The sequence below is a fragment of the Puma concolor genome, chromosome B4 (genome assembly GCF_028749965.1).
Source record: "Puma concolor isolate L17-30 chromosome B4, mPumCon1.1.hap2, whole genome shotgun sequence".
Taxonomy (NCBI): domain Eukaryota; kingdom Metazoa; phylum Chordata; class Mammalia; order Carnivora; family Felidae; genus Puma; species Puma concolor.
In genome coordinates this window covers 94,932,899-95,221,256 of record NC_141673.1, presented here as the reverse complement: position 1 = coordinate 95,221,256, position 288,358 = coordinate 94,932,899, and the positions used below count along the sequence as shown (strand labels likewise).

Here is a 288,358-nt window from a genome sequence, read left to right as displayed (position 1 = left end):
ATATAGTGTTATATATTATATATTACATATTATATATGTATTATATATTATATATTATATTATGTATTATATATTATATATTATATATTGTGTATATATATATATAATGGAGTATTATATATATAATATACAATACTCCAATTCCCCATTTATAGATATATCATATATATATATCTTCTTTATCTTATATATCCTATGATATATATATATATGGATATATATGATACACACACACACACACACACACACACACACACATCTTCTTTATGTATTCATCCATTGATGGACATCTGGGCTCTTTCCATACTTTGGCTATTGTCGATAGCACTGCTATAAATATTGGGGTGCATGTGCCCGTTCAAAACAGTACACCTGTATCCCTTGAATAAATACCTAGTAGTGCTATTGCTGGGTCGTAGGGAGTTCTATTTTTAATTTTTTGAGGAACCTCCATACTGTTTTCCGGAGTGGCTGCACCTGTTTGCATTCCCACCAGTAGTGCAAAAGAGATCCTCTTTCTCCACATCCTCACCAACACCTGTTGTGGCCTGAGTTGTTAATGTTGGCCATTCTGACAGGTGTGAGGTGATATCTCATTGTAGTTTTGATTTGTATTTCCCTGATGAGGAGTGATGTTGAGCATTTTTTCATGTGTCAGTTGGCCATCTGGATGTCTCTTTAGAGAAGTGTCTATTCATGTATTTTGCCCATTTCTTCACTGGATTATTCAGTTTTTGGGTGTTGAGTTTGGTAAGTCCTTTATAGATTTTGGATTCCAACCCCATACCTGACCCGCACCCACGCATGGGCCCTCATTTCAGCCCTCCAGGGAGATCACGGCACTGGTGTCGTTTCTGCCCTGGCAACGTCCCTGGATATGTCATTTGCAAATAATTTCTCCCATCCCATCAGTTGCCTTTTAGTTTTGCTGATTGTTTCCTTTGTCGATTTTTAAAGAGTCAGCATGTAACAAAAATTCTGGTTTCTGGCACAATTTAAGCATAAGACAGAAGGACACTTTCTATGTAATGTCTGAATCAAATGAGGCACTGGGGAAGGCCAGATTGACACAGAGAATCTTCCTGGCTTCTACTTGGAATTCTATTTGATCTCTTCTGAAGAAATGAAAACTGAATCTTAACCACTCTAGCTCTCTAACTAACTCTAACTAACTCTGAGAGTTACTAGGGGAGATAAATATCCTTAATGCCTCCACCCAAATATAATCCTATTACATGTAAATGTTTATGTTCCCTTTTAAATCTTGATTGGCTAAAGATTGCTTGTGCTAACAGTTGTGTAGCCAGCCTGACATACAGAAAATATTGTTCAACTGTTAACTTGTACCTAGTTCTAGGAACAATGTAACTACATAACACCTACTTCCTTGTTAGTAAATTACTTGAATATGGGTGTGAGACTCAGTAAACAGAGTGTCATGCCAACATATACACTCAACTTTACTTCAAAGTTTCCAGCCAAATGTCACAAATCCTATGTAAACTCCACAGCCAAGACTCTGTTTACCACTGTATTTCCAGATCCTACCGAGTTCAGGGCTTAACACAAAGGACTCAGGAAATTTTTGATGAATGGATGAGTGAATGTATTTACAATGAGTAGGGATCTTCGTCAACAAACTGTGGTAAACAAGAATATCCCATATTCGATTCATCATTTTAAGTCTCAGCTTCAATTCTGATGGACTAAGGGAAAATTCAGCCTCAACTGTATTTGTCACTCAGCCCAGACATCTGGAGCCCTGTATAATGCCAATCTGCATAAGAGGGAGTTTGGAGTAATGGTGGCTGAGGACTAAGTCTGTCCTCAAGTACTCAGTTTTGTTCTACACAGGATACAGCTCAAGTGCACACAGCTTCTGTCACCTTGGACCCACAGGGAATTAATGGCCAATCCAATGCTAGGGTCTCACTCCCTCACGTGTTCAAGATCCTGAGATCTTGCTGCCTCTCAGGAAGCTGCCAGGGAGGCTGACACCCCACTATTCCCAGAGCCCAGAGACGTCTTTCTTCTCCCCAACCCTGCTAGCTGTTTAGGGAACTCCTCAACTGATCCTCAAACTTCATTTGCTCCAGTCCAATTTTCTCTGTGGCTTCTTCCTTTTCCGTTAATCTTCTTGGACATACCTGAAGAGAACAATGGAGAAAGTTCTCCATGACTTTTGGCAGATGAGCGCCTTTTTCAGCGTGCTTGAGGATGGAGCTGCCATCATTGGCTAACATGCTGTCAAAGATGTGTAAAATTCAGTATCTAGGGGCACTTGGCTGGCTTGGTCAGAAGAGCATGCAACTCTTGATCTTGGGGTCATGAATTTGAGCCCCACATTGGGTATAGAGATTACTAAAAAAACAAACTTTTTAAAACTCAGTATATAACACGTTTACATTTCTGTGTTCATGGTTTTTTAATAGTTGTTGCTGGCTTTAGTGCTTTTTAAATCATTAAAATGGTCTTTTCAAAATGAAACTCCTGGCGCCTGAGTGGCTCAGTCTGTTAAGCTTCTGACTTCAGCTCAGGTCACAATCTCACGGTTTGTGAGACCCACATGGGCCTCTGTGCTGACAGCTAGGAGCCTGGAGCCTGCTTTAGATTCTGTGTCCCCCTCTCTCCTGGCCCCACCCCCATTTGTGCACATCCTCTCTCTCTCTCTCTCTCTCTCTCTCTCTCTCTCTCTCTCTCTCTCAAAGGTAAATAAACATTTTTAAAAATCTGCGGTTTGAGGGATAAAACACAACCTTTCAGGAGTGATGGTTCATGGAACAAATCCTGCCATCATCCATTGGTTCCTGGACCCAAATATTTTAGTGAAAATATTTCCCAAGTTCATATATTTAAAAGGACTTACCAGACTTATTTGAGGATGTATTTAAAGACAATACATTGAGGCAAGAGACAAGCAAGCATTAGTGGTCTAAGAGATATTTCATATTTAATTTCCCATGGCCCTTATTCAAACACAATTACACTCTGAATCAGGGATGAATGGCCAGTATCTGTGCAAGGAATCTTAGCTTTAGGAAAGCTAAAGGTAAAGGCTCCCATGGAGTTTTTACGAACCCTTGTTAAATCTTGGCCAAGCTTGTCAAACTGGTCAGAATACCGGTTGAAGATCATCAGTAAAGAAATTAACCCTGGTGGTCACCAGGGGAGTTTCACACTTTTAATAGCACATCATAAATCCCGCTGCCCTTCTTGGCTAAAAGCCAAAAACTAGCCATCCTGGTGTCTCCAGAGACACAGAGTTTTTCCAGCCCAGCTATAAATCAACTCTATCAATCATATCCACTTATTGCTGATCCAACATTATATCATGTTATTTGATTTAACATATATACTGACTCTGGAGAATGGTGCCCACATCTTCTGAGTGTTCTCTCCAAGTTGGCACCTGAACAGGTTTCATTAGATCTGCTTTCATCAAAGCTGCTCCATTTTACCAAACCAGTAGCCTCTGGGTAGAATGGTATGTGGTAAGACTAGTGGATCTTAAGATCATGCATGAACTGCTATATTTCCCATGCTAAGTGGGGGTCCCTGAGTAATGAAGCACTTTGTATGCTCTCAGATAGTGATGCTGAATCAGGCACTACAGGCAGGAAAGGTAAACCCACACCCAGAATATGTGTCGATTCCAGTCAAGATGAATTGCCAAAATGGATTCAACACAGTTAACCTGCCACCAAGGGGCATATCAGAGGCTTAGGATTGGTCTCCGCAGCATTTAGCAGCAACGATTGCTAATCAGTCTTGGTGCGTAACAACCATTCCACTGGGCCAGTGTATGAGCTCTATCTTTGTCATCATGACTCCTCTCTTCAAGCACCCAGTAAACCAACAGTGGGATGACTGATGACAGAGCCTGGCTGCCGTCAACTGGCCCAGTCAACGTCTACTTCCTTATTTGGGGAGAGCGTTGTCTATTGACCCGAAGGGAAAGAATTGCTTTTTAATGGGGAGTAGGCTACTTCTGGAGAGAAATCTAGGGACCTAAGATTGTCAAGTGCATCAACCCAGATGTCTCCATCCCCTATCTCAGGATCCCATTCCTTCCCAATCAGAGCCCTGATTTTGGCAGAGTAGACTTGCTATAGTTGAGAATTTAACTTTCTTTGGAGTTCTCCTACTCTCGTTACCTTCAGCTTTTGAGGGGCCTCCTACGACAGGAGATAAGAGTCTCCTACCAAGGAGGTTCCCTGGCTTTCACACTTAGCCTTGAGTTGATAATTAATCCCCCTCTCATTATCTTTCTACATAGCTCCCATGGCCCTCAACAACATCCATCCCAATTCATAGTCCTAATATTTACTATTTCCTCCGTTGTTCTCAAATGAGTGATACACTGCCTTTACCAGTGCGTTGCTTCCACTGATATACCATCCAAATTCACTGATGGTGAAAGTTTTAAAAACTGTACTGTTACTGCATGCCATGGACTATCTGCTCTTTCTGCTACCCTTGATGGGGCTTTCATTGATATTTGGCTTGTAAGGGATCCCTTTCCAAAGTCTTTCTCTAAGAGTTCTGGTACCAATTGTTGCAGGTTGGATTATAACCAGAACAAATTCAGACACAGATTTGCATGCAGGAGCTTTATTGGCAAGTGCTCTTAAAATCAACTTCTATGGGGAAACAAAGAAACGAGATTGTGCAGAGAGAAAAGCTGAACCATGATTCAGTTGAAACAAAGGCTGGCCTTGGTTGTGACCTTCAGTCCCTCTGATGTTCAGTTCAGGTTTCTCTCCATTTCACTACACTCCTTCTCATCTTTGGTTGTATTGTAGAGCAGACTCCTGATTTTAGGAACCCAGCTTTTCCTCTCCCTTAGAGAGCCAGCTGTTCAACAATTAACAGTATGTTTACACAGAAAATATTAACATGTAAAATTAGGTTCCCCATCTGAGCTGGGGAACGTATCTTAGATTTAGAAATTTTTTCTCTTTCTTTCTGGGTGAAAATTTCAATAATCCCTGAATTTGTGTATATGTGAGAATTTTCTCGCATTGTTTTCTAGTACTGACTAAAGATTAACTTTTCAGGTTACTTCTGAATCGAGGCAGGCTAAAGGGTTTTGTCTTTTCCCAGGCTTTGCAGCAATAAAATGTGCACTTTGTGTATTTAATAGGGTGTAAATGGAAGGAGAGCTCTACTGCAGGTGTGAACTTGTAAATGTCTGAGATCACATTTCTTTGTGCTGGGAGCGTGGGTGTGGGCTTGTGGGGAACTAACAGAAATATGAGTCTGGGTGTAAATGGAAAAATGAGGGTAGGTGGCTTTAAACTGGGGCAGTACACACACGTGTCTTCATTCTTAAAGAGGCAAGTTGATTTTCAGTGTCCCAGGGACCTCATACCACCTGTTGAAAAGCTGTTTGGCTTCTCATACAGCAGCCTCTGATTTCTATCCTGGGTCTACTTTCTTTCAGCTTCCTTTGCCCGAGAATTCCCTGCCTATTTTTTTTACTTCCACCTCAGTGAGGCCAAAACTCTGCTCTGCTTCTTACATGGCCCCAGAGCAGGCTTTGCTATTTAGTGGGAATAGGGGCACTTAGGTGGCTCAGTGTTAAGCATCCGACTTCGGCTCAGGTCATGATCTCACAGTTTTCGTGAGTTCAAGTCTCTTGTCAGGCTCTGTGCTGACGGTGCAGAGGGATTCTCTCTCTGGGATTCTCTGTGCTGCCTGGGATTCTCTCTCTCTCTCTGCACCTTCCCTGCTCATGCTGTCTCTATCTGTCTCAAAATAAATACATAAACTTTAAAAAAAAAAAAAAAATGGGACTAATGACAAATTGTGGCCAATGAGACATGAGGGGAAGTTGGCCGTAGGAATTCTAGAAAATATTTCCTTTGTCCAGCTTGGTAATGAAGGTAATACCTGAAAAAGCAGGAGCATAAAAACTGAGTATCTGGGTCCTTGTTAAAATAATTAAGTCACTGGGAATCCTAGGGCTATGTCAAGAGACAAAGGGTTATACATAAGAGCCAAGTTCAGCTATAGTAGCAATAGTGAAAACTGTATGTCAGGTACAGTATTAATAAAACCAATTTTTTTATTGCTATTATGTGACATGTTTTCCATGGAAAATGTATTTTCAATTTGAAACAACTGATTTAGAGAATACAACCCAAGGTAAAATGGAGCTTGTATACGTGTTCTAGTATTAACTGAAATCCTTAAATAAAGGATAACCTAGCCTGACATGGATGTTCGGAGATTATTATGCAACTAGCAGGAATTTTACAGAGGAAAATTCCATGCCTTTCCCTAGGCAGAGGATCACCTGTCCCAGCATATATGAATGTGCATGTGAGGGAAGGAGCTGGAAAGGAGAGGAAGCAGAGGTCAATCTGATAGTGTTGTTGTCATTCAGGCAAAAGAAGGTTACCAGGAACATTTAGGGCAGTCTTAAATATTAAAAAAATCAGAAAAACCAACTACACCCTGTTGGGGGATCCATCTCCTAGTACTGATATGATAAAAGAAACATGTATGGCTAACTACATATGTATGAATCTTAGACATATTTTTAGAACCAAGTAGAAAATCCTTTCCTTCTTTGCCTATTCCATCCCTACCCAAGGACACAGTGTCTATGAGTGGGAGGGACAGTTTGCCTGGCTGATTCAACCAGTTATCAACCTACAAAGAGTGGACCAAGGGGGAAATAACCTAATTTTCCCACCGTTCTCATGACAAGGATTTCCCCCCTGACTCCATTACTAGGTAGTGGAGAATATTTCTTAATAATCTTTGTATTCCTATAGCCCTGACCCTGATGTGGTAATAATAACTATCTTTAACTAAACACATGCCAGGCACATTTCCTACATTATCCACTTAGTCCTCATACCAACACTCTAATATACATGTTACGGTGCTAGTTTTAATTATGCAGAAATAAAGGGGCAATGTGATTGACCATCCTGATCAAGATCACAGAGCATACGTGAATGTTGAGTCTGAAACCCATCCAAGCAATCTCAAAGTCCATGCCTTTACTAAGTCCATGCCTTCAATGACTCACTACAAGGATTCATATAACTCAGAAAAACTCATGGTTATTGTTTACTATAGTGAAAAGGATACAGATTAAACCAGCAAAACTAAAAGGTGCACAGGGTGGAGTCCAAGGGAGACCAGGAAGAAGCTTCTAGTTTTTCTTTCCCGGTGGACTCCTACCTATGGATAGCACTTGCAGACAGTTACTTCTCCCAGCAACAAATGTATGGCAACATATACAGAATATTGCCAACCAGGGAAGGTCACCTGAGCCTTGGTGTCCAGGGTTTCTATTAAGGATTTGGTCACAACAGCAGAGAGCCCCCATGTGACTGACCTTTACTCAGTCTCCAGTCCCTCCAGCAGTCAAACTGATTCAGCCTGGCCTGAGGGACCCACCATAAATCACATAATTAGCATAAACCAGTGTGGCTCAAATATTTGATAATTGACTTGAATATCAATTTGGAATCAGTTTTGATTACCAGAGCCATAGTCAACAGGCTGGGCAATTACATTTCAGGGTCATAGCACGTCCTTGTCATTTACAAGTCAGAAGGCATAAGTGAATTTTAAAGGATACTAGAGACTTCTGAGTTCCAAGCAATTGAGAAGAAGGTGAGACACTGACCTAGATCAAGAACAATAAGAATATTTTAATACATGGATAATACAAAAGAGAAAAGGAAATGTATTCAAATATTTATAAAAACAAATACGCTTTATGGGGCGCCTGGGTGGCGCAGTCGGTTAAGTGTCCGACTTCAGCCAGGTCATCATCTCGCGGTCCGTGAGTTCGAGCCCCGCATCAGGCTCTGGGCTGATGGCTCAGAGCCTGGAGCCTGTTTCCAATTCTGTGTCTCCCTCTCTCTCTGCCCCTCCCCCGTTCATGCTCTGTCTCTCTCTGTCCCAAAAATAAATAATCGTTGAAAAAAAAAAAAACAAATACGCTTTTTAAAAATTGTAAGGTACTGTGAACCTATTAAGTGGTATGACTTTGGACTTAAATGAGCTTCAGTTTCCTCACTTGTAAATAATAATAATAATAATAATAATAATAATAATAATAATAAATTATCCACATACACATTCACAAACCTGGGTTTTCTGCTGCCTGATTCATGTAGTATTTACTGGCTGCCTATGATCCAACCACTGGACTATGCTAGAAGAATTCAGTAAACAAGCTTCCTGCTCTCATGGAACGTTGTCTTGTGGGAAAGACAGAAATCAATTGATCACACTGATGCTTAGTTACAGATTTAGGTAAGTGCCCCAAAGCGAAGCAACACAGTTGTATGACAGTGGTGACTTGAATTGGAAGGAGGGGAGACAATTCAGAGGTTCTCCTAGGCTGAGATCTAAAGGAAGAGAAGGAGCTAACCAACCAGGGGAAAGGGATAGACAGGAATGGAGCATTCCAGGCAGTGGGAACAGCAGAAAGACATAACAAATACAGGTTGTTAGAAGTCAAGGTAAGAATTTTGGTGTGTATCTTTTTTTTTTTTTTTTAACGTTTATTTTTGACAGACAGACAGTGACAGAGCACAGCAGGGGAGGGGCAGAGAGAGGGGAGGACACAGAATCCGAAGCAGGCTCCAAACCCACGAACTGTGAGATCATGACCTGAGCTTAAGTCAGATGCTTAACCGACTGAGCCACCCAGGCACCCCAATGTGTATCTTAACAGTAATAGGAAGTCTTAGGATTTTAAGCAGAGAAGAGACTAATCAGATTTTCATTTTAAAAAGATCATTTTGACTATAGTTTAGGACTAGTGGTTGGGGAAGGGAAGAGACATTGGCTGGAAAGAATGCATGCAAGGGGATTAAATAGTATTATGAAGGTGCCAGCAGAATTAAGAAGACAAAATATAGAAAAAAATTAAACTAATGTTAACTAAATATTTGCCATGTGCTAGGTGTCATACACACACACACACACACACACACACACACACACACACACACACACACATAACATGTTAGCTGGGACATTACTACTCAGTCTGACTCCAATATCTACTTTCTCTCTATTCTATCATGGACCCTGAGCAAGTATCACATGAGTCCAGTTTTTAAACAATAGAAGGATCAAGTACTTGGCGTCCTCATTAATAAAATTTATAATGTAATAAATTTTTACATAACACAGGAAAGGGACAGAAGAGAAAGGAAAAATTTCCTAGATGAGGTTTCCTAAAGTAAATGGTTCTTAACCCAATTTATTCAGGTGAGGTAATAGGTCAAAAATACTTTGTAGATTAGTAATTATCACTCATTAATTCTTAATGCATTGATTCCAACTTAAAGAGACAGAAAAATTAAATAAAAAATCCTAGCTCAGTTTCACAAATGGAAGCTAAAATGGCTCATCAGCACTATCTCACATTGGATCAATCACTAAATGTGGGCTACCCTGGGAAGGGTGTGACCTTGGTGAGGCAGCTCTTTACGGCTGAAGTGATCTCTGAAGACGCTGCCTGCTGGACCTGTCTGCTAATAGTGGACAGTATTTGGGGCCACGAAGCTTTCACTGAAGGGGAGTCTGAGCAATGCATCCTCACGCCCACTATGTTCCCACACAGTACTATCACATCCTTTTAGATCTCCTTCAGGTTATTCCTCTCTATCTGGAGAAAGAAATCCCTGAAGTAGTTTAAAGAAGATTTCAGGGTAAATTTGAAAGGGAAAGATGGCAGATTTATTCAACAAACACTTATTGAACATCGACTTGCTACACAGTGTCAGAACCAGAAGACACAGGGCCAGAGTCAAAATCCGATACATAAACATTTACAATAGAAGGCAGGATAACAATGCTTTGTGGGTGGTAGAAACCGTGTCCGGACAAGAGTGTAAAGGCAGAATTGAGGATGAGGGGGATCATGAAGGAAGAGGTATAATGGGGAAAGAAAAATAAATAAATTCTAAAAGGTCTTGACGGTGAAATACACTAAATGTACCTGCCACCCCCTCCCTCCCCTGTACCAGTCCCCCTTCTGAAGCTATTTGCATGAATAGTAGAAATAAGGACTCTGCTGGAGTAAACCATACATAAACAGTATCTCAAAAAGCTCTTTCCAGGCCAAACACTCCTGGGGTCTGTTTTCCTAAATTTGTAGCAATCATCTTATTCCACAGAGACCTTGCTACCGACTGTTGCCACTGAAGGCACATTAGCATGAAAGGAGCCAGGGTGATGAAGCTTTAAGAAACCCGGGTTCCACACTGAGGTGGCCACTTGCTGAGGCAAACAGCATGTGCTGTGAAATTGCCATGATCATACCTATATCATATCTTAGATGTATTAAATAAAAATGCTTAATGGATAAATGTAGGAGCTCAGTAGATACTTGTTCGCTTTCTTCCTCTTACGCCGATAACACCCACTACTCAGGAAGATCAAGCCTATGTCTAGAGTTCTCCCAGAACAGAGTCCTCACAAACTGATCATTATAGAAGCTGTGTTTTCACATGCCCTGTTCATGCCAGTTGCTGGATACTGGGAAAGAAAGTTGAATAACACATGGTCCTGATCTCAAACAGCTTACAGTTTGGTGAGCAGGTGGGGGCGCAAGTGTAGGTGCCAACCCGTTTATCAGTAATTAGGACACAGCATGGTTAATGTTAGAGAGAGGTAAGCCCAGGGTGCCAGAGAATTGAGGTGCTAAAACCCTAAAGAGCACAAGAAAGCACATAATTCATCATGTTTTTGAACATAAAAAAGCTGAGACAAAAAAATTTGGTGGTAACTCAAGGTCACACGTCTACTTATTATTAGAGAGTCTAATTATTAGTAGAGTCTGACTGAAACCAAGAACTCCTACGCCCAGCCCAATGCTCCCTTCCTGTGTCTATGTACTTTCTCCTCCAAACACAAGGGACTGTGGAAGACTTTTGCCACTTCATATAACTTGTCTAAGTGTCTAAGGCCTAGTCGTCTGCAGGCGGTCATAGTCTTTCCCTGAACTTCTCTTCTCTGACAATACCTCGCTTGCATTCCCACTGAGAGACCGGTTAATATACCCAAGTGAGAGAAGCCTAGAAAGGCATTACTGAAGAAAGCACATGCTGGAAATCTTTATACTTTGGGCTTTATGTTCATTGTGCTGATCAGCAATAAAACCACTGGGACTCCAGGAATGAGCTATGATTCCAAGTCTAGGATTTTAAAGCCACCAAAAATAGAAGAAAACTTAAGGAAACAATAAAGAAGAAAAACATTCATGATCTTTCTTTCCTCTTTCTCCAATTAACTCTAAATAGGGGTAGCGCTAAGGTCTCAGCAGTGACTGAGCCTTCAAACACACTATGCCTACCACAGCAGGGCAGTAAGAAAACATCTTCTTGTACAGTACGGTGCTCGAACACAGCATCACTGAACTGTCCGGTTAGTTTACCGTTACATATTTCACACATCATTAATACTAACTTGGGAAGCCTTTACAAATAGGTTCCATTAATTAATTTGCTTTTAGTTGGAAGTTAGAGCTTTAGAATTCTCTTTGCGAATATATATGTGTGCGTGTGTGTGTGTGTATATATAGATATAGATAGATATATAGACTGGATGCACATTCATTCAAATATTTAATTAAATAATAAAATAAGAATCCTGAACTAATTGAAATTGCGTGATTAGTACAGTGACTTATGACTCAAAGATTGACATCTGCTGAGGTTAGTGCTGGTATCAACTATTCTCAGGATTAGGTTCACATACCTCATCTAGATTAATTTAGCATTCTGACTTTAACAGTGATCCTCCCAAAAACAAACTTGATTTTTTTTTATCTGGCCAAAAGGGAGTATATTTTCACTGTACATAATGGAAAATATTAAAAAGTACAGAAGTGATGGGGCACCTGGGTGGCTCAGTTGGTTAAGCATCATCCGACTCTTGGTTTCAGCTCAGGTCATGATCTCACGGTTCATGGTGGGATCGAACCCCACACCGGGCTCTGTGCTGATAGTGCAGAGACTGCTTGGGATTCTGTCTCCTTCTCTATCTGCCCTTCCCCCACTCGCACTATCTCTCTCTTTCTCTCTCTCTCCCAAAATAAATAAATAAACTTAAAAAAAATTTTTAAAGTACAGAAATAAAAAAATTACCCATAATCACACAACCAAGTAATAACCATTCCAACAGCATAATAATATATATTCGTATGTATATTATACACATATAAATATACATATATTGAAATTATTATTATACTTTGCATAATAATTTATAAATGAATGTTTTCCTTATTACATTTTAAAATTCCCTGGGGAAATATTAGAAATTAGTGCTACCCTCAAAAACTAGAAAGGCCCTAGGTAAGGATTCCTATTCTATTACCATTTAACTTGCCTTTATGGCATATTCAGAAGAAAGAAGCATCTTAGAGAATGACCATGGATTATTACGACATCAATTAGGTGGATTTTAATTACAGCTACTTTTTTAGATTTGGCTTCTTTAATGGAGAGAATCAACACAACCCCTGGCATCTAGTATGCAGCATTGACATGTCGTATTCTTATTTCTGTATAACAATATATAAAGATAACCAGGAGCAGTTTGCTTTCATTTGATAGGGTCAACAATATACTTTCATGGTTTTGTCTCAGTTATCTATGTCCATTTTCTTGCTCTCTACCATAATCTAATCCAGCCAGCAGCAAATTGCGACCCACAGACCAGACCAAGCATGCCACTTATTTTTGTATGGCTCACAAGCTAAGAATGGTATTTATATTTTTTAATTGTTGAACAAAAATCCAAAGATAAGTAATATTTCATGACATGTAAAAATCATACGAAATTCAAATTTTAGCATTGACAAATAAAGTGTTATTGAAACATAGCCACACTTGTGTGCTATCTATGTCTTATTTATAGCTGTTTTCACACTACAACTACAGAGTTGAATAGTTGCAACAGAAATCATATGGTTCACAAAGCCTAAAATATCCATTATCTGGCTCTTTACAGAAAATGTCAACCTCTGATCTAGTTCACAGAGACCTCAATTGCCTTGATATACCACTGAACTTCACACCACTCCACAAAATGGGTGACATCATGCTGAGTGGAACCGATAAGGAAACAAAACAGTAAGTATCCTATTTGCCAGAATGACATACATGTGTAGCATCGGATGGGAGATAAACTCCACTAAACTCAAAGCCCTGCCACCTTAGTGAAGTTTCTAGAGATTGAGTGGCCTGGGTCATATTAGGATAGCTCTTCTAAAGTAAAGAACAGTTGCTGAACATTGCACTTCCCACCAAGAAGAAAGAGACACTTTAGGGTCTCTCTTGAGTTGAAGGACAATAAATACATATTTGAGTGCACTGCCAGTCTGAAGGTGCCCATGAGCCACAAAGAGTTCTGCAACAGGTCTTAGATGCTCTTAGATGCTCTTAGATGAAAAAGCTCTTGTGTCACTTAGGCCTTATGACCTAGTGTATCCAATGGTATTTAGCTTTTGCAGCAGACTGAACATAATGTGGAACCACCAGAAGTACAGTTGGAGAGAAGAGTGGGAGAGTAGAGCTATGCTTTCTTCTGCAGATAACATATCTTTGGAGAAACATACCCTGGAGATCCACTGAGCCTTCATAGAGATTAAATGCCTGATCATCATCCTTCAAATGACCAAGGGAACTGAGCTGTCCATCATAAATATGGTGTTCAGCAGACACAAGAATTATCATAGCCTATACAATATCAGTCTCAAAGACGTACTGAAGGTTAAGTGAGTTGCTTAAGCAGGTGGCGGCAGATTTCCAGGGCACCTACTCCTGCTCCATTGCCTGTATCTTCACATCATCTGTCCTTTAAACAGGTCTGTGTCCAAGTTGCCTCTTCTTATAAGGACATCAGTCATATTGATTAGGGTGCATCCTAATAACTTCATCTTAACTTAATTACCCCTTTAAAGACCTATCTCCAAATATAGTCATATTCTGAGTTACTGGAGGTTAGGACTTTAACATGTGAATGTGGGGGGTGGGGCATAATTCAGCCCCTAACAGCGGGCTATAATTTGGTCTGTGTACTCCTATTTATTTGGGTCCACAATAACACATTATATGAAGAAGATGAATGAGCATAAACAAGTAGAGGTAAAAAGACACCATGTAAATTTGGGGATTTTTTTTTTATCACAACAAAAGATGATATCCCTGACACCTGGCTGAAATCGCTGAAGTTTGATAAAACTTGAGGTGCATGCCCTCAAATGCATCATTTAGTTTATAAGCTACAACATCATTTTACCAGGTATTTCCTGAAAATATGTTTATAACTTGTTTAATAGGTAAATTTTTTTCCATTATGCCAAAATATTCATTGGTGCCCAGAGATGAAAGTAAGACTCCCTTGGAAATGAATATTGTGAAATAAAATACTCTAGGCCTTTTTATTTGTTTTATTTATGAGAGAGAGTGCATTCACATGTGACCTGGGTAGGGCCAGAGGGAGAGAGAGAATTTTAAGCAGTCTCCACACTCAGCACAGAGCCCAATGTGGGGCTCTATCCCATGACCCTGGGATCATCCCTGAGCTGAAATCAAGCCAGATGCTCAACAGACTGAGCCACCTAGGTGCCCTAGTCTAGTCTTTTTTCAACCAAGGAAATCCCTGACAGTAGTTAAGGAAGGCTGTTGTATTTTATTATAATCTTGTATCACATTTCTTTCCCTTAGAACTTTATAAACCTGGATGTCTTCTTGAATTATTAGTATAAAGCCAATCTTTTCTCTCCTCTTGGGGAACTTTTTTTTTTTTTTTTAGGGAGAGCTGGATGCTTTAAGAATTATTTCTTTTGGGGGGCACCTGGGTGGCTCAGTTGGTTGAGTGTCTGACTTCGGCTCAGATCATGATCTCATGGTTCGTGAGTTCAAGCCCCATGTCGGGCTCTGTGCTGACAGTTCAGAGCCTGGAGCCTGCTTCGGATTCTGTGTCTCCCCCTCTCTTTCTCTGCTCTTCCCCCACTCACACTCTCTCTTTCTCTCTCTTTCTATCTCTCAAAAAATAAATGTTAAAAAAAAATTTTTTTAAAGGAATTATTTCTTTTTGTCATGTCATTGATCTGCAGATGTGCTACTCCTTTATATCCTTCTTTTGTATCTCTGAATCCTTTCTATAAAGATATTTCAGTGTAAGTATTCCATTTAAGGAGCTTCTAACTACTAAAGGAATGGCAATTATCCTAGTATTGGATCATCTTTGTCCTCTATCACTATCATTTTCTTTCCAATTGCTTTCATCTTTGTCTCTTTTCTCAGCCATTGTTTAAGCATTAGTCAGGTATTCATTTATTAAGCCCTAATAGCACACCTGTGGGCTAACTGCTATCTTTATTCCCATTGTTTTATTCAGGGGCCCGACAGGAAATGTACTCAAGCTTGGTGCTTTAAGGTATATGTTAATAAAAGGATCACTTACAAAGGTGTGAGCAGAATGGAGGGTAACCACAGGGGACAGTTAAGTGCTCTGAGTTTCACAACACTTAGGCACTGTTAACATCCTTAGCCCTGAAGGATACTGGGAGGAAGGGACTACTATTTCCCTGAGACTGAGTGAGCTATTTGAATAAGGGCCTTGCCCCTTCAGTTAAGGGACAGAGCCCTGTGATCTCATTAGAAGGAAGCTGGGGGAAATAAATACTCTAGCTCTACTTTATTCTTTTCCTTTGATTTCCTTTGAATGCCTCCTATTGCCCAGATCCAATTAGAAGTTAAAAGTCAAGGAAGCTTATTGATATAGTTCATATAGGTCAGCCTCTGCCTGCTAGGACACAAAGCAGAGTAGAGGAGGGTGAATAATAGATCTAGAGTGGCAAAATCAAGGCATTTAGCATATCCATTGTAGACCTGAGTACTACTATACCATTCTGATTCCAGCAGTAGATGGTTAGGAGGAAAAGCAGATAGTCAAATATTTTAGCAGGGAGGGTGGGGAAGACAGAAAAAAATTATATATCCAGGCCTTCTTCAAACTAAGCAAAAAAAGAAGAGAAAAGCTTTTTTATAATCACGTATCACAATTACTTTTGGATACCACTATGAACTAGAAGCTTCTTTGATTATTACAGTACTTAAGAGCATCCAGAAGATGGCAGCATTGGTAAAGCATAGCACCACAGAAATCTTGAAAATATTTTTTAGTTATCACTGATGGATAATAAACTTCCTAAAAAATAATAATAATAATAAAAACCTTTTAAAGCATGTTTGGTACAAAATAACAAAATGCAGAAATACTAAATTACTGTCAAATAAGTGTATGGCTCTATGAAGGTGGTTATTCAATAGTATGTATATCCTAGTACTTTTTTGATAAAATCCTCAAAGTCAAGAGACACATATCTATAAATATACATAGTATTAGGTAGTCTTTATAAGATTTGCATGAATTGTTAAGTTTTAAAAGTTTGGGTTATGGGGCGCCTGGGTGGCTCAGTTGTTTGGACATCTGACTTCGGCTCAGGTCATGACCTTGTGGTTTGTGGGTTCAAGCCCCACGTCGGGCTCTGTGCTGACAGCTCAGAGCCTAGAGCCTGCTTCGTATTCTCTGCCTCCCCCCCCCCACCCGCTCATTCTCTGTCTGTCTCTCTCTCAAAAATAAACATTTAAAAAATTTAAAAAATAAATAAAAATAAAAATAGTCTTGCCCTCTAAACCCTCAGTCTGATATGGAAACAGGCAAACCCAATGAATCAGAATACAATTGGATCTTGCTCCAGTAAAGCCAGGTGCTATGTAACTGTAAGGGCCAGGTCACCTAACTCCAACTTGGGAGTCATAGAAGACTTCACCAAAGAAAGGGAGACTGAAAAGACTCTGAGAGATGAGCAGGTGTTGGCCAGGACTATCAAAAGGAGAAGGTTACTCCTCCACACAGAAAGAATACCAAGTAGAAAGGAAGGTCAGAGGACAGACTTAAAACAACATGCTCTGTCCCAGTGTTTAACCAAAGGCAATTCTATCTCCCAGGAGTTATTAGGCCATGTCTGAACGTATTTTTGGTTGTCACAGCTGGGTAGGTGCTGCAAGTATCTAGTGGGAAAGGTCAGGTATGCAGGCTAACATCATACAATGCACAAGACAGCCCTCTCACAGCAACTAGATTATCTGACCCAGAAGACACTGCTAAGAAACTCCTCGAGGCAAACCACAGCTCTTGGAATGGCTAAGTTGCAGGGAAGGATAGGAAAGAGGCAAGAGATGAAGCCAAAATGATAAAGAGGGCACAAAATTAGAAAAGGCCCATGGGCAACAACAACAAAAAAATTAGATTTTATCCTCACCGTGAGAGAAAACCAAACATGATCAGATTTGCTTAGTAGAAAAAATCACCGTGGTTGCAAGAGGAAAATAGATTGGAGATGGCTGTGTTGAGAAACCATACCGAAAATGGCATTTTAACAATTGCATTTCTTTTTTCTTTATCAAGAGGAATATCTTCAGAGAAAAAAAAAAAAAAAAGCAGATTGGTCAAAGGAAATTGAAACCCAAGATTGATGGCAAGATTGTGAGAGAGCAAGTAGCTGCTCTAAATGATTTCAAGATTTCTGACCCACACATACTAAGCGGCCACATCTGCACCTCATTTCCTGAACCCTCCCTCCCCCTGGCCAGCACTGCTGCCCCTTCCTCCCTCTTGCCAGGCCCAGTGCGCTTCCCTTGGCTCCATATTTTGGATTCCTTTTCTTTCTGTATCCTATTAGACTGCCAACCTACATCTAGCTTGTTCTTCCAATTTTGACTTAAACACCATGCGCTTGGTCCTTTGCGCCACTCACGAAGGTTAGAGATACTCCACGCTTTAGCCTCAAACATAGTGAGAATGACTCATGAGGATGGTGGAGAGAGTGAAGGAGAGGGTTTGACAAATTACCTCCTAAGTGATAAGAGAATTTGCAGATGAAATTAGGGATGTGATTTTTTGGGCCAGTTCAGAAATCAGAATAAGAGCCAAAGTCCTTTCAGTTTCTTATCGTATCCCACTTTACCCACCCCACCCTTACCTCTCACCTCTGCTTCTACTACCCTGCCCCTCAGTCACTCAAATCCAGCCACCCTGGACTCCTACCTAGAAGAGTTTGCAAAGACTGTTCCATCTAGATAAGAAACACAATTCCCTATGGAGCTTTAACGAAACGTCCAGGCCTGAGCTTCAGATTTTTTTTTTCACAAGCAAATATATTTTTCCTCCTGAGTTTGGCTCCCCTACCCTCTTTCCTTCCCTTTCATTTGTATCTGCACCTCTACTCCACTCCACCTCCACCATAACCCATGTCAACAACCTGGACAGTATCTGCCATATCTTCTCCATACTTATGTAACATATTTAAGTTAAATAAGAAAACACCAAGCAAAGTAGAAACATTAGGGTAACACTTAAGCTGATCCCACTCTCTGATCTCCTTTGGATATTCCCCACTAGCTGCACCCAGTTGGAAGCTCATTAATACAGTTCATATAGGTCAACCTCTGTTTCTTAAGATACACAGAAGGCTAGAAAAGGGACCTTGAATCTAGGGGAGCAAAATAAAGGTATTCAGCACAACTTTTTTTCAGACCACTATACCTGTACTCCACCATACAACTTAAGAAATAAAGCATTACAGATATCATTGAAGCTCCCAACAGATTCCACTCAGATCTCGTTTCCCTTCCTTCTTTTCCAAAGGCAGGTACAGATCTTCCTGGATTTACAATAAGGTTACATCTCTATCAACCCATCAAAAGTTGAAAATATCATAAGTTGAACATGCATTTAGTACACCTGACCTACCAAACATCACAACTTGGCCTAGCCTACCTTAAACATGCTCAGAATACTTAAACAATAGCAAAATCAACTAACACAAAGCCCATTTTACAATAAAGTGCTGAATATCTCGTATAACTTTATTGAATACTGTACCGAAAGTGAAGAACAGAATGCTTGTAAGTGTTGTCGGTCATTTATCCTTGGGACCTCGTGGCTGAACCGAAACTGCAGCTCACTGCCACTGCCCAGAATCACTACCACAGTATCATGCCACATATTGCTAGGCGGGGAAGAGATCAAAATTCAAAATCTGAAGTACAGTTTCTACTGGATGCATCTCACTTTCACACCATCACGAAGTCAAAAAAATCCTAAATCAAGCCTTCATAAGTCAGTGACTGTCTGTACTATCTTGAAGTCCGTGTTTCTCATTCCCCAAAATATTTTTCTATTTCTACTACAAATGCACGTATCTAGGAACTTCCATGATGTTGTTTTCATATGTGTGTAAGCTTTATAAAAATGGCTGTATACAGTATGCGTTTCCCTGCTACTACTTTTTTTGCTCTACTGTATGACTTTGAGAACTAGCCATGCCACACATACGGCTCTAGTTCCTTTATTTTCAGTGGGCTGTGTTATCCCTCTGTGTGAACGAGGGATAACCAATTATTTATCCAATGGCTATTTATCCAATTGGCTATTTATAATAGCCAATTATTTATAAATTTTCACTATTATAAACATGGCTGTAATTAATGTAGATAACTCCCTGGGCACATATGTTAAGAGTCTGCAGTTTGGAACTAGAAGAATTTTAAGTATCTTAGCCTGAGTCCTTCAGAAAACAGAACCTGGAGCAAGGATTAAGATACTACTACTTTAGGGCGCCTGGGTGGCTCAGCGGGTTAAGCATCTGACTTTGGCTCAGGGCATGATGATCTCACAGTTTGGTTCATCGAGCCCCACTTTGGGTTGCACCCTCTCTCGGAAAAAGAAAAAAAAAAAAGATACTACTACTTTATTCAGAAAGTATAAACCTAGGTCAGTGAGAAAAGGAAAAAGGAAAGTGAGGCAAGGAAAGATATAAGGCAATACAATGTGATTCGTTCCCATGCTTGCTCCTGCATCACAAGCCACAGAAAGATAGTGGGTCACATGGCACATGTGTGCACCCAGCATGTGAATCATATTCTAGAACATGTGAAGGAGAAAGCAAATCACAGCACAAACTATAGAATGAAAGGGGGAGGGGCACTTATCTGCCCACCTCTCTTCCCCTTCCTTCTTCCCACAGGTCAAGTTTCACCTTTCAAGGAACTGACTACCTTTCCTACCACCCATGCATTTCAGGGTTGCATCATCAGGCTTCTTGGCAGCCCCTCAGAAAGCCAAACCCTATCACCTGTGTGTAATATCCCATCCACATCTGGAAGTGGCGAGACCATTCATTGTTAATAGGGCTTGGCATAACCGCTATGAGGGCTATGAAAGTCTGGGCTTTCAACTCAGACTCCAGCCAACTGAAGGAGCTTAACAAGGTCACCAGCAAAGGTAGCAGTATCAGTGAACACTGGAAGTGGACAGTGCCTTTAGAAAGAGGGATGTGGTCCCAAGAACCTGAGGTGGCTCAGTCGGTTGAGCATCATACTTTGGCTCAGGTCATGATCTCTAGGTTTTGTGAGTTCCAGCCCCGCATTGGGCTCTCTTCTGTCAGTGCAGAGCCCACTTCTGACCCTCTGTCTCCCTCTTTCTCTGTCCCTCCCCTGCTCATGCGGATGCGGGCACACATGCTCTCTCTCAAAAATAAATAAACATTAAAAAAAAAAAAAAACCTGAGGAACTGCACAAGGTCTGTGACCAACATAGTATGCACATTTTTAGCTTTATCTGATACTGCAAAATGGTTCTCCAAAGTGTTTGTACCAAGTTATACTGCCATCAGAAGTCTCTAAGAATTCTAATTGTTTGATAACCTTGCCAACACTTAGTATCAAGCTTCAGAAATTTATCTCCTCTGATGGCTACGGAACAGTATTTCACACTGTTATAGACTGAGTATCTTTTCATTCATTCACTGAAAATCTTTTCCCAGTCTTTCCTTCATGTTCTTTGTCTTTTGCATACCGATTTGTAGAAGTTCTTTAACTCTTCTGAATAAGAATCCTTTTTCACATGTGGACTTTTTCTCCCAGTCTGTAGATTATATTTTCACTGTATATGTGGTATTTTTTGTTGAAGAGAAGTTTCCATGTTAATAGAGTCAGATAAGTCAATTCTTTCCTTTACTTCAGAGTTTTATTAGGAATGGCTACTGAAATGTATCAATTATCTCTTTTAAATCTATCAGTATGATATTATTTCTTAAAAATTTTTTAATATACATTAACCCTTGAACAACACAGGTTGCAAATGCCTGGATCCACTCATATGTGAAATTTGTTTGTTTTGTTTATTTATTTTTGGGAGAGAGAAAGAGAGAGGGAGGGGCAGAGAGACAGAGAGATGGAAGATCCTAACAGAGCTGGCTAGGCACTCTCCCCACTGTCAGCACAGAGCCTGACGCAGGGCTTGAACCCACGAACCACGAGATCATGACCTGAGCCAAAGTCAGCCACTTAACCATCTGAGCCACCCAGGGGCCACTAATGTTTTGATAAATACAATACTGTACTCAAAATGTATTTTCTCTTTCTTATGATTATCTTAATAACATTTTCTTTTCTCTAGCTGACCTTATTGTAAGAGTTCAGTATATAACTAATACATATAACATACAAAACGTGTTAAACATATAACATACAAAACATGTTAACTGACTGTTAATCAGTAAGGCTTCCGGCCAACAATAGGCTGGTAGTAGTGAAGTTCTGGGGAAGTCTAAAGTTATACACAGTTTAAACTGCACAGGGGTGGGGACCTCTAACCTCTGCATTGTTCAATGGTCAGCTATAACTATATAGACAGTTTTCCTGATATTGAACTATCTTTTCATTCCTACAATAACTCTTAAGTGGGTATTCTTTGTTATTAATAGGATATATTGCTGGATTGTATTTATTAATATTTTATGCAATTTTTTATATCCGTATGCCTTAGTGACAAATTCCCTAATTTTGTTTTTTGCAGTATCCTCATTAGATATTGGTATTAACACCAGCTGGATCCATAAAATAATTAGACTTCCAACTTTTCCATGCTGCCTAATGCCAAAGACCTTAGTTAAATTAAGTATAACTATAGAAGCCTGCCTTCCTAGAATTCTGTCCCTTTTCTGTAAATATACTTCATCTCCCTTCAAATTCCTCAGTTCCAAAACACTCTGTCCAGGGCACACTTTGAAAACATCCCTTCTTGAGGGACCTTGCAAAATATACCTTTTACTCTAGTAAAAAGGCATCCCTTCAAAAGTAATCTAAGCAGTGGTTATGGCTGTATGTTTAACTGGGCCTAAAAACCAAAGATTTAAAAGACATGATTTATAGCATTTGCTAATAAGCCACCAGGACAAATTTCAAACTACCAAAATGATATCAAGTTAGAGCATCGAGTTAGAAAGAAACGCCCACAATTACCTCTTGGCAGCCAGTGAGAACCACAGAATCAAGGTCCTTTCTGCACACCTGCTACAGAACTAGGCCAGACTGTGGAGGAATTAAAATGTTAAAGAAAGAAAGTTGGACTTTACCTTGTAGATAATAGGAAGATCAGTACTGCCCTTTGACCCCGGCCAGTAGAGCTCCTTTCCTGGGTCCTAAGCCTCACAGCCTCCCCTCCCCACCATCCATGCTTTAGAGTGCCTTTTCAAAATTTTCTAAGTCCCTGTTCAGTGGCTGGGATCAACTAAGGTTACAGTGCCCCCATGCCCATTTCTTCAGTGCACTTTCCAATATCTACCTGTCATGCTTCCCCACTCTGCCCCTTCCCTAAATTGAGTTGCCCAGATATCTAAAGGAGTTCCAGGACTCCTATCTGTGGAATTATAAAGGGGGCTCCATCGCTGTGCTGTGCCCATAGCCAGCTCCGTTCCAGAAAGGTGCCTGTTGAGAGCAGTATTATTTTGTGGGATCCCACAAGGTTGAGCTGCCAGAATAAGGTGGACATGCTGATTTGTGGTAATTTAAATTGTTTATATGAACAGAGACTCTTCACCAAAAAAATTCTTGGGCGCCTGGGTGGCTCAACTGGTTAAGCGATGGACTCTTGGTTTCGGCTCAGGTCATGATCTCATAGGTCATGAGTTCGAGCTGCAGGTTGACCTCTGCGTTGTCAGGGTGGAGACTGCATGGGATTCTCCACGCCCCCCGCCCCTCCCCCTTGAGTGTATTTTTTTTTTAATTTTTTAAATAATAATAATAATAAAAACAAGTTTATAAGATACAATGATGAAAACCTGTTTCTAGGAGCATTGCTTATAAAAACTAAACACTGGAAACATTGAAACACTGAGTGTATGTGTTCTCTCTCTCTCTCTCAAAAATAAATAAATAAACTTAAAAAAAAAAATCTTGATTTTCACAATTAAGCCAGGTATCGAGCCATAGCATTAGTGCTAGAACCGTGTAAAGGAAACGAAGGAAGATGGCTGAAATTAAATGTAGGCTTAAGGACTGACCAATAAACCAGTGTTAGAGCACTATGGGGAAGAGACATTGATTTAAATCATCTACCTAGAAGTAACATGAGAAGCCCAGGAAACAATTCTCTAAAGAAACTAGTGTAGAAAGAGAAAAGCAGAGGTGAAGGTTCAAACTCAAAGTTTAAACACATTTGGGAAGTGGAAGAAAAAGAGCAATTGGGAAAGCAGATGAAGAACAGATAGTCAAAAGGTTAAGACAAGGATTTGGAGCGATCTTCATCAAGTACTGTTTGTTTTGTTTTACTTTGTCTTGAAGTCATGCTCATGGTAAAAAAAAAAAAAAAAAAAAAGAATTAATGTAGAAGTTTGTAAGACAGGGGAGCCTGGGTGGCTCAGTTGCTTAAGCATCCAACTTCAGCTCAGGTCATGATCTCACGGTTCATGAGTTTGAGCCCCACTTCAGGCTCTGTGCTGACAGCTCAGAGCCTGGAGCCTGCTTCAGATTCTGTGTCTCCCTCTCTTTCTACCCCACCCCCCCCATCCCACTAATGCTCTGTCTCTTTCTCTCTTAAAAATAAAAATAAATATTTTTTTTTAACTTTTAAAGAATAATAATAACAAGTTTATAAGATACAATGATGAAAAACTGTTTCTAGGAGCATAATGCTTATAAAAACTAAACACTGGAAACACTGAAAAAATAAATTATGGTTAGAATGCAAAACTATACAACAACGAATACGTGAGTATGTGCAACAAAATACATCTAGTCTCACAAATAGAAAAAAACAAACAAACAAAAAATAGAATGTTGAGTGGAAAATGCCAGACACAAAGAATAAAATTCACATAGAGCTCCCAAACGGGCAAATTAATCTATATTTTGGGGGAGCCTGGGTTGCTCAGTTGGTTAAGCACCCGGCTCTTGATTTCAACTCAGGTCTTAATCTCAGGGTTGTGAGTTCAATCCCCACACAGGGTTCCACGCTGGGCATGGAGCCTACTTTAAAAAAAAAAAAATCTATGCTTTTAATATTCAGGATAGTTGTTTGCCTTTGGGAGAAGGGAGTATGAGTGGGAGAAGAATAAGAAAAGCTTGGAATACTGTCGTCCTATCTCCTGACTTGGGGGTGGTCAGAGGAATGGGTTCCCATTGTGAAAATTCACAAAATCATTGTTCTGTAGACTTAAAATGTGTGTACTTTTGTGGATATAAATAATACTTTAATCTGAAAGTTTATGTTTTAACATAAAAGATACCACCAACTTTCCAGGTCAACCTGAGCCTCTAGTCTTTTTTTTTTTTTTTTAATTTTTTTAACATTTATTTATTTTTGAGACAGAGAGAGACTGAGCATGAACGGGGGAGGGTCAGAGAGAGAGGGAGACACAGAATCCGAAACAGGCTCCAGGCTCTGAGCTGTCAGCACAGAACCTGATGCGGGGCTCGAACTCACAGACTGTGAGATCATGACCTGAGCTGAAGTCGGATGCTTAACCGACTGAGCCACCCAGACGCCCCCTGAGCCTCTAGTCTTAATCCCTACAGGGAAACAGTCTTAACAGTATATCATCCATTTCTGTTCACATATTCTAGACAGTGCCATGCCAAATTTCATTTCTGTCCAGTTGAAGTCAACCATCTTTTTAGTACAGATAAAGAAAATGAGAAAAAAATAATCCCCAAAATAATGTGACTTCATTCCCTAAAGTTTAATTAGGGGGCATCTCTTGGTGGAGTATATTTGGTTCAAGAGACATACCTTTTATCCCTGGTCATGTAGAGAAGAGAAATGCAACAACCACATATAAATGAATGACAAGATTGAATTACAACTAAGGAAAAGGAGATATTGCATGAAACTAACACCTCACACCAAAGGACAGGAAGTGGAGCATCCTACATTTATAAACATTTCCCAATATGAGACTCTCCATATAACCTATAATCCTCTACCTAATAGCTTACCATAGGGACAACATAACTGGTAAAAAAAAAAAAATAGTAATAACTATAACCTAATGGGACTGTTCCTGGATTTTGATGAACACTGGTGATGTTGCTATGAACAGCAGGAAAACAAAAGCATGATGTTATAAGAAATAGTTTTGCAAAGCCAAGAAGTAGAATGGAAAATACCACAGAATTTGTAACAGGAAGCTGGAGCTGAAAAAGAAAATTATAGATTGGCATTTACCTATACAAGTGAGTGCAGACATTTTTTAGAAAAACAGAGAACTAATTATTAAACAGACTATCTCTAAACACAGAAGACATCGACATCAATATATTCTAATTAATAAATAAGTTCATTGTTCTTCCCTACGTGAAAATTCATGTTCTTTTTGGGTGGCCATTTGTATGTTTATAGAATTCTATTATTATGGCTACCAGCAGAGGACCATCTTAGACAGCAAATCTCAGAATGAGGATCCTTGACAGTGAAGTTCAACTTTGTATTTCTTAAGATGACAGCCGGTGCATGGTTCCTCTGAGGGTCCAATTTAGCATTTTTAGTAGAGGAAGGTACTTCAGTACACATACACTTCCGTGTTCCAAAATTAATTGCATCTTTCCTTTACTCTTCTAAGGCTTATGGAGAGAACTCTGAATTTTATAAATAATGTCAGCACTGTCCTATAAAACAACGGATCAGCATGGTTCAAAATATGCAGTGACTCAGGATTAAGTAATAGCATCTTGGCATTAAAAGAAAATTAAGATGTCATGGAATAGTATTTGTTAGATTTTGCCTGCCATCATCCCCATTCGCTTGCTAGGAACATCTTAATTCTCCTTTGGAGAAACACCTTCATGCCTACTCTGAGCTCCTATGGTTCAAGTTGGGGCACTTCCCCTCTATCCTGGGTCCAGAAATGGGAATATGACCCCAGATTGGACATTCAATGTATCCTATTGTCCTGGCCCTACTGATTGATTGTTCAAGGATATACACATGTCCCATTCCAGGCCAGTAGGAGGCAGCAACCACAGAATTTCTCACTAAAATTATTGAGAAAAAGATGTTATCTTTCCCCTGGAGTTATTAAATAATAAGATTATAATCGAGAGTTGTCAAAGGGCCAGCACATGAAGGCCTGATTGAACATAAAACCAGCAGAGAAGAAAATAAAGAAGTAGAGAATCCTGTTGATCTCATTCTGGCTCTCAGTCCAAATGCACGTGAAAACAGTGGTTATAAATTGTATCACCAAAATTCGTATGTTGAAGCCTTAACCATCAATGCGACTGTATTTGGAGATAGGGCTTTAAAGAGGTAATTAAGGTTAAATGAGGTCACAAGGGTGGGCCCTCATCCAATATAACTGTTTTAAGAAGAGAAAGAGACACCAGGAATGCATGCACACAGACAAAAGGCCAAGTAAGGACACAGAGAGAAATGACCATCTGCAAGCCAAGGAGAGAGGAAAAACCAAACGGATGACACCTTGATCTTGGACTCCCAGCCGGTAGAACTAAATAAATAAATTTGTTTTTTAAACTGACCATTCTGTGATATTCTGTTACCACAGCCCTAGCATACCAAGACAAATGTTGTCCCTGGACTTTTCACTTGTAAGAGTTAATATATTACCTTTTTGCTGTAAAACAATTTATGGGGGAGTTTGGATTCTTTTTTTTTTTTTTTTTTTAATGTTTATTCCTTTTTTGAAAGAGAGAGACACACACAGAGCATGAGCAGGGGAAGGGCAAAGAGAGAGGGAGACACAGAATCTGAAGCAGGCTCCAGGCTCTGAGCCGTCAGCACGGAGCCCAAGGCGGGGCTCAAATTCACAAACCATGATATCACGACCTGAGCTGAAGTCGGACGCTCAACTGACTGAGCCATCTAAGCACCCCTAGATTCTTATAATAGAGACATAATTGCTTCAAATGGTATGAGGAAAACAGTATTAGAAAACAATCAACCCTAAAATGTGTGATTGGCTAATTGAGGTGGGGTGAGAGGCAAGGTAGCAAGGATTCTCCCATTCCCCAGATAGGAATGATTATCAATTCTTGCTTTTTGATAGGAAAGTAAGTCGTTAAACTGCTGCCTGTTTTATCTTACGACTCTCCATGTACCAAACAAACAAGGCTGGATGTTTAGAGACTTGGTAGAAAATATGTTCAGAGAAACTGATTAACGTTCACTATGTTGGAATGCTTACTTTCTGGTAAGGTCCAACAAGGAAGAGCCAAGCTTTGAAGCTAGCCTATTTAAAAAAGAAAAGATAGAAAATACAGTTTTTCCTATGATTAATAATCCAAGAGGTGCCTGGGTGGCTCAGTCAGCTAAGCGACCAACTCTTGATTTTTGCTCAGGTCAGGATCTCACGGTTCGTGAGTTCGAGCCCCACATTGGGCTCTGTGCTGACAGTGCAGAACCTGCTTGGGATTCTCTATCTCCTTCTCTCTCTGCCCCTCCCCTGCTCATGTGTGCTCTCAAAAATAAATAAATAAACATTTAAAAATAATAATAATAATAATCCAAGATGGCTGACAGTCTTGGCTTTCCAGGATTAGAATACCCAAATTTTATACTTCAAGCTGAAGTAAATGCTAAGGAAACCAAGATACTGACGCCCACTGATACCCAGTCGCTTCCTATTATTCATTCCCTTCTTGACAAAGGGGACAATTGTTCTAATTGCAAAGAGCCAGCCACTGGAATGTAGCCAGAAGAGAAAGTGTTGATTAGCTTTGTCTCCCCACCTCAAGGCCATGATAGAGGTCGACAGGCTACAAGCTAGTTGGTGGCCAGGCACCAATGCTTGTTTCTAAGAGACAAGAAAAATGGTTTTGATCATAAGCTCAGGGAAAGTGAATAGAAAAAGAAAAAAAAGAAGTACCATTATTATAAGGGAGTTATATTACCTTTGAAATCCCAGGCCTGGCAAACAAAACCCTACGATTACTCAATCCCTAAGGCAATTAATACTCAAGTTCCCCAAACCTTCCCCAAAGGAATCTGACTGGCAAAAAAAATAAATAAATAAAAGAATCTTCCCTAATAACCACCTAAACTGCAACCACATAAGGAAAAGGGAAGGCTTTTCAGATAGCAGAACCCATGACAAACAGACTAGCTGACCAAGAAACTCACACTGCCGTTAAGGCAAGAATTTCTGCTAATCCTGTTTTTCAGGATATGATATATGCCACAGACCAGAGCCATTACACATTGTCTCCCTTTCTTCTTTGAAAATGGTAGTTTTTAGTTATGGTAATCCTCTTTTCCTTCCATAATTGTGCAATAGGTGTGTCAGGATGCTCCAATATACTATGTAGCTAAATTCCAAAATCACGAGAAGGTATCTTTAAGTCCAAACAAAAGGAATCGGTGACATCTAGATGCTGCGAACTTTGAACAGGACAGGTTACTAAAGGACAATCTAAGTCACTGTCCCTTCGAGATGATTGGTTGTTTTCTGTTCATGTGAGTGGTTTCATTATGTTAAATGGGCAAGCTGCATGGTGTGGAGCAGTCAAGGGGTTGACTGTGGTGAGCATCACGTTCCTATTTGCCTGTCTAGGATGTATTCCCCCAATCCCACTTTCAATGCGTGTACTTCAAGTGAGGCTGCCTCCACTTCCAGCTCTAGCTCACAGCGGGCACTGGACCCACGTCTGGCCAAGCCTATATTCCATCCTCCCACTCACAGCCAGTTCAAATTATCTGGAGCTATGTCTGGACTGGAATGCTACAACTGTATGAAAAGTAAAGTCCTTCTTTTGCTGTTGTTGTTTAAGCCATAGAATGTAAGTCTAGGCGTGCCTGGATGGCTGTCAGTTGAATGTTCCACTCTTGACTTCTGCTCAGGTCGTGATCCCAGGGCTGTGAGATCAGGCCCCATGTCAGGCTCCACACAGAGCCTAGAGCCTGCTTAAGATTCTCTCTCTCTCCCTCTCTCTCTCTCTCTCTCTCTCTCTTTACCCCTCTCTCCCACTTGCACACTCTCTCTAAAAATAAATAGGAATGCCTGGGTAGTGGGTAGTCAGTTAAGTGTCTGACTCTTGATTTCAGCTCAGGTCAAGATCTTATGGTTCATGGGTTCAAGCCCCGCATCAGGCTCTGAGCTCACAGTGCAGAACCTGCTTGGGATTCTCTCTCTCTCTCTCTCTCTCCCTCTCTCTGTTGCTCCTCTGCTCACTCTGTCTCTAAATAAATCAATCAATCAATCAATCAATAAATAAATAAATAAATAAATAAATAAAATGTAAGTCTAGAGCTGAGCTGCAAGGGGCCAGTCCCGGGAAATAGCCTGCTTCAGAATGAAGCCACTAAAAGGAAAGCAGGGCCAAGAACTAGAAGGAGAACTTGAGTCCCACTGAAATCATTTTAGCTCAAAAACTAGTTGTGCTTGAAGCAATTCTATTCCTGAACTTTTCAGCTATGTTAACCAACACATCCTCTTTTTAAGTCAGTTTCAGGAAATTCTGATACTTACAAGTAAAACGAGTTTTGATTAATACAGTCATTTAGGTGAATTCTCCCACCCAAGGGAGAATACCTTGTTCTTGTCACATTCTTGTCAGTGCTGCTAAGGTGAGGTGGGTTTGATTTCGTTTCTCAGAAGAAAAGACTGATAAGAAAAAACAGATAAAGCCAATATAATCTCAAGCTTCACCAATCTAGTGCATTTCGGACCCTACAAAAACTGCTGTAATTCTAGTTTCTAACAATATTGAAGCCTTCAGAACTGACTTAAAATAAAATGTTGTTTGAATGCATTTAGCAGAATTTTGTACCACAACACAAGTGGGGTGAGATTGTAATATTGCAGGGAAAAGAATGAGAAGTCTGGTCCAAAAATGTATTTTACTATCCAGACATGAGGAAAGTGACATAATTATGCTGTTTTCAAAAGCCGGAGCAATTCTTTGTGAGAAAGAGATTTTGTAAGGAAGGATGTGAGAAATTTCTGTCAGTTGCTTCTCTATTTCCCCAGAGTAATTGGTTTATAACTCAGAGCTATTTGATATATTAAGGACAGTACTGGAGACTAGAGGGAAAGCTATGAAGATGTGATTTGTGGATCCAGACTCATTAAAAATCTAATACATAAATGAATTCAATGATGTGTGAAGATGAAAAAGAAGTTTTGACTCTCTTAACACCCTTTGTTCTATAACATCTTAGGGCCATCTCCATTCCTGAACTTCCTGCAGCTTGTTATATGAACCAATAAAAATCCATTTTTCCCTTAAGCTGCTTTGATTTGTTTTTCTGTTCCTTGCAACCAGAGAATCTAAACTATTGAAAAATGGCTTTTCATTACTCCTGGGATTAATTTCAGAATCCTTGACTGACTGTAGAACTTTCTCCTTCAGTCTTGCTTCAGGTCACTCTCGCTCTTACCAGACTCCCACTGCTCAGGCATCTTACTGTTCCCTGAACACCTGGGACACTTGTCTACCTCAGGGCCAATAAAGGCCATTCCTTTTTTTCCTAAAATGACCTTCTGAAGTCCTACTTATCCTTCAGATTTCAACTAAAACATCACCAAGGGGGAAAATCTTCCCCGCTCTCTCAGTCTAAACAATATACCCCTTCTGGGGCGCCTGGGTGGCGCAGTCGGTTAAGCGTCCGACCTCAGCCAGGTCACGATCTCGCGGTCCGTGAGTTCGAGCCCTGCGTCAGGCTCTGGGCTGATGGCTCAGAGCCTGGAGCCTGTTTCCGATTCTGTGTCTCCCTCTCTCTCTGCCCCTCCCCCGTTCATGCTCTGTCTCTCTCTGTCCCAAAAATAAATAAACGTTGAAAAAAAAAAAATTTTAAACAATATACCCCTTCTGTGTTGGAGCATTCACACCATTTGTATGCTTACTTTTTCATCCTCTGCCTGTCTAGACCATAGTTTCCTATCCATATCAGTTTTGTTCATCACTCTGTTCTCTGAATCAGCACAGGCACATAACAGTGGCTCAGTAGATACCATATGACTGCCATACTTTTCCAGAGAGTAATTTACACATGCTGCTTCTTTTTCCACATCTCTTATTGTATCAGTCAGAGTTCAACCAAAAAAGTAAAACCACCACAAGGTATATACTGCATATATACCATATGGTGTATATACTGCATATATACCATATGGTATATATGCAGTATACATGCATGCGTGTGTGTGTGTGTGTGATACACACACACAAAACATGGATTTTCTATAATTATGAGATCTAGGTGAACAGTCTCTGTAAGGTTGTTGGCTATTGTCTGATGCTGGTGTGTGCCAACGTGGGTCAAGCAGCTGGAAAGAGAAGATGGATATAAAGTGGGGGAGAGCAAGGGCAAGCTGGAACCTACAAGCACAAACCAGAACACGTGTCAGTTCTCACTGCCTTCAGCCGTGGTGATGCGGGTTCCCTGCAGGACAGGCTGGTACTCTTCTTCACAGAGTTAAACATACAGTGGCCCGGGAGTCAGAGAAGCCGAGGGAGGCTCCACAGGAAGGTGGAGCAGGTGCAGGCCTGGCAGCTGCCCCACGAGGAGGTGAGACAGCAGCTAAGAGACAACTTATAGGAGCTACAAAAGCACCCACCCCCACCTTCTGAAATAAAAACCAAAACGACCGCTGTTCCCCTCCAGGCATCAAAATTGTCCACATTAAGATCTCTCGTGGCCCATCCTTAGAGCCATACAAGGAATGAAAGTCAGAGAAGTAAAGCCAATTTGACATTACAAAGCTACCACACCCCTTCAGTCCAAAGTGGCTCCTACCTAAAACCATTAATGAACATTCTAAAATTAATTCTAGTGATGTTCCCACGGTTCTCATTGTCCTCAGCTTCTACCATATTTGACACTCAGGATCATCCCTTCCCTTGTGAAATCACTTTTCCCATTTTCTTTTTTCTTTTTTTTAAGTTTATTTATTTATCTTGAGAGAGAGCGTGTGCGCATACGTAAGTGGGGTAAGGGCAGAGATTGAGAATCACAAGCAGGTTCCACGCTGTCATACGGAGCCTGATGCAGGGCTTGAACTCACGAACCATGAGATCATGACCTGAGCTGAAATCAAGAGTTAGACACTTTACCGACTGAGCCACCCATGTGCTCACCTTCCCTATTTTCTTTAATCAAACTATGCTCTCCTGACTTCTCTCTCTCTCCTTGCATCACATAGGATATGGCTTCTTTTTCTCTTTGTATCCCTAAATATAGATATTCACCTCTATTCTGTGCCCCCCCCCCTTCTTCTCCCACATTTTCATTTGCCCTATCATTTCTCAGTTTTAAGTAGTAGTCTCTCCCTGCCTCCAGGGAACTCCCCTTGCATATAATGAACAGGACTTGGGACACTGGATTCTAACAGCCCTGGATCCAAATCCCAGTGGTGCCACTTACTGCCACATGACCTTGGACAAATTAAACTTTCTGAGTTTCAGTTTCTCTGTTAGTAAAATAAGATAAACAGTGCCTGGCTATACTAGTGGGAGGGCATGGAATAGCCCTCTGGAACATTCTATTATCCAATAACTGTTAGATTACCTGCATTTCTTCCCTTTGCTTCCCCATTCCATCTTCCAAACTGCTACTAGAATCATTTTCATGCTAGATGTTACATTCCTGCTTAAAACTAGAGTGACCAACTCATCCAGGGACTTTCCTTTAGTCCTGGGCAAACTACCAATTCTTCAGTGGCTCCACTTTGCCTACCATAGTTAGAGCACTATGTTAATCAAACCTCCAGGGTGCTCTGAGGATGCTTCTGTGGCTTCTGTAAATAAGTGTATTGGAATTCCACAAAATGTCCATTTTTTAGAAGGAGTGCTCAGGCAAAAACCCCAGGCCTAGAAGAATGAGCACAAACACCACCGCATTGTCCCCAAGACTTAGTGATCTAACGTGCATGCTTCTCCAACCTCACTTCCCAATGCTCTCCCCTTTTTACTCTATACTCTGTTCACATGGCTTCTGAGATTCCCCAGTATGACATTCCATTTCTGATCACTGTGCCTTTAATATTCCATTCCCACTGACTGACATGTCCCTCCCCAGCCTGTCATAGTGCAAACTCCTACTTCTCCAGTCCCCAGCTCTAGCAGCCCACTGCTGTTATCTTCCTCAAGATTGCTTCTCCTCTTCTGCCTTCTCAGCTCGTCATCTGAGATAATCATTCCCTGCATTGCGACAAACTACCGCTTGAACTTATCTCTATTACAGCCCTTAGGACAATGAGTAACAATTTGAGGTCTCTTTCTGTCTCTCTTCGTAGCCATGAATTCCTAGAAAGGACTTGTGCCTTCTCTGTGCGGACTCAGGCAAGTTGCCTAGTTCCAGTTTCCCCCTTTCAAGTTATGTGTAATGATTACATTATGTTGCATATGCCAAAACATAAAACCAAACAAAAAACCCTCACACATTGTAGAAACTCAATAAACTTACTTTTAAGTACTATTAAAATCAGAAACTTCTACTATCTGAACCTAACCTATACTTTCAGACTTATTGCTATTACTCATCATTCATCAAGTAGTCCAGCCAGAAGCTCCCTTGATCGCTCCGATTACTTCTTCAAGGTCCAACTCAAAGAAAACTGCTAAGGGGAAGAAGAAAAAGAAGAAGAAAAATCTTGATTTCCTCTACTTTGATAATAAAAGCATAAATTTCCTTTGAAACTTACATTCTCTGTGTTTACGGCATAACACTACATATTGTGACCTTTTAAAACAGTGCTGTTCAAAGACTGTAAAGACATGTTGCACTTTTGCAACCACAGACATATATGCGATACTTAGAAATTTTACTTTAAGCTGAACAAAATAAACCAAAACACCACGGTCTTTTGAGCCTTATCACAGTACCTCTTCACAGCCAAGCCAAAATTCCTTGTGAGAAAACAATAGGAAAGATAATATTTCATATAAAGGTGAGAAAATTGTGGCCAGCACAGGTTAACTGTATTATGGAAAGGCAGGTATTGAGGTAATGATGCCATGAAGACAGGAATTCAGGGCTTCGTCTACTGTTCTCATCCAGGGAGGAAAAAGAAAACTAGGCAGCTACAGACAATCCAGCTTAACAACTATCTCTGTTCAGGGTTGGATTTTTATTAGTGTATGGGCACCAGCAATAGTCTGACACTCGTAATCCAGAGAAGGAAAACAGAGAGCTGGGGCCAAAAACAAGTAGGAAATGGATCAAGAGGGAAAAGAGAGAGAGAACAGAGGGGCGCTGACTAATTTTCCCCTCTTCTGGCTTTGCCAGTGGCAAAATCTGGCTCACTCCCTCTGTGTGCTCTGGCAGAGAAGCAGTACATTTCATCTAGTTAAGTTAGGGCAGCATGTGCTATTTAATTGCAGAAAATAAGGTGGGGGGTAGGAGAAAGATTCTAAAAGGAATTTTTTCCCCCTTTTCAAAAATGGTAAGAGGAAGGAAATAGAACATGTTAATATGGAGAACCATTATTCCCTCACAGATTAGTCAGGAGAACTAAGATCTGGTCTCATCCAGCCACACAGCACAAATAGTTCAAGCTCTTCGGGTTCCCATTTCCTTATGTGAAAAAGCGGGAGACTGTGTTGGTTCTAAATTTCAATGGTTTTGTATTAAAATATCTTGAGGAAGTAATGAGCATTTCCACGGAAATCAGGGAGGAGATTTAAAAAAAAAACAAAAACACTCATATTTAGTAACACTCGTTTTGTGCCAAGTAAGTGGGACTAGGGTTTTAGAAGCATAGATTCAGAACCCAAACAGCCTGGCTTTGTGTACGTGTTCTGCCACCTACTACTGTGTTACTTAGAGCAAGTTACCTAACCTCTCTGTGCTCAGTACAGGAAAATGGAACCTACCCAAAGGGTAGCTGGGATTATATGTATGTGCGTGCATATACATACTCAGTATATACATTCACACACACAGTGGTATTCTGTACGCAGAACAATAACTGACATAAAGAATTGCTCTATAAATGCCATTATGATTATTACAGCTCTATAACGTGGACATGGCCTTTTTGTAGATGAAGAACAAAATGGAGAAAACCAAGCCTTCAGAGCTTTGACCTTTTCTCACTTCCATGTTTAGTCTCTTTTAACTATTACCTTATGTCAGTTAGAAGGAAGCAGCTAGGAAAATTCTACCAGTTACACAACCGTCAGTCAGTCAAAACCATCCAATGAACACAGGATAAAGCCACACGTCACAAAAGTCCTACAACCCCTGGCACAGCTTTCGGAACAGGGTAACGATGGCCAATTTGCCTAGGTAAAGAAACACCCCAAAGGAATTACTGTAGTGTTGGGCGAAGTCCAGTGAAACCACGGACATCTAGCCTGAAGGTTCTCAGAGATGCAGTCTACTCGAAATTCCAGGGAATTTAAATCTCTGCACGGATGAGTGTGTCTCTTCCTCTCCCAGCTCTGCCAGTGGCAAAACCTAGCTCACTCCCTGGACGGGAGGAGGAGAGTTTTCTTCTTTTGAAGAAAAAAATCAGTAAGCCCTTTCTTCCTGGTGAGAGAGGAGGGGAACACCATGCAGAAAACTCCAGATTCAGGAATCAAAACCCAGGGAAACCCCATCCCAGAGTAAAATCAAGTACTACAGATGAGAAGACACAGACTATAAGCAGTTTCTTTAGGGGGAGGTGGGGGGATAAAATCAAGAAAACTATAAAGATTCCATTCCACTCAGTGGCTTTCACATGGGAAGAGGAACCAGAAAAGAAATCAGTAGCTGAAAGTTCACAAGAGAAAAAAAAAACACAGGCTGAGCCCTGAAAAAGCTACAAGGTATGAAAGAAGAATCCAAAAAGTAGTGAACTAAGGCTAGAGATAACGGTATTTGATTTTATTTTTTTTTTCAACGTTTATTTATTTTTGGGACAGAGAGAGACAGAGCATGAACGGGGGAGGGGCAGAGAGAGAGGGAGACACAGAATCGGAAACAGGCTCCAGGCTCTGAGCCATCAGCCCAGAGCCCGACGCGGGGCTCGAACTCACGGACCGCGAGATCGTGACCTGGCTGAAGTCGGACGCTTAACCGAATGTGCCACCCAGGCGCCCCAGACGGTATTTGATTTTAACTGATCTGCTCGACAAATAGTTATTCCTTGTTAGTTTTTGGCCAAAAGCTGGTTATAACGTTCTGATCGGACAGACATCGCCCGGAGGGGATTGAGAAAACTAGTGAGGGAGGAAGAGTATCTTCGAGAAAACAAATGTAAGTGTTAGTACGGCAGTACTAGAACAGAAAAAACGGTAACAGAAAAAAGATGTTGCTATGTGAGAAGATACCAGGGTGTGAGGAATCTACTTTTGATCAAGTGTTCAGGAAGGCTTCTCTGAGGAAGTGACACATTAGGCAAGGCTCATCAGTAAGTAGGAAGGGCCAGGGGAGGGAGAAGCATTTCAAGCACATGAAACAACAGGTGTGAAAGTCCTAAGTAAGAGTTTATCCAACAATGAGAAGGCCAATGTGGATTACTTGACCTCCAGTTATAGTATATACTGTATGTCTTCCCATAAGAATTACTTGAGATTCGTAAATGTAAAACACATTCAGATGCCGGATTCACCCCGTTTACGTACATTTCAAAGATTACCTTGGCCCAAACCTCAGTCTTTCTCAGAGGAGTGAGTCACTAGACAAAGCCAGCCCCTCCCCTCTTGCATGTAAAAATAGCTTTTCCAGAGCTACTGTTAGAATTGGCTTTTTTCCAGCACTTTATGCTCTATTGAAACTAAACACTTAAATGAGCAACTTACCCAGGTCGGAGGTCTAGGAGAAATGATAACAGATCTGGTTCTGCTCTGAGCTTCGGGGGTAAATTTTAAATGGCTAATTTCTAGTGAATACCTGTGACACCACAGAAGCAAGACATCTGTGACCCTAGTTCAGTAAAACAGCCCTGCACCACGCACACGAGTAAAACAAAATGCCCAGGAAACAAGGTATTGAGAGGGAGACTCTTAACACGGCAGCCTGGAATTTGTGCTTCGACATATAATTGAGACACGGTCGAAGGCCTTCCGACATCTTGACATGTTGCTTAATTTGGCCACCAGAGGGAGACCTGAGAGTCGTCAAGCACCAAAAGGAGCCACACCCAGATTATGGTTACTTATTATCTAAGTGTTTCTTCTTTGACTTTTCAAAAAAAGAAAAAAGAAAATGAAAAATTCTTGGTAAGGGGCACTTAACTTTTTCAAAAGGAGGTAAAATTCATGTGACATAAAATTAACCACTTTTAAGTGCACAATTTAGTGGCATTTAGTACCTCCACAATGATGTGCAACCATCCCCTCTATCTGGTTCTAAAACGTAAGAAATGCTTAAATTTTCTAGAAAGAGAGATTTTAAACAAAAGCCCAACCCTATTCTAGCCTTACTCAGTCACATTCCCGGTTTTGCCTCCACCTGCATCATGTTAGGAATGGTTCCCGCACACTCTCCGAACAGACTTCTTCACTAAATTCACAGAATCTGATCCAGGGTTAAAATTACACGTTCGAAAACCAAAACCACCTCAATTCTTCAGTTCTTTCTCTGGGACTCGCGCAGTTGCAACAGAGAGCCAGTATGGGTGACTGTTTAAAAATTCTATACATAAATAGGTTTTGTCATTTGTCAGTAAAGAAATGAATAAATTATTTAAATTAAATATAGTTACAAAACGGAAATTAACAATGCACTGCACCAACACCCTTCAGCATTTGATGTCAAATTTTAAGTCATTTCCATCCAGGGCGAAAATTTAAAACATTTCTAGGTTAGTACCAGAGCCAAGATTTTAAGGGCACCATGTCAGTTGGTTAGATAACAAATTTGTTAAATTTTGAGAAAAGCAGAACTAAACAGTTAATGTAATAAAAGCTGTAGGTTTGCAACCTAAATCCACTATTTTATTAAGGAATTTAATCTACTTCATGGGGCCTTGGCCCAGGAAAGGGTAAAAAAAAAAAAAAAAAGGCCAAACTGGAGAGGCAGGGGGAGGGGAATTGCTGTTGGTGACTCTGGGAAAACAGGAGGGAGGGAAACAGAAGAGCGAATGAGGCTGGATCCGCCCTAACAAAGAGGCAGAAACTGTGTCTCAACAGCCACCAAATCCAGTTCAGGGCGGTTTGAGCCAGTTTCTGAGCTGGATTGAGAACAACAGCCTCGGCTGAGACTTGACTAGGGTGAGATAGAAAATATAAAATGGACTTCTCATTAAGAAGTGGATTTGGCCTGGGCTCGCAGGAGCCTAAAGCTGTTTCCTGGAGTAGCAAAGTCAGATACAATACCAGGCCTGGAGCCGGAACAGGGGCCTGTTACAGAAGGAAAAATTACAGAGCACTGTCTCTGTGCCATGATCCGGTCCGCATTTTCTCTCTTACTGCCCCTAATTGTGGCTGGTAAAGGAAAAGGGCCTCAGGGTATCAGTTTTCAGAGAAAGCTGGCTGCAGCATTGGGGGAGGGGAGGATTATGTGTCTTGGGTAGTTTAAAGTGTGTGCTAGGTGGGGGAGGTGGGGGAAACGTGTGAGAGGGTCTGAAGGAGAGGGAACAACACTTCACACCCTGCAGTTCACACCACCTTTCCGCACCTTTGCTGCAGTATTGCACAACCTCAAAATCCACCACACATAGGTGTTGTGGGAGCACCCCACATATAGTTGGCACCTAACACGTGTAATTACCAGGCTTCTTCAGCCCTGCGCATTCATGACAACGAACGTACTCCATGCTGTCAATGTGCTCTTTTCATTCGTGTCCTAAAATACAAACAAGCTGTACATACCTTCCCAACCAAGAGACACGGCAGTATTAAGTAACGGGGGAATGATAATCCTGTCGTCCCCCAGGTGCCAGAACCTCGACAGATCTGATCAGACCCACCTTTAAGTGGCTCCTCCGAGAGGCGGAGGGTCGGAGATGTGGTCCGCAGCTGTTGAGGGTGTGCACATCCTGCGGCCAGGTTTGGCTCAGAGCCTTCCCGGACCAGTTCCATCTCCGGACTCCCCCAAAACCCCAAAGGCTGCCTACGAATTCTAGACAAAGTCTGGGCCTGCGTTGGGAAGGAGAGGAGAGCAGAGGAATCTTGGTGGGGGTGGGGAGGTGCTAAATTCACTCTCCCTTGAGTGTCCAGAGGTGTTAAGAATCTTCCAGAGGCACCAGGTAAGTGCCTCCAGACACCAAGGCTTAAGTGACTCGGGACTCGGAAGGCCGCCCCCTGCTGTAGGAGGCTTGTTGGGGGCCCCTATGGAGTTTACAAATTTCAAATACACGCCCTCAATTAGAACGCAGTCTGTAGGTTTCAGAAATCCGCCCAAGAGATTGGGGGAGGGGAAGAGAATCTTGGTCCAACTGAAAGATGCCACAGTGCTATCTTAATCCTTTTATTGTACACAACTGGAACACACCCACTTTGTATTACTTATGTGCAACAATGTACCAGAAATCAAACTGGTTGCTAGCATGGTCTACTTGCCGCTTATTACTCAAATAACTTAGGTTGCTCTTACGTGTTCATTTAATTAACTTTTCGACCTGGGTTGCTATACGTTCTGCTAGAAGGGTTTAGTTGTTGTTGTTTGGGGGGGGGGGGTTGTTTTTTAGCAGGGGACAGCGTTTCTCCCCACATGAACGTGAAGGAGACTACAGAAGAGAGAATAGTGATAATCCTAACAGTACTGAGAGCTTGCTAGAAGTCCGACACAGTACCAAATGTTTCATATATTAAATTTTCTCATTCAGTGCCCACCGTTTATCTCAGAGTTCGATAGTATCATCCCCATTTCAGAGATGAGGAAAATGAAGCTTGCAAAGATTAGGTCTTCTATCGAATTTTAGTGGCACGCCAGAAGTCTGGCTCCAGAGTCAGTGTTAAAACTGCAGGCTCGCTGGCTAACGGTTGTAAACCTTTTTCCAGATTCTACTGTGCATCCACCTACTTTGGGCTGAGGAGGAAGATGGTCATACATAGTGAGAGCAGAGGAATTGGTTCCGCGAGGAGAACATGGTTCCTGCCTTCAACGAGCTTTCCATCTAATAGCTGTTTTTTTCAAGGGCAATTCAGGACTGCCTGACAGGGGATTATTTTTTTCTGCCGCTGGGCCTCGGAAGCCATCTGGGGAAAATAGTTTGGAATTTCCCTACCATTTCCGTGCTGTGGGGAGGAACTTCTGAAGTCAGGACTACCCTCGTACTAGCAGGCTGCACAGGCAGGCGGGGTGGAAAGGGGCAGGGCGAGGCCGCTGGGGAGCCGTAGCCATGGCAACCCAGCCTGCTTTCCAGAACAATGTCTCTAACCAGGAAAACAGCTCGAGAGAGCTTTTCTCTTCATAATCCCCATGGCCAGTCGGGCCAGGGAATGCACAAAGGGGATTCTTTTTTTGTAGAGAAATGACTCTTTACGAGGCCCAGAACAAAGGAAAACATTTGTTATATAGGGTCTGTCTTTGTATTTGGCTGGAATAAAATCAACAAAGCACAGTTACTTAGTTCCTCTTTACTGTTCACAGGAAATGAACACAGCTTTGTTACACGAGCTTCCTATTTTTGGAAAATATTTGTTTAATTTTTTTATCCCCATTTTACAGATGAGAGATTAGTAAGCATGAATGGACTTGCTGTCTCTACAACTATAATTAAAACACCAAGGGCGTCCTTTCGGAAGGCTTTGCGAAGCTGGTCCTGCCTTTTGCCTTTTGGGTGCTAGTCCTACAGATGATGTGAAGAGGGTTCGCGTCCACGTGCTCAGGGGCCTGGGTGCTCCAGGGGCTCCCTAGACTCGGATCCTCCCACTCTCTATTCGCAGCCACTCACCCCTCCCCCGCACCAGCACCCGGTAGCCTGGAGGAGGAGGTAGAGGAAGGGGGGGGGAGGAATAAGGGGGAGAGGGCGGGGGAGACTGAGGAGGTGGAAGGAGATGGGAGTGAGTTGAGGAGGGGTGGGGGAGGGGAGTGGAAGGAGGAGAAGGAGGAGGAATGCGGAAGACGCTGCAGCCCCACCCCTGCAAGTCTCCACTCCAGCGAGTCTGGAAACTCCTGCTCAGAGGGCTAAAAGGCGGCAGTGTGAGCTGGATGACTGCACGCCTCCAGGCTTTCGAGTGTTCTACAGCCAGAATACACCCTGCACCTTGAAGGCCGTCTCTAGCTTTCCTGAGCCCAGGGTATGACCTCCCTGAAGATATGAATGGGGGATACGGTTGTCAACCCCCACCCACAAGACCAAGAACAAGGGCCGTTACTATACGCTTAGTAACAAACCATCTTCCATAAATATCCACATCTATAAATAATGTAATTCTTTAACAGTTAGATGAACCAGAGAATAAGAGCTCAGCTACCTCGTCGTAATAAAAGCCCTGCTCCCTGAGCGTGGGCGCCCTGGGGGAGCCCAATCTACCATAAAATCTACAAAACTGAAATCAACTTGGCCTATACTTCAACATCAGTCCTTTTGTGCAGTGATAAAGGCAGGAAGGGAAGCCCACCTCTGGGGGGGTGAATTTCTAGGCATTACCTGAGGGGCTTCTTCAAACTACACTTTCCACCCCATCCCTAGAGATTCTGTCGCCACAGGATTATGTGACGAAAGAAAGTGTCATCCCCCCAACCACAAACAAAGTTGAGAACCACTGCCAGTGTCCCCCTTATAAGGAGTTAATTGAATGAAGTGTTAATATTATATTAAGGCCTAAATTTATTGTGCTTCCCAGTTATATTTCAGCAGATACTGTTAGCTTACCCTGCTTTAGGAAGTAAAACAATGGATCTTTACAGTGAGTGTTTGTAGACTGTTTTAGAGTATTGGCAATTCCTGGAACGTGGGGATATATAATCCCCCTCCCAGAGTTTGGACTTTGCAATATTCAATATTCATTCAACATTCATTGAACACTTCTAACAATCAGGCGCTACAGTACTATTCACTACACTGGGCTTGTGAATTTGAAAAACCACATTACACGTGGAACTTACTTACAAAGAGTTTACAGGCTGGGAAGGAAGATACTCAGGAAATCAGCTACTGCAGAGTGGTATGATATATGCTTTATAAACATAGGAACAAGAAGAAATGCTGTGAGAGAAGAAAGGAAGGACATGAAAAACAGAGTAAGGATGGGTGGAGCAGTGAGATAGCTTAGAAAGAGCTGAAAAATGAGATGGAGTTAGCTCGAATGATATCAGAACTAGGAGTCAGAAAAACTGAGTTTTAGTTCCAGATTTATCCATAGATCAGCTATTAGGCAGACGTAAAAGAACTCAAAAAATAAAGGCAAAGCAGGGAAGTCCAGGAGGTCAGAAGCTTTGCAGGACTGAGACTGGAGGACTAAGCTAGTGAAAGAATTGATCTGCTTGTCCAGGAGGTTTCCATGCATCCTATTAGAATAATAGCCACTCCACCAGTATGAAGAATCCTTAGCAAAGGTGAGCTGTTGATGCAGATATCAACACCACGGCACTTTAAAATTTCAGCATGATATTTATAACTTTAGGGTTATTAGCAAAATTACACATTATTAGACCTTTTATCAGAGTGTGATGAAATACCTGATGCTGAGCCAATACTGTTTTCACTGACACTTTCAAGTAGTCTGCTAAGACCTGTTCACACATGCTACGCTATGATCTAGCACCAGCAATTAAACTAGGGTCTCTCCTCTGCTGTGTGCCTAACATCCAATCTGTTTAACCACTTCAGCTCTTAAAGACAAATACAAGAATGGGTGCCTAGGTGGCTCAGTCAGTTAAGTGTCTGAGTTTAGCTCAGGCCATGTCTCTTGGTTCCTGGGTTCGAGCCCTGCACTGAGCTCTGTTTTGACAGCTTGGGGCCTGGAACCTGCTTCAGATTCTGTCCCCGTGTCTCTCTGCCCCTCCGGTGCTGGTGCTCTCTTTCTCTCAAAATTAAATAAACATTAAAAAAAATTTATCTTTTAAAGACGAACACAAGAAGAGAGAGAGTCTTTAAGAAGTTTGGGGAATTATAGGGGGTGGAGTATGAAACATCTGTTTTCACACTACAACCCCAATTTCTGGTCCCTCAGCAAACAGATATTACAGACCCTGTTTTTCACCTGCTGCTAACACAGCAGTGAGTTCACCAAAATATTAGTGTGTCCAGTTTCTGGTCACAATGTAAGATTGCATTATCTGAAGTCTTTGAAATTAAGTATAGTCACTTTAGTCAATAAGATAGCAGAGGAAGTGATATGTGTCACATCCGGGAAAAATATTTAGGACCTGGTAAATAACTTGCTACTTTCCTCTCCTACCTTTGGGGAGACCAAAGAAGCTAAGTTTTGAGCTGAAATGTCTTTCAGGCAGGGTCTCCTTGCCAAACAACAACAGATAGGTAGTATGAAAGAGAAGAGAAATGAATTTTTGGGGTGTTACACCATGGAGAATTGGTGGATATTGAATAAATAGCACAATTTAGACTATCTTAGGTCACATCAATATCCGTTCTTCTACCCTATTTCCTTTCCAAAAGAATTCACCATCCCCTACACATTCTTCTGTTTCAGAGAAGCTGACTCCAGCTGTGGCTCCAGTGGGGGTAGATCGTGTTCAGTGTAAGCCAATCATGGTAATACTCTCTTACCAGTCATTGATTAAGAAATTGGAATGTGACCGGCATCTGCCCAGCAAAATGTGAAAAAGTCTGCTGGAAAGTCTCTGGAAAGTTTCTTAGGAGAAAGAAAAAAGAGAGAGAGACAGAGAAGAGTTGCTCCCTTCCTTCCCTAGCTGTTATCATATGTAGATATTCCACTAGCTATCTAGCACTGTGTTACAATTTACATTTATTATCTCAATAAATATGTGTCACTCCATAGTTTCTCTGAGTCAGAAATTCAGGAGTAGCTTAGCTGGGTGGTCCTGGCTGAGGGTGTCTCATGAGGTTGTAGTTGAGACATTTGCTAGGGCTGCAGTCATCTGAAGGCTTGACCAGGGTTAGAGGATTTGCTTCTAAGATGGCTCCCTCAAATGGCAATTGGCAAAAGGTCTCAGTTCATTGCTGGCTCTTGGCCGAAGGCTTCATTCAGTAACTTGCCATGTGGGCCTCAACATAGGGTTAACTGAATGTCCTCATGACTTGGTAACTGGCTTTCCCCAAAGTGAGTGATCAAAGAGAAATTGTAAGGAGGAAACCACAATGCCTTTGTGTCCTACTTTCAGGAGTAGCACACTGACAGTTCCACTGCATTCTGTTCATTACAAGTGAATCACTTAATACAGCCCACATTTAAGAGGAGGGGAATTGGACTCCACTTTTGCAGGGAGGAGTATTAAAGAATTTGTGGGCATATTTTAAACCAACGCAGATGTGACAGCAGGAAGTACAGTGGCCATATTGAGATTATGAGGGGCTCCAGCCCAAGGTTCTCTCACATTGAGGAAAACAAAAAGAGAAAGGACCTTGATGACATGACAAGTCAATAGCCTACCCTGGACTACTATTATGTGCAAAACAATAATTTTGTAAACCATTTCAGCCTATTTAAGATGGGGTTTAATGACGGTTGTCTCCAGGGTTGATATTCAACATACTTGATGATCAATATACTATATTATAAATTAACCTATATATCAATATGTAAATGTAAAAGTTTTTAAATATATTTTCCTTAATTTTTAAATCATAAACATTGTATATATATGTATAAAACTTTATTCAATTATATTTGTACTGCATGTATGCAGGTATGTATGTATGTGTACAGAACTGCTTACCACATGGTAAAAACTTGGTACACATTGTTCTTCAAATTATTCTAATAATTTCCAAATAATTTGCTGATTTTTAGAAATCTTTGGTGTTACTTCTTCGAGGCAGCCCTCACTGGATAAATGATACTCCAGTATGAGCCATGATTTCATAGAAAGAGCTGCCTAAAACTCTTCCAACATTTCAACTGAATTGATAGTCATATTAAGTTGCTTGTAATCTAGATAAATTTTCAATTTGTCTTAACACCAACAGTGTCATTCATGGTACTGATTTCTCAGTTTCCACTGAACTGAACGAGTCCACTCAAAATTTTTCTAGGAAAATCTCTTTTAATCATAATTAGATTTTTATGTAATCCATATATATTAACAATCGAATAGAAAATACCATTTAAAAATAAGACAAAGATAATCCTTCAGGCTAGATGAAAGATGGCAATTAATGTGTGCTCATGTGCCAAGTTGCCTGGATTCAAATACTGGCTTGCCAGACACATTTTAAATAAATCTCTATACCTCATTTTCTCATTTGTAAAATATGGTTGGGACTCCTGAGCAGTTAACAGTCTGTTAAGAGTCCAACTCTTGGTTTCAGCTCAGATTGTGCTCTCACGGTTCATGAGATCAAGCTCCACATTGGGCTTTACGCTGACAGTGTGGGGCCTGCTTCTGATTCTCTCTCTCTCTCCTTCTCTCTCTCTCTCTCTCTCTCTCTCTCTCTCTCTGCCCCTCCCCCACTCATACTCACTCTCTCTCAAAATAAATAAATACCTTAAAAAATTTTTTTAAATAGAACCTGACACAGAGAAAATGCTACGTAAGTATTAGTATTTTTATTACTAAAATAAATGTTAATGTCCTTGATCAATGGGAATTCGGCAAATTTTTTCTTCTGAAGTGCGGTTGATATACAATACTACATTAGTTTCAGGTATACGGCATAGTGATTCAACATTTATATACATTGGGAAGTGATCACAACAATAAATCTAGCTACCATCTGTCATCATACAAAGTTATTACATATTATTAGCTCTATTCCCTGTGCTGAATCCCCATGTCATATTTTATAACTGGAAGTTTGTACCTTTTAATTCCCTTCCCCTATTTTGTCCATCCTCCTACTCCTCTCCCCTCTGGCAACCACCAGATTATTCTCTGTAGCTGTGAGTCAATTTCTGTTTTGTCTTGTGTGTGTGTGTGTGTGTGTGTGTGTGTGTGTGTGTGTGTGTGTGTGTGTTTTGTCTTTTAGATTCCAGATGTAAGTGAAATCACATGTATTTGTCTTTCTCTGACTTATTGCCCTTAACATAATTCCCTTCTAGGTCAACCATGTCGTCACAAATGGCAAGATTCTTCTTTTATGGCAGAGTAGTATTCAATTGTGTGTATACACCACATATATCTTCTTTATTCACCTATCGATGGACACTTAGGTTGCTTCCATATCTGGACTATTGTGAATAATGCTGCAGTAAACATAGGGGTGCATATATATTTTGAAATTTTCATTTTCGTCAGATAAATACTCTCAGTGAGTTTTCGTGAAATTCTCACATTAAGTGGAGATGAAATTCAACAAGTATATTAAAAAGTGGTTCCTATATCTCAGCTAACCCTTGATTCCAAACCGTCCCTAGAAGCCATGTATTTTCTTGCAACCTCCCTCCTGTTTTGGGAATGTCTGCAATAGCAGCAGAGAGTATAGAGCTCTATCTCTCCATGACCGCATTTGCCTCTTCTATGACCTGTGCAACTGCATTTTTCTCCCCTTGTTTTGCTCAAAGCCAAAATTCCACAGAGACTGCAGCTCCCATAAGGAGCAGTTATGTGAGGGTCACTCAGTGGGACTATCAGAAGGGGCTCTAAGTGGGCCCTAGGTTTTTAATGCTGGAGTGCCAGCACTTGTCAGAGGCCCTGTCTTCCCCAATGGGCTTTCAATTCAACTCTCACCAAGCCTGAGGCCTTGCAGGAAAAGTGGGGCTAAACAATGGGTGCCAGAGCCAGGCCCAGTAGTGACTGGTATGGAAGTCAACCACTCAGAAAGGACACTGGTCACAGTTCTAAAGCAGGGTCATTAACTGCTTAGTTACTTGACCTTAGGAAGTTCTAAACGATTCCAGGGAAGAAACCAGAATAAGGTTCCAGGGCTGCAAGGATAAGGAGAAACTCATGGGCTTGGGGCAGTGGTTCTTTGCTTATTGCCAAAGAAGCATTTAAAAAACAAATAAATGGCAACAGGGGTGCCTGGCCGGCTCAGTCTCAGGGACTCTTGATCTCGAAGTCATGAGTTCAAACAAACAAACAAACAAACAAACAAACAAATCATAATAAAAATAAAGTAAAATAAAAAAACAAATAAAACCACAAACGACAACAAAAAAATAACCAGTGTTTCCACATCGATGCATAACTGGGCTTCATACAGAGGGAAACTTGTGTTTGAAGATGACAGATGTTAATTTACCTTCACAACACGTACCTCAGACCACTCATTGGGAAAAACCTATATAAATGGGGGAAGATCATGGGGCTGAGGGCTGGCCTTATAATGATTTTTGTACATATTTATTATATATTTTTATTTGTATTTTTAAAACTTATAAACAAAGAATACTAAAATATGACTATTAAGTGAAATAGCTCAAGGTCACAGAGTCCTTCCTTGAAATATAGTTGCCTATCTACACTGAGAGAGAATGAATAATCAATGCAAATCCACTGTCTGTGCTTCTTTCTCTAAGACAAATATCTTCCCAAAGAGATAAGACAGAAACTTGTCCCTTTTTACTCCAAATAGAATAAAAGAAAGATGCCCTGAGCATTCAGGATGGGTGGAATTTCATGGAGGATCTGTATCATTCAATATGCAGTTAGAAAACAAAAACCACTGTAGCCTTTTCCACCAGAAGGATTTAAATAAAGGAATTGGTTAAGCCTGTTGGGAAGTCTGGCAAAGAAGGGAAGGTTACTCATTGAGTAGCAATGACTACCATTCCTAGGTTGAGGGAGCAAAATCATTACGCAGAAGCCAAGAGCATGTGCAGCAAAGGCTTTTGTTATTGGAGCCCGGCTCCCTGAGCTGCTGCCTGGAGCCCACAAGCCTGGACTGCTGTTGGAGCCACTGTAGCTTCCCTTGTCCTTGTCCCCAACAAGGCTACTATTGTTGCCTCTGCTACCAGTCTTACTGCTACTTCCATTCTTTCATCACTGTTACAGTCTTTGTTGTTTCAACCGCTACTGGATTCACATCTCCCCTCCTCCTGTCTTTTCATTTCCATTGGCAGACTCTGGCCCCAAACCAGCAGGTGAATGTAGATTATGGAATCTAAGCACCTTACAACACACAGCAGAGCATATAAATGTGAGGATGACGGTTGAAAACACCTAAGTAAATAACCAGCCTCAGATGTGGTAAGGCAGTTAATCACAAGGAACCTAACAAGGTCGGGACATTCCCTTACCTCCCTTGGAAGGTTTTCTGAAGAGACTCAACAGTAAAACTGTAGGTAGCCGCTCAAGAATCTTCAGCTCTCAGATGCTGAGGATACAGGACTACATTAGGGGACTAAGAAACTCCAGATAATTGATGGGATAAAAACAGCCCTGGTAATAAATATCTAAGTACTGTGTTTGTGAATGAATTTGATAGAGGGAAAAGGACAAGTGAAATCCTATGCCTTTTTTCTTTTGGTATCCTAAAATTTCTGTCTTGCTGAGATTAAAGTACAGTCTTATCCAGGGATGAAAAGCATCATTATATCTGGAACTCTGAAACAGCATGCCATTCATAATAGGACAGTGTAGATGGAGAGAATAAGGTATAACTACAAATACTAGCCCCCAATAGAACGTAACAAGGGTGAACACTGTGGAAATAAAGACCATCCAAATGAGGCAAGTGAAAGCGACTTATTCAGAATTTGCTATAGCAAGGAAGTCAGCTACCATCACTTACGGTTTGGCAGAGACTCAAAGGCATGCAGGGGAAAGGGGACAGTTTCATAGTGGAAAAAAGAGAAGCCTTCATAGATGCCCTGAATAAAGGCTGTTGTGTAGGGAAACTGTAGGTGGGCTAATTTGAAATGGGGTATCTTATAGGACTGGTTAGGGGTACAAGTATTGCTTTCTCTGGTTGGTCTTAAGTTATAAGTGGGGACAAAAATTAGGAAAGCTATTAGTTATTAATCAGGTCTTGGCCATTGGAGGATGGTTGTCACAGAGGTTATTGTTTGGTTTCCTGGACTGTCACTAGAGGATAGCGGTCTGACTTCCTGGAAGTCTGACTTATAGCATGCTGACTTTCTGTGCTGGTTATTGTAAATAATAGATTGGTTTTCTGGGTAGGTCGTTTCAGACTGATTGTAGGGGAGGAAGAAGTTTCCCCTACCCTCTTAGATTTATGATTGGGCTCTGAAAATTAAGTTGATGAAAGGCTGATTAAGAGAACAAAAACAAGGGCATCTCTCTAGCTGGCTTAGTTGGAAGAGCATTCGACTCTTCATCTCAGGGTTGTGAGTTGGAGCCCCATGTTGGGTGTAGAGATTACTTAAATAAATAAATAAATTAATTAAATAAATAAATAAATAAACTTTAAAAAGGAGAGAAAGAGAGAAGAAAAGCATATAAATCTTATTTAATGTTATATTTTTTACATGTAGCATGGTGTGTGTTGTGGGGTGGGGGGGTGGGGGTGATTCATAGAGAAGAAGTGAAAATCCCAAAGAAGTGGTTAGACTCCAAGTCTGATCTACCATTTTAACCAAGGGCTATACATTATGGTGAAATGACCAGACAATGTGGGAAAATGACTATGAAATATATGAGCGAACGTAATGGAAGATAAGGGTTATTTTAGTAAGGTTTGTTTGAGCAAACTCATCTTGGAGTCACCTCTCTGTCTCTGTTGATAAGAATGTTCTTTTCTTCCTGGTACCAGGAGGGCATCTTTCTCATGGAAATTTATAACCTGCTTTTAGCAGAAAGAGGAGGTCAGAGAGTCCTTCCTGCATCTGCTGTTTCTCAGTTGCCTTCAGATCAAATTTATCAATATGCCAAAATGGCATATTTTAGGTGGCATATTCTAATCTCCTTCACGGGTCAGAGTTCTATTTTTACGTATGATATGGCCATTGTCCATTTGTATATTTAGTCTCTCAATTCCAAATTGCAGATGTAGAGTTGAGATTATATTCCTTCTGACATAGACAACTCTAGCCTGCTCCAGAATAAGGTTGTAGGAATTTACTTACTTCATGATGGTTAATGATACTTCTGAGCTTATACTAAGGTCAAGTTGATTTTTTTTTTGATTTTTTAAAAAAATTTTGTTTCAATCGAGGTTGGTTAACATATAGTGTAATAATGGCTTCAGGAATAGCAGGTCAAATATTAAAAAGAGGAAATCAATGTGACCAATTTTCTCTAAAATATGAAAAAAAATGATAACTACTTTTTAATTCCACAAGGGGTATTTGAGTTTCCCAAGTTAATACCTGATGCCCCACATGCATCTCTAAGGGGTAGAATTTCAAACTTGATAAAATGGAAAATTTTAGCCAATTATTTTGAGACAGCCCCATAATTGAATTTAGAGCAGATTCTTTAGAATCAGACCCGAAGTAAAAGATTTCAATCCAAGTAGTTTGAAAGGTGATCCTAGGAAGCACTGATAGGCAGTGGAGAAGTAAGACAAGGAAGGAGAAAACCTAGACCAGCTACATTAATTAGCAAGTAAGCACTGGGGCAATTGAAGCTCAGTCAAGCTGGGAGCCTCTGGGAGTTGTCCCATGTGGGAGAGAGGAGGCCAGGGTAGTTATCCTCTAATTCCTATCAGTCATTAGCTGAGGTTATTAATTCCCAGGGTTATTAACTCCCCAGCACTTAGAACCTACTCTGCACCTGGGCTAAGAGAAAGCCCTCGAGCAGAGTCATGCGGTAGCAGAAGGACCGCTGTCTGTAGGCATTGAAACAGTAAGTATTGTGGGGATATGAGCGTCGAACTGACAGGTTTTTCTACACTGGCCAAGAAAATGAGGGCTGCTCCCTATAAAGTACTGAGATCTAAGAGAATTCAAAAATACTTTATAGCAACTTTACATGTTGCCGATCCTCCTTCCTTCCCTGTGGGTATGTGTATATAGTAAATCCCCCAAATATGCCATAGGTCTGACCTTGTTAATATTTATGCCCCAGTGTCAGGCTCTACCTGTTACCTTGTTCTTTCAGAATTGATTGTGGCTGAGTTTGGGGATAAAAAATTACGTGTTCCACAATGGAGAACAATAAAAACAAAACCAAGCATAATATTGTAATAACTTTGTATAGTGACAGATGGTAACAACACTTATCATGGTGAGCATTTCAAAATGTTTGTAATTGTTGAATCACTATGTTGTACACCTGAAACTATAATATAATACTGTATGTCAACTATACTTCAAATATAAAAATGGACCACTAAAATTTGCTAGACTAAAATTCAATCTTGGTTATTTGTAAGTAAGGCATACAAATTTAAGAAAAAACTTGGGTTTGGGGTGCCTGGGTGGTTCAGTCAATTAAGCAACTGACTTCGGCTCAAGTCATGATCTCATGGTCCATGAGTTCAAGCCCTGCGTCGGGCTCTGTGCTGACAGCTCGGGGCCTGGAGCCTGTTTCAGATTCTGTGTCTCCCTCTCTCTCTCTGCCCCTTCCCTGCTTGTGCTCTCTCTCTCTCTCCCTCAAAAAATAAATAAACATTAAGAAAAAACTTGGGTTTTAAAATATGTAACTTTAGTGATTAAAGTATATTTTTTTAAAAGGGAAAAAATACAAATATTAGATAGTATTTCCACCAGATTTGATATCCTAAGAGGGACTCATCACTTTTGTTTTGTTTTGTTTTTTCAGTCAGGAATGCATAGCCTGAATCAAATCATGAGGAAACATCAGACAAACCCAAACTGAGGAATGTTCTATAAGATAGAATGGATAATTATGGGGCGCCTGGGTGGCGCAGTCGGTTAAGCGTCCGACTTCAGCCAGGTCACGATCTCGCGGTCCGTGAGTTCGAGCCCCGCGTCGGGCTCTGGGCTGATGGCTCAGAGCCTGGAGCCTGTTTCCGATTCTGTGTCTCCCTCTCTCTCTGCCCCTCCCCCGTTCATGCTCTGTCTCTCTCTGTCCCAAAATAAATAAAAAACGTTGAAAAAAAAAAAAAAGATAGAATGGATAATTAGAAAGTGTCAATGTTATGAAAAGCAAAGAAAGACAAAGGAATTTTCCAGATCGAAAGAGACTAAGGAAAACATGACAACTAAATGCAGTATGTGATCCTGGAGTCTATCCTTGAAGAAAAAGAAAGAACCACAAAGGAATTACTTGGGATGATTCGTAAAATAAAGTATTAATATTATATTTTTGAATTGGATAACTGTACAGAGATTATACAAGAATATATCTTTATTCCTATGAAATAGCACTAAAATGTTGAGACAAAAGGCCACAATGTATGCAAATGTATCTATTCTCAAATGTGTCTTTTTAAAGTATTGTTTTGAAACTCTTGAATTCAGGGTGGTTTTATAAACGTTATGGAAATTAATGCCTCTTTTGTTACACACACACACACACACACACACACAGTCACACACACACACACAAAGAATTGACTGTGGCAACTTAGCCTAAGGTTTCTGCTTCAGTAGGCAGTATGCCATGGGTGTGGCATTAATCTTTCCTCAGCTTTATGAATATTAAACAAAATGAAATAAAACAAAAAAATGGATCCCAGCCCTTGCCTGGAATGGAGCTCGACCCAATCAGGGATTTTGTTCTTCTGGGGAACTGCAGTAGAAATAGACAAACAGATTTTCAATAGAACTGATTCTTTCCCAAGCTATTACTAAACCTGGATGACATATTGGCAATCTTTATTGATTGTTGCTCATATATGTCTGATTAGGTAGCATGATGACTTTCCACATAAAAACACTAAAGTCAGAAGGGCTAAGAATCAGAGTAGAACTCTTGGACAGCAGGTGTACAGGTATTAAGGTGTAGCGGTTAACCTCTCAGGCGCTAGCTGGCAGGCTGGGTTACAAACTTGGCTTCATCACTTGCTTGCTGCATGACAGTGAAAATGTTCCTTAACTTCTCTAAACCTGTTTGCACATCTGTAAAATGGAAATAATAACAGTGCTACCTTCCAGTCGTTCTTAGGAAGATTTAATGGGATAATGTATGTGACTCCATTGAGATAAAAGTTGTCTGTATATGTCTTAAAACCTAATATCAGTCAGGGTTCAGTGAGGGAATGGAGCCACTATGTGTTATTAGACAAGGGGCTTATTACATAAATTAGAGCTTACACACTGTGGGGGAAACGGAGGCAGTAAAGACCTGCAAGGGGAAGTTGGAGGAATAGTCACTGACAATCCCCCCAGAGCCCAGGGGTCCCTGGGCAAGTTGAAGCTGCAAGGAAATCTGAAAGTGAAGCACATCTATCAGCCAAAGTGAGCCTGTGAGTGGGGAGCTCACTGAGCACTCCATGGGAAGCTGTACTCTCGGCAGATACAACATCTACGTGTCTATTGCTGTGTGTCTATTATGGTAGGCCTGCAGCTGTTACCGGCCAGCAGTCCTAGCGGGTGGAAGGAAGAGCCTGGTGCAGAACAGACGAGTGTGGACAAGCTGGACCCACTGAGCACCTTGACATCTGCTTATCACCACGTGGGATGGTGAAGGCCTTGAGAGATACGGCGACTATTTCACTTCTGCCTCTGAAATCATAAGAGAACTCTTGTGGTGAACTCAAACCTGGAATCATACAGGGAAGGGGGTTCTGGGAAACATACTTCCCAGACTAGCCAACTGATAATGCAACAACGCAGCATACGCTAAATAATACTGACTAAAAGTACAGTTTATTTCTGTCTCACGTAAAAGAAGCCTGGAGGTGGTCATTCCATAGGGACAAGGATGTAGCTCTTTAGATCTTTTTGCACTGCTATCCAGAGCGGGCAGCTTTACTCTACAGTCTAAGAGTGACAGTGAAGCTCCAAAATTCATGTCCTCATTCCAGTCAGAAGGAAGGAGGAAAAAGTAAAATGCTTTTTTAAAGCCCTTGCTGGAAAAGTCACACAGCTGCAAGAGATCCTGGGAAATATGATCTTTATTTCAGGAACTCTTCTACCTACCTAAAACTTGAGAGAAGGAGAAAGCAAATATTAGGGGATAAATAGCTGTTTTTTGCCACAATCCACTCATCGACCTGATCCTTCTTTCCACATAGAGACTCTGTCCCTTTGAGGCATGCACCACCAAAGTGCCATCTGGTCACTGCATTATGCTCAAGGTCCAGAAACTCTAGGTGACATTCAGTCATCTCCATCATAGCAGGATGTAGCTGCTCACCGTCCAGAAATCCATAAACTAAAAGTTATTTGCCCTGCTCCCTCATTCAAGCTCAATTTATAATGGTGAAAAAAGAATAGGATACATTTTATTAATATATGTATATATATTTTAACATCTATTCACTTTTTGAGAGAAAGAGACAGAGTGCAAGCAGGGCAGGGGCAGAGAGAGAGGGAGACACAGAATCTGAAGCAGGCTCCAGGCTCTGAGCTGTCAGCACAGAGCCTGACGCGGGGCCTGAACTCACAAACCACAAGATGGTGACCGGAGCTGAAGTCGGACACTTAACTGATTGAACCACCCAGGCTCCCCAAAAGAACAAGATAATCTTAATTAAAATTCTAGTTGGATAAGGGTAAGATGGAAAACTTTTACACAATACTCTACTGGCACTGGCGTATAGAAGTTATCAAATTCTGCTGGAAGGAATTACAAAGACTCCCTGGCCTAGAAATAGAGTTCCTTCATTAGCTTACTAAGCATCCCTTAGTTCTTCTGCCTGTGGTAAACTCCTTCACTTACTGTCCTTGTCATGGGCAGTAAAAAATTCCCCAAAATTCATATGTTGAAATGCTAATGCCCTAATGTGGCTGTATTTGGAGATAAGACATCCAAGGAAGTAATTAAGGCTAAATGAGGTCAAAAGGAGGTGTCCTAATCCAATATAAGTGGTGTTCTTAAAAGGAGAGAGACACCAGAGGAAAGGCCATGTGGGTACACAGAGAGCTGTTGACACTCTAAGGAGAGATGCCCCAGGAGAAGCCAAACCTGCTAACACCTTGATCCTGGACTTCTAGTCTCCAGAACTTGGAGAAAATAAGTTTCTGTTGTTTAAGCCAGCTAGTCAGTGATATTTTGTTATGGTGGCCCTAGAAGGGGTAATACAGCCCTTATGGTCCCTGCCTTTGCTATCTCAGAAGTTCCTCCTTGTAGGCAATATAATTCGTTCAAATAGGAATTTCTTTTTATTTACTTTCAGTTATTCCTTGTCTTTATAATCACAGCCAAAGACCTGTCCAGGTATCTTTTAGGCCTGAAGACTGGTCTTTTACTCATTGGCTATAGTATTCTGCCCATCCATTTCTCTCTCAATTTAATGAACTATCTGTCTCTAGCCTGTAAGGCTTTGCTAAACGTGTTAAGAAGCTGTCAATACAGACAAAAATCATTAATCTTTCCTATTGTTTCCCTTAAAGCTACAGTCTCAGCACATGGTCTTTTCAAGCTAAAGCAAGGAAACGTTTGCCACCAACTGATTATCCTGCAATACTGAGTCTATGACACATGCTGCCCAACTTGTAAACCAGTTCCATACCATATTTTCAGTTTGTGTTAGGTGCAGTACCCCACATCTAAGTCCTTAATTTGTATCTCTTGGGAATCCATTTATCATGAAACATAGAAACCTAAAAACAATGCATTGTAAGTTGTAAGTTGTAAGATGGAAGTTTCTTCTCTTTTATATATGTTATGTCAGAAGTTAATGGGGCAGGGCCTGAAAGCATGTCAGTCCTCAAAGACTCATTCTTTTATCTTTTATCTTGTTACTCTTCCATCCTCAAACCTTTTCAAAACCCAAAGCTTCTAGCTAGTGGAAAGAAGAAAGAAGTGAAGAAGACCATGTCTTCTCTCTTTAAAGACAATTTTACAGGGGCACCTGAGTTGACAATCAGTTAAGCATCTGACTTCAGCTCAGGTCATGATCTCAACAGTTCATGAATTCAAGCCCTGCATTGGGCCCTGTGCTGATGGCTCAGAGCCTGGAGCCTGCTTCAGATTCTGTGTCTCCCTCTCTCTCTGCCCCTCCCCTGATTGCACTCTGTCTCTCCCTCTCAAAATTAAAGAAACATTTAAAAAAATAATAAAGACAATTTTCCAGAATTGTCCATGATACTGCTTTTGCCTATACCTATTGGTTAGAACTCAGTTCTATGGCAGTACCTAGCTGAAAGTATTCCTTTTAGGCTAGGAGTGGGGATACACTGAATTGCCAAGCTATTAGTAAGAAGAGGCCAAAAAGATATTCTCTCTCTCTTTGAGTACACTGCCCAGAAAAAGTAGTCACCAATTTCAATTGTGTCTTATGGGTAGTAATTTAGTTATTTGGCATACCTACCTGCAAGGGCGGCCAGACAATAAATGAGTTTTATTACTAAGGGGAAGACAAGAATAGATAGATATACAGTGAAAAATAGCAGTCTTGGCTAGGGTGTGCAAATCATATAGCACAGTGACAATCATAAAGTTAAGAATTCGATAAATGTTAACTATTATGCGTGTCAAAATGTGACCCACGGAAGACCCTACACAGGGGCCTTGTTTCACTCCTATTCGGAGAACTTCTCTTTTTAATAGCCTTTTTTTTTTTTTTTTAGAGCAGTTTTAGGTTTGCAGAAAAATCGAGTGGAAAGTACAGAGAGTTGCCAAGTACTTCTTGTCCCCATACATGCCAAGCTTCCCCCATCTTCAATGAATAATCTTTTATATTCAGTATATAGAAGTGAAACCTAACCATCCATTCTTCAATTGTCATTATCAGCACAAAAAACTCAGCTGATATTGTGAGTATGAAGCTACTTCACTACAGCTTGAAGAAATCTTATTGTACAAACTATATATAAAGAAACCTGGAGTGGCATTTTAAGGAAGAAAGCCAATGTTCTCTATAAATTCTTAAGTTCATATTATTAGCATATTCATGAATATTAAACAATGAAAGTAAAGCAAAGATCAATGATATATTTATTATACTTCTGAGGATATGTTCAGTGTGAATAAGCATATTCCATATTATAGTTTTCTATTTGGAGATCAAATAAAAATTAATATTGCCTTAAAAACACAAAGAACAGCATTTTTAATTTGACCACTTCTTTGCTAATGGTAAAATGGAAGATTTAGTGATTCTCCACTGAGTACAATCATGGGTCGGACAAGTAACATTTCACAGGCCATGGAAAGGTTACCCTACTCACTGACTCCACTCCTCACTCTTCTCTCTGACCCTTGATACCTGAAATTCCTTTGAAAAGAGTTAAAACCTTTTATTTCACAAAGGTTTTCTTTTTTTTAAGTTTATTCATTTATTTTGAGAGACAGAGCAAGTGCGAGCAGGGGAGGGGGAGAGAGGGAGAATCCCAAGCAGGCTCCACATGGTCAGCATATAGAGCTCAATGTGGGGCTCGAACTCACGAAACCATGAAATGATGACCTGAGCCAAAATCAAGAGCCAGGCGCTTAAGCGACTGAGCCAGCCAGGTGCCCCTCACAAAGGTTTTAAAGGAAAAAACATTTTCAGAGACCAAAACTTGAGAACTTAATGAAAATGTGCTACTGCCAAGTATAGAACCCATTTGGACACTCTAAGTAGGCTCTTGGGAATGAGGTTTAAGGGAGGAAAAATGGGATAGTCTTTGACATCAAAAGATCATAAGATCTTTTTTGAATATATGATCAAAAGATCATAAAGATCATCTCCCCCATGTAGGAAAGCAAATTCCCAGAGTGGCATCACGGGCTATTGATTCCTAGTTTAATCAGCTGTGTATGCACTGAGCAGGTTGGAAGTAATCTACTGTGCATCTGGTGCCCATCTCTGCATTATGGCACCCAACTACCTCAGCTAAGTATGTGAGGTCCCCCTCTCAGATCAGAGTGTCTAGTTTTATTCGTCATGAATCAGGATTATTTTAATAAGTCGAGTGTGCATCGGGGTCACAGGCTGGGTGTCCAGGTCTGTTAAGTGAAGTTTTATCAAAAGTAAAGAGTAAATGCAATTATGCCTTGAGAGTGCAGATTAATGTGAATAGGCTTCGGTCAAGGTATAAATAACTGATGATAGATCCTGTCGTATTTTGTTTGAAAGAGAAAAAAGAACAATGAGAATTTAACAAAAGTTTGGTACTTTAAATAGTAAGTGAGCCAATCTCAAATGTAGATGTGTGGGGGAACAAAGTATAGGAGAAGCAAGAAACAGAAAGGAGAGTCACACACACTAGAATATGAGGCATTCAGATACAGCTATCTTTCTCACAGGTTGCCACATTGTCTGAATTCCACCACTAGTCTTTCCTTTACCTCTTTAAGTATTTCGGTGTTAAAGAATTCACTTTTAATTTATTAATAACTTAGAAAGAAGTAACATTCCAAAAATTAGCTAACTGAGGATTTGGAAAATAAAAGATGTTGTATAATAAAGAAACTTGAAAGGGATGAAAGCATTAGAAAGGAAAAGTGCCAACATGAGTTTCACCTAGTTCATGATCCAATCCACTGCTTTTGAGGTAGTTAAGTTGCAATCTTGAATTATTAAATTCACTTTGCTACAGAATCACACAAAATGTTGTTTTCTTGTAGTTCGGGTATCAAGTAGTACCCCTAATTTAATATCAGAATCATTTTTTAAAGTTTATTTTTTGTAATCCCTACACCCATCATGGGGCTGAGTCACAACCCTGAGGTCAAGAGTTCCATGCTCTTCCGACTAAGCCAGCCAGCACTTCTTAATATCAGAATAATTTCTTTAGTCACAGAACAGGTCTTTTCTGACTCCAATCCAAGGAGACTCCTTTGTGCCCAAAGGAACTGCTCTTCTGGTTAGGTACTTAGAACCCAACTTCACCTGAGTTTGTGAGGAATTTCTTAACATTTTCCAAAATCAGTATTCTTTAGCTCCTCTTAATTTCAAAGTTTTTTTTTCTTTTGAAATTTGCAATTCAAATTTCAACTGCAACTGAGATTTTTTTTCTTCCATTCTTTCCAGAAGGAGGTAACTAATTCCCTTGACATTATATTCATCTCCATTTTGCAAAAGGATCCTGCCTGGGCAAGGAAAAGTTCTAGGGGTACTAAAAAATGTAAATTGCCACTTGTACCAAAGAGATACCTACTCCTGCACCAGGATTTTATCCTCAGGTCTCATTTACATCTAAATTGGAGTAAGAAGGCAGAGTAGTAGGAAAACTCCACCTGCGTGCCCCCACTCCCCTCACCCCCCAATGGAGAAATAGAAGTATCCTTGTCATTTACTAAGTTTGAAATTAGTCTACTGTAGGAACATTGTAGCTTCCCTTTTTACTGTCATGGTTTTTTATGCTAATTTAGTTCCTGGTAGTGATTAACAACAAGACTCCTAAAGAGGAAAATCCCCTGTCTTAGGTTTGTCTTCAGAGCCGGAGAAAAAAAGTGAGACATGATACATCTGCATGTGAGAAAGAAGGCAACAGCCTACTCAGCAAGGAAGAAAAGAGAACACAGGCTGGCACTGACACAGGGCCCTGTGGCTGAGCAGTCCTACAGCCCATTTGTGAGTTCTCAACTAGCTGTCATAACATTCTGAATTGATTGCCTATGATCGTTAGTCTTAACATTAGTTTTTTCTCATCAGTTCACTCAGTTCTGCGTAGATCTTGTTCCACAGGATCTAGGGTTAGTCGGTTTCCGCAAAGTCATGGCTTCTGATCTAAAAATAATCTGGGGGCGCCTGGGTGGCGCAGTCGGTTAAGCGTCCGACTTCAGCCAGGTCACGATCTCGCGGTCCGTGAGTTCGAGCCCCGCGTCGGGCTCTGGGCTGATGGCTCAGAGCCTGGAGCCTGTTTCTGATTCTGTGTCTCCCTCTCTCTCTGCCCCTCCCCCATTCATGCTCTGTCTCTCTCTGTCCCAAAAATAAATAAACGTTAAAAATAACCTGAAAATCACAGTTTAGTCCTCCAGTACAGTCTGACAGGGTGTAAACAATGCTAGCTCAGAAGCCTGTACTGATGAGTCTACTCATTGCAGTGTTAATAATTAGAGTACCTGGTGGGCCCCTGGGTGGCTCAGTTGGTTAAGCATCCACCTTTGCTCAGGTCATGATCTCACAGTCTGTGAGTTCGAGCCCCACGTTGAGCTCTGTGTTGACAGCTCATAACCTGGAGCCTGCTTCGGATTCTGTGTCTCCCTCTCTCTCCTCCCTACCCCACTCTCTCTTTCTCTCTCTGAAAAATAAACAAACATTAAAAATTAAAAAAAATAATATTTAGAGTACCTGGTACAATCCTATTCATGAGGCTCTGAGGCTGTCTTTGCCAAAGACCCCACTTGTACTTGTAGCATATGCAATGCCCTTAGGTGAGCATGAGAGGAAAGCAGAAACCACATGTTGATGATAAGACTGAATGGCTCTGATTAATTCATAATACTAGCCAATAACATCAGAATGGAGAATAAAATTCTTTATAGGATAAACTACATAACAATTTCATTAAATATTAATCAATGTTTTCCTGAAGGTAAGAACATATGAGGGACAGTGAGAACGTTGACAAATCTTCTTCTACATAAAGTGTACACGGTATCTGAAACATAGTTATATTAACAATATTTTACTTCAAAATTAATCAAAGGGAAGGTGCTCAACATCACTACTCCTCAGGGAAATGCAAACCAAAACCGCAATGATAAACAAAAAGATAACGTGTGTTGGCAAGGATGTGGAGAAAAGGAAACCCTTGTACGCTGTTAGTGGGAATGTAAATTGGGACACCCATTATGGAAAACAGTACGGAGTTTCCTGAAAAAAATAAAAAATATAACTACCATATGATCTAGCAATCTTTCTTCTGGGTGTGTGTGGGTGTGTGTGTGTGTATATATATATGTGTATATATATATATGTGTGTGTGTGTGTGTGTATATATATATGTACACATATATACATACATATATGTATATGAAGTGAAATTAATATCTCAAAGAGATATCTGTGCCCCCATGTCCACTGCCTCACTATTCACAAAAGCCAAGATATGGAAACAACCTAAGTGTCCATCAACAGGTGAATGGATAAAGAAATATACACAACAACTATTATTCAACCTTTAAAAATAAGGAAATCCTGGGGCGCCTGGGTGGCGCAGTCGGTTAAGCGTCCGACTTCAGCCAGGTCACGATCTCGCGGTCCGTGAGTTCGAGCCCCGCGTCAGGCTCTGGGCTGATGGCTCAGAGCCTGGAGCCTGTTTCCGATTCTGTGTCTCCCTCTCTCTCTCTGCCCCTCCCCTGTTCATGCTCTGTCTCTCTCTGTCGCAAAAATAAATAAACGTTGAAAAAAAAAAATTAAAAAAAAAAAAAAATAAATAAGGAAATCCTGCCATTTCCACAGTATTGTGACAACATGGATGAACCTAAAAGACATTATGTTAAGACAAGAAAGAAGCCAGACACAAAAATAAAAATACTGCGTGATCTTACTTAAATGTAAAAGCTTAAAAAGTCACATTCATAGAAGCAGAGAGTAGAATGAAAACGGGGAAGATGTTGGCCAGTGGGGAAAATGGGGAGATGTTGGCCAAAGGGTACAAATTTTAGTTATGTAGTATGAATTAGTTCTAGAGATATAATGTACTGTTGGTGACTAGAGTTAATAATGTTGTATTGTATACTTGAAATTTTCTAGGAAAGTAGGTCTCAGGTTTTCTTAACACACATACATACAAAATGTTAATTAGATTGACTGTTGTAATTATTTTATTATGTATATGCATACCAAAAATCATGTTGTACACCTCAAATATGTATATAATTTTCATTTAAAAAAATTAAAAATAAAATTAACAAAGAAAGTTATACTTCTGTATCATTGGGGAGGTTCTTCCTATGCACCTCTTAAAATAGTGTTGAACTCATTACAAATTAAGGCATATAAAACTTCATTTTTAGCTTTCTCTTTTAATAAGGTAAAAGAACAAATCTTTGTGATTGCCAAGGGAACTTCTGGGAAATCCCTAACATGATGTAAACGTAAAAGACATCTTGAGTTTTTTCCCCTGAATTTAGGCTATAATCTTGGAAGAAAAAAAAAGAAAAACCTATCAGAGAAGATGTGGTCCCTTGATTAAGTTAGGATGATAGGCACCTCAAAACAATGAATGATTATAGCTATTAAAGCATCAGTAAAGTAATTTAGAATAAACTAGCAGAAGGTAACACAATTGCAAACAACCTTAGCTTTTTCAGAAGTGAGACACTAAAAAACAATTAAATATAGCACAAAGCAAAGAACATTATTTTGGTGAGATAACAAATCTTTTCTATCTGTCAGAAGGTAAAAAATAACATTCTATTTTTGTAGAAAAGAAAAATGCATCAAAAAATTCACATGGAATTTTAAGGGACCTCCAATGCGGCTTGAAAAAGAACAAAGTTGGAGGACTCACACTTCCTGATTTCAAAACTTGTTATATAGCTACAGTAATCAAAACAGTATGGCACTGGCATCAAGACAGGCACATAGACCAACGGAATAGATCTAGAGATTCCAGAAATAAACCTTCACACATATGCTCAAATGATTTTTTGACAAGGATGCCAAGGCATTCAATAGGGAAAAGACAGTTTTTTCAACAAACGTTTTGAGAAAACTGGATATCCACATGCAAAAGAATGAAGTTGGACCCTTACCTTACACCATACAGAAAAAAATAAAAAAGGATCCAAGATCAAAAAGCTCAAACTATAAAACTCTTAGAAGAAAATATAAGAGAAAATTTTCATGACATTGGATTTCGCAGTAATTTCATGGATATACACCAAAAACACAGATAACAAAAGAAAAAAAATAAAGTGGACTACATCAAAATTTAAAACTTTTGTGTACCAAAGGAAACAATCAACAGAATGAAAAGTCAACCAATGGGATAGGAGAAATATCTGTAAATCATATTATCTGATAAGGGGTAAATATCCAGAATATATAAAAAATACCTACAACTCAACAACACCACAACCACAATAACAAACAACCCAATTAAAAGATGGACAAAGGACTTCTTTCTCCAGAGAAGACATACAAATGGCCAACAAGTAAATGAAACAATGCTCAATATCACTAACCATTAGAGAGATGTGTCTGAAAGCCACTGAGATACCACTTTATACCTGTTAGGATGGTTGCTATTATAAAGACAAACAAAAAGCAGAAAATCACCAGCCTTGGCAAGGATGTGGAGAAATCAGAACCCTTGGGTACTACTGGTGGGAATGTAAAATGATATAGCTATGGTGGAAAACAATACGGTAGTTCCTTAAGAAATTAAAAATAGAGTTGTCATACGACTCAGCAACACCACTTCTAGGAACATATCCAAAAGAATTGAAAGCAGGGTATCAAAGAGATATTTGGATATTTGTATACCCATGTCCATAGCAGCATCATTCACAATAGTTAAAAGGTAGAAACAACCTAAATGTTTGTCAATGGAGGAATTAATAAACATAATGTGTTATGTATATATAGATATACATACCACGTGATTTTACATACCATATACATACTATATTATTATGTATTACTTTATACACACACATAAAATGAAATGTTATTCAGTCTGAAAAAGGAAGGGAATTCTGACACCTGCTACAACATGGATGAATCTTGACAACATTATGCTAAGGGGAATAAGCCAGTCACAAAAAGATAAATACTGTAAGCTTTCACTTATATGAGGTATCTACAGGGTCCAAACACATAGAAACAGTAACTACAACGGTGGCTGCCACAAGCTGGGGAGAGTGGGGAGTAAGAGATTTTTTAATGGGTGTGTAGAGTTTCAGTTTTGCATAATGAAAAAGTTCTGGAGATTGTGAATGTGAGTATATTTAACACTCCTGAACTATACGCTTACAAATGGTTAAGAGAGTAAATTTTATGTGTAATTTGTCACAATTAAAAAAATTCATTTATGGGGCACCTGGCTGGCTCAGTTGGTAGAGCATGTGACTCTTGATCTCTGGGTTGTAAATTCGAGCCCCACACTGGATGTAGAGATGACTTAAAAAACAAATCTTCAAAACTAATTTTTAAAAATCTGAATAACATCTGCCAAGACCAAATTTTTATCATGTTTAAAAAAATTTTTTTAATGTTTATTTATTTTTGAGAGAGAGCGACAGAGGCGGGGAGGGGCAGAGAGAGAGGGAGACAGAACCCTTAGCAGGCTCCAGTCTCTGAGCTGTCAGCCCAGATCCTGTGACACGGGGCTTGAACCCACAAAACGCAAGATCATGACCTGAGCCAAAGTCGGACGCTCAACTGACTGAGCCACCAGGTGCCCCTAAACTTTACCATTTTAATAGAAAGAAAACCAGGGGCGCCTGGGTGGCTCAGTCGGTTAAACCTCTGACTTCAGCTCAGGTCATGACCTCACCGCCCAGGAGTTTGAGCCCCAGGTCATCGGGCTCTGTGCTGACAGCTCAGAGCCTGGAGCCTGCTTCAGATTCTGTGCCTCCTTCTCTCTCTGCCCCTCCCCCACTTGTGCTCTGTCTCTAGCAAAAGTAAATAAATGTAAAAAAAATTTTTTTAAAAAGAAAGAAAACTAAATTATATTTTCATTAATATTTGGCAGGAAATGATTAACAAGCTCCTTCTAAAATTTTATTTATGATAATCAAAACTGAGCAAACTTTGCAGAGCTTTTTCTACAATATATCTGTTATTGTTTTTCCAACTCATTCCTTATTTTCAGATATTGCAGGTTTTCGAAACCACATCAAATAAGGTTCCCATTCTGCATATCATTTACCATTTTTTGTAACCATTTAAGTTTCACCGTGAGATCTCCTTTCACATTCTTGGCCAACCAGAGACATTGGGACAAAACTATTATCAATTTCCCTTAATAAATAAAACACATCCCATTACCATTACATCTGGTTATATCTCTCTGCCACTATTGCTCCTTGAATAGCATGCCATTTATTAAGTTACTATCTTCCAGCCCCGAGCCCACCTTTCTGTATTTTGCTTTGTGATGCTAAAGCTAGGATTCTTCGAGCAACATTTCTGCTTTGCCAGATGGCTCCATTTTAGGCTTTGTTAACAGAGGTGGTTAGAGGGGAACTGCAAATCCCCTCTAAGAAGAGGAAGAAGGAAGGATACTCCCCTTCCTGTCTGCTTCCTGTCTAATCGTGGTTCCTGTATTACCCCAGCAGTGCTTCTTCACGCTGACAGCAGCAGTTCCTTCAGATCCTTCTAGTAGCAGCAACTGACTCTAGTATGCACTATTCCTGACAGTGGCAGAATGAATGTTAACGTGCTTCCAATGTTCTCAGAGGCACCAGCACAAACCGAGTGGCCCCCCCTCAGCAACTCTTCCACAGAAGTCTCGACTTTTGCTCCATCGGATCTCTCCTCTACATTTCTAAGTTTTAATAATTCCAACCTCTTCCCTTTGTTGCTTTAGCACTAGGGGTGTTGGCTGTTTACCACAATTGCTACTTCCATGATATGCATGCTGATCCCTCACCAACAGATTTTGAAAGAAGTGATGTGACAGGGAAGAGACAAGAAATTCTTGCCGACACCAGATTTCTAGCCTCCAGAACTCTGAAAATAAAATTTTTGTTGTTTTAAACCACTTAGTTTGTAATGCTTTGTTAACAGCAGACCTAGCACACCAATACACATGGTAACTATTTTGGGAAAACCTATAGTTTTCCTCTTGTGTCTTTCGCCTTTACTTTCACAGTCAACACTTTTGATGCTTCCGGTCACCAGAAGTGTGGGGTTTTTTTCCTCCACACCAAGCAATTCTACAACACCAGCTAGTTGTCCTACAATTGAATTCAATTCTGACGCTGTCTGCCTGGGGATGGCATAGCATCCCACAGGTCCACAGGCCGAGTCCCACAAGGCGGCTCCCAACTTCAGATGCTAATTGCAAGTAGTAGGTCCCCCAGGTTATCCACAACTTGGCTACAGATCAGGGGCTTCTCACGACCTCCTCCCCCTTGGATCTGATTATTTGCTACAACAGTTCTCAAGCACTCAGGGAAACACTAGTTTATCAAAGGACATGGTAAAGGATGCAGGTAAACGGCCAGATGAAGCGATCCATAGGATAAGGTCTGAGAGGGTCAGGAGCACGGTGGCTGCTGTCCCCAGGAAGGTGGGGTGTGTTCCCCTGCTAGTACACGGATATGTTCAGCAACCTGGCAGCTCTGCAGATGCTACTGTGATTTTGACAGAGGCTTCATCCCCTGGGCATGGTCAACCGTTACCTCCATTTTCAGCCCTTCTCCCTTCGCAAGAGTCTAGGGGGAGGGGTACCAGGCTGAGAATTCCAAGCTCAGTCTTTCTGGTGGCAAGCCTTCATCAAGTGCCATTTGATAGCCCACCCAGGGTCACTTCATTAGAACAAAAGACACTCGTCTTACCCAGAAAATTATGAGTTTCAGAAGTTCCTGTGCCAGGAACTGCGAGGCAGAGAACAATTTATATTTTCTATTATCTCATAGTAAGAAAAATGATAAAATGATATATATGATAAAATGCGATAACTAAAATTCATGCACGTCAGAGCTGTTTAGACTACCTGTAGTCTTAATTACCTATGTTACATGTGCATTTTAAACCGACTAACTACTATTTCACAGAGAGAACCAAGAGGTAGGATATTAATACCTCTTACATGTAAGCATTTTAGCACAGCAGTGCAGCATATCCATGATGACCCTCATAACCACATACACACGTTACTTTAACACTTTCTTGAGGTAGCAAAAATGAACATTTCCAGCCTTTTAATGACATATAAACATAAGAAGCAAAAGTATAGATTATATTTAATGACCAATGCTTCTCGGTTTTCTTTTTTTTAACTTTACTTATTTTTCAGAGAACGAGAGAGAGCGGGGGAGGTGCAGAGAGAGAGGGGGACAGAGAATCCTAGCAGGCTCCACTCTGTAAGCGCAAAGCCCAACGTGGGATTCGAACTCACCAACTGTGAAATCATGACCTGAGCTAAAGTTGGATGGTTAACTGCCTGAGCTGCCCAGTCTCCCTGTGTTTTTTTTTTAAGTGTATTTATTTATTTTTGCAGTTTTCTATCATATTTAGAAATTATTTAGGTAATCAAGAATGGACCATTAATTAACTAATAGTAAGTTAACTAAGGATCTTGGAGATTTTGTTTGAGCTCACATGTTATGGAATATAATTACTGTTGATATGAAAAAGTTGGTCAGAATTATAATTCAATTTAATTGAACATATAATTTTACATATTTCATAATCTTGAATGCTTCTATTATGCTCTCTACTGACGAAATCAAAAACAGTTCTTTTAAAGCTAAAACTGTCAAACTGGTCCCATTTGTCCAAGGATTCACTGTAGTTCAATGAACTTGGATTCTTATATAAGTGCATCTAAGCTAGGAGTTTTATTAGAACTAGGGTTCTAGAACCCTAAATTCTAGGGTTTCTTTATGGATTATAAGCTTTTTCATTAGTCTCTATAAACCAGCCAAATTAGAGCTCCTTTACTTTTAGAAACTTGATAATCAAATTCATTAATATACCCTGAAGGTAAGATATTATTTCATATTCAGGCAATGGGACGTATAGGCTATTTTAAATTACAGATACAAAGATACACTGAGAACTGTTTACATCTACAAACTTACCCGTGGGTAAAAACTAAATCCAGAACACAAAAACTCACCAGTCCAAAGACAAGTCTTCTTTCCAATGGACACAGTGTATTTGCTTAACTTATTCGAATTCACAAATTATTAGATAAGCAAGCAAAAGAAAAAAAAAAGATTAACAAACCCAAATCCCTGCCATATCCCATTCAACAGAGAATAGATTCCCATCACGTCAATACAGATCACCAAATGGTCAGATTATAAAACCAAGTTTCCAATCATTGCTGCTGCCAAAGGGAAATAATTTATCAGCTATATGCAAACCAGAACTGAAACCAAACTTGGCCAAGAATCAGAAACAAAAACAAAACACAGAGTCAGAGAAAAAAAACATGGAGATGCAGGTGAATTACTGAAGGTAAAATTATATTGCTGCTTGGAATTCACTCTGAAGATCAAAAAGGGAAGTACCTTAAATAACCCGAGAGGTACACTCCTTGAGCAAGGCAGTTTCACTGGCTCTAGTATGAGTCCACTTGGGCATCTCGGCGAAACAATTTTCATAACTGTCAAAGTATAATTTTATTTCTAAAGCCTTAGAAATGACTCAAACACACATAGAATCATACGATCAATAATTTGTTTATTTCATTAATGAGGGAAATAGTAAAATTGTAAAGTTGATTTAGAGGAGAATTAGAGAAATTAAGAACCATTTAATAAACATCAGGAAAGATTTAAGTTTGAGACAAAAATATTTAAAATCTTACTGGTCAATAACTCTATAACCTATGATGGTATTTTTTCTATAGAAAATTAATTATTTGCATGTCTTCCAGAAAAAAAAAAATCTACAAGGTGATATGTACCTTCATAGCCTTAAATCGTTGTTAAATAATCCTAGAACTAGAGAGATCCTATTCACAGGGTGAAGTATAACACTGAAAGGACATGCAATCATCCTTTTGCTTTAGTTCCAAGTTTGGGGGACACCTGGGTGGCTCAGTCAGTTAAGTGTCTGACTCTTGATTTTGGCTCAGGCCATGATCTCACAGTTGGTGAGTTTGAGCTCCACTGACAGTGCGGAGCCTGCTTGGAATTCTCTCTCTCTGCCCTCCCCACCCTCTGTCTCTCAAAATAAATAAGTGAACTTGAAAAATATTTTTAGTTTCCAATGTGGGATAATTTTTCTTAACAGGAAAGAAAATCAAAGTAAAGTGTGGGGGCGCCTGGGTGGCTGTCTGGTAAGTGGCCAACTCTTGATTTCAGCTCAGGTTATGATCTCACAGTGGAGCTCTGTGCTGGGCATGGAACATGTGTGAGCATGTGCACTCACTCTCAAAGAAGAGTAAAGTGTGAAAAAAATTAGTTCAAATTTAGTTCTGCTGTAGATTTTTATTTTTAGTAACTTCCGCCACATTTCTGCAGATTGCCGAGATGCCAAACCAGGTAGAACCCACAGGTCATCTAAATTACTTTCACTGAGAATTTTCCCTTAATTTATTAGCAAAGACAACAATTATAGTACTTTTAATTTCCTTGTAAGCAGATAAATGCTAATGTTTCTTCAAGAGGAACACTTTTAGCTAAGTTTCTAAAAATGGAGAAATGGTGTTGAGGCAGATCAGGTTGTAATACAACTCCCACATTCCATGCCTCTCCACAAACAAACATGAATAATCTTTTACACCTACTTATGTCTGTATCATATGCAAAACTTACTTCTGGCTCTTTCACTCAATTACAACTTAGTTACATGTGTTGAGGTATTTACTCTCTCTCGTCTATCCCAAGACCCTATGTCTTTCAGCATAGAACAGTGGTTCAAGGGCAGCACAATTCCTTCTAACTCTGTGAGCTTGCACATTAAACCTTTCTGACTCACTTTCTTTACCTTGTTTTAAGGCATCCAGGTAGTGGTTATTATTTTGTAGAAGACTTACCCAAGAAACTTGTTAAAATGAAGACTCCTAGATTTGTATTCTAGGAACTGAGATTAGCTCATGGTGGTGCCTGAGTGGTTCAGCTTGTTGAACATCCAACTCTTGAATTCAGCTTAGGTTATGATCCCAGGGTCGTGGGACTGAACCCCAAGTCTAGCTCCATGTGGAGTATGGAGCCTGCTTAAGATTTTCTCTCTTCCCTGTCTGTCTCTCTCTCTCAAAAATAAACATTAAAAAAAATAAAAATTAAAAAAAGGGGGCACCTGGGTGGCTCAGTCGGTTACGCATCTGACTTCAGCTCAGGTCATGATCTCACGGTTCATGAGTTCAAGCCCCGCATGGGGCTCTGTGCTGACAGCTCAAAGCCTGGAGCCTGCTTCAGATTCTGTGCCTCCCTCTCTCTCTGACACCCCCCCCCCCACTCACACACACATACTCACAGTCTGTCTGTATGTCTCTCCCTCAAAAATAAATAAACATTAAAAAAATAATTAAAAAAGAAAAAGATTCTCTTTCTGCCCCTCTCCCCTGGCTTATGCTCTCTCTGTCTCTAAATTAAAAATTAATTAATTAATTAATTAAAAAAAAGAACTGAGATTAGCTCAGGAATCTGTACTTTTACCTATACTTCTCAAGGAATTCTTATGCATGTGGTCATTAGCACACATTTTGAGACTAGAGATTGAAAGCTGGTTTTCCATACCAACTGGTATGAAGCCAGAAACCAAAATAGAATGATTGGTAACTATAGTATTGAAAGGATATGGGGTTGGCCTAGCCCAACTGGCAATTGTTAAGAAAAGGGTGCCTAGGTGGCTCAGTCATTAAGCATCATCAGATGGTCATGATCTCATAGTTGGTGAGTTCAAGTCCCACACTGAGTGAGCATGAACCATGCTTCGGGTGAGCTTGAGCCTCACTTCAGATGAGCTCATGACCTACTTCAGATGAGCTTGTGATCTTCTTTGGGTGAGCTTGATCCCCACATCAGCTGAGCATGAACCCTGCTTCGGGTGAGCCCCAGCCCCACTTTGGGTAAAAACATGAGCCCCAGGTGAGCCCTTTTTCCCTCTCCCTCTTTCTCTTTCTCTCTCTCTCTCGCTCTGCCCTTCGTGGGATGCTATCCCTCTCTCTCTCTCTAACAAATAAAAGAAAGAAAAGAAAAGGGGTATAGTGATTCATACACAGCAATTTCAGGGATTAAAAGAAAAGCCATTGTAATATGAGTGCTGCCAAAAGATGCCGCATTCCAGGTATCAATGGTTTTAGCTTCAGAATAGTGGGATTTGCAAGAAAAATTCAATAACCAGCTTACTAAGATGCTGCTTCGTGTATATTTCAGAAAAACAGTGGACCTAACAGAGAATAGTTTAAACCATTCTCTTAGGCAATTCTCTGACTTAAATAAATTCGTAAAAGTAGACTATTTGAATGAATGGGAGATGAGAAACTCCACAGAAAGGATGATACAACATCATACACTGGGAGAAAGCAAATAGCAAAACTTTTTGTGGACAATTTGTTATTGGCTGTGACCTAACATAAATCCTCAGTATCCAGAACCTGACTAATTCCACGGGTCAGAATATGGGCTTACAGATATCATGTGAGAGTTGGAATTCTGGCTATGAATTTGTGGCACAGTTGGCCCCATCTGATTCTGAATTCATCCTAAGGTTTTAGATAGTCCTTGCTTAAAACACGATGGCTCATTAATTAGTCAAATGGCATGACCCGTATTGTGGTTGTCAATCATTCTTGGCCTTGTTGTTTCTCAGTGGACCCATAAGCAAAGCAGCAATGGTGGCAGTGAAGGAGGCCATCATAAGTTTATCACCTGGACTTTGCTTCACCAAGGCTAACTTATCTACTCACATTGCTAAATTCGAACTGGCAAGCCATAGTGATCATTGACAAGAGGAAAACAGAGTGAGAGCCCATTCATACTTTTTAAATTTTTTTTTTTAACGTTTATTTATTTTTGAGACAGGGAGAGACAGAGCATGAACAGGGGAGGGTCAGAGAGAGAGGGAGACACAGAATATGAAGCAGGCTCCAGGCTCTGAGCTGTCAGCACAGAGCCCGACGCGGGGCTAGAACTCACGGACCGCGAGATCATGACCTGAGCCGAAGTCGGCCGCCTAACCGACTGAGCCACCCAGGCACCCCAGAACCCATTCATACTTTAAAGAGAAAGCCATCTACTTGATTGTAGGTCAACTTCTTCACTGGGTTCTTCCTGACATGTAGATGACAATGTTTTATTCTCACCTAGACTCTCTCTGGTTGTGTATTCGTTTCCATGGTTATAGTGCCCTAATCTATAAACTTATTGGATGCATTATACATCACTATGGCATTCTATCCACATCACCTCAGACCATTCTTCATAGCAAAAGAAATGAAGATGAAGCCTTGAGTATTTGTCATTATCAGACCTTCTCGTGGCCACAAATTGGCCTTAAAAAAGTGGAATATTTTATTGAAAATCCAAACAGGCTATCAGACTGGGAACCTCATTTTGCAAAGTTAGAGTCCTTTCTTACAGACTGTGATATATGTTCTGAACCAGTGACCAACAATGATACTTTCTCTCCCATAGTAAATAATAAGATTCTAGGAAACTGGCAGTGTACTTGAGAGTAACACACTGCTCACGATCACGCCTAATAATCCGCTTTCAGAATTTGTGCATCCTGAACCGGAGACCAAGAACTTTTTAGCCTTAAGTCCTAGAAACCAAGGAGAAGAGGCGATGTGGTAATAGTGGAAATAAGTTTGAAGTAGAAATCCTCCTTATGCCACCAAAGCAAGAGGCAGGAAATGAGGTAATTAATGACTTTAGCTGGATGAAGGATCATGATTACAAAGGAGAAATGAAGAGTACAGTAAGAATCCTAGAGAACTCCTTTTACTGTGATCCAAAGGTACCAGAGTACCAGAGACATGTACAGGAAGGATCACAAATGATTCTTTGACCTCCAAATTGAAGGTTTGAGCACTCCACTGGGGGCTGGATGACTAGGCAAGGGAGGGGAGGGAAGGGAGGAGTAAAATTGTACAAGCTTAAGTGCTGCCAGAAGGCAAGGACCACAGTCTAGGTAAAGGAAGGGGCAAGTCCTATATCTTAAATACTAGCTACTGCCTGGTTGCAGACATGATCAGTTGCAGACATGAGAACACTCTTCTAGGTGCATGACTACTCAAAATAAAGATTGCTTTTCCTTATCTCTTTTTAAGCTAGGTACATTTGTGTGACTAAGTACTAGCTAGCGGAATAGGAGCAGAAATGTTGTATTAGTGGAAGTCCTTAAGGGGGATATGAGAGGGAAACACTATTTTCACTTCTTTCTTTTTCTTGTTGACTGAAATAATGTATGTTAACTGAATTATTTGAGAATATTTAATTCTTCTGTACAGGATAAACATATGAGTGAAATATTTGAAACTTATAAGAAGTAGTAAACCTTGATACCAGGTAAGTTAGTAGCTTATGAGATGAAACTCATCGAATGTGTTAACTATAGATAAGGTGCAAGCAAATAGCTTGTGAGACACAGGCAGAATTAATAAAATATAGATTTTAAGTAAGCTAGTAACTTGTAAGAAACGTTAAACTTGTATATAATAAGTGGAGTATATGACAGGACAAAAGAGAACGCTATTTATAGGTAGAAAGGGGTGAAAATATCAAGTTACAAGGTGCAGATACATCTCTAGGTTGACAGCTATGCCATCCTCAAGTTGGCGACTGGTAGGCAGAATTGTAATATGGCCCCCAGGGGTTCCTGGGTGGCTCAGTTGGTTAAGCGTCTGACTTGTGATTTTGGCTCAGGTCATGATCTCACGGTCCATGAGACGGAGCCCTGCAGCAAGTTCTGTGCTGATAGCACAGAGTCTGCTTGAGATTCTCTCTGCCTCTCTCTCTGCTTCTCTCTCTTTCAAAATAAATAAACTTTAAAAAAATAAAATAAAAAATAAAATGGCCCCCCAAATTTCCGTCCCTTAGTATGCATACATTTTCTTACGTTGTTCATCAAATACTAATTTAGGTGTTGTTGCAAAGGGATTTTGCTCAGTTGATTAGGGAGACTATCCAGGTGGGCCTGACCAAACCACGAGAGCCCTTTAAATCTAGGTCTAGAGATCAGAGACAGAAAGCCAGAGTTTCAAAGCAAGAGGAGTTGATGTCTCATTCCATTGAAGATGGAGGAGGCCACATAGCAAGGAAGATGAGCAACGTTTAGGGGCCAAAAGCAATCCTAGCTGATAGTCAGTGAGGAAATGGGGACCTCAGTCCTGCAGCTTCAAGGAACTTAATTCTGTCAAGAAGAATGAAGCTAGAAGTGGATTTTTCCATGAAGCCTCAGAGAAGAACTCAAAGAAGCTGAAACTTGATGTCAACCTTGTGATACCTTGAGCAGAGAACCTAGTCAAGCAATGCCAGACTTCAAACCTACAGAACTATGAGTAGTAAATTGGTATTGTTTATGCTGCCAAATTTGTGGTACTTTGTAATACAGCAACAGGAAATTAACATAGCTTCTCCGTGGTGATATTCATCATGGTCCCATTCTGGCCTCAGTTGCTGTACCCTGAAAACAGATAATACCCATAGTTGTTCAGCTGGCTAATGAGGAGGCTCCAGTTGTTGCCAGGCATATCCACCCCTGCCTCTTGCTGACAGAGCAAATGAGTGTGTTGATTCTGTCTGCTAGACTCTCCTGCTCAAATCCCAGTTCCACTCCTCATAATCACACCATCAAAGGGGAAGACTGATGTGGCAGGGAGAAAGAAAGGTTATATAAAAATTGCGGAACCCAGGATTTAGGTAGTATGCTCCTTTTATCCCATTTGCATCCTATCCTTTATGTGTTTACATGGTATCCCATCTTTTTTCCCTTACTTCTCATTCTGTGTTTTAAATTGACTTTCTAAACCACATAACTCAAACATTTTATTTGGTCTCCAGGTCTTTTTGTTCTATGACCTCTGTAACAGCTTGCATAGTAGTGTATTTAGAGGCTACTGTTCCTACAAGACAAATGTGGACATATGGCTATCACTCAAGGAGCCATATTAAACTCATGAGTTTGGGGCAGCATTAAGCTAGAAGGAGAAACAAGTTAGAAGGAGCCTGAATTCCATACATAAGGAGGGCTGTGACAATCTTGGATTGCCTATCTCTCATTATTTTTTTTTATGTATGAGAGAAACTTCTATCTTTTAATAGTCTATATAAATGATTTTCTGTCACTCACAACTGAACCTAACTCTACTTGATGTACTAATGTTTTGTGCTTCCTCCCCTATTATACATAATTGGTTTTCAAAATGTAGACCAAGTCTATCAAAATGATTTGAGCTACTTGTCGAAATTTCGTTTTTTAGATGCCACTCTTAGTCTTTGGTAGGACCCAAGAATCTATACCAGTGATAAGCCTGTTTGGGTATGCTGCCACTAATACTTGTAAATCACTGAATGTTTGTGGTATTTACACTTAGAATTTAGTCCAAAGACTAAAGAATGGCAAGGAGTAAGACTTGGATAGGTCTCCAGAGGATTAGAGGGCTAAAATGAAATACCTGGGGATTTTGACCTGAAAGGAAAAAACAACTTTGAAAGTTACCCCTTGTTGGGGTGCCTGGGTGACTCAGTCGGTAAGCGTCCAACTTCAGCTCGGGTCATGATCTCACAGTTGGTGGGTTTGAACCCCGCATCGGGCTCTGTGCTGACAGCTTGGGGCCTGGAGCCTGCTTCAGATTCTATATCTCCATCTCTCTCTCTGCTCCTCCCCCACTCCTGCCCTGTCTCTCTCTCTTTCTCTCTCTTTCTCTCAAAAGTAAATAAACATTAAAAAAAGAAAAAAAGAAAAAGAAAATTACCCCTTGTGTTAATATTAGTTTAGTGTGGTTGCCATAACAAATCACCAAAACTTTGGTAGTCTAAAACAACATACATTTATTTGCTCAAAGTTCTGGAGACTTGAAGTATTAAATCAAGGTGTGGGAGGGACTTACTCCTTCCAGAGGCCCTGGGGGAGAACTGATTCTTTGCCTCTTTCAGCTTCTTGTAGCTGCCTGCCATTCCTTGGCTGGTGGTCACATTACTCCAAACTCTGCCTCAGTCTTCACGTTGCCTTCTCTTCTGTGTGCCTGTCTAATCTCTCTCTGCCTCTCTCTCATAAGATGCATACTATTATATGAAGGGCCACTCACATAATCCAGGATAAAATCTTCCTCTGAAAATCCTTGGATTAATCATATCTTTTGCCATACAAGGTGATATTCACTCTTTGGACATATAAAGTAGTATTTACAGGTTCTGGGCATAGAAAGTGAATATATCTTTTGCAGGGGTGGGGGACATTTTTTCTTCTACTAAACACTTTAATATCACTTTTGGATGGAGTAGTTATTCCTGTCTATTAAGGACAATTTGAACACATTTACATTTATCGTTTTTCATGTGACAGATCATCTTTGGAATCATAAGGAGATGTTCATGCATGACACCAAAGAAGTGAAATATATTGGACATAAAGTCATACTAGCTGCAATACCTGCTTGTCCACTGTTAACTCAAGCCCTGCTCAGGGAAGCTGATTTGAACTGCATTCCAGCATCACTGATTAGATCAGGGTAGGTACATAATTCAAGGGAAGCTACCTTACAACCTATGAGATTACCTGTAGATGTGATTGTAAATATCCAAGACAAACACGTTAGCTTCCATGGTAATTTGGGCTATGGAATTTGAAATGTGGAGAAGATTGCCAGTCGTAGAGGATTTAGATTTAACAGGTATAGAGTAGGACCTGAGTTCTCCCCCCTCTTTTAACCAGCTTTCCATCAGTTTTTGGCACTCCATACATCTCCGTGGCGTATATTGAAAAGATTATGGTATATTGAGTCAAGCATTTCAAATCTTGCCCCCACCACTTAGTAGCTCTGTGACTGTCAAGCTCTCTGATTGTTAATTTCCTCCATGATGAAGACTATGTATACCTATTGAGATTATGAAGATTACATGACACAATATATTTAAAACACCGAGCCCAGTACTAAGCAAACTGAAAACCCTCAGTGAATGAAATATAATAAGATTTTTACTACCATTTCTAAGATAAACAGAAAAGGTGAGTAAACCTACAAACATAGGTCACAAAGCTTAAGAACTCTGACAAAATTCTTATAGTCTTTTGTACCTCTTTTCAGTAAATGTTATCATATATTGGATTCCTGTTCTCCAGATGCAGTCTAGTTTAACACATGCAATTTTGTTAAAGTTCTCTATCAGGCTTGATTATACCATAATAAGGGATAACTAACTTTTGTTAAGGAACCTCTTTATTTCTGGTTGGAAATTTGCATTTCTGACCATCTGTCTATTGTAGGCTCTATGTGACTATGTCCTGGTCTTATTGGAGCATTTCTTGATTTTATATGTAGTGATACTATATTTTAGTCCTAATTGACATTAACAAGACTATTCTCAGGTAGAGGAAGAGGGTATTCATCTGTGTCTGGTATCACAGAACTCTTTAAATTTATTTATTTTTTAATGTTTATTTATTTTTGAGACAGAGAGAGATAGAGCATGAACGGGGGAGGGTCACAGAGAGAGAGGGAGACACAGAATCCGAAGCAGGCTCCAGGCTCTGAGCTGTCAGCACAGAGCCCAATGCGGGGCTCGAACTCACAAACCGTGAGATCATGACCTGAGCAGAAGTCGGAAGCTCAGCCGACTGAGCCACCCAGGCGCCCCTCACAGAACTCTTTAAAGACAGGCAGAGTTAAATCTGGATCAGGAAGCTCTGGATTAGTCCTTACTGCTTCACTTGAATTTCTGCTGTAACTATATACTGTACCTCCATTCTTAAAAAACTTCTCATTTTGCAAAACTATGCACTAAAAATACTCAAAACTTATGCAACATTTTAACAAAAGCACTAGAAAAAAATGTTGATAAAAATAATAGCACTGTTAAAAAGATATGTTAAATTCTTAATTAAATATTACAGAAGACATAAGGGGAAAAAACATGAGAAGGTAGCACAAAGGAAGAAGCTAAAAAGAAAGAAATATAAGAATTTAAATTATGGCGACATAGGCAAAGCTACATTGTTGTCTGAACTGCCAGCTGGAGACGTTACTGCAGACTTTGTACAGAATGTAGTGATGATGGAGACTTTGGCTCATTTTATTGTGTTTGTTTGTTTGTTTGTTTGTACAGACCCTGGAGACGACTGCACATTAAGCACTTTTGAGACAGAGTCTGGGCCAAACAGAACTAAACAGAAGAACTTGGGAAGTATGGACATCTTGCACTCTTCCCCAGCGGCTTGCCATGTTCTGCTCAGTTAGTGTACTATACATCTACCTGTTACCTGATGGTCCAGAGTTGGGGTTGAATCAAACTCTACTCATGGAAATTGAGAGCTGACCCAGAACGAATGCCTCCCTCACATTCCTACACAAGTAGTATTTGAAGTGAAATATAAATAGGAAGAAATTTAAGGTTATACCAACATTTAGAGAGAAATCACTTTAAAATCATAGAACTTCATTTCAGTACCTTGAAACCTAACATTTTAGTTTTAATTCTAATTTCTCTTTTATGAACTTCATTAGATCCCTCTTCACTTGTTTGTTCTCAAATCCTTTTTCCTTAAGTAATCTAGCATCTCGGCTCTAAGTGTATCTAATGATAGGCTTATGCATCTTTTTACACACAGTGACACAGGTATGGTTTATGAAATAAAATAAATATCCATATACACACTGCTTTCTTTATATTTGATACAGCTGAACTGTGATACAATCTCATACATAATCTGTTTATATTAAATTCTAAGCCTGGAAGTGGTCTTAGGATTTAAATGTTTTTTTTAAAAGGTTTATTTATTTTTGAGAGAGAGAGAGAAAGAGAGAGCAAGTGGGAGAGGGGAGCAGAGAGAGAGGGAGACACCAAATCCAAAGCGGGCTCCAGGCTCTGAGCTGTTAGCACAGAGCCCGATATGGGACTCGAACCCACAGAGTGTAAGATCATGACCTGAGCTGAAGTGGGACGCTTAACCAACTGAGCCACTCAGGTGCCCCTGGAAGTGGTCTTAGTATTAATGATTTCTTGACAGCTAGGAACTTTTCTTTACCCCATTTTACTTTCCTTTCCCTGTAGATAATTGATGTAAGCTATAGTGACTGAAGGGCTATTTTGCTAATACCCTATTCTTTAGTCAACTATTTGGTTAGGTACTAGAAAAAAAATTAAATGCACAAGTAAAAATATTTTTCTTATAAGAAAAGCAAAAGATATATTCATTACATTGAAAAAATATTTACATCCTTTTTCTTTTTAAAATCATATCAAGACACTTTAAAAAGTTTTATGGAAATAAGTAAAAATGTAGTTTTAAGTTTACCAAATCAATAAATTCTGATAATGTTAGTCAAGGCTCTAAAAATTAGGCTATTAACAGTGTCTATATTATTTTTCCTTTTCCTCCTTTATCAGAGTATTTGGAGGAAAAACACTTTTGCCAGACTTCTAAGGGGCCATATGTGGCTTATGTCAAGGATCTCTTCTCTTTTTTCAGTTGACATATGATCTCTGTTTGACTCCAATGGAAATAGTAGCTTATTTCTTTATCTGTGAGCCTCCCTTTGATCGTAATTGAATTTTTCCAGTTCTTCACTTAACACACACACACACACACACACACACACACACACAGTACTCCAGAAACATGAGTTCTGAAAAGTAAACTCAGACACATAGCAACTAGGAAGATGAATGCTTCTATAAAATTCCTTTTAGTAGGAGACCAAAGAATTTGGTCAGAAATATCAAATTAAACGTTTTCAAAACCCAGAGTTTTTACATGGCTGTGTCACTTCACTCATTTTATGTATGTATGTATGTACAGTAAAAACAAAATGTAACCATTTTAAACCATCTTAACAAGCTTTTTCATTTTTGTGTTTGCATTTTTTTTTGAGAGAGAGAGAGTGCAAGTGGGGGAGAAGAGCAGAGGGAGAGAGACAGACAGACAGACAGAATCTTAAGCGGGCTCCATGCTCAGTGTGGACCCTGACACAGAGCTGGATCACATGACCCTGGGATCATGACGTGAGCTGAAATCAAGAGTCGGTCACTCAACTGACTAAGCCACCCAGGTGCCCCTAAACCATCTGCACAATTTTTAAGGGCACAGTTCAATAATGTTAAGTTTGTTCACATTATTGTGAAACAGATTTCTAGAAGTTTTCATCCTGTAAAACTGAAACTATATATTCATTGAACAATAATTCCCCATTTTCCTCTCCTCCAGCCCCTGGCAGCTACCACTCTACTTTCTGTTTCTATGAGTTTGACTGCTTTACAAACCTCACATAAGTGAGATCATACAGTATTTGTCTTTTTGTGACGGTTTTTTGTTCTGTTTTGTTTTTTACTTAGTGTAATGTTCTCAAGGTTTATCCATGCAGTAGTGTGTGACAAGATTTCCTTCTTTTTAAAGGCTGAATAGCATTCCCCTCTAGCCATGTGACATATTTCTTTATCCATTTCATCTGTCAATGAACTTTTGGGTTGCTTCTACCTCTTGGCTATTGTGAATAACGCTGCAATGAACATGAGTGTGCAAGTATCTCTTTGAGAGCCTCCTTTCAATTCTTTTGGATATATACCCAGAAAGAGGGATTGTTGGATCATATAGTAATTCTATTTTTAACTTTTTGAGGAAACTCCAAGGCAGCAGACCATTTTACATTCCCATGAACAGCGTCCAACTGTTGCAATTTCTCCAAATTCTCGCTAACTCTTGTTATTTTTTACTGTTTTGATAGTGGCCATCCTAATGGGTATGTGGTGGTTTTGATTTACATTTCTCTGAGGATTAATGACCTTGCATCTTTTCATATACTTGTTGGCTATTCATCATCTTATTTTTAAAATGAGTAAAATGTGTAAGTCAAAAAGTGAGTATTCCCTAACTTCCTTTGTCCTCTGGCTTTGTGTGAACTCACTTGCCAGAAAACTGTATGAACTGCCTATCCCATTCTCTGTGTTTCCAACTCGGGCAAACTATTGCTGGAGAAAAATCATATAGTCAGGAATATTGTATTGCCCCAAATTAATGGCTACTTGCCTCAGCTGTGTCTTCAATGTAGCTCAACAATCCTACAATATTTTTCTAGTCAGCTTCCTCACCCTGAGTTGTTACCATACTTCCATGATTCTCTAAGACATCATCCTTGATACTTCTTGCAATAAAGAAATGTTTGGAAGACAAAACATAATCATACCAAACATATACAGTTCAAGAAACATCCAATTTCAGCAATATTAATTTTTTAAAAAAGTGTCTCAGAGTGAAGAAATATATTCCCAACTTTCTCCCATCTCCTCAACTCTAATACTCCACCACCTCTCTCTCCCCTCATGCCAAATTTAGTGTCTGTTACGTAGTCAAAACAAAAAACAAGGTATAGGAGTTTTTGTATTTCCTGCCACCAAATCTACAAACCTACTAAAATGGTCTTCCTCTATGTAATTAAGGAGGAGGCAAGGTTGCGACTAGGGTGCAGAATTCAGGAGGCATTCATTCCCATCGCTGGTCCTGAATTTGCAAGACCCTGAGAGTGGAAGTGTATACTTAAATTTTGTGTCCTACGGTTCCTGCTAGCCTTGTTCTAGTTCTGGCCCTGAGAAGAGGTATCCCTTCTTTTATCCAAAGCCAATTCTTAGTCTGGTTTCCAATTCTTTCCATCATCCTTCTCAGGAACTATGCTCCCACCATTTCCTCTCTCCTGGATTTTCAGCTTCTTGCTCTATATTGAAATCTGTCCCTTTAGCATCCTCTCATCTTTGAAAAGACAAGCAAAAAAGCTTTCTTTGACCATATCTCCCTTAAACCACCACTTTTAACATTTCCCTTTCTCTTTTTGCCAACAGTTGATAAGCATCGATAAAAAAAAAAACCTCAAAGTTTTATATGCTTGCCATTAATTTCTTAAGCATTTGATTTCTATCTACAGCTACCCCCATCTTTGCACTAAAACTGCTATTGCTTAGATCAGCGGTTCCTAACATGTAGTCTGGGAACTGGTGGACATTCCTAAGACTCTTTCAGGGGTTCTGTGAGGCCAACACAATTTTCTTGTAAAATTAAGATTTTACTTGCCTTTTTCAATCTCACTCTTTCACAAACGGACAGCAAATTTCTCAAGAGACTACATGATGTGTTGAATCACAACAGATGGAATGCTGAAGCAGATTTGAGAATCTAGCTCTTATTAAGCCAGATAGTAAAATTTTTCAGAAATGTAAAACAATGCCATTTTTTCCACCCATTTTGTTTGTTTGTTTTGGATAGTACAGTCATTTATCGTCGTTGGCCATGAAGTATTCATTTTGTATATTGCTAGATTTGATTTGGTAATTTTCATTAAGAAAATTTTCTATTTATATTCTTTAATTCATCCAATTAAAAATTATTTATTTAAATTCAAGTTAGTTGTCATACAGTGTAGTATTGGCTTCAGGAATAGAACCCAGTGATACATCACTTACATATAACACCCAGTGGTCATCCGAACAAGTGTCCTTTTTAAAGCCCATCATACATTTAGCCCATCCCCCACCCACTTCCCTTCCAACAACCCTGTTTGTTCTCTATATTTAAGTCTCTTAATGGTTTATCTCCCTCTCTGTTTTTATCTTATTTTTCTTTCCCTTCTCCTATGTTCATCTGTTGTGTTTCTTAAATTTCACATATGAATGATATCATGTGATATTTGTCTCTCTCTGACTGATCTATTTCACTTAGCATAATACACTCAAGTTCCATCCATGTTGTTGCCAATGGCAAGGTTTCATTCTTTTTCATGGCTGAGTAATTGTCCCGTGTGTGTGTGTGTGTGTGTGTGTGTGTGTGTGTGTGTGCACACGCATCACATCTCCTTTAGCCATTCATCTGTCGATGGACATTTGGCCTCTTTCCATACTTTGGTTATTGTCGATAGTGTTGCTATAAACATTGGAGTGTATGTGCCCCTTCAAAACAGCATACCTGTATCCTTTGGATACACACCTAGTAGTGCAATTGCTGGGTCAGAGGATAGTTCCATTTTTAACTTTTTGAGGAACTTCTATACTGCTTTCCAGAGTGGCTACACCAGTTTTCCTTCCCACCAACAGTGCAAAAGGGTTCCTCTCTTTCCACATCCTTGCCAACATCTGTTGTTTCCTGAGTTGTTAATTTTAGCCATTCTGACAGGTGTGAGGTGGTATCTCATTGTGGTTTTGATTTGTATTTCCCTGTTGATGAGTAATGTTGAACACTGGATTATTTGTGTTTTGGGTGTTGAGTTTGTTAAGTTCTTTATAGATTTTGCATACTAACCCTTTATGATATGTCATTTGTAAATATATTCTCCCATTCTGTAAGTTGCATTTTGATTGTTTCCTTTATCTTCATGAGGTCCCAATAGTTCATTTTTGCTTTTGTTTCCCTTGCCTCCAGAGACGTGTTGAGTAAGAAGTTGCTGTGGCCAAGGTCAAAGAGGTTGCTACCTGTGTTCTCCTCTAGGATTTTCACGGTTTCCTGTCTCACATTTAAGTCTTTCATTCATTTTGAGTTTATTTTTATGTATGGTGTAAGAAAGTGGTCCAGGTTCATTCTTCTGCATGTTGCTGTCCACTTTTCCCATTTGCTGAAGAGACTGTCTTTTACCATTGGATACTCTTTCCTGCTTTGTTGAAGATGAGTTGGCCATACATTTGTGGGTCCAATTCTGGGTTCTCTGTTCTATTCCATTGAACTATGTATCTGTTTTTATGCCAGTACCATACTGTCTTGATGATTGTAGGTTTGTAATACAGCTTAAAGTCCGGAATCATGATGCCTCCAGCTTTGGTTTTCTTTTTCAACATTAGTTTGGCTATTTGGGATCTTTTCTGGTTCCATACAAATTTTAGGATTGTTTGTTCTAGCTCTGTGAAGAATGCTGGTATTATTTTGATAGGGGCTGCATTGAATGTGTACATTGCTTTGGGTAATATAGATATTTTAACAATATTTGTTCTTCCAGTCCATGAGCATGGAATGTTTTTCCATTTCTTTGTGTCTTTCAATTTCTTTCATAAGCTTTCTATAGTTTTCAGATCTTTTACCTCTTTGGTTAGGCTTATTCCTAGGTATCTTCTGTTTTTTGTTGTTGTTGTTTGTTTTGTTTTGTTTTGTGTTTTGTTTTTTTGGTGCAATTGTAAATGGGATTGATTCCTTGATTGCTCTTTCTGCTTCTTCATTATTGGTGTATAGACATGCAACTGATTTCTGTACTTTGATTTTATATCCTGCAACTTTGCTGAATTCACATAGCAATTCTAGCAGTTTTTTGGTGGAGTCTTGCAGGTTTTCCATGTAGAGTATAATATCATCTGTGAAAAGTGAAAGTTTGAGTTCTTCTTTGCCAATTTGGATGCCCCCCCTTTTTTTTTTCATTTTGTTTTCTGATTGCTGAGGCTAGGACTTCCAATACTATGTTGAACAACAGTGGTGAGAGTGAACATCCCTGTAGTGTTCCTGACCTTAGGGGGAAAGCACTCAGTTTTTCCCTATTGAGGATGAAAATAGCTGTGGGCCTTTTATATAAGGCTTTTATGATGTTAAGGTATGTTCCCTCTATTCCTACTTTCCTGAGGGTTTTTATTAAGAAAGGATGCTGTATTTTGTCAATTGCTTTTCCTTCATCTATTGAAAGGATCCTATGGTTCTTGTCTTTTCTTTTATTAACGTGGTATATCACATTGGTTGACTTGTGATGACTGAACCAGCCCTGCAGTCCAGGAATAAATCCCACTTGATCGTGATGAATAATTCTTTTAATGTACTGTTGATTTCAATTTGCTAGTATCTTCTTGAGAATTTTTGCATCCATATTCATCAGGGATATTGGCTAGAAATTCTCCTTTTTAGTAGGGTCTTTGTCTGGTATTGGAATCAAGGTAATGGTGGCTTCATAATATGAGTTTGGAAGCTTTCTCTTCATTTGTATTATTTGGAACAGTTTAAGAACAATAGGCATTAACCATTCTTTTAAATGTTTGGTAGAAAACCCCCAGAAAGCCATCTGGCCCAAGACTCGTGTTTGTTGGAAGATTTTTTGATAACTGATTCAATTTCTTTACTGGTTATGGGCCTGTTCAAATTGTTCTATTTCTTTCTGTTTCAGTTTTGGTAGTATGTGAGTTTCTAGGAGTTGGTCCATTTATTCCATATTGCCCAGTTTTTTGGCATATGATTTTTCATAGTATTCTCTTATAATTATTTATATTTCCGTGGTGTTGGTTATGATCTCTCCTCTTTCATTCATGATTTTATCTATTTGGGTCTTCTCTCTTCTCTTTTTGAGAAGTCTGGCTAGGAGTTTATCCATTTTGTTTACTCTTTCAAAAAACCAGCTTTTAATTTTTTGTTTTTATATCATTTTTTTAAAATATAATTTATTGTCAAATTGGTTTCCATACAACACCCAGTGCTCATCCCAACAAGTGCCCTCCTCCATGCCCATCACCCAATTTCCTCTCTCCCCCAACCCCATCAACCCTTAGTTTGTTCTCAGTCCTTAAAAATCTCTTATGGTTTGCCTCCCTCCCTCTCTGTAACTTTTTTTCTCCCCTCCCCCTCCCCCATGAGCCTCTGTTAAGTTTCTCAAGATCCACATATGAGTAAAAATATATGGTATCTGTCTTTCTCTGCCTGACTTATTTCACTTTGCATAATATCCTCCAGTTCCATCCATGTTGCTGCAAATGGCCAGATTTCATTCTTTCTCATTGCCAAGTAATATTCCATTATATATATAAACCACATCTTCTTTATCCATTCATGAGTTGATGGACATTTAGGCTTTTTCGCTAATTTGGCTATTATTGAAAGTGCTGCTATAAACATTGGGGTACATGTGCCCCTATGCATCAGCACTCCTGTATTCCTTGGGTATATTCCTAGCGGTGCTATTTCTGGGTCATAGGGTAGTTCTATTTTTAATTTTTTGAGGAATCTCCACACTGTGCAGAGCGGCTACACCAGTTTGCATTCCTACCAGCAGTGCAAGAGGGTTCCCATTTCTCCACATCCTTTCCAGCATCTATGGTCTCCTGATTTGTTCATTTTAGCTACTCTGACCGGTGTGAGGTGGTATCTCAGTGTGGTTTTGATTTGCACTTCCCTGCACTGCAATCCCAGACCTTAGCCTCTACTACAAGGTTGTAATCATCAAGACAGTATGGTATTGGCACAAAAACAGACACATAGACCAATGGAATAGAATACAGACCCTAGAACTGGACCCACAAATATATGGCAAGCTAATCTTTGACAAAGCAGGAAAGAGAATCCAATGGAAAAAAAGACAGTCTCTTTAACAAATGGTGCTGGGAGAACTGGACAGCAACATGCAGAAGAATGAAACTAGACCACTTTCTTACACCATACACAAAAATAAACTCACAATGGATGAAGGACCTGAATATGGGACAGGAAACCATCAAAACCCTAGAGGAGAAAGCAGGAAAAAACCTCTTTGACCTCAGCCGCAGCAATTTCTTACTCGACACATCTCCAAAGGCAAGGGAATTAAAAGCAAAAATGAACTATTGGGACCTCATCAAGATAAAAAGCTTCTGCACTGCAAAGGAAACAATCAACACAACTAAAAGGCAAGCGACAGAATGGAAAAAGATATTTGCAAATGACATATGGGGTAAAGGGCTAGTATCTAAAATCTATAAAGAACTCACCAAACTCTATACCCGAAAAATAAATAATCCAGTGAAGCAATGGACAGAAGACATGAATAGAAACTTTTCCAAAGAAGACATCCAAATGGCCAACAGATCTATATCATTTATTTCTGCTGTAGTCTTTATTATCGCCCTTCTTCTGCTGGTTTTGGGCTATATTTGCTGCTCCTTTTCTAGCTCTTTTAGGTGTAAGGTTAGGTTGTATATTTGGGAACTTTCATGCTTCTTGAGATAGGCCTGAATTGTAATGTACTTTCCACTTTGCTGCATCCCAAAGGGTTTGGACTACCGTGTTTTCATTTTCATTTGTTTCCATTGATTTTTAAAAATTTATTCTTTAATTTTCTGGTTAACCCATTCATAATTTTTTTTAATGTTTTATTTATTTTAGAGAGAGACAGAGTGTGTGTGTGTGAGCAGGAGAGGGGCAGAGAGTGAAGGAGACACAGAATCTGAAGCAGGCTCCAGCTGAGTTGTCAGCACAGAGCCCAATGCAGGGCTTGAACCCACCAACTGTGAGATAATGACCTGAGCTGAAGTTGGACGCTTAACCAACTGAGCCACCCAGGTGCCTCACCCATTCATTCTTCAGTAGGATGTTCTTTGACGTCCATGTATTTGAGGGATTTCCAATTTTTTTCTTGTAATTGATTTTAAGCTTCATTGCATCGTCATCTGAAAATATGCAGGGTGTGATCTTGATATTTTTGTACTTGTGGAGGGCCGATTTGTGATCCAGTATGTGATCTATTTTGGAGAATGTTTCATGTGCACTTGAGAAGAATGTGTATTCTAGTGCTTTAGAATGAAATGTTCTGAATATATCTATTAAGTCTATTTGGACCAATGTGTCATTCAAAGACATTGTTTCTTTGCTGAGTTACTGCTTAGATGATCTCTCCATTGTTGTAAGTGGGGGTATTAAGGTCCCCTACTCATATGGTATTATTATTAATAAGTTTCTTTATGTTTGTTATTAATTTGTTTATATACTTGGGTGTTCCAAGTTGGAGGCATAAATATTTACAATTCTTAGATCTTCTTGATGGGTAGACCCCTTTAATTATGATATAATGCCCTTCTTCATCTCCTGTTATAGTCTTTGTTTTAAAATCTAGTTTCTCTTGCAAAAGAATGAACCTGGACCACCTTCTTACAATGAACCTGGACCACTTTCTTACACCATACATAAAAATAAACTCAAAATGAATGAAAGACTTAAATGTGAGACAGGAAACCGTGAAAATCCTAGAGGAGAACACAGGTAGCAACCTCTTTGACCTTGGCCACAGCAACTTCTTACTCAACACGTCTCTGGAGGCAAGGGAAACAAAAGCAAAAATGAACTATTGGGACCTCATGAAGATAAAGGAAACAATCAAAATGCAACTTACAGAATGGGAGAATATATTTACAAATGACATATCATAAAGGGTTAGTATGCAAAATCTATAAAGAACTTAACAAACTCAACACCCAAAACACAAATAATCCAGTGTTCAACATTACTCATCAACAGGGAAATACAAATCAAAACCACAATGAGATACCACCTCACACCTGTCAGAATGGCTAAAATTAACAACTCAGGAAACAACAGATGTTGGCAAGGATGTGGAAAGAGAGGAACCCTTTTGCACTGTTGGTGGGAAGGAAAACTGGTGTAGCCACTCTGGAAAGCAGTATAGAAGTTCCTCAAAAAGTTAAAAATGGAACTATCCTCTGACCCAGCAATTGCACTACTAGGTGTGTATCCAAAGGATACAGGTATGCTGTTTTGAAGGGGCACATACACTCCAATGTTTATAGCAACACTATCGACAATAACCAAAGTATGGAAAGAGGCCAAATGTCCATCGACAGATGAATGGCTAAAGGAGATGTGATGCGTGTGCACACACACACACACACACACACACACACACACACGGGACAATTACTCAGCCATGAAAAAGAATGAAACCTTGCCATTGGCAACAACGTGGATGGAACTTGAGTGTATTATGCTAAGTGAAATTAGTCAGAGAAAGACAAATATCATATGACTTCACTCATATGTAGAATTTAAGATACAAAACAGATGAACATAAGGGAAGGGACAAAAAATAATATAAAACAGGAAGGGGGACAGACAATTAAAAGACTCTTAAATACAGAGAACAAACGGAGGGTTGCTGGAGGGATATTGGGTGGGAGGATGGGCTAAAGGGGCAAGGGGAATTAAGGAGGAGACTTGCTGGATGAGCCGTGGGTGTTATATATAGAGGATGAATCACTGGGTTCTACTTCTGAAATCATTATTACACTATATGTAACTAACTTGGATGTAAATTAAAAATAAATAAATAAAATAAATTTAACTGAAATGAAAAAAATAAATAAAAATGACAATTCTAAAATATATGGAAAATAGCAATGCTGCCTACATCATAGAATATGGAAAAAATAAAATCCAGGGGCGCCTGGGTGGCGCAGTCGGTTAAGCGTCCGACTTCAGCCAGGTCACGATCTCGCGGTCCGGGAGTTCGAGCCCCGCGTCAGGCTCTGGGCTGATGGCTCAGAGCCTGGAGCCTGTTTCCGATTCTGTGTCTCCCTCTCTCTCTGCCCCTTCCCTGTTCATGCTCTGTCTCTCTCTGTCGCAAAAATAAATAAATGTTGAAAAAAAAATTAAAAAAAAAAAATAAATAAATAAAATAAAATCCAAATGCATTAAACATTTAAAGACAGAAAAGAAATACAGTTTTGGTCTTGGAGTAGAAAAAAATTTTTAAGCAGAACAGAAAACACCAAACTTATAAAGGAAATACAAAAACTAACCTTTTGTGGCAAAATGTGTTAGGGTATCTATTGCAGAAATGTTCATAATAATCAAAAATAGAATACAAACTAAATGTCCACTAATAAACAAAATATGATAGTCGTAAGATATTATGTACCCATTAAAAAGAATGAGGTATTTCTGAACATGCAAACATAGAAAATGCTCTAAAATATATTATTAGGTTACAAGAGAAATTTCAGAAAAATATGTATAGCTAATTTTGTTTTAATTAAAATTATGGGGGTATGTGTGTATGAGTAAGTTTTTGCATAATAAGAATACTATTTTGAAAAAAAATAAAACCTAGCTTTTCTGATATAAGTATGGCTACTCTGGCTTTCTTTTGACGTCCATTAGCATGATAGATGGATCTCCATCCCCTAATGTTCAATCTGCAGTTGTCTTTAGGTCTAAAACGAGTCTCTTGCAGGCAACATATAGATGGATTTTTTTCTTCTTTATCCATTCTGATACCTTATGCTTTTTGATTGGAGCATTTAGTCCATTTACATTAATTTTTTAAAAATGTTTATTTATTTTTGAGAGAGAGTGAGAGAGAGAGAGAGAGAGTTGGGGAGAGGCAGAGGGAAAGACACAGAATCTGAAGCAGGCTCCAGGATCTGACCTGTCAGCAGAATGCTCAGCATGGGGCTCTAACCCACAAACTGTGAAATCATGAACTGAGCCAAACTCAGATGCTTAACCAACTGAGCCACCCAGGCACCCCCAGTCCAGTTACATTCACAGTGATTATTGAAAGATATGAATTTAGTGCCATTGTGTTACCTGTAGAGTTGTTGTTTCTGATGATGTTCTCTGGTCCTTTGTAGTCTTTCTTGCTTTAGTCTTTTTTTTTTCTCCCCTCAGAGATTCCCCATTAAAATTTCTTGCAAGGCTGCTTAGGTGGTCACAAACTCCTTTGTTTTTTTTTTTTAATGTTTTTATTTATTTTTGAGACAGAGAGAGACAGAGCATGAGCAGGGGAGGGGCAGAGAGAGAGGGAGACACAGAATCTGAAGCTGGCTCCAGGCTCTGAGCTGTCAGCACAGAGCCCAACCTGGGGCTCAGACTCACAGACTGAGATCATGAGCTAAGCTAAAGTCAGATGCCTAACCGACTGAGCCACCCAGGCACCCCTGGTTTTTATTCATAAAAGAAAGGCTTCATCTCTCTTTCTATTCTGAATGACAGCATTGCTGGATAAAGGATTCTTGGCTGCATATTTTTCTTATTCAGCACATCGAATATTTCCTGCCACTCTCTTCAGGCCAGCCAAGTTTCAGTAGACAGGTCTGCTACTCACGTTATGTCTAATCTTGTAGGTTAAGGACCTAGCTGCTTTCAGAATTCTCTCTTTATCCTTTTATTTTGCAAGTTTCACTATAATATGTCATGGCGTTGACCTGTTTTGTTAATTTTGTAGGGAGTTCTCTGTGCCTCTTGGACTTGGATGCTTGTTTTCTTCGCCAGATCAGGGAAATTCTCAGCTAGAATTTGTTAAAAAAAAAAAAACAAAAACAACTCTGTCCCTTTTCCCCACTCTTCTTCCTTGACTCCTATAATATATTGTTTCATTTCATGGAATCACTTAGTTCTCCAAGTCTTTCTCTGTGATCTAGTAATTTCCTTTCCTTCTTTTTTCAGCTTCATTATTCTCCATAATTTTATCTTCTGTTTCACCTATTCTCTCCTCTACTTCTTCAATCCTTATTGTCACTGTATCCAGTTTATTTTGCATCTCAGTTATAGCATTTTTAAATCCATCCCGACTAGTTCTTATGTGTTTGATCTCTGAAGTGTTTCTCTGGTGTCTTCCGTTATTTTCTCAAGCCCAGCTCATAGTCTATGACTGTTCTAAAATTTTGTTCAGATATATTGCCTATATGTTTTTTTGAACAAGTTTCTGGCTGTGATTTCTTCTTGACCTTTCTTTTGGGGATAATTCCTCTGTCTTGTCTTTTTGGCTACGTGTCTGTCCTTTGCATGTTTTAAAAGCTTATTATATTTCCTTCACCTGACAGCACTACTATATTAAAAGGGGGGGGGGGGCGCCTGGGTGGCTCAGTTGGTTGAGCATCCAGCTTCCACTCAGGTCATGATCTCACAGTTTGTGAGTTTGAGCCCAGCGTCGGGCTCTGTGCTGACAGCTCAGAGCCTGGAGCCTGCTTCAGATTCTGTCTCCCTCTCTCACTGCCCCTCCCCTGCTAGTGCTCTGTCTCTCTCTCTCTTAAAAATAAATAAACATTAAAAAAATGTAATAAAAAGGGGTCAGACACTGTGTAGGGCCTGGCACTTCAAGAAGTGTTTCTGGTATATGCTGCATGCACTCTTCTGTTGTGTTTTGGCTACTCTTTCCCACTGGTCATTCCTCTGCAGAGCTCCTCCTTGCTTGCAGTCTTGGAGTGTTTGGACCTTTAAGTGTGTTTTGATTTGTTTGTTGAAGTAACCCTGGAAAAAAAAGGTAGTGGGGCGGGGAGAAGCCTGATCCCCAAAAAAAGAGAAAAGGAAAGAGAACAAAAAAACTCAGAGAATCAAAAACCTGTAAGGCTGATTTCAAAGACAAAGAAAGGGAAAAAAAAAAAAAAAAGAAAAAAAAGAAAGAAAAAAAGCAGAAGAAAAGAAAAAAAGAAGGAAAAAAAAGAGAATGAAATGCCTGATCCAAATAAAAAGAGAAAAGGAAAACAAAACAAAACAAATAAGAAACCATAAGCCTGATTCCAAAAGAAAAAAAGGATAAGGGAAAAAAGAAAAGAAAAGAAAAGAGCTGTCTGTTGGTGGATGGGGGGTGCTACCTGTCTGTGCTGGTCTGGAGGAGAGGCCAGCTGAATTGGCTCGAGTCAGTCTTGCCCCAGTAAATAAGCAGTTGCCAGGCACAGGAGGCCAGGTTTGGGATAAGTGGGTCCTGCCTCCTTTGGGGGCTGCTGTGTTGCTCTCTGAAGTCCCACCGTGTTGGTGTTGGGGTAATAATGGTGCCACCTCAGTCTCTCATCCTCCAACCGGCGATCTCAACCCCTGCTGTTCAGGCAGCCCTCATAGAATAGGAAGGGCAGTGGGCTCGCCCTACACCACAACTCTCCTGGATTTTTTCTTTGGCGTGTGGCTGGGATTCAAAACCTAAAGTCTTAAAGGACCCGCCACTTCATGGATAGGCTCCCCTGTTCTGGAGCAAAGCCTCTCTACACTGCTGTTGAAAGGCCTTTGGCTGACACCTTCAGGATCTTTTGTCCTTGGGGAAGCAATAAACCGTCTTCCAAAAGTACTCCAGGAAGGGGACTGTTCTCTCCTAGCGCACCCTGGAGATCTTTATACCACCCTATGCGCTCTAAGTCCAGCTCCCTCCTCCCCAGGAGTTTGCATCACAGCTCTGCTCCACAGAAAGTCAGGCACTTTCAAAACCTCAGAGTTTGAGCTCCAAAAGCTGTTTGCAAAAAAACCTGGGACATTCAATACATCTTTTTTCCCAGTCCGTGGTCCAGAGAGGTTTCCCTCTTGTGCTAACTCGATGCCATACTTTCTCATCCCCTCTCTCTTTCTCTTCCTTTTGTCCTCCATGGAAAGTGTTCCTTCCCCTTCACAGCACCACCATGTTTCTCTCCCCAATTCACAGCCACGCACCTTGCACCTGCTAGTTGTCTCCCTTCCACTGTGGAGATCCTTCCGCCAGTCCTCAGATCAATTTCCTGGGTGTTCCAAGTAATTAGACATCAATACAGCTTTGAGGGATGAGGAAAGCTCAGTGTCCCCCCTACTTCTCCACCAAGTTAACTCTAATTTGTTTAATTTGTTTAATTTTATTTTTTGCAGTGTCTTTAGCACATTTCGGTATTAAGGTTATTCCGACCTAACAAAATGAATTAAAGTGTTCCTTCCTCTCCTGGTTTTGAAAAAATATTTTGTGTAATATTGGTATTATTTCTTCCTTAAGTGTAGAAAAGAATTCATATGTGGATCTGGTGCATCTGGGTTTAGAGTTTTCTAAATTGTGGCCTATTTAGATTTCCCATTTAAAAAAAATTGTATTTTTTCTGATTCCTGGTGATGTTGAACATTTCTCCTTTGGTGTTCATATCCTTTACCCAATTTCTTGTGTAGCCTAAATACTAATCTTTTATCACTTGTAATCTTTAATAAATGCCTTATCCATCTGCCTAGGATCTAACTATTTTTCTAGTATCTTTTGTCATATAATTTTGATATTAAAAAAACCATCATTCCTTCCTTTTAGAACGTATGCTTTTTGGGTTCTTAAGAATCCTTTCCTCCCCACCAATACCCCCAATATCATGTAGTCTTTCTCCAACATTTGTTTATTCTGATAGTTTTGCTTTATACAGTTAAATATTTTAATTATCTCGAGAGTTAAACTGCTTAAGTTTAAGGTATACAGTGTGTTGATTCAGTTCACTTATATGTTCCAAAATAATTACCACCATAGTATTACCTAAAACTTCTATCATGTGACATAATTTCCATTTCTTTTTTTAGTGATGAGAACATTTAAGATCTACACACTTAGCAACTTTCAAGTATATAATACAGTATTGTTAACCATAATCAAAATGCTATACATTAAATCCCCCAAACTTATTCATCTTCTAACTGAAAGTTTGTACCCTTTACCCAACACCCCACTTCCCCACTCCCCAGCCTATGGTAAACACCATTCTACCCTGTTTTTGTGAGTTTTTCTTTTATAGATTATACATATAAATGTGATATCATACTGTATTTGTAATGACACAGATGCTGATTCAACTCTTCCTATCTTTATAATGAGTCATTTTCATAAAAAATATATATTTAAATCTCCACCCTTCCTCCACCAGTTGAGTCATGATGCAATCTTTATTATACACTAATTTCTCTTTTATACAAGGATCTGTTTCTGGGCTCTTTATTTTGAACTTTGGATGTACCAGTCTGTTCCTGTGTGTCAGTACAGCACTGTTTTTATTACTTTGTGTAGTATATCTTAATATCTGGGAAGGCTGTCTCCTTTCTTTGCTATTGTTTTTCAAAATTGACTTAGCTCTTTTTAGATATTCTTTGTTTTCTTATATTTATTTTATAATTACTTTATCAAAATCCTTAATCTTGATTGTTTTTACATATTATCATGGAAAATCTTAAACATATACTAAAGTAGGGAGAATGGGAAAAACAGTCTAATGAACTCCCATGGATTTCATCACCAAACTTCAAAAATTATCATGGCCATTTTTGTCTTGCATATTGCCCCCCCTTTTCTTACTCCACCAGATTATCTAAAATCAGGCATAATATAATGTCTTTGTATCAACAAATGTTAAATCACTATTCAAGTTTTCCTGTGTCACTTCTTTCAGATGGAATGTCTATTTTTATTTTTTCAATTGAGGCTTAATTAACATAAGCATTATACAATTTTCAGGTGTACAGCATAATAAATCAATATTCACATATATTGCAAAATGATCAAAAGTCTAGATAGCATCTGTCACTATATGTAGTTACAAAAATTATTTTTCTTGTGATGAGAACTTTAAAGACCATAGAGATGTACAGACTTTCAAATAGGTTTTATAGTCCTATTAACTACAGTCACCATGTCATCTATGCATTATATGCCCATGACTTATTTATTATATAACTGGATGTTTGTACTTCTTGACTCCCCCCTTAACCAATCTTTCCCACCCTCTAGCCCTCACCTCTGGCAATTATCTATCTGCTTCTTTATATCTGCAAGTTGATTTTTCAAGACACTATATATAAGTGAGATTATACAGTATTTATCTTTCTCTATGTAACTTATTTCACTTAGTATAATGCCCTCAAGGTCCATCTATGTTGTTACAAATGACATAATTTCATTCCTTTTTTAAGGTTGAATAATATTTCACTGTATATACACAACACATTTTCTTTATCCATTCATCCACTAATGAATACTCAGGTTGTTTCCATGTCTTGGCTACTGTAAATAATGTGGCAATGAAAATGGGGTGCTTATGCCTTTTTGAGTTAGTGCTTTTGTTTTCTTTGTATAAATACCTAGAAGTGGAATTCCTGGATCATATGGTAGTTCGATTTCTAATTTTTTGAGGAACTTCCATACTGTTTTTCATAGTAGCTGCACCAACTCCCCCTCTTCATATTAAATTTTAATTAATAAAAAAGTGAGACAATATCTAAACTAAACTATCATGACAATTATTGCAAAAACTGAAAATTACTTTATGCAAATATAAAAGACAGGCATCTGGCTTTGACAGTTATTTAAATCTTTAGTAACTGTTATAACTGAAGCACTTGACTTCAAAGTGTCAAAGGGAAAAAAAAGTTCTGAGTCTTCTTAATTAAAAAAACATTTTTTAAAAAGCTAATATGGCTAAATCTAGATCTAAATCTATGTAGTAACATTCTAAAAGACTGTAAAAAAATAATTTATAATTAAGAGTCTTAGTTAACCAAATGAAAATAATGTAATATAATCAGAAACTCAGAAACTATAGTTCAGGGGCACCTGGGTGGCTCAGTTGGTTGAGTGTCCGACTTCAGCTCAGGTCATGATCTCGCAGTCCGTGGGTTCGAGCCCCGCGTCGGGCTCTGTGCTGACAGCTCAGAGCCTGGAGCCCATTTTGGATTCTGTGTCTCCCTCTTTCTCTGACCCTCCCCTGTTCATGCTCTCTCTCTCTCTCTCTCTGTCTCAAAAATAAATAAATGTTAAAAAAAAATTTAAAATAAATTAAAAAAGCCGTTTTATTTATCTTGCATTATGATTTTTATTATGGGTTTTGCTAATTGCAGACATGTTCTTTTATTCCTTGTATTTCCTGTAACTTGTTAAATGTAGAGATTTGACTAGATTGAAGTTCATTTTCCTTTGGCAAGAACATTTCAAGAGATGTTGTTGCATACTTCATATTGTATTGCATCATGAATCAAATAATTGACTTTCTTTTTGTGTGGACAAGATTTATTTTGAGTTCAGGTATGTTGTTAGCCTAACCCATTCATCATCAAGTTTCCCAAGCTAATGCCATAGCTTTCAAACATGACCCCTGGGAATCTCTGAAATTCTTCCAGAGAGTCTGCAAGGCCAAAAAGACTTCAAAATAGTAATAGATATTATTTACATTTTTTCACAAGTGTATAGCAGAAATTTTCAGAGGTTATATGACATTTTTGTTCTAAATTCTTTTCAGTTTTAATTTCTAATATGATATTCAGAGGTATAAGCCCCTTACAGAAAATCTCTTCATCCTCAATAATTTTGAAAATGTGAAGCATTCCTGAAAGCAAGAAGTTGGGGAACAACTGAGCTAATGGGTTTAGCAGCCAGTGATTATTATCCCTGAATTTATTATTTCATTAGGTGTTACAAATAGTAATATTAATATTAAACTGTACATCTGATCTTATCACTCTTCTGCTTAAAACAGCTTTCTATTGTTCTTATCTTAGGTATTTTGCAACATCTAAAGAACATGATAGAGTATTTTACTGTACATAATGATCCTCTATTGATGCTTTTGTGCTGAGGGAATTTTCTATTTCTAGATACAAAGCAAGAAGTTGATATTCCAGAATTTATCTAGAAAACTATTCCTGGGGGAACAGAGAAACTACAGAAAACAGCATAAGAGAAATGAAAAATACAAAAAAAGAGAATGAAAGAAATGTTAGTCAGTGAAAAAGTCTTACATGCATCCTAATGGTGTTCCAGAAAGAGCGGAGAAAGAGTATGTGGCAGAAGAAACATTTGAAGAGAAAATGGCAAAGAAGTTTCCAAAATTCTCTCAATGGCTCTCTATGCCTTGCACCTTCCCATCTCTTTTTTCTTGTTCTTTTCCCTGTGCTTCAGTTTGGATAATATATATTGACTTTTCTTCAAATTTACTGATCCTTTTTCCTATGTCCAGTTAGCTGTTAAACCTATACAATGAATTCTTAATTTTGGCTATTGTATCTCTCAAGTCCAGAATATCTATTTGCTCTTTTTTATTATTTTATTATTATTATCATTATTATTATTATTTTAGTGAGCTCTATGCCCAACGGGGTTTAAACTCATAACCCTGAAATCAAGAGTCAAATACTCTACCAACTGACCCAGTCCTATTTGCTCTTTTTCACAGATACAGCTTTATTGTTTAAGTTCTATATATTTTCATCTGTTTCATATATCTTTTCCTGAGCTTTCCTTAACACATTCATAATACTAATTTAAAAGTCCTTGTCTGCTGATTCCAACATCTGGGTCACTCTGTGGGTCTGCTTCTAATGGCTGTATTTTCTCTTGATTGAAAGTTACATTTTTCTTCATATTTGTATGTATTGTATATATATATTTTTTTTATTGTATGTTGAGCATTGTATATCCAAAAGCTTATGGGAACTGAAAGATTTTGTCCCAGGGAGTGCATATCTTTTCCACTGTTAGGAAGTTGGAATAAGAGACAATGAATCTGAGCCAATCAGGCATTATGCTCTGTTGGATTTGGATTTCAATGTCACTTTTAGTTCACCTCAGGTTTCAAACTTCTTGAGGGTGATATTTGGAGTTCTCTGCTGTGTGTATAACATACCTATTCCTCTAGCAGGACTTTGAGATCAGGCATTGTGAGACCAACCACATCTCACTTGGAAGCAGAAGTCCTGCAATTAACAAATTTATAATCTGTTTATTAAAGACAACCTAAAAAATAATTCCAAATAAAAAGAGACAAAAATCAATCAAAATACTGTCATTTTAATAAAGCAACATCATTATTTTAATGTATTTTCTTATGAAGTTGTTCTGGGACTATATAGGTTATAATTGTTTCATTATTCAATTGAAAATCTGAAATTAAGTATATACTTTGATTGAGGGTGAAGTTACTATCAAGAAACATTTTCTGCCAAATCCTAAAGGAAAATCATATTCATAATGAGACTGTTTGTTTTTAAAATTTGTCTAAATTCCAGTGGTAAGGAGGCATCTCTACTTTTGCATTCTTGCAAGTTGATTAGTGTGGTAATGTCAATTTGATGTGGCTTCTTGAATTACTATTCTTATAATTCTCATTGGGACTCAGGTCTATCAAAAATTCTTTTATTTATTTATTTTTTAAGTTTATTTATTTATTTTGAGAGAGAGAGAGAAAGAAAGAGAGGGAGAGAGAGAGAGAGAGCAGGGGAGGGGCAGAGAGAGAAGGAGAGAGAGGGAATCCCAAGCAGGCTCCACACTGTCAGCACAGAGCCCAATGCAGGGCTCAAACTCATGAACTGTGAGATCATGGCCTGAGGTGAAATTGAGAGTCAGATGCTTAACCAACTGAGCCACCCAGGAGCCCCCAACAATTCTTTTAAATAAGTCTTTTAAATTAACATCTAAACTTCCTAATTCTGGAGTATTAATTTTGGTTAATCTCTTAGGTAAGTACATCTAAAGCTAATAGTAGCATTTCTTTAAGGGTAGATAAGTCATATATTTTCCAAACCTTTGAGTATCTAAGAATAAATTTGTTACTTTTCTACATGAAAGACAATTTAAACATAGATTCTAATGTCACATCCTTTATCCCTCAAAACTCTGACGATATTGCTTCATTAAGTAGTTGGTATTTAATATAACAGAGGAGAAGTCTGATGTCAATGTGATTTTTGCTTCTTCAAATATACCATGTTGTATCTCCATCCTTCACCTATCCACTAAATATCCACCCATGGCATATGCACTCTCTTAACCCAATAACCAACTAAAACTCGTAGGATTTTTCTTTATCTTGTGTATTACTCAAACATCCTACCAAAATATTTTAAAATACAGCTCTCTTTTTTATGATTTGAATGTATTTCACAAGGCTGAAGTAAAGCATTGGCCATTACTCTGAGGGCCATCCTAGTCAGATGTGGTGATGAACAAAGAGCTTGGCAAGCTCTAGATTGTTCTTATTCTCCTTTACTTCACCTCCACCTTGTCCTCCTATCTGCCAGACTTGATGATGAGAAACAAATACTTGATTTGGACCCACAGAAGCAACAACTACACAGAAGCAAAAGTGGTCATGTGGGCAGGAATGGAAGTTATGCATGGACTTAGCAACATGATCTTCACTGACTAAAACCACTGCAATGAAATAAAGCTAGAATAGTACACACCAAAAATGAACCCTTGATTTAGGACCATTCCATGGAGGATAAGTCAACTTTGGTAGCAGGTTGATTACATTAGATCAATTCCATCACTCGAAGGGTACACTTCATTCTCACTGGAAGAGACTTACTTTGGAAGCATATTTCCTTTTCCTGCCCATGATGCTTCAGCTCAAACCACCACAACTGGTAGATTTATAGAATGCTTTACTCATAATATTCCAAAATTCTTTGGAATGTATAATATTCCAAAATTCTTTGGAATGTATAATATTCCAAAATTCTTTGGAATGTATAATATTCCAAAATTCTTTGGAATGTATAATATTCCAAAATTCTTTTGGAATATATTTTTTCCCACCAAAAAATTCATTTAACAGTAAATGAAGTGTGGTGATATGCTTATCTCATAAAATTCACTAGTCTTACCATGTCCTCATCATCTAAAAATAACTGTCCTAATGGAATGGTAGAATGGCCTTTTGCTTTAAAACACTAAATTATCTTTTACAGCAATTAAAACATTTTATTTTATCTTCATTTATTCTATTATTGACACTCTTCATTCCTTTATTTTGATCTATGTTTCTGATGTATATAATATTTTTTCTCCTTTAAGAATATTCTTTAACATTGCTTGTAGTTTTACTGGCAATGGATTCCTTCAGTTTTGATTTGTCTGAGAATATTTTTATTTCATCATTTTAAAAATAATTTAAAAAAAATGTTAAAGTAATCTCTACACCCAATACAGGGCTCAAACTCACAACTCCAGATCAAGAGTCTCATGCTCCACTGACTGAGCCAGCCAGGCACCCCTATTTCATCTTCATTTTTAAGGATACTTTTGCTGACATTGAATTATGGGTTGAGTTTTCTTCTTTCAGCACTTGAAAGATGTCACTTTGTCTTCTTGTTTACATACTTTTTTGGTGAGACATGTGTTATAATTCTAAGCCTTGTCTCTTTATAGGTAATGTTTCCTTTTCTCTGGATACTTTTAAGATTTTTGTCTTTGGTTTGCTACTGTCTGAATATAGTATGTCTTAAAGAGTGGGGTTTTGGTATTTATTATATTTGGTGTTCTCTGAGCTTCCTGGCTCTGTGACTTAACTGTTTGTCAGTCATTCTAGAAAAATTTTGGCTATTACTTATTCATATATTCTGCCTTTTCTTTCTTCTCCTCTGAGATTCTAATTATACATGTATCAGGTCATTTGATATTGTCTCACATCTCTTGGATAGTCTGTCCTGTTTTTTCCTTTTATGTATTCTTCTTTTCTTTTTACATTTCAGTTTGGGTGATTTTTATTGACCTATCTTCAAATTTACTGATTCCTTGCTTACTTGTGTTGAGTCTACTGATGAGCTCATCTAAACATTGTTCATTTCCATTACTGTGTTTTTTTATTTTGATCATATGGGTCTTCCTTTGCACTGCTCTCCAGGGAGAATCTGTCTCTTGTATCTGTCCTAGTCATATTGTACTATTATTTTAAAAATCAGGGGCGCCTGGGTGGCGCAGTCGGTTAAGCGTCCGACTTCAGCCAGGTCACGATCTCGCGGTCCGTGAGTTCGAGCCCTGCGTCAGGCTCTGGGCTGATGGCTTGGAGCATGGAGCCTGTTTCCGATTCTGTGTCTCCCTCTCTCTCTGCCCCTCCCCCGTTCATGCTCTGTCTCTCTCTGTCCCAAAAATAAATAAAAACGTTGAAAAAAAAAATTTAAAAATCAAATCATTTTAGCCTGAGGTGGTGGGTAAGGAAGGAGGGTATTCTATGATGTTCAGATTAAGTAATAGCTGTAAGTAGGCACTGTAAACTTAGATTTTGGGGTATGGACATCATAAGTGTTTCTATCTCTCCTAAAAATGTAATTATTAGACCTAGCATTTCTTCCTGCTCCTCCTCCAAGTGTAGAGCATTCTTTTTGCCTACAGTTTTTGGTGCCCTTTTCACCTCAATTTAAGTGTTTTTTGTTCCATAGAAGAAATAGAAAAGATGGGTTTCAGCAGTGTCTGTTGTTCCCCTCTCACACCCAGCACAGTGAAGGAATCTTTCTCGGGATTCTCCCCACTCTTCCTTGTGAAAGCCTGGTTGAATTCCTGGAGGAAAATCCTGTAAGAGTGTGAAATTTCCTGTCCAAAAAGTCATCGCTAAGACAGATATCAAGAAACTTACTGCTTATGTTTCATTCTAGTAGTTTCGTGGTTTTAGGTGTCACATTCAAATCTTTAATCCATTTTGAGTTAATTTTTGTGTATGGTATAAGAGTGGTCCATATTATTCTGTTGCATGCAGTTGTCCAGATTTCCCAGCACTATTTATTGAAGAGACTGTCCTTTCCTCATTGTGTATTTTTGGCTCCTTTGTTACAAATTTGTTGGCCATACATGCGTGGGTGTATTTCTGGGCTCTCTATTCTGTTCCATTGATCTATGTGTCTGTTTTTATGTCAATACCACATTGTTTTGATTATTATAGTTTTGTACTATAGTTTGGAATCAGGGAGCATGATGCCTCCAGCTTTGTTCTTCTTTCTCAAGATAGTTTTGGCTATTTGGGTTTTTTGATGGTTCTACACAAATTTTAGGATTTTTGTTGTATTTCTATGAAAAGTGCCATTGGATTTTGATAGCTAGTTATTTATAGATTCCTTTGGGTTGTCTGGACATTTTAACGATATCAAGTTTTCTAATTCATGAACATGGAATATTTTCCATTTATTTGTATCTTCTATTTTTTCATCAATGTCTTACAGTTTTCAGTGTAAAATCTCTCACACCCTTGGTTAAATTTATTCGTAGGTATTTTATTCTTTTTGATGGAATTGTAAATAAGATTCTTTTAAAATTTCTCATTATAATAGTTTGTTATTAGTGCATAGAAATGAAGCATATTTTTCCATATTGATTTTTTATCCTGCAACTTTACTGAATTCATTTATTCTAACAGTTTTTTGGAGGAGTCTTCAGGGTTTCCTGTATATAATATTATGTCAACTGCAAATAGTGACAGTTTTATTTCTTTCTTGATCTGGATGACTTTATTTCTTTTTCTTACCTTATTGTTATGGCTAGGACTTCTAATACTACGTTGAATAAAAGTGGCAAGACTGGGCATCTTTGCCTTGTTCCCAATCTTAAAGAAAAGCTTTTAGCTGTTCACTTCTGAGGATAATGTTAACTGTAGATTGTCATATATGGCCTTTATTATGGTGAGGTAAATTTTCTGTATACATACTTTGCTGAGAGTTTCTTTTTTTAATCATATATGGATGTTGAATTTGTCAAATGCTTTTTCTGCCTCTATTGAGATGATCATATGATTTTCATCCATTCTAATGTGGTATATTACATTGATTGACTTACAGGTATTGAACCATCCTTGCATCCCAGGAATAAATTTCACTTGATCATGGTTTATTTTCTTTTTAATGTATTGTTGAATTTGGTTTGCTAATATTTTGTTGAGACTTAAAAAAATTATTTTTATTAAGTTTATTTATTTATTTTGAGAGAGAGAGAGAGAGAGAGAGAGAGAGAGAGAGAGAGAGCACAAGTAGGGAAGGGGCAGAGAGATGGAGAGACAAAATCCCAAGCAGGCTCTGCACCATCAGCACAGAGCCTGATGCGGGGCTCAAACTCACGAACCGTGAGATCATGACCTGGGCCGAGATCAACAGTCAGACGCTCAACTGACTATGCCCCCCAGGCACCCCTATTTTGCTGAGACTTTTGCATCTATGTTCATTAGGGATATTGGCCCATTAATTTTCTTTTCTTGGGGTGTCTTTCTCTGGTTTTGTTATCAAGGTAATGCTAGCCTTATAAAATGAGTCTGGAAGTGTTCCCTCCTATTTTTTGGAAGATTTTGATATTGATTGATATTGATTCATCTGTAGGTGTTTGGTAGAATTCATTAGTAAAGCTATGTGGTTCTGGGCTTTTGTTGTCAGATGGTTTTTGATTACTAATTCTCCTTACTAGTAATCAGAGTGTTCAGATTTTCTATTTCCTCATGCTTCATTCTTGATAGATTGTATATTTCTAGGAATTTATCCATTTTTTCTAGGTGTTCCAACATCTTGGTGTATAATTGTTCATAGTGGTGTCTTGTGATACTTTGTATTTCTGTGGTGTCAGTTGTAACATCTCCTCTTTCATTTCTGACATTATCTGAGTCCTTTCTTTTTTTCTTAGTGAGTCTAGATAAAGTTTTGTCAATTTTGTCTATCTTCTCAAAACCAGTTTTTGGTTTCATTGATCTTTTCTATTGTGTTTTCAATCTCTATTTCACTTATTTCCACTCTGACCTTTGCTATTTCCTTCCTTCTTTTAATTTTGGGCTTTATTTATTCAACTGTTTTGAGTTTCTTGAGGTATAAAGTTAGGTTGTTTGAGATTTTACTTGTTTCTTGATGTAGACATTTATTGCTATGAACTTTCCTCTTAGAGCTGCTTTTGCCACATCACATAAATTTTGGCATACTGTATTTCCATTTTTGTTTGTCTCAAGTTATTTTTTTGTCTTTTGATTTCATCTTTGACCCATTGGTTTTTCAGAATTGAAATATACTTATTAAAATGAAATCATTTATAGTTCTAGAACTCAATGTAATTTAGTTGCTAATTTAACAGTGAATATCATGTTTCATTTATATTACATCAACATCTACATGTGTGGTATGCATTATAAGATTAATGTGGATTATTTGATATTTCAAAAAGTTTTCCAGGAGCTAAGTACAAATGCTGGGAGTATTGCAATAAGTTCTGAGTGCCCACAGAACCACAAACTGGAACATGAAAAAAAAGCAAGAAAATGGAGGCTTGACACTATTGGCAAATGACTATTAAGCAAAAATCTATTGAATATGTACTAACAGAGAGGTAGGAAAAATTAATTTTTTAAATTTATTTTGCTGCTCAAATCTTTACATACTCTGGTTGTGTGTATGTCTCAACCTTCTGACCTTCATTGTATTCTGACAACTGCCATTTGTTTTGAGGACACAGAGCAAAAAATATGGAGAAGCATTCCCCTGAGGCCATGAGTAATATTAGGAGGGCAGATGTTTTAAGGTCACAGTTACCATTATGGTAGTGCTGAGTGCCAGATTCTGAGTGACAAAGGCATCCTTCCGCTCTTGCAAATGTGTGCATGTGTGTTTATGACATATAGGGGCCTCTAAGATATGGGGACCAGAAGATTGGCTCCTCTTGCCAAGGAATAATTATAGTACTGGTTCTATCCTTTTTATTAAGTGCCAGTTAAATATCTTCTAATAGAACCCATTTCATTCACTTAGGTCACATATGTACCTTGGAAAATGGTTTAGATACCTCTTGATGGCTTCCTGTATTAGTTTTCTATTGCCAGGTAACAAATTACTACAAATTTAGTAACTTAAAAAATTATACATCTATTATCTTGGTTTCTGTGGGTCAGAATTTTGGGTATGACTTACATTCCTTTGCTCATAGTCTCACAAGGCTACAATCAAGGTATTATCTGGGATGTATTTTATTTTTTTTTTATTTTTTTTTTTTTAAATTTTTTTTTTTTTTTCAACGTTTATTTATTTTTGGGACAGAGAGAGAGACAGAGCATGAACGGGGGAGGGGCAGAGAGAGAAGGAGACACAGAATCGGAAACAGGCTCCAGGCTCTGAGCCATCAGCCCAGAGCCTGACGCGGGGCTCGAACTCACGGACCGCGAGATCATGACCTGGCTGAAGTCGGATGCTTAACCGACTGCGCCACCCAGGCGCCCCTCTGGGATGTATTTTAATCCAAATGCTTGGTTGGTGAAGAATCTGCTTCCAAGATCATTTGGTTTATTTATAGAATTTATTTCCTTATGGCTACAAGGCTACATGGCTAGATGGCTACATGGCTGAAGCCCATTCTCAGGCTACCCAACATTCTATAGGCCAATTTAGTAACTTTTAATATTGACTTCTTCAACATAGTTTTTTACTGCATCAAGTCAACAAAAAGAATCTCTTTCCTCAGGGAAGATCCAGTTCGGGCTTCGTGCCGACAGTGCGGAGCCTACTTGGGATTTTCTGTCTCCTTCTCTCCCTCCACTGTTCCCTCTCTGTCTCTCTCTCTCTCAAAATAAATAAATAAACATTAAAAGAAAAAAAAAAGTAGAGACAAGATTCCAGTTCAGGTAGTATGCTTTCAAAGGCCATTTTTCGTAATTGTTACATTACGCTGTCTCATTTTATATACTTCAAAACTTCAGTTTTCCTTTTTATCTATTCCTTTTTCAAGTTTATGCTGTTTTTCAAAAGTTCTATTTTCTCTATTCAATTGGTGCTCAATTGCTACCACTGAAATTCATTTATTTATGTTGATTATTTTAGTTTTTTTTGTTTTTTGGAATTTTTTTTTCTGAGAAATTCTGTGATTTTGCTTTACTCCTGCATTTTTTTTTTCTAGAAGAATATTCAGTCTGTTTGTATAAAGCCAAATGGTTGACAAAATATGGAAATCTTTTAGTACTGATTGGTAAGTAGCTGTCCCACCTCTGAATACTCCTCCTACCATCCAGTCTGCCTCAGTCCCCAGTTAAATAAGCCCTGGACCTCTTCACAATCTGACAACTAAATGATTAACATCTGACACAGTAGAAGGTTTTCATGTCTGCTTCCACTCTGGCCAGTGCCTAGTGCCATAAGGAATGAGAAATATTTTGCATTTCTGTTTTACTTAACTTGAATTCTTTTTCTTTTGTATTATTCTGACAGCTACTTTAAGCTCTTCATTATTAATCAGGTCACACTTTTTACAGGAAACAGGCAAGAAATTTTCCTATATTCTATGAGGAAGATTTAGGTTCTCTTGTTCTGTATTTCTTTTATATTTAGTGTGTAATTTCATGATAGTAATTATTTCATAATGTTTATCTGTATATACGTTTCTTTCTCCATTAGAGGCAGTGTCATTTCCTCTGGGCATCCTTAGTGGCTAGAATAGTGTGTGAGTGCATAATTAATACTGTATTTGTTGAATGAAACAATGAATGATTGGTTAGATCAACCAGCAGGTGGAATGTCTGAAGAGACTACATAATGTGTGGTTGAATATATTTGGGGAAATTCAAATACAATAAAACCATCTAGTTGGAGCCTTAGGGAGGCAAGTCTAGAATATGAGCATATCTATTAAAATCAATCAATTAGTGAGTCAATGGTGAATTATTTTCCCCTTTGCCATTAGTCTAGACAATTGCGAGTGAATTATTATAAACATGATTCTTTTTTATTTGTTTATAGGAAACATACAAAAAGAAACCTGATGGGCTTTATTATTCCAATCCCATTTTTCTTATTATAGAGTGCAACTTTTAATGTCTATATTAATATTTATAATTAGTTGAGTATTTTATAACTGAGCATCTATGTACTAAATAAATTATAATACATAATTTATTATAATTGAGCCTCTATTCGTAACTTTTTGAACAATCAAGTACTATGCTCTGTGTTACATACTTTACAAAGCTAAGCAATAAAGCCACACAAATCTAAATGTGTTATTTCCTGACTTAGAACCTTTTAAATGATCCCTCATTACTTTGTAACAAAGATCAGCTTTTAGGCAGAAAATCTACTAAATCAGTTCTCATGTTACAATTTGCCTTTTCGAGGAAGGCATTACTGATTTTCCAACTCTGGATTAAGCGATTCTCCTAAAAGCCACCCAGTATTTCAACTGAGTTGAAAGACCCAAATTATAAAAATAAGTATTAACCACCCTCCACTAATTTCTTATTACTTACAAAAATTTCCTGTTTACTCTTCTGCTTCCTCTAGTATAGATTTCTTGTGGCCGGGCTAGACCACAGTGATTACTGAATAAAAAATGAGTAGATTAATTTAAGCAAAAAATTACATTCAAAACAAGTTAACAAAACCTTATGATCTATTTGTCAGGCTCTTCTTGTTTGGCAAAACACCTTTACATTGATTTATCCTGTCATTGACCTCTCTTAACCGACTTGAATCACAGGCATTATCACTATTTTAGAGATGAGAAAACCGTGTTAACACACGTGTTCCAAGAAACAGGCAAGAAGGCAGGAGTACTTGGACGTGAGCCCAGATCTCCCAACAAAAGGAGTTGCACTTTTTTCACTACATCCTATGGCCTTCATTAACGATTGGTTCCCAATATAAAACTGAATATAAGGGATACAACTTCTGGTGAAAGGGTATGATTGGAAGTGCTTGCTCTGGCACAAAACTGAAAGAAAAGATGTGTTTTCGCCATTCTCTCATTACTTACAGTTTAAAGTATACTTTGTGAATTTTTAATATAAATGATGAACAAATATACTTAAGGCTTTTTTGAAAATATTTCTCTCAGCTCTTTAACTCTCACCAACCTATTTCCTTCCTTCTTTGCTGAGGCTCATAGAGGGCGCTCACAAAGTGCTACTCACTGGGTAAAGCGAAGCTCCACTCAAAACACACTTCACACTGCAACTAAAAGGCGCAGCGCCACCACCTCAGACTTCCTTCTCCTTTCCAAGGCAGGAGGCGTGGCCAATTTCCCTCATTCAAATAAAAAACCAGGAGATTTGCATGGGGAACGGCTGAGCCGTGAGCCTATTGGCTGTTAGCACCGTGGGCGTGGCCAATAGTACGACCACAGAGCCCCGCCTACATTAATTTGCATAACGGCCCCGGCGCGTGCAAGGCAGAAGCGGGTTTGTTTTTGAATCTGCGGAGGTGGCGGCGGCGGCAGCGGCGGCGCGGCGACTGAAGCGCGCGATACTGAAGCGGCCGCGTTGAGGACGGTTGCGCGGAACGGCTCTGTAGGAAGGAACTTGGTTCCCCCTCCCTCATCTCCCGCCCCGAAAGGTATATGTGACTCCTAGGGGCTGTTATAACCACATTTTCTTAAATTACTATTGTATTTATGAAGAGTCAAGACCGCATTATGGCGGCTGCGGGAGTTGTGTGTGCGCCTGCGCGGTTGCGGAGCTGCGGGCGGGCGCTGCATGGGAGCACGTGATCTTGCGGGGTCGGGCTCTAGCTGCAGTTGTGCAGCTGGCGGGGCGGTGGCTGCGCAAGCGCAATATTCATTTTCAAGATCTAATGTTCTTGTTGGACGCCATTTGGGTTCTAGATTTAATTTTCCTCATTCTTGAGGAGTTTCATTTTCTTGTCCTCAAACTGCCACATTTTTCAAGGAAAACGTTTCTTTTGTGTTGCATTCCTATACCGACCCTCTAAACTCTTTTATATTTCTCCGATTTTCTGAGAAGCTGTGAACTTAATTTTCTGTAAAAATGATTGTCACTTGTGGTTCTTGATTATAATTTCACTTTTAGGGTATTGCTGGGTTCAAGTTTATATTTGGGGAGATAAAGATCAGCACCTAGTGGTGGTCTCAGGGGCAGTACATTTAATTGAACTGAATATTTGCAAATACATTTTAACCCTATTTTTACCAGTTTTGTTAAGAGGGAATGTGTACAAACGAGAATTTGAGTTTTGGAGATATGGGGGGAAGGGGCATTGGAAGAATCTATATACTATTGTTTAAAAAGAAATCTCAATCTCCTTGGTTATTTATTTTTTTAATATTTGATTCTAAGTTAATGAAGTTTTAATTTTACCAGTTTGTGTGCTTCTGATTATACTTGCATTTGGGTTTTAGATTTTTAAAGTCTGTGATCACTTGTCCATCACTGCTTCAGTTTGATCATTTTTGTGACTCTGACTTTTAAAATTAGGTCATTTGTTTAGCCTTTGGTTTGTTATGATATGTGAAATAAAACTTGCTTGGTAAATTTTTCTCATAAAGAATTCTGCAAAGAACTCCTCACTAAACTGAGGCCTTTATGAGGAAATAAAGTCAACCATTAATGAAAAAATTAGTTGATTCTTTAAAGAAACTGCCCTGTATATGTGTATGAAATAGAGTTGTGTTTGATTTCTTAAAATTGTGTGTTCCTAATTTTCATTTCTTAAAGAAGATAGTTAGAGGTGTGCTACTGGTTATTTTAGTTTACAATGGTTGTGTCACTATATTTAAATCTTATATAACACCGCTGGGAGAAGTGTTATACAATCTGATATAATTCTACCATTGTGCAAATTTTTTCTTACTAGACTAAAAATTTGTAACTGTTTTTCATAGATTTCACCTGTGGTTTGTGTGTACAATAATTGGTTTCTTGGTTGGTTATATAAGACTAAGTTTAAATCAGTCATCTGTCAAATGAAGAAGTGCCTATTGCTTTATAATGGTTGGTTAGGGACGGTTTTATTGCCCAAAGCAAACACCGTTAGCATTAAGTAGATGTAATTGAAAGGAATAGTTTTGGTTGGTGGATTTTTTAAAAATGACGTCACGTATGAGATAGAATGAAGTGATAGGGAAGGTAACTCTCTTTTCTCAACAGAAAATTAGCTGTTCATATAAACCTGGCCCTCTGGTCTCTTCTACACAGAAATATATTTAGAGGGCAGTTGTGTAATATCCTGCCTTTTTATACTTCTGGGTGATTGCCCCAGCACACCCCTCCTCCACTTCCTAATACATAATTTCAGGTGTTTAGAGTGGAAAGTATCTTGTATTTTCTGTATCTGTGTGTATGTATGTGTTTTAGGTTAAGAAAGGAACTTTGATTTTAGGGCAGTGGTACATTTTGCACTTCCAGAAAAGTAAAATATTTTGGTTTGTGTATTAAAGTTTGTTTTCATTTGAATACAAAAGATTGCCTCTTAGGTTAATGCTGAAGATTGTAAGAGGTCTTGAAAATACTGAGGAACATAGTGTACAATGTAAATATTTATTAGTAGGACAATTTTGCTATTTGTTAGAAAGAGAAGTATAGTTCTATAAACTTAAAACAAAGACCAGTGAATTGTCTGAATGTCTGTTATTTTGTTTGTTATTCTTTGAATAAAAAGCATGTTTTGAAATTTTAGTTTGATTTAGAAATTTTAGTTATGTTGCCACAAAATTTTGACATATGCAGAATATATAATATTGAGACTAATGAATATTAAATTATTGGGGTCATTTTTAGTTTTGTAGATTTTAAACATCACAAAATTTAGTTTAGAGAAAAAGACTTAGTGATTAAGTCATAAACCATTAAAATTGTCTTTTTTTTTAAATTATGATTTGAATATTTGATACATATATTTAAATACTTTTTTACTTATTCATTGCAGCACCTTTGGAAAGTGTTGAAAATTAGCAACATTTAGAAATAAACAGCATAAATGTTCTGGTGATTTTGTTATTTTTTCATGGTTTATCAATTGGTCAATAAATATTGTTCAATAAATATTGATCAGTTTTTCATTTGGACCATAATTTCATTCTTGTTCTTTTAATTTTGTATTATGTTGTAGATATTTATCTCATTTCATTATTCTTTTAAAATACTTAATGTTCTTTCAATGTATAATGTTCTTTTAAAAATTTCTTTTAATGGGTATATAATATTTTATTGAGAAAATACCCCAAATCATGAAATATTCTTCAAATGTCTTTAAGCGGCTACAATATTGTTATATCTAATAAGAATGTACTGTGACTTACTAAGCATTTCTTTTATTGACCATTTGTTTGTTGCCCATTTCTCTGTTATAAATAATGCTACACTGAACATCCTTACACATGAGTTATGAACTGCATCTCTTTGAAATGATTTCTTTGAAATTATTGCTTCAAATATTGTTTCAGAGGGCTTTTAAGGTAATTACAAAATTAATAAAAATTTATTTTTTTGAAAAGCATTTCCCATACCACCATCAGTTTGGTGGCTGAAAAACAGTACCATAGAGATATAGATATAGATATAGAAATCGATATCGATATAGATGTATAGCTATAGATATCTGGTGAAGTTGAATTTTTTAATGTTTATGTATACAATGTTCTCATTTTTGTGAATTAGCTGTTTGAGGTTTTTTAATCTTTTCTATGGTGGATGTTAATGTTTTTCCTATTGATAACAGCTATTTATGGATATAAGCCTTTTGCTTTTCATACTTTTGGCAGGCTTTTTTTTTAGTTTATTACTTTTAAAATTGCTTATTTTATATATTCAGAAGTTTTCCTTTTTTTTTTTTTTTTGGTAGTCTAATGCACTGCTTTTTCTCATTTGTGATTTCTTCCAGGACTTCTTTGCCTAGAAATAACCTGTTGTGAAATGAACTTAAATGTTCACTTATTTTATTTATTTTTTCTATGTATTTTAATGATTAAAAAAATAAGTGTTTTAATCTGTATGGAGTTTATTAGTTTCCAGTTTTCCCAAATACCTAGTTTTCTTAGATTCTTACGTTGGTGATCTTTTTTCTTACTGCTTTGAGTTGCTAATTTTGATCTTAAGTTACCAGGTTTGAGCTATAGTTCTGCTTCATTTACTGGGGATATTTAACTTGGTCCATTGGCCTCAGGAGTTTCTACAGATAGTAAGAAGATTCCTTGGTAGATCCTTTGATGGATTCCTTGATGTACACAACATTATGTGATTATGCCTATGTGCATTTTTCTGGGGAAAGAGTTATAGTTTTCATCAGCTTTTCACAGGAATATATAATACAAAATCTAAAGCTAGGTTAACAACCACTGTACCTGGGTCTTATCCATGTAGCAGTAGTGCACTGTTTTATTTGTTGTAGTGATAGTTTAGTTTAGCATTGCATTAAACTTAAATTGGGGTGAGTTTACATCTTTATACTGTGTTTGTTTTTTTTTCTCATAAATGGGATATATTTCCCGCAGATTCCACAAAATGTACTTTTTAAGAGAAACATTGGGAAAATTTGTGATACCTGTTATTTTTCATTAAGGTGTTATTAAACTTGTTCCCTAATGCTGATATGATGTTAATAGGGATAAGTTGTTAGAGGATATAGGACTACGTTTCTATTTTTAATCTTAGGACATGGTGATATGAAAATAGTGCAAGTATGAAGTTAGAAGTGAGAAAATAGGTTGTCCAGTTAAAGTATTCTTCAATATTTGAAACCAAAATTTTTCATTTACATAGACTTTTTTAATGGAAGAATGTTGGAAAGTTATCTAATTTTTCTGGCCAGGATGGTGCCTAATGCTATAATAAAGTTAAAAACTTTTATTTTTAGTCCCTTGATAATAGTAAATTATTCTCTAATAAGGATGTTTCTCTAATTATTGGTATAAGTTCATTGTACATTAAATCTATTATTTGTGCTCATTGGCTTCATGAAAATAAATCTAGGAAGTAGGTAGAAATCATGTGTTATTGGCTTTTATTAAACTTTTTAAATGAACAATTCTCATCTTTGGGTCTTTTTCAAGCAAAACCACTTACAGAGATTTGCATATTTTACTTTTTTTATGTGACTTTTGCTCTTACTTGAAAACTTTTTCTAGTTCTGACAAATTATGATACTTAAGTTTTCAGACTATGATAGGTGAGAAATAGCAAAGTAGGGACAGGAGAAGTGGCTACCAGAGAAATGTATATGGATAAGAGGAAGGAGTGATGGCTAGCATCTTGACAGTGAAGATATGTTTCAAGTGTTAGAAGCAAGAATTTAAAGACTTAGTTTTGAGGTTATTTAATTTGGGAATTAGTGTTTTTAGAGCTGAATCCGTATTTATATTATGTTAATTATAATTGATGATCTTAAATGATTCTGAATCAGAATATTTAGTTTTGTTTAACTTGCTCAAGATTTAGTTTAGAAAGCCTTCTATTATGATTTTTAAGTTTTGAGGTATATGGAAAATTTGTGCACGGGCAAATCTACTTTTTCAAAGAAGTCACATGTGGGGCATATTACAGATAAAATTTAGGTGATGTTTTAACAAAATTTAAATGGTAGAATACAAAAAATCATTAAGTAGCTCTGGGAAGCCATAGTCCCTATAAGTTCCCCAGAGTATCTAGAAATTATGCATCCATTAGTGAAGCCTCTCTTTAGAAATTCTTATCCATTTGACCTTGTTATGTTCTTTACGTAACTCAAGACTTTAAAAATGATTTTGCAGTGTTCTTTCTGAGATTGTCGTGAAATCTACAGAGTAAATCAGTGGTTTATCCTGTCATTTTAGTTTGTTTAAGACAGAAAAGTGAATTCCAAAAAATCAAACTTTGTGCTTCAAGTTACATGGTGGAAACCCATTTTGTATTGGAGGAAGAGAATATGAGTGCTGGCCAGCATTTTCATTTTTTAAATGCCTGCAAAATGAGAAGACCAGGGCACTAGTGCTTATTTGTACAATGTGAATGTCTTCAGTTGTGAATTTTGATCATTTGCATTTTTGAGTCTTTAAGAGAATGATTCTAGCATCTGCTTGGCCACTTTCCAAAAAATGTGATAGGCCTAAGGGTACAGTTGATAGCACCTTCCTGAGAGACTTTATAATTGGATCTACATAAACATAAAAGTCTGGGAAATGTAGATGACCTGTTAACTTGACTGTGAGAAATATTCTTTTATTCATATCTGCAGTTTTTCTTTGCTCAGAATATTATAACAATATTTTGAGTTGTTTTGTATCTAATAACTATGAATAACTAGCATATACCCTTTAATTTGGGAGAGAAGGCCCCTTTGATGTGAGATAGTAATGTCATAATGTTTTACTGTACAGTTCTTTTCCACTTTCTTTGTTGTTTGTACATACTACTTTGGGGAATTATTGTCTTGGTGGGTATCTGGGAATTATGTTCCAGCACTCTGTGGCACTTTTACATTCTAATGAGAAATTTGACTCTGATTCTCAGAACTGCCATAGCTATTAAAAGATTTCTCCTTGATGGGGCGCCTGGGTGGCGCAGTCGGTTAAGCGTCCGACTTCAGCCAGGTCACGATCTCGCGGTCCGGGAGTTCGAGCCCCGCGTCGGGCTCTGGGCTGATGGCTCAGAGCCTGGAGCCTGTTTCCGATTCTGTGTCTCCCTCTCTCTCTGCCCCTCCCCCGTTCATGCTCTGTCTCTCTCTGTCCCAAAAATAAATAAACATTGAAAAAAAAAATTAAAAAAAAAAAAAAAAAAAAAAAGATTTCTCCTTGAGTCAGTAGTTCTCAAAGATAATGCCTTCCAGTTGGTAGAAAGGTAAACCTAGAAGGTGAGAATAGAATCTGCCATTTTAAGAACCAGGAGGACAAGAGTTTGGTGAAACAATGAATGACATGACTGCTTCAGCATATTCTCAACTAAGGATTTGGAGTTGAGGAATGTTTCTGACTTCTTACCCTTATTAGATAAATGTCTTAAAAGGAAGAAGTGGTGAAAAATATGAAAGAGAAAAGAGACTATCTTTGAAAATTTCTTTTATTTCTTTTTAGATGGTGTCAGGAGTAATTGGATTACAGTAAAGGCTAATCTGCTCTGTGAGACTATTATGATGGTTTAAGGATGATAAGTGTTTTTCTCCTCTAACAAAGAAGACTGTTTAGAGTTTGTAGGTGGCTTTGACTTAACATATGGTTTCCAGGTTGAACATGACTATTCCACAGTTTCACCAACCAGGGGCAAGGGAGAAAGGGCAGTGGGAGTATACACCTCATTCTTTTGAGAGCATGATCTGGAAGTGGTACATATCACTTTGACTCAAGTTTTATGGGTGTGGATTTAGTCATTGGAACATACTTAGCTGGGAAAGGAAGGCTAGGAAATGTAGTATCTAGCTGGACAATCATGTGCTCAGCTAAAATTAAGGAATTTTATAAAAGGGGATAAATGAGTGTAATAGAACAACCAGCCCTTTCTGCTACAAAAAGAAGCTGGAGAAGTAGTATCAAAGTAATTCATAATTTGATATTAAAAACTGTTTTTCTGTCTCAAGAGTTATAGTTATAACTCTATATCTTCTTTTCAAGTGGAATTTTGAGAACATTTGTATGTGATTTGTGTCTGAGATTCTAGTTATGTGTGTGTGTGTGTTTGTGTGTGTATACCACCAAATAATGGTGCAATTCTTTCCCTTTCTGCTTGCCCTTGCAAATGTATTAAATTATATTTAGCTTTATAAGAATTGGAATTTTAATTTAATTTTAAAATCTCAGTGTAATATTTTTTTAACTTTGCTAGTTGCTTATTTTGAAAGATGAAGGACTGCAGGTAAGGACTGTAATGACAGTCGTGAATCGCAATTATTTGAACTGCTTGCTTTAGTCTAAAGTTGAATTTATGTTTTTTAATTATTTTATTTTTAAGTAATTTCTACACCCAGCAGGGGGCTCAAACTCACTACCCTAAGATCAAGAGTTGCTTGCTCCACTGACTGAGCCAGGAAGGTGCCCCGAGTTTATGTTTTTATATTCTTTTCCAGATCCTATTGTTTTGTAACTGTATGTGTGAAATATACATTTTGAAGATGGAAAATATAATTTTTGAGGACCTTGTAATGCATACAAGTAAAAAGATTGTGGTTGTAAATTCTTTGCATATAGGTAAAGCTTACTTGTATAATAAGTAGATAATTAAAAGCAGCTTTCTATAGATTGTAAGTAAGACACAGTAGATATTTGTTTATGGCACAGACAGTGAAACTGTTGTGGGGGGAGATCAAGGAAATCTTAGAGGGTTGTATTTTAAGGGGTGAATTAGAAGGATATTCTTAGTAAAGGGAATAAATAAGGTGTTCAGAGTATCTATCAGAAATGAGAGGGGCGCTTGGGTGGCTCAGTCGGTTAAGCGTCCGACTTCGGCCCAGGTCATGATCTCACAGTTCATGGGTTCAAGCCCCACATCAGGCTCTGTGCTGATGGCTCAGAGCCTGGAGCCTGCTTCAGATTCTGTGTCTCCCTCTCTCTCTGCCCCTTCCCCGCTCACACTCTGTCTCTCTCTCTTTCAAAAATAAACGTTAAAAAAAAAAAAAAAAAAGGAATGAGAAAGAAGGTAGTGTGTGAGGAGAACTCTAAATACCACCTTCATATATAGATCCTTGAGTTTTGTAAGAGTCATTGCTGCCATAGTGCCTACATAATGTAACTAATAAAGGATATTGTTATTCTCAGAAGTTCTCTCATTTCTTTTTTTACTCTGTTTTACTTCCTATCTTGCTTGAAGACATTTATTCCTTTCTACTTCTTTGTTTTTAGTTGCATAATACTTCATAAGCTTCCTGAATTTAAGAATTATATCTTATTGATGTTTTTGACAAATGTCACATGTTAAGGAAAAAACCCTTGTAATTAGGAATGATAAGACCACTATTAAAAGTATAAGATTACTTTCCACATTGTCTTCCTTAAAATTCAATAAATATTTGTTTATTGAAAGGCAAGAATCCTTTTGTTTTAGGCGAAGTGCCAAAAAGCGAAGTAAGATATGCTATAGTTCTTTTTTTTATTTAACTTACTATTATCTACAGATGTTAGATTTTTTTTTTAAATAATTGAACATGTAATTTACTTAAGCACCAACTAGATAAATGGACAAAAGGTTGGACAGGCAGTTTGCATATGAAAAATTATAAATTGTGAGACAACTTTTAGAAAGAAAGTTTTCCATCTCATTCATTAAGAAATAGAAGAAAGCAAAGAAACACCATTGCTCACCTATTAATAAGTTTCTAAGATTTAACTCTGAAGGACATAATGTGTGTAAATTAATAAGGGTTTGATAAAAAGATGGAATTAAATAATTATTTTGTGTTTTAAGTTTGTGTAATTCTTTCCTTTTCCATCAAACTTAAGTGATATAAAAGTTGGAAGATAGCAAATAAATGAAGAAACAAAAAGGTGAAGGATTTTCCTAAAATCAGTAATATAATGAAATGGAGAGAGCAATAATTTTATATTGGGATCTGGGAATTTAGAGTCTGCCAACACTATTACTTAATATAAAATGGTGGTACTACCTATCTGATAGGGTGGTTGTGAGGGTTAAATGAGATTAGATATAAAAAATACTTAGTTTTTCCTGGCACACTTTTCTGTCTTCAATCAATTGAATCAATTAGGCATGAATATTTAAGAGGCAGCTAGTTGCAGCTATACGGAACCCTCAATGGAGGAGATATATAGAAAATGGCAATATTCTTGATTATTGGAGCTGGAATTTAAATGCATTTAAAAAGTAATTTCAGGGGCGCCTGGGTGGCGCAGTCGGTTAAGCGTCCGACTTCAGCCAGGTCACGATCTCGCGGTCCGTGAGTTCGAGCCCCGCGTCGGGCTCTGGGCTGATGGCTCAGAGCCTGGAGCCTGTTTCCGATTCTGTCTCCCTCTCTCTCTGCCTCTCCCCCGTTCATGCTCTGTCTCTCTCTGTCCCCAAAATAATAAATAAACATTGAAAAAAAAATAAATAAATAAAATAAAAAGTAATTTCAAAAAGTAGTTTTAGAAGACCATTCACTAGTAGAGAAAAATAAGCATTTAAAGAAGTAATCTATTTGCAGGGCACCTGGATGTCTCAGTCAGTTAAGCATCTAGCTCTTGATTTGGGCTCAGATCATGATCTCACGGTCTGTGAGTTCTGCCCATGTCAGACTCCATGGTGACAGTGTGGAGCCTGCTTGGGATTCTCTCTCTCTGCCCTTTCCCTGCTTGTGTTCTCTCTCTCAAAAAAAAAAAAAAAAAAAAAAAAAAAAAAAAAAAAAAAAGAAAAAAAGAGAAAAAAAAGAAACCCCAAAACCCAAAACTTTGAAGTCATTTATTTGTAAAGGTTTGTGAAGGAGTCTACCTTTAGAACTGTTTTATTTTAAAAGGCATTTAAAGAATAAAAGCCTTACAAGATTACTAAATTTGCTAAGTTTACAGCCATTTTCTCATTAATTTTTTATCTTCACAGTTGGTCAGGTTTTTTCAGACAATCATCATTGCCAAAGTTAGGGATGAAATAATTTATTTTGGGGAACTAGATCCACATATGCCATCGTTTTTTGTTTTTTGTTTTTTAAATAAAGGGTGCAAAGTGCTCCCTCTCTCTTTATTAACCCTCCAGGTATGGAACTTGTTGGACATGCTCACTCAAAATTAAAGCCAGACAAATGTCTGTTTTCTTGTAGAATCGTTCATGTGGCCAAGTTCCTGCCCCTTAAGAAACAAATTTCACCACATAAGTTTGTTTTCTGATCTTCTGATTATTTTATTTTGATGTTTTATTTTATTTACACAGGTTTAATGAATAGCTGATTAATATTCAAAGAATTCCCTATTGTCTGGTTAACAAAACTACATACATTTGACATGAGGTTTAAGAGTTAGCTTCCATCTAGGGGCGCCTGGGTGGCTCAGTTGGTTAAGCGTCCAACTTCAGCTCAGGTCATGGTCTCATGGTCTGTGAGTTTGAGCCCCACGTTGGGCTTTGTGCTGACAGCTCAGAGCCTGGAGCCTGCTTCACATTCTGTGTCTCTCTCTCTCTGTTCCTCCCCTGCTTGCATTCTGTCTCTCTCAGAAATAAAGGTTAAAAAAAAAAAGAGCTTCCATCTAGATGTTTTGTAAAGTGTAATAACTTATCTGCTTGGTTACAAGATCAGGAACCAAGAGCCATCTAATTTATCTCAATGAGTTTTCACCTGCAATACTTAAAACTGTAGGGTATTATGGTTCTGAGATTTATGCATTTGTCAATATTGTTCTGTCAGGAAATGATATTCTTTATTCTCATTAAACTTGGGAATCCATAAATTATAGAAGAATTACTAAATTGAATTTCCGGGAGGACTTACGAGGCATCATTTTTTGCATTTGCAGGGCAGTCATTTCTACATTTGAGGTGTAGTCTTTGTTCCCTGTCATACCTAATTATAAGCTACCTCTTTTTTAAATGTCACATTTCTCTTGTAGTCATGGTTACCAATTTGATTTATCCAATTTTATCCTGACAGGAAGGAAAACATTCTTATTGGAACTTTGTAAACTAGTTTATAAAAAAGTAAAGAGATTCAGTTTAGATAAAGCCAATAATATTTTCAGTATTTTTCTACAGAATGGCTTTTTAATTGTTCTGGTGGCTTATTAATTATAACCAATGTTAAGATCTTTCACAGGATATTTTCCCCCTGGAATTCTGAAGATATTAGATCAAGATATTATTATTTATACAAAATGTATTAAAATTTTTTTTAATGTTTATTCATTTTTGAAAGAGAGAGACAGAGCACAAACAGGGGTGAGGTGGAGAGAGAAGGGGGATACAGAATCTGAAGCAGGCTCCAGGATCTGAGCTGTCAGCACACAGCCCGACACAGGGCTCGAATTCACAAACTGCAAGATTATGACCTGAGCCAAAGTCGGACGCTCAACTGACTGAGCCACCCAGGTGCCCCTATATGAAATATATTTTAAATTGAAGGTTAAGATAGATTAAGAAGAAAGTGTTTTCTCTTGTAACCGTTAAAAATAAAAAAAAACATAGTTAAGTCAGTTCATTTACTTGTAAGTAATTCTTGTTTCACTGATCTAGGGTTAAGTAATCTATTTACACAAAGTTGTCTGCACTGGACTAACAGAATCGTAGAAATCCTTACCAATTCTCTTGATTTAGTGATTACAGATGTTGATTCATGAAGGTAAGGTCAGCTTTATCCCAGGATGCCTGTATCCAGGAGTCTCTTCTACATAACAGTAACAGTTCAGATGATTTGGTACAGTCCTTTACTAAGGATCTTTTGATGTACATCTTTCCTTCTTTCCTTGGGTACAGTGGCAGCAAGGATGTTGACTCATTTTTGTTTCTTGAGTCTCATTGCTACAGTTGGTCTAGTTGCTCTCTTCATATGGTATACACTGCTGTTATTAGAATTTTATTCACAATGTTTGGATTTCCTTTACCCCTTGTCTGTGTAGCACCCTTGTTTTCCATGTGTCATGTCTTTTTATTGGTTTATTCATTAGAGGAAGAAGACCGTATTCTCTAGTAGCTTTTTGAGAAAGAGTAAATGGGAAGTATATTTTGTGAAACTGTATGTATCTGAAAATTATCGCTATGTATTAGATACTTGATTGATAGTTTGGCTAGGTATAGAAACCTGGGTTGGAAAATATTTTTCTTCAGAAGTTTAAATGCACTGTTCCATTGTCTTCTTGCTTCTGTTACTGCTGAGAAATCTGAAGCCATTCTTATTTGTGATTTTCCCTTCACTGGCTGCTTGTAGAATTTGTTATTAGTCTTCAGTGTCTTGAAATTTCACTGCAATTCTTTGATGTGGATATGTTTATCATTGTTTGCTGGAATTCATCAGGCCCTTTCAGTTTGGCAACCCTTGTTTTTCAGTCTTGGAATTTTTTATTAAGTGATTTCATTGGTGATAGCTGTTTTCCATTCTGTCATTCCAATGTGAATTTTTGGAGGGGTACTTGACTTTTCTTAGATTTTTTTTCCGTTGTATTTACAACTTTGTCTTTTTGTTCAGCTAGATTTCTTCAACTTTGTCATCTAGTTCTTCTATTGAGTTTTTCATTTTTTATGTTATGTTCTTAATGTCTACTTTTTGTTTTTAGCCTGTAGTCTTTTTTTTTTTTTTTAAGTAAACTCTGTGCCCAACATGGATCTTGAACTCACAACCCCAAGATCAAGAGTCTTATGCTCTACTGTATGAGCCAGCCAGGAACCCCTAGTATTCTATTATTGACACATGATTGTATTATCTTTTCTTATCTGAGGATATTATTTTTTTTGAAGTTTTTTTTCTTGCATAGTCTTTGTGAGTTTTTTTGTTTAGGTTTGTTTTTGGTTTGTCTTCCATGTAAGACTTGTCTCGGTTGTCCTTTTTTTCTTGCCTGACTGTTGTGGAAAATTAAGAAGTTGATTAGAATATCTAAATTTGTCAGCTTTTAAACTTTTTAGGCTTTTCTGTGTGGGGTGGTTTTGAGAGCTCCCAAGACCTTACAGTCTTGTGTTTTGTGGTTTTTAAGTACACTCCGTTTTCATTTTTTTATGTGGAGATTAAGGGTCTGATTGGTAGCATTCTGGAAGATTAATGGAAGAAAAGGACTAGGTGTCTCTGCAGCCAGCATTTAGTCCCTCTCTTTTTGGTATGCCACTCTCATTTTTAACCGTGGATGTTGTCTTCATAGCTTTGCTAGGACTCTGGAGAGGAGGTATTCAGTGGAATGTGGTAAGGATATCGATGGTATCTTATTGATTTGCAAACAGCTTTCACTAGTATTCCCTTTTTTAGTCATACCAGCCTTACTGTTTGCTCCCTTCGTCCCAGTCATCCTTGTTCTTTTAGTCGCTATGTCTTTTGAAGTTGCCGCCATGTAACTTAAATTGGTTCTTGTCCCCAGTGAAGCATGTACTATGATGTTTTGGGAACTGCTAAGTTAGTTACCAGTGGTTTTGCTTATTTTCATCTTCCCAAATCTTTTTAGCTATTTTCTTTTTTACTTTTCTCCTTGTTCCTAAGGATTTATGCTTTCAAAAACTACCTTCATTGTAGTTTTAGTGGGCTTTGAGAGAGGGAAATTATGGTGTTTTCATTTCATTGTCTTAATACCATTCTCATGTTTATTTTCTCTTTTAGCATATGTAAGATTGGTAATAACATGTAACTGAAGTATATTAGTTAAATAAAAGTGTATTTAGTTTTTACTTGATATAGTGAAACCTGTTATTTAGGTTCTATGGAATCTTCAATATTTTGCATATGTAAAATCTTGTAATAGTATGGTATATGTTATATAAAAGGTTATAGTAGTTAATTACAGTTATTCTCTTCCAGTTCTCTTTGTTGCTTGGGCAACCCATAGCAAATGGTCACATTCTCTGCTCATAAAAATTTGAAATTATGGTACTCTTGTTTTACATGATTGTTAAGACTGAAATGAAAAAATTATGTGAAAAGTGCTAGTTTTTATTTAGAAAGAGATAAAACATTGAGTAATCATGGAAATGTTTACCTAATATTTGAAGTAGCTTTGAAATGTGTTTGCTTTTACAAATAAACAATAATTGGGTTCATTAGGACTTATCCTATTTAAAGCAAATTTCTTATATGACATAAAAGTCAAGCTGTATTCTTAGTAAAATTTGAAAACGTAAAAGTAAATAATATACCTATGTTCCATAATTTTCTATAGGCTTTTTTCATAGTTCAACTATTCTGAGCACATAGTAGATCCTATAAAAACACTAAAAACTGGACAATGCTCTACAAAAGGTATTTTTTCTATGTTGGTTTTTAAGTACAGAGGAGTTTTAGGACAGGGCTAAAAACTTGTTGACTCATTAGTTGACTTCTTTTTCCTAGAAAGTAAGAGTTGAGCTCCTGAAAATGAAAGTTTTAAAGATTTAGAATTTTCTGAGATTTTTATAGTAGAAATGAAAACACTGGGAATTAACTTAAGCTCAATATCCGTCTATTGAACAAATACTGTGTTTCACACTGTGGAAGTGAATGGGAAATGACATAAGATGTAATTTCTGTCCTTTAGGAACTCATTATAAAGATATAAGCAATGAAATGTGATAAGTGTAATGATGGTATGCACAAAAGATCTTGAGAGAGAAATTACAGCTGGCTTGGGGGATGGGTATTGTAAGGGGAAAAGAGAGTAAGTAAAAGATTGTTACTGATGAGATAATTTAGGTTGAATCATGAGTAAGATTTATTGGGTGAACTAGGGTAGTTTCTTTAGGATAGAGTGAAACATATGGGCAGTGGCACCAGTTATCTGAATAACAGTGTAAGTATTTTTCTTTTCTGAACTATTTTCATGATGTGTAGAAACAGAACCAATGTGGGAAGAAATGGGTGATGGAAGCTCCATGGGCTCAGACTGGGTGTAGTCTAGGATGGATTTCAGCTCTTAGCACTTTTGTGAAGTTACTTAATCTTTGAGCCTGTTGTTTTCAGTCATGAGTTGGAAGTAACATAACCTCATAGGATTAGTGTGAGAATTAATTGAAATGATGCATGTAAAACTCATCTGAAGATTTGATCTATATTAATGTACTTCCCTACTCCTTTGTTTTCTAAAGTCTCATGTGTGAAGTAGATAATCAGTATATTTATTGTTTTTTTTTTTTTTTTTTTAATGTGCCTTGGGATAATAGAGAAAATCTAGTACATTGGTAGTTAAATGATTGTATTGGCTGGAGGAGGATTGGTACAATGAGGGAATGTAGATTATGTCTTTTATTTTGAAGTCTAAATTGGGTGAAAAGGAGTTGTTATAGCTAATAGTAATAGCCAGCAACTTAGCTTGCTTCAAAAAGCTTAGACTGAGAAAAAAGTAGTCAGGATTTACATTGGAAAAGTATTTGGCAAGACCGGGGAGGCTTGGGGAGGAGGGGATGGGACAGGGTACATTTGAGGGTGTGTTACATAATTTAAATTTTTGTAGAACAGACTTCCAAAAGAATCTGCTTCCTGAATATCAGAAGTTGCTCATTCAGCAGCTTTAAAAATTTTGGCTATTTGTCTTGACATTAACCTTAGTCACATTTTAGTGCCACAGTAATGTCTATCCTGTTTGAATCTTTCACAGTTTACCAATCTCTTGATTTTAGCAACTAGATTTGAGCCATCCTCAGAGAATATTATTATTATTATTATTTTTTTGAAGAATTAATCTGGCTTGGTTAAATGTAACCTTTTTTCCCCAATGTACTATTTGAAGCAGTTTTTACGTACATCGTCCAATTTGACTAATGGAGAATAAGTAGGGATCTTTTAAAAAGCTGAATAGTTTTGTTTCATTTTTAAACTTTTGTTATGGGAAGATTTAAATATATACAGAAATAAAATGAAATAATCAACTCCATGTGCCCATCACTCAGCTTGAACAATCATCAACTTATGGGGCCAATCGCCTTTTGAATATATCCCTTCCACCTCCCTGCACCCTTAATGAATTTTAATAAATACCTACATCTAGTGGTGGATAGACACAAGATCACATAGGGCAGCTAGATTTTAAGAAGCTTAACCAAGGAAAAGAGAAGGAAAAGGTGGATTTCCTAGATGATGTGAGCTATCTATCAAGCACACAGGTTCCTTCTGTGCTCTTGTCCTTCACTTCTCTTGATGGGTAGGTTACTGCCAAGACAGATTTGTTGGGATCTCGCTCAAATTTGTCTTGTTTATATATCCACTTTCCGACTGAATTTTACCCTTTTGTTTTCCCAGTTTTCTTTTTTTCCTCCAGGGGTGTCTACATTCTTTATTTTTATTTGTTTTTCACCCATATTAAAATGTTGGGAGGTCTGTGGCAGGGCATGAAATTTAATTTACCCTGGGACCAAACACTCACCTGGAAATGTCTTTGTGGCCATCTGGACTACAAAAGAGAAGAAATTGTTTTTATCTTTATAGCTGATGACTCAAAATAAGCTTTGTTGTCATTGTAGCTCTAATGACTCTAGTCTCTTCCCAGCGATTACTTAAAATTATTGTCAAGATTCAAAAATTTGACTGCAAGCTTTAACCATTCTGCTAGATTTGAGTACTTTGGGGCTTAGATTCTGTGGGGAAAAAGAGAATAATTAGCCTTCTATAAGTGGAAATTGGCTATCAGGATTTAAACAACTTAATTTTCCAGAAATTTTAAAAATTGGCACTCTTTTTGTGATAAAAGTACTATAAAAGACAAAAAAAAAAAAAAAGGGCCTTGAGCAGACTTTTTTTTTCTGGACTGAAATGGAGGCTTTCTTTCAAGCGAATTCCCTGATGTTTGCTGTGTGTGATTTGGCTCTATCTCTGTAACTGCTAATATGTGGCATGGACTTCAAGCTGTCTGGGATCTGGATGTGCCCAAAGTCTGTATTGCAAGTCGGGGTGGATTCGCAGGCATTGTGTTACAAAACTGGCTTGCTGCCTTCTCTGTTTTCTGTGTCCTAAGCAGCTGCATTGTTTGTTGCAGTATATGCATTAGCTGTTGTCTGTGTTCAGTTTCTTGCAGGCTGAAAAAGTGGGAGGGGCTTTCTTTGATACATAGCTGAGTTTTCACTGTGTGAGTTCTTGAGTGCACATTGCAGCCATCTTAATTACACTTTAGTGCAACTGAGACAGTGCAGCTGTCTCAAAATGGCTGCTGACCTAGTCTTTGTAGCTGCTTAGGCAGCAACTATGCCAGTGAGGAGACTTGGCACATGCATCAGGACCAGAGGTAAGAACCAATTACTCTTTATCTTTGAACATTTTAATTAAAAAATACTTGAATTTTACTGAGTTTATATAGCAAGGTGAACTTGGAGCTTGCTAAGAAGTTGAAATGTTTGCTTTAAGCCTCTTTTATGGAAACAGTACATAGGATGGTGAGGTCAAAGGTTAAATTCCTGTAATTTCTCACCATCTTCTGTTCTGTCATTGCCAGAACATTAGATCACCACAGTAGTGCTTTTCTGGCCCTAATTAACTTAGTATTCTTTTTGTGTTAGATATTTTAGTTTGCTTGATATTTTTTTGTAAAAATTAAAAACAATATATTTTCTGAATAGATTTTTTTTTTTTTGGAAAGAAGCCATAAATAAGCCTTGTTTTACATGAAGAGTGAGATTTTTCTCTCTCTGTGTGTGTGTGTGTGTGTGTGTGTGTGTGTGTGTGTTGGAGCTTTTGTTTGGTAGCTTTCTGAGAAGAATGTTAATTCTCTGAATATAAGTCATAGTTACAGAAAGAAAAAAAAATTTAGCACTGTTAGACTTTTTTTGTATAGTGCGTTCCAATTTTTTCTCATTATGCTGCCTCCTCTGGGTCATTCAATTCTTTCATATTTTTAATGGTGATAACTTTTTATGCTAACTACTTTTTGCTTAAATTGTCATTCAGATTCAGATTTTGAGTTTAGAAACAAGTTCACATCTAGCTCTGGATACCCCCTTTTTTTCCCTAGCTAATGTGTTCTGATACAACAGAGCTGAAAGAAATACTCAGTTGTTTTAGTTAATTGATATTAATTGCTGATGTCCACATTAGCCTTAGTTTAAACCTGTGGTATTGTTAAAAATAATATAATTCAATGATTTTGTAAATTTAGTTTCACAGTTTGCAAAAAGCTTTCTTAACATTCTTCTGAAGTAGAAATGTTTATTGAGATATGATAAGTTCATAGAGATCCAGAGAGTATGAAGTTTTTATTCATATATTTCAGACAGCAGAACTGTTACACTTTAAGTTCTAATGTTTAAATTGTGGTAGTTACTAAAATTTTTTTATAGATGGTATAATACATTTCTCTAATTTTGTTTAGAGTATTATGAATATATCCCTGACTAATATGACATAGAACAGTAAGTTTTGAACTTTCTAGATAGAGCAACTTTTCAAAAACAGCAACTTTTTGCACATTAAATTCTCATGAAAGACCCCTGTATTTAAAAGGGATACATATGGTGTTTTATTGTTTTGTATTTATTTTATAATTTAAATTTATAGCATTTATTTATTGTAAGTTTATTTAATAAAATGAGAGCAATTAGGCTGTTATGATGAAAACAAAAGTTTGAAACCAGATGATATATGACAATTATAATCTATTAATGTTAGGATCTAGGTTGCTTCTTTATAGAACTCCAGGTGCTAGGGACTGTAGGATTCAGTATACTAGAACATATGTTCTTTATGTTTTTTTCTTTTTCTTAATTTCATAAAGGTAGAGTATAAGATCTATATTTGCACAGTTTAACAGTTTGGAATTGCTGCCTTGCCACAAAATTATGTTTATATTTGTTCTACTGTTGTTTTTTTTTTAAAAGAAAATAATTGCTTTTCCTAACTTAATCATTGCCCATTTATACAGTGGCTTAAAGTATATTTGGGATCACTCCGTTTCATTAACAGCTTTAACATATTTGTTTCACTTCCATTAGCTTATTATTTTGTGAAGTTGTTAGGACTCTTTTATGTGATGTGGTGGATTCTTATAATTGGAACATTACTTTATGTAAGTACAGTCATATGAGCTTGCCCCCCAAAGAGAGGAAGAACAAATTCAGTGTGTGAGAGAGATTTTATCCATCATGCTTTTCAGTAAGGTTTTGCCCTAGAGTGAGTATGACACAAGAAGTGAATGTGTGATGCCCTTAATCATTGTTATTATTTTTATGCTTCTCATAGAATGAACAGCTCACTGTATATCAAATATTTCATACAGTCCAAGCCAGTTACTCAGTTTGTTCTTGTTTATTGCTAGAGAAAAACTTGTGAGGCTGAAATTATTGACCGACTGATGTTGATCTTCAGGGTGGGACCTTGGGGGAAATTTCACTTGTCCACTCTTTTTGCCTTCTATTGTGGATTATACAATTTATCTCTACTCTCTGCAAGATGACTCCATTGATTATTACTTGTACATGGGGAAACAGGAACACTGTGGTTACTTGGGATATTCCTAATTCTTTCCCTGCCATGTTGCATTTTTGCAACGATAAGCATAAACTAGACCTCAATGGGATTATTACTTTTGGGATTGGTGACAGTTTTCAAATTGTCTGTGCTGAATTCCAGGTTAGCTATTAGGTGAATAACTGAAGGCATAATAAATCTGGGAGCTGGGTAATTAAGGTTTTGTGTTATTATTTTGTCACTTCTTAGCTCCCTATTTGTTTATCCTTTTTCCTAAGCCATTTCATTAGTATAAGCCTTTAAGGAAAATGTTGATGTAGTGGAAAGAACATGGATGAAGAGTTCAAACCTAAATTTGAGTTGTTTTTACTACTTTCTTCTTATATTGGTCAAGTCACTCCATTTTTTTTAAGTTTTTTTTTTTTTTTTTTAATGTTTGTTTATTTCTGAGACAGAGAGAGACAGAACATGAGTGGGGGGGAGGGGAAGAGAGAGAGGGAAACAGAATCAGAAGCAGGCTCCAGGCTCTGAGCTGTCAGCACAGAGCCCGATGCGGGACTCGAACTCACAAACCGTGAGATCATGACCTGAGCTGAAGTCTGTTGCTCAAACGACTGAGCCACGCAGGCGCCCCAACTCATTCCATTTTCTGACTGTTGTTTCCTCATCTGTAAAATGGGAAAAAATTCTTATCTATTTGGCAAGGATAGGCTAAGAATTAGTTTATATAATGTTTCTGAAGAGTACCATAAAATACTTTACAAGTATCCAGCATGCTAATTTTCCAGTAATATTTGAATGCTTTCTACTTTATTTGCTTCTCAGATGTCCTGTACTTTATTAAATGTGATTGGATCAAGGAATGTGGCATGTTTAAACCATATGGGAAATTTCTCATATAGCTCATACTCAGAAGCAAGAAGTGCTGACTAATATTAGTACATCCAAGGTCTCCTGGGTGGCTCAGTTGGTAGGGCATCCAACTTCGGCTCAGGTCATGATCTCATGGTTCATGGGTTCGAGCCCCACGTTGGATCTGTGCTGACAGCTCAGAGCCTGGAGCCTGCTTCGGATTCTGTGTCTCCCCCTCTCTCTGCCCCTCCCCTGCTCATGCTTTGTCTCTCTCTGTCTCTCAAAATTAATAAATGTAAAAAAAAAAAGTTTTTAATATTAGTACATCCGCATCCACTTGGTAATATGTTGTATTCGTGTTTCTACTACTGGTCCTATTCTGTTACATAAATTAGCCACCTTTTGCTGTATGTGGATAGTGCCAGGTATGTTTATTAAGTAAAGCCAATGTAGAATGTTGACATTACAGAATTAGGGGAGTAAGTGGGAGAAATGTTTCAATTCTAGTCCGGCTGAATCCAAATATACCCTGAGAAAATAATTTCTCTGAAGAGATGATTTGAATTCAGGGCCTAGAATTTTCTGTGTTTCAGTATACGTGAGGATCTTAACAGTAGAGTTTTCTTTCAGTAGCCACAAATTGGCAGCTGACAGACTTTATTCTTTAGCCGCTGTCCTACTTGTCCAGTCGTTAAAACTGTCAGATTTTACGCAAAAATCTGGATGTCTCCTCTCTGAAAAATGGGCACTGCTAACAATGTATTTCTGCTTTAGAAAAATAATCTACAGTGGAGTAGCCACTGTCCCTTCAGATAGGGACTATATAGTTCACATTTGGTCCTATTCACTAATTACATTACCTGCTGGGCCCCTGTAAACTCCTTTTAAATCCCTATCCTAGTTATTTGACAGGTTGTTGACAGCCTTTTATATTTAGTATATAGCTTTTAACCTAGAAGAAATTAAACATAAGTAAAATCTAGCCCGCATTACTTGGTAGGAGAGACCACATATGTGAAGACAGTTTACTCGTTAGAAGGTGTGGCACGTTTGCTAATCTTCAGCCTTGTCCTGATTTCTGTATTAGAGTACGGTGGTGCTGACTGAAGAGATCCAGGGACATTAGCAAAAAGTGACAATAGAAAGAAAGTGAAGAGATTAAAGAAATACTGATTAGAAACAGGAGTACCTTGAGATCTTTTAGTGTGATAATAAGTCCTCTTTTCTTTAAATTTATCATTTTGATGTTTTTAATGATATTAAAAAAGAAAAAGTTAAGATATATATTCAAGATATACAGTTTACTGACCAGGTAAATAAAATACATTTTATAAAAGATTTTTGTTTAAATTGTTGAGTTGAAAAATCTTAGCACTTAAAATGAGAAAGTTGCTAGTAGAAAGCTTTCTTAACTGCACTAGACTAATTTTAGGGCCATCGTAGACTTATTTTTGTTAAAAGTTTGCTTCTGTTTATATAACATTCACTGTCTCAACTATTTTGAGACTATATTAATGATCCAGAAAACATGGTTGTTTATGATCATGATTTGATGTGTTTTTGAATTTCACATTTTCCAGAGTGAAAGCCAACTTATTAACATTCATGTAATATCATCATATTGCTAACTCTAGGGAAATGTTACTCTTTTCTGGAAAATGGCTTTAAGTTAGAGAGGAAACTTTAGTGGAAATTACAAAAGCATTTAACTTGCACAGGAAACATTTATTCTCCTGCTTTCCTAACTCTTCACACTTCAAAAAGAGATAGTGATTTGGGAGAACGCTTAAAGTCTGTTCAAATAAGGGATTTTTTTTTTTTTTAATCTCTCAGGTTAGAACTTCCACAGAGTTCTCTATTAGTAATTTGTAACCGTCTGTTCTTAGTCATTAATGTGTGCATATGGAAATGATGAAAACATGTTACTGATTCAGTGAATCCTTTGAGTTTAATGAAAGGAGGGACTTTAATACCATGTTTGAGGAGTGGCTTCTGCATCTGCCAAAGGACTTCTACCCTCCTTGTAGTAAACCAGGTGCTACTTACTCAGGAGTCATGTGACCTGTTGTTTTCCTTTGCTGACAAAGAAGTATCCTGGCATGCATAGTGGAAGCTATTAGTATGGAAGTCAAGAAATGATTATTTTTGTCTGGTACTGCCATTAATTGTATAGTTTTGGATAAATTACTTATGCTCTTATACCATTCTGCAACCATGAAATGAGAGAGGTAGTTGGATTTGGATTAGATAAGGAGTCAGGGAAGAACACAGACTTTGTGATCAGAGTGAAAGTGAACTCATTTTCTTTCACTGACTAGTTAGAAGTTTATATGAGAAATATATATATAATGCTCAAAGTATAATGTCTACCATAAGTGCTCAATAAGTCTTATGCATTATTTTTTATGGGATGAAGCTAGTTGCTTATTTTCAGACTTTAGTTTTCTTATCTTTAAAATGGGAATAAAGTCTCTACCGTACAGAGTTGATACTGGGATTTAAATGAGCATAGTATATATAAAGTACATAGTGCAGTGTGGGATACAAATTATTAGTAAATATTGGTTACTTTTTCTTCACAAGGTTCCCTCTGGCACATTTGTTTTTGTTTTGTTTTTGTTTTAGTTTTTCAAACATTATGTAATTGGAGAGAAATCTGGACTACCTGGATACTTTAGAAAATGATCTTTAGGGTAAGGGGTTGTTAGGGGTCTGGCTGATTTACAGTAAAAATGCCAGAAAGTAAGGTGTTTAAATCTCAAAGAGAGGACTTTAAAGAGCTCATAGAGGACACAGTAAGAATTCTTATTTGTGCTAAGGAAGCATGATAGAGTGAAAACAAAAATGGATTGTGAATTGATCAGTTGATTCAACAAATTTCACAAGTATTTATTATGTACCTGTTATTTGCCAGGCACTGTTTTGATGTCTGGCATACAAGATCCCTGGCCTCAAGGAATTTACATTGGGGCAGGAGAAATGGGAAGATAGACACTAAATATGAGTAGGTGAAAGTACCAAGGGATTGAGAATCCTGGGGGTAAGATAGAATAGGTAGTGAATAGCTAGGTGAACGCTGCCAAAATGTGCTCTGTGAACCAGTTCAAGGTCAGTTCAGATTAGTTTTTGTGTGTTCTGGTCTTCCATGAGATTAGAGCTGAAGTTATGAGTGTCTAGAAATTTTTATATCAATCTGATAAAGTAATGTTATGTCACTTGTGTCAAATAATAAAAATAATTGAGGCATATATTTTATATACCTCCTCTTTATTTCACTTTTCAAGTAATTTATTTTCATTGTATTTACAAAAGTATTGATCTTTGATGGATTGGAAATAAAACATTAGTTATTTATCATTATTAATTTGCAAAGCACTGAGCTAGAATAATAACTGACATTATTGGTTCTTTACTAAGCAGGTTGTAGAGAATTTAACTTCTTATGATTAATTCACTGTTAGGTGATTGTTTAACTTAATCAGCTTTAAAAAAATAGTTGTTAATTACGTTATATTTTATGCTGGTCTAAATGATTTTAGGTTCTTTGATTTTCAAGTACTTTTATTTAAAGAGTTTGATGCATAAAGTAGGAAGAGAGAAGGACGACACATCTAACAAAATTAAAACTGGAAGGAATACAATACTTGGATGGTTTCCAATTCTGAGATTTTATGATCAGTGGCCAAATGTTCCTTACACAGTGTATATTATGTGGAATCATACCATATTATTTATATTTATTTGCCCCTGTTTCTCCTCCTGCTGCTGGTGGAGCACAGATTCTGAAAAGAGAATATTTGAGAAACTCTATTATTGCTTATCAAAGAAAACCTAGATATTTAGGATTAGAAGTCTACTAATTCCTGTTGATGTATGATAACTTTATCTTTCCCCTAATTTAGAGCCCCATTGTCTTTATTGTGTAATATAGTTTAAGAACACAGTTTTAAAACAGCTGAAAATAAGATTAAAAAATAAACATATTTTGGATAACCCCTGGTTAGCATATTAAGTACTTCTTTTCATTTTATTATCATTTTAGATATGCACTAACCTAGTTTCCAGACTTATTTGAAAATGAAATTTAATATATTTATACCCACTAAAATAAGTGGAAAGATAGAAGTGAAGATATCGAATTATTTATTAGTAGATCATAAGGTAATTATTGAAAAAAATTTAAACAAAGGACTTCGTAGACAGTGACTCAACTCTTGCTCAGTCATATCTGGCCAGTAAAACCAGCACAAGAATGATTTAGGTTAAACAAGAATGTGCCACTGAAAAAATATGTTCTTGTGTAGATATTTGTAATTTACCATGTCTGAGTTTATAAAAAAACTTTAGTAATATTAACTAGTGGTAAATATGTGTAACAGTGGTACTTGAAGACGCATTAAGTCTTATTATTTGGTGAAATGTAAAGCAGTGTGGTTCTAAGAACAAATGTATTTAATGATCATTTACTATTTAAGCTATTAGTTAAAATTTGAAAGTTGGCTGTGGAGTAGGATGAGGACAGCTTTTAGCTAATGTGAATTATAATTTGTATTTTTAATGATTGTTAAAAATAGCAATTCTTTGATTTATGTAATCATATTGATCTATACCACAGAAAAACTAAGGCTTTTGGATATCTCTGGGTGTTAGAAATATTTTTGGCATGGTGGAAGTAGAATTTCAGTTACATAAGAATTGTAAGTTGATTTTCTCTTATTACCTGGATTTGAATCATATTGATAAATACATAACTAGATATATTCTAGAACCAGTCAGTGCTTGTTGGGGAACGAATGGGGGAGGGTTTACTCAGCAGTATTCTCCTTTAGTTTGGTCATGAAATGAGGACTGCTTTATGTAAATTGTTCTTACTGGTGCCAGCTAGCTGTAACTGCAGTCTGGCTGTGCTAGGGCAGCAAATAATATGTGTCATGGATTTTCTGTTTGGAATGTATAAGAATTCAGCCTTTTGGACTGAAAGAACAGAGTTGATGCTTTAGAATAAGAGTACTGAGACCTCCACAACTGACAATATGTGGAATTACGAGAAGCTATAAGCCTTTAAAGCTTATAGTTCTGCTTTTATAGCTTTATGCCTATTGATACTATTGGGTAATATGTGGGAGGTACTTAACTGCACACAGTTGCTGCAGTCCTAATAGTTGGCAGAATAGAAAGCAGTACAAAAGAATTCTGATTCTAGGCATCTTCACTTGCAACAGTCCTTTGGAAGATGTACTTTGTGTGTTCTGTGAGCTTCATTGGCATACTGTCTGACGTTTTTTGGCTTTTGTGGTTAATGGGATGTTTGCTGCACAAACTATACAACAGATGTGAACCACTGTTTGAAAGGAATTTTAATATGTAGCCAATCTACTGTATGCCTGTTTTTTTTTTTAATTTTTTATGAATATGAACCAAGCAAGGAATTTAGGCTTAAGAAGGCTGTTCTAGAAGTCTGCATTAGCTTTTAATGTTTATACAAATGAACTAAGTAGCAGTGGTTCACAGAAGAGGAAGCCCTTTTCACAGTATCAAGCTACCCACAGGTAAGAGATTAAGGTCCTTTCTTTGTGACCACCCCCACTTCCCACCCTTGACCCCTCAGGCCTTATGTCTATCTCTCTCTCACCTTTGGGAAGTTTTTCTGTTTGGTTTTAATTTTAATCATACCAAGGTTAGTAGATTGTTTAATGTAAATTTCTCAGGAGATTTAGAATACCATATTTGGATTTGGTCTTTTAAAAAATGATTTTCACTTTTTATAATTTTCCTCAGGTTTGTATTGAAATGAACTAACGGGCTTCATATATGAACATTACTCATGCATACAATATGTTCATATTACATAGAAATCAGTTTTAGACCTCTTTTCATTATAGTCTTGTTACTGTGTTTTCAGTTGTAGTGACACCAACTGGTATACACAGAGAAATGACATTTTATGACCTTACTAACTATAAAGTTTTAGTGTAAATGTACCACTTTGAATTCATCATCAAAATCTGACTGCTTCTGTTTTCACAAATGGTTCATTGACATACATTAGACAGTGTGTATTTATGAACATAACATGGTCAAGTTTTCTAGTTCTACCTTTATCCTTTCCATTTCCACATACTTAAATTTATCACCATTTTAACAAAGTGAATTTAAGACTGAAACTAAAATGAATGTATTAGAAGTTTTATTTTAATATGTTTTAAGTTAGATGAAGGGTCGCAAGAAGCAATTATTATCATTTATTATATTATTTTTTGTATGCTTGAAAAATTGCATACAGAAAACCGTAATCTAATTTAAATAAAAATAAGGAACTATACAACATAAAGAATATATAACCATACTATAAAGGCATAAAGATTTATGTTTATAAAGAAATGCAAGTATGTGTGTCTGCTAATATCAGTATGGCCAATGATAAAATGTATTACTGATTGATATATTTGGGGCGATGAGGGTGAGTAGGTGACACAGCAATGGGTGATAATGAGGCTAGTTTAGAGAAGTAAGGGAGGAAAGGGATGGTATTAGGCAGTTGTTTGCTCTTTGCCTTCCTCTCTAGAAGTTGAACAGCAGGATCTTTCTGCAACCTAGAAGTGTTAGTTTTAGATGGGGCTTCGAGCTCTCTAGACTCTCTGAAAGGCCATTGGTCATTTATTACTACATAGTCGGGTACTTAAAAGCTAGAGGCCAGCTAGAGTGTGGATGAAAGCCACACACTCATGCATCAGGGGGACAACCTGTTTCTTTTTGTCTTTTGACAGTGTTGCTTAGGTTTTGTTTGTGGGTATGTGTTTCATCTCAGTAAACAGCTTCACTAGGATTAGAGAAATGGTTATAGTAGAAAGGTACCAATTTTGCTTTATGTGCTGCAGGTTATTGGATTGGGAGAAGGGCTTGCTTCTCTTGTGGAGAACACACATCTCTGAAACATTTGGGAAGTTTTGACACTTCTCTAGAGCAATTAATTGGGAAAATGTTAGATTAGGAGAATAGTCGAGGCCGACTGAGGGGGTTTTATTTATAGGTAAAGAGGCAAGGGAATTAGACCAAAACAGAGGAATTTATTGAATGCAGTTCAATAAATATTCAGTTGGGGGTCATAGCAAAGTACATGGAAGAGTATTTTCTATATAGACAAATAACCCTAAAGAGAAGCATGTAAGACAGTAATAAATGTCTTGAGGATAAAGATGTGTAATCTTTGAGACTATTGGAGTTGAGTGTGAATGATTCAAAAGTCTGGGATAAACTTTGAGTTTTTAGTTTTTGTGTTCCTCTTAGGTAACAAAATTTATTAGCAAACAATGTAGAATACTAAAATCTTGGAAGTGGAATAGACCTAAGTGATCAAGTAACATCACACTTCTCACAGGAATCTTCTGTTTATTATTTCTGACAAGTAATTATCTAGTTTCTGCTTCAACATTTCTAATGACAGGAGGGAGAGTCTCTAATTTCATAAGGCAATTCCTTTTTTTGGGGGGAGTCATCTGAACAAATCAACATTTGTTGATTTTGAGGTGGTATTGGCCTTTCATTTTTTTGTTTCTGTGCCCGTCTATTTGTCCGTCTGTCTGTCTGTCTGTCTGTCTGCCTGCCTACCTGCCCGTTTCTCTCTGTATTTCTTTTACATGATAGATCCAGTGCTATTTAAAGAAAGTCATTAGAATTCACCTGTGTTTTCTAGGCTAGATATCCTCTATTTTCCCAACTACTCCTCATACAACACGTTGTTCTAGGTCATTCTTTGGCCTGATCATCCTGTTTTGTCCTACTGTTTTTTGAGTCCCTCTTTATCTGGGACACTCAGAAATAAATGTAATAGTAAAAAATGTCTCTCTTCCCTTAGTGTGCTTCGGGTCTGCAGTTTAACTTTGTTTTGACATTTCTGGCAGCCACCTAGCACTGATGAAATTTATTGATAAGTTGCATAAGTTCAAATCCCTTAGTATTTTTCACACATACCTTTGACAACCTTTCATATACCTGGATATTTGAACCATTGTTTCAATGTATTGTAATGCTTTATATTTGTAGTTACATGTTTTCTTATAATTTCTTATATTGTTTATTATATTTTATTTTGATATTCCTTGATATATTTTCCACTTTTTAATAGTTTTTTTCAAAGAACTGGCTGTTGGTTTTATGGATGGTTGCTGTTTTATTGAGTTTTCTCTCATAATTTTCTGTTTTTATTGTAATACCTTTCCTCCTTTACTAACATTTTTGAGTTTGTGGGGTTTTTTTATTAATATGTGCATTTAAGGCTGTCATTTCCTTAATGATTTCCTCCTTAATCCAAAAGAGTTTTTACTCTTTTAAATTTATAAGGAGATCCTTTTCCTCTCATTTCATTGTTGCTCATCTAACTTTGTTATCTTATGGCCAAAGAATGTGGCCTTGTGTGATTTTTTTTTGTCTTTGAATTTATTAATATTTCCTTGTCACTGCATATGTGATCAATATTGTGTGTCAGATGTATGTGTTCATGGAAAATGCATGTTCTAGGTTTGATGGACATACAGTTCTATCTTTCTATTTTTTTAGCATGTTGATTAAGAAATGCATTGTTTATACTGCTTTCATTTTCTTCATCTGTAGATTGGTGTGTTTAGCCCTGATTGTGGATGTATTAATTTCTTCCTGACTTTTTTTAATCCTGTTTTTGCTTTATATGATTTGAAGTGATACAATTTAGTAGATTGTACCTTTTATTTATAGGAAATATATTTTTTTTGTCCAATTACATGATTTTCTATTTGAATTCCTTTTTTCATGTTAAATAGTGTATTGTTTTTCTGTCCTTTAAATTTTTAACCTTTCTGTGCTATTTTGTTATGGGGTGTGTCTCTTGTTTTATAATGCATATCTGATATTTTTGTCACTTTACCCAGTTTGAAACCTGATACTTTTTTTAGGCTGACAATTTTATTTTTGCCCTACATTTCACAACCCATATATCTGTTAACTCCCATCTTATGGTTATCTGAGATTTTAATTCCAGAATATTTATTTTGAAGGTGATGGATCTTCAATTTCAGCCAGCCCATGAGTTTTACTTGTTTTTTGGAGCATTGATGTTTCCTTTTGGAGCATTCCTCCAATTTCTTAGGGTCTTTTGCTGTCTTGTATCTGTACTATATCTTTGTGTAATTATTTTAGCAAGCGTCTGTTTCTTCAGTCTTTGCTCAGAAATAACATCTTTATTTCTCTATCCTGTTGATTGCTAGTTTTTCTGGCAGTAGAATTTGAGGCTAAAAATAACTTTTCCCCTGAACTTTGAGGATATTCTCTTGTTTATTTTAGCATTCAGTATTGTTGATGACAAGTCTGATGTCAGTTTAATTCTTTTTCCTTTGTGGTTAAATGATTTTTTTACTCTAAGTTATTAGTATTTCTTCATTGGTTTTCTGAAATCTTAACCCAGTATGTCTAGGTGTTAGTTTTTTTTGCTTGTTTAATTTAGTCTGTTTTTGTAATTAGTAGCCCTGTTCTAGGGAAAAAGTATATATATATTTTTAAATTTAACTCTGAATTGGTTTTTCTTATTTTCTTTTCTTCTCAGTTCTTATTTTCCTAAAACTCATCTTCAGGGAAAGTTGTTGCTTCCGGGTGTGTTCTCCATCTCTCTTAGCTTTTCTGTTTTCCTTTGTATAGTATTTTGAGAGAGCATTTGGTTTTGATTAACTGTGTCTCACTTCAGCTGTGTCCATGAAGCTCATGATTTGAATTTCTAATATTTAAAATTAATTTCCTTTTATGTCAACTTGGGTACAGTACGCTTTCAGGATATTTAATGTACTATTTTGGAATGTTTTCTGTTCATTCTGGCAATTAACTAGTTTTTGCTTGTGGGGTTTGGCACCTATTTGTGATTATATTCATTTTTGTATCTGAGATTTACTGTTTTATTTTGCATCAGTGCCGAATCAAGTGATTGTGAGGGGTTGGGAAGTGATACTTGTACTTGCTGCTCATGGGAAATGCTGGGAATTTATCTTTTGGATATTAGCCTCCCTTCTCTGTCTCTTCTGGGGTTTAATGTCTGGGTGGGTCAACTAATCACATTTTTAAATGCCACTGCTGCCCTGGCTTATCATTAGCGTGGAAGAGATGGGGAAAAGTGGAGCTAGTTTAACCGTTAACATACAGATTGCATGAATGTGTTTTCATTATGAAAATTGGAACTGGCACATCTACGTGAAACTCTGTATTTCTGTTCTCTTGTCTTTCTCCGTGTGAACTGCTATAAACTAGTTTGGCATTTATTCTTCCAGACTTTAAAATATCGCCTGCATTCCTATATAAATATTTAGAAATATGTTTTTTTTGTGTTTTAACACAATGACATATAAAACCTGGAAAATATTGACTACTTACATACCTAAGTACTTTCTATTTTATTATCCCATTTAACCCCTGTAACATTTTTAGGAGGAGAGGCGTCATTAACCATTTCAGTTTCATAGTTGAGGATACTGAGGAAAAGAGGGGATATATTATCTTGAACAGGTAACTTAGCTAGGAAACAATAGTACCAGTATTCAAAAAGGTATGTCTGACTCCAGCTTTTGCAGCACAAAAGTACTAAGAATTCTGCAGCTGCTTTGTGGTACACTTTATATTCATGCCCATGAAAGAAATCTACCACATTCTTCTTAACCTTTTTCGTGTTCTTAGTGTGGATGCTCCACAGCATTTTTTTTAAACCTATTTTCTTAGTGATGGGTGTTATATTTGTTTGTATTTAAGAAAATTTTTTTTTAACGTTTATTTATTTTTGAGACCGAGAAAGAGCATGAACGGAGGAGGGTCAGAGAGAGGGAGACACAGAATCTGAAGCAGGCTCCAGGCTCTGAGCTGTCAGCACAGAGCCCGACGCGGGGCTCGAACTCACGGACTGTGAGATCATGACCTGAGCTGAAGTCAGATGCTTAACCGACTTAGCCACCCATGCGCCCGTTTGTGTGTTCGTTTTTTTTTTTTTTTTTTTTTTAATTTAAATTCTGTAAATTCCTTTACTTAAGGAATTTCACTTGTGATTCCTTCCAGTGTCAGGCACCTAAGTTCCTCCAGTGTCTGAATTATCATCTTCAAATTGTCTTTTTAAAAAGAACTTTTTCGGGGCGCCTGGGTGGCACAGTCGGTTAAGCGTCCGACTTCAGCCAGGTCACGATCTCGCGGTCCGTGAGTTCGAGCCCTGCGTCAGGCTCTGGGCTGATGGCTCAGAGCCTGGAGCCTGTTTCTGATTCTGTGTCTCCCTCTCTCTCTGCCCCTCCCCCGTTCATGCTCTGTCTCTCTCTGTCCCAAAAATAAACGTTGAAAAAAAAAATTAAAAAAAAAAAAAAAGAACTTTTTGTTCTATGAACAGTCGTTGTTGTCATTTTGTCTACAATTCTTTTGGTTGGGCTTCTTCGATCTCCCCCTGAATATGGACATACTTCAAAAATTCCCCACTTGTAATTTTTGGGATCCAGCTTCTTTAAGCAATTTTACTTTAGGGCCTCATTTAGGGTCAGAGTAGATGGATCTGCCTGGTTCTCCATTTCAGACACCCTCTAAACATGAATAAGTTCAAATCGTGTTCACCACTGAACTATCACACCCTAAAATTGTACAGATTATTAGGATACACCAATACTTTTAAACCCACACATTGTATTCTCAAATGAAAACACCTAAAAAAAGAAGGCATCTTTGTTTCAAGTCAACATTAATATTAGAATACTAATTCAGTATGGCTGAGATTTCCCTTCTATCATATGGTTTTAGTAATTCTGTAGTCCTGGAACCAACCTTCATGTTTATCAATACCCTCATTACTTTTATCTTTTTTAGGTATCATGTTCCTTCTTACCTGTATCAAAACTCATAGTTGAATAATGAGTTCTGGATTGCAAGAGAGAATTTATTTTTGTCTAAGTCTAAATCTCTGTCCACAAACTAAACAAAAACAATTTGTATTTTTGCTATTTTGGTTCACTAGTAGGTATCATGATAACATTCCTTTTTAAAATATTTTAGTTTATCTTAAGATAGGTTTCTCAAAATATCTCTGGTGTGTCAAAATGATGCATAGTTCTTGCCTATTTGCCTTTAAAAATGGTTATGACAATGATGTCCTCTACCAGCCGTGTATTGAGACTACTCACTGCTGTATATTATTGCTAAATATAGTTGCCAATCAGATGTGTAAAAATGTGTTTTCTTTTGTTTAGTGTTTCTGTGATTATTAAGTTTAACTTTTTTCTTATGTTTGGTTTTTTATGTATTGCCTGTTTATGATTTTTAATTTTTATTTTGAATTGTCCTTTTTATTCAGTAATAGGTGTTCTTTTTTATTCTGGATACTAATTCCATATCTTTGTGCTTTTTAGTTTTCAAGTATTTCTCAGAATTTGTGGTTACTTGTAGTGCTTTCTGTGCCTTTGAAAATTTTTGTGATTTTGTATCTAGTTTGTTTGCTATTGTACTGATATGCTCAACTGCTATTTTTTTTTCTTCAAAATTTTAAAATTTACATTCTAGTTAGCTGACATACAGTGCAATATTGGTTTCAGGAGTAGAATTCAGTGGTTCATCACTTACTCAACTGCTATTTTGATCCATTTTCAACCATTTATTTCAAAGTCTATTCATTTCCCTGTTAATTTCTGATGTTGTCTCTATCAGATATTTTATTGCTTGTGTCTGTCTTCTAGATAATTTATTGCACTCACCTTTTAATACTTACGATAATAATTACTGCTTTGTCATATGCTCTCACATCTGAGAAGGCAAGCATCATTTTTTCTTTTGACTTTCAGTTTTTTTCCTGTTTTGCCTTTTTTTTTTGCAGATTAATTTCACAAGGTTGTTGTGCTATAAAAGTAACTAGATGGCATTTTAGCTAGAATTACTTCTAGTAAGTTTTATCCAGGAATAATTGATATTTTTCTACAAGTCTTATATCCAATGTAGCTCTAATATTTCATGTATTTTCTACCTCTGTGGATTTTTTCACATATGTCATTGTTTCTGGATACCTTTTTCTTGTGATTCTGAAATAAATGTTTTCTTCATTGTATCTTCTGTGTGTTCTTACTAACTTTGGTGTGATTTCTAGAACAGTATTAAGTGTGTTATCACACTTTGTTTTTGCCTTGAATGGAAATACCTGTGGTGTTTTACCGCTAAATATAAAGTTTCAAGTAGCCTTTATGAATGTAAGGAGCAGTCTTTATGTCCTTAATTTTTATTTTTATCAGTGAATGGGTGTTGAAACATATTAAGTGACATTTCATTATCTGTTGAAAAATGATAGTTAATTTTTGTAGCCATTTTGGGTTGTGAATAAATTTTTAAATATGCTTAATTTTTTAATTATTAGAGGTGCTTAAAATTGGAAAACCGTGAAGTTTGGGGCAATAAAAATTATCTCTTAGCAGTTAACCAGGCATATGAGGATAAAAGAATTTGATGAAATAGTATAGTTTCTTATCTCCTGGCCTTAAAGACCCAACATAGAAAGTCTCAGTCATGTCCCATAGACTGTTCTTCTAGTTTCTCCCAGGAATGTTCTTTACACAATATATTTATTTATTAGGTCATTTGTTACACCATCAAGAGTGACATGGCTAATCATATTTCTTCTGTTCTCTAGTAGAATAACTTCAGAGTCTTTGTTTCAACATGAGAAAGATTAAAAAAAAATTGAGGAGAGAATTATAGTAAATATTTGGAAATGCCAAAATGAAGTCCCTGATCTGAGTTTGTGAATCTTTTAAAAGAGCTTTGTGATTTACTCTATTTATTATTGTATTTCTTTGGAAATTTTCTTTCTTTTTCTTTCCTTCTTCATTTTGTAAATTCTGGAGGCTCTAGGCTCTGATAAATATTTTCATATGGCAGAGGGCCAGATTTCAATAGCTCTGAACTCAGTATGTTCCTGTTGCTTAGCAACTACTTGTGAAGTCTTGTGGATGTAACTGAATTATAAATAGGGTTATGAGCAGAAGTGCAATTGCAATTGAAATTGTAAAGAAAGGCATACTCTTTCTGTTTCCCAGCTGAAATTTGAGTGATTCTTTATGCAGAGTCAGTTTTTAGAAATCTGGTTTATAAAAATTAGGAGTACTAACCCTATCAGGAAGACTTAATAAGGGCTGTGTAGAGGTCTTGTTTATAATGACACATTTGAAATCATGTTTTTGATTATTAAGAATAAACAGTCTGTTTTGGAGAGATGACAGTTAATGGAAAGTAGAGAACTTTTAGTTTTCATGGGCATTCATGTAGAAAGATATCCATGCATTATATTACTGCCTGTATATCTCTTCCACATTTATATTAGAATCTACATGCAGTAACACTTTAATCTATGCTATGTTTTTGTACTTTTTTTTTTTAAATTTTTTTTTCAACGTTTTTTATTTATTTTTGGGACAGAGAGAGACAGAGCATGAACGGGGGAGGGGCAGAGAGAGAGGGAGACACAGAATCGGAAACAGGCTCCAGGCTCTGAGCCATCAGCCCAGAGCCTGACGCGGGGCTCGAACTCACGGACCGCGAGATCGTGACCTGGCTGAAGTCGGACGCTTAACCGACTGCGCCACCCAGGTGCCCCTGATTTTTAAAATCAGGGGTTTTTTAAAATCACATTGATTTTAAAAATCACAGGTGATTTTTAAAATCACATTGTTCTTTAGAGTATTTTAAAATCGTCCTATAATAGTGACCACTTAGGCATTTGATAAAGATTGAATACATGAAAAAAACCAATGTATTTTCATTTTTTCTCAGCAGAACAGTGCATTTTGGAGTGCAATTTATCACAATTTTATTTAAGAATCAAAACTTAAAGGATTCTGGGGCACCTGGGTGGCTCAGTTGGTTAAGCCTCTGACTTGGGCTCAGGTCATGATCTATTGGTTTATTGGGTTTGAGCCCCGCATTGGGCTCTGTGCTAACAGCTCAGAGCCTGGAGCTGCTTTGAATTCTGATTCTGTGTCTCCCTCTCTCTCTGCCCCTCCTCCCGCTCCCGCTCTGTCTCTCCCTCTCTCTTGAAAATAAACATTTAAAAAAAAAAAAACCTTAAAGGATCTTTTCAGGTCTCCTAATTTAATTTCTATTTATTCTAGATAGAAAACTTTAGAACTAAAGATTTTATTAAATGATATACCTAAGCCAATAGCCCCCTGCATATCTGCATTGTGTTTTTCTGCATCAGTCTCTTAATTGATGCATATCTACCAGCTCTTTTTTTTGCACTCATATTTCATTTAGTTTGCACAAAATTTAATTGTATTCTATAGCTTATAATAAAAACATACAGCAGAATACAGTAACAAGCACAACCAATATGAACGGGTTTAGATGAGAGCAGAATAACATAAGATCTCAGTGTATTTGTGGTTACCAGTCAGTATGTTTATTGAATGGGTAGAGAACATTGGTTCATTTATTATGATGGTTAGAAAGAGAGTGGTTAAGAGAGTTTCCGAAGTATAGTGTTATTTGGTCAGATCTCTGCCGATGTTTTTTAGGTTTGAAATGATGAAACACAGTGATAATTCATGGCTTTAGATGAAGGAACTGTTGATAGGAACTGTTGATTAGGAACTGTTGATAATAGCTTCTGACAGCCTAACCTGTGAAAGGAAGCTTCTTAGGAATATTTGCCAGAAACAAGTAGATTGTATTTTTATGCATTACTAATGAGAAAAATTTTAGAATGGGAATGTAATTTTTCTTTGCTCCCTAGGGGTGTTGGCCCATTCTGACTTGTATGCCCGGGAGAGATCTTGCCATCAAAAGCATAACTTTTTTCTGAAGTTTTAACTGAAGAACAATCAATTTATGAAGATACAGATTTGCTATTTTTCCAATCAGATGAAAAGTTGTGGTAAATATAATTTTAATTAGATCTGCAAGGAGGGATAACATACCAACAATGTTGCTTTGCTATAGAAAAGGAAAAATAATACATACAAAGAAGAATTTGAGTTTGCTCCAGGATATGAAAGAAGATTAGGGTCTTTCCTTTAGTTATGTTTGTTATTAAAGCAACACTTTTGTACACATAGGCGAGGGCCCCAGAACATCTGGCTCTCAGCTGACATTTTAAACTCCTGTGAGTTCTTGAGAGAGAGGGCCAGCAGAGGGGGAATAGAATGGAGAAATGAAAGGTAAAGTTTCTGGCACTGTCTAAACTCCTCCAAGGCATTTTAGTTGTTGTACTAATTAACACTGAGGTGTCATTGGTTATTTAGTGCCCCCCCCACCCCTCAAATTCAGATTAGTATGTGATGTGTGACTGCTGTCGAATACTGTTATGCAAACATCATGCTTTCTCTGTTCTCTTGAAATAAAACTGGGTAGTATAAAAACATTTTTTTCAAAAAAGTATAGCTGCTTTAAATAATATTTAAGCAAATAGGAAGTGCTGAGGTTTATATTTAAAATGATACTTGACTTATGTATCTAGAATTATAAAATAATTTTTTCCACTTGGAACACCTTGTGATCAAAGTTTGACCCATTTTTATGTTCTCCCTCACTAATTGTAACTCATGTTAACTCCTATTGCTTTCCTTTGTGCTGAGGATTATAGTTTATTTGTTTCAGATAAAGTAAACAAGATCTATGTACATAAAAGATGTGAATACAGTTGTAGTTAGATTTTGGATATCCAAGTCACGTATGAGTACAACAGTAAGAAAAATAAATAAGATAGTAAGCTTAGTTACTTTTCATTCAGACCAGTGTTTAAAATAATACTATTTATATTTTAAAAGCTTGGTTATACTTAATTTTAAAATCTAGCTATCTTTAACTGTTTACATTAAAAGGCTATATTACTCAATTTGCTCATTTGATTTTATATTGTGCATATTTTTCCATCCTTCACTGGAGCTCTTTTTTGTTACTTAAAACTGTTTTATGTTCCTGTGTTTTAAAGGCATTGTTTCTAAGCCTTATTTATGATTAAAATAGCCCTTTACATATAATTTTCATAACCAAATTTTTAGTATAGTATAAACTAAATTTTCTGGTATCGAATGTATGAATTCACTTTACATTTTGGCTAACAGATAATCACCAAAGAAAATATTTAAAAATTAACTTGCCATTTCATTAAAATACTTTGGTGGAAGATTTGATGTAAGAAATGCATAGAACAAGTACTTTGATAAGTAGCAGTTGTTTTAACATGACTGTTTAACCAGCCTTTTATTTCAGCAGGTGTAATTTAATTTCTTGAAATTAAAATTTTTTTCTTCTTTTCCTTTTTTCTGCCCCTCCTCCCTTTATGACTGGTTAGTTCTTACTAGCCCACAGTCTTTGTAGTTACTACATTAGATTGCACATTTTTTTGGTGATCTTTAGGAATTAAAACATACTACAAAGTAAATTTGTAAAGTACAAAGAAACATGTATATTAGGCATTATTACATTGGAAAGTTAGAATGATGAAATAGGTTTTGTTATCTGGATAACGATAAGAAATGTTAGGCATTGTCAACTTTAGCATTATCCCACTTTAGGCAGAATTGAAAAGTCAAAAATAGCAGTATTATACAGATTATAATTTTACATGTTAATTTAGCTTCCACTTGACATGAACAGTTAGATAATTTGTTTTCCTCACCAATAAATTAATTGAGAAAAACAATTGTTGAATACCTACTGTATGAAAGCTACTACTGTATGTTAGAACAAGTTTGTATTAAAGAATAAGGCATAATCCCCACTCTGTTTAGAGATCTGCTTTGATAAGTTATTTAATCTTTTGTGATTTTAATAAACAGTAAACAATCTTTTATCTGTAACTCAGATTCCCAAATAATTGCAGGGGAAAAGTGCTAGAAAAAAAATGCAGTGCTGTTCAGACTTTGAGAGATTTTATAGGGCCTCGAATGTTTTAGAGCTGTGATTAAAATGCTGCATCATTCTCCTGAAGAAAAACGCTTAAACATGTATGTGTACCACACACACACACACACGCACACACACACACAGCTATATATAAATAAGGTAATATGAACAATGACATATAACTTGAAAGTGGCCCATTTATTGAGCTTTATGTTCATTTTTCTTTAATTGCCATCTAGTAAGAAAAGATGCCAAGTTAGTATTTTAGATGATGAAATGCAAGGCACGTCTTTTCCCCCAAGAAAATAAAGTTTTTGCTGGTAGTTTTACTCTTATATTCACATCTATTCTGGGATTTATACTAGTGTATTCTTTCTATTTTTAGACTGTTGCCAGGCAGATTTAAAATTTCTCCTTTTATGGTTGCCCAGTTTCTAGCTTTCTGACTGGTTGCATGAACCTGCTTTCTTTAGCCAACCACAGTGACTATGCAAACTGTATTTCAGTTTCTGTTGCTATGAGAGAACTGATAAGATGGCTGCAGGGGGCTCCCTTTGGGGTATGTTCATTATTGTAGAGAAGATTGTCATCATTATGTAGTAATAAACAAAAGTAGATTTCTTTTTCTTTTTTTTAAAGTAGCTTTCTTTCAAAATGATATTTTTTGAGATAGGAAATCAAACTAAAATTTTATAAGGCTTGAAAAATGACTCTCATGTCAGATTTGATTAATTTTAATGGTGCTATGTATTGCACTTTTTCAGAGGCAGCAATTTGTGTAAGTGGGTATATATTGTTACTTTTTGTTAGTAAATAAGCATCCCGAGTCCCCGAAGAAAGGTTGTCCTCTGTATGTACACCTGTGTATATGAACCTATCAGCATGTTAGTTTACAATTCTGTCAAAAATATTGTAGATTACTATCTTTGCTTCCTAAAAGGGTAATTTAATTTTTAATTTAAGAATTATTTTAGATACTAGATATATGTATATAGTTCATCATACTTTTAGCCAGTATTTACTAAGTATATACTATGTGCCAGACATTGTATACTCATTAATATTGTATCAGAGGATTTTATTTTTTATTCTTTTGTTAAATTACCTTTGAAGCACATCATAATGATACCAGCATATTTTAAAATGTTTTCTAACAAAGCAGTGGGCACTTGAGATGTTTTAATCTTATACTAGATGCATGATGAGATGTGCGAGAGTGATTTGTTAAGAAATACATAAATATAGGTAGTAAAGTCCATTTTGATAATATTTCTAAAAGGATACATTTGAAGTATTGACAAATACAGTAAATGGTGGTAAGATCGTCATTTTGAATAAAGACAGTATTAATAAAGTGTGACAAAGCCGATGTAACTTCAGAAAGTTCAGTAAGTATACCTCATTTTAAAACAAATTCATCAGTATTAATTACATATAAGATTTTTTGGTTATAGTGCCAGTTAATAATACAAGCATTGCCTCTGTTTTACTTAAGACTTTCGAGTCCTTTTGGTAATTTTCCATGTGTAGAAGATTTTGTTAATGTACTTACATGGAGTGTTTATCTGTATGATGCTCAGTATTGTTTTCTTTCTTTTTGATGATAAATTTTTTTTAATCCTTTATGAGTATCTCATGCCCATTATTATCATCCTGTGAGATAAGCATACTAAAGAATTGTTCCATTTAGGACAAAGGAAAAGAATAACAGGCTTATTTAAGGTTAGCACATAGGAGAATATGGATGTTGTTATTTTATGTACATTGCCTTTCATCGCTGTTATGATTATAGATAAACTTAGAAATGTAAACTCCCTAAAGTATAACTGAACATTCAGTTCTTTTGGTATAGTTGTTTTGTCTATGTTGAAAGTGTGACCCAGTAATAGGGGGTTGTTAGGTAAAACAAAAACAAAAACAAAAAATTAAGTATAGTTCTGCTATATATTTTTTCAAAGGACAGGTTTGAGATGTAATTCATGTACAATTCACCTGTATAAAGTGTACAGCTCAGTGGTTTTAAAAATATTTATAGAGTTTGTAACCATTACCACAATTAGTTTTAGAACATTTTTATTGTCCCCAAAAGAAGCCTTGTACCCACCTTTAGCAGCCATTTTTCATTTTCTCTCCAATCCCCCAACCCTAGACAACCAATAATGTGCTTTCTGTCATTACAGATTTGCCTGTTCTGGACATTTCATGTAAATGGAATCATTCAATAATGTAGCCTTTTCTGACAGGCTTCTTTTACTCAGCATGTTTTCAAGATTCATTCATACTGTAACATTGATATCAGTACTTCATTTCTTTTTTAATAGCCAAATAATATTCCATTGTATGGATATACCACATTTTATTTATCTATCAGTTAGTAGGTATTTGAGTTATTTTGGCTATTATGAATAGTTACTTCTTGGCTATTATGAATAGCATTTCTATGAACATTTGTGTATAGGTTTGTGCATGGACATATGTTTTTATTTCTTTTGGGTATATAGCTAGGAGTGGAATTGCTAGATCTTATGGAAACTCAATGTTTTAATATGTTGAAGAACTGCCAGACTGTTTTGGAAATCAGCTGCTTCATTTTACAGTTCCATCAGCATTGTATGAGGCTTCCAATTTCTCTACATCTTGGCTAACACTTGTGATTTTCTTTCTTTTTGATTATCCATTCTGATATGTGTAACATGTTATTTCATTGTGACTTTGATTTGCATTTCTCTGATGACTAATGAAATTGCACCTCTTTTCATGTTTATTGTTTATTGGTGTATCTTTGGAGAAATATCAAGTCCTTTGCTTTTTGTTAAATTGGGTTGTTTTTTATTATTGAGTTGTAACTTTTTTTTTGTATGTTCTAGTAGATACAAGTATCTTATCAGGTACATTATTGGCAGACATTTCCTCCCATTGGGTGAGTTGAGTTGTTGGTTCACTTTCTTGATGTGTCCTCTGCAGCATAAAAGTTTTTGCATTTTGATGAAGTCCAGTCCAGTTAATCTGTTTTATTTTCTTTCATTGCTTGTTTTTTTTGGGTCATATATAAGAAACCATTGCCTATTCTAAGATTTTATAGATTTATATCTAAGTTTTCTTTTAAGATTTAAAACTTTCAGCTCTTAAATTTAAGTCTGACTCTTGATTTTGGCCCAGGTCATGGTCTCACAGAGAGCGTCTCATTGGGCTCTGCACTGACAATGTGGAACCTGCTTGGAATTCTCTCCCTCCCTTTCTGCCCCTCCCCTGCTCTCTTGTGTGTGCATGCTCACTCTCTCTCTCTCTCAAAATAAATAAATACCATTAAATTTTTTTTTTTTTTTAATTTAGGTCTTTGAGCCATTTGGAGTTAAATTTTTTTATATATGGCATGAGAATAGGGGGCTCCAAATTCATTCTTTTGCATGTGGCTATCGAATTATCCCCATACTATTTGTTGAAAATACTGTTCTTTCCTCATTGAATGGTCTTGGCACCCTTGTCAAAAATCAGTTGACCATAAATGTGAAGATTTATTTCTTGACTTGGAGTTCTATTCCATTGATTTATATGTCTGTCCTTTTTGCTAGTAGTACTACACTGATAGTATTACTGTAGCTTGTACTAAGCTTTGAAAATATCAAGAGTGAGTTTTTCTATGTTGTTTTTTTTTTTTTCAAGATTGTTTTGGCTATTTTGGGTCCCTTGCATTTCTATATGAATTTTTGGATCACCTTGTCAGTTTCTGCAAAGAAGATGGCTAGGATTTTGATAGGGATTACAATGAATCAGATCAGTTTTGAATGTTGACATTTTAATATTAAGTCTTTAATTCAGGAATATACATTGTCTTAGTGTTTATTTTGATCTTTAATTTCCTCTACAATGTTTTATAGTTTTTCAGAGAATAAAGTTTTGTACTTCTTTTTGTTAAATTTTTTATTTTTGATGCTATTATAAATTGAATTGTTTTTTAAATTTTACTTTCAAAATGTTCATTGCAACGGTATAGAAATACAATAGATTTTATATATTGATCTTGTGTCTTGCGACCTTCTAAACTCATTTACCAATTCTAATAATTTTTTAGTGGATTCCTTACATTTTTCCGTATATAAGATTGTGTCATTGCAAATAGAGATAGCTTTACTTTGTTCTTTTATTTTTTTTTTTAATTTTTTTTTTTTTTTTTTAACGTTTATTTATTTTTGTGACAGAGAGAGACAGAGCATGAACGGGGGAGGGGCAGAGAGAGAGGGAGACACAGAATCGGAAACAGGCTCCAGGCTCTGAGCCATCAGCCCAGAGCCCGACGCGGGGCTCGAACCCACAGACCGCGAGATCGTGACCTGGCTGAAGTTGGACGCTTAACCGACTGAGCCACCCAGGCGCCCCTACTTTGTTCTTTTCAAGTTGGATAACCTTTATTTCATTTTCTTGCTTACTTGCCCAGGCCAGAACCTCTACTTATTGCTGAATAGAAGTGGTAAGAGCAAACATTTTGTCTTGTTCCTGATCTTAGGGCAAAAGCTGTCTTTCACTGTTGAGTAGGTGTTAGTTGTGGGTTTTTCCTAAATTCCCCTTAGAAGGTTGAGGAAATTCCCTTATTGTTTGTAGAGTGAATTCTATCATTTGCTAAGATGGCTTGTAGATAAGTTACTTTTAAAAGATAACTAAATATTTAGTACTGTGCTGATAATACTGTTGTAGCTAATATAAGAACCAGTCTGTAGGTTGGTAAAATTAAGTCTACTATCAGATTGCATTTACTGTGTGGTTAGGCTTTAGGAATTATATTAAATGACTTCTTCATTTTCAAACAGATAGAGAAGAAGATTGTGGCAAACATCATGTATAGTTTACTCTTGAACAATGTGGTGCTAATCCCTAATGTAGTCAAAAATCTGCATGTAACTTTTAACTCTCCCAAAACTTAAGTACTAATAGTCTACTGTTGACTGGAAGCCTTTCTGCTAGCATGCAGTTAGCACATTTTGTATGTTATATGTATCATGTACTGTATTCTTACAGTAAAGTAAGCTAGAGAAAAGGAAATAGTAGAAAATTATAAGGAAAAGAAAATAAATTTACAGTACTGTACCTTAAAACTTTTTGCCTATGAGTGGACCCATGCAGTTCAAATCTGTGTTATTCAAGGGTCACCTGTCGTTTATTTATTACTTAACATTTTGATACAATAGAGCAGCCCATGGTAGCAAAATTTAAAGGATGAAATGTATAAGAAGGGCATCTGTGCCAATGAAAACAACTTGGTACTGAATTGGGTATCTGGTTGACCTTGCCAAGCTAAAATTCGTACTGTGTAAAGGAATGTGTGATAGCAGCATGGTTATTAATGTATTCATTTAGATCATATATTAAGGTGAATGTCATATAAGTTGTCAAATAAATGAGAAAAGAATATGACTTGGTGTAGTGTCTGACATATAATTGTCCCTTGATAAGTGTCAGTTTCTTTTTCTCTCTTTAAATTGTTTTGTTAACAAAAAGGGGAATTTATAATATAGAAAAAGTAGTATAAGGCATGCCTAAAAATAATAAATATGAAACTCAAGATTATGCTTATCTTTGTGTTAAGGAGTTGGGGATGGGAAAGGAGGAGCATGCTATCTGGTAGCCATACAAAGGGCTTTGTTTTCTATTTCTAGTTGTTTTATTTCTTATCTGGATGGTGGGTACACACATGGTCATTATCTCAGAATTTATGTCTTATTGCATGTTCACAGTATTTTATAATGAACACTGAATTATAAACGCAATCAGTATTGCTAGACATTTGTAAAATAATATAAAATTTGAGTTAGAATGGAACTTAGCAAGCATCTGGTCTGATCTTTGTTTTTACAGTTGAGCAACCTGAAATCTAGAGAGTTAGGGTGATTTATCCTATGTTGATTGTTCTGCTAATGTTAGAACAAACATTGAGGGGACCCAGTTTTGTTAGTTTAGAAATCCTGGGTAGGCCAAGCTTTTTATAATTATGCATATATTCTTTAAGTTTATTTATTTATTTTGAGAGAGAGAGAGAGAGAGAGAGAGAGAGAGAGAACACACACACACACACACACACAAGCAGGGGAGGGGCAGAGAGAAGGAGAGACAGAATCCCAAGCAGGCTCCATGCCATCAGTGCAGACCCCTATGCAGGGCTCGAACTCATGAGCTGTGAGATCATGACCTGAGCCGAAAGCAAGAGTCAGATGCTTAACCAATTGCGCCACCAGGCACCTCTATAATTATGTATTTTTAAACTGATAAGAACAGATGCTACACTTGATCTTAGCCAAAAGGCTGAGAAGTGATTATAAATACGTATTTTTAAAGTTGGTAGATTATATAATATTTCACCATTATTCTTTCTTCTTCTAAGCTTCTTGTAAGAAGATGATATATATCTATGCCTTTTGTCACGTGGCATGAAGTATTTCCCAGTGGTTGCTTTTTACTTCTCCACGCCTTTAATGTGTAACTTGGCTTTAACCAATAGACTGTGAGTGAGAGTGATGTGTACTATGTCTAAGAAATAGCTTTAAGATCCTGGTGTATTGTATTGTTCTGTCATCGTAGTCTTTTCCCTTTGCCACAAGACCTAGATTTGGGGTGGGGGTGCCACTCCTTCAGCCTATGACCTAGAAAGATGAAGAATGTTATTAGCCAATAAGATTTTAGGGGTGGAAGTATTGTTGCAGTATTATTTAGTGAAAGGTGGCTGATACAGAAAGTAAGCTTTTCACTCTTTCTTCTTAGGTTTGGTCAATAAGAAAAGTTAGAGCTGTTTCCTGACATTTGAAGAATTTACGTTTTTCACCTTCTCATAAATCATCCTGGGTGTTTTAGTTCACCCAGCAAACTATGAAAAATACATTTGGACAACTGGTTTAAATTCCTGAAGAAATTATTACATGGACTTATGTAACTTTACTCATTATCTGCATAGGTGGTAGAATTTGGTGAGTAGGACAAGCTAGTAAATAGGGCCCTGGGGGATAGGATAACTGGCTAATTTCCTAAGGGAGTGTAACTTGATAAGTGTATTTTAAAATTGCATTTGTTAGATCAGGTCAGTCAGTTTTAATTTGCCTATATAACAGAATGATCCCAAAAATACACTTGGAAAAGTGATTTTAGGGTATCTTGCATTTTTTTCATGTAGACTACCCTAGAATTTCTGAAAACATAGCAGTAAATGCAACAAGTTAGTGACCAGTCTGGTTTTGATGTGACCAAAATTTCAAGAACATGATTTGATCCTACTTTTCCCAAAGAATTGTTGGTAAACCAAACTCCCTGTTTCCTTTGTTGTTGATTATTTTTTAAAAATTTAATTTCGGATATTTCATTCTACATTTTGATACTCCAGCTAATATCAGTAGGTTGATGACAGGCAGAAGGGATTCTTTGTTGAGGTGTCAAATATTGTGATCACTTGATACTTTACTGAACGAGTATTAGATAACAGATTTCAGCAACTAATATTTTTTTAAAGATAGTAGGATAGCTATTGAATGTGTTTTATGAAATTAAGAGAAGAACGATAGCATAGAACTGAAAAATTGTGAACTGTGGGAGATTCTGGATCTTCAAGTAAATATTGCCAGGGCTTTGTGAGTGACTGGGAGAGAGAGCCTACAGAAAGCAAGAGAATATGGAAGTGTGATGATGTGGGATTTTAAACAGAAGTAGTGAAAGTAGTTCTACTGAAGTTTTAGAAAAATAATTAACAGAAATGAAAAGATATCCATTATTTAAGATAAAAATTTAGGGGTGTCTGGGTGGCTCAGTTGGTTAAGCATCTGACTTTGGCTCAGGTCATGATCTCCCGGTTCATGGGTTTGAGCCCCATATCGGGCTCTGTGCTGGTGGCTCAGAGTCTGGAGCCTGCTTCAGATTCTGTGTCTCCCTCTCTCTCTGCCCTTCCCTCACTCGCATTCTGTCTCTCAAAAATAAAATAAAATGCAAAAAACAAAAAAATTTATAAAAAAAAGCTAAAAATTTAGAAAGTTCTTTATACTAAATTTGTACAGATAAGTATTAAAGTGGATGAACCATTGCATTATCAGTTTTACCAGTCTCATTAATGGACAGTAAACAGTAAAGCAGATTTATACATTTATTGTGTAACACCCTGAATATTCTTTATGATTTTATTTTCAGGACTGTTGCGGAATTCTCAACTAAATTTGGGAGTGTGAAATAAAATCATGCACTTCTCAGTTGAGAGTGGGTTCTCAGGGAATCAAGTGGCAGAATTGTGTTTCTAAAGAGGCTAGGAATCATGAGCATAAAGTGATTATGTAAGAATAAGCCATTATTAGTCCTGTTGGCCAATATTTATTTAGTCCATTTAATGAAAACTCAAATTTGAATAAAATTGTTCCCAGCATCTCAGTATTCAGATTAATGTTATAGTAACATCAGTTAACAGCATGAATGCACTTGGAGTGTTACGTCAAAGATAGAAATGTCAAGTCTGCTTAAATGGCTTTGCTTCACATTTTACAAGTTGCTGCTAAGTTTTATTTTAAGTACACTTCATCAGGTATCCATAACTTTGAATTAGGATAGTGTTTGTGTATGTATGCATATGTTTTGATTTAACAATCCAGGTATTCCTATTGTTTTGTTAACTGTTCTTGGAAAGCAGTAGTACAGGCCCTTGTGTATTCATCAGAAAAACCCTACAGGAGACCTCTTATTCAAACAATAAATCTGGGAGTATATTATGAGTATATTTCAGTTTCATCGAATATGTTTCACTATAATCGTTCACCTTTATTTTCACAGCCTTTGGATTCTTGGTAGAGTACTTGCCCTCATCTGCTTCCCTTGTTGCTGGGCAAGGTTTGTGATACTGATGTCTGATTGGTTTTAGACAACTATGGCTTTGAGCCAATCAGGCAGTGAATTTCGGTTCTCTCACACAAGGAAGCACTGAAGCAGCTGCTGATTTATTTTTTTTCTATGGGGAGATTATATAAACTAAGAGTATGGCTGCAGCAAGCTCCCTCTTGGGTATGTTTGAAAAATTACAAGGTTCATCTGGAACTGAAGGAGAAAAAAAAATGAGGTTTATTTTTAAAACTTGTTTACTAAGAAAATCTGATAAGTGGTTAATTTGAGAAAAAAATATATTCAGATGACAGATTACCTATTTTTATTTTATAATTTTATGTTTAAAGGACTGCAGAATGATATAGTATACGAAAAATTCCCCTTCAATTTACATGAATATTTACTGTTGTAATCCACACATTTGCTTTATTGCTTCAAAAGGGGAGAGCTCAAAAAAAAAAAACAAAACAAAAGGGGAGAGCTCATAACATGCTGTGAAAGGCAGTTAAGGAGAAAAAGATGTAGTAGTTGTACTTACAACACTTAATATAGGTTGTCAGGAGTCAGACATTTTAATTTCATTAGGTGAATCAAACTGAGTCAGTTCAGTGCAGTAGACAACAAAGCACTTGATGATGCTATCTGTAGTAAACCTTTGGGTCCAAAATACTATTAATTTTTGGAGTCAGATCTATAACAATAGTGATAGGTAGGTATGAAAATAATCTTGTCATTTGGATTTAAGGTTCTGCTGAATTTTTAGTTATAAATGCTTTATAAATATTAAGGATTGTGGATTGTTTTAAAAAAGAAATTTACATTTGAATTTTACAGATTCTTACTTATGGGGAGAGAAGTATATTCTTGTTATGTATGGTCCATGTTTGACTCATTCTCCAGTTAGGGAATTGATTTATATTTCTGGAAACATTCAGGGGTATTTAAAGGAAGATAAATTAAAATAGCATGAAAGGTGTATATTTTTATTTATTTATGTTATATATTTAATATGTATTGTATAGATTTAGATTTTATATGCATTTATGTTCTAGATTACTTATATTAGATAAAGAACCTCACTAACATATTTCGGATCCAGGTTTTAACTATGTTTCCCTGACCTTATTGTCTGTCTCCTGTTGCTGGGCAGGAATCAGAATGCTGGCTACTGATTGGCTGAGTTTGTAAGCAGCTCTTGAACAGCCACTTAAATTCTTGAGCTTTTTGAGCAGGCAGATTGTAGGCTAAGACATTACAGCTTTTGGTAATACTTCCCTTTGTTGTTTCATAGCTATGATCTCTTTGCTAGAAAAAAGGGTAAAAGTTGTAGGTAGAGGGGGGGACGAAGCAGAGAAGAGAATAACGTTTTCACTTAAAAAAATAAGAGGCTTATTGGCCTTTCCTTAAAAATAATTTACCCAAAATTTGAAAAAAAAATTCCAAGCTATAGATACTTATTTGCAGGTAACATACCCTCTTGGTTATTTAATTATTAATTCCTCTGGTAAAGGTGAAGCCCTTTTTAATGCATTAGAAAAATATTTTATTAATGACAGTATTTTCCTGTCTGAATATAAAGAATAGAGACCTAAAAACAGTTTTTGACTCTCTTCTTCATGAAAAAAGTATTTCCTAGAGAAAGTTCATGTTTTACACATTTACTTCTAGATATGGCAGGCATTTTCTACTGTAAAATATAAATGATTTTTCCTGTGAAAATGAATTACAGGCATATGAAAGCTTCATGATTCTAGTGTTGCAATCTAAAAAAAGTAGTTTTTCTTTTGTAGAATAGTTTTGTGAATGGCATTTCAATTCCAGATGACGGTATTTAAACTGATCCTTAGAAATGTATTCTTCTGGTAGTACAGCCATGGAGACTTGTTTGCAGGTAACACACTCTTTTCAAATGTGTATCTTTCTTAAATATACTTTGCTTATGCAAAATACGTTTTTAAAAAGTTATTGCTGATTGGTTTACACAGATATGGTTGAACTAGTTTGAACTGGTTCATGCTACTTCCTTATGCTTTGTCTATTTTTCGTTATACTTAGAACCCATAAAATATCTGGTAAATGGCTGTAGTGTGCTCCCTTGTGGGTATAGATGGTAGTTATTTTGTAATTCTTTGTACAGTACTATATTATTACTGAATTGAATGACAACTTAATTGGTAAAAAGCCAGCTTGCGTGGAGTGTACTTATTTTTATTAAATGTTATTTGGTGGTGGCAATTTAAATGTAATGTTTGCATGTTGGATTTCTCACCTATATACAAAATAACAGAAGTATTTGAGAAATTTGTCTCAGATTCTCTAGTTTATGCCTAAAAACACTGTGTATATACATAGACAATTACTAAGTTCTTAATGTATGGAATCTCATTTAATCATGACTACAACCTCTGTGGCAGGTACTGATAATGATACGCCCTTTTTAAGATTGCTGAAACCAATGTTAGGAAACTTGCCCTGTGTCACATAGTAAGCACATGGGAGAGCTGGAATTCAAATCCATGTCTTCTGTCTGCAGAATTCATGTTCTTAGTGGGGTTATTGAAAATTATGAAAATACACATTTTTTTAGAGGAATGCTTGCTTTTAATGCAACTCGCAATAACTGTCAGGTATCCATGTAACAGCTGACAAATGTGGATATTATGAGGTCAGAGTCCAAAAGAATTGCAGCTCAGGTCTAAAAATATTTAAAAAGTAACCATACTCCTTAGGTTATAAATTTAATTATTTTCTGTCTTTGAAGTCAGCAAGAAAAAGTGATTACAAAATTTGCATTGTATCTTCTTTGCAGAAAAATTTCCAGTTAGTATGAGTTCGGAATGTATAGTGGGTGGGGAAAAAACTTGAAGTTTTAATGTTAGACTGTAATGAATAACCCTTAAAATAGTGCCTATGATAATTTTGCAGTAAAGCTTCTGTTCAATTGAAAGGTAATTTTCCTGAATAGTTTTACTGAGTTCCATAATTAAAAGTCTAGGAAGACTAGGAAATACATTATAAGTAATTGGCTTAAAGTGAACAAATGAATGCAGAACGTACCACAATCTAGAAGTACTGTAATAAAAGTGGTAGGTTTTCAAGCTGTATTGACCTCTGGCAGATAGGCTAGGCCATTGTTTTATGCCTTTCAGCCAGAAGAACTATAGAACACCAGAATCAGACCTGTAATTGAACAAGTTGGATTTATTACTTGTTGCAGTGAGGGAGAATGCTCATCCTTGGGGAAACTGTGAGGCACATCGGTAAGGGATATTAGAAAAAAACCTAGTATAGGATTTGGGTTTAGTGTAGTAGAGATTGGGTTATTTGGGGGCGAGTTTGAGGAAATAGAGCCTTACTCTGGATTGGGTGCTGTCAAAAAGTGGAGGCAATTTGGGGCGCCTGAGTGGCTCAATCAGTTAAGTGTCTGACTTCGGCTCAGGTCATGATCTTGCAGTCTGAGGGTTCAAGCCCCGCTCCCAGCTGTGTGCTGACAGCTCAGAGCCTGGAGCCTGCTTTGATTCTGTGTCTCCCACTCTCTGACCCTCCCCTGCTCATGCTCTCTGTCTCTCCCTCTCTCTCAAAAATAAATAAACATTAAAAAAAGTTAAAAAAAAAAGTGGGGGCAATTCTATGCTTGGTTATCTCAATAAATCTCTGTAGGGAGGACAGACTACAGTTAGGATAAAGATGTAATTAAAAAAAATTAGGCATCACTCATTTAGAGGGAGAGGTTGCACAGTGTTGATAAAAAAAAATTAGGCATCACTCTCAGAGAGGGAGAGGTTTGATATTTCATGGGTTGCACAGTGACCTTGTCTAATTTGGGTGATTTTATGTACAGAAGGAGAACAACATGGCTTAGCTGTAAGCATCAAGTCAATTTATAATAATGAGATCTAGTTGTAAGTGTCAGGTAAGTTCCCAGATGTCAGAGGCTGCTTTTTTCTCCCTCTCCAGCTAAAGCAAGTGTATCTTACCATCATTCCTACAGGTAATGGTGATGATAAATGAATATACAGTATGAAAGCAATATTCTTGCTTCCTGTATATCTTAGTCCTTAAAAGACTTCTGTTTTATTCCGTTGGAAACTGGTTACATTGTTTTCTCCAGGACCGAGTCCTTGCACTCTTTCTTGCTTGCCTTACTGCACTGGCTAGATGTTAACATACAAATGGTATTAGAGAACATCCTTGTTTTGGTTCTGATCTTATTTCACCGTTACTTATGATATCTGTAGGGTGTTTTTTTTTTTTTTCCAACGTTTATTTATTTTTTTTGGGACAGAGAGAGATAGAGCATGAACGGGGGAGGGGCAGAGAGAGAGGGAGACACAGAATCGGAAACAGAGATAACTTATATTTGTTTTCTTCTAAGTTTTTTGGGAATTTTAATTTTTTTTATTTAAAAAAAATTTTTTTTTAACATTTATTTATTTTTGAAACAGAGAGAGACAGAGCATGAACGGGGAGGGGCAGAGAGAGAGAGGGAGACACAGAATCGGAAGCAGGCTCCAGGCTCTGAGCCATCAGCCCAGAGCCTGACGCGGGGCTTAAACTCACGGACTGCGAGATCATGACCTGAGCTGAAGTCAGACGCTCAACCAACTGAGCCACTGAGAATTTTAATTTTGAGTCAGTGTTGAATTTTGTCAAATGAATGGTCTGTGTCTGTTGATGATCTGGTGTTTATTTTCACTATTCTGTTTTTGCAGTGAATCACATTCCTTGAAGTTTCTTTTTTCCCCCTTTTGTTAAATAGGGAATTTATAGTCTCATAGTTCTGAGGCTAGAAGTCTGAAATCAAGGTGATCCAGGGCCCTGCAGGAACTAGGAATTAAAGAAGGATCTATTCCAGACGTCTCTCCTACCTGTGATTTGTGACAGCTTAACTCCAATTTTTACATGGCTCTCTGTATGTGTATCTGTATCGAAAATTTCCCCTTTTTATAAGGATACCAATCATTAGGGCCCACCTAATGACCTTATTTTAACTTGATTACCTCTGAAAAAGTATCTAAATAAGGTCACATTCTGAGGTATTGGGGCTTAGGGTTCTAATTTTTTATCAAATGGACACCTTGGTTGGGCCTGAATAAAGCCATAATGCTTCATGACTCATAATCTACATTGCTTGATGTTTTTTTTAGTATGAGACCAACTTCGTATTTTTTTAAGGAGTTTCACATAGTCATATTACTTTTTAAAGAAACTTCTAACTACTTTTAGAGAAACTCACGTGAAATAATAAGTCACAGTGGAAATTAGAGAATATTTTAACAGAGCAACAATGAAAATATGACACATCAAAATATGAGATGCAGCTAAAGCAACGTTAAAAGGGAAATTTATAGCTTTATGTGTATTACAAAAGAGGAAAGATAGAAAATTAACAATTAATGTTTAACATGATGTGGAACTGCCAGACTGTTTTCCAAAGCAGCTATACCATTTTATAATCCCACCAGCATTGTGTGAGGGTTTCAGTTTGTTTGCTTCTTACCTATACTTGTTATTCTCATAGCCATCCTGCTATGTGTGAAGTGTTATGTCATTGAAGTTTGATTTACATTTCTCTGATGACTAATAACATTGAGCATTTTTTCATTTTTAGTGCTTATTGGCAGTTTGTCTATTGGCAATTTGTATGTCTTTAATTAATTAATTAATTAATTTTTTAAGTTTTAATGTTTATTTAGTTTATTTTTTGAGAGACAGAGAGTGAGTGGGGGTGGGGCAGAGAGAGAGAGGGAGACGCAGAATCAGAAGCAGGCTCCAGGTTCCGAGCTGTCAGCACAGAGCCCGATGCGGGTCTCAAACCCATGGACCGTGAGATCATGACCTGAGGCGCAGTCTGACGCTTAACCCACCAAGCTACCCAGGCACCTCATCAATTTATATGTCTTTTAGAGAAATGTTTATTCAGTTCCTTTTGTCCATTTTTAAGTTGGGTTACTTTTGTTGTTATTCAGTTGTAATAGTATTTAGTATTTTTTAGATGCAAGTCTCTTAGATACATATTTGCAAATATATGATTTATAAATATTTCCTATTGTGTGAGTTGTCTTAGCAAATTTTTGATGATAATCTCTTGTAAATATGTTTATAGTACTGTTAATCTAGATATGCCTGGTTGCAAATGTAATCTTTCCTCCTGTGTTCCTTAGTTCTCTTCTCTTTTTCCTTATCTTTGTACCTCTTTCCCATTCCTCTGCTTTCATTCTCTTACACTTTTCTTTTTCCATCTACTTTTTTACTGCATTTACTTTTTTTATGCTAATGTATCTCCTCCAGACTCTGAATCCATTAGCTTACTAAGAATTAAAACTAGAAACTAGTCACTTTTTTCTTTTACTTTTTTTTTTTTTAATGGTATGAATGGTCATTATTGTTTGCAATGGAAAGTGGAAGAGGAGGGAACATGACAGTTCCAGCTCCAGGGGTGGCTCCAAAGACCTCCTCTTTTGCTGTCCCCCCAAAAAAGCAAGTCATTTTTTTTTCCTAATGCTTCTTAATAATTGATCTTCTATGGACTGTACCTGTCATCAATTTTATATTACATAAATCCAATTAATACGAAAATTAACACAGCAGGGATTATTATGCTTTGTATATCATTATTTCAAAATTACATGAAAGGCTGCTTGCTTATAAGATCAATTTGCAATTTGTCTTATGATTAGGTGGTTTCTGTTTTCATTATTAAACTTTCTTTCTTTCTCTTTTTAAAGATTCAAAATGGATAGTATAGAAGAACCTCAGAAAAAAGTCTTCAAGGCTCGAAAAACAATGAGAGTGAGTGATCGTCAGCAGCTTGAAGCAGTGTACAAGGTCAAAGAGGAACTGTTGAAAGCTGATGTCAAGCTATTAAATGGCAACCATGAAAATGGAGATTTGGACCCAACTTCACCTTTGGAAAATATGGATTATATTATTGACAAGGAGGAGGTGAATGGCATTGAAGAGCTTTGTTTTGACCCTGAAAAAAGTAAATCAGAATGGAAAGAAACCTCCTGTACCTTAAATGTTAATGTAAAAAATAAGCAGGATGATGACTTAAAGCATGAACCTTTGTCTCCTAATAATATAGCTCCTGAACTAGTCTGTAAACTGGCTGCTGAACCATCTTCTGATGAGCCAGCCTCTGGTGATCTGGCTATGGGAGATCCAGCTGCTGGAGACTCAGCCCCTGAAGATCTGGCCTCTGAAGTACTAACCTCTGGTGATCCTGCCTGTGGCGATCCCACTTCTGGTGATCCCACCTCTGGTGATCTCACCTCTGGCGATCCCACCTCTGGTGGAATAGTCTCTGGTGAAACAGTCTCCAGTGAACCATTCTCTGGTGACTTGGTCTCTGGTGAATCAGTCCCTGGTGAATCAGTCTCTGCTGAGCCAGTGTCTAGTGATCCGGCCTCTGATGATTCAGCCTCTGGTGATCTGTCCTCTGAAGCCCTGGCCTCTGATGATCCAGCCTCTAGTGATCCGGCTTCTGGTGATCCAGCCTCTGGTGATCCAGCTTCTGGTGATCTGCCCTCTGACGAACCCACTTCTGATGAACTGACTTCTGAATCAGCCTTTGATCCTACCTTTGAACCAAGTTCTGTACCAGTTTGTGAATCTGTTCCTGAAACTGACATTACAGAGCCTAGTAGCAATAAAGGTGGTGATTTTCTTGAGAAAAATAGTGATGATGAAAAGTTAGACCAAATTTTCTCATTTGACGAGAAAAATAAGGCTGATAATAATGTTGATGGCGATGAAGAAACTCTAGAAACAGATGATACAGTTATTTGTTCAGATCTACCTCCTGAAAATGAAAAGAAGGTAAAGGAAGATACTGTCACAGAACCTGCTCTTGGAGAGGAGGCTATATCTAGCAGTATGGAAATTGACCAAAGTGAAAAAAATGAAAATGAAAATTCTGCAGACCTTTCAGAAACCATTAGTGAAAATGTTACAAAAGATGAGAAAAATGAGATTATCTTGGAAAACACAGATTCTATGGAGACAGATGAAATTATTCCTATTTTGGAAAAGCTTGCACCTGCCGAGGATGAACTTACTTGCTTTTCTAAAACTTCTCTTCTTCCAATTGATGAGACAAATCCAGATTTGGAAGAGAAGATGGAAGGTTCTTTTGGTTCACCATCCAAACAAGAAAGTAGTGAGAGTTTGCCAAAAGAAGCCTTTTTGGTCCTTTCTGATGAGGAGGATATTTCTGGTGAAAAAGAGGAGTCTGAAGTTGTACCACAAAATGAAACATGCTCTCCAGGTTAGCATATTACTTAAGTTTTATAAAGATTTTGATTAGGTTTGATAAACTGCTTAATAAAGCAGTTTTACAAAGTTAAAAATTTTTTTTAGTTGCTGAGAAAGTTGAGAACGATGGTGACTGGAATGATCTCTTAACTTCATAGATTCTTAACAGAATTTAGATTTACAAAGTATCTACTCTGAGAGCAATATTATGTGAAGTGACAAGAAGGGAGGTAAAATAATGGGAAAATATGGCTCTTGCCCTTAAGGGGCCTATTGTCTAGGAATAAAGAGATGAGATGGACCAATATAATACTGTGAGATAACAGTTTTAAGTTAGTACATAATTGATCAAAGTCCTAACAATTGGTTTTCCTATCACTTAGCAACCAAGTAACTTAGAGTGGATTAATTTGTTTGCTTCGAGTATAACAAATCACCTTTTACAATTAATTTTCCCATTTTTTGTATTCTTTGTCTGAAAAACAACACCACCATTGCTAAAATCCAGAAACCTTGAAGCCTGATAATCTATTTGATAAAGGCTTCATCTGTTTGCTTTCTGAGCCCTCTTGATTCTACCAACTTACTCTCTTCCTCTGCATCTTCTGAATGATCTCTCTGTAACTTAAGTCTTTTATTTGATTTTGTTCTTCTCTTTCATTGGGTCCCTGTTACTTTTAGGTTAATTCCAAACCCTTTATATGTAAGTATATAAGCTTCATAATTTGTTCAAAGCCTATCTTTCCATCTCTTTTATTATTCCTAGAGAAAAAGGAAAGAATGAGAAAAATCCTATTTTTGCTTTCATGGTCAAACTCAAATATCACTTCCGTTTGAAACTTCTCAGTTCTTTTCAGAGTGGCATGAATACCTTTATGTCCTTCTCTTTGCCTTAGAACTCTGTGAGAGGAGTGACCTTGTAGCGTTAAACACAGCATTTGGTTTCTAGTTTGTTCAAAAGAAGAAAAAGAGGCCTAGGAGACTCAGGGGATGTTTTTTTCCCCAATAGATCATACCAATTTTTGGAGGTAGAGATTTTTTTGTTATTAAAAGATGACTTCATTTCCAAAGAGTATTTATTCATTTATTAAAGCTGTCTAGAGAGACAGGCCAAGCTCTTCTTGGTTCTGGGGATTTAAAGATAAAATTTAGTACTTGCCTTTAGGATGCAGACAAGAATTCAATCACAGGACATTAAATAAAGGCTGTGAATACAGTTAATAATGTTAAATTGGTATTCTGGGAGTTTATAGAAGGGTAACTTTATAAAAACATAAATGTATTCAGGAAAGCACTTTCCTTTCATTGTCTGCATAATATAGGGTTTTAGTGAAGATAATCCCACTTAATTGCATGTCCATCCTACTTGCTCAGGCCAAAAATCTTGGAGCCATTCTTGTTTTTCTCTGTATTCCATATCCCATCAGTCCATCAGGAAATCCTGTTGCCTCTACCTTCAGAATAGATGTAGAATCCAGTCTGTTATCATCCACTACTGTCCCCCTTGCTCTGAGCCACCGTCATCAGGTCAAAATAATGCTCGGGTCAGTGCTCAGTGAATATTTGTGGAGTGAATGAATAATTGGTAATATAAGAGAAGTGTATTATGGAAGACCTTGGTTACAATGCTAACACATTCTAACAGTACTGCGGAGCCATTGAATGATTTCAAGCAGAGGAGAATGATATGATGAGGTTTACATTTTGGAAAGATAAGTAACCATGTTTAGGGTGACCTTAACTCATTCATTCAGTAAGAACTGTTTATAGAGAGGGTGGTATTAGGGCAAGTCCTTAAACCACCTTTTGATAGACTATATAAGAAAGTCATAGCAAATTGCATATTATTATTTCATGAGTTTATACATTTTACCTTTATGTCACGACTTGATATTGGGAACCCTCCTTCCCACTCAATGCTGTTAAATGCCAGGACATGACTATTAAGCCATCCATGTGGTTATTTACTTTTAGACTTTTATCTGATTTTGTGCTATTAGCAGAGTAAGTGTAGTGATAGATTTAATTTCTTAGCTGATAAGTAAACTTTTATTTCCTGTCTTCCCTTCCCCAATCCCCCAAGGAAATTTTGTGTATAGTACGTTGAAGTATATTTTCTTCATTGGTCTTAAAACTGTGCTCTGTTCTCTTTACATGGTAGTGGAATCTGTTATGGTAGTTACAGTAGTCCCCTTTTATCAATGGTTTCATTTTGCATGGTTTCAGTTTTTGCAGTTTTAGTTACCCACAGTCAACCATGGTCTGGCAGCAGATGATTCTTCTTCTGACTTACTGTCTTTAGTATTGACTTTCTGGGTCAGGGGTATTCGAAATCTAGATGGTAATGCCTATGTCATTCACCTCACTTCATCTCATCACATAGGTATTTTATCATTTCACATCATCACAAGAACTGTGTGCAGAACAATAAGATATTTCAAGAGAGACCATATTTATATAATTTATTACTATTATATATAATATATAGCATACTATATATTATATATATAAAATTATATATATATATATTTCACCTCACTTCCTCTCATCACATGGGTATTTTATCATTTCACATCATCACAAGAACTGTGTACACAACAATAGGATATTTTGAGAGAGACCATTATATATATATATATATATATATATATATATATATATATATATATACACACACATATATGTATACTTATATACAATATATAATTATATATGTTATATACTATATATTATGTTATATATAATAGTGTATGCTATTATAATTATTTTTAGTTACTGTTGTTAATCTCCTGTACCTGATTTATAAATTAAATTTTATCATAGGTGTGTATGTGTAGGAAAAAAATGTATAGGGTTCAGTTCTATCCATGGTTTCAGACCCTCACTGGGGGTCTTGGGACATAGCCCCTGCAAATGAGGAGGGACTGTAGCACATGTCATTTTTGTTGCTTTGTACCTTCTGAGGTATTACTTTCATTTTTCAATTCTTGACTAATTTTTAATGTTTTCAGAACAGAGTTATAAATTGAAGTACTGAACTCTGGCTCTTCCCTCTAGCTACTAACGTTTATTTGCTGTACTAACAGGAAAATATAAACCTCTGTCATTTCAGGCACTTTAGCAAATTTGTCTTAAATATAGCAGTTATGATGGCTATGAGCAGCAACAAAAAATAATGAAAGATACCAGAAAGCAAATAGAAAACCATTTTAATTTTACAATAGTAAAAGAAAGACCTAAAAAGTATTGCAGATATACTGAGTAGGCCTGAAGACACTGTCATATTGTTGCATAGTACTGTATGATAACTGATGTTTACCAGATGACTAAAATCATAATCTGTTTATTAAGAAGGCTAGGAAAATAAAAATTTCTCTCTGGAAAAGTTCAGGCAGCAGTAGAGGAGGTACACATAATAGTTTGTCTTCCATTCACTCTTACGTTATGGACTCTTTTTTCTCTAGCTCCTATTCCATCTTTTTCCTCTCTTTCAGAGCCGTTCTTCAAGTTACAGTAATAGGCTAACACTATATTTTCCTTTTCCTAATTACTCTTTAGTTGAATTTTGATTTTCATCTTCCAGCATCCCTTCCTAATTGTTATTAGCGAAGTGACATTGATGAACAGGCAATTTATAGAAAAGGAAATGCAAATAGCCAATAAACATAAAGATTCTCAACTTCACAAAGCATATCAGCAAAATGTGGCATTATTGATAAAAGTGAAATTTGTTTTTTGAGTGGTATCATAATTTGGAAAATAAAGACTCTATAAACTTTCATCTCAAGCAGTCCAGCTACTCTGTGTCTCTGGAAACTGGGTACTAAGAAATTCAAGAATCACCACCCTCAGTATTAAAATCAGGAGGATTTGGAAAACTATATATAGGAAAATAATGCTTTGTAATGAGTTTGTGATCTATAAGGGAGCAAAACAAATTTTCATTTCATTGAAACTGGAGTTGAAGGATAAGATCTTAAGATATTTCCAATGAGCATAGTAAATGGAGAGTTAATTTTCTAATGCTTTTTATTTTTTTTAATTTATTTTAAAGTTTATAAATTGGTTTAGTAGGGGCACCTGGCTGGCTCAGTGGGTAGAGCATGTGATTTTTGATCTCAGGGTCATGAGTTCAAGCCCCATGTTGGGCATGGAGCTTACTTAAAAAAATAGTCTTAATAATCTTTATGTGCTCTGTTAACTGTTTTGTTTTGACTATAGTCATGGTTTACAGCTTTATTGTTTTACCTTAGCGTGAAAAAAATATTCTTAAGGGTCTTATTAATAGGTTCATCAATGATCCTGTTTTCACCTAAAAGGTCTTTTCAGTCATTTTAGCCTTGACTTCTACCATCAGGTTGTTGGGATTTAAACTTTGCTGTTTGGAGAAGAAATGCCATATCAAAATCTTTATATAATGCTATATTTCTTGTGATTACTTATTTAATTTTGGTTGCAGAATATGAGGAAACACCATGCATTATTGAAACCACTGGGGAGCCAGTTGCAGTGATGTAAGGAGGAAAAATAGAAACCCAAACATGTTAGTGAATTGTTCTTCTCCCCCATTTGATGTTTATGTTAATTGAGGAGATATAGATTCATTTACTAAAGACCCTTCTGGTACCTCTGGGATTTTATTTGTGTTAATAATGCAATTGTATAGACATTTTTAGCAGTATTTTTTGGTAGCATTCTTTAGTTATATTTTATTATATGCCTTATGAAAATTTACCTTTTTGTACATTGGACTTTTCTCATCTATATGATGGCAGAAATAATGTATAGGATTATACTAAGGATATGAAGTAATGTATGTCATGCACTTAACTCAGTTATTGGCACTGGTATCAATTAAATTAAGCTTTCTTTATCTTTAGGGTAGTTTTTCCATTTCCATTTTATAAACTATCTCATATCCATTAAAATAACTTAATGATTTAATTTGTCTCATTAAAATTTTAGGTGTTTTGAATTTGCCAGTACTTTGTAATTTTTTTTGTAATTGTCACAACTACTACAGTACTTTAGTTTTAATAATTGAATGTAATGGAGTCTAAATGCTTTATAATAGTTTTCACATTTTATTAATCTGCCGTCGACAGTAAATTACTAAGTCAATTCTTTGTTTTAAAATCTATAGTGTGAATTTTCTTCCACATTAAGAGCTTTTAAAAGTGGACTTGGTCATTCTGTGCTCTCTTTTTATTCCTAAAATGTCACATTTGAGACCGATTTTATTTTATTAAAAAACAATTTTTTTTTTACATTTATTTATTTTTGAGAAACAGAGTGAGACAAAGCATGAGCGGGGGAGGGGCAGAGAGAGAAGGAGACACAGAATCTGAAGCAGGCTCCAGGCTCTAAGCAAGCGGTCAGCACGGAGCCTGATGCAAGGCTCGAACCCATAAACTATGAGATCATGACCCAAGCCAAAGTCAGACGTTCAACCGACTGAGCCACCCAGGCACCCCAAGACTGATTTTATAAAAGTTTATTGACAGGATAGTTAATACCAAAGTGTAAATTACAATGAGCTGCTATGAATGCCAATGTAAGTAAGATTTCCTTTTTTATTTTTGTTATAGCAGAAGTAGAAACTAATGAAAAGGACAGCAAACCTGAGGAAGAAGAGCAAGTAATAAATGAAGATGAAAGACCTTCTGAGAAAAGTAAGCATGTACAAAACACTTGAGCTGTTTAAAAAAAATAGTAATTCAATGTTTCTTCTTTTAAGGCTCTGAAATATACTTTAATTTCCATGAGATGACTTAAAAAATGTTTTTAGTTTAAGTGAAACACAGTTCAATCATTTTCTTGAGAGCTAACCCAAGGATTTTTGAAAGTATTATTTCATATACTTCAGTGTTTTATTTATACTTTTCATTGTTCCATAAGAAAGATTTAAGCTTAATATTTAGTAAAGTACTATCTGAATGTCTTGAGATAAATTGGGTAAGATTTATATTTAGAGCATGGGACTAATAATTTTCTCAGGAGTAATATAAACAAATGAAATTATGTATCTTAGTCTCCTTAAGGTACTTAAGCTTCATGGGATGGGGAATTGATTGAATGGGGTGTCATTAGGTTTATAAGATTATCATGGGGTTAGAAGTCAGGATACCTAGGTTCTATATCTTTCCCTGTCATTCTGGTTTCCATGTATGACATATAAGTTATGATTACAAGAGAAGTTATAGAAGAGAATTGGATTTTAAGAGTAGGCACATAGTTATATGGATATAGAGAAAAGTGAAGAGGGATAGTTATGGTTACATAAGGACATTTCCATTTAATAAGTGGAGATTTTAGTATTTTTACTTTTTATGTATTGAAAAAGAAACCAGGTAATAAAATTTGCTTATGATCTCATGAATGTTACCAATATATGAAATATAAAATTTTTAAATGAAGATCTTTGAATATCTTTACCAAATTGACTTTTATAATGACATTAATTTTATTTTTATTTAGTTGACATTCATTAGAATATATTAAGAATAACTATTCTTATGTTATTTTTCTAAAGCTAATGATTAAGAATTTTTTTCTAAATTTACTGAGAAAAAAATATACTTGAAAAGGAAGAATTAAATAATTAAAGCTATGCACAGTTGTTAGAAACCTGTGACATGAGAATGAGTAATATATTTTGTCAAAGGATTCATGTGCACTATGAAGTTTTGGAAAGGGAATGAATATGAGCTGATTTCTCATATCATATCATATTCATATTTTAGGTGATTCTCAAGGAAACAATATTTATGTTTATATTGTACATTGCTCGGCCTTTAAGAAGTTCTTGTTTAGTATATTGAAAATCATTTGAAGCTCAGAGCAAAGAAGCTACCTACTCACTTTTTTTTTTAAGTGTATTTATTTTGAGAAAGAGAGAGAGAATGTGTGCAAGCTGGAGAGGGGCAGAGAGGGACAGATCTCAAGAACAGTGAGATCATGACCTGAGCCAAAATCAAGAGTCAGATGCTTAACCAGCTTAGCCACGAGGTGCCCTTACCACACTTTTCTAATCTCAAAAACAATTCATAAAATAACTGATTGAGAATGGTATTGTTGTGATAGGTAGGAATAATACTTTGCTGAGAGTGGAGAAGAGGCATTAAGGTCTATAATAAAAACCTGATTAATCATTATGCTTTTTGTTCTCAGGTGAATTTTCCAGAAGAAAGCGTTCTAAGTCAGAGGACATGGACAATGTACAGTCCAAACGTCGTCGATACATGGAAGAAGAATATGAGGCAGAATTTCAAGTGAAGATTACAGCCAAGGGAGATATTAACCAGAAGCTACAAAAGGTGTTACAGATTATAAATCAAAAACCGTATTAAATAAAAAACATGACTATTTTGATTCTATTAGGTTTTTGACATTATTCTGTATTTTATTGGTATATTTGGGTTTTTCATAGAGAGAACTTGACAAAAATAGTTGAGCTTATTATTCTCAATAATTTAAAAAACTTTCTGATTCTTTTTTAAGATTTTTTCTTCTATATTGAACTTTATTCTAGTGGAAATATTAGAGTCTTATATGTTAACATTTTAATCTTTGTTACAAGCTGGTTTCATGGTTATAAGTTCCTGTATTGTAAGTCTTTGTTATGTACTTTAGGCTTAGTATTAAAAATGATAGGGACAGAGCTTTAGAATGACTAGGGAAAGGGAGTATTTAAAATGTGGACTTATGAAACGTCAGCCAAATCTATGAAGCTAGAGTTAGAAATACTGAAAATACATAGCATTCGATATATTTTTCAAAATGTGTTAACAGATATGTATGAAAACTGCCTTTTAAAGAAGAATATGAAATTCAGCTGAAATTAATTTTTTAAGGTCTTGTAAATTTAATGATGAAATTATAACTAATCCAGGTTTTAGACTAATGTCCTTCCATTAAAATATAGTATAAATATACACATTGAAAAAAGAATAGTGAGGCAGTAAAAAGTAGCTTTTTTTCCCTTCCAACTTTTAAATTTGTCATATGGAACTAATAATGCTTACTTAGTCTTTTTTATAGCGTTGTTACAAATATGAAGATAGGCATGTGAAAGAATTTTGAAACTTCTATTTGAAACTTCTGTGTACTGAGAGTTTACTCCTCTGCAACAGTATTACTCAAGTATGGGCCGTGGACATGCACTATGTATTATTCTATTTGTTATGGATCCAAAATAAGATAAATATGTAAATTGTGAGTAGGCATTCAGAAATATTTTATAGAAATTTCATAGTGCAGTGACGTTCTTACTGTCTCAAAAATTATCATCTGCAACAGATTAGAAATTTTAAAAACTGGTCCTTTCCTTTAATTGATTTCCTTTGAATCACAGTAGAAGATACAAGAAATAAATATTAAAACTTCAGTTTAAACTTATTTATAAAATTTCACCCTCTCGAAATTTTCTATTTTTAGTATAATTCTATCATAGCAGATATTACATCTGTAGAAGTGCAGGCTTTCAGCAGATGACATTGTGTCATGAATGCCAGCATGTTTTTCATTAAACTAATCAATACCATCAGTACCGTCTTATTAGTACATAAGAATATGTACAGTTTGCTGCTTGCTGAAATGCCTTCTTTGCTGTAACAAAGAAATGTGTATCTCTTTAGGTTGTACAGTGGTTGCTAGAAGAAAAATTGTGTGCGCTACAGTGTGCTGTATTTGATAAGACTTTGGCAGAATTGAAAACACGAGTGGAAAAGATTGAATGCAACAAGAGACATAAAACAGTTATTACTGAACTACAGGTTTGTATACTGACTTGAATTGTATACTCGTGTCATTATTTTTATAACTTATTTTTGAGGGCACATTTTCCAAATATTAGAAGTAAAAGTAGTCTCCATTAGTTTCCTAAGGCTGCCATAAAAAAGTACCATAAACTGGTGGCTTAAGCAACAAATGTATTGTCTCATAGTTCTGGAGGTTAAAAGTCTATGATCAAGGTGTTGGAAGAATTGGTTCTATTTGAGGTCTGTAAGAAAGAATCTCTTCCATGTGTCTCCTCTAGCTTCTGATGGTTTACTGACAGTCTTTGGCATCCTTGCTTTGTAGAAGCTTCATCCTGATCACTGGCTTTGTCTTCACATTGCAGTTTACCTGTGTGTGCCCAAATTTCCCCTTTTTACAAAGAAACCGGTTGTTTTGGATTGGGGCCCACCCTACCCCAGTATGACCTTATCTTAACTAATAACCTTTTTAAAGACCATATTTCCAAATTGAGTCACATTATGAGATACTTGGGAGTTCAGACTTCAATGTATGAACTTCTGAGGCACATATACACAGTTCAACCCATAATAGAGCTTCAAACCTATCTTAGTGGTTTTTAAATATTTTTTAGTCACTGAAGAAAGGCTGGTAGTATCTAGCATGGCATAAGTACCAAATAATATTTATTGTAAGTGATTCTGTTTATATTAATCCACTTCCTGCCACAGATCATATGTTATAAAGATGTTAGTTAATTTATATTTGTTAATAATTGCTATTTCATTTTTTATTAAATATAACTATATATTAACATGCAGTGCCAGAGCTTCTAATTGACTGAAATGAACACATGATAACATGCTGTAGTAATTCATTTTATTCCAAAACTAAGAAATTGGAAATTTTTATCAGTACATTCATTCTGTCGTAGGTAAATGTATGGTTTCTATTAGGCTTTTCTGAAATTGGAGCATAGTCTATAGATGATAAGTTTGCAAACCACTTACAGAGGTTTATTGTACAAATGAGGTGGGCGCCTGGGGGGGCTCAGTCATGTAAGTGTCTGACTCATGATTTCGGCTCAGGTCATGATCTCTAGGTTCATGGGCTTGGTCCCCATGCTGGGGACACAGAACCTGCTTGAGATTCTCTTCCTCTCTCTGCCCCTTCCCTATGTGTGTGCTCTCTTTTCTCTCTCTCAAAAACAAAGAAATAAACATTAAAAACAAGCAAACAAATGACGGCAAAGTGGTCCATGAAAAGTGACTGTTTTCTAGTTATAAATTGCATCCAAAAGTGACTAGAATTTATGTATTATATTTCTCAGCCTAAAAGTTCTTTTTCTTGGTTTTATATTGTTAATTTTTTTTGAAGTTAGACTTTTTTTAAATAAGATCTTTGTAGTAATTTTGTAATTTAGAACAATACTAGTCCTCTTTCTTCCTTTAGCAGGTCTTTCTAATAGTAGTAGTGTTGTTTAATGACTAAACTTTATTTTACTAATACTGTTGAGAATTTTCAATTAGAACTTTAAAATGTTTGAAGATTTTAAAAAGTGATTTCATTGTTTCTCATTTTGTGTTTTTAGAACATGAGATTTTGACTCTCATATTCTCATGTAATATGCAAGTCCAGATCTCTTAATATTTAATATACCTTTGCACTTGGTGTTTCTTGGTAGCCGCAGAATCTGAAGTTTTTCAACACCAAACCAAGCTTTCTTCCACAAATAAATCCACTTCCCATTGTTCCTTTTATTTGTAATTCTTGAATTCTTGGAAAAATTTTCCAAGAGTATCTTTCCGTTTTCCTTCTCATTGATAGTTTTTGAGTTCTTAGAAATAGATCTCTCAGTCATTTCACATATACAGTGGGTTATCAAATTATAACTTTTTAATTTCTTATTAATATCTATCTCTGGGGTGCCTGGGTGTCCCAGTCAGTTGAGTGTACGAATCTTGGCTTCAGCTCAGGTCATGTTCTCACAGTTCGTGGGTTTGAGCCCCGCATCTGGCTCTGTGCTGGTGGCACCAGAGCTTGCTTTAGATTCTCTCTTTTAGTATCTCTCTGTCTGCCCCTCCCCTGCTCATACTCTCTCTCTAAATAAATAAATAAGTAAACATTAAAAAAAAATTTTTTTTAAAGCCTATCTTGTTTCTTCTCACTTTCCACAAGGTGCACATCCACTTCTATGTGGATTTTTTTTCAATAAATAATATGTATATATGTATAATATAAATAAATATATAATATATTTATTATATTTAAATAAATATATGTATAATAAATATATGTATATTTATTAATAATAATAAATAATAAATATATGTATAAATATATGTATATGTATATAAATATATGTATAATATATTACAATATATGTATATGTATAATACTGTAAATGTGTTTTCTTTTTATAATTCCCAGATTATAGCAACAACCTTTTACATGATTACTCTGGTTCTACTTATTATGTCCTTGCTGGACTTCCCAACTGCTGTACTCATCTTTCTAAAATACTGTTTGTCTCATTCACCTCCATATAGTCCAGGTTCCTCAGTTGAGTGCTACTATTCATATTTTGATTTTAATATTTGGATCTCTTAGTTTTTTTTTTTTTTTTTTTTTTTAATTTTTTTTTCAACGTTTTTATTTATTTTTGGGACAGAAAGAGACAGAGCATGAACGGGGGAGGGGCAGAGAGAGAGGGAGACACAGAATCGGAAACAGGCTCCAGGCTCCGAGCCACCAGCCCAGAGCCCGACGCGGGGCTCGAACTCACGGACCGCGAGATCGTGACCTGGCTGAAGTCGGACGCTTAACCGACTGCGCCACCCAGGCGCCCCATGGATCTCATAGTTTTTGATCCACTTTTCCTAATACCTACCAGTTGTTTCATTGTCCTACAGTTTATCAGTGTTCATAGTATTTTTATTTTAGGCTTTCAACTTCATATTGTTTCTCCCATTCACTCACCTATAATGATCTGTCCTTAGCCATGCCATTTACTTAAATTTTACGGAGCTTAATTTAGTACCTGTTTCTGTATTGTTCTGATATTTAGTTTTTTATGGAAATAAAATTCAGATAATAAAATAACTGTTTTGGTCTACAATTCAGTGGTATTAGTATATTCACATTGTTGTGTGACTGTCATCTCTATCTAGTTAGAAACATTTTCATCAACTCAGAAGAAAACTTTTGTGTCCGTTAAACAGTCACTCCCCGTTTTCCTTCCCCCTACTCCTTGGCAACCACTAATGTGATTTCTGTCTTATTGATTTGTCTAATTGATTATTGCTATTCTGCATATTTCATATGAACAGAATCATACAATATGTAACTTTTTGTGTTTGGCCTCATTCAAAATGTTTTTGAAGTTCATACACAATGTAACATGTATTTCAGTACTTCATTCTTTTAGGCTAAGTAATATTTAATTATATTTGTATGCTATTGAAAGTGTTTGTATACACTGAAAATAAGTATTCAAGATGTTAAGTGTAATCTCTAGAATAATCACTTAAGGAAAAAGCTAAAATACACACACACACACACACACACACATATACATATACATGTACATATACATATACATATACATATACATATGCATATACATAATGAGTGTGTAGTATATAAACGCTTGACCCTTGAACAACACAGAGGTTGGAGTGCTGGCGCCTCCCTTGGTGCAGTTGAAAATCCATGTGTAACATTTGACTCTCTGAAAACTTAACTACTAATAGCCTACTATTGCTCTTAACCCTTGCTGCTGAATTTTTTATTTCAATTATCATACTTTCTGCTGCACAATTTTTATATGTTTTTTTTTAGTAGTAAGAAGTTTATTTTATATATATGTTTATGTGTGTGTGTATGTATATATACATTATATATATAATGTATATATACACATATATAATTTTTTATATATATATTTAATTATATATATATAATTTTTTTTTTTCAACGTTTATTTATTTTTGGGACAGAGAGAGACAGAGCATGAACGGGGGAGGGGCAGAGAGAGAGGGAGACACAGAATCGGAAACAGGCTCCAGGCTCTGAGCCATCAGCCCAGAGCCGGACGCGGGGCTCGAACTCATGGACCGCGAGATCGTGACCTGGCTGAAGTCGGACGCTTAACCGACTGCGCCACCCAGGCGCCCCATAATTTTCTTTTTTTTAAGTGAGCTTTATGCACAACCCGGGGCATGAAATCATGACCCGGAGATCAAGACCTGAGTTGAGATCAGAAGTCAGATGTTTAACTGATTGAGCCACCCAGGCGCCCCTTATTTATTTACTTATTTTCAAATTTTTATTTAAATTCCAGTTAATTAACATATAGTATAATACTGGTTTCTTTAGTAAAGTTTAGTGATTCATCACTTACATATAACACCCATTGCTCAACATAAGTGCCCTCCATAATACCCATAGGCCATTTAGCCCATCCCCTGCCCTACTCACCTCCCCTCCAGCAATCCTTAGTTTGTTCTCTATAGTTAAGAGTCTCTTATGGTTTGCCTCTCTTTTTTTTCCCCTTTCCCTGTGTGTTCATTATTTTATATCTTCAGTTCCACACGAGTGAAATCATATGGTATTTGTCTTTCTCTGACTGACTTATTTCACTTAGTATAATACACTCTAGCTCTGTCCGTGTCATGGCACATGGCAAGATTTCAGTCATTTTGATGGCTGAGTAATATTCCATTGTATATACACACCAAATCTTCCTTATCCATTCATCAGTTGATGGAGGTTTGGGCTTTTTCTATAATTTGGCTATTGTTGATAATGCTGCTATAAACATTGGGGTGCATGTGCCTCTTCAAATCAGTACATTTGTATCCTTTGGGTAAATACCTACTAGTGCAATTGCTGGGTCATAGGTATTTCTATTTTTAACTCTGAGGAACCTCCATACTCTTTTCGGAGTAACTGCCCCAGTTTGCATTCCCACCAACAGTGTAAGAGGTTTTCCCCTTTCTCGACACCCTTGTCAACATCTCTTGTTTTGTGTGTTGCTAATTTTAGCCATTCTGACAAGTGTGAGGTGGTATCTCATCCTGGTTTTGATTTGTATTTCCCTGATGATGAGTGATATTGAGCATCTTTTCATGTGTCTGTTGGCCATCTGGATGTCTTCTTTGGAAAAATGTCTATTAATGCCTTCTGCCCGTTTCTTACTAGGATTATTTGTTTATTGGGTATGGAGTTTGATAAGTTCTTTATAGATTTTTGGATACTAATCCTTTATCAGATGTGTCATTTGCAAATATCTTCTCCTATTTCATAGGCTGCCTTTCCGTTTTGTGGATTGTTCCCTTCACTGTGCAAAAGGATTTTTCTTGATGAAGTTCCAATAGCTCATGTTTGTTTTTGTTTCCCTTGTGTCCTGAGACATGTCTAGTAAGAAATTATTCTGGCCCAGGTCAAAGAGGTTGCTTCCTGTGTTCTTTCTCGTCTAGGATTTTGATGGTTTTCTTCCTGTGTTCTTTCTCCTCTAGGATTTTGATGGTTTCCTTTCTCAAACTCTGGTCTTTCATCCATTTTGAATTTTTATTTTATGGTATAAGAAAGTGGTCCAGTTTTCCCAACACCATTTTTTTTTAAGTTTATTTACTTATTTTGAGAGACAGAAAGTGAACAGGAAGGGGCAGAGAGAGAGAGAGACAGAATCCCAAACAGGTTCTGCATTGCCAGCGTAGAGCCCATTGCAGGGCTCAGTCTCACAAACTGTGACATCATGACCTGAGCTGAGAGTAAGAGTGAGACATTTAACCAACTGAGCCACCCAGGCACCCCCAACACCATTTGGTGAAGAGACATTTTTCCATTGGATATTCTTTCCTGCTTTGTCAAATATTAGTTGGCCATATATAGTTGTGGGTCCATTTCTGGGTTTTCTGTTTTATTCCATTGATCTTTTTTTTTTTTTTAATTTTTTTTTTTTCAACGTTTATTTATTTTTGGGACAGAGAGAGACAGAGCATGAACGGGGAGGGGCAGAGAGAGAGGGAGACACAGAATCGGAAACAGGCTCCAGGCTCCGAGCCATCAGCCCAGAGCCTGACGCGGGGCTCGAACTCACGGACCGCGAGATCGTGACCTGGCTGAAGTCGGACGCCCAACCGACTGCGCCACCCAGGCGCCCCTATTCCATTGATCTTTGTGTCAGTTTTTGTGCCAGTACCATCCTGTATTGATGACTACAGCTTTGCAATATAGCTTGAAGTTTGGAATTGTGATACCTTCAGTTTTGCTTGTCTTTTTCAAGGTTTCTTTAGCTCTTCAAGGTCTTTTTTGGTTCCAAGCAAATTTTAGAATTATTTGTTCTAGTTCTTTGAAAAATGCTGGTAGTACTTTGATAGGGATTGCATTAAATGTGTAGATTGCTTTGGGTAGTATAGACATTTTAACAATGTTTGTTCTTCTAATCCATGAGCATGGAATGTTTTCTCATTTCTTTGTGTCCCTTTCAATTTCTTTCATAAGTGTTCTACAGTTTTCAGAGTACAGATGTTTTACCTCTTTAGTTAGGTTTATTCCTAGGTATCTTATTGTTTTTGGTGCAGTTGTAAATGGGATCGACTCCTGGATTTCTCTTTCTGCTGCTTCATTATTGGTGTATGGAAATGCAACAGATTTCTGTATAGTGATTTTATATCCTGTGACTTTGCTGGATTCGTGTATCAGTTCTAGCAATTTTTTGGTGGAATCTGTTGGGTTTTCTACATAGAGTATCAGGTCATCTATAAATAGTGGAAGTTGGACTTCTTCCTTGTCAATTTAGATGTCCTTTATTTCTTTTTGTTGTCTGATTGCTAAGGCTAGCATTTCCAGTACTATATTAAATAACAGTGGTGACAGTCAACACCCCTGTGGTATTCCTTATCCCTAAAAGCTGTCAGCTTTTCCCCATCAAGGATGCTATTAGCTGTGGGTCTTTTGTATATGGCCTTTATGATGTTGAGGCTATGTTCCCTCTATCTCTGCTTTGTTGAGGGTTTTTATTAAGAATGGATGCTGTACTTTATCAAATGCTTTTTCTGCATCTATTGACAGGATCATATGGTTCTTATCCTTTCTTAATGTGGTATCTCACATTGATTGATTTGCAAATATTGGACCACCCTTTTGTAGTCCAGGAATAAATCCCACTTGGTTGTGGTGAATAATTCTTTTAATGTACTGTTGGATTCAATTTGTTAGTATCTTATTGAGAATTTTTGCATCCATATTCATGAGGAATATTGCCTATAGTTTTTCAGTGGGATCTTTGTCTGGTTTTGGAATCAAGGTAATGCTGGCTTTGTAGAATGAGTTTGAAAATTTCCTTCCATTTCTATTTTTGGAACAGTTTGAGAAGAATAGCCAATTTGATTACTGATTCAATTTCTTTGCTGGTTATAGGTCTGTTCAAATTTTCTATTTCTTCAGGTTTTAGTTTTGGTAGTTTGTGAGTTTTATCTATTTCTTCCAGATTGCCCAGTTTGTTGGCATGTAATTTTTCATAAAATTATCTTATAATTGTATTTCTGGGTTGTTGGTTGTGATCTCTCCTCTTTCATTTGTGATTTTATTTATTTGGGTCCTTTCTCTCTCCACCTCTCTCTCTCTCTCTCTCTCTCTCTCTCTTTCTCTCTCTCTCTCTTTTTTTTTTTTTGATAAGTCTGGCTTAGGGGTTTAACAATTTTATTAATTCTTTCAAAGAACCAGCTCTTAGTTTTGTTGATCTGTTCTACTGTTTTGTTTGTTTGTTTGTTTGTTTCCCTATAAATTATTTGTACTCTAACATTTATTAGTTCCCTTCTTCTGCTGGCTTTAGGCTTTATTTGCTGTTCCTTTTCTAGCTCCTTTAGGTGTAAGGTTAGGTTGTGTATTTGAGACTTTTCTTGTTTTTTGAGGTAGACGTGTATTGCTGTGTACTTCCTCTTATGTCTACTTTTGCTGCATTCCAAAAGGTTCTGGAGTGCTGTGTTTTCATTTTCATTTGCTTCCATATATTTTGTTTTCCTTCTTTAATTTCCTGGTTAACCCATTCATACTTTAGTAGAATGTTCTTTAACTTCCATATCTTTGTGGTGTTTCCAAATTTTTTCTTCTGGTTGACTTCAAGTTTCATAGTGTTATAGTCTGAAAATATGCATTGTATGATCTCAGTCTTTTTGTACTTGTTGAGGCCTGATTTGTGACCCAGTACATGATCAGTTCTGGAGCCTGTTCCATGTGCACTTGTAAAGAATGTGTTTTCTACTGCTTTAGGATGAAATGCTCTGAATATATCTGTTAAGTCCATCTGGTCCAGTGTATCATTCAAAACCATTGTTTTCTTGTTGATTATTTACTTGGATGTTCTGTTCATTGCTGTTATTGGGGTGTTAAAGTCACCTATCATTGTTATCAATGATTTTCTTTATGTTTGTTATTAATTTATTTATATATTTGGGTGTTTCAAAGTTGAGGGCATAAATATTTACAGTTGTTAGATCTTTTTGGATAGACCCCTTTATAATGATATAGTGCCTTTCTTCATGTCTTGTTACAGTATTTGGTTTAAAATCTAGTTAGTCTGATAATCGTATGGCTACTCTGGCTTTCTTTTGATGTCTATTTAGCATGATAGATGGTTTTCCATCCCCTTTCTTAAAACCTTTCTTTTTTTTAATGTTTATTTATTTTTGAGACAGAGGGATAGACAGAGTGTGAGCAGGGGAGGGGCAGAGAGAGAAGGAGACACAGAATCCGAAGCAGGCTCCAGGCTCCGAGCTGCCAGCACAGAGCCTGACGTAGGACTCGAACTCACGAACCGCGAGATCATGACCTGAGCTGAAGTCGGATGCTCAGCCAATTGAGCCACCCAGGTGCCCCCATCCCCTTTCTATTTGGACGTGTCTTCAGGTCTAAAATGAATCTCATGTAGGCAGCATATGTATAGGTCTTCTCTTTTTATTCCATTCTGATACCCTATGTCTTTTGATTAGAGCATTTAGTCCATTTACATTCAGAGTGATTATTGATAGAAAAGAATTTCATGTGATTGTATTACCTGAAAAGTTGTCGTTTCTGGAGATTTTCTCTATTCCTTTCTAGTGTTTGTTGCTTTTGGTCTTTCTTTCCCACTCAGAGTCCCCTTTAATATTTCTCGTAGGGTTGGTTTAGTGGTCACAAACTGCTTTAGTTTGTGTTTGTCTGGGAAACTCCTTATTTCTCCTACTCTGAATGACAGCCTTGCTAGATAAAGTAGTTTGGGCTGCATATTTTTCTCACTAAGCACATTGATATATCGTGCCACTCTCTTCTGGCCTGCCAAGTTTCTCTGGAGAGATCCTCTGCTAACTTGACCTGTCTTTCCTTTAGGTTAGGAATTTCTTTTCCATTACTGCTTTCAGGATTCTTTCCTTAAGTCTGTGTTTTGCAAATTTTGCTATGATACAGCTTCATGTTGGCCAGTTTTTATTGATTTTGATAGGAATTCTCTGTGCCTCCTGGATTTGGATGCTGGTTTCCTTACCCTGATTAAGGAAGTTTTCAGCTGTCATTTGCTCAAGTAAACCTTCTCCTCCTTTTGTCTTTCTTCTTCTTCTGGGACTCCTGTGATATGAATGTTATTATGTTTCATGGAGTTGTTGAGTTCCTAAGTCTACATTTGTGATCCAATACTTTTCTTTCCCTCTTCCTTTCAGCTTCATTATTTTCCATAATTTTATCTTCTATATCACTTATTTTTTTCTTCTGCTACTTCCATTCCTGTGTTCATTACATCCAGTCATTTTGCATCTTGGTTATAGCATTTTTTATGTCAGCCTCACTAGTTTTTAGCATTTTTTTTATTGCTGTAGTAAAGGTGTCTCTGTTTTTTCTATGCTTTTCTCAAGCCCAGCTATTATTCTTATGGTCGTTGTGTTAAAATTTTGGTTCTGTCATATTACTTATATCTATTTCGATTAGCTCCTTGGTTGTGACCTCTTCCTGTTCTTTCTTTTGGGACGCATTCCCCCATTTTGGCATCTTACCTTGGTCTCTGTCTTTTATGTGGTAAGAAAGCCTGTGCTTTGTCCTATTTCCCCTAGAGCTGGCACTTTGCAGCAATTTATGATCATTAGACCTGGTGCATGTGGGGTGATTTGTGCTGGTCTTCTGCGGGAGGAGCCAGTATTGCTCTGGCTCTTAATCACACTTGCCCTAGTGAAAAAAGGCACCTGTACAGTGTAGGGGTGTGGGGCGTAATGTAAATGGCTCAAGCCCTTGTCATGTGTACTGTGCCACTTGCTGAAGTCTCTCCATGCTGATGGGAGGGGTGAAAAATGGCATCAGACCACTCTGTTCCCTGGAGAGGGGAGTGTATGCTGGCCAGTGTTCAGCATGCCCTTACAGAAGAGTAAACAGTTTACCCCCTTGTGCCCTCAGCTTCCATCTGATCCATGCCTTCAACCTGTGTCTGAGCCACTGGCAGCGCAGTGCTCCTTTGTTTTATTTATCTCAGGTGCCTGACTGGGTTTCTAAATTCCAAATTTTAGGGACCCTGCACATGCCCGGACCTGCACTGATCCTCTGGGGAGGTTTTCAGTTCACTGTGGCTCACACATTTGTTCCAGAAGGATAGTTGCATGACTGTGTAGGGGCTTGGATTTTATAAATGGTAAAGCATAGTAAAAAGCCTGCATCCAGGTTAGCTGCCCTCAGAAGGTGTCTCTGCTCGTATGCCAATGAACCAAAGAGCCCAACAGCACCCGCCAGCTCTTTTGTCCCCTTAGAGGCAGTGATGCTCTCAAATGCCATGCAAGGAAGGGGAGCTGTCTTTTCTAGCATGACACAGGATCCTTAGAGCTCGCTGTCCAAACTGAAGCCTCTGCCCTCTTTCTCCATAGGAGCATCACTAAGCCTACCAGGCTCGACTCTGGTGATGGCATGAACTAAACTTCAGACTTCCAGCTTCACTGCTTGTAAAAAACTTGAGATAATCAGCTCTGACTCATTTTCCCTGTCAGTAGTTTTGGGGAAGTGTTTTTCTTTTGTAATCCCCTGCATGCTACTTTATCTCTCTCTCTCCCTCTCCCCCTCTCTCCTTCTCTCCCTCTCTCTCCCTCTCTCTTCCTCTCTCCCTCTCTCTCCTCTCTCTCCTCTCTCTCCTCTCTCTCTTCTCTCTCTTCTCTCTCTTCCTCTACTCCTGACCTTCTCTCTTTCTCTTTTTCCTCTCTCTGTGATCAGGGCTCTGTCTGCTCTGTAGCACTTGCGATTCTTTTCTCCCCCAAATCACATCTCCACCCCTCCTACCTTCCATGATGTGGCGTCTATTCTCCCACTAGTTTTGCAATTTGTTCTCTCAATCCTCAGGTTGTTTTCCTGGGTGTTCAGTATCATTTGAAAATTATCTAGCTGTGTTTGAGGGACAAGGCAAGATCCTCCTACTACTCTGCCATCTTAACTCCTTTCCTCTGTATCTTTTCTTAACACAGTTTCTGTATCTTTGATATTCTGTTTGGAGAGACATTGTTTTCCTGGCTTTCATGTGTTTTCTTAAAGTTCTTTGTTCCATGTTTCTTTTAGCTCTTTGAACAGATTTTAAACCATTTATTTAAAGTCTTTGTCTAATAAGTCCAATAACCTGAATTATCTTTCCGTTAATTATTTTCTTTCTGTGAATGGCCCATACTTTCTTTTTCTGTTGTTTCTTTGAATGCCTCCTAATTTTTCGTTCTTGTTGAGAACTGAATTTTTAAACATTATAGTGTGGCAGTTCTGGGAATCAGATTTTTTCCCCACTACCCAGAGTTTGTGGATGCTGCTTGTTGTGGTTTGTTGTTTATTGGTTTGATGACTCTTATAAACTATTTTTTGAAAGTATATATTCTTTGTTGTGTGTGGCTACTGAAGACTGTGTTTCATGATCTTAGTGGTCAGGTGATGTTTGGACAGTTACCTTAAATGCTTAGAGAATAAAAAAGGAAAAAAGGAAGAAGGGGAAAAAAAATACCTTCCCTATCTTTGTACATTGCCTTTGTGTTGGGGCACTTCTTCAATGCTTAACCAGGCCATTTATAACTTGCTTTATCCTTCACTTACTGTTTGCATAAGTGAAAGCTTAGGGTCTTTTCAGCCCATTTCTGAGCATGCTTTTTTTTCCTGGGCATTTGCATGGTCTTCTCAATTCCCCCATATGAGCATGAGCTTTTAAAGTCCCATTTTTGCTGTGTTTCACCTTTCCTAACTTTTTCCTTCCTAGGATTTTCTATTTAAGGCTTGTCTATATTGGTGTCCTTTGCCCCAGGCTGCTATGCCAATAACTGTGCCTTTAAATCTTTTTGGGAAAAGCTGTCTGGGATGGTGCCCCAGCCTTGGGTATTACTCAGAGTTGAGGGAAACAGAGGCCAGCCTTTGTGCTGGTCCTTAAGGGAGTTGCCAGTTCCAGCAGGGTCCATACCCTTTCTGTGGCACTATCAGACGTTCAGGCTGTCATCTTCATAGCTGCTGCAGATCTGGGTATGGGGAATGGTGAATGGAAAATTTAAAAGACCACAGTGCTCTCTTGCTGCAAAGCAACAGCTTTATTCTTCCCTAAGTCTTCCCCTGGCTGTTTTTGAGTAGTTTTTGAGTAGTTTGAGTGGATTCCAGAGTTGTGCAAAAGTTGATTCTAACAATGTTTGTCAGCTCATTAGTTGAGTTTGGGAAGGAACTGTACCCTGAAGTTCCCTACTCTGCTATTTTCGGTGATGTCACTCTGTTCCAATATTTTTATTATTATTACTTGCTAGTATTTAAAACTTATATATCACTTACTTCAGCAAATAATTATGTATTTTGCTGAATTATTTATTTTTTTATATACAGCTGACCATAAGCTTTTTGAAAATCCTACCATGTATATGTATATTCTATATTTCATTCCATAGCAATTGGTGAGTGCATCTTTCTCATTTGCATATGTATATATCCATTTATTACATCTGACTCACTTTGGGAAAATCTTACTGAGTTTTATAAAATTCACAGTTAAGGTGTGCCTGGGTGGCTCAGTTGGTTGAACATCCAAATTCAACTCTGGTCATGATCTCAGGGCTCCTGAGTTCTAGCCCTGCATCAGGCTCTCTGTTGTCAGGATGGAGCTCTCTTCAGATCCTCTGTAGCCCCCCTCTGCCCCTCCCCTGCCTCCCCCGCTTGTGTGCACATGCTCTCATTCTCTTTCTCTCAAAAAATGAATATTTAAAAAGATAAATAAAGGTTAAAACACATTTGAAAACATAATCTGATTGAGTTTAGATATTTTGCTATAAGGAATAAATATAATTACTGATTTTTATATTAGTGCTCTGTTGTTTTAATGCAGCAGTTATTAAAAAATAGACTTTTGAGGGATTCATGATCCTTTTGCTATAGTGTAAAAATTTGTTATACATTGGAAAATTTGGTGAAAGCATAGAATTAAGTCATGTAGACTTTACTTCTAGAGAAAAGTTCAAGAAGTTCTCTTTTCTGCTAAAGATTTTAAGGTATAAATTTCTTTGTAGATACAGGAAAGTAGATTTTTATTGATTTTTGTATCAGTCGTCATTCTAATGTATTTTTAAAGTGGGCTAGATGGGGATTATTTAAAATTATTTTTATGACTTTATACTTGTTTGCTGTGTGATACAACTTTTGTCCACATCTTTTTATTAATGCCTGTTTTAAAATGATTACCTCCTTTTCTGTGTACTACACATATTTTATAAGAGCTGAAAATAAATTTCAGCACTAAAATATCTGGAGAATTAGTTATATAATAATTTTCTATATTACTTTAGGGACTGGTTGCTTTCTGAATTGTGGAAAAGTTTTGTGTATTTTCACTTTTTCAGAGATGTCAAATTGTGTAGTATAAATCTCAACAGTTATTTCCATGAATTTAATTATTTTTTAAGTAAAAGGATGTATGATTTTTAGATTTATATAACTTTGATGCATTGTCAAGATTAGAACTATAGTAACTTCTAAGAAAGTCTTAAAATGCAGATATTTGTCATTTGCTGTGGGTTCAATAGCAACTGTGTAATAAAAATAGAAATAGCAAATATTTAGCTTTTCTACCCCTCCCAGATCATAACTCTTCCCAAAACATATTTCCAGAGAATTGCTAAAAGGCAGTAAAAATGGAAATTCTCCACTCTTTAGATCAGAACTGTACTTAAAGCACTGAATATCAAAACCTATAAGTTAAAGCCACAGTAGTATTCAAAGGGACATTTATAACTTTAAACACATTACTACTAAACAGGAAATTGAAGAATATTATATGTTCCTGTCCAATGCTAGGAAAAAACAATAATTAAAACTAAACCCCAAGAAGGAAGAATGAGTTAATAAATTAATAAAATAGCAAAAAGCCTAACCCATTTTGAATATTGAGCAATGAAGATAAAAGCTTATTCTTGGAGACAACTTAAAAGCAGGTTAATTTTTGATCTATAAATGATGAGTGTAAATAAACTACATAAGGATTAAAAAACGAGACAAATACACAGAGGACATTAAGAGAACGTTAGTATACCCAACTTAAAAAAAGTTTTTTTTAATGTTTATTTTTGAGAGAGAGGGAGACACAGAATCCGAAGTAGGCTCCAGGCTCTCAGCTGTCAGCACAGCACAGCACAGCACCTGGGGCTCAAACCCATGAACTGTGAGATCATGACCTGAGCCAAAGTTGGTTGCTTAACCGACTGAGCCACCCAGGCGCCCCTACACAACTTTATACCTATGCAGTCCATTTTATTTAGGAAGAAAGTAGAAAGCCTAAAATTATAAGGAACTCTGTTAAAATTACAACCAGTATCATATTTAATAGTGGATTGTGGAAATACTTCCACTGAAGTTGGGATGCCTATTATCTGTACTACTAAATAGAGTTTTGGTGGCAGTCTGAGCAATAAAATAATGACAGGAAAAATAAATTAAAAGTAATGATTGGGAACTCGATAGAATTAACTTGGCAAACTATTGAAAAAGTAGGAAATTTAGAAATTACTTGGTTGAAGAAAAACAGTCCAATAGTTTTTCTATAGGAAAACAATCAATAACGAGTAAATAGGAGAAAAAGATTTCATATATGGTAGATATTTAAAAATAAATAAGTGCTTAAGAATAAACCAAAAAAGAACTTTAAGACCATTATGAAGTGAAAGGATAGAAAAAGAAAACCTGTGAGTTTCTACCATGTTCCTAGACATGAAGACTTGATTCCTTTCAAATTACTGATTGTATAGATTCAGAATACTCAAAATTTCAGGTGGATTTTTTTTATAGAAATGGAAAAGCCATCAACACTCCTTGGAATATAATATTCCGTTGGTTATTATTTATAAAATGCCATTTTAAGTAGTTTTAACTAAAAATAGCTTTTTCACTTTTTCTTTTGGCTCCCCTTCCCACCCCTGCAACAAGTAAATTTGTGGTTGCCTAATCCAAGAGATGGTTTTGAATAATGGGTATATGTGTCCGTTTATTCACCAGCCTTTTTGGGTGCTAATAATTTGTCAAGTCAGACTTGATGCATGATTAAGTCTTTTCTCAATTATTTCCTAAGAGTTTCCTTGGTGCATAAGCAAGGAGCTCCCTAGTTTGCCTCGTTTGCAAAACAAGGGTCAATATGTCTGAATCTCACCAATTTATGTTACTTATATTTAAACCTACCCTTATGCCATTATACAAGAAATGATAGATAAACCTAAGGAAGAGACCAAGAGCAAAATGAAACAAAACTAGTAAAGACATAGTAATAGAATATGACTTTCCTGGACTAAAAAAATGACTTGTTTATATAGTTTTTTGAAAATCTCACACAGTACTTGCCAAGATAGAGTCCTAATCTTGGACACATTATGGCAGATATTTTGAAGTATAGTTCAAAAAAATTGTACAGTTTCCTAAATGAAAATAACAACAAAAAGGCTGGTCTTTGATTTCTTTTTTATAACATTAAATTGGAGGCAGTCAGTCAGTGTCCAGATTTTGATTTTATTTCTCTAATAGTTTATTTTTTTAAGTGATAAAATTCTTTTTATTTTTATTTGTTTTTATTTTTTTAATGTTTATTTATTTTGAGAGGATGGGGTGGGGGAGCGGCAGAGAGAGAGAGAGAGAGAGACAGAGAGAGAGAGACAGAGAATCCCAAGCAGGCTCTGCACTGTCAGTATGGAGCCTGACATGGGGCTCAGTCTCATAAACCATGCGATCATGACCTGAACTGAAATCAAGAGTTGGGTGCTTAACCAACTGAGCCACTCAGGTGCCCTGATAAAATTCTTTTTAAAAAGTAATTAAGTACTGTATATGATGTGAAAGTGAAGTCCTTATCTTTACACTCTCCCTCACTGCCTGCCAATGCTAGCCTCTAGAAGTAATTACTTTTAACTTTGGTATTTATTCCTTCTAGACATTACCTCATATATATATCAAAATGACATTTTAGTATAAGTAAAAATAGTATAATAATACCATACAGACTATGCAGTTTACAGAATATCTACCAGATAGAGGCAAGAATGAAAGACATTCTTGCATAAATTGGGACAGAAAACACTTTCCCATATATATTTCTTGAACAAGTTGCTTGAAATATTTTAGCCACAGAAAGGTAAATATATTTATATATATAATATATATTTATATATATTTATGTATTTATATATATTTTATATATTTATATATATATTTATGTATTTATATATATTTTATATATTTATATATATATTTATATATAATATATATATTATATATTTACATATATATAATATAATATATATAATATATATTATTATACATTAATATATATATAAATATTAAAATATATTCATTATAAGAATATAAAATTATGCTGTACGTCTTTGGGTGTTAAAAACATGCATAAATAAATACTCAAGTCATGAGGAAATCTTCGTCTTCAGAGTCCTATGTGATTGATTGCCTAGGACTTAAAAGGACTTGTCAAAGGACTTAAAACTTTATAACATTTGCAGTCTCCTTCAGAAGTGACTCTGAAAGAAACTTTAAAAGTAAATAATACCATTTTCTTTTTATGATACGTTTATATTGGATAAAAGAAATTTTCTGGAGGAATTCTTCCCTAGGCAGGTCTCATGAACACACTCAAGTTTATTTTAAATTTCTTGAAAATATATTTAACATAAGATGGCAGCAGCAGTTAACAGCAACAAAAACAGTTGAGTATCACATCTATGCCTTAGTAAAAGACTTAAATACAAAATATTCATGTGGTGTTGAGGTATTTTTCTGTTTTTTCTTTTCTGTTTGTTTTCTTAAATTTTCTGTGAATATGTATTTGGGCAAAATATGTGATCAGGCATTTTATAGAAGCAGTGCAAGTGATTAATAAAATAATTATATTGAAATGTTAGTAGTAAGATAACGTTTTTGTTAGGTTATTTTAAATTAACACTATTAAGTGTTTCACAGAATAATATATGAGTAGTCATATATACTGCTGTTGAAAGTATAAATTAGCAAAGCTGTTCTGAAAAAGAAATTTAGATATTTGATAATTATTAGATAATTTAGTTATCAATTATCATTTAGATAAGAATAATTATTTAGATAAGAGCTATTCTGTCTCAGAAGGTACACCTGTGTGAGTACTACCCAAGGAAATAATCTGAAAGAACAAAATTATTAATTGCATTGTTATTTGACTATAGCAGTACATTGAGAAACATGAAACATTTCCACTGGGAAGTAGAGTGTATAAATAATGATTCAATATATTATGTGTATATCCACAAGCAGTATTGGCATTGGATATTTTATGACTTATAGTTGTATTAGTATACAATTCTCAGAAAATTGTGTGGTTACAACATATTAAAACATAACAGCAAAAAAAATCCCCACAATTATACATATTTAGAAATGTACTGGTTTGTGAGTTCTAGGAGGAAAAAAAACTAATGTTCTAAAATCAAGAGTGTTTACCTCTAGGTATCAAGTTCAAAGGTCATTTTAGTGTTCATTATGATTTTCTGTATTTTCCAATTAATGTATTTTATAATCAGCTTGCCTTATTTTCTTTGCTGTTGGTTATCTTCTGACAATCCTTTTATTTCTGGGTTTCTTGTTATGTATGCATGAGTTCCTTTCTGATACCATATGTTACTTGATTTTTGTTTCACATTTGGTTTTTTTAGGCCAAGATAGCGAGGTTAACCAAACGCTTTGGAGCAGCCAAAGAAGATCTTAAGAAAAGACAAGAAGTAAGAATTTCTATTCTTGTATAATTAATATTGAGCTCTAAGTGGTACTTGGATAATCATGAGCTGGGAAGAAATTCTTCCTTTATTACAGGTCTGAAATTTGCTTTCCTACTTTGTACTTCCTATATGTTTTTTCAGAAGCTGCAATTCTGAAGCTAATATTAACCCTTTTCTAATCCTCAATTACTGTTTTCATATATCAACACTTATATTAATCTATTTTATAGTATTCCTGAAGTTATGTTTTGTTTCATTTTTAAAATTTTGTTTTTGGGATTTATCTTCTCATGTTTCTTTCTTTTTACATTCTTGCCAGGGTCCTATTTTTGTCTCTTATTTCCTCCAAGGTGCGTTAGTGTACCATTGCCTGGAGTGGCCCCTTCTCATCTTTGCTTACCTCAGGTGGTTAAGTGCAAAGATCATAGCATAACATAAAACTCCAGTGTATAGTCTACCTTTTGCTTTTTGTTGTTTCCTTAGTTATTCTGTAATACATATATATATATATTTTTTTAATTTTTTTTAATGTTTGTTTATTTTTGAGAGAGAGAAAGAGAGAGACAGAGCATGAGTGGGGGAGGGGCAGAGAGAGAAGGAGACACAGAATCCGAAGCAGGCTCCAGGCTCTGAGCTGTCAGCACAGAGCCCAATGCGGGGCTCGAACCCACAAACTGTGAGATCATAACCTGAGCCGAAGTTGGATGCTTAACCGACCGAGCCACACAGGCGCCCCTGTAATACATATATTTTTAAAGAATATTTATTTATTTATTTATTTTGAGAGAGGAAGAGAGAGCACGGGTAAGGGAGGGACACAGAGAGAGGGAGAGAGGGAATCTTAAGCAGGCACCATGCTGTGAACTCTGAGCCTGACACGGGGCCCAGTCTCATGGACCCGTGAGATCATGACTTGAGCCGAAATCAAGAGTCAGATGCTTAACTGACTGAGCCACCCAGGCACTCCTGTAATACAAATTTTTAATATCGTACTTGTATATTGCATTATAGTTTTCAGTTTAATATCTTTATTTTCCTCTTGACTTTTTCTATTATGGTACATTACATTTCTTTGTCATGAAAGCAACATTGTCTGGCACTTACCAATTGCCAATAACGGTTATTTCAATAGTAATTATTACTGTAGGATTTTCCTGTTTTCATTCATTTCATATCTTCTTTACTTGACTTTAAATAAAACCATTTTGAAATAATTATAGATTAATAAGAAGTTGTAGCAATACTACATAGACTCCTGTGAACTTTTCACATAGCTTCCCATAGTGGTGAAATCTTGAATAACTGTTGTGCAATATCAAAACCAAGATATTGGTACAATTCTGTTAAGTAGTCTGTAGACCTTAATCATTTCTGCAAAATGTAGACCAGTTTTTTCATGAATTCATTGTGTGTGTGTGTGTGTGTGTGTGTGCATGTACACATTGATCCCACGTACAGATTTATGTAACCTCTACCACAGTCAAGATCTAGAACTGTTCCATCACCATGAAGGGACTCCCTCATCCTGCCATTTTATAGTTTCAACCTATCTCATTTCCCATACCTACCCACTCCTGTTCCCTGGCAACCACAGATCGGTTGTTCATCTCTGTATTCCTTTTACCTAACTTTTTAAGCTCTGGTTGCTCTTTTTCCTTGAGCAACTGATAGTTTTTATCTTTGTTCTACACAGACTAATCCCACCAAACCCTCCATTGGCCGTACCCAAAGATTTTTTTTTATTATAGCTTCTTTAATTATTATAATTAATTCTTAGATTCTGAACTCCATTTGTCTCAGCTTTTGTTTTTTTTACATAATATAAAAATTGAACTATTTGTCTTCTTATTTTAGAAAATTTATGTAAACCTTTTTTTTAGCCTTTAAAACAATTTTTTTTAATGTTTATTTTTGAGAAAGAGAGAGAGAGCACGAGCAGGGGAGGGACAGAGAGAGAGGGAGACACAGAATCTGAAGCAGACTCCAGGATCTGAGCTGTTGGCACAGAGCCCGACACGGGGCTGAAACTCATTAACTGTGAAATTGTGACCTGAGCTGAAGTCAGACACTTAACTGACTGAGGCACCCCTTTTTTACCCTTTTTTATTTGCTATTCTTGAACCAAACAGAGGGCTTTGTAATTTTTCCTTTGTTTTTTATACAATGTGAATTTCCACTTTTTCCCTTTTATGTCTGAACTACGCAGCATACTGCGCACTATATACTTTTCCAGTGTTTGTGTATGTCGAGTTTGTCTTCAAAACTACTTTCTAGTTCTTTTTGTTTAATTTATTCAAAGGCTGTAGGCAGTCACAAACTTTAAGGAATAAAAATGAAAATATTACAGTGCCTGAGAGGTTTGTTATGGAGAGTTAAAAGTATAATGGAAATGACAAACACTGTATAATTCCTAAATATTGGAAAAGGTTAATTTGAACAATTAGGGTATGTGGTACTTGAAGAAAAATATTGAGGTGGTCTTCAAACTTTCAAATTTTGTTCCTTCCTCAATTAGCTTTTGGGTAAGGCCAGTTTTTTATGCCAAAACTGGGACATCTTTCTACCTATTCTTGTTGATATTTTCTTGTAACAGCGATTTCTAGAAATCTCAAGAATTTGTTCTTTCATGTCCTAATTCCCTTTAACTATGGTATCCACTATAATTTTACATCTGTGTCATGCTAGATTTTGAAAACAGGAGAGATACAGAATGAAAGTTTAGAACTTAGTTCTCGCCCTTATTAAAATAAATAAACAATAATACTTTAAGTGCTTTTCTTCTATTTAGATTTGCTCCTTGGTCCTCTGATATTAACCAGTTAAAAACAAACCCCACCATGCAGGTTTGTCTTAAAACATTTTCCGTTTTAGGTTTTAAAAGCAGAAAACCCTCATAGGCAGTTTACTATTAAGTCCACATTTATTGCCTTACAATTGCTATCTCTAATTTATATCCTTTCTAGTTCTTACTATAAAAGAAATGTAAAGATATTTCTCATTCTTTATCTATGAAAATCAATGATGTAATTGATTCAGTAAAATTTTAGATTAAATCTAAATTCTGCGTTTGAATTTTTTATTTAAAAATGTTTTGTTTTTTTTTTAATTGTGCTACAAACACGTAACATAAAATATATCATTTTTAACTTCATAGTTAAGTAGTTTTAACTATATTAATAACATCATTGTGTAATAGATCTTTAGACATTTGTCTTCTTGCAAAACTGGAACTCTGAACCATAGAACAAGTACTCTAGTTTCCCCTCCCTTCAGCACTTGGATACTTTTTGTTTCCATGATTTGACTACTCTAAATACCTCTTAAGTGAAATTATATATAGTATTTGTTTTTTTGGCTCATCTGTATTGTAGCATGTGACAAGATTTCCTTTTTAAAGGTTGAATAATATTCTATTGTATGTATATAGTATACACCACATTTTCTTTATCCATTCATTTATTGATGGATATTTGGGCTGATTTCATCTCCTGGCTCTTTTGTGAATAATGCTACAATGAACATTGGTATGCAGATACCTCTTTGAGATCCTGGTTTCAAGTCTTTTGGATATCTACTGGAAAGTGAAATAGTAATTTGATTTTAGTTTTTTGAGGAGCCTCAAAATAAAAGAGACTTTTTATTAAAAAACTTTTTAATAAAAGAGACCACCCTATTTTTCATTCTTACCAGCAGGGAACAAGGTTCTAATTTCTCTACATTCTTGTCAACACTTGTTATTTTCTGTTTTGTGATAATGGCCCTCTAATGGATGGGAGGTGGCATTTCATTGTGGTTTTGATTTGCATTTCTCTAATAATTACTGATGTTGAGCATCTTTTCATATGCTTGCAGTCCATTTTGCATGTCTGTAGAGAATTGTGCAGGTCCTTTGCCTGTTTTTTAATTAGCTTGCTTGTTTTTTAATTAAGTAGTAGGACTTCTTTATGTATTCTGGTTATTAACCTCTTCCATCAGATATATTATTTGCAATTATTTTCTCCTGTTCTGCAAGTTTCATTTTTGCTCTGTTGATTGTTTCCTTTGATGTGCATAAGTTTTCAAGTTTGATGTAACCTCCTTTGTTTTGCTTTATTTTGTTGCCTGTGCTTTTGATGTTATATCCAAGAAATCATAACAAAATATGATGTCATAAAACTTTCTCCCTGTGTTTTCTTCTAGAAATGTTTAGTTTTGGTCTTCCATTTAGGTCTTTGATTTATTTTGAATTAATTTTTATATGTGGTGTAATGGTTCTGTTTCATTCTTTTGCATTTGAATATTGAGTTTTCATACCATTTATTGAAAGACTGTCTTTTCTCCATTGTGTAGCCTTGGCATCCTTGTTGAAAATCCCTTGACCTTATACATAAGAGTTTATTTCTAGGATGTCTGTTCTAGTCTATTGGACCATGTGCCTGTCTTTATGCCAGTACCACACTGTTTTGATTACTATAGCATTGTAACATGTTTTGAAATCAAGAGGTATGGAGGCTCCAACTTTGTTCTTCTGTTCTAGGATTGTTTTGGCAATTCAGGGTCCCTTGAGATTTCATATAGATTTTAGTATGCTTTTTTCTATATCTGCAAAAAATGACATTGGATTTTAATAGACATTGCATGGAAACTTTTGATCACTTTGGGTAGTATGGACATTTTAGCAATATTAAGTGTTCCAGTCCATGAACATGGGATGTCTCCATTTGTGTCTTTTATTTTAATCAACACTGTTTTGTAGTTTTCATATTAAAGGTCTTTTGCCTTTTTGGTTAAATTTACTTCTACATATTTTATTCTCTTTGATGATATTGTAATGGGGTTGTTTTCTTAATTTCTTTCTCAGACTGTTGGTTTTTAGTATATAGAAATATGATTGATTTTGACTTTTTTTTTTTTTATCCTGCTGCATTGCTGAATTCATTTATTAGTTCAAACTTTTTTGTGTGTACCTTTTAGGGTTTTCTGATTATAAGATCATATCATCTGCAAACAGAGACATCCTCACTTCTTCCTTTCTACTATTGCTGCCTTTTATTTCCTTTTCTTGCATAAGTGCTTTGGTGAGATTTTTCCAGTACCATGCTGAAGTTGATGAGAGTGGGCAACCTTACCTTATTCTTGATCTTAGAGGAGTTGTTGTTGAGTATGATGTTAGCTATGGGCTTTTGACATATAGTATTTTTAGGTTGAGGTAGTTTACTGCCATTCCTAACTTGTTGTGGGTTTTTTTTGTGTTTGTTTTTTTATCATGAAAGAGTGTTGAATTTTGTGAAATGATTTTTCTATAGTAATTGAGAAGATCATGTAGTTTTTTTCTCCTTCATTTTGTTAATGTGGTTTTGATTGATTGATTTATACATTGATTGATTTTCCTGTATCAAGCTATCTTTGCATTCCAGGGATAAATCTCACCTGGTCATGTTATATAATTCTTTTAATGTGCTGGTGAATTTGGTTTGCTAAAATTTTGTTGAAGATATTTGCATCTATGTTCATCAGTGATATTAGGCTATAGTTTTCTTTTAGCGTAGGATCTTTGGCTTTAGTATCAGGATATGCTGGCCTGGGTATGGAAGTTTTCCCTCCAATTCTTTGGAAGAGTTGAGGAAGACTGCTGTTAATTCTTTAAATGTCTGGTAGAGTTCTCCATTGAAGCCATCTAGTCCTTGGTATTTTTTGTTATTAGGATGTTTTTGATTACTAAGTCAATCTGATTTCTTATTCAGGTCTTGTTCAAATTTTTAATTTTTGATTCAGTCTTGGTTATATATTTCCAGGGAGTTATCCATTTCTTCTAGGTTATCCAGTTTGTTGCCATATAATTGTTCATAGTAGTCTTTTATGATCCTTTTTTATTCTATGGCATCAGTTGTAATGCTTCTCATTCATCTATGATTTTATTTATGTATTCTTTTTTTTTCATAGATAATCTAGGTAAAGGTTTTGCCAATTTGTTGATCCTTTAAAATGCCAACTCTTAGTTGATATTTTTACTACTGACTTTGTGTTCCTGTTTTATTTATTTCTGCTTTAATCATTATTATTTCCTTCCTTCTTCTGAGTTTAGTTTGTTTTTCTTTAGTCACTTGAAGTATAAAGTTAGATTGTTGATTTCAGGTCTTTTTTTTTCCGATTTTTTTTTTCCCCAGAGATAGTGTGTGTGAGCACAAGTCAGGAAGGGGCATGGCAGAGAGGGGGAGAAAGAGAATCCCAGGCAGCCTCTGCACTATCAGGGAGGAGCTCTATACGGGGCTCAATCTCTCGAAAAATGAGATCATGACCTGAGCCGAAATCAAGAGTTGGATGCTTACCTGATTGAGCCACCAAGGAGTTCTGGTCTTTCTTCTTTTTTAACAAAAGCATTTACCACTATAAATTTTCCTCTTACTTGTTTTTTTTTTTTTTTTTTAATTTTTTTTTTTTCAACGTTTATTTATTTTTGGGACAGAGAGAGACAGAGCATGAACGGGGAGGGGCAGAGAGAGAGGGAGACACAGAATCGGAAACAGGCTCCAGGCTCCGAGCCATCAGCCCAGAGCCTGACGCGGGGCTCGAACTCACGGACCGCGAGATCGTGACCTGGCTGAAGTCAGACGCTTAACCGACTGCGCCACCCAGGCGCCCCATCCTCTTATTTGTTTTTTAAGTTTATTTACTTATTTTGAGAGAGAGACAGCGCAGGAGGGGTAGGGACAGAGAGATAGGGAAAGAATCCCAGGCAGAGCCTATGCTGCCAGTGCAGAGCCCAATGTGGGGATCGAACTCACGAAACAGTGAGATCATGTCCTGAGCCAAAACCAAGAGTCAGACACTTAACAGCTATCCAAGTGCCCCTAAATTTTCCTCTTAGTACTACTTCTGCATAAATTTTTCCTATAAATTTGGTATGTTGTATTTTTGTTTTTATTTGTCTCAAGATATTTTCTTAATTTTTTTTTTAATGTTTTATTTATTTTTGAGACAGAGAGAGACAGAGCATGAACGGGGGAGGGGCAGAGAGAGAGGGAGACACAGAATCGGAAGCAGGCTCCAGGCTCTGAGCCATCAGCCCAGAGCCCGACATGGGGCTCGAACTCGCGGACCGCGAGATCGTGACCTGAGCTGAAGTCGGCCACTTGACCAACTGAGCCACCCAGGCGCCCCATGTCTCAAGATATTTTCTAATATCTCTTATGATTTCTTTAATCTATTAGATTAAAAAAATTTTTTTTTACTGTTTTTTATTTTATTTTTTGAGAGAGAGAGAGACAGAGAGCACGAGCAGGGGAGGGGCAGAGAGAGAGGGAGACACAGAACCAAAGTAGGCTCTAGGCTCTGAGCTGTCAGCACAGAGCCCAACATAGGTCTTGAACTCATGAACTATGAGATCATGACCTGAGCCAAAGTTGGCGCTCAACCAACTGAGCCACCCAGGTTCCCCTATCTATTAGATTTTTAAGTGTGTTTTAATTTCCACATATTTGTAACTTCTCCGTTTTGTCTTCTGCTATTGATTTCTACTTTTGTTCCATTGTGGTTGGAAAAGATATTTCATCATTTTCATCTTTATAAATTTGGTGAAGTTTATTTTGTAACCTGATCTATTCTGAAGAATATTCTGTGTGCACTTGAGAAAAATTTGTATTTTTCTGCCATTGGGTGAAAATTTCTACAAATGTCTGTTTGGTCCATTTGGTCTGTGATATTGTTCAGTTTTGCTATTTCCTTACTGAATTTTTCTCCAGATCATCTCTCCGTTATATAGAATGATGTACTGAAGACTCTCACTGTTGTGTTTCTATCTGTTTTTCAGTTCTATCAATGTTTATATCATTTAGAAGCCATGATGTTATGTGCATATATATTTATTAATATTGTATCTGGTCAGTTGATGCTTTTATCATGTTCTTTTTGTCTCTTGTAATAGTTTTTTACTTTAAAAGCTCTTTTGTGTCTTATGTAAGTATGGTCATCCTTTCTCTCTTTTGGTTATCATTTGAATGGAATACGTTTTCCCATTATTTTACTTTCGGCCTGTGTATACCTTTAGATCTAAAGTGAGTTTATTTTTAACAGCATATAGCAGGATCTTGTGTTTTATTCATTAAGCCAGTGTATGTCTTTCTGTGGAGAATTTAATCCATTGGGATTTAAAGTAATTTCTGTAGGGAAGAACTTAATTAGTATTTTGTTAATTATTATCTATTTGTCTTGGAACTGTTTTATCTCTTTTTTTCTTGCTTGCTTACATTCTGTGTGTTTTGTTTATATATTTTTAATTTTTGCAGTGACAGTCTTTAATTTCTTTCTCATTCCCTTTTGTGTATCATCTATAGGTATTTTATCTGTGGTTACCATGGGGGTTACATAGACCATTTTAAACTGGTAACAACTTAACTTCAATCACATTTAAGAACTCTAGTCTTTATATTTTCTCCTCACAGTTTTGTTACTGGTTTTATTATATCTTTTTATATTGTGTATCCTTTAACAAAAATGTGGTTATTTTTGTGTTTAAATTCTATACAAGAATTAAATGTGATTTAATGTACCAACTTTATAGTAATGCAGGATTCTGTATTTGTGTATTTACTGTTACCAGAGAATTTCATCTTTTTTGTGTGCTTTCTAGTTTCTGTCTAATGTCCTTTCATTTTCACTTGAGTGACTCCTCTTAACATTTTTTTGTATTGCATTGTAGATCTAATGGTCATAAATTTCCCTAGCTTTTTATTTATCTAGGAATGTCTTAATTTTGCCTTCATTTTTGAATGAAAGTTTTGCTGGATATAGTATTCTTGCTTGGTAGTTTTTTCTTTCAGCATTTTAAATATATCATTCCACTCCCTTTTAGCCTTCTAGGTATCTGCTGAGAAAACTACTGATAATCTTACGGGAGCTCCCTTGAATGTGGTGGGTTGCTTTTCTCTTGTTACTTTCAGAATTCCTTATCTGTGACCTTTGACACCTTGACCGTGTTTTTCAGTGTAGATCTCTTTGAGTTATTCTAGTTGGAGGTTTCTGAGCTTCTTGAATTTGTATTATCAGTTTTCACCCTCAAATTTAGGGAGTTTTGGCCATTATTCAAAGACTTTCTGCTCATTTTCTTTCTCTTCTATTCTTAGATTCCCATATTCATGTATTGGTCCTTTCAGCATTTTCTCATAAGTCCTTTGGGCTCTTTCCCCTTTTTTTCATTCTTTTTTCTTTTTGCTCTTCTAACTCCATAATTTCAAATGACTTGTCTTCAAGTTCACTAAGTCTTTATTATGCTCAGTACAGTCTGGTGCTGATGCCCTGTAATGAAATTTTCATTTCAGTTACTCTTCAGATCCAAAATTTCTTTTGGTTCTGTTTTAGTTTCTATTTGTTAATATTCTTATTTTCTTCATGCATCACTTTTCTAATTTCATTTAGTTTTCTGTTTCTGTTCTCTATTACCTCATTGAACATCTGTATGTCAGTTATTTTGAATTGTTTAATGGATAATCCATAGATCCCTATTTCTTTAGGGTCAGTTTCTGGAGATTTATTTCTTTGGTGGAGCCGTATTTCCCTGTTTCTTTGTATGTCTATTTCTGTTATTTTGAAATTTGGGCACTTGAAAAAACAGCCACCTTTCCCTGTCTATTCACAGTATATTTATACAGAAAAAGACCTTTATTATTCAACTCAGGTAGATACTCTAGCAACCTCTCAAACTTTTTCTAGAGATGCATTTTCACTGAGGTTGTTTGTGTAATCTCTTATCTGAAGAGTCTTGTCTGTTTCTACTTGGGAGCCCCCCCCCCTCGTCATCTGTCTTCCATATTATAGTTTTCATTTTATAAGCCATTGTTTTGGAGGTCCCCCCTGCTCTCTGTCTGTGCTACTCTAATTTTTCTGGTGCTGTACCAAGTTGATAGGTTTAACTTGTTCTCATATGGCCTCCAGACATCCAACATGTACTACTTCCTTCAGGTCAGGTGAAACAGAAACCAGTGCCTCGGTCAGTACCCTGAAAAGCCATAATGTTGCGTGAATGTTCCACTCTTCTCTTTCCTTTTTAAAGGAGAAGCCACAAGTGAGGAATTTTGATTGTGCCATACTGTGTTGGGAGGGGTTTGGGGTATGGTAGGTAAGTGCAACAGACTTTCTTACTCACTACAATGCATCTCTTCTTGGCCTCACTATTGCTTGGGGTCCTATACTTCTTGACTGGTTTCTGGAATTCTGACAAAGGAAGTTTGGTCCATCGCATGAGAGAAGGAGGGTGTTGGGCTTCCAATTCTACCATCTTGCTGATGTCACCACACTAGTATTTATTTTAAGGACTTCTATCCAGTGACCATACTGTGTTCTAAGCCAATTGTATTTATTTATGCTTTTTTCCTTTTTCTGTTTTTCTCCATGAAATGTTCTTTGCCTTCATCTTAACTATTTTGAATGTACTAATTAATTACTCAAAAGACCTATTTGAAGGTTTTCCTTAAAAACTTTTTTAAAATTGAGAGTGCACAGTTACTTTAATTTGTTTTTCTATTTGTTTAATATGTTTTTGTTCACAGATTTTAAACACCTTTAGAGTAATATATTGTAATTGTATCTTTTGACCTCTCTACATGTATAACTAATACAGTGCCATACTTGTTGATGAAAATTATCCTTTTATCCTATAAAAAGCATCAAGATTTGTTAATTGAGGGTGCCTGACTGGCTCAGTCGGTTAAGCTTCTGACTCTTGATTTCGGCTAAGGTCATAATCTCTCCTGTTCATGGGATCAAGCCCCACGTTGGGCTCTGCGCTGATGGTGCAGAGCCTGCTTGGGATTCTCTCTCTCCTCTCCTTGTGCACTCTCTCTCTCTCTCTCTCTCACTCAAAATAAGTAAACATTTTAAAAAAATTAAAAAGAAAAGATTTGTTGATTGAAAAGAGTGATTAATAGCATGTACTTGATGTAATATTAAGCACTTCAATATTTAATTTGTTTTAATACTTATTGTATTTAACTAAGTCTTGAGAGTTATTTATATTTTTCATTTAAGAAGTAAATAATTATAGTGTAATTACTGATGGAGGCCCAAGTAATGCTTATTAACATGTATAAGAATTCCATGTCTATATTCCCTGTTTTTGGGGGTAAAGGATGAAATTAGTTGATACTTAAGTTTAGAATTGAGACATCTTTTTATGAAGTTACATGTCACCTAGTGGCAAGTATTTATTTTTTAAACAATAACTGTAAAAATAATTTCGATTTGAGAATTTTGATTTGTGACCTTAGGCACCACTTAATTGGTAACCACCTATTTTGGGAAGGAATACATTTGTACCTTGTTTGTTGAGTTTCTGTTGGTAATTTGGTGCCTGCTACGCATGGTATATAGTAGGCATTCACTAGATATTTATTAAATGAGTATGTCTAGTTATTCTTTAGATTCATATTATTAATATTTATCAGCACGTAAACCGTTTTCACATCATTTTATTTACTCATCTTAAAAACTGAGGTATAGGAATTATTATATTAATCTTTCACATGATAAGCAGTTGTCTCAACAGATTAATTTGTTTAAGGCACAGCTAACAAGTGGTAATGCCAAGATTCAAATTCTTGTCTCATGTAGTAATATTTTCTACTATATTATGGAAGTAACAGATAATATGTTGAGAAACCACATCAGGGTTTTGTTTTTTTTTTAATATTAAGTTGGTTTCAGGTGCACAACATAATAATTCAACACTTATATACATTATGAAATGATCACAGTAGGTCTAGTTAAGGTCTTATTTTTAAAGACTCCTTTTGTATTGGGTTTTATTTTACCTGGGTGTTTTTCTCCCCCAGAATCCACCAAACCCACCTGTATCACCAGGAAAGTCTGTGGTTGACGTCAACAGCAATAATAACAATGTGCCATACAGGTGAGAATTGTAAACAATCTGTCAGATTTTTAACAGAACAAGGTTCTGATTCTCTTTATTTTATAAGAATGTTTTGGAGTATATTTCTAGTTATTTTGTAGAGAAGTTTAGTATCCTAAATTAAATAGATTTTTTGTTTGTTTATTTGTTTTGTTTTGCTATAATTATTCATTTGTGGTTGGTTACTGGCTTTGCTAATTTATTATAAGGCTTTTCTTTGGTCATTTAAGATTTAACAACTTGTGTTAAATAGAATTCTTTCAAAGTAACTGAGAAATGCTTTGATTAGGGGTAATAAGAACAAATGTCTACAAATACTAGGATATACGTTTGGTATTTTGGTAAAAATGTTAAGGACATTAGAATCTAAGAGAAAGACTCTTCCTTAATGCCATAGACCCCAGCGTGCTGAAATCTTTGTGCCATCTTGGCCTCAGCATATTCATTTGCACTTTAGTGCTATAGTACCCAAATCTAGTCGCCCTTTTCCCCCTATGGACCACTGCTTTCTCTATTCATATATTGATGTCCTCCGGAATGGCATTTGCATTGACTATTTGTGTGTATGTATATATGTATATTTTGTAGAAATGCAGGCACAGTGAGACAGATGCTGGAGTCCAAAAGGAATGTAAGTGAGAGTGCACCAACATCCTTTCCAACCCCTGTGAATACAGGTAATATTTTTAAACAACAAAATAACATTTTCTTAGGAATTTTATAAAGGCTTTAGTTCTCTGTTCTTACATTATTTTGAGACTGAAATGATCTAAGGAACTGAGCATATTTATCTAAGCTTAAATAATGAGTACAAAATTTTATTTAAAAATCAGGATTACAGATATGCAAGAAAATATAGGAATTCAAGTCTCTAGTGTGTCTCAAACTTTCTGGTTTCCATATCCCTGTATAATCTTAAAATATTATTAAGAATCCCAAAGAACTTTTGTTTTTGTGGCTTATAGTAATTGATATTTACTTGGAGTAGAAATTAAAATACAAACTTTTACATGTTTATTCATTTAAAAATAATAACAAACCTGTATCATGTAAACACAAATAACATGGTTTAAAAAAAAATTTTTTTTTAGTGTTTATTTATTTTTGAGAGAGAGACACAGCATGAGTGGGGGAGGAGCAGAGAGAGGGAGACACAGAATCTGAAACAGGCTTCAGACTCTGAGCTGTCAGCACAGAGACTGATGAGGGGCTCGAACCCACGAACCATGAGATCATGACCTGAGCTGAGGTCGTACGCTTAACTGAGCCACCCAGGCACCCCACAGATAATGTTTTAACGAAAAAATAACTATTTCCCAAGCTTAAAGCAATTAGTGGAAGTGTTGCTGTCTTAGAGTTTTACAAATCTGTCTTATACTTAAAACATTAAGACAGTTGAAGATAGCTAGATGCTTCTATCTGTCTCTGCATCCATTCTCTTGCAATTTGTTGTTTTGGTGGAAGTATTTGAATAAAGTTCAGTCTCATACAAATATGTATTTGGAAAAGGGCTAGCCATTTTAGATGATTTGTGAATATTGTTTGACACAGTCAAGTAGTTTATTAATGGTTAGTTGCAAAGTAGAATGTGAAACCATATCAATGAACTTTTCTAAGTTTTTCAGTAAAATCTATTTGTCTGTCTTGGATGGATCTTTTACGAATATCATTCATCAATCATTTGGAAAATACTCACTGAGTTATGTAAGGCTTCTATTATTGACACCTCAATAAACTTTTTAAAAAGCACATTGATTCTGGAGCGTCCAAGTAGCTCAGTCGGTTAAGCATCTCACAGTTCATGAATGTGAGCCCCGTGTTAGGCTCTGCACTGACAGTTCGGAGCCTGGGGCCTGCTTCAGATTCGTGTCTCCCTCTCTCTCTCTCTCTCTCTCTCTCTCTCTCTCTGCCCCCTCCCTCTTGTGCTCTCTCTCAAAACTAAATAAATGTTTAAAAAAAAAAAAACTTAAAAAAAAATAAATATCACATTGATTTTTGTCAGAAATGTCTTTGAAGATTTGGGAAGCTGTCATGCTCTTAGTGGCAGATACATGTTTTTCCAGAGTTCTAATTTTTTTTTTTTTTTTTGAAAACTCGAATTGTATTATTGCCAATAAATACTATTAGTTGTTTTCTTTGACTGCCAAGGTTTATTTTCAAGAAAAGGTTTGTTGGGGCACCTGGGTAGCTCAATTGGTTAAGCATCCAACTCTTGATCTCAGCTCAGGTCTTGGTCTCAGGGTCATGAGTTCAGGCCCCGCTTTGGGCTCCATGCTGGGTGTGGAGCCTACTTAAAGAAAAAAGAGAGAAAGAAAGAGAGAGAGAGGGAGAGAAAGAGAGAGAAAGAGACAGAGAAAGTAAGAAGAAAGAAAGAAAGAAAGAAAGAAAGAAAGAAAGAAAGAAAGAAAGAAAGAAATTTGTTAAATACCCAGTGTGAATAATCACAGAATGTCTGTAAGTCATTCTTCCAACTAAAAATGGTCTTCTGTGAAAAAGGTGGTTACCTTAGTTTTATAACTCAAACAGTAGTACAAGCATTTTGCTTTGAGCCAAACACGCTACTTTGGCATGCAGTGGTAATGCTTGTTGTAGATTTCCTATTTTTTCACGCAGAATACTAAGACCTGTACTCAAGGGCTGAGATTTAATAATAGTTTCTACTACTTCATCATGGACATTCTTGAGTGAAACTGACTTTGTTTTTTACTGTGAACATTTGGGGGTAAAGAATGTATTGACAGTTTGGTACCACTCAATACCTTGATTTTTGTACTGAGGCATCAAGAAGTTTTGCTCACCATTGCTTTTGCTCCATCAGTGCAGATATTTACATGGTGAAAAAAATCAAGTAATGTCTTACTGTTATGAAAATAGTTTTGATATTACCAGCTCCCTGAGAGGGTCTCAATAATCTGCACGTGTTCCCCTGGATAACACTTTGAGAATTGCTACTCTAGTGTGCCTATTGTTTTGGAAACAGTACAGATCAGTGAGAAAGAAGCTTGGTCATCAGTTCGAAACCTGTTCAAATAAAAATAAAGATAAATAGGGGCCACTGGGTGGCTCATTCGGTTGAGCGTCCAACTTCGGCTCAGGTCATGATCTCGCAGTTCGTGAGTTTGAGCCCCGTGTCAGGCTCTGTGCTGACAGCTCAGAGCCTGGAGCCTACTTCAGATTCTGTGTCTCCCTCTCTCTCTGCCCCTTCCCTGCTCATGCTCTGTCTCTGTCTGTCAAAAATGAATAAATGTTAAAAAAAAAAAAAAAAAAGAAAGATAAATAGTTGAGCCAAAATTACTATAAAACTTCAGTGACCAGCATTTTGATTTTCTCTGGTTTTGGTATTAACTCCCTTATTTCTTAATTCATCTCCCATCTTCAGTGTGTTATGTCCTATATTGTATAATGTCATTAGAGTTTCAGTAGAGGCAGCTTCCCCTTCTTGGTTCCTCCCAGGTAATTCAGTAAAACTTAATCCACAGATAGAGGTTTCACACATGGTCCGAATGATAAAATACCATGGCCAAGCTTCCTTTATTCATTAATAGTGATGATTCTAACTAGATTGTCTATTTGAGTTTACATATTGTCATTGTCCTAAGGCATTTATATTTTTAGTGTAGTTTCAAAATTATCTGTATAGCTTCACCAAGTTCAGTGTTTTTTAGTCATTTTACCAGTTACTCTGAAATGACGATAGTAATTTTCAGGCACTGTTTTGATACTGAGAGATTAGTCTTCCATATTAGTCATAAGCTGTGTGCCAAAAATAGATGCAAAAATGTTTCTATAAATTTAATTCTAAGAATTTCTAAAATCTAAGGGGCCCCTGTGTGGCTCATTCAGTTGAGAGTCTGACTCCTGATTTCTGCTCACGTCATTGTCTTGCGGTTCATGAGTTCAAGCCTCACTGCATTGGGCTCTGTGCTGACGGTGCTGATCCTGCTTGGGATTCTCACTCTCCCTCTCTCTGCCCTTCCCTGGCTTGCTTTCTGTCTGTCTGTCTGTCTCTCTCTCTCTCTCTCAAAATAAATAAAGTTTAAAAAAGACTTCCAAAATTTAAGTCTTGAAGAAATTGTATTATGAAAGACTTTACTGTAGCAATTGCAGTGCATTAAATTTGTATTGTATTATCCTAGCTGATAAATGAAGACAGCCATTTAAACTGAGACTTCTTTTTTCTTTCTATAGTATCTTCAACCAATCTTGTCACTCCTCCAACAGTTGTCAGTAGTCAACCTAAGTTGCAGACTCCAGTTACTTCGGGTTCTCTGACAGCAACATCAGTTCTTCCTGCACCCAACACAGCTACAGTAGTTGCTACTACTCAGGTGCCTAGTGGAAATCCCCAACCTACAATCTCTTTACAACCTTTACCAGTGATTTTGCATGTACCTGTTGCGGTATCCTCCCAGCCTCAACTCCTACAGAGCCATCCAGGGACTTTAGTGACCAATCAACCGTCTGGCAACGTTGAGTTCATTTCTGTGCAAAGCCCACCTACTGTGAGTGGTCTCACCAAAAATCCAGTATCCTTGCCAGCCTTGCCAAACCCCTCTAAACCAAACAATGTTCCTTCTGTGGCCAGTCCTAGTATTCAAAGGAACTCTCCTGCCAGTGCTGCAACCTTAGGAACAACACTTGCTGTACAGGCTGTTCCAACAGCACACTCTATTGTACAAGCCACAAGGACTTCTTTACCTACAGTAGGCCCATCGGGACTCTATAGTCCATCAAATAATCGAGGTCCTATACAGATGAAAATTCCAATTTCTGCTTTTAGTACTTCGTCTCCTGCAGAACAGAGCAGCACTACTACCCCAAGAATTGGTAAGTCACTATATAGGCTTACTAATAGAAATACAAGCATGTTAATGGCCTTTAGATAATTGAATATTTGTGTTTGTGGAAGTGCTATCTTTATTTGAAGAAGAAAGTAAATAGAATACCCTGGAGATTACTTTTAGTAAGTTTTTAGCTACCTAAGAAATGATGTTGTTAAAATGGTATTTGAGATACAGTTTATTTTGAATGAAACGTTAACATTTGTAATGTAGCTTTTAGTAATTTTTCCTAATCTGGGTGAAATTTTTCCTTTAGGCTTTGAGGCAAGCATTATGAATTTCTTTTATTATGCGTTTGGTAGGAATATCTGAATAGAACAAATTTATTTTAAAGTATCTAATTTACAGAATATATGCATATAAGAGGAAATAACAAACAACATATCTTCCCTACCCATGTGGAAAAATCCTTTGTGCATTCATCACTCCGGTCTTCTAAATTTGAACAATTTAAAAATAGGTTCTTCTCTCTAATTTATTATAAAATGTTTGACTGCTTCTTGTTTTATCTTTTATATATTTCCCCTGTGACATAGTATATGATTATGTTTGTATATGTCTGTATACTCTCCAGAATTGCAAAAAGGAGAAATGGATTTTACCTGTATTTAAAATCTGTAAAACTTGGGGCGCCTGGGTGGCGCAGTCGGTTAAGCATCCGACTTCAGCCAGGTCATGATCTCGCGGTCCGTGAGTTCGAGCCCCACGTCAGGCTCTGGGCGGATGGCTCAGAGCCTGGAGCCTGTTTCCGATTCTGTGTCTCCCTCTCTCTCTGCCCCTCCCCCGTTCATGCTCTGTCTCTCTCTGTCCCAAAAATAAATAAACGTTGAAAAAAAAAATTAAAAAAAAAAAATAAAATAAAATCTGTAAAACTCTATGTCTTCCTTGTCTTTAGAAAGCACACATTTTGTATGCGTTATTGAACTTACTTATTCTTCATTTCTGGCCTCACATTTATTTCCACTATTGTAAAGTGGCTAAATGGGTAGGCATAATGTGTATAGTGAAATTGTTGTAATATCTCTTACTGATATAGTGACCATGAAATATAAGAAACATTCTAAAATACAAAATTACTTTTGTAAGTGAGATATACAAGCCTTTTGTTTTCTTTAATTTCCCATGTAGCCATTAGTAGTGTATTTGCCCTTCAAGTATATTTACTCATATAAATAGTGATTGCATTTTGTATTTCACAAGGCTGTTGAGAGAATAAATGAGTGGCTGATCAGAATTAACAGTGGACTGGAGCTAAATATCAGCTTCATACAAATTTACATCTGGGATATAAGAAGAAATCTGAAATTTTATATAAAAATGCAATTATTAATATGAGTATTTAAAATGTAAATGCTTGCATAGTACAGTAACAGTATTTGTTAGCCATATCTGCTACCACTTTATTCTTTAGACACTCTAATCCATGTTTGCAGCACTGAAGGATACTTGCTTTTTAAATGAGGTCAGTGAACAAGATTTTAAGGGGGTTACTTCATTTTTCTTTAACTTCTTTTTTTCTAATCCTTAGTATTTTTTAATATGTCAGGTAGAAGGTGATTTCTCCTAGACATTGTTTTATGTGATTTTTGAGTTTTTCCACTTTATGAAAGATTGAGCCTAAGTTGACACTTTTTAATTCATGGTAACAAAATAAGACAAATCCTTAAATATAGAAGTTTTCCTAAAAGACCATGGCCTGAAAAGAAATAAATAACTTAAAAGATATTGTTTAGTTTTGTGAATGCTCATACCCTAAATACTTCTACAGGTATCAGAGTTATAATTTAATTATTCTGTTTTCTTAAATATTTATGAACATTTGTTGACACAAAGGGTATATGTTTCCCAAAATTACCTAGCTAAGGTATTCTATTAGTCATAGTAAGTGTCAGTTTGTTTCATATTCATTTAATGACTTGACTGTTCTTAATTGTTTTGTATGTAAAACTAATAATTTTCACAATCATTTTTAATCAGTACATCATTCTACTTATGTGATAATATACATTTATACTTACACTTAAAATTAATTTTTTAACATATATTTATTTAACACATTTTATGTACTTTATTGTATAAATTATTTTAAGGCGATCATTGTTTCAAGTTCTATTTAGAGTGCTTACCTACATTTGAAAGTAACTTATTGGATATTAACCATAAATGTGAATGATAAGCTTTCTTTGCATACTGTTCATAATGTTAATTAGAATGAGATCTGATGTGGCATGCCTGGGTGGCTCAGTCAGTTAAGCGTCCGACTTCAGCTCAGGTCATGATCTGATGGTTGGTGGGTTCAAGCGCCGCATCAAGCTCTGTGCTGACAGCTCAGAGCCTGGAGCCTGTTTCAGATTCTATGTCTCCTTCTCTCTCTGCCCTCCCCCACTTGCTCTCTGTCTCCCTCTGTCTCAAAAATACATAAACATTAAAAAAACAAAAGAATGACATCCGATGCAATGATATATTTTTTTATCATGCAAAATTTTAGAGGTGCCATCAATGACATTAAAGTAGGCCTTTAGCTATTTAGGCTTCCCAAAACCTAAACTGAAGTCATATGGCAAATTTTGGCTGAATATGAAGGTTGAAGCCAACTTTTAATACATTTGTAGTATGCTAAATATATTAGTTCTATAATTAAAACATTTTAAGTCTTATACTTATGTAGGTATTATTGATTTAATGAGAACATAAGCTATCCAACTAGAATGCATGAATTTGCATTTTATTATAGTTCATGTCCCCTTATGTATTAAGTCAGTATTTTCTGTTTCTATAGTAAAGTAAAAATCATCCTAAAGACTGCTAGGAGATTTAGGGTATAAGTTGTAGTTAATATTATTTATTCATGAAATATTGAATACCTATAACTCTTCTAAAATCCTGCAGGCACACAGAAATGTACAAAATAGTTCCTATTCTCACCAAACTCACAATTAAATAGGGAACCTTGCCATTAAATAAGTAATTAACTATAAATGTGATGAATGTTAAGATATGAGGTTCCTGTGAGAGGATGTGGGAGATCTGGAAAAGGTATGTGATAATATATGGAAAGGTGATAGGCAGAGGAATTAAAGGATTTTTGCAGAGGAGTGTGACATCCCTGAACACTGGCTGCAATAAGAAGAATGCTTTGGCGAGGATAAAAGTAGGGTTAGAGAGACCAGTTAGGAAGCTGTGGTAGTAATTCAGATGAGAGATGGTGTTGTGAAAATGATTTAAAAGTTTTGCATTCAATTCATTTCAATACACCAAATATCCAGCACCTAATAAGGAATACTACTAATTGGCACTTCTGTAAAAACCCTTTTGTGACTTCAGTAAAAATACAGTGTTGGTTAAATATGACATCATCTTTTAAGAATAGTAAAATAGAGAGGCTTCCCAAACGATAGAAAGATTTTAAGGTACAATTTCTAATTTCTCACCCTGACCAGTTTTATTGATAGATTTACAGTCATCTGAAGTAGATATTATAAGTGAAATGGTAAACTGTTACATTAAGAATCAAAAAAGTCTACAATAAAGGCACAGGGAATATTAATTAAAAACCTAGATTAAGGAAGATTATTACAGTTATGGGAATAAAATCCTTCTAAGCCCAAATGAATATATTCTAACATTATATATAAAAAACTTTGGTGGTAAATCACTGATGTTTTGTAATGTCATCAGTGTATATTAATACTCGGCCATGTAGGATCAGTAAAATGGAATTTGTTTTTTACTAAGTAATATTTCAGGAACTTCACAGTCCAGAAAAGATGCTGATGTATTATAAATGAAGTACTTTTCAGATATTTTTTTTTAAAAAGTAAGGAATATATTAATATATTCTTCCTACAAGAAAACTAAGATAATTTAAAAAGGGTAGGGAGAAATTATAAGGGCCTCCTTTTTACTTCTGTAGCCTGGAAAACCCTCTTTTAATAGGTAGATGTTTATCCAAAATTTTTTGACATACAGGTGTGTGTGTGTGTGTATGTGTGTATTTTATATATAATGAAATACATAGTAGTGTTTCCTTTTAGCATAAATAATTTACTTTATATGTGTTCTGATGATTTGAAATGAAAGAATTCCCATATTTTAACCAAGAATATTACTATCTACAGAAAGCAAGGATAAGAATTTTTCAGCATTGGAAATTCACCACATTACCAAAGAGGAAAAGCTAAATAATTACCTCAGTAGATGCTAAAGACATTTGATAAAGTTTAATACCTTCTCTTTAGAAGTTGAGTCAGAAAACCATACTTGATTGATTTTCTCTGCTGTTCTAGAAGTAACTTTTGTGTGTATGTATGCATGTGTATCACAAACTCAATGTAAGTTAATTGAAAAATGACTAAAGAAAAATCTGATTTAACTACTGAGATTATGCATGTAAATTTTCTCAGAATCCTCGTGTAATGATTTTGCTAATGAATTTATTATACTTTTTGCCATTTTATTAAATCTTTTTCTCCAAAGATATATAGTATGGAAAAATTGTATTTTATTTAACCATTTACTTATGTGAGGATGTTTAAGTTGTACGTATCCTAAATTATTTCCAAAGATATTCCCTAGGATAGAATTAAATATTCTGGGCAATGGGTATGTGAAAATTTTTTCTCTATTGTAAATTTGCTCTTTTGAAAGTTACTGTAGCAGTGGTCTATGAGAGAGTTCATTTGCATATATGACATGTTGACAGAAAAAAAAATAATTGGAGAAAGTTACATGAATTGTTGCATATAAAACAACCAACCCTTTTACGTTCTGTAGGTGCTTTTAAAATGGCTTTTTTTTTTTTGACTCCTCAGAAAACCAGACAAACAAAACAATAGATGCTTCTGTTAATAAGAAAGCAGCTGATAGCACATCACAGGTAAGATTTTTTCCTTCTATTTCAAAGTAAAATTCCAGTTATAGTCCTCAGGGATAATGGATTTCCATCAATTTTTTTTTTTTTTTAACGTTTATTTATTTTTTGAGACAGAGAGAGACAGAGCATGAACGGGGAGGGTCAGAGAGAGGGAGACACAGAATCTGAAACAGGCTCCGGGCTCCGAGCTGTCAGCACAGAGCCTGACGTGGGGCTTGAACTCACGGACCGCGAGATCATGACCTGAGTGGAAGTCGGCCGCTTAACCGACTGAGCCACCCAGGCGCCCCTCCATCAATAGTTTTTAATACAATGAAAATTATTCTAAGTTAATCATACTTTTCAGACCTAGAATTTCTGTTTTTGTATTTCAGTTTCTACTTTTGAGATTGCTTACTTGTGCATTCATTAATATTGTATTTTCCTTCATTTCTTTGAACTTTTTTTTTTTTAGAGAGGGGGGAGGGCAAAGAGGGAGGGAGGGGAGAGAGAGAATCCCAAGCAGGCTCCACACTCAGCCCAGAGCTTGATGTGGGGCTTGATCTCACAACCCTGAGATCATGACCTGAGCCAAAATCAAGAGCTGGTTGCTCAACCAACTGAGCCACCCAGCAACCCCTCTTTCAACCTGTTTTTTAAAGCTGCTTTTAAGCCTTTGCTGAATTCAACATCTGGTTCTACTTGGACTTATTTTCTGTTGACTCTCTTTTGTCTTTAGTTGGGTTCTTTTTTACTGGGCTTTGCATGGTTAGTAATTTTTGATAAATTTAAAATTTAGAAAATTTTGAAAAGTGGACCTTATAAAATACACTGCAGCAAGTGGATTCTGTTACATTCTTTAAGGATTTAAGAACTTTTAGTTTTGGATTTTAGATTGTGGTGTGTGTTGACAAGTCATTTTCAATGAAGTCATCATCATAGAAAGATTTAGAATTACATCATTACCTTCGGATTGGGCCTGAAGTTTTTAATGTCAAGGCATTGTTTCCTTTAATTTTGTGAAGTCTGAGTTTTGCAGTTTTTAAAAACCTTAATCATTTGGAGCTGATCTCAGTATGGTATAAAGTAATTATGATTAGCATTTATTACACAGCACGTGTTATGCCTAGTGTTAAGCTCTTTCTATGCATATTTGGATTAGTCCTCATAACAGATCGCATATCCATACTTTGGAAATTGAGGATATTACCTTTTAACATAAATTTACATAGCTAATATGTGTCAGAACTAAAAGATGCCATCGGTCTTTTTGACTCAAAGATACTGGTTCTTTAGGTCTGTGTTGTACTACTTTCCTTTTTTGTTGCTATTGTGGAGTTAAAAAAAATTGTTTTAATTGCATTTCTAATGATTTGGGACAATGGGTTGACTTTGGTCAAATTGGATGTCAGTTAATAGTATAGCACACCATATCTTATCCTACCATGTAAAATTTTTAGGGAAGAAACATAGGTCATTTTGTGTAACTTAATTCTAGCTTTGAAGTTGCTTTTGGCACTTTGGTGAATTAATATTGGTATTAATATTAGTGTAGTAAATAATATTAATGTAATGTTTGTAGAATTCATCAACATTTTAAATGTTGGAAAATATAGTGTTTGTGTTTAATCACTTACCAATTAAAGTACCTAATCACTTTAATAGCTCTATGCAATTGACAGATTTAGAGAAAAAAAAAAAAACAACTTGTAGAATTTCTTGTGAGAATGTTTCACAATTATTTTTTATATGACACATGTTATGAGTATTCGGGGATCATTTATCTGACAAACTCTTTTTTTTTCAGGTAGTGCCTTTTAGGGGGGGTCCAGATTGAACCAGGCTACTCATTTATTCTAGTTGCCCCTTAGTATTTTAGTTTTCCTCTATGTCTTCTAGAGTTTCCTTTGCAAAATACAGAAATTTTGTTTTTCAGAGTGGAAAAGCCACAGGCAGTGATTCGGGTGGTGTCATTGATCTCACAATGGATGATGAAGAGAGTGGAGCTTCACAAGGTACTTATAAGTAATGGTACCAGTACCAAGGAATGCTTTGTAGCATTTTTTTCTCTTAATTCAGTATGATAATCAGTGAAGACAGATATCTACAGCATTATGCTTGATATATTTGTATCTATGTTAGAAAGAGAGTTTTGTATATTAGAATTTAAAAATTGAAATCTAATCTTGATGAATATGAACAAAGCATAGAGAAAAACAGAGCAGTTAAGAGACTGTTTAACTTCTAGAACACTCCTCTTTTTATATCTTATTTCACTTGATCTTTACAGTAACCATATAATGCCTATTTTATAGTTGAGAGTAGATTCAAAGAGAACAAGTCAGAGTCAATTAGGGAGCTGGGGATCAAACCCATGTCCTCTGACTCTAAATTAAGTGTTCTTTCTGCATATGTATGTGTGTGCACACATGCACATTCAGGTGCCCTTTAATGTAGGTACTATCACGTGTGTATACATTTAATTCTGGTTATTTGAATTAATTTTCTTTATTTAGTATTATATAAACAAAAATGAAGGTGATGTTAAAAACCTGCACACCAAATTCTTCAATATTATTTTGAGTTACAGTGTTTAGAAATTACAACCAATATTCTTAGTTATTCTTCTCCAATGTTAATAGGTAATCTGAATAAAAAGTTCAGTAATTAGGGGCGCCTGGGTGGCGCAGTCGGTTAAGCGTCCGACTTCAGCCAGGTCACGATCTCGCGGTCCGTGAGTTCGAGCCCCGTGTCAGGCTCTGGGCTGATGGCTCGGAGCCTGGAGCCTGTTTCTGATTCTGTGTCTCCGTCTCTCTCTGCCCCTCCCCCGTTCATGCTCTGTCTCTCTCTGTCCCAAAAAAATAAATAAAAAAAAGTTGAAAAAAAAAAAATTAAAAAAAAAAAAAAAAGTTCAGTAATTAAATATACTTGGAGAAATGCTGAATGAAACAAAATTGTATGTTTTTTTTTTCCTTTTATACAGACTTCTCTGAGCTTTTCTATGCTAATCTATAATTTTTCCAAGAGAAATTCAAGATATAAAGTATTTCTCAAACTTACTTGCACAACTATTCACAGACATATCTGCGAAACTGTGTGGTGATAATTATATAATGCATATGGAAAAACTAAGATAAGGTAGTCGGCTAATTGTTATGTTAAAGACATTAAATTTAAAAATCACCTAAAGTTTAAATATTTCAGGGAATAAGATTCATTGGTTTTAGGAAAACAAGCTGATTATTATGTGATAGGAAGTCAATTTTTTTGTATAACTGATGTAAAATTGGAAGATTTATGCCATCATTTGTCAGAATTGAATTCATACCACTATGATTATTGTTTACATAAAAGGTTTCAAATTATTTGCATTGATTTTTCTTTTTTTTATTTTTATAGACAAGTCTAAATATAATGAATCCCTAGAGGACAAAATAAATACTTGTTATTTTTTAGAGGACACAGTTAGGGCTGATTCTAAAAGTTTTCAGTGCTCTGACTGCTCCCTTTCTAGCATCCCTGCCTCATGGGGCCTTTTCCTATGGCCCCAGCTTTGCACCTTCAATTTTTCCATTGTACCGTCCTCCCTCCATCAGGACCCAATTAACATAGCTACAGCCTTAAATTTTATTTACATTTTAGTGCAGAATTCCTTAGGACAGAAATCAATGGGGATCATTTTGGATAGAGGGCTTTTGGTTATACTCTTTACATTATGCCATATAGTGGTTACCTAGTATTTAAGGCTTGTTCTGAGATGCAAACATTTATTCCATAGGCTATAGAAGACTTTTTTTGAGATTAGACACTATGTGTATCTTATTTTAAAGACTGGGTAGTGTAAATAAGCAACCATCTGTCTTATCAAACAAAAGAACCTAAACAACAGTAATTGGAGTTCAAGATTGCTGGTGAAAAGCTCATTGATTTATAGGTATTTGTTTAGGAGATTGTCCTTGATAATAGATACATAGATATATATGAATTAGGAAATGAAATTACTCTGATTGACATGATATTGTATTGAGTTCAAAAATAGTATTCATTCATAAGCAAATGTAAGATTATATCTCTGTAAATGTGAATTAGAAGATGTGATAGAACCAACAGTGAATTATTTAAGGTTGTGTTGTGGTGTTTCAACCTAGCAAATATACACATAATTAAATTGGAAATAAATTGTTTTCTTAGTGGTAATTGTAACTGAGGGGCAAGCAAACACAAAATTCACAAATACGAGAAGAACCTGTATTTCTGATTTTTTTTTCTATCAGTAATCACAATGTCTCACTTTTAATTAATAGACCCGAAAAAGCTAAATCATACCCCTGTGTCAACCGTGGGTTCTTCTCAGCCTGTGTCTCGACCATTGCAACCCATCCAGCCAGCACCACCTCTTCAACCATCTGGGGTGCCAACAAGTGGACCATCACAGACAACCATACATTTACTACCTACAGGTAGACTTGCTGAATCATTGAGTTGAAGCTTTTAGTTTTGCCTCCAGTGAAATACGACTATGGAATTAAGTGGAAAGAATAGACAGCAGATTAAGGATAATTTTCTGTTATTTTGAAGACAGTGCATCTTTTTGAATGGAGTGTAACTTAGTTTTGCTGACCATCTTAAGTAATGGCACTGATATGGAGTGGTTATAAAGAAGAAAAATTGTATATGTCTTTGTCATCTGCCACTGTAAGCAGCAGAAATGAATATAGTTTCTCTGGAAGGGATGGGTGTAATGATTTGTTCTGGTTATGACCTTGAAGTAATAAGTGACTGATGAAATAAGAAATTTTAAATGATTCTTAACTTGAACTAGTTTTAACTGGCCTAACACTATCATTGGGAGATACATACCAATATTTTACTGACTGCCTTTCCAGAAGTTATAAATCTGACATTTTCAAGATGTACCCTAGATCTCCTAAACTGTTTGAAAGCCAATCAAGATGGTTTGCCTTCTTTTTTATAAAATGGCCCATCATTAAAGATTTATCTGCAAAATACTTAAATAAGGACTTTTCTTGTTAAGGAAAACATTGAGTTCACATGGAATTTTATCTAGTGAAATCAAAGTGTAAGTCATGAATTTAGATAACTTAGAAGAAATCTCAATTATGCAAACAAATCATATGTAGTATAGAAAATAAAATGGGTAATAAAGAGATGAAGAGATAAGCATTCCTCCTTGTATACTTTCTTCCCCTTTCTCAAAGCTCACATTGAAAGTTCAGATGTGTAAAGACTAAAGACTTTAGTAAGTAAGCCATTAGTAAAGAAAACCTTTTTATCTTTGTCATATCCACTGTTTACCTACAAATTTATTTTATAGAATGCATTTTTCCATATAAAAGTAGATTTATTATTTTTATTATATAGTTAATGTGTGATCATTTGTAAAATGTGATAGTAATTCAGAGAGTTATTAACAAGAAAATGTTAACTCCTAAAAGTAATTATTATAGTTCCATGCTGTCGGTGAACATTTAGGACTTTTTTGATAGATATATGTTAATATCACTCAAGGTATGAATGTTCTTTGGAACATAGATTAGGAGGAATGCTGGAGTAGAGAAGGAAGAATTCTGTATTTTAATTGATGTTTTATTGTTTTGAATAAGAGATGGCTCAGTTCACCTAAAGAAAATTGTCAGTAATAATAGCTAGCCAGTTTCGTGAACTGTGAGTATACAGTTACTCTTGGGTTTATGCCATTAGCAGAAAGCCTAAAGGGGCCCAAATCCCACTCTACTAGGAATAATTAAACATTAAGGAGTGAAAATTTGCTGTTTTAAGTCACTCCCTTAAGATCATGCTCTTAAGTCTTTATCTTCACGTGCTTATTACCTAGTCAAACAAGAGTGGGAAAGGCATTGGGCATGGTTGAGGCAGCCTTTTCTTCTGAAGCTTGGACTGTAATAATAGTGTTCTTAATTTTGGTTGGCTTTACTACTTTTATCTTTCAAGATTACAAAAAGAGACTGTTATCTGTATTTCTGTCTTTATTATAGTTAATTAGATTTTGTACAGCATTCATTACAATTAATACTGTTTAGTTAACATAGAACTTAACTGCATTTTGATATGTTTTCTCTGCTTTTCATTAGCTCCAACCACCGTGAATGTAACACATCGGCCAGTAACTCAGGTGACCACAAGACTCCCTGTACCAAGAGCGCCTGCAAACCACCAAGTGGTTTATACAACTCTCCCAGCACCACCAGCTCAGGCTCCCCTGCGAGGAACTGTTATGCAGGCTCCTGCTGTTCGGCAGGTCAATCCCCAAAACAGTAAGAGACTCTTTTCTTGTGTAGGGCCCCAAGTTATATGTAGTTCTGTAGCATTTAGTTGGCTTGTATTGACATTAGATTTGAGAAAAAAATGCTTACAATATCATAACAAAACTAATATTAAGTTTTTTCTTCCCTTTGGAGACTTAACCAGAAAAATTGGACGTGTATATTATATGATTTGTGCTCCAGGTGTTGTCTTCAATTTAACTGTATTTATGGTTTATACTCTCAAAATACTCTGTTTGATACTGGTCTGTACTCTGTTAAGAGATACATTGCCTGATTAAAGTGGGAATGATCAATTGTGGCTTGGCCCAGATAATGGAAATAATGGTAAAGAATAGCTTCCAATGAGAGAGTCTTAAAGATATGGAAGGTGGCTGAGAAGTAAAAGATCAGAAAATGTTAAAGGAAATCTATTGTTTGCGTGCACATGCACACACACACATGTGTTTATATACATATATACATACAGATACATATTTTATATATATATATTATATTTGGTAGTAAAATATATTGTGCATATAGAGGTTTATATACAAAGCATATGTAAAGTTTATTATTATTTTTTTAATGTTTTTATTTTATTTTTCAGAGAGAGAGAGAGAGTATGAGCAGGGAAGGTGCAGAGAGAGGGGGCTGCAGAGGATCCAAAGCAGGCTCTGTGCTAACAGCAGCGAGCCAGATACAGGACTCAAACTCATGAACCATGAGGTCATGACCTGAGCCAAAGTTGGACGCTCAACTGACTGAACCACCCAGGCTTCCCAAAAAAGCAGCTTTATAAAATTTAATAACATGGGCATTTTTAAATGCTTTTTAAAGAAACTGTCATTATTATGTGATGATTTCCAGGAGAAAATAAACTAAGCAGAGTTTCTGGTTCACAGTTTGGCTTCAGTTTTCTCCAGCTTACAAGAGCTTTTTTCTGGGAAATCAGTACGGTCATGAATGAGTTCTGGGAAACTGCGCTCACCATAGTCAGGGTGCCAGGCAGAACTATAGGATAGGCCAGGAACTGAGTATATGGCAGGAATGTGGTCCAGGCAGTAGGCAACTAAATTGTCTAACAGATATATTCAGAACAGTTCATCCTAAAGCAACAGAATGCACATTCTTTTTGAGTGCTCATGGAATGTTCTCCAGAATAGATCACATACTGGGTCACAAATCAGGCCTCAGCTAATGACTCAACTAATGTCTTAGATCACACTATGCATATTTTCAGACTACAATGCTATGAAACTTGAAGTCGACCACAAGAAAAAATTTGGAAACACCACAAATACATGGAGGTTAAAGAACACACTACTAAAGAATGAATGGGATAAACAGGAAATTAAAGAAGAAAAAAAATGCATGGAAGCAAATGAAAATGAAAGCACTACAGTCTAGAACCTTTGAGATGCAGCAAAAGTGGACGTAAGAGGGAAGTGCATAGCCATACAGGTCCACCTCAAGAAATAAGAAGTCTCAAATACACAACCTAACCTTATACCTAAAGGAGCTAGAAAAGGAACAGCAAATAAAGCCTAAAGGCAGCAGGAGAAAGGAACTAATAAAGATTATGGTAGAAATAAGTTATAGAGAAATAACAAGAAAAAAACTTCAGTAGAACAGATCAACAAAACTAAGAGCTGGTTCTTTGAAAGAATTAATAAAGTTGTTAAACGCCTAGCCAGACTTATCAAAAAGAAAAGAGAAAGGACCCAAATAAATAAAATCACAAATGAAAGAGGAGAGATCACAACCAACAACACAGAAATACAATTATAAGATAATATGAAAAATCATATGCCAACAAACTGAGCAATCTGGAAGAAAGGGACAAAGCTCACAAACTACCAAAACTGAAACAGGAAGAAACAGAAAATTTGAACAGACCCATAACCAGCAAAGAAGTTGAATAACTAATCAAAAGTCTCCTAACAAACAAGAGTCCTGGGCCAGATGGCTTCCCAGGGGAATTCTTCCAGACATTTAAAGAAAAGTTAATACCTATTCTTCTCAAACTGTTCCAAAAAATAGAAATGGAAGGAAAACTTCCAAACTTGTTCTACAAGGCCACTATTACCTTGATTCCAAAACCAGACAAAGACTTCACTGAAAAAGAAAACTATAGGCAATATCCCTGGTTAACATGGATGTAAAAGTTCTCAATAAGATACTAGCAAATTGAATGCAACAGTACATTAAAAGAATCATTCACCACAATCAAGTGGGATTTATTCCTGAGCTGCAAGGGTGGTTCAATATTCGCAAATCAATGTGATATACCACTTTAATGAAAGAAAGGAGGGGCACCTGGGTGGCTTAGTCGGTTAAGCATCCGACTTCGGCTCAGGTCATGATCTCCCAGTTCATGAGTTCGGGCCCTGCATGGGGCTCTGTGTTGACGGCTCGGAGCCTGGAGCCTGCTTCGGATTCTGTGTCTCCTTCTTTCTCTGCCCCTCCTCTGCTCACACTCTGTCTCTCTGTCTCTCAAAAATGAATAAAACAGGGGCGCCTGGGTGGCGCAGTCGGTTAAGCGTCCGACTTCAGCCAGGTCACGATCTCGCGGTCCGGGAGTTCGAGCCCCGCATCGGGCTCTGGGCTGATGGCTCAGAGCCTGGAGCCTGTTTCCGATTCTGTGTCTCCCTCTCTCTTTGCCCCTCCCCCGTTCATGCTCTGTCTCTCTCTGTCCCAAAAATAAATAAACGTTGAAAAAAAAAATTAAAAAAAAAAAATGAATAAAACATTTTAAAAAAGAAAAGAAAGGATAAGAACCACACGATCCTGTCAATAGATGCAGAAAAAGCATTTGACAAAATACAGCATCCATTCTTAATAAAAACCCTCAACAGAGCAGGGATCGAGGGAACATACCTCAATATCATAAAGGCCATATACAAAAGGTCCACAGCTAATACTATTCTCTATGGTCAGGAAAAAGACACGGGTTTCACTGTCACAAAAAGAAATAAAGGAAATCTAAATTGGCAAAGAAGAAGTCCAAATTTCACTATTTGCAGACACCATGATACTCTATGTAGAAAACCCAAAAGACTACACCAAAAAAAATGCTAGAACTGATACATGAATTCAGCAGTCACAGGATATAAAATTGCTGTATGGAAACCTGTTGCATTTCTATACACGAATAATGAAGAAGCAGAAAGATAAATCAAGGAATCAATCCCATTTGCAACTGTACCAAAACCCACAAGATACCTAGGAATAAACCTAACTAAAGAGGTAAAACATCTGTACTCTGAAAACTGTAGAACACTTATGAAAGAAATTGAAGGGGACACAAAGAAATGGGAAAACATTCCATGCTCGTGGATTGGAAGAATGTCTATACTACTCAAAGCACTCTACACATTTAATGCAATCCCTATCAAAATACCATCAGCATTTTTCACAGAGCTAGAGCAAACAATCGTAAAATTTGTATGGAATCACAAAAGACCCTAAAGGGCCAAAGCAGTCTTGAAAAAGAAAAGCTAAACTGAAGGCATCACAATTCTGGACTTCAAGCTATATCACAAAGCTGTAGTCCTCAAGACAGGGTGATGCTAGCACAAAAACAGACACATTGGTCAATGGAATATAATAGAAAACCCAGAAATGGACCCACAACTATACATGGTCAACTAATACTTGACAAAGCAGGAAAGACTATCCAATGGAAAAAAGACAGTCTTTTCAACAAATGGTGTTCAGAAAACTGGATAGCTACATGCAGAAGAATGAAACTGGATCACTTTCTTACACCACACACAAAAATAAATTCAAAATGGATCAAAGACCTGAGTATGAGACAGGAAGCCATCAAAATCCTAGAGGAGAAGACAGGCAGCAAACCTCTTTGGCCTCAGCCATGGCAACTTCTTACAGATACATTTCTGGAGGCAGTAGAAACAAAAGCAAAGATGAACTATTGGGACTTCATCAAGATAAAAAGCTTCTGCACAGCAAAGGAAACAATTGACAAAACTAAAAGGCAGCCTACAGAATAGAATATACTTGCAAATGACGTATCTGATAAGGGTTAGTATCCAGGGGCGCCTGGGTGGCTCAGTTGGTTAAGCATCAGACGCTTAGCTCAGTTCAGATCTTGATGTCAGGGTTGTACAATCAAGCCCTGTGTCGGGTCCACACTGGGTATGAAGCCTACTTTAAAAAAAAAAAAAAGGTTAGTATCCAAAATCTATAAGAGCTTACCAAACTCACCACCCCGAAACAAATAGTCTAGTTAAGAAATGGGCAGAAGGCTTGAACAGACCTTTTTCCCAAGAAGACATCCAGGTGGCCAACAGACAACATGAAAAGATGCTCATCATCACTCATCAAAACCAGGATTAGATAGCACCTCATACCTGTTAACAACAAATATCGATAAGGATGTGGAAAAGGGGGAACCTTCTTACACTGTTGGTGGGAATGCAGACTGGTACGTCTACTCTGGAAAACAGTATGGAGGTTCCTCAAAAAGTTAAAAATAGAACTACCATACAACCCAGCAATTGTACTACTAGATATTTACCCAAAGGATATAAACATACTGATTTGAAGGGGTAGCTACACCAATATTGATATTATTGGTTATCAATAGTAGCCAATTTGGCTATCAACAATAGCCAACAACAAAAAGTGGAGAAGCCCAAATGTCCATCTCCTGATGAAAGGACAAAGAAGATGTGGTGTACGTGTGTGTGTACACACACACACACACACACACACACACACACACTGGAATATTACTCAGCCATCAAAAATAATGGAATCTTGCCATTTGCAACAACATGGATGAAACTAGAGTGTATTATGCTAAGTGAAATAAGTCCAAGACAATTACCATATGATTTCACTCATGGAATTTAAGAAACAAAATGATTTACATATAGGGGAAGGGAAGAAAAGAGAGAGGCAAACCGTAAGAGACTCTTAACTATATAGAGAGCAAACTAAGGATTGCTGGAGAGGAGGTGGGTGGAGGATGGGCTAAATAGGTAAAGGGCATTAAGGAGGGCACTTGTTATGAGCACTGGCTGTTATCTGTAAGTGATGAGTCACTAAATTCTATTCCCGAATCCAATATTATACTGTATATTAACTAACTAGAATTTAAGTAAACGCTTAAAAAAATAGTCTGCTTCTGTTACCATAATATATGTCAAAATAGTTTTCTGTTCAGTGAATTGAGTATCCTCAGCTGTTCAGCATGGCATGGACAGAAAGTGAGGGACCTCATTAATATACATCAGGGATAACTTACAGTTGAGATTTCTGTCCTAGTTGAAAAGATGAGACAGCAGAGATATTTTTGAAGACAGCTTCAATTTGTCCGCCATTAGAGTTACACAGCTCCGTTCTCGCTTTGCCTTCTACATGTGACATGCGACTGTGTTCTACTATTCTAGGATTTTTTCTCATAGTCCTCTTGGTAGGGATTCCATTTATTTTTCTCTTGTGTTAGATCTCCTGTTTCCTGTATCTCCCATTTTCCTCCTTCTTGATTTTCTCTCTCATAATTGGTGGCACACGTCTTCGAAGGACAACTTGAGAAAGTAGTTTTTTTGGTTGCTTGCATATGGGAGAATTTCTTTCTCTTCATGTTCAATTAATTCTTCAGTTGAGTATAGGTTTCTAGGTTAGAAATATTTTTCCTTCCAAATTCTATAAACAACACTTTGCTGGCTTCAAGTGTTTAGTCAGCGTTTTACCAGATTTAGAATAGATTTCTAGTTTTATAAAAGCCTTAATTTTGTTCTGTAGGTGTCACAGTTCGAGTGCCTCAAGCAACTACATATGTTGTAAACAATGGACTAACCCTGGGATCAACAGGACCTCAGCTCACAGTGCATCACCGGCCACCACAAGTGCATACTGTAAGTGTCGATGCTCATATTTCCAAAATGTTTACCTGTAGACCTGTCAAATATTATTGTAGTTTGCATTTATTCTTCAGGCAACAGAAGTTAATTTAAGAATATAGATCTTACCATTATGAACAAATTTTCTTAGGGATGTTGGTCATCAAGGATCATTGATTCTGCTTGTGGTGGTGTAAGTGTATAAGAAGAGTCCACAGCTGGTATGTGTGAAGTGAAATAGAGCATTAAAAATTTTTTTTTATGTTTTTAATTTATTTTTTAGAGAGAGAGAGAGAGAAAGCATAGGAGGGACAGAGAGAGAGAGAAGGAGACACAGAATCCGAAGCAGACTCCAGGCTCTGAGCTGTCAGCACAGAGCCCGACGCGGGGCTTGAACCCATGAACCACGAGATCATGACCTGAGCCGAAGTCGGACGCTTAACCGACTGAGTCACCCAGGCACCCCTGAAATAGAGCATTTTAAGCTCATGGGTAGGGGTGCCCAAGTGGCTCAGTCAGTTAAGCGTCTGACTTCAGCTCAGGTCATGATCTTGCGGTTCCTGAGTTTGAGCCCCACATCAGGACTCTGTGCTGACAGTGCAGAGCCTGGAGCCTGCTTCAGATTCTGTTTCTCCCTCTCTCTCCCCTCCCCCCACATGCGCTCTTCTCTTTCTCTCTCTCTAAAAAGTAAATAAACATTAAAATAAAAATTTAAAAAAACCTCATGGTTAAATTGAAAAGAGTATTTTTGAGTGTTTAAAGAGTATTTTAAAAAGTATTTTTTCTAACTTATTTTTTTCCTCAGAACCTTATATCAGTTCTAACTGGTATATTGCCATCACTTTATTGTTTTTTATTAATCCAGTGACATTGGGAATTCATTTATTAAGAGATGACATGGATCAAAGATGTCTCCTTAGATTTAGGCTCCAAAACAATGTCACAATCTTCCGTGACATGATTAGAACAGCATTTGGTATGGTACACCATGTAAATGGACATGTGGGCTTTATGAGAAGAGAGGAGATTGAGGCTTCATATCACTTTTCACCCAAGTGTCCTTTTTTAAGTATACATAATAACAGCTAGCATTTCTTGAGCACCTCCTCTGTGCCAGGCACTGTTAATATACTTGGTCCTCACTCAGCAATCCTTTAGGACTCTTCTCTCCTTTTTTATGCTTTATTATAGATAGGGCAGCTGATGCATAAAGATGTTGAATAACCAACCCAAGGTCATAACTCATGAAAACCCATGCATTCCAGTGTTAGAACCTATCCTCTTAACAGCTGTTATTTTTACTATTCCACAACAATGAAAAAATTAATGTTAACAGAGCACTAACTGTATACCAGGAGCTCTACCAAGCACTTTACATGTATTATTTTATTTAACATCCCTAGGTGTATTATTATTCTCCTTTGATAGGAAAGGGTACAGTGTCACAAAGATGTTAAGTGGTTACTTAGGTTACTCAGGGTCATTACCCAAACTAATGTCAGAGCCATTTTAACTAAGGTTGTCTGATCCCAGCACCTGCAGTGTGTTTTCAGTGTTTCAAATCTGGCCCTGTTAGGATATGTGGTGAATATACCATTACTGTTGTTTGCAGCTACAAATAACTTCTTTCATTCCATGTTTCTTCAGAAACTATATAGTAAATATCTCTAATACCTTATAGTTTGCAAATTTGATGACCCATCAAGAGCTTTTGTTTTTTTTTTTGGTCAAGAACATTTTTTAAAAACCAGGAGCCCATGGGGTGCCTGGGTGGCTCAGTCGGTTGAGTGTCCAACTTTGGCTCAGGTCATGATCTTACGGGTAGTGAGTTTGAGCCCTGCGTCAGGCTCTGTGCTGACAGCTCGGAGCCTGGAGCCTGCTTCAGATTCTGTGTCTCCCTCTCTCTCTGCCCCTCTCTCTCTGTCTCAAGAAGAAAAAAAAAAAACAAAAAAACACTAAAAAAACCCACAAAAACAGGAGCCCATGTGTATTGTCTTAGTAGAATAAACTGTATCTTACAGGAGGAACATTCTTTTATTTTAATTAATTTAGAAGATGGTTTTAAATAAGAATTTCAAATATATATAAAAATAGTATACTATAGTGATTCCTACTTACCCATCACTCATCTTAACACTTGTCAGCGTATGGCTAAACTTTTTCATCTGTATTCACCCATTTATTCCAGCAACCCAAATATATACTGGATTATTTTGAAGCAAATCCCTATCGTATCATTTCATTTGTAAAACTTGAATAAAAATCTCCATTGCAGTGGCAAGAATAAAAAAGACAAAACTCAGTTGACTTAATATTAAGTTTTAAGATATGAGCAGATTCAGAGTCTTAGAATTTTAAGATTAGAAGGTATATAACAGCTATTAAAGCTGTTGTCAGACTCGTCAAATTCCTCCTACCTTCAGTTAGATTCATGGCTTCAGCCATCTTCTCTTAGATCTTGCTGGCTATATGTTTATTTAGTGTTATTTACTTATGTGATTAAATTATTTGAGGAAAAAAGACAATTTGAAAGAGAAAATATAGCAACATGGCCAGTATTTAAATCACTTCTACTTCTCCAACTTTCAGTGTTTTATTTAAATTTTATTCTTTTCCCTTCTGACTTTATGTTTATTTTAGCTTTTTAACTGTGAATTGTATCCTTTTCCAGATGTGTATATGAATGTTTTCCACCAGGCATATGAATTTAAGCAGATTTGTATTCCTTGAAATTATCCTTTTTGAGTTCTTCCTATGTGCACATTACTGCTACTAAGCTTTGACAAGGGATAGAGATTAAAAAGATACCAGACCTTCACAGAATTCACTATTTAGTGTATATAAATTATCCATTTTATGAAATGCGTATTAAAACACAGTTCTTGTGAAATGAATTTCAGTTAAGGAAATCTTTGTTTCAGACTTTCAGCCTAAAGTCAGTGAGCAGTGATATGTTTCACTTGGGAAAAAAAGATCACTGGTATCCCTGTTTCCTGGTTTACACTTGAATCTTTTTTGAAAAAATTATTATCATTGTAATCTTTATTAAAATCTAGGTATAATGATAACAATGCCCAGTGTTAAACAAGTCAATTTGAATTGGTCCACTTAATAGTCACGCTTTTTCATATGGCCTTAACAGCTACCTTTTCAAATTTATCTTTTTTATTCATACACCCTATTTCTAAGTAAAAGTTAATGTTTGTTTTTGCCCCTAAATCCCTTTACTTTCCTATCCCTTATTTATGCTTTACCTATTGGCAGAAAAGAACATGGCTCTTCCTGCATTTCTAAATCTTACCGTTCTTAGTGCACTTTCAATGTCACCATTTTTGTGCAGACTGACCAAGAACATAATATACATTCAGCATTAAATGTGCTTATTCATGGTATGCTACTGTCTTTAGATAGAAAAATGGCCTAAAAATAAAAGTAGAGTTAAATACTCAAATTATTTACTATAGACTGTATCATAACACGTGATATTTTAAAATGTTATATTATTCTAAAATAAGAATCTGTAACATAGGTAAACATAAATTATTTTGTTCAAGATAGATGATTATTTTAGCTTCTATCAAAATGATGTTCCATTAGCAAAGGCTTTTATTTCCTGAGGAAAGCGCAATTTTTTTAGATGTAGAAAGTATACAGGAGTAACCTCAGCACCATTGTTTATGGCATGATTGGTTACAAATCACCAAATAGGACTAGCCATATGTGCCATAGTATATGGTATTTCTTGGTATCCTTTTTTAAATTTTTTTTTTCAACGTTTATTTATTTTTGGGACAGAGAGAGACAGAGCATGAACGGGGGAGGGGCAGAGAGAGAGGGAGACACAGAATTGGAAACAGGCTCCAGGCTCTGAGCCATCAGCCCAGAGTCCGACGCGGGGCTGGAACTCACGGACCGCGAGATCGTGACCTGCCTGAAGTCGGACGCTTAACCGACTGCGCCACCCAGGCGTCCCATTGGTATTCTTGATATAAAATGATATTTCTCTAAATGACCTCTAAGATGTTTTAGTTGTAGCATTCAGAAATAGTCCTTTCTGTAATCATTATTAAGTCAACATGACTCTTTTTTTGTTAGGAGCCCCCCCGCCCTGTGCACCCAGCACCCTTACCAGAAGCCCCACAGCCACAGCGTCTGCCCCCAGAAGCTGCCAGCACATCTCTGCCTCAGAAGCCACACTTGAAGTTAGCACGAGTTCAGAGTCAAAACGGCATTGTACTGTCATGGAGTGTCCTGGAGGTAGATCGAAGCTGTGCCACTGTGGACAGCTATCATCTCTATGCTTACCATGAGGAACCCAGTGCCACTGTGCCCTCACAATGGAAAAAGATTGGAGAAGTAAAGGCACTTCCCTTGCCCATGGCATGCACTCTCACCCAGTTTGTATCTGGCAGCAAATACTACTTTGCAGTACGAGCCAAGGATATTTATGGACGTTTTGGACCTTTCTGTGATCCTCAGTCAACAGATGTGATCTCTTCTTCCCAGAGCAGTTAAACCTTGGAGCCTCTATCTCTTCCTCTTTCTGACTTCCACTTTTTGGTCTTGTTTTAATCTTGTGCATGATATCCATTGTAAAATCCACATTGTGCAAGATTTCTTGGACAGCTGTGTATATACACTACATTTGTTTATAATCAGAAGTAAAATAAACAGCCCATAAAGCAAGAATCTTCTCCTGGACAATTGAAGCTTCAAGGTTTTGAAATGTAAATGTGCACCTTGCTTTAGTTTTAAGGCTGGGGAATATGTGTGGGTGTTTATGTGTGTTTTTCCCTATTTATATGTTTACTGCGGTGGAACCTCCTATTTCCATTCTCAATTTTACCTCTCTTCAGGTATTAAGTAAGTAGATCGAGGGATCAGAAGTATGGTATGTAACTGGCATGATTCTACTTCTAAGGGATCTGTAGGTTCATGGTTAAATGATTTAAACTGAATCTAAACAAAACCCAAAGAAAGAAAGAAAAAGAAAAATGGTGAAATAGTTTAAAATAGGTTCATTTGAACACAGGAAAGAATCTGTTTGTCTTTTTTCTTTTGTTGGTTGTTCATTAGGTAAAAAAGATCTGCAGTGGCCCCTCTCTTTCCTAATCTGACTCTTACATTTATTTTGTGCCTTAGAGATTAACTACAAAAATAAACATGACCATTTGTCCATTGTTGATCTTCTCTTTCAGGCTTTCGCCCTTCATTTCTCCTTCATCTCCACTAAATATAGCACACCTCCCCTCAAGTCACTTTTAAACCAATCCTTTTAGGTATATTCTTATCAGTGGCATCACTACATTTAACTCCCCAAATTTGACTTGCTCTTTTCTTCTAATAATGTAAGTGCTTTTATCTTTGGTCACTATTTAAATTAACTGTGTAAAATGGACCAAGAAAGACCATATTATGTAAGAAAATTGTTCTTCAAACATATTTTAGGATTTATGTTGCATACTGTGTTAGAGATTATAAAAGCAGTGTTAGTTCTCTTTATCACTCGAAGCATAGTATTCTTTCAAATGTAGTAAAGAATAAAATTCACAAAGTACAGTGAACTAAAATATCAAAGGGAAAGCTTTATTTCCTCATTGTCATATCATTCTTTCTGTTTTAACCTTTTAATAACTTTATTTTGATGGTGCCAAGTTTTGTCTGATTTACCCTCTGTCAGCTTTAGATAGGATTTGGGGTTATTTTATTTAACAGTTAGGTATAACTTTCTGTGTCTCTCTGTTCCTGTTCAAAGTTAATCAAATTCATTTTAGGTCCTGGACTTTCAGTATGAGTGCCAGCTCTCCTGGTTTCAGGTAGGTGTTTGAGGGTAGATAGTTTAGGGCAGGAGAAATGGGGTAAGTTTGGGGATGAGAGAGAATGATTGGGAATAGTGTGAAAGGAATTCATGGAGTTTGTCAAATAGTTTTTCAAGTCATCTTCCCTTACCTTATTTAAATTCCTACCTTCTCAAAATAAATTCATCTTTAGTTTTCCCTGGAATTATAGGAGGGAGCTATTCCTTCTGTGAATGCTGCTTTGTTTGCAACTTTGATGGCTTGTAATGAGAAGCATTCTAGTTGTAAAACTCTCATTAGAGACTTTCACTGGTCAGTGTACTGTCACATTAGGTGTGAAGTTTGATGCTGAAGAAAGTCTACAGATTGCCAAAATTGTAAATGTTCCAAACCTTCCTTTCACTTTCAGAAAATGAGACCACAATGAGAATTAAAGTTTTTATCAATCAGATTTACCAAGCATGTAGATGTTACTCATTCTAGGACTGATGGTGGTAAAGAAGTTGCCAGTGTCATGCCAATCAAAATTCTGAAAGGGAGAATTTGATGATCTTCTAGATGTGTATGAACACCTATCTATATCTGCATGTATATATGTTTTTACCTGCAATGGTTGCATTGTTGATTATGTGATCAAGATCATTCCTGTCTGCAGAATGGAAGGCCCGTGTTCAAAATTGTTCTTTATTGGCCAGTTTATGGTCATGTGATGACAATTTGCCCTAGCCTAGAAAAGCTTCCCTTGGTGAATGTTTTTATTTATATTCACTAATCTTTTTTTTTTTTAAAAAGCTTTCATAGCATTATGTAATCAGGCAAAGAAGCCCAGTAGAATGAAAGTATTTTAGCCTATATTGTGTGTTTTCTGTCAAAGGAAGAAATAATAAATTACCAAACAGTAACCCTAAAAATATATTTACTACAGCAAAATCAAACTTTTTATTCCAGAAGGTGGAAGGAAGGAAGCTACAAAGAGAGACTAATTATTTGAGGAAAGCGTTTATTATGAGATGCTTTCCTCAGATTAGCCTGCCATGGGATTTATAGGCAACATCTATATTGAATTTACTGAAAAATGCTAGGCTTAGAACTGTTGGCTTTTATTTTGGGCAGGTTTTAATGTTGATGAGCTGACTTTCTGTTTGGTTCATTTCTTTTGGGAGAAAGAAAGGAGGACTCAACTAGAAATAGCTACTGATTACAGACCATATTGTAGCAATTCACACTCCATGGTACCTTTTTTATTTCATGGTACCTTTTCACAAAGTATTACAGATAAGTTTGATTATCCCATTTTGGGAATGCAAGTTTGCTGCATTTTTAGTTGGACAATACTTGTCTAAGTGCTGCCTTATTGGAAATTCTGAAAACTTCTGATATATTGACCTAAAATGTAGGGTGTTCATATGGCTTTTAAAAAGTAAGTGATGTTTGTTACTCTCTGTTTTGCACTTTGTCAGAGTAACTTTCACCCTGTTTTAAGTGTAAGCCTCATTTAAAAATTATGTTCTTGCCAGTAAATTTATAAATTACCAAAACAACATCTGTTGTTAGCTGTTAACTTTATGAGGTAACTATATCCCTGTTTCTTTGGACTCACTTTAAAATATGCAGAATACTGTTTAACACAGTAGACGTTTATGAGAGAAGTGAGGGCATACAGCTTTCTTCCTTGAAAAGTGAGTATTTATTGGCATGTCATTTGCCTCACAGAGAGTGTTCCCCACTCACCCTACCCCGATTGCTGGATAATAAATAAAAGGTTTAAATGAAAAACGTGACCTAAAGCAAGGAGCTTAGAATCTTTGGTACATCTGTCTGCAAATTCCTTAGGTGGGCTGCACTATACAGTTCTCTTACTGTATTGGGAAAGTGTTAACTTAGTTTTTGTCGTTTGCTCTTTTGCTTACATTTTCCAAATTATCATTTATGCAGCCAGGTGAATGTTAATATTGCATGATATGCACTTATCTTGTTCCACGAATTTTCCAGTACTGTACAAAATTAACAAAATAATGCCTGTGGTATCTTCTCTTACTTTGATATTTGATACACTGTGATTTTAGCACAGTAGAGTACTGAAAAGACCTTCCAAGTGTTCTCCCCAACTTTCCTTCTTGGGCTATTTCAGTATCATATGAGTTATATGTTATTTTAATTCCATCATTGACCAGTCATTGGCCTATTTTATTCTAATTTCCAGAAAAAACCATGCCCCAAATTTGGATTGTTGGAAATAAGTCTCTCTAAAAGCAATGTATGATTTTTCCTTCCTTACTATTTACTGGGTGGGTGATGCCCCTCTCCCACTTTTTAAAATTTTTGGACAAACAAAAAGAACAGGTGTTTTGTTAGTGTGACAGACGTAGATCTAATTCCTAAAACATATTCCCCTTGAGCCAGCCAATGGGGAGGAAAGGATGATAAAACACACGTTTTGTCTTCTCATCTTCAAATAGTTTTATCATGTTACGTAAGTTTCTTTATTATTATTATTTTTTTAATTTGTAGAGTCAGCTAAGTACCCATCATTTATGTTTAAATGCTGAGGGGGGGGGGGTTGTTTTTGTTTGGTTTGGTTTTCGGTTTTTTTTTTTTTACTTTTTGTACATAAGGTAACTGGGCAATCAAACACCTTTTGGGGGATCCTGGCTTTATTATTTTCTCAGCCATTTCAAAATTAAATATAAAAGAAAATCTTTTGTAGGAAACTTGCATCCTGATTTTTCTTTATTGCAGGTGAAAGTGTAAATAGTAAGACAATGTTTAAGACCTTCCTAATGTCTAATATAAACTGGGCTATAGCAAGTTGCCCTATTTTTATTAGGTTTTGAAGGTTTTTGTGTTTTTTTTTTTTTTCTTTTTTAAATGTACAGTAGAGTGGTGTCTGTATAAGTGTTAACTGTAGTGGGATTTTGTCCAGCAAGCCTGACATTTATACTTTGAAATAAACTACTGGGTTTTTAACATTCTGAGTATTCTGATTCATTGTAATTATTCTCAGCCCTTGTGTTGCTTTTGGAAGTTCTCACCTTATTAAGAATCACCCGTTATACTGTGTAATATTGTTTATTTAACCTACTTGGCAATATTTCAGCACTCAAACCACATACAGTTCTCTAGCTTTGAAAGAAAAACTGCTCTATACAGTTTTGCTCCCAGATTAGATATGCTGCTTTTAACTAGTGGGAGAAAACATTAAGGTCATATTGTGTGCCTAGTCTGCACCATGAAGAATCAGCTGGTGCTTATTAATGATCAGAAAAATCACTAACTGCATTTCCATTAGAGGTTCCTTTGAAAATGCAGTTCCACCATCCCCTAGGGCTTGCCCTTCAGTATATCCAGCCAGGGGAAGGAGAAAGAGCACGGAAGAGTACAGGTTTTTAGGGGCCGAGCCCAGAAGTGACACTAATTTTGGACTCCTTTGGCAAGAACCCTGTCACATGGCACAACTATCTAGGGGAACCTGGGTGATGTGTTCTGTGTGGCCAGGCATAAAAGGAGAATATGGATCTGGCTGAGCAGTTTCTGCCATACCGTCCTGTATATAAACTTGTATGCTGAAGCCAGTTACTTATCTTCTAGAATATTTCCTCTACACTCTGTCACCCTATAGTGAATGTTTGTTGCCAAAACCTACAAAATCAATAGTAGAAAATAAAAGTGACAGACTGAATTTAATATATTTTATTAAGATTAATTCTGAATGGAAAAAACATAGCTAAAATAGTGCCTTTGGAATCTTATTTGCGACCTTCTATTCCCTTCTATTCCCTCAAATCCCTCCTTCATTTTGTGTCCTGTTTCAAAATTGGTTTCATGATAATAAAATCAAAGTTGTAGGTCTCTGGCATGCCCTGGTGGAGAGTTTTGTTGAAACGGTTCCAGTGAAAAACAGGGAGGCCATCTTGTACTGTGGGACCACTGATGGCATGGGCTGTGTACGCTGATGCTAGGTAGATATCGGCCACCTGGAAAGGGAAAGGAGAGGGACATTTTAGAAAAAACCATTTGGAAAAAAATTCACTAAATCCCCGTTTTTTCCCTTTTTTTTTGTTTTTGTCCTTTTTTTTCCAAAGTCACAATATTAGCCCCCCTTTTAAAACAAAATCTTGCAAGCTCCCACAATATGCTCTTCCATAACCATTTGGCGTTCCAATGTGAATTGAGCAGAAGTGCATTAGGTTAACGTAGCCAAAAGTGTGAGGTCTGGAGTCAAAGTGCTCATATTCAGAATTCTAGCTCCAAAACTTATTTTAAAATAACCACTATTTGGCTCAGTTTTCTCATTTGCAAAAGGGTAATAACCCAACTTCTTGGAGGGGTTGTCAGAAGGAGTTAAGGAGCAGTTTATGTGAAGCAGAATGTAGGCTTCAATAAAAGTTGTTATTAGGGCAGTAACGAGTTTTAAAGTAGAAGGAACTCTATTAAAATAGGAGGTCTGTGGTTCTCAAAAGCACCTAAACATTGGATAGCACCAGATCTTAACCTTAGAGAAAAAGGAAGAACATGTCTCCTAACTTCTGATTTTCCACATATTCAAAATGGCTCAAGAAAAATGCTAATAAATTAAGTATATCCTTTAGCAGAAACTCTTCTGATGAAAAATCAGCAGACTCCTCTCTCCAGAAGAAAGTAAATTTGGCAGATGGAGGCTTGGCTTGGGTTCTCTCAGGCAAGGCAGCAGACGTGATTCTCTTTGTGTATTCGGGAATGGTTAGAACACTTCTTGCACACTTTACTGAATGTTTGCAAATACCATTAAAAAGAAATAAACATTCACTGGGGTTTCATGTGTGCCAGGCTCTCTATACCCACTAATTTTTTTTTCAACTTTACACAACATATTTACTTTACACATCATTAAGACTAGAGCTTTCCTGTAGCTAAAAAGTAGCTTGAGTAGGAACGAGACTACTCTGAAGCCTATGAGGCAAGTACTATTATTATGCCCATCTTCCAGATAAGGAAACAAGCATTACAAGATGGTGGAATTTACTATTATTTGGCAGAGGAGGGCCTTGAAGTTAGGCAATGGGACCTACTATCAGAATCTCTTAAAAAGCTGACTCCTGGGGCGCCTGGGTGGCGCAGTCGGTTGAGCGTCCGACTTCAGCCAGGTCACGATCTCGCGGTCCGTGAGTTCGAGCCCCGCGTCGGGCTCTGGGCTGATGGCTCAGAGCCTGGAGCCTGTTTCCGATTCTGTGTCTCCCTCTCTCTCTGCCCCTCCCCTGCTCATGCTGTCTCTCTCTCTCTCTCAAAAATAAATAAACATTAAAAAAAAAATTGAAGGTATAAAAAAAAAGCTGACTCCTGAATTGACTTTATGGTCAGAGACAGTATTGTGCTTTATGCCGCAGAAGTCCCTGCAGCTTTGCCTTTGAATAGGTTTATGTGCTGGCGAAAATTAAATTCAAAAGCCAATAAGCATGTTACCTTCGTGTCATAGCAACCTCCAGGACTTGGGTTAAGTGAGTTCAGGTCCTCACGGCAGCAGATGGTATTGCAGGGATCGCCCTTACTGTAAGGATCCTTTTTATAATCTAGAAAACAGTGATGGGGAAAAGGGTGAGTACTGGCTATTCGGAGATACACCTACCCCCTGGTAAGCTTTTTGGACCTGCTGAAGTATATAGATGATCAGAGAGTATGCTCCAGTAGCCTCTTTGACCTAGTCTGCTCTCAAGAAACTTGCATGGTGAAGAGTTGACAGAAGAGAGGTAATAAAGGAGAAATGTGCATCAATGTTTTTCTACAAAATAAATACAAATTTGATGCTGTTCATCACAAATAAAGTATTCATGAATAATTTTTGTTTTATTAGCTGCTTTTGTCCTTGGAAGAAAACCTGGGTTAGGGTTGGGGGGGGGGGGAGTGGTAAAAAGAAAGTACACTGTATGAGTTATTCTGTGTTTTACATATTTTTTCCCAGTTAAAAAAACATGTAGAATCTTTTTCCCTGTCATTTTATAAAATAGGACAAAATTCTATTTGTTCAGAGTAAAATATGTATATTGTTGATTGAATACTGAATACTTAACTTCTTATAATTCCTTCTAGTACAGAGATGGATTCTTTACATGGGGAAACTTACATGGATTCTTTATCCCTTTGGAAGAAAAGGAGTTTTGAAGAATGATTCTTGAGAAATGTGCTACGTACTGTTGTATCGCATGATATATTTCATGGATGCCATATCAGTCACTTTCCCTTGGTCACGCCGGAAGATTTTGGCTCGTGAAGCCATATCATAGGAGTACTCCAAACCCAGCTTCTGAACTAACATTGGATAGCCACTCCAGTTGTAGATCTTTTCATGGAAAGGAATGTTGTAGGAGGGCCAATATCCTGATTTGGAATGGAAAGGAAGCAGGGAGACAGACAGAAAAGAGAGATGGGACAAAATAGATGTTATTAGTGATAGTTTCTTTTGAAAATTGGCACAGGTGTGTGATTACAAAATGATATTATAAAGAAAATTAAACTTTGAATGTGAACACTGGCCTTCACACTGGATCCTTTTAAATTTACAGAATCAGTATACTTCTAGATTGTTCCATTAGGCAAAGAAGAGCATCAGAATTCTTTGTTTCTCACTCAAAATTCTTAAAGCAATCTGTTAACCAGAAAATAACTTTATTATCTATAGAGCAAAATGAAGCATAACACCGAGTGGTCTGGGGGAATTGGTTTAAGTTGGTTTAGGTTAGTTACTGAAATGCCAAAAGATGGTTTCACAATGTGGCCCCACCAGGGAACAGGCCAGATGCTAATCATGGGATAGTGGAAAAACACAGTACCTAGAGTTGAGGAAACCTGAATTCTAGGCTCAGGGCTGACTCTCTAGGTCTTAGGCAGTTAACGTCACTTTATTTTCTTTTTTAACAGGGAGAGGGAAAGGAAGAATCCATGGTTTGAAGAGACTAGAGATGATCTTTAAGGTTCCAGTGGGTTTTAACTTCTTTGTAAGCATTCATTAAGGCTTAGCTTCATTCAGAACTTCATAATGTGCCAAGGCCACAGAGCCCATTAGTCACGAAGCATCAAACATGTGACACAGCTCTAGTACAATCAATATTTCAGGAACATCCCATATTACAATGGCCTGGGCTACTGTCCATAGGACAGTCAGTCAACACAGGGACTCCTCCATCACTCAGGGGCTAACCTCCCACTCTCATATTGTTTTGGCATTGGTTTGCCTTTCTCCTTTTTTTTTTTTTTTTTTTTTTTAACTGTTTTATAGAACCCCCTACTTTGGGGTGAGGTCACTGATTAAAAAAATGACAAGACATCCAATGGTGCTGATTCTGGGACACAGACCAGCATCAGGAAGAACTGAGATAAAGACAACATTGAAGTGACAGGCTAAAATCATGTGTATAATATAGTATATCTAGGCTACATATAGATTTAGGAATTAGACTGCCTGGATCTGAAGCTTGGTTCTGCCATCATTAGGTATGTGACCTTAGACAAAATATTTAAATTCTCTGTGCTTCAGTTTCTTCATCTATAAAATGTGAACAATGACAGTACTTACCTTATAAGGATTATTATGAGCATTAAATAAGTTCAAACAGATGAAATACTTACAATAGTGTCTAATACTTGGTAAGCATTAGATGAATATTAACTATTATATTTCTCTCCCTTTTTTTTTTTAACTTTTTAATGTTTATTTTTGAGAGACAGAGAGAGAGCATGAGTGGGGGAAGGGTAGAAAGATTGGGAGACACAGAATCCTAAGCAGACTCCAGGCTCTGAGCTGTCAGCACAGAGCCCGATGCGGGGCTTGAACCCACTGTGAGATCATAACCTGAGCCAAAGTCGGATGCTCAACCGAATGAGCCAACCAGGCACCCCTATAATTATATTTCTCTTTACAGATCAAATGAATAATATATTTCTCTTCACAGATCAAATGAATAATAAAAATAGCTGCTTTATCCTTCACATTTTCATAAAGCTTCACGATTTACAAAAACATTTAAAATAGAGTATCTTGTATATTTCCCAACAACCTAATGATGTATAAGCATTACCATCCTTCCTAATAAAGGAAGAAATAGAGCTTCAGAGATGACAGATGCCTCCCTTCTGATCAAGGGCTTCTATCGATATACCACAGCTGCTTCCAAGTTTTGGAAGCAGGGCCTGGGTGGCTCCATCAGTTAAGTGACTCTTGATTTTGGTTCAGGTCATGATCTCATGGTTCATGAGATCCTGCGGAGCCTGCTTGGATTCTCTCTCTCTTCCCCTCCCTCACTTGTGCTTGCTCTCTCTCTCTCCCTCTCAAAAATAAATAAACTTTAAAAAAAAGAAAGGAAAAGAAAATTCTAGGAGGCTCATGGGACTTTTTGTCTTTTATCATAATGGCTATATGATATCACTTAATTATTTGGGCAAATCACATATTTCTTTCTGAGCCTTTCTTTCCTTACAGTAAAATGGTAACAATGCCACTTAATCTGGAAGTATGTTAATGAAGACCAAACAACGGAACGTAAGTAAAAGGCCCAGAAGGGACTGCCTAGTATATAGGAGACAATGAATTTAACTGTTTTTCCCACCACTGGCAAAATAACTACAAACAGATCACCATCAGCTTTTATTTTAGTCCCAGGGTAGGTTTCTTCATGGGATCTAGGAACCACATTGCAAAGAACCTGAATCTGCCCTTCTATAATCAGCAGCGGTCCAAGAAAAGGCCTTGAATAATCTGTCCCCTTCAACACGCGTCTCCCTCTTGAGGCATGCTAGTTTTATAAGGCTCTTACCAGCTGGATGAACCAGGCTTCAGGCTCAGACAGCAGAATTCAGTTTTGAATTGCCATCCTAACCAAGTGACTTCCTCATGATTTGACTTCTCAGGTCAATTTTCCTTCAAAAAAGGAGGTAGGTCTGCTTCTTGGTGGTATCTGATCTGCTTGGCAATTGAAGTTTCCACCTCCATTAACTCTGTTTTATGCAGATTATGAGCATGTAGCTTGTGTGAGCCATTTCTGCTGAGACGGCTCTCCCTGGATGTCATTATAAAATCTCTGGGGACCTGGGAGCCTGAGGACCAGGCCCTGATTTCCAGGGTCCATACCTTACCTTGGTTCCATTCCGACTCCTCTATCAGGTGATCTATTGCAATAGTTTCCTAACTAGACTCCTGCCTTCTCTCTGACTTCAAGTCTGTTCTCCCTTTTCAACAACTCCCATTTTCTAAAGGATAAAGTCTACACTGCTTAGCAGGATATACAAGGCTGGTATATTTCACCTTCCACTACCCACCACGTCAGAGCCTTCCCTCTAGCTGTCTCGAGCTAACGGTTTCTCAAACACACCACACTTTTCGTGCCTCCATTTGTCCGGGCATCCCCTTATCAAATTGGTGAGCTCTTTTTAACCTCTGATCATCACTCGGACATCATCTGCGCTCCCATTTGTTCAACAAATGTGCAAATACGTTGTGTGTGCCAAACAGCAGGTTCAATGCAAAATAAAAGTACGTGCTTTGTGTCAGCAGTGTGCTCAAGAATCATCTCCCTTAATTCTCATAACAACTTTGTGAAGTTACAAGGGTGCACACTCCCACATCCAAAAACTCTTGGGGGCCAGATGTTTCAGAATTCAGGGTCTTGCAGACTTTAGAACAGCAATGGAGTTGCTGTATATGACACTGCAGCCTCCATGGGGAATATGTCATAAAGGCCCTGAAATTTCTGTAGCCTAATGTGTAGTCTCCCTAGACGAGAGGAAATAAAGACTAAACGGGCAGGTCAAGTCTACCAAACTACCAAACTGGTAGGTTTTGCTACCCAAATGAGTTCAGGTCAGGTCATATTTTGCTACTAAGTTTACTAGGGGAAAACAAAACAAAACAAAACAAAAGCAACAGCAACAAAAATTTTGAGATTTCAAAATTACAAATAAGTGATTGTGGGCCTGTACCGCTACTGTCATGCTTTACAGATGAAGAAAGTGGGGCTTGGAGAGAGGGGATCATTTGTTTGAGATTTGGAGGAGCAGAGATTCAAATCAAGGCAGTGTCACTCCAAACCTTGCGCTTCAAATATATGAGTTCTGGTCTTGCCTTCCAGACCCGCCTTTTCTGATCCCTCCCACTGACAGCAGCTCCCACTGGGCTTGGGACACCCAGACTTTATGACTGCTCTTCCCTTTCTGGGTTCTAATGGCTGCTTTATGTGCCTTGCTTCCTCACTAGACTGAGTTTCTAAAGGTCACGGATTTTGTACCTGCATCCGTGCTTTTCCAGTCCCTGAGCCGAGGTAGCACCTCTATAAATATTTGCTGAATTTGACTCAAAGCTTTACTCAGGAACCAAGGAGAGAAGGTAATATTAGAGCTATGAGAAGTCATAAGATTACAAATGTCTGGCTTTGAGGGCTCCTGGGTGGCTCAGTCAGCTGAGCTTCTGACTCTCGATTCAGCTCAGGTCATGGTCTCACAGTCATGAGATCGAGTCCCATGTCGGGCTCTGCACTGACAGCGTGCAGCCTGCTTGGGATGCTCTCTCTCTCCCTCTCTCTCTCTATTCCTCCCCCACTCATGCTCACGTGCCTTCTCTCTCTCTCTCTCAAAATACATAGATAGACATTAAATAAATAAACAAATGTCTGGCTCTGTCACAAACTATACAATGCCACATAAAGAGTTAGAGGTGCAGATTTTACATGTTGAGCTGAACCCGGTAATTCTTTCCCAGCGTAACTAGCAACAGCATTCCCATCCTTTCTTTCCCACTATAGACCACCCGCCATGACACATTCACACGCCACACATTCCCCACCATATACACGTACACACTCACACACTCATCAGACTTCCAGACTTCTAGCATGAAGAAAGTACCTTTCCGTAGAACATTAGTTTGGTCAGAATATTCTACATATGTAGGAATTTGCTCCACAATATACAGAGTGTCGCTGTCAAGGCTGTACTTTGGCTTTATCTTCTTCAGGTCCAGGACCATGTATTGATTGTTGTAGGTGCCTGAAATATTGGGAGACACGAAGCAGAATGTGAGTGTGACTCTACTGGTTAACTCAAAATCTAAGCATATGTACATGTCTAAAAGCTACTCTCTCGGGCCACTCACCAGAGTTGTACTTTGAAAAGATCTCTGCCCACTGCCTGCCACCATTCGCCATCATATTGGCCACACGGACCCTTTGCCACGCCAGGAGAGACTGGGGTACCACAAGCTTCAGTAGGGTTTTATTATACACACTATTTGTGGTCTGTAGCAATATCAAGCCACTGCTAAGAATGTAAAAGTCATCCAGAGACTCCAAAAATCCTACAGGAGAGAGAAATACACAAATCAGCGTACGTATGCCTGGTATATTCAACCCGACGTTATTAGCACAGCGCTTTGCGTACACGATGCATTTTGCGAAGAGTATTAGTTATAATGATCCCTATCTGCAGCAGGCCTCCCCTAGGTTGGAGTCACCTCTGTGACAGTTATTTAACAGTTGCTTATAAAGATGCCAGTGAACCTCTGGCCTTAGATTCTCTACTGATAATTTTTTATTTTATAATTTGAACGATAAAAATATATTAAATCAGGACTATTCCAATTTTCAAAAATGATAAATAGAAATAGATTCCCCACTAACTAGGATTTTGCAGAACTTTTAACTAGGGAGCGATATTAATGGGGCTCATTGTTGGATAATAAGATTATGGATGCCTTCTTTCTTCTCTTTCTGCATTTCTGTATTTTCCAAATTTTACCTCGTGAGTCTACATGAGTTTTATAAATAGGAAAAACATCTACACTTACGTTGGTAAACATGGTTTTAAAATAGGATCTTGACACTTGGGTCAGTCACTGCTTTTTATAAAAGGTCGCAGCAATACGGGAAAATCAGTGAAGCCACATGTCTTTTTGAAAGGTCTGTTTTTCGCTTTATGCTTTGATAAGTGTGGTAGAAATCAAAGAATATCAGACCCAGCTATAACAATGGGAGAGAATATACTGTCACCAGCAACCAGTTGTGATGGACGAATTGTCAGTGGTGAAGAAACATCAGAGAAGGTCCCCGGTGAGAGAGTTAGAAGGAACCAAGGTAAGTATCTCCTCTGGTGTTTCCCAAACTCCCATAGGAGAGTGGAAATTTTGGGAGGCAGAGGCAAAAACAAACAAACAAACAAAATACCATTAGAAAATATAGTTGGCCAAAGAAGACATACAAATGGCCAACAGACGCGTGAAAAGATGCTCAACATCACTCATCATCAGGGAAATGCAAATCAAAACTATAATGAGATATCACCTCACACCAGTCAGAATGGCTAAAATCAAAAACACAAGAAACCACAAGTGTCAGTGAGGATGTGGAGAAAAAGAAACTCTCACGCACTGTTGGAATGCAAACTGGTGCAGCCACTCTAGAAGACAGTACGGAGGTTCTTCAAAAAGTTAAAAATAGAACTACCCTATGATCCGGTAATCTCACTATAGGACATTCACCCAAAGAATACAAAAACATTAATTCGAAGGGACGTACGCACCCCTGTGTTTATTGCAGCCCAAATGTGCATCAATAGATGAACGGATAAAGAAGTGGTATATATACGTACAAGGGACTATCAGCCACAAACGAGAATGAGATCTTGCCATTTGCAACGACAAAGATGGAGCTAGAGTGTATTATGCGAAGTGAAATAAGTCAATGAAAGAAAGACAAATACCATATGCTTTCACTCACATGTGGAATTTAAGAAACAAAACAAATGAACAGAGTGGGGTGGTGGGAAGAGACAAACCAAGAAACATTCTCTTAACTGTACAGAACAAACAGATGGTTACCAGAGGAGAGGTGGAGGGGCGATGGGTGAGATAGGTGATGGGGATAAGAGTATACTTACCTTACTGAGCACTGAGTAATGTATGGAGTTGTTGAATCACTACATTGTACACCTGAAGCTAATATAATATAATATAATATAATATAATATAATATAATACTGTATATTCACTACACTGGAATTAAAAAAGAAGAAAATATAGTTGGACAGTCATTCGTTTATTCACTCAACGAACAAGCTATCGTGCCTCCGCTTTAGGCCTGGTAGGGTTAGGTAGGGTGCAAATAATGGGATCACTTGAGGCTAAAGATAAGCCTTCAGAGCTGCAGTGGGAGTCCGAAAGCCTACATTTTAGTTCCCTGCTTCACAACTAGCAAATTTGGCACTTCTCATTTAGCTTCTCCGTTCCTTACTCCCTTCCTCTGATAACCTGGGACTAAGTGATCATTCAGCGCTAACAGAGTATCTTTAATTTCTGGAAATTTCCAAGTAGAAAAGTTACATGATGAGAGCAGTGTCCAACTAGCTCATGATGAACCTCCACAAGGCTGTCATTAGCCTATACAGAAGTTTGCATAACAGAAGGTTGCACACTCCAGGTGCTTAATGAGTGGATGCCACACTTGAATGGACTTTAATGGGCAAAACTCCTCTTGGTAAGTACGGCCTAGACATTGGATGCGTGGCTTCACAAGCAAAGTGTGGGATGGATTTCAATGACCATTCATTCACCTCTTAAGCTGGGGTCATTTTGCAGTGTGCAAACTATACAACCACACCTGGCATTCTCGGGTAAGCCCTCTGGTACCGAACCTCCATAGGGTGGAAGGTTGTACTTCTGGCCTAATAAACTTATGAATTCACTCCTTGTAGCAACCTCCATGAACACAAGAGGGCAGGCATTCTTTAATATGTATGAGTGACGGACTAGTACTAACACGTAAGGAGCAGTGGTTCATTCAAGAGCAACACTTTATTAAAGATGGAAAAATGTAGGCTGCCCAGAGTTCTGGAACAAAGAGAATGAACTGGCTTGCAGCACAACTCTAGTTAAGAAGGTTAATTCTATAGTTTGGAGTTTAAGATGAAATAAAAAGGAAAAGGCTGAGTGGGAACAAAGCCCTAAAACATGACAAGAGAAACAAATGTTCTTTGACGATGTAAAATCATATTCTTGCTTTTATCTGCCATTAGCAGCTTTGAAAGGCAGACTATTTTAAATCAGGAGAAACTCAAGTTTGAAAGTCAGCCAGCAAATAACATTTCATAGGAAGCTGACTGCTGAATTTAATTAAGAAATCAAAGGGGACCCTGACACTTAATAAATCTCAGGACTTAAAAATCGCTTGAATCACAAAAATAAACAGTGACCACTACCCTCTGATGCCATTTAGACCCATTGGTTAGCACCACCCAGAAAAATGTACCCTTATTGTCCCATCAGGTGCATTTAAAGTGTGCCCATTCCCATATTGCATTAATTAACTGCTCCAAAGCTCCAGACCAAACACACTCATTTTTTCCAGAAGAGTAGAATCGGTGTTGACCAAGAACATAAATAACCTCCAACTCAGCATCAGTAGTCTGGATCGTGCTGCATTTCTTCACCCCCTCCCCCCATATTCTCTGCAATGTGACTTTGTAGCATCTCCCATCAAAAGATGTCTGGGTCCCCAGATCCTAGATCTGGGCTGGATTTGGCACTTACTTTGGCTAACGGAATGTGCCAATTCTGAGTCTAGGCCTCAAGAGACCTTGCACATTTCTGCTTACTCTCCTGTAACCCTGTTACTCCTGTATATGAGAGACCGCGTGGAGGAGGACCGACCCTCTCAGCCAAGGCCAAGTTCTAGCCGGCCAACCCCCAAATGTGCAAGGGAGTTCTTCCAAGGTCAGCAGAGCTGCCCACGGCTCCCCCCCCCCCAACAGACAACCACAGATGCAGGAATGTGACCAGCTGAGTTGTCTAGAAAGAGCCACTTAGATGACCTGTGGACTCAAGAGCAATACTAATCACAAATTGTTTCCAGCCACAAAGTTTTAGAGGTTATTTTTTTTCCACAGAAAAAGCAAACTGATACAATAATAACTACCCGATTACACAATATATTTTGTTTTGAAATGTCTTACTGCCCTTTGATTTAACACAGGTGGCTGTGACCCTGTGGGAACTCTCTTTTCCCTCCTTTTTTTTTTTTTTTTCTTTTAAGAAAAAAACAAAATAACAACTTTGTATCATGGTCAGCCTCTCTGCTCAGCTTCTTCCCACTGCTGAAGAGGGACGGTGCTCAGCCCCAGCTGGGCTCTCTGCCTTCTCTAAGCCAGTGCGATAATCAGTCAGTAAATTACTGTCCATCACACACAGACTATATCCCATGCACCACGCAATAATTCCCAGCTCACACTGTATCAGAATCCCCTCAGGAGCTTTCCCAAAAGGCTAACGCCCAGACTGCCCTCCCTGCTCCCCTCGCCTGCCCTCAGAGGCTCCACCAGAACCCCTGCTCCAGGGTTGCTGCCTGAAGCAGGAGACCCCTCCTTCCCCGCTCTCAGGAAGGGAAGCCGGTGGGGCTCTCTCATATTCCAGGACACAAAAGCCCTCAGCCATTTATTTTGCCTACTAAACAATGGCCTCAGTCTTTCCCCCCTTCCAGAATGGCATTTAGTGAGAAGCAATCTCCGCTTCTTCCAGCGATTATCGTTCAGTCAACGAAGTATTTATTTGAGCACATTTCTGCCTAATCCTGCAGGAGGAATGTGATCAATGGAGGAATCACACTATCGTATATTCAAGCGCATGAAGGCGGTACTGTGGGGTCTGAGCATCCCGCAGTGGTCCACATACAGGAATTGGCAGGTCTCTTAAAGATTATTTAGAGTGACTATAAAAAAGTTGGCTTTGGGGGCCCTGGGTGGCTCGGACGGTTAAGTGTCTGATTCCGGATCACGTCATGATCTCATTGGCTCGTGAGTTCGAGTCCCACGTCTGGCTCTGGGCTGACCGCTTGGTCAGAGCCTACAGCCTGCTTTGGATTCTGTCTCCCTCTCTCTCTGCCCCTCCCCTGCTCACGCTCTGTCTTGCTCTGTCTCTGTCTCTCAAAAATAAAGAAACGTTAAAAAACTTAAAAAAAATTTTTTTAAAGAAGTCAGCTTTATATTTAATCAACATTCTGTTATCATCCACATCAAAATGAAATGTTTTTCTTCAACAATGAATTATCTTATTTACTTTATATTAATTTGTTCACTGTTTTCTTTTCCATCTATCCCATAGCCTGTAAGCTCCATTAGGGCAGGGACTTTTTCTGTCTTATTCACTCCAGCACCAAGAAGAGGATTTGACACATAGTAGGTGCTCAATAAATAACTGTTAAATCTAAGGAAGAAAGAGAAGATAGTAGTGACTCACATTGACTGTGTACCTACTATATACCAGATACCTTGCTTTAGAAGGATGGATACCATCATTTGACCTTCACAAAAAGAGGTCTTCGATGAGCTCTTTTTAAAAATACACAGCTATTATGGGGCGCCTGGGTGGCTCAGTTAGTTAAGCACATGACTTCAGCTCCGGTCATGATCTCAGATCGCGGGTTTGAGCCCCGTGTCAGGCTCAGCTTGGAGCCTGGAGCCTGCTTAGGATTCCGTGTCTCCCCCTCTCTCTCTGCCCCTCCCCTGCTCACATTCTCACTCTCTCAAAACATTAAAAATAAAACAAGATATGCATCTATTTAAAGCTAATAAACAGCATTTTCAGGAATAAATCTAAGATTGACTTTCAACACATGCCTTTCCCACTGTACCTTAAGCCTGACAAATGTGATGGAACAGGCATGCACTCATGCAAATGGCAACAACACCGTTTAACACACACGATGGAGCAACTGTAGTAGAAACAATGAAAAAGAAAGTGAGTCATGGGGAGTTGCAGGCTTAAGCAAGGTGGGGCAGGAGACAATCACCTTATGAAAACCATGGAAAGTAACAGAGTTTTTAGAAGGATAGAAGGGAGGAAGTTTCCTGAGCGAGATGGAGAGGGACAGGTATGGCCTGGGTGAAGACATCAGCGTCCTGGGTTGGTGCCAGAGAACAAAAGAAAGGCACTTAAGAAAACAGAAATGAAGTGTTGTAAAATCTATCCACATGCTTCGGAATACATGCCCTCATTCTACTTGTATTTCTTTTCCTCCCTTGATTCTACTTCTTTTTTTTTTTTTTTTTTAACATTTATTTATTTATTTATTTATTTATTTATTTATTTATTTATTTTTTAGAGACTGAGAGAGACAGAGCATGAGCAGGGGAGGGGCAGAGAGAGAGGGAGACACAGAATCCAGAGCAGGTTGTAGGCTCTGACGCATCAGCACAGAGCCTGACGTGGGGCTCGAACTCATGAACCGCGAGATCATGACCTGAGCCGAAGTCGGACCCTTAACCGACTGAGCCACCCAGGCGCCCCGATTCTACTTCTTAAAAGGCAGAAGACATAAATCTTGGCATATATTAATTCGCAGATTGTTTGTATATGTTTCAGCTTTATGACTAAAGTATCTGAGATAAAAGAGGTAACATGAAACTGGCAAAAGTAATTATAGCACACTAAGTTGGCAATTTTGTACCTTAGGAAAGTAAATAACCTTATGGACTATGAGGGAGGTAACTACATTTTCTTGGAACTTTGAGACCATCCTTTCTTATTCCTGTGCACCTACTTTCAAGCACTTGAGCTTAGTACGAGAAAAGGCTGAGCAAAGTCTGTGCGGCAGACCAGTAGAGCCACCAGAGTCTCAGTGGATGGGCTTGGATCCAGGATGTTAGAACCACCCGGTGTGTTTGTTACAAATGCTTCAGCCCAGACCACCTGAATAAGAAGTGGATGGATGGCACTTTGGAATTTGCAATTTTAGCCAGCTCCCCTGGGGATTTTAAGTCTAAGGTGGGGTGGGGGGGGTGTGAGGGTGGTGATGGGATGTCTGGGTGTTATGCAAAGTAGGAATGCCTGCAGGCTTGGTGAGACACAGTGTATTCCAGAGAGCCTCACATCTGGATAATTAAGCTGGAAGCCTCAGCCTCTTAGGAATCCTCGATTAAAAGACTCTGAATAGATTCCAGCTTTTGTTCAGTGAAGAGCTCCACCCACATGGTAAGCCTGGAGGGCCTTTGAGCTCCTGGCTCTTTTTCAGTTTTAACCATTTAACTTAAAAGCACACTGAACGGGGCACCCGGGTGGTTCAGTCGGCTAAGCCTCTGACTCTTGATTTAGGCTCAGGTTCCGACTTCACAGTTGTGAGATGGAGCCTCGTGTCGGGCTCCTTGCTGACAACCTGGAGCCTGCTTGGGATTCTCTCTGCCCCTCTCCTGCTTGCACTCTCTCGCTCTCAAAATAAGCATTCTTTATAAAACTCTTTTAAAAAGCACACTGAACCATTGCTGAAATAACAACCAACAATAGATATTTAAAACTCAGATATATTGTGTTTGAACTCAGTCTCCAGCCAGGTCTAGTGATTTTGAGTATGTTATTTAACTTTTCTGAACACGTTTTGTTTTTTTTTTTTTTTTTCTTTTTTCTTTGGAAATGCAGATACAATACCCTCCTTTGTTAGGTTTTCATGACAGTTGAATGACATCACACAGACGAAATGTTCAGCACAGTGTCAGTCACATTGGCAGGCTCATAAGTAGGAAATAAACAAATATTGTTTTTTCTTTTTATTTCAATAACAAGTTGAGCACAAACAAGTTAATAGTAGTTTAGTTAAAACTTGGGTGCTGCCTAAATCCCATAAAACTAGTTAGGGTCTGGGGCACCTGGGTGGCTCAGTCGGTTAAGCATCTGACTCTTGATTTTGGCTCAGGTCGTGATCTCATGGTTTGTGAGATTGAGCCCTGCATCTGTGCTGCCAGTGGAGAGTCTGCTTGGGATTCTTTCTCTCTCTCTCTCTCTCTCTCTCTCTCTGCCTCTCCCTCGTGCTCTCTGTCTCTCAAAATAAACTTAAAAAAAAAAAAAAAAACCAACTAGTTAGGTCCTATACATGTCATTTATAATCAGGGTGGCCACAAAAGAGTGGCTTCAAGGTCCAGCTCTGCGCTAAACATCGGGAATGCATATGAAATGCCTTGATAACAATTCCTAAATATCTTGGACTCCTGCTTTCAAATCAAAGATGTAAAAAGGAGAGCAGTACTAGAGAGAAGATGATGTTTTAGGCAGCCCCCACCTCCACCTTTTACTTGGCTTACCCCTCTCTCCCCCTTGCAGTTCCTGCTATGTCCACATGGGAATACATCATCCATTATCTATTGTCTCTCACCTTTTCTTTTTTCTTCCCATTCTCCTTTTTCCCTTCCTTTCTTTCCTTCTTTCTTCCTTCTCAGCTTCCATAAATATTTAGTCAATGATTACAACGTGCAATGCCATGTGTTGCCTCTGGGGCCACAGGGTGAATGTGGAATAAATGAATATTTATTGAATATTTATTGAATTAATGAAGAAATTATGCTTCGGGTCCTGGGGCAGCTTGAAGGAAAGACAGCTTACTCATAACAGAAGTAAATAAGAAAACAAGAACAAAAACCTGGAGGTTTTTATCTTTTTCCACAAAGATATGTGGAAAGTCTCCAAATTTGGGGAAATTAAACACTATACTTCCAAGTATAAGAAAACAAGAACAAAAACCTGGAGGTTTGTTATCTCTTTCCACAAAGATATGTGGAAAGTCTCCAAATTTGGGGAAATTAAACAATATACTTCCAAGTAAGTCATTGATTAAAGAAATTATGTGAGAAATTATAAAATATTCTAAACTGAATGAAAATGAAAACAAAACATACTAAAATTTGTCAGATGCACTGAAAGGAGTGTTTAGAAGTAAATTTATAGTCTTTATAAATTTAATTCATATAGTAGAAAGGAACAAAGATAAAAATCAATTATCTGAGATTCTACCTTAAGAAGTTAGAACGAAAAATTTAAGTGCAAAGCAGAAAAGAGAAAATGATAAAGATAAGAATGGAAATCAGTGAGAAGGAAAAATGAGCAAACAATAGGAAAGAAATCAATGAAAATAAAGTCTGGTTATTGGAAAATACCAATAAAATTGACACACCTCAGGCTACAGTGAATACAAAAAAGATCATACATGATTAAAGGGACTTAGCTACAGATCCTACAGATAATAAAAGACTCATAAAAATATTATAAATAGCTTTATGTCAATAAACAGGATAACCTTAAGAAATTAACAAGTTCTTTGAAAGACAAATTTTTAAAACTGGTTCAAGAAGAGTTAGAAAACCTGAATAGTCCTTTATCAACAAAAGAAACTGAACTCATTGTTAAAAACTCTCCAACAAAAAACCCCATGTTTAGATGGTTTAACTGATGAGTTCTATTAAAAATTTAAGAGAAAAAGTATTACCACTCCAACACAAACTCTTTCAGAAAACATAGAAGAAAAACATAATTCCAAACTCAGATTATAAGGACAGGCTTACCATGATACCAAAACTATCACAAGAAAACCATAGACAATATCTCTCATGAATGTAAATGAAAAAATTCTTGACAAAATATTAGTAAGTTGAATAAAAAATAAAAAGAATAATATGACTAAGTGGAGTAAACCCCAGGAGTGCCAAGTTGGTTTCATATCTGGAAGTCAATCAATGGAACTTAACACATTAATAAAGGAGAAAAATCATATGATCATTTTAATGGAAGCTGAGAATTTCACAAAAATGCATTAAACAAAAACATTCAACAAAATAAGAAGAGGGGAAATCCTTTTTAAACTTATAAAGACTATCTCCAAAAACCTCCAGCAAACATCACACTTTATGATAAAAGACTGAATACTTCTCCCGTAAGATCAGGAACTAGGCAAGGATTTCTATGCCACTTCTAGTCTACATTGTCCTGGAGGTCTTATCAGTGCACTCATGCAAGAACACAAAGACACCCAAGGGAAGTTATGCAGAGATGGCATGATTATGTATACAGAAAAATCCCAAGAAATCTACAAAGTTGTTAGAACTGACAAGTGAATTTAGAGAAGTCTTAGGATACACAGGAAATATATAAAAATATTATGTTTCTTTATTGGGGAGGTTTTAAAATGTCCACAAATTCTTGGACACTCTTCCCTTTAAAAGATCGATTCTGATGTCCTTTCCTTGTGTGTGGGCTGATCATACTAATGTGCCTCTAAAGAATAGAACGTGGTGGAAGTAACAATAGATGACTTCTGAGACTAGGTCATAATAGGCATTGCTGCTTCTGTCTTGTTCTTTTGGATCACTTGGTCTGAGGCAAGCCAGGCATCTCGTCATGAGATTACTGCAGCAGTCCTGTGGAGACGCTTAAGTAGAGGGGAACCAATGTCACCTTGTCAACCATGTAAGTGAGTCACCTTGGAAGTGTATCCTCTAGCTTCAGTTAAGCTATCATAGATTTCAGCCCCTCACTCTTTGAGTCCTCGGCAGAAGCCCCAGATATAGAGAAGTAGAGACAAGCCATCCTCACTTGTGCCCTAATCTAAAGTCCTGCTCCACAGAAACCATGAGACCTGCTGCAAAGGCCTATTTGTGTCGCAGAGCAAGATTCTCAAAAGCCTTTGTGAGGGCCGGGCCCGGCCTTCCTCAGAGAACTGCAGAACACGAACACGAGGGACAGAACCTGTAGGGGGTGAGGTGACTGCCCAGGGGACCAATACTGGAGCTACACACAGTAAATTCACTTGTTGCTTCCTCTTTTGCCCTCAGGAAGCAGGGCCGTGCCAGTGAGAACAAGGCGAAAGCAGAGGTCTACATACATGCATAAGCTTGAGGGTAAGAGCAGCCTTCGATAGCCTAGAGCCCTGAACACATGCTGTGTCTAACATGAGGGCCACCTCAAATCATCATGTCGCTAATATTCTGTCAGCTTGGTCATGCAGAAAATATACCGTGAGGGCCAACAGGAAGGATCTACTCACCAGGACTACCTCATAGGCTTGAGTCCCAGAGCTCCTCATGTTGATGAGCACCATCTTGTTGCACCCACATATAGGTAGAGGGAGAGGGGAGGAGCTCTCATAAAAGGGACATCCAAGGACCACGACCCACATGGGTTCCTGTCTAAGCTTAGCCTCACCTGGATGGCTCTGCTCATCTGGCTAGTACTGGGCACTAGAAGGATATTTTGAAAATTTCTGGAAAACACAGGGGACACAGGCCAGTGCCGGGATATCCCAGTACTGCCAACTTGGCTGTTCTTGGGGCGCTGGAGGGGGACTTACAAAAGTTTGAGGAAGGCACTTCAAAGCTGGGACATCACTCACCTGGGCCTAAGGGTACTACTGAGGTTTACTAGCATACTTGTGGGGTACTTTTGGCTTTCTCAGGAAATTTCATGTTAGTATCTTCAGCTGAAATAATTTCCCCAAAGGTAAAGGAAATTCCTACTCAGTTTTTAAAAAACAGTCTGAAAAAGTATGAAAGTATCAAGCGACCAAGTCACCTAATCCTTTCTAGATTAAGACGGGGGTTATTATTTAATTTGTTTCCTTGACATAACCACCTCCAGTTTTACAGAGTCACCTGGAGCTCTTGAGAACACAGAGCATGGGACTGACTTAGATTAAGATTGGTTTAGATTAAGGCTGAGGGTGCTGGATTACTACTGTTCCTTCTATTCTTCTCGGCTGGAGTACAGCTCTGGGAGTGCCCTTCTGACAATTCTCATGAGGTCAATGCCCCTCAAAGATTCTGGCTAGGACAGTGGGAGCACACAGAAATTCACGAATTGCTATAGTAATTCAGCAGTCATTTTTGATACTGTTTTCTTCTTGAAGATGGATATCAGTCTTCCATGCACCTATTTACTGACCATCTAAAAAACATTATGTGGCTTGAATCACCTGGATTATTGCCTCGGACTTCGAAATGTCCTGTCGGCAGACTCTCTCGTCCTCTCTCGTGGACCAGGTAATTCTAAAATGCAAGTCTACGAATGTCACTTCTACCCCTCATCACTTTAATGGTCTTGAATTGTCCCCCATTCCCTCTTTCTGGCCTTCTCCACTTTTTTTCTTGCCTACAGGCCTTTATACATGCTGTCTGTTCCACATGGAACATCATCACCCCATTGTCCCCATTTGCTGGCCAACTTACATTTGTCTTTGTGCCTCAACTTCCATTTTACTTTCTCTTGGAAGCTATCTCAAACTCTCCAAACTAGTCCTCCCTAGTATTACACAAACCACACTTTAATCGTTTTTTAAAACTGTGTCTCTATCTTTCACCAGAATGCAAATTTTGTTAGAATAGGATCTGTATCTGTCCTGTTTCTCATCATACATACTTTGCCTAACACGGCAATTTCATAGAAAATTGTAGATGAGGGGTGCCTGGGTGGCTTGGTCGGTTAAGCGTCCGACTTTGGCTCAGGTCATGATCTCACGGTCTGTGAGTTCGAGCCCCGTGTCGGGCTCTGTGCTGACAGCTCAGAGCCTGGAGCCTGTTTTGGATTCTGTGTCTCCCTCTCTCTCTGCTCCTCCCCTGTTCATGCTCTGTCTCTCTCTGTCTCAAAAATAAATAAATGTTAAAAAAAAATTTTTTTTAAAGAAAATTGTAGATGAATAAGTAAATTACATAATGTTTGCAACTTGATGAAGTAAGCCTTTATATTAGTCTCATCCTACAGATAAAAAAAGCTGAGGCTCGCCAAAGTAAAATAGATTTTATACGTTGTGGAAGTTTAGCAGCTGTCCGAGGTCTACCATTTTCCTTTTTGGAAACCTCAAAACAAAAAAAATGTCTTTGTGTCTTGAAGCGTTAGTGTTTGTCATGCCAATAATGGTGCATGGTGGTCACTTCTACAGAATTGGGCAATGGTGTCATGATATAGTGTAAAGGTATGGATAGGTGCATTTGAATTCTTCAGAGTTATTTGTATCTTTAGGATAATGGTATCTGTACCATCCCAGTTACTGTCATGTTTAACATGTGCCTCAGCCAAGTCACAAATATTTCATGACTTGCCATTTCTGTTCTGTCTCAGTAATTCTTAATATCCTTGCTCATATCACGAAAGCCTCCATGACCTAACTGACACCGCACTCCTAATCCACTCAATCTCCTCCACCAAAAACAACAATAAACAAAACAAGCCACCGAGCTTCGTTCTGGTATGAAGTTCATGGCAAAGTTTAGCTCCATATGTATTGGATGAATCCAATGCAGCTGATCCTTCAGTTGAACAATTCTTTGTAATAGAAATAAGATCCTACACGTTTTTCATGTTTTCTGTTGAGAATAAAACTGTCCAGTTAAAGAAAATATGAATCACTTTGCTATACCAGCTCCTGTAAAAAACATGTTGGGGTCAAAAAAAAGAAAAGTATTGTTTTCTCTCAGTTTAAATGCTCTAAAAAATCTCTATTATCTATGTATCTACCTATTCTGGAAAGATATGTACATATATGCAAATGTCAACAGAGTTATACATTTTATAGGAAATCCCTCCATTTCCTTCCCCATCACTACCTTTGGAATCCAGGATTGTTAAGACTACAGAGAAACACTATTCTGTAGACATTCTGAAGCAGTGCAGGTAACATCTGAACATTGCATTTTATTGCAAGTAAGAAGAAGAATATGAATATTTGACTAGCCTCAGTCTCTTGCTGTCCTTAAATTTCAGTCTAAAGGAACACAAAGAATCAAAACACGGTCTGTCTCCAAGAGAGGAGTCCCAAGTCCCCCTCAATACTAAAAAAATTAAGCAAGCAATGACGAAGAAGAAACCGAAGTGTTTTCAAAGGAAGGATGAGGTGATAAGGACAGAAAAATATTGAGTTATGCCACTGATCAGAATTCGTAATAGGAAGGTATTAATACCAGGAACAATAATACCAGAAAGGGCAATAATACTCTGACAAAGGTAGATAGATACAACCGTTGGTTGGTATAACCACTTTGTAAATTACAAGTGTATAATTAAAGGTCAAAAGTGTCCACCTTGTATCCATGCTGGACTCTTATATGTCTGGTGAGAATTTTCCTCTTGCATTTACCCATGATGTTCCCTGACAAGGTTGCAAACCTGCAGCTGAGGGCGTCATTCCCGCTAGCAGACATGCTTTGTTGGGTTCACACAGTGGGTTTTATTCATTATATCCATATTTCTGTCTTCAGAAGTTGGAGGATCTGGCAACACTGACTTCCATATTGCTGGGTGACAACAGTCAGTGGGAGCTCAGCAGGTGGCCGCCTTCCAAGGGGTCTTGTGTTTGCTACAATTGTTTTCACTTTCATTTTCTTATACCACGCCCCCCACCCTTTATTCATTTTACCTCATCCGCCTGGCCCCTTTAAGAAAGGAGCTTGTAACTCCCACTCCACAGAGGCTGTCCCTCCCGCCCATGTCCACCTGTTCAAGTTCAAGTCATCACTGATGGTTCATGGCAAGTGTCATCCTCTCTTTCCTTCCCCAACAATCCAATGTGAGCTGACCGTCTTTTGATTACTCACAACATTCCTTGCATATTTTTTGTAGCCCACACAGTACCCAGTAATATTATTATCTGTATTGTACTTATCTTGCTAGTGTAAGGATTTGGAAGCTTACACATTCATCCATCCATTCAGCAAAAATTGATTAAGTTACAAGGTGCCAAACACTAGCTTAAGTTCTGAGGATGTTGTGACGAATAAGAGAAAGAAACCCTCAAGGAGATGTTGAGAGCAGGATCTCTTTTGCCTATCTTGGCTTCCACTGCAGAGCCTCGGAAAATGCCTTGTACCTCAGTTGGCATTTGTTGAACTCAATTTTTGGCACCTATTAACTGATCACACGATTCTATTAAATAGAAGCATTAGAGCTATATTTCTTCAAAAAGCATTCAGAAAATCAATCGTCATTAATGTATACCAACCCCTAAAGATTTCTTCCCCCATTCTGGTTACTCCAAATCACCAAGGTTTTATCCTGAAATAGTACTCCAAGTACTCAGCTGTCCCTCGAAATTTATTTACCTGGGTAACTGCTGAAAGAGAGGCGACTACTGCTCGTGTCTTTATCATTGATGTTGAAGTCCCAGTGTTTATATATCCTGAGCATGGCTGCATACGTGTACCAGCTTGAGTGAGCAAAAAAGACGTTCTCAAATCCAGGAAGAACCTACAGCCAGAATCATAGTGAATGATGCAGAGGTATACAGATAACTGACTACAAGTGTAGGAAGCATAGAGCAATTGTGTCAATTTCGCTATTCACTGCCGTATTTATTATCGGGAAATATGGCCAAGAGCACAAAATTCACCTTTAATGTGCGCAAAAACAGACAGACTCTATCCTTCAAGCATCCAGAAGGGAAGACTGTGGGAGGGGGAGGGGCAGGTTCACATAGCACGGGAGGAATGGTGGAAGAAACAGAGCTAACATCATGTACTTCCAACACCCTCCATCAGTTTCTTCCTGTTCTTAACTTCTAGACAGAGGAGCCATAAGCTGATAATAGGGCTGTAGCCAGGGGTGATGAGATGTTGCCACACTTGGGCTGCCATATGGAAAAAGTCTGTGTGTTCCAGAACAAGGAAAGAGAGAGGCGGCTTTGTGTCTCACCTTAATAAGGGCAGAGCAATGTCCCATGTCCCATCTCTTAAAAACCTTCAAGCTGGAATTTGTTGTGGGAGAAACTGAGGGAATCAGATCCAACAGATCTCCAATGGCATTCAGGAACTGAATCTGGAACAGGGTCATAGGCTGGGGAGAGACAAACAGTACTCTTAACAGTGATTTGTGGCAGTAGGACGCCATTTTCTAGTTTCCCCATTGTCAGGGATACCCTCGGTTATTCCTTTGCCAAGGGTCCCTAATGTAACAAATGCATTCGATTTTCTCGTAGCTTATAAAATAGCTATTATCTTAGGGTTTATAAGAGATGCTTTAGCATGTGTTGATACCCAAAACACTAGTGATATTTAGGGCCAAATAATTCTTTTTGGGGGGCTTGTGCATTGTAAACTATTTAGCAGCATCCCTGGCCTCTCCCAGTCTTGATCACCAAAAGTGTCTCCAGGCATTGCCAACTCTGCCCTGGAGGGACATTGCTCACAGTTGAGAATCACTGCTTTACAGCAAAATATTCAACCAAGACACTTTTTAATTTTTTTTTTGACTTATTATTTTTAAAAAATTTTTCTTAATGTTTACTCATTTTTGAGGGCGCAGAGACAGAGCATGAGCAGGGGAGGGGCAGAGCGAGAGACGAAATCTGAAGCAGATTCCAGGCTCTGAGCTGTCAGCGCAGGGCCCTGTGCAGGGGTGCAACTCATGAACCTCGAGATCATGAGCCGAAGTCAGATGCTCAACCAACTGATCCACCCAGGCGCCCCATGACGCTTTTTGATTTTGTGTGTTTAATGTAGAACTAACTGACTTGACATTTACCCCAAAGCAATGGTCAGACCTGAACGTGAACTTAGTGCTAGAGAGCCCTGCTCCACCAAGAGTTAATCCACCAGAGTAGCCAGGTGCCGAGCATCTTACAGAAAAATTGTTTTTTTTTTCAACGTTTATTTATTTTTGGGACAGAGAGAGACAGAGCGTGAAGGGGGGAGGGGCAGAGAGAGAGGGAGACACAGAATCGGAAACAGGCTCCAGGCTCTGAGCCATCAGCCCAGAGCCTGACGCGGGGCTCGAACTCACGGGCTGCGAGATCGTGACCTGGCTGAAGTCGGATGCTTAACCGACTGCGCCACCCAGGCGCCCCAGAAAAATTGGTTTTTAGGCGGACTTGGTGACAAGACAAACACAAATGACATTTTAACAAAAAAACAAAAGCGAAAACCAGAAACTGATTATTTGTTTATACACATATTCTCTCTCTCTTTTTTTTTTGTTCTTTGACTATATAACACTTGCATTATTAAAGATTTAAAAAATTATAATGAGATTTATAGTGGAATTTTGTTGTGTTGATTTCTGTGTATATTTCTAGACTTTTTACAGTGTCTTATGGATACATTAAATTTTTTTTTTTCTAATGTTTTTTTATTTTTGAAGGAGAGAGAGAGCGTGAGCAGGGGAGGGGCAGAGAGAGAAGGAGACACAGAATCTGAAGCAGGTTCCAGGCCCTGAGCTGTCAGCACAGAGCCCGACGCGGGGCTCGAACTCACGAGCTGGGAGATCATGACCTGAGCTGAAGTTGGACGGCTAATCAACTGAGCCACCCAGGTGCCTCTACAGTGTCTTATAAATACATTTTTAAACACATGGTAGTGTATTATATGCTTCAGTCTTTGATTTTTCTCTCTTCATATTTTTCACTTGTTTGGAGGAATTTTCCATAATTAGATGTAAAAATCTTCCTCATTCTCTTGAACAGGACTTTAGTGAACAGATACATTATATGTTAACCAGTATTATACTGATGGACTTTCCTGTGGTTTCTAGTCTTTTGCTATTATAAACAGTGTTACAAAAATCAATCTTGGACACATCATTTCATATGTGTGTGAGTCTTTGTGTAGGATAGATACCTAGAGGCAGTTTTGATTTTAATAAATATTTTGCCAAGTTGTCTACAGAGGGCTTATTTCAACAGACACTCTTACAGCCTCAATGGCATATTAAACATTGAGTTTTTTTTTTTCTAATTTGATAGGTGAAAAACAGTACCTCATTCCTTTTTTTTTTTTAAAGCCTATTTATTGACTTTGAGGAGTGGGGTAAGGGCAGAGAGAGAGGGAGAGAAAATCCCAAGCAGGCTCTGAGCCGTCAACACAGAGCCCAATGCACGGTTTGAACCCACGAAATGCGAGATCCTGACCTGAGCCTAAATCCAGGGTTGGATGCTCAACTGACTGAGCCACCCAGATGCCCCTTAGCAATTCTTTTGTTATGAGTGAGTGAGGCAGAGCATGTTAAAAAACGTTTGAATTTTTTTTTGTGTGTGTGAACTGTTCATATGCCTTACTTATTTTTCTTATTCTTTTTCTTATCAACTTCTAGGAGTTCTTTATATATTAGGGAGATTTGTTCATTGTTTGATATGAATTGCAAATATTATTTTCCAGTTTTTAATTTGCCTTTAATTTTTTGCCTTTATTTTTAAGAATGATATCATACTTATGAAAGGATAAAGATCATATGCACAATTTAAGAAGAAATAATGAAAAAGACCACTAATGAACCCATCTCACAGTTTGGGCAATAGAACATTAGCTGTGCCTCAGAAACCTCCAATCTCATCTCTGTCCTTCCTTATTTATCAGTAGTAAGCACTATGGCTCATTACCCTCTTTTCTGTTACTTTATCATCTATGTACACATCCATAGACAGGCTATTTTTAAATTTGCTTGCTTTTGAGTTTGTACAAATAGAATCATATTGTGTGCATTCTTCTGCTCAACATGATTTTTTTGGACATGTATCAATGTTGGTAGTGTGGAAACAGTTCATTCATCTTCATTCATATAAGGGTATATAGTATCGTGATATACTTATGAACATTTGGGATATTTCCAGTTTGTAGCAAAATAATGGTACTGTGAACTTTTATGTACGTGGACCCCCCCCCGCCCCCCATGGGCAAGAATGTCGTTAATCTCTGGATTTGCCAGGTTGTAGAATATGTATCGTCTTTAAATGTCTTGAGTAACATCCAATTCTTTTCCAAAGCAGTTGGGACAATTTACTCAATCCAGTAGTGGTTAAGATTCCCCACTCCTGGTGTGTAATAGGATGTCATTGAGGTTTTAATATATATTTCTTTGAAATTAAGCATTTCTCCACATGCTTATGGGCCATTTTGGTTTCCTTTCCTGTGAAATTCCTGCTGATAATTTTGCCCATTGCCCATTTTTCAACTGGGTATTTTCTTTTTAAAAATTTATTTGTTCTTTGTGTATTTCAGATACAAATCCTTTGCTGGTTAAATGTATTTCAAATGTTTTCCCTTGGTTTGTAGCTTATCTTTTCCCTTTCTATATAGTGTGTTCTGATGAAAAGAAGTTTATTTTAATTAGCTGAATTTATATTTTTCTTCACGGCTAGTGTTTTTTTTGCTTTGTTTGAGATGCTGTTGCTTGCCCTAAGCCATAGTCTCCTAGGGGATGATGCTCAGTGCTACGGGGTCAATGCTATTCTCACTATTTCTAAGCCTTTTCAAGGGGCAAAGCAAGAAACTATGCGTTTTTTTTTTTAAGGAAGCTAAAAGTAATGATTTCCTACCTATACAACTTTAAAAACTACAAGGTCTCGACTTCACTGATTTTTCTTATGCTGAAAATCTTGATAGTCAACATAGTTATTTGTTTTATAAATATATTTGCTTTATAGTTAGCTACTATATCTAACTGTATCAAATTTCAAAATGATAACATCAATATTATTGCTAAAGTGACATTACTGGATACAGTTTAAGGTTTATTTTGGTTTTGGTGGTTCTTCTTGTCCTTAGAATCTATCCCATTAAGGATGTACCCTAGTAACTGTGTTCCGGTCACTGGAAATAACTGCTGTCTGCATGGTTACGCTATCAACTTGACATATAGTTAGACATATTCATGTCCATTCATTTTAAGATTTTAGGGACTGTTTTTCTTCTATGTTATTAAATTTTGTTTCATAGTTATGAACAGCATTCACATGGTTCTAAAGTCAAATGTATAAAGATACATTCAGAGAAATGTACCTTTCATTCCTGTCCCTTTCACTTTCTTTTCTTCTTTTTTTATAGGTAATTTTTTTTTTTTTTTAGTTTTGGGTTTATTGTTTCATTGTTGTTTGTTCTTGGAAAATTAAGCAAATCTATCCATCTCTCTATCATCATCTATCTTATTTCCATATCTTATGTAAAAAGTAGCAAATAATTTACACTGGTCTTCACCTTACTTTTTTATTTATTTACTATTTTTATTATTTTTTAATGTTTATTTATTTTTGAGAAAGAGAGAAAGAGACAGTATGTGAGCAGGGGAGGGGCAGAGAGAGAAGGAGACACAGAATCCAAAGCAGGCTCCAGGCTCTGAGTTATCAGCACAGAGCCCGACATGGGGCTCAAACCCATGAATCGCAAGATGATGACCTGAGCCGAAGTCATGTGCTTAACCAACTGAGCCACCCAGGCACCCCACTTTTTTATACTTCATAACAGAATAACAGATCCTGAACATTACCCTGTAGCAGTATTTGGAGATCTCCCTCATTCCTGTTTACAGCTATGTCATTTACACAGCCAGTCTTCTATGTATTTGGTTGTCTTTGGTCTTTTGCTCTTACAAATTATCTGCAATGACAAGGCTGGCCCATATGCCATACTGAACTTTTGTGATAATCCTAGAACTGGCATTGCTGGATCAAAGGGTAAATGAGCATATGATTTGGGTACTGAGTGCCTAATTTTCTCTCCATAGGGAATATACCATTTTGTATTCCTACCAATATTTTGAGAATTCCTAACAGTATTTTTCACCTTTAGCCTTGCCAACAGAGTATACATTCACATTTTAGAACTTTTGCCAAATTGATAAGTGAGAAAGTATGTCTCAGTTATGGTTTTAATTTGCATTTCTAAACTCATGAGTAAGGCTTGGTGTATATGATTAACAGTTTTTTGCATCACGTTTCTATGAACTATATTTTGTATATTTTTTCCAGTGTGTATACATATGCCCAGTTGAGTGTGTGTGTGTGTGTGTGTGTGTGTGTGTGTGTGTGTGTATTACCCCCAGGAAACAAAATCTTCATAGTTTTTGGGAATATATTAAGTGTACCTTTGAATCTTCGATTATTCAATAAAGCTTTTCAAGATATTATTATGTGTCGTGTGTGTGTGTGTGTGTGTGTGTGTGTGTGTGTGTGTGTGTTTTGTAGAGGGTGGGAAGCATAGAATTTGTACATTTAGACATTTTGCCTTAAAAATTATATCAACAAAAGTAGCAGCTGTATTAGGTTAAACAGCCAGAACATTCATTCAGTATATTCTTTAACCTACTCCAGAGCACAGGATTATGAAAGAAATTAAGAGATAAAGAGACTGTGTGTTAAGCTTGAATTTTATGGCAGACACTGAGGTGCTAGCAATATAACAAGATAGTGCCTGTGTACAAGAAATTAATATGCTAGTCCTAATTTGATCTGCTTCTAAGTTAGATTGTTATTTTATTTATTTATTTTTTAATATATGAAATTTATTGTCAAATTGGTTTCCATACAACACCCAGTGAAAGATTGTTATTTTAAAGATAATTCTCAATATTTTTGCCATTCCGTATAAATTCTGAGTAGTGTTTTAAAAATCTTACCTTTGTCTTTTCTAACATAGCCCTCTTCATGGCTCCTACATACAATCCATCCATTTGTGTCACAACATAGCCTGTATGTCTCCAAAATGGGTCATCCTTGTAATATTTGATGTTTTTCCGGGTCCACTGATCTTGCTTCCTGCAAGAGAAATTAGATTTGCACTAGGGATCTTCATGGTTGCTCATCCAAAGCGAAATTCAACCCAGGCATTTACAGATTATATATTCAGATAGTTATGCTAGTGTAATTTAAATTCTGGACCTTACAACATTCCAATTTATGATTTGACATAACTTTGTATACTGAAAGCTTTTCTGATTTGTTCAGGCTATCTCTACATCAATCTTAAATACTTTTTTTTCTAACGTTTATTCATTTTTTTTTAAATTTTTTTTCAACGTTTATTTATTTTTGGGACAGAGAGAGACAGAGCATGAACGGGGAAGGGGCAGAGAGAGAGGGAGACACAGAATCGGAAACAGGCTCCAGGCTCTGAGCCATCAGCCCAGAGCCTGACGCGGGGCTCGAACTCACAGACCGTGAGATCGTGACCTGGCTGAAGTCGGACGCTTAACCGACTGCGCCACCCAGGCGCCCCACGTTTATTCATTTTTGAGAGAGAAAGAGAAATGAGCAGGGGAGGGGCACAGAGAGAGGGAGACACAGAATATGAAGCAGGCTCCAGGCTCTGAGCTGTCAGCACAGAGCCCAACGTGGGGCTCAAACCTGCCAACTGCAAGATCATGACCTGAGCCAAAGTCGGATGCTTAACTGACCGAACCACCCAGAGCCTCTCTATATCAATCTTAGAATACAAGGTCATTGCTTCATGGGATCTAGTCCAATAATTTTTAATGATCCTCTGCAGGACGTTAGATTTGATGAAGGGGTTGCTTAGTGTATGATTTGGAGGGTCAAACCAGAGTCCTTTTGTCCCCAAGTTAATCACAGCCACAAACATAAAACAAATCCCACATATAAAACAAATAGAAAAGAAATCTGAATGTTGAGAATTGTTAGCTTCAGAAAGCTTTATCAAAACTTTATCAAAATGGAAATGTTTTCAGAGTTATGTTGTGAATTAGGACTAGATAACAGCTGGTACCTCAGCTAGGATTAGTCACCAGGCCCATGAAACCGAAGTACCTTAGGGAGGAGGATCGGTGATCCCTAAAGGAGTGGGGCCCTTAGGTGGAGGCAGTCCAGGCATTTAACTTTGCCTTCCTTACTCTCATGGTGGCTTCCTCCAGCTGTGCCGGCAGCCGATAATGATATTCAATGTGACCTTTGAATGAGCCCAAGTTAGAGGACATGCTGTGTGGGCATGCTGTAGAGGACAGCCAGTTTTCACGTCATTACCAAAAAGTGCTATACCTTACTACAAGACCAGCTCTGGAGTCTTGCCTAAGAGCCAGAAAAGGACATTGGCGAAGGAAAAACTGCTGTTTGCAATGACAGATTCAGGCCCTGTAGTGTGAACAACAAGAGGAAAGCTATTATACATACTCTATAAAATCTTGCACTTTATCCACGATGGAAGGTTTCTCAATCAGCTGTGGGTAGAGGTTAACGAAGTGGTCATACATGTGTCTGAAACAACAGAAAAAAAAAATGGTTGCATTTCTGTTTTTCTCCTTAGAGTAGTCCATCACAGTAAATTACACAAATTTTTGACTAACTAGAAGGTCCCTTATTGCAAACCTTCCCCATCTTTTTAAAAATCAAGCGCACAATTTAAAATTAAGACATATATAGAAAAGCATATATAATAAAATGAACACACAATTAAAAATTGAGAAATATACAGAAAAGCATATATAATAAAATCAACACCCAAGTGTCTCTACCCAATTTTATTAAAATCATTGTATTTTGCCATGTTTGGCATATAGTTTTAAACAGAAATAAACATTAGATAGAGTTGAAACCCCTGTGTACAGTTCTCTGACACTAATTCCACACGTTTCTTCACAGAGGTAACTCCAATCTTGAATTGGTGATTTATTTCTATCATGAATGTTTCTGTACCATCACTAAGTATAGATTTAACAACAAATAGTATACAGTGGTACTTATAGTTAATTTCATACTATACTGTAACAATTCTGTCAACACATTTCTTACAGGTTTTATTTGAGAGAGAGAGAATGAGTGGGGAAGGGGCAGAGAGAGGGAGACACAGAATCTGAAGCAGGCTCCAGGCTCCGAGCTGCCAGCACAGAGCCTGATGCAGGGCTCAAACCCACAAACCGCGAGATCATGACCTGAGCCAAAGTCAGGCTCTTAACTGACTAAGCCACCCAGGTGCCCGTCAACACATTTTGGAAGAAATGCATTATCTTCTGCAGTTTAAATTTATTATTTTCATCTGCTGATAGCATTCACGGTCTGACTATATAAGAGTTCATGTATGCAACCAGTTTTCAACTTTTCGCTATCATAATGCAACTTCAAACACTGTTGTAATGTCTTTCCTTACGTATTTGCATGTTCTTCTAGAATATATATAGCACATATGAAAGTAGGATTGCCGGGGTGAATATTCTCGGTATTTATAGTTACTATGTATTGCCAAGTTGTTCTCCATGGTGACTGTACCCATTTATATTCCCATTAGCTACAGATTAGACTTTGCCTTGCTCTGCAGTCTCACCCACACTTGGTGTGGTCAGACTTCTAAATTTTCAGCAATTTAGATTGGGTTTACATGGCTTCTCATTGTTTTTAATTTTCATCCCCCTCGCCTCCACAAATATTGGCTCTTTAGGATTCTTTATGTTAAAACTTAATTTAAAAAATAAAAATAAATAAAACTTTAAAAACTTAAATGTGTCTCATATGCTGTCAACATTTTTAATTGATATAATTAACATACAGCATTGTGTAAGTTTAAGGTGTACAATGTGTTCATTTGATCCATTTGCTTATTGCAATATGATTACCATTGTAGCATTAGTTAAAGCTTCTTTCACATTACAAAATTCCTTCTTTTTTTGTGGTGAGAACAATTAAGTTTGTCTTGTAACAACTTTGACATTTATGATACAGTATTGTTGACTATAATCACTATGTTGTGCAGTAGATCTCCAGGACTTATTTATCTACTGGTTACAAGTTTGCACCCTTAAACAACATCTCCCCAGTTAATTGGTGAAAATAATCCCCTTACATTCACTGTGATTGAATATGCGTGGATGTATTTCTACAGTCTTTTCTGTTTTCTTTCTTTGACCTCCTTTTTACTTTTTCCTCGTTTATATACCATTTTTACTATCCTTCTTTTTACTTCTGCTAATTTAAAAGCCGTGAGATGTATTTCTCTTCTTTTATGATCACTAACATTTTTAGAAACATTCATCACTATGAATTTTCTTATGAAGCCTAAATGAATTTTCTATTTTTCTCCTCCTCCGAACATGATTCATATGTTAACAAGTTTTAGCTGCCCATTGACACCCCATCATGTTTATGTTCAAAGACTTAGTTTTACCCTTTTAATAAAAAATTTTCTATGAAAGTTTTTTAACTTTTACAATGAAATTTTATTAACATTGCTTTTCTTATATTAACTATTGCTCCTTATATCCCAAACTTTCCCTCCTGCTATTCTTGTTAACATGTATCTTATTTAGTTTCATAGAAGTTTGTGGATGATCAAACATTTTAATTTATATATCTGAAAATATCCTAATTTTGCCCTTGCTCTTAGGTGATTTAAATGGTTTTAAAATTTAAGCTATTTTCGGGGCGCCTGGGTGGCTCAGTCGGTTGAGCGTCCGACTTCAGCTCAGGTCATGATCTTGCAGTCCGTGAGTTCGAGCCCCGCGTCGGGCTCTGGGCTGATGGCTCAGAGCCTGGAGCCTGTTTCGGATTCTGTGTCTCCCTCTCTCTCTCTGCCCCTCCCCCATTCATGCTCTGTCTCTCTCTGTCTCAAAAATAAATAAACGTTAAAAAAAATTAAAAAAAAAAATTTAAGCTATTTTCCTGTAGTACTTTTAAGATATTATTTTCATATCACCTTTCATTTTATTGTTGCTGATGAGAAATATGCTGTCAGTTTAGCTGAGACTCCTTTGTAGTCAATGTGTTTTCTTTCTAATAGCTTGTAAGATGATTTATCCCCAATTTTCTGTAGTTTCACCCACTACATTGTAGTGCTTTCCAACTAAGGACTTAGGTCTTTTTAAATTTTGATAAATTCTCCACTATTACTGTGTCAATTATTGCTTATCTGTGATTTCTTCCAGTCTCTTTTTCTGGGACTCCTAACAGACTTATGTTGGAGTTTCTTAATCAAACTGTTCTAACAACAGCTCTCTGAGCATTTTTACCCTTTATCTTACCCTTGGGAAATGTTTTATGTAAACTCCTCAATACTAATTTCTGATTTCAGATTTTATTTCTCTGATTGTGAATTTGGGGACTTTTTTTTTCCCTATGGAATATTGCAAGTGTATCTGTAATTGAACCAGCACGTGAATGATTTGGTTCTTGTCCCCCCCACCCCCACCCAATCCCAAGCTCATGGTTTCTTATAATCTGAAGCCTAGCATGCATATCAGCACAAGTTATTCTGTGGCCTTTTCATTTTATACAGTCAAAAGCAGCAAGGTTGCTTCGGTTCAGCCCTGACTCAGCTCACTGAAGCACTGAGGCCTTCACGCATCAGCAGGGATGATGGTCTCTGGCTATTTCATGCCAAAGGCCCAGCAGATCCACACTTCATCACTTTGTTTTCTGCTCCATTTCTGCCTCAAAATATGTTTAATCTTGTTTTGGGGCCCACTGTATTACTATAATGCTTTCTTTCTATATATTGTATCTACCTTTTGCTACAAGTTTGGAGCAAAGTGGGTAAATTGTGAACCCCTTGCACTCTCTGGACTGCAAGTTTATCTCAGGTCTCAGTTCTGGTTTTTATTTGATACAGGAGGTGACTCAGATTTACAGGAACAGAAATTCGGCTCCCCGTACGTTGGAACTTTAGATACCCTTTATCTAGTAATCTCCAGAACTGGAACTGCTAAAATGAAAATCGTTTTATTGCCAGTTAGGCAAACAACATTAAAATCCTTTGAAATCTTTTAGTTATGATCCCTGAGTTCAATAAATTCACTTCGCGAGAGCTTGTCCTTCAAATTATTTGTAAATTTAAAAACTGAATTATCGCATTTAACTTTTGTTCACGTATTTATTTATGCTGCCACATTTATATTATCAAGCTCGTCACTTTTCTCTATCCGCCACCTGTAAAACCGAGGGAGAGAACAGCGGTAACGCTAGACAGGTGTGTGGATGACAAGGAAGGGATCCTGTGCGTGGGCTCACAGGGCAGGTGAATGGAATACATAAATGCCCTGTCAGTTGGATGACTTGATTTAGTTGTGTGGGAAGGCAATAACTCCACGGTTTCCCACCCCAGGACTACGTGGGGAAGTGGAGATGGCTGCCTGGGCCGTCAGGGCTCATGAGCCCTGCATACCTTAGCGAGCCTGGGGAGCAAACGTTTTCTGCGTGGCCTGAGGGAGAACAAGCGGACATTGGACCATCTCGGCGTGGAAGACTCACACTTGTGGTGACTACTGCAACCTCGGGTGGCACTGATTATGCGGCAAGAGACCAGGGACACTGAGGAAGCTTCGTGAGGAAGCCTCATCAGATGTCACATGGGGAAACATCTAAGCTAAAAACTAAAAAGACTGTTCCAGTTTGGTGGATGCCACAGAAGCCCACAGGACAACCGCTGATCAAACACCTTCCCTCCCTCCAAGATGCTTCAGTAATACCAATCCATTCTGAGATAAAGTGTTTGGAGGGGAGTGAACCATTCTGAATTGACTCAGTTTAAATAATAAATTATTTTCTCTGTACAGAAACGGCTACGGTAACTTTTTCTGCCACGAGGAGGAAGGTTTTGTTGTTGTTGTTTTTGTTTGTTTGTTTTTAAGAGGAACGGGTTCTTAAAATTAAAATGATTTATATGAAAATAAAATTCTATTTTGGAAAAAATAATTTGTGGGATCTACAATGCCCACTCAGGTAAAGAAGCAAATAATTCATACTTTTTATCCAAAACCTTCATCACTGTACCCTGCCTAGCTCCATCCAGAGTGCTAAATCCTCTCAACTTTTCAGTCTATTTCAAAATGGAGCCAGGTTTCTCAACAGGAGTGATTTTTTTCCTTCCATGGGGCATTTGGCAATGTTTGCAGACATTTTTGGTTGTCACCCTAGGTGGTGGGGGAGAAAGTGCTACCAGCATCTGGTGGGTAGAGGTCCTATAATGCACAGGACAGCCCCCACAACAAAGAATTATTCAACCCCAAATGTCAATAGTGCCAAGGCTGAGAAACTTTGAAACCAAGGAACCTTGATCTTGACTTGGGCTATTTGCTGACGATGTCCACATAACAGGAGACAGGACAGATGCAACTACAGGAGGGTAACTGGGCTGGAATCATTGAATGTTTCTCTTTTTTGTTGGGAGTGGGGGGACTAGATATTTTGATTCTGACATTCAGAGCAGAGGAAGAGAAACGTCCACCTGGGGGTCAGAAGTGGCCTCAACGGATCCCACAGCATCCAGGAGCTCAGAGGAATGCAGACCACTTACAGTTCCCTCAGGTTGAGGCTCTTCCCTGATCCCTGGGTCTTGGATCTTGCACTTTTGTGTGATGGAGCAACCTAGTACAGCAGTTAAGGGTAGAGACTTTGAATTCTGAGTTCAAAGGCTGACTTCAACTACTTCTAGGTTGTATGACCGTAAGCAAGAGTCCCAATCTCTCTGTGCCTCCAAATTCTCATCAAGCAGAGCAAACACTAGTATCTGCCTCATGGATGTGTTATGTTAAGCTCAGCCCTGTGGTGTGCCAAGTCATTAAGTGTCCTCCCAAGTGGGCTGGGACTTTGCTTAACTTTACGTCTCTCACGTGCACATGTAAGTAAGAATCGGGAAGACACACGTACTCCCACACTATTGAATCTCTCTGCATTATGTTAATACAGTATCATTTAGCACTTGTCAGTGCTGTCTTCTCTTTTCTACTTGCTTTAATTTTCTGGGTCTGAGATCCTTTGGTGTTTTCCATAGCAATTAATCCATTCGCATGTGTCCGTGGATGTGTGCGCTCAAACTCTGTAGCTGGACAACCTGGTCCCTGCCCACTAGCTTTGTGACTTTCAGCTCGTTACTTAACTTCTCTGAGCTCAAGTTTTCACGTCAATAATATGGGAACGGAAGTGTGTACATCACAGTGTTGCGGGTGAAGTAATTTACCATAGGTAAAATGCTTGGAACGATGTCTGGCACACATTTTAAATGCTATATAAAGGCCAGTTGTTGCCATCAATATCATCAGAAGCAGCACTTTGTGGTTCATGTTCAATTCCAGATCAGTACTAGTTGAGGGACCCTTTGATATTTTTGAGGGTGGGACTGTGTCTCACTTTGCTTTGCTTCCAGGCTTGAGTGGGAAGCATATTTCATTTCTAACGTCAAAGGAGTGAGGTGGGGGATAGGGAGGAGATTTTTCTTGGTAGTTGGCCAGAAACAAAAAAGGACCCATCTTTGATGACTTTCTCTACGTGTGCCATAATCTTGCTAGAACCCCTTTCCATCACAGTTTTAGCAACTGTTGTGTCACCATCTTAACTTAAAAGGGATTCTCTTAAAAGGGATTCAGGAGTGAACTCACTCCCTCCTCTTTCCCCATCCCAAGAGCCCGGCACAAGGCCATGCAACAAGTGTTGGTTGCCTTGAATTGGCTTACTCAAATTAGGTAATTCCCGAGGAGATATTTCAGCAGCTGCCTCAGCCACACACGATATAAGCTACTTTATTAAAGACTAGAGCGGACCTGGTACGCACACCCTCATCATCATTCTTTCCAGAAAGGTTTCATGACTCATTTTATTAAAAATAATCTAGGACTATTTATCAGCTTTTACATCATCAAGGAGACAAGAGATACTCTGATTAGGGAGCCACCCCTTTAAGTTAAAAAACAAGGAAGAAACTCCATTTGGCTATGGCTCCTAGACACTGCATTACATGGAAATATGTACCTCCCACTTCTCGTTCATCTCTAAAGAACTGGAACAACATCGGATTCAATCAAACCCAATCAGCATGTAATTAAGTAACTGCTGGGGGCAGAAGTACTGTGCCAGGTGTCTGAAGACCTGCCCCTAAAGTACTAAGAGACAGTGGAGGGGAGAGACAGAGCTCAGTCCACTGGGAATGGAATCAGAAAATGCCTTGGGAAGATCGCACGGGGGATGGGTCTTGCTTGAGGGGGTTGAGTAATATTTCAATCAGTGGCGATGTGACAGGCAGCATCTGGTTCTCAGAAAACACAGTGTTAAGAGTTACTGGAAAGGGGTGTGTAACAGGCCGAAGGAGCAGCATGGGATAGCTCAGGGCCCCACCTGGAATGAAGGTTTGCACGCTAATGGCAATATCCCGCAGGGAGTGCCTCCTCAGGAGATGGGTCGGGGTGGGAGAGTGTGAGGAAGGGCAAGACGGTGAGAGAAGCCCCTGGAAATATCTAGTGCTGCCTCCAAGCTCTGGTGCAGGTGTACCTGCTGCTACCGCTGTACCTGGGATAACTGTGCAGCGGCAGCACGTTAGATGGCCTGGAGCTTTGTGATACAGCACAAAGGGCTGGCCCGGGGTCCCAACTGTTATCGGGAGAGTGTTGTAAGAGTTCAAGGAAGCAACACATTATTGAACACTTCAAATGAAATGATGGAGGATTTGAGGCTATTTCTTTGTATGTTTTCGTTTGGCCTCCCAAGTATGTCATAGGTTGAAAGAGCAAACTATTTCCTGTGAGGTGGTTAAAGCGAGCACTTTATCTGAATATCTGAACTGTCGATTCCACAATACCCCACTTTGCATATGCTTCTTCCCCCAAGGTTCTGGAGAATATAAGGAACATCACTCCATTTTAAATGCGGTGATGTCGGAAGGGCGCCTGGAAGACTCAGTCTGTTGAGCGTCCGACTTCAGCTCAGGTCATGATCTCGTGGTTCATGAGTTCGAGCCCCGCGTCATGCTCTGGGCTGACAGCTCAGAGCATGGAGCCTGCTTCGGATTCCGTGTCTCCCTCTCTCTCTCTACCTCTCCCCGGCTCCCACTCTGTCTCTCTCAAAAATAAGTAAACATTAAAGAAATAAAGAAATGTGGTGATATGGGAAAAACATGGCAGCCGTAAACTTCCCATTGCTTCCGGCAGCTGCCTGAGCTACTTTGCAAGCTGAGAGAAAAACAAAAACAGGCGACTCTCTCCTTCCGCCTTCGGCATATACTCACCTTCCCACCCAGGCTCAGATGCTCTTGCTCCAAGGCTGTGTCTCAGTAAGTGGAATCATACCCTCAAGTACGTTTGTTACTCAAACACTCCCCAAGTTACAGTCCCCAGGAGTATAGGTTTTAGGTGGATAAAATGCTGTTTGTGTATGAAGATGCTATTGCTCCTCAGACAGTTGCCCATGTGTAGCTGAAAACAAACACACAAACCAAACCCTAGCCTGTGACTTGTATTCCTCCTTCACTATTGGTTTGTGACTACAATCACAGCTTCCGGATGGTTGACATTTTAAGCTCCCTGCTTTGCTTCAGAGAATGCGAATACCTCTGCTCCGAGGGAGCCACCCTGCCTCTCAGTCGGGACAGGTGAGGACAGTTTACTGTGGACGGTGCAGAAACTCCCCTCTTTATTTGACCTTTCAAGAATGCGATTAGAATGACAGCCTCTCAAAAGATAGCTTTGGTTATAATTCTTCCTTCTCCTCTTTTTGCTTCTGTTCTCCTTCCTCCCTCCGTCGCTCCCTTCCTTTTTTCCTTTGTGTCCTCTCCTCCTCCTCTTCCTCTTTTTCTTTCTCCTCCTTCTTCAAATGTACAAATTTCTGACTTCTCTCTTCCATCCAGCCCCTTCGGTTCCTTGTCATGCGTCTTCCTGCTCGCCAACGTCTTCTGTTCTAGCAAAGTCCCTGCAGGGCAGAGGTCCTCTCAGACTCTTGGTACTACACGTATGGGAAGTCCATCCCTGAGCAGGTGACATCCTTGAATTCTCAGTAATGAATACAAAACAGAGATAACAGAGAGGTCGTCTTTCAAATTTGAGAAACCTCTGAGCATTCTACCATCGAAATAAAGGACGGCACCCGTGGAATGGGCAGGCTACTCCTCTACTCCTCACTCATTTGTAAATGCAACTTACTCATTTCAGATGCACTGCCTTTTCTCAGGACTTGGTTCTGTTTCTTTCTGCCTAGAATGATTTTCTTCCTCTTCTTGGACAGGCCAAATATTCTCATCTATCAAACCCCAGACCCACAACTCACTCATTCCACAAGGCCTTCTTTGACTGCTTTGGCCCATGAGGGGCCTTTTTCTTGGAGTGTTACAGTATTTATGATTAAAGCACTCATTCCAGGTTGTTCTCTGCAGCAGAAATGCTCCCAAGGAGAGTCTCCCAACTTTTCCTTCATGATCCAGTATTTACTGAGATTAGTAGACCCACCTCCCCCTCACTCCTGATCATTCAGGCACAGGCTGCTGCTAGTGGTCTGAGGGGAAGGAAGACTCACTTGCCAGATCCTTAAAATGGGTCACAAAATGCAGGAAGTTGTTTGCTTTAATCTTAAAAGACTCGCTTACACATATTGAAATTTTTTTTTTGAAAGGATGTGGCAAAAAGGCAGAGTAAACAAAAACCAGTTACTGAATAGTAGCTAAGTGTTTTTCTTTTACAAAATAAAATTTCAGTAATTTTTACTCTAATACAGAAATATTTAAAAAGTTACTAAATAGAATGGATATGAACCCATATCCTATGGATTTTCTTCATCAATGGATAAAGGAAAGGCACCAAGGATAGGTCAATGCTTTATATTAGAAATAAGGGTAAAATGATAAAGTCATCCCCCCACCCCAAGAAGTGAGACGTTAACACTTATGTTTCCTGAGACATAAGAATATCTGATGTTCCTCCTGTGTCAGAAGCCTTCTGTCAAACTCCCTGAGCTCCTGCTGTGATACCCGGACCTATGGAACACCTGCTTATGCCTACAACAGCCTCAGATTAGATAGAGCTGCTCCCTCAAATCACAGTTTTTCCTAAAAGCCCATGATGTCTACCCCACATGACTTAACTCAATGTATGTATGTATGTATGTATTTATTTATTTATTTATTATTTTTTAAAGTTTATTTATTTTTGAGAGAGAAAGCGTGAGACCATGTGGAAGTGCAGGAGGGGCAGAGAGAGAGGGAGAGAAAGAATCAGCATGGAGCCAGATGCAGGCCTTGATCTCACTAACCGCGAGATCATGATCTGAGCTGAAATCAAGAGTCAGAAGCTTAACCGACTGAGTCACCCAGGTACCCCTAACCTAATGTATTTATAGTCACAAAACTTCAGCCCAAATTATTTCTCCAAACGTGCAACCCAGTTTAAACAATGCAATCAGAATGAGTGGATACACAATAATTATAGATTTGGAGAGAAGGATGAAAAGTTATACATACACACACACACACACACACACACACACACACACACTTTTATACACAGTTTTAAACAGGTTTTAATCTATTTATAAAGTTTTATACATCTCTGAGTAATATACCGTTAAGGGAATTCGTATGGTAGAGTAACAAAAATTTGGTAACAAAGAAAGAAAGGAATTTCTAGTTCATTAAAAAAGAGTGACCAGAGCACAGTAACTAGTTATTCAACGTTTGACATAATCTCCAGTACTTAGAATCAGGTGAGATTGGCACTGCACTTACTAACGTGCCTTACTCAGGTGGTAACGGGGCAAAATAGGGTTTGGTTAAACTGTCCTCAATGGTCTAGGTCACAGAGAAAGCCAAATCAAGACACTTTTTATATCAAAGGAAGGATGAGGCTTGATTAAATGAGCTGTGACCTTCTTTTCCTTAAAGAGCTTATCTCTGAAAGGGATGTTCCCTGATTGCATTATTATTAACTACATCCTTGTTATTTTCACAAGACAAGGAAAAGACGAGAGAATTAAGTAACAATAGAACTGGAAGGGATATTTATATTAGACATCAGAATTTCAATTTAAAATCTTTGCCCACTTGAAATTACTGTTTTAAGACCATTTAAAAATGTTCTTATATTCTAAATTAAATCTTCCATGTTTTGTGCTTCTCGGTCACTCTGCCTATCATTTTCCTTCTGCCAGACAATAAATGACTAGTGGGATAAAACGGCTTAGCTGTGTTTTAAATAGTTTCACGAGGGGCTCCTGGGTGGCTCAGTCGGTTAAGCATCCAACTCTGACTCAGGTCACGATTTCACGGTCATGATCTTGGTTCGTGAGTTCAAGCCCTACATCAGGCTTTCTGCTGTCAACATGGAGCCTGCCTCAGATCCCCTCTCCCCCTCTTGCTGCCCCTCCCCCACTGGTGCACATGCTCTCTCTCTCTCAAAAAATAAACTAACATTAAAAAAATAAATAAAACAGTTTCATGAAAAGGAAAGATTTAAGTACCATGAGAATTGAAGAAAGCCACAATGGGGGCTTTGTTCCTTCTAGGCAGGTCCTGATTACTGGTGTAAATGTAACTCTGATCATGTTTCTATCCGCTGAGGAGGACCTCAGCTACTTTCCAGTTCTAATGTTCAATGTCAGGAAGACAAGAAGCATTGGTGGACAAAGAAAGGGACAGAAGTTGCCTGGTAGTTCTTCATCATGACCGGAGTACTTACGGGGCAGTGAGGTAACCCTCCAAAAAGCCAGCCACAAACATGATGATCTCATTGCTCAGGGCCTGAGAACCATACCCCGCTCTGATTTCCAGGACGCCCCAGCCTGTGGTTTTCACAGAGTCATTGTAAAAGCCATAGGCGTCCCCATTCCTGTCCAGTACGTTTTTGACTTGTACTGTCTTTTCAGCAGGCATCCAGTACACAGTTGCATAGTGGACTCCTGGAAGAAAAGAAAAGGCGATAATAACAGGATGCCATTAACTGATTTGCCGATACACTTTTTCCCAGGTAACCAACGATTCCAACATAGTTGCTTTTAAGGAATCCCGTTGTATTAGAATCGGGACACCTGCCACTGTAGTTTGCCCTTGTTACAAGTGGGGAAAAACCAGAGCCTGATGAAGGGGGATGAGCTCAGAACATGGAGAACTAGGTCAAAGGTGGTGGGAAGTAATCAGAGCATCACAGAGGTGGGTCTCAATGTTTCATCCTTAGAGATGGGATTCTGGGCAAGGCCAGGGCCGGGGCTCCTTTGATCCCCTCAGCCGTTGTATCAAAGCATCCATATTCTCAGGCTCCTTATTGTCTCTCTTTTGCCTAATTCTTCACACATGACATTAGATTCCTATTTTGTGGGAAATAATATAAACTATTGCCTCTCAAGTTCTTGATATTTTTGTGAATTTATCCTGACACGTCCTGTAGCCATCTCCCCCTACTGGTTCACCTCCATCCATCTACCCATGCTATGGATTGACCCCTCTCACTTTTTTTGGGAACTTGGTTCCATCATGTGTCTTCCTGCTCCTATACCCTAAAGCTCTCTTCCTGCAATGGCTCCTCCCACTGAAGTGGACTGACATGCTCCATTGTCTCATACCTAAGGGAAAACCAATCACAGAAGATCTCTTTGGAGCCTGGGACCAGATCTGGCCATCGCCAGAATCTCTCACTCCCTTCGTGAAATTATTCCAAATATATTCTAGGGCGTGCTGGGTCAGGGGCTATGCCAAGGGTGGTGAGAGAGCTATGAATATGACTGGCCCATTTCCAGACCTCACCCCTTAGAAAGAGGCACATGCTCACACACCACTTCCTCAACTTCTTCCCTTCAGCCTGCTGCAGACTGGTATTCATCCCCATCAAGCTACCGACAGTGCTCTGGTTTGGGTCACCGATGATATCCTTGAATCTTAATGTCGCGTGAACTGCCAAAAGCCTTTGACGCTGGTGATCACTTATTCTTAAAACTCTTTCCTCCCCTGAATCTGGGACAGCATGAATCTCCTGAGTCTCCTCCTCTTCTGCCTGCTTTTACCCTCATCCTCCCCCTGGGTTTTTCTTTATCTTATACGCCCAACGCACACTTGATAACATTAGCTGGATGATTCCATAAACAAAAGAAATTCCAAATATCCAAAACAGAATTCATTTTCTCTCTCACCCATCCTCCACCTTCTGCTTTCTATCTCTGTGATCGTTCCACCTGAGACCCACGCCCATCCAGGCCTCCTCTCTCTTCTGCAAACTCATGTTGAATCAAAGCCTCCTAAGCATCTCTTCCTCCAGTCTCTTCCTCTGCAGCTCTACCTTTCCATGTTACTTCAGGTATGACAACTAGCCTTAACCATACAAAAGGCCTTTTTGAAGGTCCCTCTGACCTGTAATTCGTTCTTCATACTCTGCCAGAGTGACTTTCCTAAAATGCAAACCTGATTTGTTTACTTGCCTACCAAAAATCTTCAGTGACTTCCATTTCCTATAAATAAAGTTCTTCAGCTTATACTCTTGGCCTTCATGATCTGGTTTCTGCCTACCTATGCATCTTCATCCACTACCCCACGCACTTGGTGATCTGGAAGCCATTATGTACCACTGTCCAACCTGCCATTAGCTGGTCCAACACCTCTCACTTTGCATATGCTGTTTCCTCTGCCGAGAGTTCCTGCCTTGTTAACCACACAGCAATCTCAAAATTGCTACTTAGGATGCAGGAAGTAGCACCCACTTCATGGAGGCTCGCTTGCTCTACAAGCTCCATGTAACTTGCTCGTAGGTGCATCTTCTTTGGGCCTATCACATTGCACTGTAACTCACATGTCTTCAGCTGCTTCTAGCCTATGAACTCCTCGAGGCCAAAGACTCAGCACTAGTATATTGCTCAGCCTATGGCAGATACTCAGTATTTGTGAAAGGAAAGGAGACGGAGGAAGAAAAGGAAAAAGAGAAAAGAAATGTAGAAAGGAAATGGTACGTGATGCATTTGTTTCTTGGCCTAAGAAACTATGGCACAGCTGCTCAGGTGAAAGACCAACTTCATATTCAGGTCTTCAAAGAGGTAGGAAGAAGCCGGAATGACTCTCGGGTCCCAGACTGAGACCCAGTGGATGGATGTTGTATCATTGACTCAGAGAGGGAGCAGATGGGGAGGGAGGGAATATGAGTTTAGTTTTGGACATACTGTGTTTTTAGTGGTTAAGATACTAGAAAGTTCAGATTAAATGTTTATAAACGTTTTTTGTTGTCAACATTAGAAATGGACTCAACATTTTATCGATTTATTGTGTTGATGCAAAGATTGTCTATCATATGAGTGCTGAAAGTATAATCTTAAAACTAGAGTATCATAGCAACTTGTTCCAAGGGGGCTGGGTGATTGGCTGGGACTTGGTCAGACTTAGAAGCTAATGCTAATAATGACCCTTGAAGAATGATTCTTAGCAGGAAAGTCATTTTACTTCTGAGTGAAGTCATGACCATAATGGTGGGCTTTCTTTCTTTCTTTCTTTCTTTCTTTCTTTCTTTCTTTCTTTCTTTCTTTCTTTCAATTTATTTATTTGAGAGGGGGCAAGAGAGAGAGAGAGAGAGAGAGAGAGAGGCAGAGGGAATCCCAAGCAAGCTCTGTGCTGTTAGTGCAGAGCCTGCTTGGGCCTCAAACCCACGAACTGTAAGATCATGACCTGAGCTGAAATCAAGAGTCAGACACTCAACTGGCTGAGCCACCTAGGTGCCCCTGGTGGCCTTTCTTTAAAAATGGCTAAGTGGTTGGGGCATCTGGGTGGTTCAGTCAGTTGAGCGTCTGACCCTTGATTCGAGTCCAGATCATGATCCCAGGGTTGTGGGATTGAGCCCCGTGTCTGGCTCTGAGCTGAGCGTGGAACCTGCTTAAGATTCTCATTCTCTCTCTCTCTCTCCTTCCCTCTCTCTCTCTCTCTCTCTCTCTGTCCCTCTCCACTGTGTGTACTCTCTCTCTCTCTCAAATGAAAAAAAAAATTTGGCCAAGTGAAAATAATGACATTACTAAGCATACGTAGATTCATAGTGCTTTGTTAAACTCTGGGTGACAAATAAGAGTCTACTTGTTAATAAAGCCGATTGGCTGCAATGTGACAGCTGTGGGTAGCATCCATAGCAACTTCTCTTCTTTTGCTACCAAATGCAATAAATATGTTTTCCAGATTGATTCTGGATCACAGTGCCTTGGCCTCAGTCTTTCCCTAGCTTTCCTCACACCTTCTCTTCCACCCTCACCTCCAGTGAGTCTTGTAGGAAAGTGAAGAAAGCAAGGCTGACTATATAAAAGCAGCCCCCCCGCCCCCTCACAACTGCTGCATCAGGGGCAGAGACAGAAACAGAAAGTGTAAAGGGAAGAAGCAAGGTGAGCAAGCCTCGCCAGGCTCTTCCCTTTCTGTTCCACCCACGTGGCATGCTTTTAGCTTCGTTCCCTTTCTCTGAAACCTCAGCATTTCTCCCTGAACACTGGCCGCGGCCTTCCCTAACTTCACCTTCGATTCCAGCAGCCCCTCTGGACATAAACTTGGCTTGCTCCCTCTCCCGAGCACTCAAGGGCTGTGTGTTCACTGTTGCCGGCACTCGGTAACTTCCTGACCGCAAATAATGAACTTCTGCAAATCTGTGCTTGTTTTTGACACTAGTGCGCCTCCATGCTCGAAAGAAGCCTTTTCCCTTAAGAGAATTCGGTGATAAAAATTTTACTGCTAACACACTGACTGATTTAGCACATGCCTTGAAAATCTAGCCAGCATCTAAGTTTTACACTCCCCCCACCAAATGAGGTCTTCCCTGCCTCAAGGTTTTCTCCTTGCATCAACTCCTTCTGGTTTTCCTGGCACTGTGCTACTTTCTGATATTCTTAAATCCTTTAATAGTTTTTATTTTATTTTATTTTATTTTTTTATTTTATTTATTTTTTTTGAGAGAGAGGTGGGGAGAGGGGGAGAAGGAGACATTAGGAGGGAGAATCTTAAGCAGGTTCCACGCCAAGTGTGGAGCCTGACACGGGGCTTGATACCACGACCCTGGGATCATGACCTGAGCCAAAATCAAGAGTCAGACAGTCAATGGACTGAGACACCCAGGTGCCCCAATTAAATCCTTTAGTAGTTTAAGCTATTGCACGTTTCCATTTTTTTTAATTAAAAAAATTTTTATTTTATTTTAAATTTATTTATTTATTTTGAGAGAGGGAGAGAGAGCGAGTGAGCAGGAGGGAGAGAGAGAGAGCGAGCAGGAGGGGCAGAGAGAGACAGAGAGAGAGAGAGAGAAGCCCAAACACACTCCATACTGCCAGCACAGACCCTGACGCGGGGCTGGAACTCATGAACTTTGAGATCATGACGGGAGCTAACACCAAAATGTGGACGCCCAAATGACCGAGCCGCCAGGCGCCCCTCTATTTTTTTTTTTTATACATCTCCATGTTGGGAGGCAGATGTTGTGAAAAGGATAAGCAGTAGCAAACAGGTAGAAAACTATACTTTTAATCCCAAACTAGCTTTACACCAACTCTGTGAAGACAGAGTGGTCCCGCTTACCAACGTATACCCTGGGAGCGCTGCACCTGGCAAAAGACTGTTTCTGGGTGAGTCTAGTTTAATTGCATGCGTTCTTAAAATGAAAGTGAAGTTTATCAGGCCATTCACAGAAGTTAGTCAAAGCAAGTCGTTATGTCTTCAAGCTCAGGGAAGGGGTTTGGGATGGTTCAGACACCCAAGGGGAAAGTGACACGTGTTGATATTTTCCCCAGAGTTGTTAACAGGGAAATGAGATTTAAAACTTTTTAACAGCAACGTCTTCAAAGCCAACGCATTTGATAAATATCTGGGAGCGTTACTTTATAAAAACAAAGCATTTTTCTTCTATAAGATAAAAATGGAAGAGGTCACCTCATTTTTATATTACTCTGCACATCAAAACCCAAACGCTCACATTAAATTTATTGACTTGTGTATTCTAATATTTTCTATGAGTTGTTTTCAGCTGGAAAAAAAAATCTGAACACTGTCTTAGCATTTGTAAAATAGTCATAAGTGGCTTAAGTCGCCCTCTCCCATATTTGGAACCTAATTTCCCGAGCACTTCATTCATGACAAAGTAAGTGGTTTTCAACCCAGAGCAATGAAATTTTACCTAATATATTCAGTAAGTTAGGAAGAGAAAAGGAGGAAGAAAGGGGAGGAAGGATACAAAATAGGTAAGAGAAAATAGTTTAAAAATTAAGATTGCAACTTAAAGCTATTCAGATTGAGTTTTGCTAAGTAGTGTTGACTCTGGTCCTTAAAGTGTTTTTCTCCTTTACGTCCACTGACCATGATCTCTCAGTATCTCTTGGCATACCTTGGCAGTATACTTCCCCACTTCCCTTCTTGGGAAGGGCTCAGTAAACTGCTATCTGGATTTTAGATTTGATTTGGCTCTTCATCAGAATCACTAAGAAAATAACTGATTCATGAATGAACGACCTCCAGGCAGCAAAATTGTAAGTGTTTCAGCTCTCACTCCCAGCGGAAATCAGAGCCTGGGACTCTTGCTGGATGGAGAACTATTTTGGGAAAGTGCTCCCTGGGAACGGGGATGGGGAATGGGGAAAGTGAGGCCAGGAAGGAGGGAAAAGCTAATTCGAAGGTGCGATTTGAGATGGCCCGAACAGCGGTGTAGATAAACCCCTGATGACCCCATCCCAGGGATGGAAGGAAGAGCATTTATCCACCTGCTCCATCCTGCTTTAGGCAAAGGCTGCCCTGTGGGGTGTTAAATCCCTCTTCCATGGTTTGCAGATGCTCCAGTGCTAGGTGGTTACCACGCCAGAGAAGCTCTGAGGTAGAAAGCAAGGAATCCCTACAGCGTGGCTAGGGTGATGTGCCTTACTTTACAGCTTCAGAAGCTCGAATAAGGGCAGTGAGAAGGTGTGAGGTGCAATGCATAACGTGCCCAATATATTAGGTAAGTAGAGAGGGACATCTCTTTTAAAAAATAGTGTCAGGGGTGCCTGGGTGGCCCAGTCAGTTAAGCGTCCCACTCAGGCTCAGGTCGTGATCTCCTGAGTTCCTGAGTTCAAGCCCTGCGTTGGACTCTGTGCTGACAGCTCAGAGCCTGGAGCGTGCTTCGGATTCTGTGTCTCCAGAGCTCTATCTCTGCCCTTCCCTCACTCCAGCTCTATGTCTCTCTCTCTCAAAAAAAGTGAATAAACATTTAAAAAAATAGAGTCAAAGACACAAAACGCTAATGTAGAAAAATGCCGAGACATTTGCCTGGATATGGAATGATCCCTTTCCTTCATTCCCTTGGAACGTACCTATTCCTCACTGCTAGTTTAAATCAAAATTCTTGCTAAAAGTCTTATCCACTTGGCCCCTTTCTGATTCTGCACTCTTAGCTCACTCCTCATCTAGAACACTCTTTAGTTTACATGTATTTGGGTGAATTTGGTTCACAAACTTGAATTATAAGCTCCTTGAGTATCAGAGGTGGCGTCTGTTACTTCATTGTATTGACTCCATCGGGCCTATCAAAGTTTTCTATTGATTATGTGACTGCCTACATCCCGAACTTTCACACCAGCTGGGAAGGTCACACTTTCACCCTAGCTGGGAAGGGGACAGGCTGGTATTGTCTGTATATTAATTCTAATGGTGAATTCGAATTTTGGTATCTTAGGTTTGCAAATGCTGGTTGGAACAATTCGCCACTACCTCATGTGCTGGGATTGTCACTGCATTTGCAAGGCTAACTGACACATTTTGGAGCAAGCCTTGAATCAAGAGACTTTCACAATTTCCCCCTGGAAGACTGTAACGTGATACCTGCTGTTTGCGCGGATGAGTTTCAAGTTTTAAAGTTTCCTCATAATTTCACTACCTCTCTTAGTTTCATCTTTTACTGCATTAAGTTCCTGTTTTGCAGTAGTACAAAGAATCAACATAACAGTAATAAATTTTCTAACTACATCCTTTAAAAAAAATTTTATCCATTTATTTTGAGAGAGAGAGAGAGCAGTGGAGGGGCAGAGAGAGAGAGAGAGAGAGAGAGAGAGAGACTCCCAAGCAGGCTCCACACTGTCCACACAGAGCCTGATGTGGGGGTCAACCTCACAAATTGTGAGGTCATGACCTGAGCCAAAATCACGAGTTGGGTGTTTAACGAACTGAGCCATCCAGGCGCCCCAGGAGGCTAGGTAAAGTTCAATCTTCAAGTGATTGTGAAATATAAGTTGTAGGAGCAACTGGAACTCACTCCATTTTTTTTTTTAAAGATGAAGCACAAATGCATTTTAAAAACTTAAAAAATTGAACAAAATAAATCCTTTGAGATTCATTCCATTTTTGGTGCTGCTACCTCTTTTGCTATCTTAATAGTTAATGCTTTATAATTTAGAATCTTTCCTCCACCCCCCAAAAAACCCTAAAAGATAACAGGTGACAAAGTAAAAATAATGTGTAAAAGAGTGTGGAAACAAAAATTTCTGTTTTGTACGTCAGACATGGTTCCAAGCTGGAGTTTACATGATTCATAGCTTACCTATTATGAAAAGTTTTTAAAAAATATTCTACCTTGATTTAAAGACTTGAAGGAGGATCCTCTTACATTTTCTTCTGGAGAAAGACTTTGATCTTTGCTGTCAGATTCACATTTCCAGAAGGACCAGGAAACTAATTTTAATAATAAAGGCGAATGGGCACTTTCCCCAGAAGTTGTTCTGGAACTTATCTTGTACACATTTTTATAAACAAACTGATAGAGGGAGAGCACAAGACAATATTCAAGTTTACCAAGAACACTGACTTCTTTGGAGTCTGAAACCCCAGGACAATGGGGATGAGCTGTAGGAAGATTTAGCGAGGCTCAGAAAGACCAAAAAGAGTTGGGAAATTCTTGATTCAGGATTAAATCATGATGAATAAAATTGCATTTAGAGGGGTGCCTGGGTGGCTCAGTCGGTTGGGCGGCCAACTTCGGCTCGGGTCATGATCTCGCAGTCCGTGGGTTCGAGCCCCGCGTCGGGCTCTGTGCTGACGGCTTGGAGCCTGGAGCCTGTTTCGGATTCTGTGTCTCCCTCTCTCTGACCCTCCCCCGTTCATGCTCTGTCTCTCTCTGTCTCAAAAATAAATAAACGTTAAAAAAAAAATAAAAAAAAATTGCATTTAGAGAAATCAAGGTGATTTCAACCAATCAGTTATAACCCAGGAAAGAGACCTAGGGCACTGCTCACTTTTCTGCAGCACCTGCTTAACATGCTGGTGTGTACTCCAAATCCCTGAAACGTTGGACCATGATTAAGGAAAAAAACCCTGCTTTTATAACAAGTTGTTACTTCACAGCACGTAGACTATCATCTGCAATCCTGGTTGTCTTATCAAAAGATCCATGATGACTTTCCAGAGAAGGGAAACTCCAATGGCCAATAGTAACGGTCACTCAGTTATACATCCCCCATGGTTCGGGGCGCTGTCTCCCACAACCACCTTATGACACAGACACTACAATACCCACGTTACAGAAGAGGAAACTGAGGTACAGAGATAGTAGATAACTGGCTGAAGGTCACACAGTAAGTATGGGAGCCAGGACTGAAACACAGGCAGTCTGGCTCCATGGTTTCTGCTTCTAGAATTCCATGCTACCTCTCTCATATTACACTTCCAAAAATGAACTGCCACAGAAAGAATGAACACATGGAGCAACTACCTCAAGTGAATTTAGAAATAAGAAGGCCCTCAGAGTTAAAGGATCAACTAAGAATAGCCTCAACCAAAGATCTACCAAGGCACCTTAAGGAGACTGAACAGCTCCCAAGACGGCAAATCCCCCACAACACATAAAGGTATTAGCCCATCTAGAGAGGCAATGGGTTGGTCTCCGGTGGGCACCGGTGAGTCATGGAAGTGTGGAAGAGGCAGTGTCCCAGAGTCAAGGGCCAGCTGTGCCAGACAAGCGTTGTCTAGGCCAACGGAAGCCTCAGTCTTACTGGGGAGCAAATCAATCAGGCCTTCAGCCTGAGAAGCCCTGATATTATCTATCTGGTGTAATTTGATTATAAGAAAGTGGCTGGGGCAATCTGCTCAAACTTAATTATTGGTATTTTGGTGAAGAGACTCGGGTGAATCAGCTTCTTTGTATCTGATCAGCTCTAGAGCTCGGGAGAGAATGCATTTCCAGAATCTAGCCCTGCAAGTCCAGGGGCCAGATTTGGAACCAGTTTTACCAAAGCACATGCCAACTTAAAAGTTCTCGGCAACCAACTCATCTCTTTCCCTAGTGATGTGACTTCACTCTACACACCACTTAGAAAAATTATGTAAGACATTCCTAAAAACAAATATGGGGCTTTTCAATCTGGAAGGATAAAGGCAATGCTATTAAATGGCTGAAGTCTATAACAGTTTGAAAGACAGGCAAGGATGAATGTGCAATTGTTTGCCAATGTTTCTGTAGGAATGAAGCTACCAAGTAAGCTTTAAAAATTAAGGATGCTTTTGGATTAATAGGTGCACACTGGTAGCTATCAAAATCATCCCAGGGAGATGAAAATGCAATCCCTTCAGTGTTTGTTGGGTACTCGTCAAATTCAGAGTACCGAGCAGGGCACTTCAGAGAAAACATGACAAGCAAGAGGTAGCAAAGGCTGTCAGTCTAGCAGAAGGGTAAAACAGAGCAGAAAAGTTGCACCGGAAAGCAGGTTACTATGGGTGGAACAAAGGAAACAGATCACGTCTGTTCTTTTTTTTTTTTTTTTTTTTTTTTTTAAATTTTTTTTTTCAACGTTTATTTATTTTTGGGACAGAGAGAGACAGAGCATGAACGGGGGAGGGGCAGAGAGAGGGAGACACAGAATCGGAAACAGGCTCCAGGCTCCGAGCCATCAGCCCAGAGCCTGACGCGGGGCTCGAACTCACGGACCGCGAGATCGTGACCTGGCTGAAGTCGGACGCTTAACCGACTGCGCCACCCAGGCGCCCCAGATCACGTCTGTTCTAAGTAATCAGTGTGGGCATCACCAGCTGTTCCACAAGACCATGGTAAGAAGTCTTTTCCGGATTGCCAGGCACAGTGCTGTCAGGATCACTGGCCGAAGAAACTTCCTCGCTCTTTGCCTTGACTCCTGACCAAACTGGCCTGGTGTCAGCTGATTATTTGGAGAACTCAGTGTAAGCAGCTGTTTCTTGTCAGGTGATAACTTCTTAAATAAACAGTGCCTCATCTTCAGAAAAACAATATCTCTACCTCACTCCTCAGGCTGTCCCCTCCATCTAATGAACATTTAAAACAACCCAGGGGTGCCTGGGTGGCTCAGTTGGTTAGGCGACCGACTTTGGCTCAGGTTACGATCTCCCAGTTTGTGAGTTCGAGCCCCGCGTCGGGCTCTGTGCTGACAGCTCAGAGCGTGGAGCCTGCCTCGGATTCTGTGTCTTCCCCTTTCTCTAACCCTCCCCTGCTCACCACGCTCTGTGTTTCTCTGTCTCTCAATAATAAATAAATGGAAAAATAAATAAATAAACAAACCCGAAAACTCCAGAGGAACAGAAAAGTTAAAGGGTTTCACTCATCATTCTGGACACAAAAAGCCATTTCCGTTTCTGGAGCACTTTCTAGCCTGTCCCAGGCACGTCTGAATGAGCAGCTGGGCTAAAAGTGTGGCATGAGCGCCACCTCCATATCCCAGGCAAGGAACAGAATGCAGGTAAATCAGGAGTCAGGGGTCTGGGGGTGCATGGCTGCTGATCTCAGAGGCCCAGGCAGTTTAAAAGACTGGAAAGATTTAAGAGTGGTAAGTGGGCAAGTTGTGAAAGCAAAGAGCTTGAAATCTGGTAACTGTGGTTGCTTGTCGATGGAAGGTGGTGTAATAAGAATCAGTACACTCATTTGGGAAGGGGTTTGCTCTCCCGAACTCCACCCTACTCTTGCACAAGTTCAGCACAGAAAAGGGCTTATGAAATAAACTTAATCCTCCCTTAATATTACTGTTGAAGTCTTTCAAGTGTCTATGGTTAATCTTGGTCTTATCCATTGGGAAGAAAACTGATAAATCCAGGAGTTTTTTTGTTCTTGTTTGCTTTTTTGTTTCGTTTTGTTTTTGTTTTTTTCACAAAGGGTATAGATTGGTGTTAATATCTGTAAGGATAACACCTGTTTTACAAAGGGGGTTGTATTTAAGTAAATGCCATTTGTCAACTCAGCAACGACTTCACTTGCTGTGTATCTTAACCCAGACTACTGAATTTCTCTCAATTTCAAACGTTCTGTAGAATGAGGATAACAAATCCTATTTAGGGTTGTGGTAAGCATTAATAGGAAAAGCCCTTTAGCACATCGCCTGGCACATAACAAGCTGACAATACCAGGTTGCGGTTATTTTAAACCAAAGTCATTGGCAGTTGAGAAGCAAAACTGGCAGTCCGGAATCAGACCTCTAAGATGTGAATAAATACATTTTATTTATAAATATATTTATATTTAAATATTTTATTTATTATTTATTTATTATATTTTATTTATATTTTATTATTAATTTATTAATTTATTATATATATATTTATTATATTTATTATAAATATATTTATTTATACTGGTTTTTTTAGGACCAGTAGAGAAAGGCTCAGCAAGCCAAGTGTCGCGCAGGAGCGAACTGATTTATTGGCCAAGAATTCTGGCCAACACTTCTTAAGTTCGCAGAAGCACACCCCGTGCCCTTCTCGGGGGCCATCCCGGAGCTGCGGCGGGCCGCAGCGGGTCCGGCCCGTCCTCCCGCCCCGCGGCGTCCGCCCAGAACCCGGACACCGGCTGGGAGTCAACTTGGCCGAGCCCGGGCGCGGGCGCGGGCGGGAGCGCACGGAGCGGCGGCGGGCGCAGCGCGGGGCACGCAGGCGCCTGTCCCCGGACTCCCCCTCCCCGGGGCCTCAGGTCCCCGGGGCGCGCATGGCTCACCTGCCAGGCTCGGCGACACCGCGGCGGCCAACAGCAGCAGCGGCAGCAGCGGCGGGGTCGGCGGCGCGGACAGGCCGGGGCGCCCGTCCCGGCTGCGGCGGGCCATCGCTCGGCGGCCGCGACCTCCCCCGGTTGGACGAGGCAGCTGTGGTGAGAGCGGCTCTAGGGCCGGCTGCACGGCGCAGCGTCTCCGAGGTTGGGGCGTCCCTAACTTCCCTCTTCCATTAGCCCTGCCTGTTTGGGGCTTTTAGGGGCGAGGAAGCCTCACGTGGCCTTGGGAACAACCTTCGCCCCGCCGGGCCCCAGTCTAGGAAAGGCGGGTCCTTTCTGACCCTTTAGCACCCTGTGGGCTGGGCTGGGCAAGTTCCCCAGCTGCGCTTATGCGATCTGGAGAGGGTACGTGCCACTTTCCCTGCCCTCGTCGGGCAGTTTTGCGGCCCAAGGTCTGAACGAACCAGTTCACATCAACACCGCTAGCCTCTGTCGCCAGGTTCGGCCACTCGTCTGTAGCTGCTGGGATGAGGCACCCTGGGCGATGGTGACAGGCATGCCCCTGCCTATAGGCAGCTCTGCTTCTTTGCCATTCTGCAGTGGTCTTCACGGGTCCCCTAATGCCTCAGTGATCAGTGCCCCTCCATCTCGGCTGTTTAACCTAGATCCATTTGCTGCAGCCCAGGACTTTCGCTCCTTTGCCGTTCTCTCCATTGGCTGGAGCCACCACTAGAATGTGATTCAGACGGGGCTGAAACTAGATCTATCCCTGAGTTCCCGCGAAGTTCCCATTTCCGGGGGGGGGGGGGGGGGGAGGTCAGTTGACATTGTGAAGTAGGCAAAACTATGCCTTGGGTGACATTGTGAAGTTGGCAAAGGGTGCCCTAGGTGACATTGTGAAGTAGGCAAAATGCATTTTATTTCTTCCATAAGCATTTGTTGAGCCCATCTTAGGTGCCAGGTGCCCGGGATATACAGACAATCAAGAGCATGTCCTACCAGACAAGAAGGGACAAAGCCCTATAAATAAACGGGTGCTCGGAATTTGCCATTAGTACTGTAACAGAGCTATGGTTAAGGTACAGTGTGGGAACCCAGGACCGGGACAAGCCACTACAGATTGGGGTGGGGAGGCGCTAGGTACCCCACTCTCTTCTCTTGGTCTTTCTTGCAAGCTTAACTGAGATGTCAAGGGGAGATGGGAAGGGAGGACAAGAAGC

General features: G+C 37.7%; 2 protein-coding genes, 1 long non-coding RNA gene, 2 other non-coding genes and 1 pseudogene across 8 annotated transcripts; 2 read left to right on the top strand and 4 right to left on the bottom strand.

The window, feature by feature from the left end:
* Positions 1-96,816: 96,816 nt before the first annotated feature.
* On the bottom strand, positions 96,817-108,105 carry LOC147579304 (uncharacterized). The gene is made up of 3 exons (XR_015253794.1): positions 107,980-108,105; positions 107,317-107,388; positions 96,817-98,047 (listed from the first exon to the last, which is right to left on the bottom strand). It is a non-coding gene; the product is annotated as an uncharacterized LOC147579304 (long non-coding RNA).
* Positions 108,106-108,237: 132 nt separating this feature from the next.
* Positions 108,238-233,025, top strand: ATF7IP (activating transcription factor 7 interacting protein). Of its 4 annotated transcripts, none has more exons than XM_025930107.2 (15): positions 108,238-108,400; positions 162,013-163,553; positions 169,129-169,212; positions 170,711-170,856; positions 172,177-172,314; positions 190,462-190,527; positions 202,329-202,405; positions 202,994-203,082; positions 206,594-207,232; positions 212,058-212,122; positions 214,035-214,113; positions 216,403-216,558; positions 218,209-218,391; positions 224,158-224,270; positions 228,351-233,025. In XM_025930107.2, exons 2-15 carry the CDS (start codon positions 162,020-162,022, stop codon positions 228,768-228,770), a joined length of 3,789 nt encoding a protein of 1,262 aa, XP_025785892.2. In that variant the 5' UTR covers positions 108,238-108,400; positions 162,013-162,019; the 3' UTR covers positions 228,771-233,025. The 4 variants fall into 4 exon arrangements, with proteins under 4 accessions (XP_025785892.2, XP_086570145.1, XP_086570144.1 ...); XM_086714019.1 differs by lacking the exon at positions 108,238-108,400 and adding an exon at positions 123,775-125,558 and having other exon boundaries at positions 169,132-169,212; XM_086714018.1 differs by lacking the exon at positions 108,238-108,400 and adding an exon at positions 123,776-125,558.
* Positions 140,436-140,553, bottom strand: LOC112868041 (small nucleolar RNA SNORA40). The gene has a single exon (XR_003224236.1). It is a non-coding gene; the product is annotated as a small nucleolar RNA SNORA40 (small nucleolar RNA).
* LOC112868055 (U2 spliceosomal RNA) lies at positions 152,593-152,755 on the bottom strand (annotated as a pseudogene).
* Positions 167,619-167,691, top strand: TRNAK-UUU (transfer RNA lysine (anticodon UUU)). The gene has a single exon. It is a non-coding gene; the product is annotated as a tRNA-Lys (tRNA).
* A 703-nt stretch (positions 233,026-233,728) lies between the features above and the next one.
* On the bottom strand, positions 233,729-287,899 carry PLBD1 (phospholipase B domain containing 1). The gene is made up of 11 exons (XM_025930087.2): positions 287,148-287,899; positions 274,926-275,145; positions 263,686-263,769; positions 262,179-262,317; positions 256,491-256,631; positions 255,902-256,046; positions 241,167-241,367; positions 240,920-241,060; positions 236,219-236,404; positions 235,493-235,599; positions 233,729-234,027 (listed from the first exon to the last, which is right to left on the bottom strand). The coding sequence occupies exons 1-11, from the start codon at positions 287,251-287,253 to the stop codon at positions 233,845-233,847; spliced, it is 1,653 nt and encodes a 550-aa protein (XP_025785872.1). The 5' UTR covers positions 287,254-287,899; the 3' UTR covers positions 233,729-233,844.
* Positions 287,900-288,358: the final 459 nt, after the last annotated feature.

What these genes read in the sequence shown, in the direction of transcription:
- ATF7IP (XM_086714018.1), top strand. An exon ending in AATAACAATGTGCCATACAG is followed by an intron (nt 202,406 to 202,993) that starts GTGAGAATTGTA and finishes TATATTTTGTAG; the next exon opens with AAATGCAGGCACAGTGAGAC. An exon ending in CACTACTACCCCAAGAATTG is followed by an intron (nt 207,233 to 212,057) that starts GTAAGTCACTAT and finishes TTGACTCCTCAG; the next exon opens with AAAACCAGACAAACAAAACA.
- PLBD1 (XM_025930087.2), bottom strand. Translation starts at nt 287,253, where the DNA reads ATGGCCCGCCGCAGCCGGGACGGGCGCCCCGGCCTGTCCGCGCCGCCG. An exon ending in GGTGTCGCCGAGCCTGGCAG is followed by an intron (nt 275,146 to 287,147) that starts GTGAGCCATGCG and finishes CTTTTCTTCCAG; the next exon opens with GAGTCCACTATGCAACTGTG. An exon ending in AAAGTGCAAGATTTTATAGA is followed by an intron (nt 262,318 to 263,685) that starts GTATGTATAATA and finishes TTTCTCTTGCAG; the next exon opens with GAAGCAAGATCAGTGGACCC.